Raw genomic sequence first — 261,415 nt, 5'->3', positions numbered from 1 at the left:
GGAAATACAAATCAAAACCACCATGAGATACCACCTCACGCCAGTCAGAATGGCTAAAATTAATAACTCAGGCAACCACAGATGTTGGCGAGGATGTGGAGAAAGAGGAACCTTTTTGCCCTGCTGGTGGGAATGCAAACTGGTACAGCCACTCTAGAAAACAGTATGGAGGTTTCCCAAAAAATTATGACCTAGCAATTGCACTCCTAGGCATTTATCCAGGGGATACAGGGGTGCTGTTTCAAAGGGGCACATGCACCCCAATGTTTATAGCAGCACTGTCAACAATAGCCGAAGTATGGAAAGAGCCCAAATGTCCATCGACTGATGAATGGATAAAGAGGTGGTACATACATACATACATACATACACAATGGAATATTACCCAGCAATCAAAAAAGAATGAAATCTTGCCATTTGCAACAACATGGATGGAACTAGAGTATATTTTGCCAAGCAAAATAAGTTACTGAGAAAAAGACAAGTACCATATGATTTCACTCGTGTGGAATTTAAGAAACAAAACAGATGCACATAAGGGAAGGGAAGAAAAAAAATAATATAAAAATGGAAGCAAACTATAAAAGACTCTTAAAAACAGAGAACAAACCGGGGGTTTCTGGAGAGGTGTTGGGTAGGGGGAAGGGCTAAAGGGGTGAGGGGCATTAAGGAGGAAACTTGTTGGGATGAGCCCTGGGTGTTATATGTTAGTGATGAATCATTAACCTTTATATCTGAACTTATTATTACACTATATGTTAACTAACTTGGATTTAAATTTTTAAAATAAATAAATAAGTAAATGAAAAGGTAAATGGAGTTGTCTGATATTCATTGTAAAACATGTAAATTATAAAATCCAATTTCCTTTCTATTTTACTAGTATTTCAAAGATATAAAAGATATATTAATGAGTTATGAGGAGTTATTATGAATTTGCTCCTATAATTAAATAAGCTCCTCCTCCCTTTTTTTTCTGACTACAAAATACATATAAATCCACATGGCTATTTATTGCACCCAGAAAAATTGACACACACATACACACAGGTACAATCTTTATATAGTTTATTTAAAATGTTTCATGTTGTACTTGTTTTCTTTCCAGAATCGTACCAATGATAAAATTATTACTTTTTTTAATAATCTGTAAGAATTTTGAAAGAGTTTAGTCCTTCAATCTTAAAGACTTTTGTTCATTCTCTCTGCATCCTACTAAAAGAAGTGCAATACTATATTTAAATAAGAATCCTGAGACCTCAAATAAAATAGTATAATTTCAATTTCAGCTGGATTTTGTTGAAGTTCATAATATTGACTGTTAATTTAATTGGTGTATATTATTAGTGTACTGTACTATATGTGATCTAAGCAGTCCTCAGGTACTGGTATTTACATTGAGAAATAAATTTACTGTAAAGGAGAATCTAGCAAGGAATGTGAGTCATCAGAGAGAAGTGAGAGGGAGGAGTCAAGTGAAAAAAAAATGTGTACATTTAAAAAATGGAGAGATTCTACCTCCATCCAATTCGGCTAAGAGAGTAAATGATACAAAGACAGAAAATTTCCCATTTGGATACGGTGGAGTTGTGGGGGAGGCCAATGGTGGGAGAAGGCAAACCTGATTGGACCCTATTCAGGAGAAAAATGGGGTATGATGTGCACCAAGAATAAAAGCAACACCATCAAGACATACTTACATAGAGCAGAGCACTGGGACAGTATATGAGGGAGATATCTGGTCAGAGGAGGGTTTTTATATAATATTGAGATATAGTATCTTTATATGCTGATGTGAATGTTCTAACAAATGATAAAGGAAAAATGGTGGCTCATTTCTGGAGTAAGTTTTTCATCTAGATAATAATTGAAATCCATCGCCAAAGTGCTGTATTTGGCCTTATATATTCAGGACAGTTATTCCACTTTAACAAGAGGAAAGACAAAGTATATGGGTCTCAGGCAGAGTGGGAGATTTAATGAACCATTAAGATGAACCATTGGCAGGATGAGCCATTCCCTTTGGTTGCTTCTCTTTCCCTAGTGAAATAAATCAAGGACATCGTCTGTGAATATAAAAGGAAGAGCCTGTGATGGAGAGTGTTTTGACTAGAGAAAATTAGTAGGCTTGATCACCCATGCTGAGAAATTCTGGTGATAAACTCATAGTGAGATAAGGTAGAATGGTTAGCATTTCACTTTGAACTGCTCAAATACAGACATTGAGTAAGTGGAGGTAACTTTCAAGGTAAATGTAACAGAGATAGAGAGAGGAACAAGGGAGTTGAAGATGTGTGCAAAGGAATGATTAATTTCAGAAGCTTTGGAATCCTAGCTGGAAAGGGAGGAATGTGGAAAGACAGTAGAAAGGAGATGGGCAATGAGTAATTGATAGGCCCAATGGACTGGAGGTCTCTGCTGGGGCAAAGAATGTTTAGAACTTTACTATTCGAGGGGTGCCTGGATGGTTCAGTTAAATGTCTGACTTTGGCTCAGGTCATGATCTCACAGTCGTTGGGTTTGAGCCCTGCATCGGGTTCTGAGATATTAACTAGAGCCTGCTCCAGATTCTTTGTCTCCCTCTCTTTGTCCTTCCCCTGCTTGTGAGTTATATCTCTCTCAAAAAAAATATAAACATTAAAAAAATACTTTACTATTTGAATTAATTTTAGCACTGTGTTTAAATTTTCTGTTGACTTTTTAGGTATGACTATTTGCATTCACTTTTTTAATTAATTTTAATTGTGTAGTGATTGTTCTTGGGGTATATTATGCCTTCTTAACTTATCACAGTCCACTTAAAGTTTCTAATATTTTATATAAAGTAGAAGAAATTCAAAAGAGAATAAATACCTTCCCACCCTATGTGTGCACATACGTAACATAATGTACATATATACAAAAATCTATAACTATTAAGACATAGCTATAGTATTTTCTTTAAACAATAATATATCATTTAAATAAATTAAGAGGTAGCATAAATATTTACCAAAATATTAAAAAAAAATGTTTTCCCCCATGTTTGCCATTTCTGATGCTCTTTATTCCTTGCTACAAATCTGAGTTGCACATGCTGTCAATCTGCACAGACTCAATAAATTCTTTTATTGTTTCTTGAAGAATAGGTCTTCTGGTGAGAAAGTCTCTCAATTTTTATCTTAAAATTGCATTTTGCCTTACTTTTGAAAAATATTTCTTTCTGATAATGTTTGTTTTCTTTTCAGAACTTGACAGATATTGTTCCATTGTCTTCTGGTCTTCTTTCTTTCTCTTTTTTTAAAGTTTATTTATTTATTTTGAGAGAGAGAGACAGAGGGAGAGCAAGCACACTCACAATTGAGGGAGGAGCAGAGAAAGAGGGAGAGAGAATCTCTAGCAGGATCTGCGCTGTCAGTGCAGAGCCTGATGTGGGGCTCGAACTCACAACCCGTGAGATCATGACCTGAGCCAACATCAAGAGTCAGTCGCTTAACCGACAGCCACCCAGGTGTCCCTGGTCTTCTTTATTTCTGATGAGAAATCAGGTGGTTTACAACATGATTTTACTGTATGTGATCAATCATTTTATCTCATGCTTATTTTGATATTTTCCTTTTATTTTTGATTTTTAGTAATTTCATGATTTGATGTCTAAGCATAGCATTCTTTCTATATATCTTTCTTGAACTTTTGTTAGGTAGTTTAGGTAGTTTTGTTATGTTTTTTTTAGGTAGGTCAAAAAAAATTGGGGAAAATTTTTAAAGGCTTCTGATTTTTTTAATGTTTATTTATTTTGAGACAGAGAGAGAGAGATCCATCACCAACAGGGGAGGAAGGGAGGGAAAGAGGGGGAAAGGGGGGGGAGAGAGAGAGAGAGAGAGAGAGAGAGAGAGAGAGAGAGAGAGAGAGAGAATCCCAAGCAGGCTCCATGCAGTCAGCATGGAGGCCAATATGGGGCTCGATTTCACGAACCATGAGATCATGACCTGAGGTGAGATCAAGAGTCAGACACTCAACTGACTGAGCCATCCAGGTGCCCCAAATTTGGGAACTTTTTAGTCATTGATTTTTCAAAAAACATTTTGGCCCCTTATCTCTTTTCTGGACCTCTATTGGTTGTGTCCCAATGTTCTCTGAGGCTTTTCTCATTTTTCTTTTTAATTTTCTATTTTTCTTCCTTTTCTGAAAATCCCATGATGGCCAATGGTCCATATCCAAGTTCACTAAGCCTACCTTTTGCCATTATTTGTCTGATCTTAAGTCCTTCCGATAAATTTTACAGTTTATATATTATAAATATCAGTTTTAGAATGTTAATTTCTTCTTTTTTCCCCCTATTACTCTGTTGAAATTCCCCATCCCCAACCATATTTTTTGTTTACCTGTGTATTTAAAGAGTAAATATCTCTAAGATTCTGTCTGCTAATTCCAACATTTGAATCATCCTGGGGTTGACTTCTATTGAAAATCATCTATCTCACTTTCAGAATTCATAGCATGTGAGAAATGCTAGAAATACACAACGGCTATTCTAAAAGTCCTTCTGGAAAGCAGTGTCCTAGGAAATTTACTGATAAAGATCCTGTTTTATGCCAGTATTGAAGAGTTGATGAGTTGAAGGGGTTTGGATCAACAGAGAAGAGTAGGATTCTTAAAGATATGGAAGTGAGGAAATTAATTCTGATGGTATGGAGAGAAATTTGAATAATCAAGTCTGTTATCATCTCCTTTTTTTTTAATTAATTAAGTTTGTTAAGTAAACTCTACACCCATCCAGTGTGGGACTTGAACTCAAGACCTTGAGATCAAGAGGCATATTCCACTGACTGAGCCTGGGAGGTGCTCCTATAGTTTTATTTTCTTGACTGTGTTTTTGTCCAGTATTTGTAATTTAGAAAATTTACTGTTATAATTCCCGGTGACTAATGGACTTCATGACATGGAAATTGTGATCACATGGACTGACTAAATAGCTAAAGTATTTGAATTCTTAAGCAACAAAGACCTTACTTACATTGATGTAATTGCCCTTAGTAGGAAAGAATGGAGTACTTTGTAGGACACACATTGTTTTCAAATAAACCCAAAGTAATTTTCTTTGAGAAAGTTATTTACTGATATTTGTATATATATATATATATATATATATATATATATATATATATATATATATATAATTAATGGCTTCAAAAGTACAGTTCAGAACATATTTTTTTGAGAAACACGAAATGACATTTTTTTGATATTTTAAATAGATAAATGTCAAGTTACTGGTTAAGCTAATTTGGCTGTTGTCATTTTTCTTGGGAACTTTGAAATGTTGTCTTTAAAATACAGAGAGAAAAATTTATTTATTTTTTCTTTTAAGCTCAGGTACAATAAATAAACAAATTCATACATACAAACATACATACAAGCATACATAGAGTGCACATTTGATTTCTATTCATGAATAGCACTTTATTATAATTCAAATACTAAACATATTGGATAACATATATAGTCATAATTTTACAATCTAGAAGTTAATATGAAGTAGACTTTATGCTTGAGTTCATATAAAACAAAGTTTGATGAATATACATCAAACTTTACACAATATACAAATGTGTGTATAGTTGTCAATTTTTAACAGGTCGTATACTGATTCATGTAATATGTGAAAAAAAGAAAAAAAAACAAGTTTTTGTTATCAATGTATGTAAAAGTAAGACAAGCCCCTTACATTTGTGAGTAGAAAATGTGGGGGCGCCTGGGTGGTTCAGTCAGTTAATCATCTGACTATGGCTTAGGTCATGATCTTAAGGTTTTTGATTCAAACCCTGTGTCAGGCTCTGTGCTGACAGCTTAGATCCTGGAGCCTGCTTCAGATTCTGTGCCTCCCTCTCTCTCTACCCCTCCCCAGTTCACACTCTGTTTCTCTCTGTCACAAATAAAATGAACAATTATTTTTTTTTTTACAAGAGTAGAAAATGCGAATGGAATTTTAAGCCATTATTGCTTAAAGAAAAAAATAAATTAAAATGAAAATCATGTTAACTTCTACCAATGTGTTTAACATATATATATTTCTGATTAATATATATTTCCGATATATTTTCTGATCAGAATATACATACATATATATTCTAATTAGTATGCATACCTGAATATAATATTATGAATATATATATTTTTATGACTAAATACTATGGCTTTAATTATAACCCAATGAGTTTTTCCATTCTGAAAAATGTTGACTCTATATTTCTCAATACTTCCCTTGTAAATTAAACTATAACAAAGAGACAAAACTAAATACCCCAAGATTTTGGTTTTTATTTAAAGAATATACTCTGAGTCACTTTGTTAAAATGATTGGACGATGTAGTTGCTGTAAGAGTGGGTAAACTCAATTGTTCACATTTGAAATGAAACAAATGAGTAGCAGTATTACATGGTTTAATTCCCATTAGAGCCAGGAGAGATACTGAAAATATTGACAGTTGTTTTGGCAATGGCACTGACCAACGAGAGTCAATTCACCATCCCATCAACATGGACACAGGAACCCTTTAGAGACGACACTGGCTGGCAACAGGTGGCCAGGATATCATAGCAGATCAGCTGGAATTTTATTCTAAACGTACGTAAGATCTAGATCCTCTTGAGAAAAGAAGCGCAAAAAGATCAGGGAGCATACCCAAGAAAGTAATCCACTTTGAGTATTTTTTTAAGTGAGAGATAGAAGGAAATATCTAATAGGAATATTCATGCTTCATACTTGATATTACAAGGATAACGTTTTGCTTATTGGCATCTGTCGGTCCATTTACTTTGAATGTATAAACATATATATATGATTACACGCGTAATTTTATGTCAACTCCCTAAATCCTCTCTATCTAAGCATATAATCTGAAGGCATGCTGGCCCAAAGCGAACAAGGGCTGTCTGCAAACATTGAGGGCATCTCTATTAGTATTCGCTTACTGAATATTATTAACCTAGTGCGCTAGGTACAGTTACTTGAGTGAACATAAAGCAATGAAAACACATGAGATGACACTAAATGTTATGCAGGGGATTATGATGATAGGATGTGGTGGTAGCAGGTGGTTGAAAGCTACATGACTTCAAGCTTTGATTGAGAACATGCATTTTGCAGTCCCCTTTTAAAGTGGCTACCTTCCTGGAAAAGTTCTACTCATTTATCAAAACTACTCAAATATAACTTCCAATCTCGTGCTGCCACTTACTTCTTTTGTAATAATGAGGGGCTTCTTATTTTGTATTGGTGCTTTGTAGCTAGGACTGTCCGACTTCAGTCATTTCATTGCCCTAACTGTTCACATGTCTGTCTCTTCCACTCTTCTGTGCCTCCCTAGACGGAAGGTGACACTGACTGCTTATCCTTGCATACCCCTGCCTGCTGCTGTATGAAGTAGGAAAATCAAGGCCATTATTCCTCTTCTGAAGGCTCACTTGAAAGTACATTCTAAGAAGGGGTTATTTATATATTTGTGAAGACGCTTTTAGCAATAAATGGAAACTCAAATACTAAATCACCCCAATGCGTATAATTGAAATTTCATGACTATCTCTTTTTCATTGGTATGAAAATTCACAAAGATATTTTTGGGTGTTCAAAGAGTAAGCTATACAACATTGGAAAAGCTATACAACATAGCTAAAACAAAACAAAACACTTGGTAAAGAACTTCAAAGAATATAGAATAATTTGTCTTCTGGTTGTCAGTGTAGTTTTTTAGCATGTAACAGACTAGTCTTTATTATAATAACACAAGAAAAATAAGCCTGTGGTAGAATAATCTTATAATATGGTGTAGCCACCGAGGCTCATTTATTATTTGACCCCCGAGATTGTTATTATTTTCTCAGGGGGACTTAAAATTAATTACTCCAAGTTCAAATTTAAGGAATACAAAATAAAAAGCATGCCCAATTACCATTAATTTAATAGGTATTAATTACATAGGTTATGTTTAATTGGTAGTGCTTTTAAACTTTATCATAGAAAGATATTTAATGCCATGCAAGCTTTTTATAGCAATCAAGTATTTTCTGAATGTTCTTGGTAACAAAAGGTAGAGAAGTAGTAATTTTAACTTTTAATTTTACCATCATACCTGAGGTTTATTAATGGTCTATCAAGACAGTTATGATGCACACTTACTATTTGATGTTAAAACGTGCATTAGCAGAAATAGAGTAGATTGAAAAAAATTATTTTTGATAGACAATAGCATTTAGCCTTATGAAAAATATGTAGTTCATTAATAAGTAGCTAGTATATATTTGCTTTATTTTAAGCAGTTGATGTACTGCTATTTCTTCCTTCTGGTAATAAAATTCAGTGTGTTAGCAATCAAGGTCATTACTAAAATCACAGCAATGTATGTAATGAACTGCATTAGTGTGTAATAGATTTTATATATTTATATATCTGTATAATTACTTTAAAAACATTTACAACTTACAGTCTGTCTATAGTACTGAATGACTTCAGTATTTAAAAAGTGTTACCGATTCCCTGTGTGCTTAAGTCAACCAGGAAATAACTTCAGCGTTAATGAGAGAGGAATTTACTGAAATTATCTGCAAAAACATGACTGAATGACATGGAGTCAGTATAGGTGATCCATTAAAAGTCTGAGGCTTCTAATAGTTCGAAGCATAAGCATAATTAATTGTTAGAAAATCTTGTTAAGGTAACAGAATTTTTCTTCCGGACCGCAAAACCATATCCCATAAAATGTATCTTCACTGATAAGGCACATTTAGAATAATTCTCTCTTTCATGTTATAAACAAAGTTAAAAATGGTACAATACAGGAATTAAACTTTGGAGCCACGAGAAGACAGGAAGGAAGCTTAAATGCATAGCACTAAGTGAAAGAAACCAGTCTGAAAATGCAACATACTGTATGATTCCAACTGTATCTATATTCTGATGAAGTTTTGGAGTGATGGTGGAGGGTTCAGAGCTGATGGCCAAGAATGAATTCTTGAAGATGTCTTTGGTGCAAATAAGTGATTTTATTTAAGCACGGGGACAGGACCTGTGGGCAGAAAGAGCTACACTGGGGTCATGGTGACAGGTAACTGATTATATACCCTCAGGTTGGGACGGGGTTGGGGATAGAGTAAGTGTCCAAGGAATTTTGGAAGCAAGGTTTCCAGGACCTTGAGGGACTAGGTTAGGAAAACGCCATTTATTACCATTTAGTAAAACCTCAGTCATGAGACCCTTAGGGTGTATATCAGGGGGCTATAAGCTTGGAGTACGATTGCCAGCACATGTTTTGGGGCAGCTGAGATAAAGGAAGTAGACTTACAGGATCTTTGAGGGATCAGGATAATATTAAGCTAAGATTCTCTTTTGCCCCTAGCAAATGTCATCATTGAGGCAGCTGAGCTCTTAGAGCGGGGTCACTCTGCCTGTTTCAAGGACTTGCCAATGGGCTGTAGGCAGTAGGGGGATTTAATTTTCATTTGCTTTATTTTCCCACATCACCGTGGCAAGCACTTAAAACCCTTTCCTTTATTCTTGGGTAGCCAGGAGTATCCAAGGAATATCACACATATTCCACCTGGGGGGTGGTGTGTGTGCTAGTCTGTACATTGCCCTCCGCTTGCCCCACACTCCCTCATCAATTCTAGAAAAGACAAAATGATGGAGACAGAAAAAGGTCAGTGATTGGCAGGTGTTAAGGGTGAATAGATGAACTCTAGAGGATTTTTAGGGCAGTGAAACTACTCTGTATGATATTATCATACATGTCTTTATACCTTTGTCCACACCCACAGAATATGCAACACTGAATGAACCCCAATGTAAACTATGGACTTCAGATGATAATGATGTCAATGTACATTCAATTTGTGGCAAACATACCACTCTTGTGGAAGCTGTTGATGTTGCAGGAAGCTGCGGGTGTATGGGGCAAGCAGTAGATGGAAGTTCTCAGTGCTTTCTACTCAATTTCGCTGTGAACATAAAACTTCTCTAAAGTGGGGTAGGGGGCAGGGAAGAATTTCCAGAATAGCAGAGTAAGGAGCTTCATTGTCCTTCTCGAGTTCTACCTCAGTGCTCTATTTGGGGCAGGAAGCCAAGAAGATCGGATTACATTCCCCTCCCAGCATTCAGCATGAGACCACATTTACCTTGTGAGGGCAGGCTGCCCACTTTCCTCATTCACCCAGCCCTCTTTGGCAGACTTCATGTCAATCAAGCGTGATTGAAGATTGTGTTTCCATTTTTCCACCAACGCTGCCAGATAGACCTTAAAACATTTACTAGAGATAAAGAAGGGTATTTCATAATTATAAATATGTCAATCGTCAAGAAGCTACAATTATAAACAAACATGAACCTAGAAATGGAGTCCCAAAATGCAGGAAGCAGAAACTGACAGAACTGAAGAAAGAAATATACAATTCAACAGTTACCACTGGTGACATCATACGACCATTTCCAACGATGAATAAGACAATGAGGCAGAAGATTAAAAAGGTAAAAGAAAGTCTTAACACTATAAACCAATAAGGTGTAAGACACCTATGGAATTCACCACACTCAAAGCAGCAAAACTCTTTTCTTCACAAGTGCCCATTGAACATTCTGTAACATAGACAAATGCTAGAACTTAAAAGTAGCATAAATAAATTTAAAAGGGTTGAATTTTGCAAAATATGTCCTCTGAGAAGAATGGAAATACATGAGAAACTACTAACAAAATGATATTTAGCAAATTCACATGTATGCAGAAATTAAGTTCACATCTAAATAACTAAGGGACCAAAGAAGAAATCATAAGGAAAATAAGAAAATATTTTGAAGCAAATGGAAAGGAAAATGCAACATACTAAAACATATGGCATAGAGAGAATTCCTTTCCTCGAAAGGAATTTATGGCTCATAAACATCATATTAAAAAAAGGAGAAAGGTCTCAAATCAATAACCAACCTTCTAATTTAAAAAAAATAGAAAAAGAAGAACAAACTAAACTCAAAAGAGACAGACGGAAGAAACTAATAAGGATTCAAGGAGAAATAAGGGAAATAAAACAAGAGAAGCAATAGAAATAAATAAAAAGTCAAACCTTTCGAAAAATCAACAAATTGGCCATCCTGAGATTGTGCAAGAAAACAAAGGAGAACACTCAAATTCCTAAAATCGGGAATAAAAGAGGTGACATCACAATGGAACTTACAAAATTACAGAAGGTAATAGTATAATAGTAATAATATAAGGTAATAGTATGGACAACTTCATGCCAGCAAAGCAAAAGCAAATTAGAACAGAAAATCACATAAAAAAAGAACAGGTACATAATCATTTGAGTCGGGCATGCAGGTTCTGTTTTCTGTTGCCTATTTCTAATAACTAGTTAGGGAAATTGCATGTAAAAATATAATATTTGGTCCTTGATAAATTCCACCTCTGAATGTCTACAACGACTATACCGCCACTCTGCTCCCTCTGTAGACTTAATTATTGCCCAACTCACATCGACTAGTTATTGCTAGATGAACTTGCCATAAGTGAATATACGATTGTCATTGAAACGAGGGCCTTTTTGAGGGTGTAGAAGTTGTTATCAAAAGTATGTGGATACAACACTTAACAATTACCATTCCAAGCACACCTACCAGCAATAAGTTTCAAGGCAACTTAATCGTGTAATATTTAAAGCAAGTCCATGCTGCATGTTGAATAAAAAAGAATTAGGGGCACCTGGGTGGCTCATTTGGTTAAGCGTCTGACTTCGGCTCATGTCATGATCTCGTGGTCCGTGAGTTCGAGCCCCACATCGGGCTCTGTGCTGCCATGTCGGAGTCTGGAGTCTGCTTCGGATTCTGTGTCTCCCTCTCTCTCTGCCCCTTCCCTACTTGAGCGCTCTCTCTCTCTCTCTCTCTCTCTCTCTGTCCTTGCAGAACAAATAAACATTAAACAAAAATTAAAAACGTATACAAAAGAATCATATTAATCTTTTATAAAGCTCGAGAAATGTATACACAGTCCAGCATTTCATGTCCTGTGCTTGGAACAGAGTTATGGATTCAGAGACTATCAATCTCAATAGCACAAATAGACACAGACCTTTATGTTGCAAAATTGGTGAAAGTACCAAAATATTTCTTAGCTTTAACTTCAAACAAAACTACCTTCTATCTGCTAAATGCCAGGAATCTTTGAAATTCCTAAAAAAGTCAGAAGTCCTTTCAAGCCTGCATACAAAAATATTATCTTTAAGAGATCGTTTTTCACAGTCCTGAATCCCCCAGTGAGATGCTATCTTCTTCAGATAAAGGCTTGTTTTTTTTCTAATGTGTCCTTGACCTTAAAATTAGCTTCCGTCTTGAAATTTCCTTTAACTAATTGTACTAAACAAGGCACAATGAGAACAGACGTGGACCATATGTGGTCTCATATGTGGCTTGTAATTTGTGCGAGACGGATGTAAGATAAATAGAGCATACCTTTTTTCTTCTCGTATATGACCCATGCATTTTCATCCTAGAAAGCCTGAAATGTGCTCTAATACCTGGTTGTATCTTTCCGAACACACTTATGAACGAAGCTGGAGCCGCAAATCTTTAAAAACAAACAAATGGAGAAAAACAGACAGAAATGTTCCTTAAAAATGGCATGGTATTACCTATTTTTACTTTGAAATTCCTTGAAATTTGTAAGCAAGTTTTATCAGCCCCTCACTTTCATGTTAGGTGGGATATCCATTGTGAAGGGGTTTGTGAAAGCATGTGACATTATTGCTGTTTATAAAAGGATAGACATCTCTTTGCTATTTGGTATTGTAGTCATCTTGTGATAACAATTTTTTTAATGTTTTTATTTATTTTTGAGACAGAGCATGAGCAGGGGAGGGGCAGAGAGGGAGGGAGACAGAATCCAAAGCATTCTCCAGACTCTGAGCTGTCAGCACAGAGCCTGATGCAGGGCTCGAACTCACAGACTGTGAGATCGTGACCTGAGATGAAGTAGGACACTTAACCGACTGAACCACCCAGGCGCCCCTTTAGATAACAATTTTTATTTTGGGGCTATATATAGCATAAGTTTAAATCATCGAAATAAATCTTTACTAAGTATCTATTTATGGAATGAATACATTGAAATATTTAATATTTAAATGTTTAATTGAAATATTTAATATTTAAATATTTAATTGAAATATTTAAATATTTCAAAGATGAGCAGGCCGTACTTACTACTTTTGGTTGAAGAACCCACATTAATGACATGAGTGAAGAAAGATTCGACATCACTTCATGTTAGTATCTCATCCATTTATTGTGTATTTACCTGATGCTAGGGACAGTTTTTAGGCATCGGGTATCTAAAGCCAACCACCGCAAATTACATTTTAATTAAGAAAACAAACAATAAGTAAATCTTTATATACATAGATACAGATATAAACATAAGTTTAGGGATAGACCTAAACCATGGAAACACATAGAGATAGATGCAAAATAGAGACATGCCTTTAGATAATGGTCATTATAGTAAGAAGTCAGTCTGGGAGACTGGAGACATATGGAAGCTAATTCTATGATGCTTGATAATCTTCCTTCTCACAGAAATGTTTTCTTCTTTCTGAGGTTAAGTGTTGCCAAGTTGAATTACGAAAGAGAATTTCTAAAAATCTTAACATTTCAAAAATAACTGAATCTGTCATATATACATTTGTCCTTTTTTTCAGACTGTGCAAAGATGATATATCCCTGCTCTCTGAAAGTGGGTGTGTCGCTGCCTTTCAGTTAGTCTTTATTAAAGATTATATTCATTTACGTCCTATTCCTCTGCCTGCTTCCAAGCCATAGGGATTTTTTGACATTTACGCTTCATACATTTAAGGTCTTACCTTATATCTAGATTAGCACTGGCCATGTTTTATACCCAATAAATACCTGATGAATGTAACCAAAATGATTTTAATTAATTCCGAAAGCCTCATTACTTGAAATGTTAGGAAAAACAATTATAGTAAAGTTGGAAAATATACATATATAATTTGGTTTTTATTAGTTATGTAAAATAATACTTTATTGAATTATTAAGGGGGGGTGTAAATTTAGAAGTAATTTTAAGCAGCAGCAGCTTCCGATTAGTCCCCAAATTTATGTCTGAAAACATGGTAACAGATTAGGCTATGCCTTTTCCATCCCATAAAATAAGTGGAGAAGCTTGTCCTTTGACTGCTTGTTTATTAACTTGGGACACAAAGCCTGGAGAACTCAGTCTGTAGAGCATTGGATTCTTAGTCTTTAAGATGTGCTGGCACTACTTTGGTTAATCAGAGAAGTCAACAATATGAAGGACCCAAGAAAACTAGCGACCATAATATCATTGAAGGTGAAAACAATGGGATCTTATGTAGTTACTGTGTTTACTATTCTGCACTTGATCTTAGCCAAAAGGTGGAGAAGCCATGTGTGTTCACCATTCTGGATTTAAAAGATAGTTTACAGTTCTTTGGAATAACATCCATCCATATCATCTTTCCTGGCAGTGGAGAGGTGGAATGTCCAAAAATTAAAAACCCAATTGTTACTGGAAATCAACAGGCATGGATAGCATCCACCAAAAGGAGAGACTCAGGCTAAACCCAGAGTTGGAAGAAATAAATATCTGCACAGATTGTTAATGTTTGTTATGAAATATGTTAGCAATATCCTATATTTTGCTTAATATTTATTGTTTACATTTTTGAGGACAACAAATAGAAATAGAAATGTTAATGAAGAATTTGAATTTGAAATATTTTTTGGAAGATAAGTTGTGTATAAAGCGTGTATTGGCTGAAAAAAGAAAGACAGAACGTGTCGTTAAATAGATACCAGTATTTTAGGAAATCATGGAAAGACATAGGAAGTGCCTCTACTTTTTCTTTTCAAAAATAGAGCTTGCTTTTACTAGACTCAAATTTATATTTCAGTGTTGCTTTTATTTTGAAAACTATGACAATAATATTGATTTGACATCTTGCTCAAGAAGTTCAACTTTATCCCCCAAGTGGAGGCAATGTTAAAGCAAAGTGATCCCATAGTAATTTAACACTGGGGAATTTGGGAAGGGAAGGGAAGAAAAGGACTGGAAATTGAAAGACAAAGAGTACAGAGGGCTGAACGTACCAGTTGGTCACGTTCATTTGTAATCTCATGATAGATTTTGCGTCGGAAACGGAAATCCTAATGAGGCAAAAAGCAAGCAAAATAACTAAAGCGAAAGCCACACACATCTCTCCTTTGACTAACGGAAATGCATCTTTCCTTTACAAAGTTTATAAATCGCCACTAAGATATAAAGGCAAAATTGATACGAAGGGATGCTTAAGTGACAAATGTGACTTAATCATCATCTGCGCACGAGTAAGCGGCTCATGTACCTTTTGTAGTTTTTGAAGACTGTCTTACACACGAACACTGCAGTGACAGAACTGTATGAACGTGTGAACGGTTCAAGAGCAACGTGATGTGTGGCGTCAGGAAGCCTTAATATCTGTACTGAACCACATAGTGCACTATTTAAATTGTTGGCCTAGTAGTACTGATCGGAAACATGAAACAGAAGACAGACCTCCAGTGAGGAAAAAAACAAATCTGTAATACTGAAACCAGGATGTTAAGGGAAAGTTGTACTTCTTTCTTTAAAGAGAAATTAAAGCATTTATCTAGGATGATCTCTGCCTACGACCGATCGCCTCGCTTCAGGGAAATAATCCAATGTCAGCAAATAATACTAAATCATAGTCATTGTCATCTGTATACTGAATATTTCACAGGAATTATTTAAGATAATTGGATATACAGCGGCATTGTTTCCAATTAGTATCTGGAACTGAATGTGATAGGTGCAAGATAAATACTACTTCTCAAATAGCTTAGAAATGAAAAGTTGAAAAGTTATGCAAACTAGCTGGCTTGCCTGACATGTAATAGACGCTTACTGAATGTTGGTCCCTTCATGTTAAATGCTAAATGTAGCAAGAATCTCAAACTTCATAATGTCTCCTTCAGTCTTCTGCCCTATGCTCTATTGGCATAGTCCAAAATACTGAGCTGCTTGCATCTGTTCACTTGGGTATTTATTCAATTAAAATTATGGGACATTCATGTGTCCGAGACCGTGCAAGGCTCAGAATATAAAATGAACTACCCTCATTGTCTTTAAGTTCTCATGATCTTTTTCTCTCTTTTTAATTTTTTTTCTTTTTTATTGTTTATTTTTTAAATGTTTATTCAGAGAGAGAGAGAGAGAGACCGCTCGCACTCACGTGCACGAGTGGGGGAGGGGCAGAGACAAAGGGAGACACAGAAATCGAAGCAGGGTCCAGGCTCTGAGCTGTCAGCGCAGAGCTTGATACGGGGCTCGAACTCACAAACTGCGAGATCATGACCTGATCTGAAGTCAGACACTTTACCGACTGAGCCTCCCAGGTGCCCCTAAGCTCTCACGGTCTTGATGAGGGACCACAAGGCAAGCTGAGGACAAACCACAAGCTAGCACCCACCCCACCTCCCCCTAAGTGGGGTATGTGTGATATTCCTCAGGCACTCCTGGCTGCCCAAGAACAAAGGAAAGGAAAGGAAACAAATGGTTAACTGATAGAGATCACAGCCATACAGGACAGGAGTCTTGTCAGTTTACAAAGGTCTTAGTCAATTATAAGAAAAAGGCAATCTGATCAATAGCCTAATCTCCAGAAATCCATAGACTCATTTTCCTGGAGCCCCTAATATCACCCTCCCCCCTCCATAGTGACGTGGGGAACAAAGGCAAGAAGGAAATGGCAGGTAAAATTAAAATTCCTTATCACCTGCAGCCCATTGACAAACACTGGAGGCAAGTGTAAAGTATTAGCATTTCTCCAGGAACCCCCTACCGTTAGTGCCTTACTAGAGGAAGAAATCTTAGCTTGACAATAGCAAGGCCTCAGGTATCTTAGGAGTCCTCGTTAGCACATCAAAGTCCTTCTGGAGGCCTCCCTTGTGCCTTCACCTCCCCAACTCCACAGTATATAACCAGACACTCTTCACAACCCCAGTGCAGCTCTTTCTGCCCAAGGGTCCTGTCCCTCTGCTTTAATAAAATCACTTTTTGCACCAAAGATGTCTTCAAGAATTCTTTCTTGGCCGTCAGCTCCAAACCTTCTACCGCTCCGAAACTCCATCGATCGGATAAAAATCTGAGGGGAATTATGATTTCCGGTTATCATTATTTGTACATGTATTATTTATTGCATTTATTGTTACTAATTTACTATTTAAAGAAGAAACTGAGGGAATATGTTGAAATGAGGAAAGCAGGAGTTGAATAGGTGGATTGAGGAGAGGTATGGACTTTGTAAACAGTGAGAGGGCACTAATCATTAAGAAGAATTATACCTAACAATGTAAAGCCAATTAGAATGAATAAACAATATTTTCTTCAATGTAGTCATTTGCATTTATAAGCTCACTGGGTCAGATTGGTATGAAATCTATTAGCTTATATGTGATTGGTAACTATGGGAATTATATCAGAATAACAGTGAAGTATGTTGGATTTCAAGTGATTTTCACCAGGCAGGATTAGCCAGCATAGGGCCAAATTATAATTTCCATTAGGGCAAAAACCACACAAACAACCAAAACACTTTTAGCGTTATGTTGTGGCAAGGAATACCAAGTACCTTCAAATGAACGCTCTCTTCCAGATCGGGCACCCATGCCTTGTTGGTCTGATACGTGCTTCCTTTAATTTCAGCCCCCCATCTTCGAGCTTCATTTAATTTGCCTAGTCTCGGGGCTCTAAGAAACACATTGCCAAATTTTCCACATTTTGCATCGTTTAGTTTGAATATCTGTTCTAACATTCTCTGCCGTCTTGGAGAAGTTCAAGTTACTTCTCCATATTCCAGTTTTTGGTAGTGTTTTGGTTGGAAATTTTCAGAAGTTTGAGAATGCAAGTTTCCCACATCAATTCCGTTTTTTACCAGAAGCTTTGCAGCCCGAATAGCAAACAGGGTGCATCTGAATTGCAAACAGCAGTAACTTTTGATCCACACTCAAAAGTGATTTAGGGGTATGTGCCACTTGTACTCACAAAGATTGGAGCTCATAACAAAAGCCTGTGGCTCTGCTAAATATCTCAGCAGAGATATTTAGGATTTTAGAGCAGAGTATGTCCAGGCACAGTGGTGTGGCCCAAGCCATTTGAGAGATAATTATTGTTATCGATCATTAATTGAAACTACTCTTAGGACTGAAAGACATAATCTTGAAACCTGAGGAATGCATAGTCTTGGGTAGTGCTAGAGAAACAGTCGAATAAGAAAGGTGGCTCCCCAAAGATCTCCAGAATGAAATGGAATTGGTTTATACAGGAATGTGCTACAGGAGGAAGGCAAAGAGGTACTCATTGTATATCTGAGCAGGCTGCCTACTTTGGGACCACCTAAGGAGCTGACTGGTCCCATTGCCATAGTGGATTGTATTTCTCAGCTTTTCAATTGAGAGATTTTTTTCAGGAATTTATTTCACAGCAAAAATGGCGGTATCCTTAAGGTAGAATTTAAAAAAATACTTAAAAATATATATTTATACCTCACAGACTTACTATTCTAATATATTGTTCTTCATTGAACTTTGGAAATATCCTTTCTTGAAAGACATCTTCTCCTTTATTGTCTTGTATCATCTGTGTATTAACCCTCAATTCTGTCCTTCACTGTGGCTTACTGTTACATTTCTTTTTACTTATTAACAATAATGGGATGCCAGGGGGAAAAAGACAGACGTTTAATGTCTCCCAGTGGAGCTTATAATGCCATCTACAGCAATTGATAGTCACTTGAAAAACATTTTGTTAGCCTCATGCACTCATATGAGCCCTCATTGTACTCCCATCCTTTTCCCGGGTCACTGCTCTCCACCCTCCAAAGTAGCCAGTCTATAAATTGTTCAATATGAAATGTAGGGATTACAGGGCTCCTGGGTGGCTCAGTCGGTTCAACTTTTGCTCAGGTCATGATCGCACGGTCTGTGAGTTCACATCCTACCTACATCAGGCTCTGTGCTGAGAGCTCAGAGCCTGGAGTCTCCTTTGGATTCTGTGTCTCCTTCTCTCTCTGCCCCCACCCCACTCTCTGTCTCTTTGTCTCTATCTCTCTCACAAAAATAAATAAACATTAAAAAAAATTGAAATGTAGGGATTACAGATAAACAAGGGATAAAACTATTAATTTAATTATTCATTGGACATTTCCTATTGGATGTTGGGAATACTGAGAGGTTAAAAAAAAGAAAACACATTGGCCATTAATATTGACAACTGACTTACAAACATACCGTGAATTGTGGACCTTAGGATCAGTTTCACCTGCTTCAGTAATCTTGCATTCTGTGACATGCAGAGGCTAACAAATGAGCAGTTTATTTTTCTCAAGCTGCCACATGCACACTGGCAAAGAGTATTTGCCAATATTCTTTCATTTCTTTTTTTCGATTTTCTTTGCACACATAGTATCAAAGGAGATATCAGAGCTTCACCAAGAGTTCATTTTTTTTTTCCCCCAGAGGAATAAGACAAAACAGAACTTTTCTTAACATTAATACAATTACAAATCTAACTGCTTTGATACAGTTGGGCAGGGCAACTGAATTGTAAGATCCTACCAGAACTGTAAGAAAATTAAATAGTTTTATATGTTGATGACTGTCCAACACATCCTGTGACATGGAACAGAAAGATCCATTTGGGAAAGAAAGAGATTCTTCAGTTATTAGACACACTCTTTTTTGGGCAGAGAACAGACTCATTTTTGTATGTGATATTCATGAACGTTTCCAGAAAAATTTAATAGGATACATCAGTGTATTTTTTTTCTAATTTAACTTTTTTTTTAATTGATTGTTTTACCTGGAAGTGAAATTCATGTCTTTGGTATGATTCGTCTGGGATAATACATCTCCAAATGTAGTATATTTTGAAAGTCATCTATTTCTAAGACCTAAATCTCAGAGCATTAGCTACCAGAGAGGCATTTCCATCAGAGTCTCATATGGGTGCTGTTCAAGGCACCCGGGTAGCTGATCTCTATGTCTGGTTCTGTTTTTATGAGGTATGAAATTTTGCATCAAACATGCGTCTTTAAAGCAGCCACACTTCGTCCATGCATTCACTGCTCTTTTATTGGAATGTGTATAATATATTTCAGGGAAATTTAATCAATAACATGGAAAATAGCATTTTAATGAATTGTCCAAAATACTTTGTTTATATTACACAGAGTTTCTAGAATACAGTTAAAACTTCTCGTTAGTACCTACAAACAATTTAGGGATTTGCGTAAAATTGTATTTTTATTTTCTTACACACGGTAATACAATAAAACCACATTAATGGGGATTATATTACCTTATAACTCAAACTAATCTGAAGCTTACTCTCTGGACTTCTTCCCTAAAAAATAATTGGGAATCTAAACTCTGGGAATATTGAGTTAAAAAAAATTCGGGCACAGGGGCGCCTGGGTGGCTCAGTTCGAGCCCCACGTCGGGCTCTGTGCTGACAGCTCGGAGCCTGGAGCCTGCTTTGGATTCTGTGTCTCCCTCTCTCTCTGCCCCTCCCCCGCTCATGCTCTGTCTCTTTCTCTCTGTCAAAAATAAATAAACATTAAAAAAATGTTTAAATCTGCCACTATTAAAAAAAATTCTGGTACATCTTTTTATATTTACTCTTAATTTTTTAAAGAAGACATTATGGTTAAAGATCAGAAGCAGCAAATGATGTTCTTTTAATAAGAGCTTTACTGACTTATATTCCAAACAGTGCATAATTCTCCTACTTGAAGTCTACGATTCAGTCTTTTTTTTTGTAATTCACAAGGTTGTGCAACCATCCCCCAAATCAAAGTTCAGAACATTTCTGTTTGCCTGTGAAGAAACTCTTTACATTACAGTAGCCCCCATTTTATTTAGATTCCCAGATCCAGTCCTTGGCAACTAGTAATCTCTGTAGATCTGCTTATCCCGACCATTTTACCTAAATGGAGGGAATCCTCCCTCCTGCCTCTCTCTCTCTTCCTTTCTCTCTGCCCTTCCTCTGCTTATACTGTCTCTGTCTCTCTCAAATAAGCTTAAAAAAATAAAATAAATAATACAGTTTATTGCATGTCAATTATACCTTGGTTAAAAATAGAATAACAAAAAAAAAGCAGAGGAACATGGGACATTTCATTAATGTTCTCCTTGATTCTGAACTCCCTCTTTGGCTAGAGACAGGCTATGGAATTAACCAAATACCTCGTTTTCTGGCCCCTAACAGAAATGGAACTGTCCTCTAGTTTCATAATCTTGAAATAATCCTGTCTGCAGAGTGTGGTGTCGTCCTGTTCTCTTGATTTTGCATAGGCCAGGTGACACAGAGGAAGGTTAGTCAATGACAAGAAAGCTTGGGAAGGTCTCACCACTGCAAACCACGGAACACCGGTTGTCAAAACAGAGAAATCAAAAAGGTGGAAATGAACCTTTGGCTTTTTCTCCTTCCAGCCCTATTCCTGCATACGAGAAAGCTACAACTTGGACAAACTCATTATTTTAACCAGTATCACGGAAGAATTTAGACTTGTTAACACCCCACACTTCTTGTCCTGGGACACAGGTCCCTGTCCATATAGGTGAGGGTACTGAGAGAATCACTGCCATCAATTTTGTGCTATCATTGATGTTGTCAACTGCCAGCCACCATGCCCTTCTATAAATAAGAGCCGTGTTTTGTTTCCATCAATGAAAAGGAATTGATGGTGTTGAGTTACGTGGGGAAATAGAAGGGATTTGGAGTCAGAAAGTGCCCTGAAAAAAAGTGGTGAAGAAGAAATGAAGGAATAGTTGGAGTTATCAATACTGTGTCCAGAGGATAAATGAATGTTTCATTGAGGGGCCTGACCAAGACCGCTGAAGGACAGATGATCAAGTTGAAGCATCCCACATTCTGAAATCCTCTGAAAATTCTCTTTAATTTTCTGGGCCTTGACCTGATCCATCAGACTTTGGAAGTTATAGATGGCCCTGCCAAGCAGCAGTCTATAGACTCTACATCCCTCGATGTTACTTGAAAAAAAACCACTGTCCCCTGAAGGACAAGCATTTGATGAAAAACTTTGACTGGTTTTATGAAGTGGAACACAGCTCTGAGAGACCCACACTTCCTTCTTCTTTTACTTGATGCTGATCCATGGGGAGGCATCTGAGTCCTGGGCAGGCTGTGTTTACGTGCCAGGGATCCTGCAGGATATACAGGGGGCGTGTGCTCACCTTAAACGCTCAAAAAGCATAGCAATACTGTGGTTGTAACACAATTATTTGGCTTTCAATATAATTTCATATAAAAATAGTGTATTCAGAATGAATGTTCTAAAAGTATATATATTTTTCCATGTTTGGAAAATTGATCTAAAAAGGAAGAAATCTTTAATTAAATAACTATCAGCTCTGAGAAAATGTTTGTCACCTTCTCTTATCTTGTATTTATTACTGTTACCCTAATAATATGGAACAACAGAGATTTTAAAAGTATAATGGGGGAATTCTCACAAACTCGCTACTGACTCAAGCATTTCAATTGTATTTCCCACACACTCAAAGTGAAGTAATTGCTTGTTTCAATAACATGATTTAGTAATGTCTAATGATTTTGTTGTTGTTTGTTGAATTGTTTCTGTAAAATCAAATACCAGTCAAATCTTCCTAGTTAGCTATAGGTTTAAATTTCTTGGAATCTTAAAGAATTAAAATTATATCATGCTTTCCTTCGAAGCCTTGGAAATTTAATTTGTAATCTGTAGACACATTTGTAGAATATGCGAATCAGTGTTATAAGTATATGTGCAAATAATATTACACATATGGTTATATAGTAAGATAAAATAAAAATTAGTCACATGACATTTCATTATCAGAGATAGATTTCATTTTATAAAATTTAACATTTATCTACTACAAATCAAAAACTTCTATAGTAGATTTAGGTAAACTTTAAATTGTTTTAACTGAAAAAAATAAAACTTCAGCTAATGAGAAAACATTATTATATGGAATATTTGAAAAATTAATGGAAATATCTAATGATTTTTACCACCTTAAAATATGATGTTTTTCTCTAAATAACTGAATGTTATTCTGAGAGAATTTATTCTTATTCTGGGAGAATTTTTTTTTTCCATTTCATTTGTGGATTATGTAAAGAACACATAAAAGGATATAAGAGGCATTTTCCATCTTCTTGCAGTCCTAGACCCAACTAGTCGAGCATTTAACAGATACAAGCAACAACAGAAGGAGACAACAATTATCCTTTAAAACTACAAATGGAGTCTGAGAAGGGAATGCAGACCAGTCAAAGCCATTACTCAATCATTGTGTACACATTTCAGCACTGCCCAATACCCATGAGATTCACAACAATTGTAGTAGCCAGACTATTTATCATCTGTCTATAGTAGAGAAATCACTGCCTAGTAAGTCAACAAATTGGCCATGCTACATTTACATACATACATGTACATACATACATACATACATACATACAACAGTAAATAAATAAAAAAGTTAAAGACAAAAATTATTGGTAAGGCATTCAACGCTCACCATTTTTTTTTTCTGCCTCTTGTGTCTTGAGTCTTTTGCTTAAGTATAAGTATAAGTATAGAAGTATACTTAAGTATACTTAAGTATAGAAGCATCAGTATTTGGATTTCTACACGTAATTCTAAAAAGAGCATTTAATAGCCCTGGATGGACCATGGAATTTTCACTAATTAAGCATAGATGATCACAGTGTTTGAGTAGAGGAGACAGATAATTGGTTGTTTTAAAATTAAATTAATTTATATTCTATTGTATAGAATGTATATAGAAAAAGAGAAATTGTGATCATTGATGATGAATACACATATGTGGGTTTAGGTAGGCATATCGATGCATATTAACATATATCAATGTATCTTATATGTGTAAAATCAGTAATGGAGAATTAGAGTTCTAAAAATATGTTCACCCTGGCCACTGATTAGAGAAAAACCTACTCTTATGGCTTAAAATATTCAAGATTGCCCCTGGGTGGCTCAGTCAGTTAAGTGTCCGACTCTTGATCTGGATTCAGGTCATGATCTCAAGGTTCATGAGTTCGAGCCCCGCGTCGGACTCTGTGCTGAAAGTACGGAGTCTGCTTTGAATTCTCTCCCCCTCTCTCTCTGTGCCTATCCCACTTGTGCTCTCTCTCACAAAATAAATAAATAAACTTAAATAATATTCAAATACCTGTCAATGACTGGAAATATATTTTTTTAATGTTTTTTAAATATATCACAAAATCCTTTTACGCACGGTATCCCATTCTAATCCACCATGTAGTGACTCAGACCCGTGCTTTGAATGCTCAATGTTATAAAATTTCAGATGAAAATCGAGCATGGTCAATCAGGTGAGTGAATTACTCAGAAATTTAGCGTCTATATTTCATGCGAACAATATTGCTTACTCCTTTTCTGTGTGCAAATCTCTGGAACAGTTAGGACTTTTTTTTTTTTCATTAATAAGAATATTTTAAAGCATGGTGAATATTACTTCAGAAGAGGAAAAAAACAAAACAAATATTAAAGGAGCATAGCTACTCCCAGTGAGATTTTTGGATCTGAAAAATTCAAGAGGTATTTTGAGAAGACAGCCGATACGTGTGTGATAAGGAGAATAGGAATAATTAAATAGGAGAAAGGCCTGTTTAAGGGATGATTTCTGAGTGGCCTACAGGAAAACTCTGGCATTTCAGGAGCATGAGTTGAACTGTTGGATTTTTGTAATATTTCCGCTGACGGATCGTCTTCTCTCTTGATAAAACAAACAAAAACTTGTACGTTTATGTTTAGACTTTGATAGTGGGATTCTGCGCAGCATATAGGGTCTCGTATTACAATGAGATGACCATTTAGTGGAAAGGAATCACTATAACTGCAACTCTCTGATAGGAAGCATCTTCTTAACTGCATTTCCCAATGGGCTAAACTGCAGGTCGGCAAAGCCAGTGTCCCAGACTTATTTCTATGGCCGCCTTGTTTTGAGCCTTAGTCCTGGGTTCACAGTGATGACTGAGAACAGGAAGTCCCCTCCTCCTCCGCTGCTGCCTGGAATTGCTCTAATTTGTTCTGGTAATGGGCACCAGATGTCAGAGTATGAAAGGAAGCTGGACCGGGCAAAGAGATTGCCGTTCTGACCTTCTATTGAGTTCCAGAGCTCTTGCCCTTTTTTTGTCTTCTGTGAAAATCAAATAGTCACAAACGTACGGAATGAAGTGGGGACAGACTGTCTCCTGCTGCAGAAGCTGCCACGGCAGAAGAGAGACGGCTGCTCCACCCTGCAGGGGGAGGGTGGCATCTGATCTGTCACACTTCTCTCAGCTTCCCCCCTTTTTTTTGGGGGGTGCAGGAAAAAGAGGAAGGGGGGAAGAGAAGAACCTGTAACCTCCACATCCTCAGACGTATGTCCTGTGTCATGTGGCCACGTCTTCAAAACTGCATTCACTCAACTGGGTCTTTTGTGTCTCATTTTTAGTAAAGATGAGAAATGGGTCTGAGGTTTTGTTTTCCTTTGCCTTTTATTTTTCAATAACTAGAGGGCTAATTTTTGTTCTTTTTTTGCTCATATAATAGGTATGTAATTTATTGCATTTGTCACTCCATTTGTCCTGGTAACATGGTGTAAATCTGAAAAAGTCTCCAGGGAGTAAATCAAAGTGAACATAGTCTGATGCCTGTTGCTGTTGATAAGAGTACAAAGTGGTGATAAAGTCGATCAGCTAGGACGAGATTTACAAGTCGGAGCATTTAGATCTCATTTTATTAACTGATATGCTACAGGTTCACAGGGTTCCCTGCTATTTCTTTTCTGTTTGTAGTGAAGTTTAGAATCCAAAAATTTTTAAATGGTAGTGTTTTTTTTTTTTTTTTTTTGGTACAAAAGAGAAATTTCTGTTTCCAAGTAATGTTCCTACAGCAGGCATCTTTGTTTTCTTCTATGAAGGTTAAAATTAGAGGAGAGAAATACCATCCTTTATTGAGGGAATAAAAAAAAAAGGTATCTTTGTCATCCAAACACCATTTAATGTCATTTGAAATTTTAGACAAAGATCTAAAATTATTTTAAAATGTATTTATCCACTATGTTCTTGACAGTGTTAGGAGGAATAGAATTTAAGCTTAGCAAGAAATGTGAGGCTTATGCAGAGGTTGCTGTCCATATAAAATACTGTGCACCTTCGTTTAATTAGACTCGTCACAGTTTCTATTTTCCTCTTTGATTTTTGCCCCCAAAATATGAAAAGATCCAAGTACATTTTAGTTTTTCCTGAGGTTTTTCATAATTTTATAATGTGATTTTTTTTTCTGTAGTATTTTGTTCTATTTAGGATTTCTCTGAGAAGAACAAATATTCTCTAAAGAAAGATACTAAAAGCCTCTAGAAAACACAATTATCCCTGTAGGTAGCCCTAATTCTACTCATTAATGTTGCAAATGTTATAAACTTGTAAATGTTAATTTACTCATTCAGTGCACCCCCATGGCATCCAGAAGCATCTTCTATGGTTTGCTCTGCATGATCCCTGTGGGAAACTAACCCATGTGCAGGGAAACACGATGGAGTATCAGGTCCCTAGCAGTAGGGACAGAAGGAAAGACGGTTCTCAAACCATGGTTCCCTCTATCCATGTAGCTTTCTTGATCTCTTTGACACTCACATCTTCTCATCTTTAACACAAGATTAATATTTTCCTCAATATTTCCTCAATATTTCCTCAATATTTTCCTCAAATATGATATATTTGAGGAAGCCCTTGGAACATAATAGACACCCTAATTTTATTGGAAAACAATTGTTAGATTTCAATGCATTAGAGATTAGTGATCTCAGCCTGTTAGCTGGATTTGTACCATTTTGTGAACTTTATGAAAGTTTTATGGCTGTAAATGTTGTGTATACAGTTACTTATGAACAGTTTCACAGTGTTACACCATGTTTTGACATCTCTTAAAACATATTTAGTGGACTGAATGTAAATGTCCACACCAGCAGCCACATTGCCTCTTTGGAATGCAGAGGAAAATAGAAAAAAAAAACAACTGATATTTCTTCAGATTAAATGGCAGACAGAACTTCCCAGGTCCAAATATTTTTAATCGTATGGCCATAAGGGGAAATCGACAGGAATAAAGTTAACCTGTGGTATTTCTTTCTAGGCTTTCGTTTGGAACATTCTACTTTCTCTGACTTAGCCTCCACACCACCTCTGTCTTTAAGCACCACCTCTACCTTTAAACAAGGCAGCACTCCTGGAACTGACCATTCCCCATTCCATGGTTTTCAGGTTTTGCCAGTACTGGCTTTTGATGAGGCAAAGTGTGCTCATTACCCTGTGTTGTGTTGTTTTGTGTCCTGTTGTGTTGTACTGTATTTTGTTACTTTCCTCCTGTTATTGTTTATTTAATAACTTAATTTTTTGTTCTTTTGTTTTTCAAATTTTTATTTAAATTCTAGTTAGTTAACATACAGTGTATTATTGGTGTCAGGAGTAGAATTTAGTGATTCATCACTTACATACGATACCCAGTGCTCATCCCAACAAGTGCCCTCCTTAATACCTATCACTCATCTAGCCCGTCCCCCACCCACCTCCCTCCATCAACCCTCAAATTATTCTCTGTCATTATGAGTCTCTTATGGTTTGTTTTCTCTATCTTTTTTCCCCCTCCCATATGTGCCATCTGTTTTACTTAAATTCCACATATGAGTGAAATCACATGTTATTTGTCTTTTTCTGACTGACTTATTTTGCTAAGCATAATACCCTCTAGCTCCAGCCATGTTATTGCAAATGGCGAGATTTCATTCTTTTTGATTGCCAAGTAGTATTCCAGTGTGTGTGTGTGTGTGTGTGTGTGTGTGTGTGTGTGTGTGTGTGTATCACATCTTTATCCATTCATCAGTTATGGACATTTGGCTTTTTTCCATAATTTGGCTATTCTTGGTAGTGCTGCTGTAAACATGGGGGTGCACATGCCCCTTCGAATCAGCATTTTTTTCTTTTCTTTTTAAAAATTTTTTTTTTAATGTTTTAGTTTTATTTTTGAGACAGAGAGAGACAGAGCATGAGCAGGAGAGGGGCAGAGAGAGAGGGAGACACAGAATCCAAAGCAGGCTCCAGGCTCTGAGCTGTCTGCACAGAGCCTGATGCGGGGCTCGAACTCACGAACCGTGAGATCATGACCTGAGCCGAAGTCGGACGCTCAGCTGACTGAGCCACCCAGGCGCTCCTCGATTCAGCATTTTTGTATGCTTTGGATAAATGCCTAGTAGTGCTGTTGCTGGTTCACAGGATAGTTCTATTTTTAACTTTTTGAGGCAACTCCATACTGTTTCCCAGAGTGGCTGCACCAGTTTGGATTCCCACCAACAGTGCCAAAGTGTGCCCCTTTCTCTGCACGCTTGCCAACTTCTGTTGTTTCCTGAGTTGTTAAGTTTAACCATTGTGACTCGTATGAAGTGGTATCTCCTTGTGCTTTTCATTTGTATTTCCTTGGTGATGAGTGCTATTGAACATCTTTCCATGTGTCTGTTGGCCATCTGGATGCCTTCTTTGGAAAAGTGTCCATTCATGTATTCTGCCCATTTCTTCCTTGGACTATTTGGTTTTTGGGTGTCGAGTTTGATAAGTTCTTTATGGAGTTTGGGTACTAACCCTTTATGCAATATGTCATTTGCAAATATCTTCTCCCATTCTGTTGGTAGCCTTTTAGTTTTGCTGATTGTTTCGTTCCCTGTGAAGAAACTTTTTATCTTGATGAGGTGCCAATAGTTCACCATTGCTTTTGTTTCCCTTATCTCTGGAGAGGTGTGTAGTCTAGACGTTGGTGCAGCTGAGGTCCAAGAGGTTGCTGCCTGTGTTCTCCTCTAGGATTTTGATGATTTCCTGTCTCACATTCAGGTGTTTCATTCATTTTGAATTTATTGTTGTGTAAGGTGTAAGAAAGTGGTTCAGTTTCATTCTTTCGCATGCCACTGTCCAGTTTTCCCAGCACCATTTGTGAAAGTGACTGTCTTTTTTTCATTGGGTGTTCTTTCCTGCTTTGTCAAAGATTAGTTGACCGTATAGTTGTGGGTCCTTTTCCGGGTTTTCTATTCGGTTCCATTGATCTATATGTCTGTTTTTGTGCCTGTACCATACTGTTTTGATGATTACAGCTTTGCAATATAGCTTGAAGTCCAGAATTGTGATGTCTCCAGCTTTGCTTTTCTTTTTCAGGATTGCTTTGCATTTTGGAGGTCTTTTGTGGTCCCATACAGATTTTAGAATTGTTTGTTGTAGCTCTGTGAATAATGTTCATCACCCTCTATTTTAGACTCTTTTTTTTTGCTTTATTCTCAGGTTATGAATATTTTAATCATTTCCTCCCCATGAGAGGTTTTGTCTCCCAGGTTTTTCTCACTGCAACAGACAGACTCTCCTCAAGTAGCCCTGTTTGTTTCTGTGAAGAGAATATCCATATATGGAATATGCTTTTACAATGTTCCTCATTACAATTTTCTTTTTCATATTTTTTTTACGATTATATTTTATTTCCCATCAGCAATCACTTCTGTTGGGAAGAAGAGAACCAGAAGAAACGAAACTCTTATAATAAATTTATTCCAACTAAATCTATTTAGGGAGAAGCCATGGATCTCCAGGACTGACATAATAACACTGGAATACAATGCATAGATTTACACATATACAGATATGCTAATCTCACTTGGTAGTATTGGGAAAGTTTTAAAATAACATAAGGTCATTATGGTAAGCAAGCATTTGGGAGATGGCAGAAGGTCTTTCATTTAGAGAGAGTGCTCTTATTTATCACCTGGTTTACTCCCCCAGTGCCATTTAGTTCCAATAGCAATCACGAAATGAAAATTTTGTCCGAAAATTATTAACCATTGTTTCTCTACCCTGTCTCATTAGAGTCCTTTAGCTCTTAGTTAATTGAAAAAAAAAGAGCAAATATAGAAGAGCAGTAAAAATAACTGATATGTGAAATTGCATCTGCATAAGACTGACAAAAATACAGCCGTTTCTTCTGCCTCAGCTTCATCTGGTTAAGCAGAGAAAGATCAACCATCAGCACTGAGTCTTGAATTCTTAAAAAAATAAAAAGAGAATACTTCTAAAAATATAATCTTGTTAAAATTGAAAACACACTATATTGTGTGTGTAGGAGCAGTCTGATTCAGGAATTTTCTCTTATAAATAATGTACATAGCAGAAGGCATTGGTACAAATAAGCAAAGTGATGGAAATTAACTGCCATTAATCTTGGGTAGTGGAATCAACAGTGGGTTCAACTATAAAAACCACTAAGCATATGCTCTTGAACACATTACTCAAAATCCCTGGTGAAAGTTGCTTCCTATGATAAATGAGAAGGTTAATAGTGTTAGTATCAATTTACATAATTGATGCTTTAGCATTCTAAGTTTTTAAAAACTAATTTGGTTTCTATAGCAATACTAGTTTTCTATAGGGTGATATATTATTTGTGGATGAGTTTGTGATAATGCACTTAATTATAAACTAATTTATAACTAAAACTGTCATAGGGAAACCTTTTGTCAGATAATCAGTAGATAAAAAAATCAATTTCTCTATTTTCCTTAGGAAAATGTTTTCTAGTTAACCTGTACTTGACAATTATCATGTTTTCTTTCATATAATACTTCTTTTTAAAACCCGTTCCTCATTGCCTTAAATGCTTTCCTTTTACCCTTTCTTCTCCTGTATTTTTTTAAGTTTATGTATTTATTTTGAGTGAGAGAGAGAAAAAGTGTGAACGGGGGAGGGCCAGAGAGATAGAGAGAGGAGAATCCCAAGCAGGCTCCATGCTATTAGCTCAGAGACCCACAAGGGGCTCAAACTCACAAACCATGAGATCGTGGCCTGAGCCGAAATCCAGAGTCAGATACTTAACCAACTGAACCACCCAGGGCCCTTTCATTCTCCTTTCTTAAGGAAAAAAAATATATTTGTACGATTTGAGGACTTTCTCTAAACAAACACACATAAAGAAATCTTTCCCACTGAAGAATAATGATGGAAGAAATTACTACCATTGGGTAAAGACATTTTTCCCCTCTCAGAAGGCTTAGTTATAATATACTTTTATCATTATGAAGAGATATAATAATCTATTAACATTTACTAATAATGGCGTTATAATCAACTTAGATAAGGCATTAAGATACAATCAGAAAATAATCTAATACTGCATTTTGGCAATCACCTTGACTCTAAGACAAATGCATGGTTTTAAAGGAAGATGAGAAACATGGTCTATACCTATGACTATAAGATGGACCCATGATATAGTGGAGAATAATAATGCCTCTTCCCACCAATCACCATGGAAATAAACACAGGAATGGATGTGTAAGAGTTGCCTTCCTTTTCCAAGATTTTCTGGGTTGAGTTCCTTATGAAAAAAAAAAATTGATTTTAACTGTCTTGCAATGACATTATAAGGTTAACATGGATGTTGTCTGTGGCAACTTTTCATACACTCATAAAACCTGCTCAGGCACTCATACACACACACACACACAAAAACCCCACACATTCCTACCTTCAACAAAAGAAAATGGACATAATGTCTGTAGAAACAGAAATAAAATAAACTAACTTGGACGTCCCACAGAAAGTCAGCTTCACCTCTTTCTTTCCCTTATGAGTAAATAAATTACTTATACTTGTCCTAGTTGGCTTTCAGTCACTAGACAAGGAAAGCCCGAATAGTTCATTTTTAGACAAGAAACTCTGCTGCATTTTGGATCAACAAATAGAAACAAATATCAATGTGACTTCTAAGTGTTTTGTGCTCATTAGAGAGATTATTTACAAAGATCACTTGACAGTATATATGTTCCTGTGTAAGAGATAAAGGGAATAATTTTCATGGTGGCTCACAGGAATTAGAGAAAGCACTGAGTCCATCAGGAGCCTCCGTGGAAGATGCGGGATTTTATTTAAACTGAAATGAGGTCAAATATTAAGATTGGATAAAAAAGGAAAGACTTATTCTTGAAGTCGGGACATTTAGGAGTACAGTCTATTAATAGTATAGTAGGATTAGGGATACTTTACAATGATTCCATGACAACCATGGCATCTGCTGTAAGGAAAGTCTGAGGGATAGAAACCAAATATTCTTACACACATTTGAGGTCATAGGGCTCCTTCCCAGAAAAAGATGGGCATCTGTGGAGTCCTGAGGCTCTCTGTATAGCCAGGGAGCCATGGATATTTACCTTAATCATGAAAGAAAGGGGACTGAGGACTATCTCCTGGAAAGGTACTGATGATTAAGGCACTTGGACAATCTTCACTCTCCTTGAATATGAACATATAGCCCAAATTTGCCTTAATGAAGGACATTCAGGATCACCATGGTGCAAAGTCAGAGTGCAGGCAGAAGTTGATACACATTGGTTAGAATAGACCAGTCAGTCCACAGGGACCCACGTGCGACCTGGTACATTGGGACCAGCTGAGGGATTGGGACTACAGAATGAGATCAGCCCTTTTGATTAGTCCACTATACTAGCCATAGTTATGCCACTGAATTACTGAGTGTCAAAACCAGTTATAACTCAGGTCTCTAATTTCAAATGGGAGACTCTGAACTTAGTGTTATGTCAAACAGGTACATTTGTAATCTTTGAAAATATTAAACTTTCTCACAGCATATTCCCATTTGTGAATATGCTCACGTGTAACTACTGACATGACATATACATGATTTTAGGTGTGTTAATACATAGAATCTGAAAGTCTTTATAAAAATATTAATAGTAGTAGTCTCTGAGAGCTGGACATATGGGTTGTTAGCATTGTATTCATTCTTCATAGTTTTCTATAAAAAGTAAATATTTATGGTACATACATATTGTGTTTATAGGCAGGAAATATTTTCTTTTCCCATATATGGAAATTAAATGAATCTTTCGGTAAACATAACCACAATTAATGGTGTGCAACCTGATGTCTTAAGTTTGCATTCATCCATAGCCATCCATAGCTATGTTTCCCCAAACTTGAGAGTGGGGGTTCTCCAACATCTCACAATAACACTATATATAAAATTCCAGTGTGTTTTCTAGCACGTAGTAGGTCCTAAATAAATATCAGTGAAATCTATTTCCAAATCAACTGTATTTTTAGATATAACACGTTACCTTTTTCTCATCTTTAGGTTCACAGCTTGAAATTGCATAACCAAAAGCGATATGTCCAAAATACACGGAATCCATTTATTCCTTCTATGTTACTTCACGCAAAATTATCGCTCCCAGTCTCTCTGTGGCAGCGACTAACATCTGGAACAGGCTTTCTCTATCTTTTTGCATCATTGGAGCTGCCATTTCAAATCCCATCTAAAACCCTATCTTTTTCTTTCTACTTCCATTATTGCATCCCATAATTACATTACTTAACTCTGTCAAAGGCACTGGGATACGGTTTTCTACGAAAATGCCTTGCACACAAATACAATGCAGTCACATACTGTTTTAAAATTAATTTCCTAGAAACGACTGTCCCCGAGTGAGAAATAATCTTGTGTTTATTAGCTTTCAGAAAACCAGCCATATACCAGATAAAATATTTTTAAAGATAGACAGATTTTTTAAAATGCTGGAAGGGTGAAAGCAAAAGATACATTGCTTAATCTGTAAATGTTCTTCATACAGTATTATGCTGTGTCCGTGTTCTGGCCACATGTACCAAATATTCATTTGGTACAGAAAAAATACATCGTCTACTTCTGGGCTGAGAGTACTTAGTTCGGAGAGAAAACACAGAGAATAATAGAATCTCCTTGTATTCTTTTTGTGGCTATTTTTACCAAACTGTATGCATTTCATCCAAGATAAAGAAATTCTTTTCAAATAATTACATTTGTAATGTGGAAATAAAGATGATCCAAGTGAGAAAAAAAAAAACAAAAAACAAGCAAACAAAGGCCATTCATCCAGAGTTTATTATATATATATATATAGGAAGGAAGTCAGCCACCATCACTTGCATTCGGCAGAGAAGCCAAGGCAGACAGGGAAGTGTGTAAGTTTCATAATAGAATAAATGGAAGGCTCAGGTATGCTCTGATTCGCAGTTGTGGGGAAGCTGTTGGCACACCAACCAGAGGCAGGGTGGTCCCTGTAATTGGCTCGGGCAGCGTGTTTGACTTTCTCTGGTTGGCCCTCAGTTGGAAGCAGGAACGCACGTCAGGCAAGCTGTCGGTCATGGGCCAAGTTCTAACCTTCTGGATAGATCACCTCCAAGGTGGTTTGGCTTCCTGACTGGTTGCTGCAGAAACTGTGGGTCAAAGTTGTCACGTCATATATGGTCTGCCCATTTGTGCATTAGTGTATTCAGCCTTTCAATTAATTCAAAATCTAAGTGAACGTAGGAACTTTGAAAATGAATATTAATGCTTATTTTTTAAGTCTATTTATTTATTGTGAGGGAGACCGTAAAAACGTGGTAGGGACAGAGAGAGGGAGAGAGAATCCGAAGCAGGCTTCATGCTGCCAGGGCAGAGCCCCATGCGGGACTCATTCCCACAAACTGTGAGATCATGACCTGGACCCAAACCAAGAGTTGGGTGCTTAACCAACTGAGCCACCCAGGTGTCCCAAAATTAACCTTTAAAGAAGGTTTTTCTTGAGGACGATATATTTCAGTTCACATTTGAAGGAAAAGCAAGAACTAGCAGAATTAAAGGAATTGGGTTAGGGAATGGAAAAGAGCTTTTGAAACGAAGTGAGGAGATTTTGTGAAGACTGTAAAATAGGAACATGCACAGAATGTGGATAAGCAGAAAAGCTTCGTGGCCATATTCACAGCAATTCATATCTGTCTCCAGTGAATTGGCTGAGGTGTGCTCAAACTAGAACACATACGGCCTTTCAGTAAGAGGGAGGGTTATCCACAGTTAGGGTTGTGAACCTAAGCCTAAGAATACTGAGATGGCACTAAAAGGATTGGTCAAATTAAATCTCTTCTTTTCAAAAGAGACTTATTTCTACTTTTTCAAGAGTGGATTGAAGAGGAACACGAATTGAAAGCATTTAAACTCTTGCAGAACCTTCCGTAAAATATAAGGGATTAAACCATTACCAGTGGAAAAGGAGAGAAGTAGATAAATTAAAATAATGCTTCTCAAATACCAGCATATATATGAATGAACTACAAATGTTAAAATGCAGATTCTGTTTGGACAGAGTCTGGCGTAGGGTCCTGATAGTATACGTTTCTAGCAAGATCCCAAATGATGCTAATACTGTTAATTCAAAAACTCAACATTGGTATCTGAGCAGCAAAGGTTTCTGAAACAAAATTCGCTGATAAAAGAATCTATCGAAACATGCACAAAATTTTAAATGAGTCAGTAATATGCCCTTATAAATTAAAGGAAAGTTAATTATAATAAAATGTTAATTTCAGTATGAAAGTATTTGGATATGACCAAGATAGAAGACAGATAGTCGTTTTGCACCAGTATTTAAAGTCAATGCTATTGTTAGCTGCAAATACAGGCAGAAATAAACATGCTGTTTTTGTAATAAAGAAAACCGGCAGCGTTGCCATTATTGACCTATCTTTGCAAAATGTTCAAAAATTGTGAAGGCGTTCTAAATAAAATGCATTATCATCTTCTCTCCATTTACACTAGATTTCTATTTCTAAGGTATGTATGCATCCCGTGCGTTTAAAGTCATGCAACACTTCGTGTTTTTTCTGCAAAACGGAGTAAGGTTCAAGACTCAAAATTTATAAACATATATAACAGGTGTGAGACATTCTACATATTGGGCAGGGCAGAAGAAAATTCTTCATTCTTTGCACTGCAGACATGGAATATCCATGGCCCTAGTCAAATATTCTATTATTCTCTATTCCATCCCTAGCCTTATTTGCGGAGACTGTTTCCAGGCCTTTTTTGCTAATACAAACAACATCGCAAGGAAAATTGTGAGCATTTATTTGCTTGTAGCAAAAATTGCCTTGTGAATTTGACAGATATTGTCAAATTATTCCCACAAAGTGGTACCAATTTACACTTCCATTATCAAACACTTTATATTTAGAGGACAGCCTTTAGGGTGTTTTCTATGTTTCCTGCCCCTGTAGCAACCATGATGATCAGGACTTGGGACAATTGGGATACTGAGCCATGAGAATATCTAGAGAAAGAACATTCCAACAGGTAAAAACAACAAACACAAAGACTCTAAGGTGGAAACAGGCTTGTTGTGTTTGAGTAACAGCAAGGAGCTAGGACTAGGCTGAGTGAGAAGGAGGGAGCATGGCAGGAGTGGAGGTTATCAATTAGGCAGGCCAGATCTCTAAGGTCTTTGGAGGGTTTGAAAACGAGTGTGGAATTTGTTTCTGCACGTAATGGGAACCTAATAGTTTTGGATTCTCCTCATCAGTCTAAGAACCACAAGTGCCAGTCTTAATATGTTTTTTTCTAAAATCGTCAAGAGTCTCTTCAGCATTTTGCTTCTAATTCTGAAGGTCTATATTTTTCTTCTCAAATTAACATTATTTACAATTACAAAATCTCTTAATTTTATTATTAAAAGCAAATACAATGTGGCAATATTTTTGTTGACTCCTGGTAATCAACAGTTCAGCAGAAAATATAAAGACTCTTGATAATTTCAAATGATGTATTTTTTTCTTTTTTTTCCCCTTTGGCATGTGTGTTCACACGGTACTTTGCTGAGTTTGTACAGAGTTAACATATACCTATTCCATCTATTATGAACATTGTTTTATTTACCTTATTTACTTTTTTGTATTTACAAATACAAATATTTGAAAGTCTATTATTTTTATAACCTTTGAGAAACACGGTACTTTGCTGAGTTTGTACAGAGTTAACATATACCTATTCCATCTATTATGAACATTGTTTTATTACTTTATTTACTTTTTTGTATTTACAAATACAAATATTTGAAAGCCTATTATTTTTATAACCTTTGAGAAATGAAAATAAAATGAACATCATCAATTTACTACATAAATTAAGAGTATATTACTGATATTCACCAGGAGTTCCTTCCAATTCTATTGTTCATTGTAATTCTTTTAATGTCTTTATTAATTTTTGAAAAAGAGAGAGAGTGAGTAAGTAGGGGAAGGGCAGGGAGAGAGGGAGAGAGAAAATCCCAGACAGGCTCTGCGCTGTCAGCAGAGAGCCCCACGCGGGGCTCGAACTCACGAATGGTGAGATGGTGACCTGGGCTGAAGTGTGATGCTCAACCGACTGAGCCAACCAGGCACGTCTGTTCATTGCAATTTTTTTATCATTCCATATTTTCCTAATTAGATTTACAACAAATAGGGTATCCGTGATAAATATGCTTTTTAATAATGCTTACAGTGAACTTTTGGCAATGTGCTATCATACTGCATTTTGCTTTTTCAACTTAGCATTAAATATCTAAGATTCAGCAATGGTACGCAGTGAATTGACATACTGCCAGGTTAATTTTCACCGATACAAAAAGTTCTACACACGCATCAGCGAACGTGTTCCGGAAAGTTAGGAAGGCCACTTTCAAGAAGTTTTCTGCAACTTTTGTCTGTTTTAGATGGTCCAGACATACCAAACACCTATCAATCAGAAAGCTCCTTTGTCATGCCTTATTAAAATGAAGGAAGTCCGATCTGCATACGTGAGGGGGGGCAACAATTTTAACTTTCATTCAATGTCAATTTAATTTCAGATTCCTTCCCACACCCAGTTTATGGTTTGTACAAATTGCAGCATTGATGTGTTTGCTAGGGTAATGGTGATGATATGTCATTAATTCCCCAGAGCGTATCATATTTTCTGAACACATGGTGTAGGAAAGGTCACATTGAATTCATCCATTTTGCTCTACTAAAAATAAGCTATCACCACCAAGCTGCTATAATAGAGGAAGGATACAGAGCAAAACTGTGAGCATATTATCATGATAATTATATTTATGTCTTCTATAACTTATCACAACTAGTTTGCACTTAGATGATAACTTCATAAAATGTCGTTGTATTAACTTTTGATAATTAAAAACGTAGGAGAAAAATAAAGAACACTGATTCATAAATTTTTCTCACTCTATTAGAATTTCTCCATCCTTGGGTAAGAAAGACAAAGCGGCCTTTGTCACTTGGGCTTTCGTTCCCAACAACAGCAGGTTTCCAGCTGTGTCCACAGGACTGCTAAGATTCTCTACCGGTCAGTCTAAGTAACTTAGGCCTTAGACATATATAATATATTGCAAGTCAGGAACTTAGGAGGTCCTTGTTGACTCAAACATAGATCTGATCTAAGTTCAATAAAGAGAATTTCTAATGGAATAGTCACGTTAAGGTGTCCCACGGACATATGTCACTGCAATTCTTAAGGGGTCGTAAATGTGCCCCTGCTTCCCCTGGGGATTAAGTAATAAAATTCTCACTTGGATTTCCAGTTTAGGATTGAAGTGTATGACATGGAGATTGCTTTGTTTCTCACATCAGAAATTTCAGTCTTGGCCTCCAACTTACTCCTCCCTCACTCAACTTCAGATTTCAAGGATTTTCCAAACGTGACAATTCCATCCCCCGTTTTTGAGAAAATGGAGTTTATTAGATACAACCAAATGAGTATATAATTGGAGACTCATTTTAGGTGTGATGCTATAGCTTCAAACTGTACTTCTTTGTGACTGTTGGGGTCCGTGCGGTAGTCGTGGCCCCCGATATTCCTGTTGTTGTTGTCGTATGTCTTTGCTTGTCATTATTTGTTCCGGTCTTCCTTCATATGAGAAAGCAGGTAATTACACCAACTCAACACTGTTCTACTGTTATCCATGTGGTGTCACCGTGGGTGACCCCGTGGGGAGATGTGATGGCTTCTGCTTGGTCATGGGTACTGTGGACATAAACAGTCCTTGGACTCCGGTTTTGTGATAGCCAAGTTTAGTTTCATGCTCAGGTTTCCCTGTCTTGGCATCAGCATGACTTTGGGTGCTCAACCAGGGAAAGCCTACCGTTTGCAGATAACACTTGTGCAGATAACTCCTTGATTCTCAAGGAGACCCCAAGTATGACCCAGAGGTATGGGAAAGTATCAGTTGAGCCACATAAGCAACAAAAACCAGGCAGAGACAAAGAAATGATTGAAATGGTGCCTGGTGTTTGGAAGACAATAGAGTGACTCAGATAGAAATACACTCTATCTCAGAAGACCCTAGATGATAAGGTTATTTATCACCCAGGTCCTAGTTTTGAGCTGTGGTCAGATATGGAGGCTTAGGCACTGGAGATCATGGTTAGAGGAGATCAGTACTTACATTTACATTTTTTAGATAGGACCAAAGAAGCTTTCAGTAAAGGATAAAATGCTAATAAGCAAACTATACCCTATTGGGTACTCTATCCACGTCCCATGAACTATAAGTTTTCTACTCTGACTGCTGAGGACGCAATATATTCCTGGCCCTGTGTGAGTCCTTTGCTCCTTGAGAGTGATGGTCTCTCCGACATTAAGAAGTTTCAGCTCACATATACTCTCATAAGTCCTGAGCTAAAGATGCATGAGACCCCCCAGTCATAAAATTGGGGAAGTCTTAGGCTCACCTAAGTTTTCCCCCTCCGTTTTGCCTGATGTCTGATATCTGAAAACCTTTGTTTTACAGATTTGTCCTTTATTTGTAGTTGTTTCATAAGTTATAATCAACCCAGCTTCTGTTACTTTATTTTGAAAAATATCCTAGAACAGAGTTTAACATATTGCTTTTTTGGCTTTAAAGCATTCAAACCTTGCATTTTCCCCAAGTTTAATAATCTATGTTATAAATACATCCAAGAGCGAAACATATCATGCCTTTGGAAAAGAAATGGAAAACACTGTCCAAAAAATAATTTATCTCTAGTACCTGCTTTTCAACATATATTTATTTCCAGTTCCTTCATGTTCATTTTACGTTAATTCATTATCATTTTCTTTTTAAAATATATGACTACATATATTTAATGTTATACATTTAACTTTGACTAATATTATTTCCTTCTTTGTTTTGTATACAACGTGTCCATTTAAATCATTACTGTCAATAATTCATGCATATAAATTAAATTGGTAAATAAAGCAATAAGAGGTAGTCCGAAACTGAACATTTTTAATCCTCTTAACTATCTATAACATGGAATATCAATAAATGGTTTCCAATATTTTATACAATATGTTGTTTAATTTTTTTTAACATTTATTCATTTTTGAGAGACAGAGGTGAGTGGGGAGGGGCAGAGAGAGAGGGAGACAGAATCCAAAGCAGGCTCCAGGCTCTGAGCTGTCAGCACAGAGCCCAACATGGGGCTCAAACTCACGAACAGTGATATCATGACCTAAGCTAAAGTCAGATGCTTAATCAACTGAGCCACCCAGGTGCTCTGGTGATGAAATATATTTAAATAAATGAGTATGATCAATATTGTATTGATTGATATTGTCTCCATGTTTATTCTCACATATTTCTGTGTGTTATATCATAGCCCTCATTATCTAGCTTCATTTACAATTATGTTACAGTTGTTGTGTGAAAAACATGGTAAAAAATTATCCAACTTTCCAATTTTTATTATAGTTGGCAGAAATAATATTAATGATAAAATACGGAAGTCCAAAACTGTACATCTCTGGTTGAAGATCAGACATATAACTAAAGAAATTCCTGTAGTAGAAATTCATTTCCTTAGACAACCCGACACAACAGTGATAGCAATGTTAATAAAAACATAAATGAGATCAGCAATTCAGCCTTCCTGGTTTGTGAAAATTTGCATTTTCTTTCTACATTTGGAAAAATCTAAGTCATCTTCAGACTATTATATTGGTTTCTGGTAAGAGGCATTCAACTCTTTAATTGCCCCGCTTTCCAAAATTGTGTTATATTACCCAGTGCAACTATAGGCATTCAATTTTCCTCATTCTCTGAAAAAAAAAAATACTTTGAGAACTCTGCATACCACAAGGCCCCTATCACGGTTGGGTGGAGAATGGGAAAATAAAGACACCTAGCAAATTTAGGAAGACGATTTAAGAAAGAACTGTTGTGCTATCTAACTAGAATCAAGCAGAGCGTGGGCCAACTTGGGTTTTGAGAGAGCTGTAATGCGAAAACATCCACCATCACTCTCAAGCCAGCATAAACTGTGATTGTGGAAGACAATCTCCAGGTGACAAGAGGCAGGAAATGGGGTGAGAAAGGGACTGAGCCCCGTGAAAGTATCTTCTCCAATCCAGTTTAGACATAGTCCAGGAGAATAATGCATGAGAAGAGACGGTCAAAATACGATGCCATCATCTACAGGGAAAAGCTGCTGGGTGATGTCCTTACCTAGAGGACAGAATTAAGATCTAACCCTGGAGCATCTGCCGTCTCCAGGGTTAGGGCTCTTGCCATGCGCACATGTTCAGAGTTGCCGCGTGTTGTTGATGCTCTGGGCACCTGGTATTCTTTCCAAATCCAAGAATGTATTTATGGGCTCTATATCTGCTGATCATTGAGTATTGTTTCTTTAAGTTTTGAGAAGGCTTGTCTTTCTGGTATGCAGGTGTCCAGACCAAGAGGAGTCAAATTTGAACGTGATTAAAAAAAAAAAAAAAAAAAAATAGATGTCACTTAGAGTTCCTAGAATTTGAACTGAATCACAGTAACTGGATGAGAATTTTGCATTGTCTCCTGGAGGAATGAGGGAATGTGTCTGCACATAGCAAGGAGAGGAACCCAATATTGGGAGGACAGGTAGACAGCCTGTGGTCGTCATTAAGGCTGTCCCTCTCACATCGTTGGCTCTCCTTCCAGGAATCTAATATGATTTCAGTGTCCTGCTCTATTGAAGGCCCATAAAATGTAAGCAGAAGTGACATTGTTAGGTCCAGGTGGAAATTTAAAGAACCAACAGACAACCTATCAGTCTTTCTTTACCCAGCCCTGACAGCAGTCATCAATTCAATATAGTGTCTGCCTTGATAACTTCAGTTCTGGAGTAAATACATACAAAGCGGAGTCCCAACTACTCTTTAGAAAACGTAGGCTTCAGAGGAAACATCACTTGTTTTTAAGACACTAACATAATACAGTTTTTTGTTTTTTAAAACTGTAGCCTGTTTTAATCTCGATAGATACAACCATTTACTGAAAATTACTCAGTTAACACAGGAAAATTAAACAAAGTGAATAATTTTCATCCAGTGCTATTTTCCATGTTAATTAATTCAGACATTAGTCATAGTCCAGTATGACTTTTTTTAAGCCAGAATATACCTCTTTCATTACTATTGCATGCAAAAGAAACTGTTACCATAGGACCCATTATTTTTGTGGTCCATATTAGGGGAAATACAGTCATAGTCAAGGGAAAATTTCACTATAAGAGGCAGGACAGCCTGGCACACTGTGAACTGGCGTAGAAACAATCCGGCACACAAATATTGAGGTAATACACAAAATATTGAAGTAATACATTTTGCATATTTTTCTCCCAGTGACAATGTTTTTTTTTAGACCCAGAAACTACATAGATAGTGCATTTCCCATTTAAGTGTGTTTCCCAGTGAGAAGCAATCAGGGAAGCAATTGTTATCTTGTTGCAAAAATACCTACCAAGAGAGCACAGAGCAAAAAATATGGCTTGCATTGTAGCCATCAATTTTATTGGTGAAGAAAACAACTACTATTCATTGGTTTAGGTTAGAAATACTTTTGCTACAGATTTTCCTAACATGAAAATGTTCTTCTTGGGATTTTCTAGAAGATGTATTGAAATGGAAACAAAGTAAGTGTTTGGACGTAAATCAATCTCTACAAGTTAAGTTGCTTCCTAGGAACTGAATCTATTATTTATAATATATAGTGAAAGCAAAAATTTAGTAAGACAGATCAAAACAGTTTTGGGCAGTAAAGCTAAATTTACTTTACTGAGAGAATACCGGCTTTTTAATTAAAATTATTTTATGTTTCTCCAATAAAAGCATATACCAAATAATATTTGAATCGACCAGATATTTAACATAAAAATTCTTCAACTGCCCTTCAATTAGTGTATTCTGGCTATATGTGAATGAGGCTGTGATTCAGTGGCATGACATAAATTCACTCCCATGAATGTAATTATATGTTAGATTTCATTTTTTTTTTTTGCATAGACTAAACATCAATTTTATTTGAATGTAAATGAGAAATATGCTACAGTGTTCTTTTCCTCACACCTTTGAAATAATTTTCGGAGAATAATTTTTATTTTGATCTTGAATATTAACGTGAGGTCTAACGTTAATATAGGAATCCTTAAAAGCAAACCCAGAATGTTCGAAAGCCTCAGAGTGCCATGGGTCGGATTACTCTGTGATGTTTCCCCGTATGAATGTTCACGTGGCCCACTGCCAATCTTATAACAAGTAGTGTTAGCGCTTGTTACATAGAACTGTCTTTATCGTGTCTTATAAGCTTTCATATTTTGGATACTTTATTGAATACAAAATATCCAACTAAGTCAAGTGCCTCTTGTTTAGCGTAGAGTTCAAGTGTAAACATGAAAACTAATGGATTAAGACATTCATTCTCACATGCAGAAACTTTGGTTTGTGTACCTTTGTGAAGTGCACTGTAATCATTTTGATATGAAGTGCGAGTTAAGTTGATGAAAGTACCATTGAGTTTAGAATGAGGGCTTTCAACAGGGCTTGCTGGCAAACAAAATTACAATATGCATACAATTGCAACGCAGGCCCAAAAACCTGAAAATAAAAGAGCTAGATCCGAAGTGGAAGAAGCATAAGATGGCCTATTTAGGAAAATCTAAGTGCTCATCTTCCCGAGATTCAAAGAAAATTCTAAGATTTTTAGATTCTTTATCATTCCAAAATTTTAAATCCAGAGTAAAATTTCCCATAAAGGCATACTCATAGCTTCTGCATCTTTTCTTCAGTTTTAAATTAGGCTCCAGAGGAAACAGCCTTTACTGCATATCGCCCTCATGCTTCAGCAGAAAAGGTGTGTCAATCCCATTGATGCACTAGAGGGTGGGGTGGAAGTGATGATCTCTCATAGCAGAGAGCAGAGACCATGATGGCAGAAATTCCCACTCTCCTGGTGGAGCTTTCAAGGGAAGATAATGTGTCAGAGAGACAAGGATGAGAACAATGGTGGTTTCCCTTTTTTAGTTCATGCTACTCAAATCCTAAGTCAAAGGCAGATGCAAGTAAATGACTTGATTTCACATCTATCTACCATAAATCATACTTGATATTTTAATACTTGATTTATGAGTCTATACATTTTTTCATTTATTTATTTTGAGAGAGAGCGTGAGCAGGGGAGGGGCAGAGAGAGAGAGAGAGAGAGAGAGAATCCCAAGCAGGCTCTGTGCTGTCAGCACAGAACCCATCGTGGGGCTCTATCTCATGAACCATAAGATCATGACCTGAGCCGAAATCAGGAGTCAGATGCTTAACTGACTGAGCCACCCAGGTGCCCGAGTCTATACATTTTTGGTAGGGAGGAAATAATGGTATTTCTGCCAACTCCATTTGGTCATTGTGGTGGCCATGAAAATCCCCCATATGATCTCCTGCTGTATGGAGCACAGTTGACTGCCAGCCCCCACTAAGACCCTCTGAACTCTGGATCCACAACAATATGTTTGCCAGCTTCATGATTCCAAGAGGCTGCTCCCAGCCGTGATTGACAAAGACAAAGCTCCTAGCACAGGCCCATTTTTATGAGATTTCATTTGCAGACTGTTCTGAGTCAAATACCTCCCATAAGCTCGACCAAAACTTTACCAGAACGGTGCCACAGTGTTAAATCTTTACCGTTACAGTGGTTTGGTAAATGTTATCTGCATGAATAGAATAATTATGACTGTGGGCAGCTGAAAATAATAGAGCTCACCAAAGGGGAAAGCTAAGGGACTTAGGGAGCGTGTACGTAATCAATAATATGCTCTAGAGGTGTTCAAAATTATCACTGAGAAGTCTGCGTAGGAGCATGGGGAAATATTTTGGTATATTATTAGGTTAGAAAATGCTATTTAAATTTAGATTGCAAGTAGGTAAAGATACAATTCATATTGCCAGAAACTTGAAGTGAACAAATTTGGAAACTTGCTAGGGTAGTAGGGATGATGGGGGTTTTAATTTTTACTCCTAAAAAAAAAAAAAAAAAAAAAAGGTAGTTTTCGGTCACCGAGTTTGGAGTGTTGTTTTATGCAGCCAAATAACTGGAACACTAGGGTAATATTTCATTTATTGCCCTGCCTGTGTTAGTTCTGGTTCTAGTGTACTGGAAGAGAATGAAAAGAAGTTGGTCGTTAAAAGAATTATTTTCTTCTACTATCCCCGGTGGGTGTAGTAAACAGAAATGGAGCAATGTATGTTGTACTTTTTTGTACTTTGAAAAATTCATAAAACCCTGTAATACACAATCTGGAAAGGGGAAGGCCTCATTCTGGCCAATGCATGGTTTTCTCCATTACTTCTAATTTGGGCGTTGTTAATATAATCAGCATAGTTAATCTGGACACTGAGTGACAAGGCTTCATGTCCTGGCTGAATTCATACGAAGTTTCACATCTGAGGCATGACATACAAACTGAAATATGGAAGTGTGTCAGAAATCGGGAACAACATCTTATTTTGCAGGTCCTGAAAATATTGAAAATGAAAGTAACTTACATGGCTTCTCACTATAAATGACATTATGAATTTTCAAGAAAATAAGAACAAAGCTTTAGCTTAAGCTGGACATGGGTGGACTCCATACATCATGGCCCCAGTAGTGAGAGATTTCACTTCTGTAATGCACGGCATGTTAATAGGGAACTTCCATGTGACTTACAACACAAGAAGTTCGTGATTGAGGAATTGAACTCGTTGGAAAGAGAGATCTCAAGTTCCAAGGGGCTCGTATCTTTCTACCCTTTAGCAATGTAACTCAGACCTGCTGAATCCAAACTATGTTAAATGATCGTTGTGAGGAAGACAGTTTCTATGGATATGTTTCTCTTCATCTCTGAAGGCGTATTCCTGGATATAGAGCAGATTTTAAAGGAAGGCCCTACAGTATAGTGGATGTCGTTAATCTGTCAGTAACTGGCACTTAACGATTTAACTTGTAGTGAATCTCAAACATTTCCATTATAAGTACATTCTCCTGGTGCCAAAAATTATGAGGAGCCTCACCCGCAGTCCAGTCCATTCTATGCTTTCACTATTATCTGTTGAGTGACACCTCCCTTTTGCTTCACATTCTCTTCAAGCCACCCATTTCTTAACTCTGCAGGCAAAATTTCTCAAAAGACATATTTATATTGACTCTTCTCTTGTTCAGTTTGGTTGGGCTGCCAGCCCCACTCTTCCCATGGAACTATCTTTTGACATCAGAAGTACTTTTTAATTTATGTTAGTTTACTTATTTATTTATTTATTTTTGAGAGAGATAGAATGAACAAGAGAGAGGGAGAGGTAGAGAGAAAGAGAGAGAGAGAGAGAGAGAGAATCTCAGGCAGGCTCCCCACTCAGGGCGGAGCTCGACTGGGTGTGCCTCCCATAGGGCCAAGATCAGGACCTGAGCCAAAAGAGTCAGACACTCAACCAACCGAGCCACTGAGATGACCCAAGAAATGCTTTTGATATACATAGTCTATCAATAGCATTTGACACACTGTTTTGTCATTCAATGTACACTCACAGCCCCACTCTTTTTTAACTTCTTAAAAATTCACTGGACACTTGCCCTCAGTATTTTTTGCTAGTTCCCCTAACCATCGTAAACTCTGTTGTTGGAGAGCCCCAAATACCCTGGGTCTCTTTTCTTGTCTTCATTCATTTAAAAATACATCTAAACTAAAGGAAAAAGTCAAGTCGGAATAGGTTGCAAGAGGGTAGAGGAATAATACTGTTTGAATCGTGGTTTACACAATATTCATAAGTCATGTTTTTTTTCTCTCCCTTGTCAGTTGTCTTCCCGCCAATGTGGTCACGAATTGGATTTGAGGACTGAGCGTGGGGACTCAAATGACGGACGGTGCCTGGAACTAACTCTTCTTCACCAGAGAGCTTCAGGAACATGCAAACCCAGCCTTACTGGAAGGTGCCAATTAGCTTGTGTTTTTGTGTGTGTGTTTTGAGTAGAAGACAGTTCTAGAAAAAAAAAAAAAAGGTTTACCTAATGGGTTGCAGATTTCAAACAGCAAGCATTTGGAGAGTCTCATATACCTCATATATAATGAGTACATCATGAATATTGAGGTTTCTGGTGTCTCAGGTAGGTGCTTATTGGTCTTTACATCTCTTTATATCTACGTTCAGCACATATTCATATTTTCCTTACCTTATCTCACGTGCCAGGTCTCAAAAGTGACTATTTTATCATGTCTTGCATCCTCTACAAATTATTCCAATAACTCATAAGCAACTTACTCTGTTTACTTTCATGCCTGCCCTTATTTTCTTGTCTTCCAGAGAAATGAATAGTTTCACATATGGCAGTTATCACATATTAAATCAATACTACCTAGACTTTCAGATACAACAAAATACAATTCCAAAATGATGTGTTTTTTTTCTCTCTCTCTCTTTAACTCTTCTGTTTCTGTTATAAAACTTTCTAAGTTGGAAGCAATAGGAATGATCGTTTTGAAGTCCTGTCACTATGTTGCATGCTGTAAGTTTGGCTAAGTGAACATAAATGATAAAATTTTCAGGATTCCTCAAGGAAGTTCAACCCCTAGATTCATTGAATCATCCATTCAACAGATATTTGCTTAAGTCCTGCAATCCAAATATGTGGCTGAGATATTACGAAAGGGAAGAAAGTGAATTGGATATCTTGTCTCCTTCAAGTTTGGCAGAGGTTAATGCATGAATCAACCACATCGGTCTCCCCTTCCTACGAATACAGTGAGATTATGTTTCCCAACCTTCAATTATGCTGGGGCCAAGGGACCAAATCCTTAACAATGAATCATGAGTGAGAGTGTTCTGAGCTATTTCCAGGCCTTGACCTGAAAAAATATTCTGCAAAACTGTATATTTTCTCTTCCTCTTCTGCTCTACACTTAAGTTATTCAAAATTTCCAGAAAGCAGAGACACAAGATGGAAACAACTTGGATTCTTGAGTCAGTGCTTGGGGAAGAACTTCTTAGGAGAGCTGCGTGGGAGCACAAAACAAATCCTCCTACCTTCAGAAGAGCCTAGTATTAAATGCTATTACCAATAGATATTCCAATGCAGTGGAAAAATTGATATGAATTCCTGGGAAGAAACAATGCTAGTGAATTGAGAGCAGGGAGACGTCTCTTCAAGACAGGAATCTGATAAGAAGACATAGAAAAGATGTCATTGAGGAGTGTGTTTGGCAGATTTGAACACTAGAAATAGGGTAAAAAGAAATGAGGACAGGTAACAGTATACATAAAAACAATATCCTGGAAAACATGAAGCTTTCAGAAGTCAATTAGGCAACTGCAAGCAGCTATGTGTGGAAGTTGCAAGTGTAGTATTGAACCCTAGAGTGTACTTTTGCTTTTCTAAACGTGTTTAGGATTGTATTGAGAATGTTCGAGCAAGAGAGTGAAGATATCAGAATTATGATTGGTAAAATAGTCTAAAACTCTCAGGATTAGTTAGGTGATTTGTGGGGCCCAGTAAAAAAGGAAAATATGGGACTTGTTCAAAGATTTTTGAGCCAGTACCATACAGTCTTTGTGATTCTGAAATCCCGAACTGTGATGCCTCCAGCTTTGGTTTTCTTCTTCTACATTACTTTGGTTATTTGGCATCTTTTGGGGTTCCATGCAAATTTTAGAATTGTTTGTTCTAGCTCTGTGAAAAGAATGCTGGTGTTATTTTGATAGGGATTGCATTGAATGTGTAGATTGCTTTGGGTAGTATCGACATTTTAACAATATTTGTTCTTCCATGAGCATAGGATGTTTTTCCATTTCTTCGTGTCTTCAGTTTTTTTTCACAAACTTTCTATAGTTTTCAGCACACAAATCTTTTACATCTTTGGCTCGGTTTATTCCTAGGTTTCTTAAGGTTTTTGGTGCAATTGTAAATGAGATCGATTCCTTGATTTCTCTTTTCTGCTGCCTCATTATTGGTGTACAGAAATGCAACTGATTTGCATACGTTGATTTTATATCCTGTGACTTTGCTGAATTCAGGTATCAGTTCTAGCAATTTTTTTTTTTGGTGGAGTCTTTCGGGCTTGAAAATTTAAAGATGGCTACAGTAGAACGTTGCACTGAGTGTGGGGGTCTAAGAAAAGACCCTCATGAGACTGCAGGGGTCACATGCTCATGGAGCTGTGTCTGCATACCTTAGCTACTAGCGATGATGGGAAGGAGAATACGATGTGCTTAGATGGAATTGCAGGCAGCGTCAATGTATATATGAAGAAACAGTTCACAGTTCTCAGCGAAAGAACAGTATTGGTGAGTAAAAATTATTTGCTAAGCCACTAGGCATGGCAGATGTGGCAAACAATATGAAAGCCAGTGTCTACCCACGAATATTTACTATAAGCGTAAAAAAAACAAGTTTCTGATCTATACATATATGTTCTCCCTACTGTGGAAATGAAATCCATGGCTTTCATATGGGGAGAATAAGAACTGTGTGCTGCAGGTATAAAAGAGAACCTGTAGTTTCACTGTATTTGGAGCTTTCTGTTGAATTACATAGTTGATTACCTGACTACTGAAATCCATTTCACTACTGTTTCCCATGATTGTCTCAACTGGGTTCTACTAAATGGGAAATTCTATACATTATTAAGCTGGTCAGAATTGGTGAGAGGAGTTACTTTGATACTCACGGATGTTCTAAAGATAATCCTCTGATGCCTTGAATGAAAGCTTCTATGATTATCCCTTCTATTATTATTATTATCCCAGATCAATTTGTGGGGCTAGTCATTCCAACACACAAAATCTAGCTCCATTACGAAAATAAAGTATTGAGAGGGCAGCATACATATCCATAAGAGTTTCCTTTGTGCTTTGTGAGAGAATATTTTATTCGTTTTTGTTGTTGTTGTTGCTGTTTCTTTCTATATTAGTCTTGCAAAATTGCATTAGGTGTGAATAATGCAAGAACTTAAAAATATAACTTGAGGTAAAATAAACATATAATTTCTCCATATAAATCCATCATAAAAATAAACATAAGGTTGATCATATAAATTGTTAAATGTACAAATCAGTTCAGAGGAAGCATGCTTTGGGCAGAGAAAAACATTATAAATATTAATATTTTCTATTGCCATACTGAAAAGGCTTACATTAGCATAAGGTCCCTTATTTTGTTACATTTTAATTCAAAATATACTTAGAAGAGTTTTGTGTTGTCTTTTATTTCTATCTCATTTTTCTTATTTCTGTCTCAATCCCTAATACACTGTCGTTCTTTGATAGTATTATGGCACATAAAAAATAGAGAAGCCAAAGGCTGAATGATTGCCATTTTTCCCCCAATGCCAAACTTCATGGTATATAAAAATAAAAGTTCCAAAAGCCTTGCATTTCATTATGATAGATCCTGTGGAACAATAATAGTGACATTTTTCTTAACATTGCCAACACTTACGAATATGACTTGATAAAATTGCCATAATAGGCAAAATGTTAGCCTTTTTAGTCCTTTTATTCCAAAGTACAAGTCGTCTTACCCACAAAGTTACTTCCAGTGAAATGTGTTTGTCTCCTCTCCAAGGGCCTCTGACACAGCACATTTATGTCATCAACATTGAGAGTATAGTACTTGGGTTTGGTTGGTGATATTGACTATTTGCTCTTTTTTTTTAAAGACTATATTTTTATAGCAGTTTTAGTTTCATAGCAAAATTGGGAGGAAGGTAAAGAGATTATCCCTATTCTCTCTGCTGTTATAAATGCACAACCTCCTCTGTTATCAACACCCCCCTCCCACCCTCACCGGAGTGGTACATTTGTTAATAGACAAACCTGCATTGACACATCATAATGACCCAATATCCACAGTTTAAATTAGAGCTCACTATTAGTGTTGCACATTCTATGAGTTTAGACAAATGTATAATGACATATATCTGCCATTAGAATATCATACAAAGTATTTTCAGGGCTCATGGATGGCTAGTTGGTTAAGCCTCTGACTTCAGCTTAGGTCATGATCTCTTGGTTCGTGGGTTCGAACCCTGCATCAAGCTCTGTGCTGACAGCTCAGAGCCTGGAGGCTGTCTTTGGATTCTGTGTCTCCTTCTCTCTCTGTCTCTGCCCCTCTCATGCTCTGTCTCCCTCTGAAGAGTAAATAAGCCTTAATTTTATTTAAAAAATATTTTCACTGATATATATGTATATACATATACATATATATATATATATCATATATGTATATACATATATATATCACATACACATATATCACATATATATGTATATATTTGCTTTCTTAATGTGACTTGGGAGAAATTCTAAAAGAGGACTGTTTTTTCCTTATTTAGAGTTTTTTACCACTTTTTTACAAGAATATTGTATTTTACTTTCAATGTTAATCAGAAAAGAACATTGTTTTCTGTCCCTCCTCTACTCAGTTTTATTTTGTTAAACTTTTAGGACATTGTTTTTTCTTCGTTTTTACCAATATTTGCAATTAATCACAGTAGTATGTCATCCTTTGCAATATTTGGAATAACTGAGAATACTTTCTTATCTCATTACATCCTCCACTTGTAGAGTCCTATTTTTATAGGACTTTGTATTTGTGAAATACACAAAGCCCCCAGAGGGGACAAAAGAGAATGAGTTTTTCTGAAAACAAACAACAAAAAGAGTTTTTATTCTTTTTGAAATAAAACATACAAAGCACTGATGAGTTAGATGAGAGAGATTATATTAAAATCTAAGGAAATGCTAACAAAGGCAATTAGAGAGAGAACCAGTGGCATCTGATAATTGAACAACGCTTCGACCAGATGATACGCTCATACTCTTATGCCAGATATGAAAGAACTAGGATTTATATTGTCAAATTGGAAAAAACAAATCCAGCCTAGATTAGGAGAGACTTTATTAAGAAGGAAGATGATAGTAGGAGGGAGCACGCTCTGATACCAGAAATTTGCCAGTGTCTCAAAATCAACAAGAAAAAGACCTTTAAAAGAGAAAAAAAAAAGTAAGAAGAAATAAGCAAATATTAACAGATATTTTTCTGGGAAAGTTTGCCAGCCAAGGGGTAATGACCTGAGAGGTATGACATGAAAGCATCTTGCTATGGTCAGTCCCTTTTAAGGAAAAGCTGATAAGGGCGCATGGCCCACTTTTTAGGCTTGGGGGCAAAGAGAATCAGGGACACGGAGGTAGGACAGAAGTCCGACTGAAGTTGGGTCAAGGTAAAATAGAGGGCCATAACTGAGCAGTTGTGAACATTTGGTCAAATGGTATTTTATTATCTTAGTGAAATAATGAACTAAAAATTATTTTAATGAAATCATTAGTTTCGAGGAAGGAACTTCAACGGTAAGAGTTGAAAAGCTATCACTGCTTGACACTGTCACATGGTATCCCCCCTGAGCCACCTGCCCAGGCCTTCTAATCTCGAGGCCTAAAAAAGGGGACTGTGGCTTTGAGTCTCCTTGGAAATACTATCATTGTAGAGGCTCCACGTACTCTTCCTTATTTTCTGATTTTGGCTGGGTACATACACTAATCTGTCAAGGTAAACACATCTGATGTTTTTTAGAGGAAAGTGCTTAAGAAAAACCAAAATCCAAGTCATGTTTCGATATTTGTAATAAGGGCCAGCATTGGAGTTTGACCGCCCAGGGCTACAGAGAATCCCCACCATACACATCACGAGAGGTATTCAGAGAACGTTAGTGTGAAAGTGGCCCCAAAGTATTTATTACACAATCTGAAAAGCTGTGCACAGTTGCTTAGCTTTCTCTAGAGCTACCTGAGAGGGAGTCTGTGTTTAAAGCAATGAAACAAGCTTCAAATGTATGTAAATGGTATTTAAAGGGTGTTTATTATCATTGCTATGATTATTCCACAATTTACATATATTATGAATATTTATATCCAGACTTGTCTCCTATATGATAATTTAGTTGAGTCATTTGATAGCAAACCACCTATGTCCGTTCTATTCACGCTTGCCTACACGTGCACGTATCTACCTCCTTAGTCACCCTCTACAAAATACCCAAAGGTAGCAGACTAAGATCACTGGCTCAGGTGTCATGCTTCCAAAGCTTGAATTCTGATTCTGTCACTTACTATCTGTGAAGCTTTGAGGGACCTGCACTCTACCCAAACGTAGCATGGGAAAAACATCTACCTAATGGGGATGTTATGCTGATTAATTGAAATCCTTACATGGAAGGAACACATAAAAGCAGTTAAGTTAAAATAAGTATCAATTTATGTCTTCCCTACCTACAGGCTTATGTCATTTAGTATACACATACAGGCAAACTTCAAGTAACAGGTTTCTAGTAATTTAATCCCAGATTAAATGGCTGGGAGAAATCTCCTACAAATCACAACTATTAATTTCACAGTTAGAATATAGAAGATAGATAGATAGATAGATAGATGGATGGATGGTAGGTAAAATAGAAAAGCATAATATATGTGCATGTCCAATTTTGTTATTTATTATTTACATAAACTGTTCAAAACGTGTGTATATATGAGTGGGTGTATGCATGTGTGGGAGTGTCTATTGATTTAAAGTTTTAAAATTCACTAAGACATTCGGTGCAATATATTAGAAAATATTTGGAAATGAATGATAATGAGAAACATACCCAAATGTGTGGGCAACTGCTAAGGCAGAACTTACAGGAAAATTAATATAGCATCAAATGTTCATAATGAAAAAAATGAAGGTCTAAAATTCATGATGTAAGTGACCTATTTAAGAAATCACCTCCAGGGGCACCTGGTTGGCTGAGTCAGTTGAGCATCTGACTTTGGCTCAGGTAATGATCTCACGGTTTGTGGGTTGAAGCCCCGCATCCGGCTCTCTGCTGACAGCTCGGAGCCTGAAGCCTGCTTCAGATTCTGTGTCTCCCCCTCACTTTGCCTCTCCCCTGCTTACATTCTCTCTCTCTCTCTCTCTTTCTCTCTCTCTCTCTCTCTCTCAAAAAATAAATAAAACATTAAAAAAAAGAACCTCCTAAAAATGGCAAACCAAACCCATAGTAAGTAGAGAATAGCAACTAATGAAGTTAAGAATGAAAGTCAATGAAATAGAAACAAAAGCTTGTTTTAAGATTGGTAAAATTGATAAACCTCTATTTATAATGTGAGAAAGAAACAAGATTGCAATTTTTATTACATTAAGGAAGAAAAAGGTAGTGAAAAGATAAGGAGTGTATCATGAAAAACTCTATGCCAATAAATTTGGCAATTTAAAGAAAAAAAAAACTTGATGGATGCCTCAAAGCACACAAAGTATTCAACCTAGATTCAAAGGAAATACAAATTGTGTGTAGTCTTATATCCACTCTTAAATCAAAATTTACCTACAAAACACTTCACACTTATATAGTCGCCAAGTGATTGGTGACTTTTATCAAACATTTAGGCATAAATTGCACCACGTATGGACAAATTCTCTCATGAAATAGAGAAGGAAAATAAATTGTCCATTCCTTTTTTAAGATCAAGATTCCTGTGACCACAAAGCATGAAGATAAAAATCACAAGAAAATAAAACTATCTGATGCCATCACACCCAAAATCCTTAACAAACTGTTACCAAATCAAACCTCCCAGTACACACACACACACACACACACACACACACACACACATCTTAGTCCATAGTGAACAAGAGGGATTTGTCCTGAGTCTGCAAAGTTTGTTTTACATTGGAAAAATCAATCAATGTAGCTCATCATATTGAATGAGGGGTTTGGTCAAACTATCCTTTCCCAAAAGACTTGCAAGTATTTCAAGCTAAATCAAACACTCCATGTTCCTGCTCTGCTTATACATTCGTACTCAACTCCTAGCATTTCTCAGTATCCGCCTTCAAATCCGAGTCGGCAAATTTTTACACACTCCATGAAGATGTTATTCTTTGTCATGGTATCGCACATACGGTTACCTTCCTTGAGGTAAGTCGACCTACTCGTGCATCAAGCTCAATATGAGCGACGTCTCTTTTGGAAAGCTTTCCTGACTGCCTCCGTGCTCCGTCTGAAAAAACATCAGCAGATTCGGCCATATGCTTGTTGCTCTTGTAGTACTCTGTGATAAATGTATCACAACACTTATCAGAGTATGAGAAATTCAGGGCCCTTTAGCTAATGGACGCCATGATTCTTTTTTTACAATTTTTTAACCTATAGTGTTTTATTAGTTTCAGGTGTATGATACAGTGATTCAGCAATTCTATACATCACCCAGTGCTCATCACAAGTGCACTCCTTACTCCCCATCACCTATTCATCCATCCCCCAGTCTCCTCCCGTCCCTTCTGGTGACCACCAGTTTGTTGTGTGTAGTTAAAAGTATGACGCAGGTCACAGTTGAATCACTATATTTTACACCTGAAACTAATATAACGTATGTTAACTAACTGGAATTAGAATCAAAACTTACATTAAAAAAGAGTCCATTACTTGATTTCCCTCTCTCTCTCTCTCTCTCTCTCTCTGTCTCTCTTTTTCCCCCTTTGCTCACCTGTTGTGTTTCTCAAAGCCCACATATGAGTGAAATCATATGATATTTGTCTTTCTCTGACGGACTTATTTTGCTCAGCATTGTACTTTCTAGCTCCGTCCATGTCCTTGCAAATGGCAAGATTTCATTCATTTTATGGCTGAATAATATTCCATTATAATACCACAAATTTATCCATTCATCAATCGATGGGCAGTCGGGCTGCTTCCATAATTTGACTACTGTAAATAATGCTGCTATAAATATCAGAGTGCCTGTATCCCTTTGAATTAGTGTTTTTGTATTCTTTGCGTAAATACCCAATTGTTCACCTGCTGGATCATAGGGTAGGTCTAATTTTAACTTTATGAGGAACCTCCATACTGTTTTGCAGAAGTGCTGCACCAATTTGCATTCCCACCGACAGTGTACAAATGTTCTTTTTTCTGAGCATCCTTGCCACCACCTGTTGTTTCATATGCTGTTGATTTCAGCCATTCTGACAGGTGTGAGGTGATATCTGATTGTGGTTTTGACTTGCATTTCCCTGATGGTAAGTGATGATGAACATCTTTTCATGTGTCTGTTGATGGCATGATCCTTGGAGGGAATGGCCATACAGGAGTGAGTATATATGTATGTACGTATTTATTTTTTGTTTGTTTGTTTTTATCTACTTACAGCACAGTGCCTCATGCATAGGAACACTCAGTAAACATTTGTACAATGAATGAATGTTGTTTATCACTTGCGCTCACAAATATGACGGTGTAATAGAGTGGAAACTGTATCAATTCCGGCATCAGATAGAAGTTTGAAATCTGGCTGCAGATCCTTCTAACTGCATGATATTCCCTGAGTTTTAATTTCCTCATGCCTTATGTGAGGATAAAAAGAATAGCGGCCAACATATATCACGATGCCTGACAACCCCATGTCACCTAAAAGTGCCACAGCATCCTTTAACTACTGCTGGTGGAAGACGAGGCCGGGAGAACTACTATTCATTGTGTACAACAGCATCTCCTCACTTTATAGAAAGTCGGACAAGAGATGTGAATCCAAAGGCAGGATTCACATAGGATCTTTGATGACATACAGAGAATACTTTGTCCCCTAAGAAATTTTATAGTTCACATATTGTAAGTTTTCTTCAGTAAAGATGGATCGTGTGACAATAAGTACAACACACACTTTGTCATAAAAAAATCTCTGATTTTTCAAGACCTGACTCTATTTGTCTCATGTTTTTCTCAAATGTAAAAAAGGGCCGACCTCTACCTGGCAGAGATGTCATAAGGATTAAGTAAGATTATGTGTGTATTTCTACCCTAGTACTACCATCCCATATGTACTATAAAATGGAATAGCTGGGGCTCTCCATTTCTTCTGCAAAACCGAACACTCTGAACTTGACACGCCACCCTCTAGCTCATGAGCACATTTGGCTCTTAACCAGCGACATTTGTTTGCTAAGCTACTTGTGCCAAGGTTTCTTATTATTAAAAATATGGATCTACAAAATTTAACAAGTAAAATCTGCCTGAAAGTTACAAGCCATTCTTTTCTCTATTAACTCTAAAATACATTTTGCAGAAATGTTTATTAAAAGCAAGGTGTTAAAATGCTGTGGAAGGACACGGATGAAAACATTTAAAAATAGATACTAAAAATCATTAAAACCAAATAAGGAAAATTTATGTCCATGCAAACACCTGTACATGTATGTTTCTGGCAGCTTTTTTCTTAAATGCTAAAACTTGGAAACAACCCAGATGTCCCTCAGTAGGTGAAAGGATAAACTGTGGTCCATTCAGATAATGGAATGCTATTCAAGGATAAAATGAAATGAGCTATCAAACCATGTAAAGACATGAAAGAATCCTAAATCCATATTGGTAAGTCAAATACTCCAACTGGAAAGGTTTCATACTTATGATTCCAACTCTATTACATTCTGGAAAAGGGAAAACTCTGGAAACAGTGAAAAGATCAGTGGTTGCCAGGGGTTATGGGGGAAGGAAGGATAAACAGGCAGAGCATAGAGGATTTGGGGGCAGGGGGCAGTGAAACTACTCCATATGATACTGTAATGGTGGATACATGTCATTGTATACTTGTCCAAACCCAAAGAATGTCCAACACCAAGAGTGAGCCCTAACTTAAACTACGGACCTTGGGTAACTGTGATGGGTGAGTGTAGGCTCATTGATTGTAACACATGTGCTACTCTGATGGGGGATGTTGATAGTGGCAAAGGCTGTGCATGTGTGGAGGCCAGAGGAGTATGGGAGTTCTCTGTACTTCATGTTCAGTTTGCTTTGAACCAAAAATGGCTCGAAAATAGTCTATTAAAACAGGATTTTGTACCTATATGTCTGCATTTTTTGAATTATCTCTCCATTCTTAAGACACAAAGTGGAAAACAGATACATGATAAATGTGTTTTATGGGAAACTATGCAAAGACCCATTCTGAGGATAATATCTCAAAGAAAATGCCTTGACACTCCATTTTGCTATACACACACACATATCTACACATTTATATATGTATATACATATATACATATATACTATATATATATATATATATATATATATATATATATGGTTTTTAACTACATAGAATATGTTTAAACTATTTAAAAAACTTTTTCACCTATATTCATTTACTTACTCAGTGACAGGATAATATAGAATAAGATGATTTCTGCTATATAGATTTTTATATATTTACATGTGTATTTGTACATACATTCATTTATTTTTAATTTTTTTTTTTTATTTTAGAGAATGAGCGGGGTAGAGGGAGAAAGAGAGAGAGAGAGAAAGAGAGAACCTTAGCAGGATCTACTCTCAGTGCATAGCCTGATGAGAGGCCTGATCCTACAAGTCTGGGATCAGGACCTGAGACGAAATCAAGAGTCAGACGCTCAACCAAGTGAGATACCCAGACACCCCGTTACATACATTTATTTACTGATCAAGTATGCATAATTTAATTTTCAAAGAAACTGGGGCATAAACATTTAAAGTCACAATGTCACATGAATAGAAATCAGGAGTTGGTAAACTTTTCCTGTAAATGGCTGCAAAGCAAATATTTTATGTTTTGTAGGTCAAAAGTCTCTTGCAAACACCCAAACCTGTCATTATAGCATGGAAGCAGCCATAATTTGGGCAATTTGTAAACAAATGAAAATGACTGTGTTCCAATAAAAAACTTTCTTCTCCTTCTCATTCTCCTCCTCCTCCTCCTCCTCCTCCTCCTCCTCCTCCTCCTTCTTCCTCTTCTTCTTCTTTTAATGAAAACAGAAGGCTGGGTAGATTTGGCAAATGAACTTCTTAGTTCACAAATTCTGATATGGAGAAAGTTTGTCATTTAATTAGTATTAAAACATTACAAATTTCCAGTGAGTACTTTTCATTAATTTAATATATATTTTATTATATCATCTTATATCATCTTAGATTATATCATCTAAGCAGGATTGTTATTTTCATAGCCATATGCAAAATCTTTCATAAGATGCAGAAATGTATTAGGGATAGTATTATATTTCAGGGAACTTAAGCAACACAAAGACATGTAGTTGTGCAGTATAACTCAGTCTGCAAACAAGATGTTATGTTCTAGAATTCTCCACGATCAGCTCTTGACAAATAACATATATTTCGCATTTCATCACATACCCATTGAAGGTTGACATCCCTATCTTACCATGTGATTCTATTTGGTTTTCATCTTGGTTTCCTCCTTTTTGATGCTTTAAAAAATTATTTGTGCTTTTCATTTTCAAGAAATGGTTTGGCCGGAGTCTTATTGTCCCTGTATAACTCTAACCTTAACTCAACATCTTGCAAAAGTGAAGATGATAGATGATTGATTAATAGAGATCTAAAACTAGGGGTCAAGGGTCACGATTTTACATTTCTGGGGTTATATTTCTGATTTCCAGTATTTTGAGTTGCTTATGTATTGCCAATTAAATATGTTTTTATAGAATAGGAATTTTATTATTTATGTACTTATTCATTTGCCACTTTCCTGTGTCATGGGGTTCATGGGGTTTATGATGGTTTAGTCAAACAAAATGATTCCTTGGATGCAGAGCTCCAGAGCAAGATCCACTCACAGAAGAAAACAGTAACAAAATAAGACAGAAAATACGAGAAAAATAAAAGAAGAAAATATGGATACAGATGAACAGATAGATTTTAATTATATGAAACTAAGAGCTGCTGCAACTATAATTTAAAAGATAAATCTTCTAAGACACTACACATGTTACCATATTCAGTAAAATATTTCTTTACCAGGAGCCAAGTTTTACTGAGCTTGACAAAAAAAGAATTTGTTCTTGTTTGAAATGTATGGAATAGCTAATGTTTTGTTTACTGTTGTTTTTCTTATCATTATTTTAGTTTCTCCTATTTATCATTGTGATATATGCATTCTTTTTTTTGATGTTTATTTATTTATTTGAGAGAGAGAGAAAGAGCAAGTGGGGGAAGGACAGAGAGAAAGGGGGACAAAGAATCCTAAGCGCTGTCAACACAGAGCCTGATGCAGGACTCGAACTCATGACCTGTGACATCATGATCTGAGCTGAAATCAAGAGCTGGAAGCTTAACCAACTGAGCCACCCATGCACCCCATATGTGTGCATTCTTAAAACAAGTAGGAAAATATAGCAAATTGGACTTTTAGTAAAGAATAACATCTATAAATTGTACACAGCAGGAATTATTATTTTTAATTTCAACTTTTTACACAACGTTTACAGTGAATACATTTGGTTGCCAACTAGATTCAGCTAATGTCCCCCCCCCCCCCCCATATTTGGGAAAATTAATCTGTTCCTGTATGAACTAGTTCTTACTCCTGGATGCATGAATGGCTTCATGTTTCTCAACATTTCTCTTTGGCATAATTTGTTCAGAGATGGAAACAAATAGTCATTAAAACACAAGTGAAGTGCCTTGGGGTCTCTTGGAATAAAATTATTTACTCTTTAGCACAAGAAGAGAGAATGAACCTCGATAACAAATGACAATGTGAAGACACCAGATCAACTAACCCTTAGCCTACTTTATCTTTCTATGCATGTGTCACATTTCTTTATTGTTTAAGCCTTTTTGGACATTTTCAATTTTTTCTTTTTTCTTTAATGTTTATTTCTTTTTGAGGGAGAGTGAGAGTGAGCAGGGAGGGGCCGAGAGAGATGGAGACACAGTATCCACAGTAGGCTCCAGGCTCTGAGCTGTCAGCACAGAGACTGATGTGGGGTTTGAACCCATGAACCATGAGATCATGACCCGAGCCAAAGTCGGATGCTCAACTCACTGAGCCACACAGGTGCCCAACGTCTTTGAATTTTTCTACCTTCACACATCATGCATTTTTCTCAAAACCATTCGTGAATATAATTTTAGAGAAATCTATGCTCCAAGACTGTAGTGATGAGGATGTAGACTTTATGTGCTATCCTTCTGACCACAGTTGATTAGACTATGTCTACGTATCTAATGAAGGCACTAAAATAGTTTATGCTGTGAAGTAAGTAGACCTAAAGTTTCTGATTAAAGGTTGATCTTCTAGGGGTGGGTCAGAACCTGAATAATGGGTGGTTTTCATCTTCTCTCCACTATTAGATCTGAACATTAGCTGCTCCAGTCTTCAGTTAGTCAGTAGATTTACATTCCTTAATTATCTGGTTTAAAAAAAGAAATCAGGGTGCCTGGGTGGCTCCGTTGGTTACGCGCCCGACTCTTGATTTCAGCTCAGGTCATGATCTCACAGTTTGTGAGATTGAGCCCCCACTGGGGGCACTGTCAGCGTAGAGCCTACTTGGGACTCTCTCTCCTTCTCTCTTTGCCCTTTCTCAGCTCGTGTGCACACACACTCTCCTCTTTAAAAAAAATCAGTAGTTCTTTAGGGCATTGATGAATTGTAATATTTTAATCCAAATCTTTCTTTTAGAGTAACTCAATACAGTCCTGGCTAACAACATCTGGAACATCATGCCGTGTTCCTCAGACCACTGGCAGAAGACATTTGTAGCATCTACCCAGGCGGCATGGAAAAGCTGATGGCTGTTTACCAGAATGTTTGTCTATAGTTCTCAGAATGTTTCTCTGTCTATGAAACAGCATCAGTGTCTCAGGAATTACCGCCCTCCTTCATGCTTATCCTGTGGTATGGAGACCTCCCACCATCCTAGTGTAATGGCTTTGACTCTCGTCTAGATAGTAATGTACTTAATTCTGAGACGTTCCTTTCTTACACAGCCATGTTCCATTCACCGTTCACAATTTCATGCTCTTTCTGCCTCTGAAAAAGACTTCATGTACTTTTCCTTCTGATACGAAGAAAATGCTGTAGAGCAATCCCTGAGCTTATACGGTGACTAGTCTACATTCTTAGTTGTGTCATAGGTGTGGAGCCTGCCGGATTCCAGGCTGTCTCCGGAGAGGACAAACGTTTTGTAAGTAATTTAAAACACTTTGTGTCTATGTTAAAATTGAATCTAGTTTGTCACTTTGCAGAGATGTTTTGTAACATATCTCCCACTAATAAAATCACCAATCTCTATTCATGGTATTCCACTTGAAACGTATTAGTTCAGAACCCTACATTCTTTACAAAATTTACTCCTGTCTCAGTGTAACTTCCACAGTTGTGATTATCCTTTTACTGTGATTGAAGAATTGGGCTGACCTGTGTTTGCTCCCTTATGTATAACATAAGCCCTGGAACTTGGTGTTGAACATACACTCTCAGGTCGCACCAAGTGCAGTTGTGACCCAAAGTGGAGGTCAATATGGTACCAAGACAGGAAACAATATCCCATAAAATGTTAGATTCCTACATAAACCCTGGAACAGGGATGAGTCTAGAGGATGTTATGCCAGTGACCTAAGTCATTCACAGAAGGACGAGTACTGGATGACCCCACTTGTATGAAGTATCTAAAGGTGTCAGACTCCTAGAAGCAGAGGAGAATGGTGATTAATTAACAGGGCCCGGGCGGGCAGAAATGGAGAGTTGCTCAATGGGGTAAAGTCTCAGCTATGCAGGCTAAATAAGGTCTAGACATCTGTGTTTAAAGTACATACTGGGCATTGTACTTTAAAATTTAAGAAGATAGATCCTAAGTGTTCTTAACACAAATTTTAACAAATGCTTAAGGAAAAAAAAGTTCATTTTTGCTTTTGACCCATGTTGCAGAGACATCTAAGTTGTTTATGTAGCAAAGGGTAACTAGTAAAATATGTTGCTTATGAATTTACACATGAAGTAAGCATAAACCAGGCATCACATAATCGATTTAGTTATTACTGGCATTAGTTGTAATCCCTTTCCTACTGTCCTTCCTTTGTTATGATAAAAAGCAACGAACATGCATACAGTCCCAATACTGGAGAACACAAGTATCTGAAATCTGTGTTTGTCTCCTCACAATAATTGCTTATGTAAACCTTAACAATATTACTTGTTTCAGACATCAATTATAGTTTTAGCACTGTTTCGGCCTTAGGCCCTTTTCCTATTTTCGGACCTCTCTCATTTGGTACAAAAATACTTTAGCTAAAAGCAGCTTTAGGAATCAACAGATAGCCTATTATTACGTACTTCATAATAAATAACAATAATTATAACAAAATCTAATCATAAATTTAACACAATAAGTATATTTAGGTAATAAACCGAGGAGAAGAAAGGGATTTTAATTTAGACATTGCCCTCTTTCTGTATTTTATTTGATTCCTGAGCAGAAAGACTGACTAAAGGAGCAGCCAGAAGGCACAGACACAGATTGGGAAAGCTCTTCTGTGTTTAGTAACTTTTGTGCATGTTTTAAATCGATCATTTGTTTCATCGGCTAATCCTAAAGTGGAGGGCATGTCCTTTCCACTGGCAGAAGTTGAATTCCCTCCTTATCACCTCCAGCCAATGCGTACTTTATTTTCCTTTTGCTTGTTGTTAGGAAACGGGAGGCGGGGGGTGGGGAGGGACTCTTCCTACCACTTGCTGGAGCTGTGTGCATTTTCATCCAAGCCTATGAACGGACGTCAGAGTGCCCTTATGGTACTTTGCACAAAAGGCTCAGTGTTCATGGCTCTACTCAGAGAACCCAAAATAGCATGGAGTAAGCAGTGACATAGTGACATAGTGGTACTAAAAACGCAGGCATCCGTAACTCAGAGCAGTAACCCAGATGTCAGGTTGGGCGAGAAGCTGGTGAAGCAAAATAAGAAGCCTTCCTCCTGCTGTTCCTTCTGCGTTCATCACGAATTTGGAAGCTCAGTGTTGGGAGACCTCCTAGGACTGGAAGATACACAGGTAAGAATGTGATAATTAGGCATATTTGACTTCTATGAATTATCTCTTAGTGGAGAGAGGGCCCAAAAGTACTTGAAAAGCTCTTTGCTAGTTTATGGTCCATAAGGGGAAAAATGTTCTACAATATGTGAAACCATGACACGTATATGAACTTTTTCAAAGCCAAATATTTGTGACAATATTTGCCATCTCTGCACTAGAGATTTGAGGAAAAATCTAGAACATTAACACATTAAATTTATTGGGGGGAGAGCATCACTGCTGCTTCCTTCCCTTTCTCCAGGATTTTGTTTTATCATATGTTTATCTCTATACTATCAGATGCTATAAACCATGAAAGCACCTTAAAGGGATGAGAAAAATATAAAGTAAATATTTTAATTAAATTGTTGATTAAATTAAATCAATTATTTATGATTATCAGTATGGAGCTTTCCGCGTATCTGAATAAAACTGAATGTTTCTTTGAAGGACTGTCGATTCTCAAAGTTGACATATAATGATTTTATTTTCTTCCCCTTTGCCAGTTGTTTTGGGTATCAAACTTTGTACCGACTCTAGAAAAATCTTAAAGCAAAAAGCTTCGGTGATGAAGAATATTATAATAATAATACTAATAAAAGGAATCTGTTGGGCGTATTATCAATACAGACACATATTCTGGAATGTGCACATATTAATTTCAATAAATTATATCCATTACATGTGATAAAACTAATTCATCAAATGTGAAAGACAAGAAAGTCTAAATTAAGAATATATAAATTGTAGGAGATACTTAATATTGTTTCAGTTTTAGTTTATAACAAGCAATTTTTAGTAGGGTTACTAATTTTAATGAAACATTTCAGTGTAAATTTGCCTGAGGAATTTAGTAAATCTGTAACTACAATATAGGAAACACACAAAGAGGTAGCAACAAAAATATCTAAATAGAATGGCAACTGTTTTCTTGAAATACATTTCCATTTTAGTTCTATGAATTCATTTTTTGAATTAATATATCTGTAGAGAAGACATTACTAATGTGAAATATTTACAACTTTAGCAATATATATTTATATTTTGGATCCATTTGCAATAACAAATAATGTAATAAAATAATATACATTCATATACTATCCTTTATTCCACATTTAAAAAACTTTAGATGTTTAACTATTACACATATGCACGTATACATACTTCTAAGTTTTAATTTAAAATATTTACATTTTAATATAAAGTGTACATTTCTGTTTTCCAAATTTTGTAACTAACACAACTATTCCCAAAAAGTAATAAATGTTATAAAATTAAAAGTGTAAAATTATTCAATCTTTCCAAAAACCAGTTTATGAAATCTAGAAGTCATCTGATCTCTTATTCTTTACACGTGTTTTAACAATGACCAGAATGTCTCAGATCATTCTGTAAATTATATCTGTATTTTCCATTGTCAATTTTAGTAAGTTCTTGTGCCTTAATGAAATATTGAAATATTTATACTATTAGTGTATCTCTCTCTCCCTCTCTTTCTCTCCTCTCTCTCTCTCTCTCTCTCTCTCACACACACACACACACACACACACACACACACACACACACACACGTTGTAGAAGTCTTAAAGGATATATTATCTATTTATATTTTTGGTTTTGTTTTCTCCTCTGGAATCTTTCCAATATACTTATCCCCAGGGAGCTTTTTTTTTAACAAATTCAATCAAATTATCATAAATTAAGATGCATTAAAATTTTTTAAATGATGTGCACACATGCTTCTCAAGCATTCTTAAGATATCTGGCTCATCTTTCAGGAATTTGTCATAATGAAGACATATACAATTTGATAAATGATAACCTATAGCTAAATATAAATTGATATTGAATATTTTTGACACTCACACTCTTAACATGTTATCTTTAAATATTATATTCAAAGTGTTACTGAGTAGTATTTAACACGTTATTGGGTAGTAATATAGTAGAAATAAGTGCATCACATGATTTAAAAGGACATGTTGGTCTTTTCATATACCTTTCTTTAGGTTGGGATTTATTGCTCCTGACCTAATGTTTGAGAACAATGATAATAAATATGAGAAAAATGGAACGTTTATATTTTGTTGTCATGACAATTTCCTCCTACTATTTATAATCTTCCAGTACCTATGTCTTTGCTTTGGCATAATAGGTTGAAGGTGAAAAATAAACAAACATGAAACATAATAACCCCACATGAATCCTTTCTTTCTAGCATTGCTTCTGACAGCTCACAGACTTGAGAAATGAGTTGCTTTTGCCAAAGTGACCAGAAAGATGTTTGACACGTGCTTGAAAAACCCATACTCAAAGAGTTTTCAACTCTCATCACCACTCACTTGAAAGAATCAACTTAAATGTTCTAAAACCTGCTTTTCTGCAACTTACAACAAATCAATGTCTTTCTGAAATGATGCATGCTCTGAGATGATCCAGTAAGAGCATTCTGGTCTCACTTTAAAAACCACTTTAGAATTGGGAGAGCAGAAATATTTTTGTCAGAAATTCATTGCACTAATTACTCATTAAAAAGACATTCAGAATCATCAAAGAATGTTTTAAAGTTAAGACAAAGTATCTAATTGTTGGAGGCTTTGCTTTGGCACACCAAGTCGAGTTTGAAATGTTAGTATAGGACAGTGACTTAACAAATTACAAGATCAGTACATCCACATTTTATCTGTTCCTTCATTCTAAGAACTTACATGATAAATGAACTTTGTAAATTTATAGGATAGTATATTAAAGTGGGAAAAATTCTGGCACATCAGTTATAGCTTAAAATAACCTAGGTAATTTTCTCTAAGTGCAAAATTTAGAAATGTCATTTCTGTGGAAATGAGCAAATTATACATATAAATCATAGAAAAGGAAAACGCCACCATTTTTTTCTGTTTTTAAATTGGATTATAGCTAAATTGTTTCCAAGGGTTTGCTACCATTTTTTAAAAAAATTCTAGTAGAGATTGACCTTTTTTTGATGAAGAGATAATGCTGCTAAATTCAGAGACAAACATAAAATGTAACAAGGAAACTAAAGAGATAAAAAGAAAAGGGTATACATGCATCTTTCTAAAAACTTTTTAATGGTATTGTTCTTTGTTATTAAGTAAATACTTCATGACAATGCTTGAGGTTGCTTTTGAACCAGAAAGGCAAAATATAATGATTTCCCCATAATATTAGATGAAAAAGAAAGGGGTCATAACATCACTTTTCAGATAGAAGTCTCTCCCTTCTAAATAGGCCTTTTGTCTTCAGGTCCATAGAGGACATTGGTTACTCTTTGGTTATTTTCTCTCTTGTATCCAATGTCTGTAAGATATGCCAATTCTATAAGTATATCAGGATTTGACTCCAAATTACTGGTTAATAATAAATAGCATATGTGTTTTCGTATACACACTTATACATGTGTCTATGTATTTGTTTATGTATTTATATATATACATTTTAAATATTCATAAATTTGAAACATACACATGTGCACACACACACACACACACACACACACTCATTTGATAATTTCAAGACCACACAAATTATTTGTTAAAATTCTATGCCTTTTCTTTTCCCCTCATCTTTTTTTTTAAAATTTTTTAAAGTTTTTATTTTAATTCCAATTCATTCACATACAGTGCTATACTGGTTGCATGTGTAGAATATAATAATATAACACTCCCATACATCATCCTGTGCTCATCACAACTAGTACACCTACTTAGCACACCCATCACCTACTTAACCCATTTCCACAACCGCCTCCCCTTTGGTAACCATCAGTTTGTTCTCTGTCGTCAAGAATCTGTTTCTTGATTTGCCTCTCTCTCTCTCTCTCTCTCTCTTCCTTTTGCTGATTTGTTTTGTCTCTTAAATTCCACACAGGAGTGAAATCAAGTGGTATTTGTCTTTCTCTGACATTTTGCTTAGCATAATAGTCTCTAGCTCCATCCATGTCCTTGCAAATGGCAAGCTTTCATTCTTTTTCGTGGCTCAGTCACATCCCATTGTATATATGTGCCACATCTTTGTTACCCATGCATCAGTCAGTGGACACTTGGGCTGCTTCCGCAGTTTGGCTGTGGCAGGTAGGGCTGCTCTAAACATTGGGATGCATGTATCCCTTTTGAATTCATATTCTTTCGTATTTTTTGAGTGAATACCTAGCAGTGCAGTTGCTGGATTGTAAGGTAGTTTTATTTTTACCTTTTTGAGAACCTCCACACTGCTTTCCAGAGTGGGTGCACTAATTTGCATTCCCACCAACAGTGCAAGAGGGTTCCCCTTTCTCCACATCCTTACCGACACCTGTTGTGTCTTGTATTTTACGTCATTTACATAATGGATTATGTATAAAGTTACTTCTATGAAATTTAAATTGAAACCATTTTAAAGATATGGAGTAATGTTGTCATTGTGTGTGTATATTAAACTAATGTTTAAGACACACAGCTCTTAGGGGCGCCTGGGTGGCTCAGTCGGTTAAACGTCGGACTTTGGCTCAGGTCATGATCTTGTGGCTCATGGGTTTGGGCCCCACCTCAGACTCTGTGCTGACAGCTCAGAGCCTGGAGCCTGCTTCAGATTCTATGACTTTCTCTCTCTCTCTGCCCTTCCCCTACTCGTGCTCTGTTTCTCTCTCTCTCTCTCTCTCTCTCTCTCTCTCTCTCTCTCTCTCTCTCAAAAATAATAAACATTTTAAAATAAAAAAAAACCACACAGCTCTTAAATCATAAGTATAATTTTGATGAGATTATGTGACATTGTATTAATAATGATATTATTGAGCATTTGCATTGAGAAGAGGAACAAGCAATACATTTTTAATGCTGTGTATGTGTGAGTTACGTATCACAAATTTTAGTAAACTATTAATTAGCTGCTTTCTACATATTGTGAAACAAAATGATGTTAGGATTGCCGCATTAAGAAAATAAGGTGAAGGATTATTTTGTGTAAGAATATCATCCCTTGGGACACCTGGGCGGCTCAGTCAGTCAAGCGTCCCACTTCAGCCTAGGTCATGATCTTGTGGTTCACGAGTTTGAGCCCCTTGTCAGGTTCTGTGCTGAGAGCTCCAAGCCTGGAGCCTGCTTCGGATTCTGTCTCTCTCTCTCTCTCTCTCTCTCTCTCTCTCTGCTCCTCTCCCACTAGTGTGTGCTCTCTGTCTCAAAAATAAATAAAAACATTAAAAATTTAAAAAAATTTAAAAGAACATCATCTCTTCATAGAACATATTAACTTTTTACCCATTTATAAATGGAGCGGCTCATAATCTAGAGAACTTAAGTTTTAGGGAGAAAAAGGAAATTTATTCACTCATTAATTAATTCATTAATTAATTTGTCAGATTATACTGAATGCTTCTACATTTAAACACTGAAAGGAAGCATGTTTATCTTCTCTGGCATAAAATGTAGAGGAATCAAAAACTTAAAAAATCTATATCATCTTGCTTTTGAAATCCATTTTGTACATCAAATTAACTATATTCATGTTGATTTTCCTTCTTGAAATCTATATGTATTTTTAACTTATCCCATCTCTTGGAGGTACACTTTTAGCATTTTCTAGTTCTAAATATGTATCTCTTTTAATTTTTCCTATATACATTTTATTTAGAATTAAAATGATGTACCCAAATCTCTTATTTTGGGAATCATAAAGTAGAAATTTATTTACTCTGTAAGCATGATATTCATGTTAAAAGGATTTAAAAATCTCCCTTGAAAGGTGTTTCCAATATTGTATTTACTAAAATACATTACTTTGTCATTTTTTGTACATAGCTAATAGCACATAGTTGGAAAATGATATCTTCAAAATGTAAAATAGTTGTGTTAAACACTCCACTAAACTAGTCCATCTGGTTTCAAATTTTGTCTTGAAAATTAATTTTCATGACTATGTACTCTGGATAAACTCAACAAGATAAACTAAAAATGTAAGCTACTAAAAAAAAATTGTGGGCTAGTCATTAAGTTATTTGAACTTTGTATTTAAAAAACAAAACAAAACAAATGATATAGAATTTTTGGCTTATATGTTTTATATGAAGAAACTAAAAAAAATTGAGTTTTTATTATAAACTTGAAACTAAAATAGTTATTTAACAAAATGTACACAAATATTTTGTACCAAAATAATTATATATTCTCATTTACTTTTTAAAACTAGTCCTTTGAAATATACATTCCATACTGGGACTCAAAATTTATTATAATTTTAGTCCAAAATTTTTGTGGATGAATAAATACTAAATTAAGCTCTTAATCAATTAATTTTTTTTCAGTTTTGAAATTGATTTGAGTATCATCTTAATACATGGAATAATCTGAGAGATTAAAAGTTGAATTTTCTGAATTTCTTTTTTTAACTCTCAAATCACAGAGAAGTGTAAGGAAACGATTATAATTATATTACTATTATTTACTTATATATTGTTATTACTCATAATAAACAGAATTTACTGAGTGGTTACGTTGGTACTCGGTTTATTTTTTTCTTTGCAACATTTTTGCTTGTTATTGCTCATTTATTTTTTTTTTTTTAATGTTTATTCATTTTTGAGACAGAGCATGAATGGGGGAAGGTCAGAGAGAGAGGGAGACACAGAATCTGAAACAGGCTCCAGGCTCTGAGCTGTCAGCACAGAGCCCGACGCGGGGCTCGAACTCACGGACTGTGAGATCATGACCTGAGCTGAAGTCGGCCGCTTAACCAACTGAGCCACCCAGGCGCCCCTGTTATTGCTCATTTAATTGTCCCAAAAATGGAATCTCAAACACTACATTTTCTATCTTAAAGCATTCTTCTTTAACTCCAAACTTCCCAGGGAAGAGTTCCCACATCTCTGCTTTTCCTCTATTAGCATCTACTTTGAATGAGTCATCCACTCTTGGAAACCAGTTCTAGACTCTAGTCATTCTTAAATCCACTCTTTTCTGATTCCTGACAATCACTCCAAAAACTTGTCTTTAGCTATTCATGAAGACGTACCACTTTTTAGTTCGCTTTTTAATTGACAAACGGTTTAAGAAACCTAATCTGGGCACTTTGGGTGCATGTTAGTTTTGGCGCTGGGTAAATTACTGCTCATATTGATGTGGCTTCCTTTGGTGACAAGTTAAGAGAGATTTCTGTTTTCATGTTCAGCTGGTAACATTGATTTTTCCAATTACATACAACTCACTATAGAACTCTACTTATTAATACTGTGAGTGTTGTCCACTACTAAATCTTTCTATTATCCAACGACCCAACAACTATCATTGTCATCATCCTGTCTAATCTCTTTAAACATTTGAGCATATGTGTCAAAAGTTACTTAAATAGCTTTCACAAATAGATTTATATTTTTTACACAATAATATATTGGTAAACAATGTTTTGCACCAAAATTTCTAAATAACAATTTGCTTCTTTAGGATTGTGTCCAGGCATGAGTTTAATAGATAAAATGGTGTGAAATACTTAATACTCCTGAAATATATTTTCTAATTTTTTAAAAAAATATAGTTTCAGCTTATTTTACTTGCATGAAAAACAATTCATGACAAAAAGTTATGGATTAATAAATTGGAGGTTATAGGAAGTAAGTGCATATATTTGAGAGACTTAAGAGGTAGAATTGACCATAGATGAAGCTTGAATATGTGTGGAGGTAAAGCATATGTGGAAGGGGGATTCTTTATTCACTTATTCAAGTGCCAGTTTTTGAGCGGGTACTGATTTTGTTCAGTGAGAGACAGAACATAATAATAAGATGAACAAACAATAAAAGATAACGGTTTCTATGTGGGTCATAGACTTTGAAATGTCTCTTAGAAAGTAGGTCTATAGATTAAGAAAGAGATAAATATGGACTGTTGGTGATCCTTTGTGATGCTTTGGTGTCTAGATGTTAATTGAAGCCATAAAATCCGAAGATAAATTATCTCATGTATAGAATAAGCAAAACATTTCTTAAGAATGGGGCACTTGGGTGTCTCAGTCGGCTAACCATCCAACTCTTGATATCCACTCAGGGCAGGATATCACACTTTGTAGGATTGAGACTCGCTTTGGGCTCTGAGCTGACAGCATGGATCCTGCTTGGGATTCTCTCTTTCTCTTTACCCCTCCCCTATTTGTGCATGTGTGTTCTGTCTCTCTCTTAAAGAAAAATGGAACTCGAGTATTTAGGGAAGAGGACAATCAAATAAAATAGAGATTCTTGAGGTGAAAGAAGAACTTGAAAGTGTATAGAGCTTTGCAAGCCAAAAAAGAGAATTTTTAAAAAGGAGTGGGGTTACGATGAAGGCCACATTGTGCTGCACCACTAATTTCAAAAAAAAAAAAAAAAAGAAAAGTATTTATTGAAGTTTGTTAAAGAAATAAAGGGGATCCTTCTCACCCTGGATGGATTGGTTGCATTGTAGTATTGGGAGAAAAGCCAGATTGCATTTTTCTGTAGATTGGATGAGAAAATGTGGAGACTGCGAATGGCCACTTATTCTGTAATAATATTTGCCTTCCATTTCTTCCAGATCTACTTTTGTATGTTGTGCCTTTTGAATTAATCTTTTCAGTCTTTTTTTATCCTATTTTCTATATCTGTGCTTTGTTTTTGTACTTTCTTAAAGATTTTTTTTTTCCAAATTTATCTTTCAAAATATCCTCCTACATATACCTTTAACAAATAGCCAGGAATTACAATTCCTGTCTAAATACTCTTATTAAGAGCAAGCTATGATCCTTTCCTGGAGGATGGAGGAAGTTTCTTTTATTTACCTAAGGAGATTTTGATCTGTCTTTCCTTTCCTTTCCTTTCCTTTCCTTTCCTTTCCTTTCCTTTCCTTTCCTTTCCTTTCCTTTCCTTTCCTTTCCTTTCCTTCCCTTCCCTTCCCTTCCCTTCCCTTTCCCTTTCCCTTTCCCTTTCCCTTTCCCTTTCCCTTTCCCTTTCCCTTTCCTTTGTCCTCTACCACTCTTGGCATTTGTTTCTGCTTCTTTTCAGCTATATTTTTATGCTTTGTATTTGGTTTGAACTTTTTCTTTCAACTAGAGTCTTGCCCCAAATGGGACTTCATGTATGTATAAGAATAAGGAATGTAAAAATTGTTTAGGAAATCTCTTTTTGTATAAGTGAGGAATGGAGTCTAAATACTGCCAGACTTTATGAAACATTTTTCTGGCAAGACCAAGGTGATTGATTTAGAGATTCTGAAATATCATTTCGGTTTTTCTCTTGAGGATATATATTTCTCCATCAAAGAAAGTTGAAAGGGGGTGCCTGGGTGGCTCAGTCGATTGAGCGGCCTACTTCTGCTAAGGCCGTGATCTCACAGCTCATGGGTTTGAGCCCCGCATTGGGCTTGTGCTGACAGCTCAGAGCCTGGAGTCTACTTCGGATTCTTTGTCTCCCTCTCTCTGCTCCTCCCCTGCTCTCGCTCTCTCTCTCTCTCTCTCTCTCTCTCTTGCTCTCTCTCTCAAAAATAAATAAACATTAAAGAAAATTTTTAAAAAGAAGGTTGATAGGAGGCAGATAGGCAGGGGAGAGAGAGACAGAGACTTCAACTTACAAGTTGATAGAAATCAACTTTTGTAAATCTATATTTGGAAGTTACAATGGAACTATATGGTAATGGTTTTATCCTTCTGATATCTCTGGAGTTCTTAGGTTCTGTGACTACTTATACGCATTTCTACTCCCGTCTCCTGCCAGATCCTGGCATTTCACATAATGTAAGCTGGACGCCATTAGCCTTGGGTGTAAAAACCTGAAATTATTTGTAATCTTTAGGATGTATTTCCCATTGTCAATTGCTGTGACATTGAACGAGCTCTTTCCTGCATGATTTAAACAGTATGCATATTGACAGTTACTCCTCAGATTTTTTATTCTTGTAGCAATCGGGACTTACTAGTGATTCTGTTTTGTACTTCAGGAAGAGATTAATTAGAATTTTCCCAAGAAACCTGGGAGTATAAATATTTAAATAAATGGCATCTATTTGTGACATAATTATTACTATCTTTATTGAATATTTAAAGCATAAGCTTCAGGTCCAGCTAATTATTTTTATGCGACTTATCACAGCACACCTAGAAGTTAGGTATGTTATCTCATTTTGCAGTTGGAGAAACTCAGTCTGATGGTGTTTAAGTACTTTGACTGGTGTCATGCAACTATAATATTATAGAGGCACAAATCTTTACATTTTATACCGATTCTCCTTAACGGTCAGCATTCATTTAATAGTAAACGAAGATTTAAGTAATATAATTAAGAAAAAGAACCAGCTGGAAATTATACAGTTCATTTGACTTAATTCCTTATTTCATAACCTACCTTTGTCTATCCTCAATCTGTATTACTTCTCATAACCATCTATTCTAGGTGTAATTTGGCAGCCAGAACGTTACTACTGCATGACCAGGGCATAAAGTAAAAGTTTGAGGACCCCTGCAAATTGTTCTCTTGAAGAAAGAGAAAAGCAGGATAAGGTGGGCGATATGGACTTGAATATTCAAAATGGCCACGTTTTCCGTCTTGCAGAGCAGTCTCCAAGGAAGTGACTCCCTGATAGTCTCCTATAGGTAACACAGAGTGTGCCCAAGAGTGTCAACTCAACTGTGACAAAATATGAGAAATTCTATTGAAGTTTTACCTCATACCATTGCATTTCAACTTTGAGAGTATTTTTTATGAAATATCTAGATAGTGGTAAAAGTTATAGGAATAAATGATTAGCACCTAAAAACGTATTACAACATTGGAGTTTACCCTAAGTATTTTTTTTTTCTCATAGGAGAATAGGGAAACTGCTCTAGAAATAAATCCTGGCCAGTATCTCCACATATATTTATGTTCTAGAATAGCATCCATATTTGGAAAATGGCTCCTGTAAGTTTAAGGGTACCAGCTCTGGAGGAAGTAAATTGCTCGGATTTAACTCTGGCCTGACCAATTATTATATGGCTAAGCAAAGCTATTTCTATGGGTTCACTATCTGCCTTTATAAGATAGTAATAATAATGGAACATATGCCATAGAATTGTTGTAAGATAAATCAGTTAAAGAATGGCATACTCTTTGTATAGTAATAACCATGAAGTAAGTACCCAGTGTATGCTGGGTAAGATGTTGATGATGATAACGATGATGGTGATGATGGTGATGGTGAGGATGAGGATGATGGCCGTGGTATCCTTGAACTATCTGCCTTAGAATCACGCTGGAGCTGTTAAACACACCTAAATGATGAATCTGAATCTGTGGAGTGTGGTATCCACATTTCACTTAGCTTTTCAGTTAATTCTAGTGTGAATAAGTGAGTACATCATTTTCCAAAAATTGAGTGATGGAATCAACCAAGTTATTGTTTACTTTACACTTATTTAAAGAACAAGGGATCCTTTCCATACATAATAAATGCTTTAGGGACACCTGGGTGGCTGGGTCAGTTGAGCATCTGACTATTGATTTCAGCTCAGGTCATGATCTCGTGGTTTGTGGATATAGCCGTGCATCAGGCTCTGAGCTGACAGTGCAGAGCCTGCTTGGGATTCTCTCTCTCCCTCTCTCTGCTTCTCCCATACTTGTGTGCTCTTTCTCTCTCTCTCTCTCTCTCTCTCTCTCAAAATAAGTAAGGAAACAGTAAAAAATACTTTAGGGGGTGTCTGGGTGACTCAATCAGTTGTGCATCTGACTTCATCCTACGTCGTTATCTCATGGTTCTTGAATTCTAGCCCAGCATCAGGCTCTGGGCTAACAGGTTTGAGCCTGAAGCCTGCTTCAGATTCTGTGTCTCCCTCTCTCTCTCCCCCTCCCCTGCTTGCATCCTGTCTCTCTCTCCTTCAAACATAGATAAACATTAAAAAGAAAAAAATTTAGAAAATTATGATACTATTTTATAAATTTTTAAATTGTGTATTCTACACGCACACACATACACACACACACACAATGAAGTATATGGCTTTAAATTTTTTTCCATTCACTAAGATTTAGGTCTTTAAAAAGTCATGTTTATATTATGCCTTTTTCAATACAAAATTATATTTTCCACACCATTTGGCAGTGGTGCTTACTAAGTATTGCTTTTGATGGTAGAATACATTTATAGCTATTATAGTGATAAAAAATATGTACTGAAAACAATTGATAATTGAAGAAAGGAACATTTAGATGATATATTTGACCATGTGTTATGTAGTTACTAATACAACATCAGCAAAAAAATGTCAAATAGAGGGTAACTGTCTTTATTTACTGTAGTAAGCAATGGCTAAAAAGATTTTCAACAAGTGAAAAACAAAATAATATATACTTAATGGAAATTGAAGACAAAATAAATAATTTTGTAATACATTCTTGGGACAGTAGAATGCATTGTTGGTAAGAAAAATATTTTTCCTTTCCTTGTTTCTATGGTGATACATACATTCAATTTGCCAGATATTATTTATGTGATGAAAATAATGAACTCGTAGTGTTTCATATTTATCCAAACAACGTTTTGGGGAAAAATGTCTCCCTTTGCATAATTTTATGATTGTGGAAATTCTCATGCTTTACATGCATGGTAACTGGTGATTTTGTTAAACCATGATTTATTTCATGGTTCAAGAAATCTTCAAAAGTATACTTTGTTCATCGTTCTATGAAGCTTTTATTTCCTAAATTTGTTTTTTTAGTTATTTTTACCATTGAAAGTCATTATTTATTGGTTCTATACTATCTGAAAGCTGTATATTCATTAGAATTAAACTGATAATAAAGGAAATTGGGGATATGTATTATATTTTCTAATCGGTGGATCAGTGGCATATCTGCATGAATAATAGTATTCAACCTGTATAGAACTACACACACACACACACACACACACACACACAGCAGAAGCCTTTAAAAAAAAAACATTCTGTTTGTTTAAACATAATTTTTGTTTTTGTGTGTAATGAATGCAACTTTGATTACTTTTATTCACAGAAACTAAAAATGAATCAGATTCAACTAATTATGAAGACATAATCTACTTGGGATCAATTAAAGATAAATCTACTCTCTAGAATATTGTATGGTGATCCAAATCACAACAGTTCCTCAATTCAGTTTATATAGGTATAATATCCTAATGCCAAAAAAGACAGTGTAGGAAAGAACTAGTAGAATCATTTTTCATATGATATTAGCTGGAAATCATCATATGCTATATAGTCTATATTATATATCTTAAAATTTATATTTTGTGTAACATATATATACTGCCTACAACATATACCATAGGTAGTTTGTAATATATAACATATATAGCTTACACTTTATAGATTAAGTATTAAGTTTTTATTATGTATTATATACATACAAAGTGGTATGTATACATTAGGAATGCAAGAATGTCTCAATATTATTGAAACTATTCACTCTATTCTGTACCCTATCAGACCAAATCGAAAGAAAGAAACCACCTGGTAATCTCAATTCATAATCTCATTTTATAAAAAAAAACAAAAACAAAAACAAAAAAAAACCACATATTTATAACAAAAACTCTTTAAAAACTAGGAACGAAAGTAACTTTTTAGCATATTAAAATATATGACAAAACCCTCAATATTTATCTCACTTAATGTTTAAATACTAAAAGCCTTTCCCTGTGAAAATGGGGAAAAAGCAAACATTTTGGAATTTTATGTGTGTGTGTATGCATGCATGTAATGTACTTTTAGATTATTGGTTATTAGGTATTGTGAGATGAGCAAGACCTTGGCTATTTATTGCCATGTGTGTCCCATGTGCCCTTGGCTTTTCAAATTTTTCTCTCTGGCACTCAACTCAAGCATGTGGTTATAGCCTCTGGGCTTGAAACTGGGAATAGAAATCTACAGGACTGAACATCCAAGTGTCTACGCACAATAATTCAATTAATTTTTCCTGAAGTAAACAAGTTGAATTGAATCCATCAGTCAGATAATAGTTAGGAGGGTCAGATTTAACAGTTGGGTTAGTGGGCAGGAGAGGTATGATTAGAAAGGAAGAAATATAATTACTACTATTATTGGAGATTTAGGTATACCTAAATATTTTACTGTCTAGAATATCAACATAAATAAAAGGTTAATATTTGAAAGCAAAAGAAAAAATTAAACTCAGTATGAAAGAGTTTAAGTATTTGCTTCAAAAATAGTGAGGAAATGGCCAAATAATTAATTCAGTACCTAAAATTGTGGAGAAAATATCCTAAAAAAATCCAGACTGGGTTGGGTTCAACTAGAGAGGCCATGGCTTGACATATACACAGGAAGAAATTAGCTGAATTATACAGACTCTGGAGATTTGTACCCTATTCAACTACCCTTAATGTCTTAACTTGGAAATGGCTTAACTTGGGCCGCTGTCTGAAATAATGTTTTTGAAATTAATATGCAAATGTACTTGTCCCTGGGCACATCATCTTTCTCCCCCACTCTGACCCTATTCAACTTCTTGTATTCTTTCAGGTCAGGCATTTTTATCTCTTTTATTACTCTGACAAGACTTGATTCCAGTTACTATCTATAGCTGGCCTTTGTGACTCCTTTTTTTCTCATTAGTTTATATAACCCCACTTTGGCCTTCTTCCTTCTCTTTTTAAACGGAGGTTTACAATTAATATCTCACTGATTACAAAGAAAATTAACAAGAGGAAACACGAAGTACCTCGTATGGTTCCAGGAATATAGTTGGGGGTTTTATTAAGGTGCTAGGCTATGTAGTCAAGTAACCTCGTACCACAAATATTTAATGAGACTCATGGGGGTACAATATTCAGTTCCACACAGTTGCCAGTGCCCCTGCCTTGATTGAGGTTCTATCATCTCATAACTACAGCATCTGATTGCCAGAGAAGGGAGAGAGAAAGACAAAATAATTATTCACAGGTCTTTCACTGCTCCAGGTCTGAAGTGATAAGCCATCACCTTTATTTATAAATGGTTAGAAAGCTAATCACATAACCCAGCCAAATTGTAGGAGAGATATTGGTATACAATAGTATGTGTACCACAGTGACCAAAAGATGTTAGTTCTTTTTTTTTTTTTTTTTTTTTACTCTCAGGTCATGTTCTCCTCCTAACCATGTCAGCTTGCTAATCATCCCGGGGTTAGGGATGGATTACGTCATCCTAAAGAATTAAAAGTAAGCCTTTCTTACAGCAATGGAGTGAAAGGAAACATCCCATGACAACAATTACAATTCTGAGTATGGAATCCCCAAGTGCCCACTTAGAATCTTCACCTGTAAGTTTTGCAGGGAGATACCTTAGTATTTCGAAGCCTACCTTTGACATTCCCTAGACAGTCTCTCTTGAAATCCAGTCGGTCATCAAACGTTGTCAATGCTGTTTCCGTATTACCGATTCTGTGACTCATCTCTTTTTCTGCAGACCGTGATTAGTCTGGGATACACTGGGATACACTGGCACCTTGAAGTGAGGGACAAACAGTCATGGGCCTGAGTCAGTAGATCCAGGGAAGCAACATCCCAGGGTCTGGAATTGCAGATGGCCTTGAAGCACTGATTCAAACATTCAAAATATTTAATTAAAAGCTAATATCATATTAAATGATTAATTTAAAAAGGATTAAAATAAAAATATATGTGTATGTGAGTTAAATATAAAGGCAGACATTAACATGGGAAACAACATAATAGACAATACAGATTTCCCAAGATTTTTCAGCTGAAAGAGTACAACAACCTAACAGTTTCAAGATAGTTGTTTTTGTATTTCAGTAAGTGGACAGGGGTTAAATAGATTTCCACAAATATACAGTACCTTTTGAATATTGAGGTAGTGTTTGACAAAAAAAAATTCGAGTTCAAGATATAGTCTATAACCTGTCACCAACCACCCATGCTACTGCTCTAACAGTAATTATAAAGGTACTTATGTAATAAAAGGGGACTCTTAATAGACATTTCAAAGTCTGCATTTTTCCCCCTTTTATAAACACATAACTCCTTAAATTAAAAGAAAGGTGGGGGAGCGCCTGGGTGGCTCAGTCGATTAAGTGCCTGACTCTTGATTGTGGCTCAGGTCATGATCTCATGGTTGTGAGCCTGAGTCCCGCGTTAGTCTCTGTGCTGATCGTGAAGCCTGCTTAAGATTCTCTGACTCTCTCTGTCTCTGTCTCTCAACCTCCCTCTGCCCTCTCCCCCACTTGTGTGCTCTCTCTCTCTCTCTCATTTTGAGAGAAAGGAAAAGAATACTTCCCCTGTAATAATTTAACTGCTCACAGCCCTAAGAGCTGCATTTTATTATTTGTTTCGCACTGAGGTTTTATAAAATTTGCTTACTTAACACATTTGGATCTTAATATCAGAAGTTAGACATGCTTAATTAAATTGTGGGAGAGAAGTGTTTTATCTTACTTTTATTAAGTAGCATTTTAGAAACCATGATTTTGGGAATTTTCCTTTCTCCCCTAAGCTTCAGGATTTCCTGACCATCGCAAATTATTAGGCTTTTGATATATCATTTTGACCAAGCCACTCAACAGTTTTCTAAAGATGGAGACATTATATTAATGGCCATCTGTTTTTCCCTATGAGGAGCTGGCTTAGTTGAGCTTAGTTTTTTAGCTTTCCACAAGCCTTTCAGAAGACATTATATTTTTATAAGTTTTCACAGATGGAATAATTATCTTTATGTAACTAAGACGAGGTCATAGAAAAGACAATTCATAATTAGATTCAGTTACCAACTGTATAAGTGCATAGATTATAATATTTTCCATCCCTTAAGTCATAATTAGTCTTCTTTGAAAACATAATCGTTCTGAGTCACGCTGGGATTGCTTTCTGCCCGTATACATCCATACACTATCACATACTATTGCAAGCATGACAATGTTTATTTGTCAGTCACATAGCCATGTTCCAGAATAAAAAAAAAAAAAGACTTTCAAACCATTTGAGAATACATGTAGAACCCATGCATTACGTGCCATGTATCCTACGCATTTTGTGATGGCCATTTATAACGGCTTTTATTTTCATATGTCTGTCTTGTTTGAAGAAATAACAGCTGAATATTTTGAAGTTGAGAAATAGATTGTCATCACCCACTTATAGGTAGCTACTTTTATGTAGTTAAAAGCACTTACATAACAATAGGTGCCGGACAATATCTAGGCACATGGACTCATTTAATCAAGATGACTCCATGGGAGTGTCGCTGGCATGGTCTTCGTTTTTCAAATGAGATGAGTAGGCAGCCAGAGTTTAGACTTCTGTCAAGACACACAGCTAGTGGTACAGCTGGTGTAGTCATTCAGTCCTTCCTTGGCTCGTCAACCCACCAACCTGCCTCTGGAGAACAGCCCCAGAGACAGCCGATAGTGGTCTCTTGATCGTCACGATGGTACTAAATAAACCCCAAATAAACTCGTGTAACATGTTTGTTTGTTTGTTTGTTTGTTTGTTTGTTTGTTTTTAAAGAGGCTCCCAGCACGGAGCCACATATGGGACTTGAACTCATGACCCTTAGATCAAGACCTTGAGCTGAGATCAAGAGTCAGATGCTTAACCGACCTAGCCACCCGGGCGTCCCAGTCTTATAATTTATTACATAATTATAGGTAGACATGTAATAAATATTAAAATGTGATACACATGAGGAAAATTTTAATTGATCTATAATTTCTCAGTGCAGATATGATTACTACCTGTATTTGAGGGCATCGTCTTTCAGGCTCCCTCCACTGAATTTGTCAACATAAGTTTTTCCTAAATTAATGGATTCATTTTCTTTGCATTTAACTTATTTCCTTCACCTATCGAAGCATTACAGCCATATTTCCATATCATTAAATGACTTTACAGCACCATATGTAATGGCTGAATAGCATGATGTTAATATGAATTTTGAAATTTGTTTTTATTCACTTGTTTCTTTGTTAACTGTGAGACCAATTTTGTATATCTCTCCAAATGAATAGATTTAGAGTATTCAGGGAATTCCCAGTGTTTTTCAATTACACAGTGAAACTGAAAGCATGGATAAATATGTGCAGTTTTATCTCCTCGAATAATGTAAGTGATATTTTGTCAGATATTGGAAGTAAAGTATTGCTTTCTCGTTCTTGTTTTTTTTTTCTTTTTGCTTTGTTGTTCTATGTTATATATTTTCACAAGAACATTAAGAGAAAAAAGAAACTTCACTAAAGAAAATATTTTACAGGTTTGACTGCAGCCACACAGAAAAGTAAGTGTAAGAAATAACATATGTACATGCAGTGACCAAATTAAAATCACTACAAATATGGCAAAGATATAATTAAGTCCCATGCAGAGTAATTGCATTGGCAACGTGTAATGAAGGACACGGTCCAAAAATGGTTTTAGGCAAATCTTCGGTGCGCAGACATGTAGCAATTCAGCCTTGAAATGATGAGACATCATGTTTTGGTAGCTTGTGGAAGGTGGAAAAATGTGGGATACCAGATTTTTTTAAAACGAGAGTTTGCCAGTGGGTGTTTCATCGGTTGGAATCTGTCTCTTCTCCTTCTAGAATGTTTTCACATTCAGGCTCAATCTTGTCATTGTTTAACACTGAATATGGTGCTCAAGAATCCACAGTCCTCTCCACTGCTGAGAACAGAGTTCCTAGAAGCCAACCCAGGGATGAAATGGCTCCACAACTCAAGACATGACACAAATAGTGAATGGGGAAGGCCGTGATGCCAAAGAGGGCTTGAGAGACTCTTACACGGGCACTCTGACTTCGTATTGCTTTACCTGTAGCAAAATGCTTTTATTTGTGCCAGTCAATATGCAAAATATGTTTCACGAGAGTTTATAAATGTGACAAAGAAAGACCTTTTACGTCTACTTCTACAGAGAAAGAGTTGGCACACGTTTTATTGCAAATTTGGTCCAGAAATATCGCTTCTTCTCACTTACGTATGCAAGCTATATCCACTTACATTTCTTTCTATATTTCCTATTAGCGGTTCCGAGAAAGCCCTTCGAAAGCCTTTATGGGTGGTGTCACTCTATGAAGCTGCCAAGTTTCACTTGATTTTTAAAAAGATCACAAATAGGATCAAGTTTCTACATTTATCCAATCCACATTCTTCTAGCTTCAACTTTTATCTTCTCCCACACAGACACCAAATCCATCATTCTGACTTATTCTTCCCTTTTTTTGACCTCAATGATCTTTAGAAGAAGCGGGGAGAGGTACTCTAAAAGGAGATAACGGAAAACATTTTATTATGTCTAGTTTCAAGATTGGTCCAGACGTTAAAATGCAATTTATAGATATTTAGTTAATTCAAATACGGTGAACTATCACTGACAGATGTCATGCACATTGTTAGGTATCTACGTGTTTTCTTTCTTCCGTTCAGTAAGGCACAGTATATACTCTGTGCCCTTAAGATTACATTTCCAGTCTTATCTCTACCGGTAAATAATTATTTGCTACTGGACAGGTCACTCAAAATGTCTCGATATAAATTTCTTCATATGGGGATGCAATACATTAGAGAAAATACAGTTTCTAATATTCAAATTATATGATCCTACTTGGACATAATATGTTGATACTTACTATAATACTGTTATTCAGAGATTAGTATCATTTTATTATGTAATTTTGTGTTAATAGCAATGTCATTTACTTTTTATACATTATGTATTTTGAAATATAGTTCATTCTACTTTTTACTTAATATTTATAAATATGCCTAGGGACTGGAAATGAAATTAATCTAAACAAATTACCAGGAGACACAGTATTAGCATTTTTCCATATTGAAATATTATGCGGGTTTTAACCCCCACATTCACCTGACTGGAAAATATAACAGGACTGCAGATTTAGGGCGGAAATGTCACTCCTTGTTTCTCTAGGACCCATTTCAGACACACTAATTGATAACATTTTTCCTTATTAGCCCAGACTCTGCCTTGAACTTTTCTCAGTCTGGCCCTGCTGACAGCTGTCAACACTCTTCAATCAGAAGTGGACCATTATTTGAAACATTTTCCCTTCCCCTGAAATGTGTGACCATTACAGATAATTTGGCATCTAGAAGAGTATAAACAAAGCCATAATATTTCATAATTCACACATACCTACTGCATTTCATTATTGTATTTGTATAGTAAGAGGCTCAAATAAAAGTGTATTCATGTCTGTTTTATTATGATTTAGGACTATGAAATAAGATAGTTTAACTTTTAACTTTAAATTTAGTTGTAAAACACTTCAGTCATATACTTTATCTGAAAAACATATAAGATAGAAATTTAATGAGTGTTATTATTTGACATATTTACTTGAGATTATTTAGAGGGAGAAAAACGTGACAGAGATTTCTCAATTTCTTTAAACCCGTTTCTTTTCCTACTGTCATGGTATAAATACCATAATAAATCTTGCATATCATTTTTCTTTTCCTAGACTTTACAAAATCCGTGTATGACAATAGTCTTTTAGGGCATCATCGTATAATTTTGAAACACTTTATAATTGGTATCATATAATACCCTGATTAGAACTTTTTTTTTTTTTCACATATCCTTTTTCCAAATTAATCCAATTTGTATTTGCCTCATAGTGGACAAATTTGAAGGTTTCTCTATGTATAAAGCAGTAAAAAAAATAGCTGTTAGTTTATACATTCAACTATTTTTTAATGTTTATTTTTGAGACAGAGACAGACCATGAGCAGGGGAGGGGCAGAGAGCGAGGGAGACACAGAATCTGAAGCAGGCTCCGGGCTCCGAGCTGTCAGCACAGAGCCTGACAGGGGGCTCAAACTCACAAACACAGTCACCCCTAAACTAATTTTTAAATATAATAGATTTGGCCAAACTATTCCTCAAAATGATTGCCCAAATTTTCAGTTTCATCAGCATTGTATTGGAGTCTGTTCTTCATGCATTTTCATCAATATCTGATATTAAACTGTTTAATGATTTTTGTCCACCATATGGATTTAAGAAGTACAGAATAAATTATTATTGTTGTTTTAGTATACAAATTTTAAATACAAGTGAAGAATAAAATAATAGCTATGCCAATGCTCATGACCCAATTTCAAGAATTAATTATCAAGACTGTGCTTGGTTTTACCTGCTCCTAAATGCTCCTACTCTTTCTGAAATGCTTTAAAAAAAATTCTAGATGTCATGTTATATCCAACACCAACATACTTCAGTATACATGACATGACCAAAAATAGGGTATGTTTTTATATAACCACAAAGAAACTTCTGCAACTAATGAAATTCACAATAGTTTCTCTTTTATCATTTAAAGATATTGAATTATCATGAAATATTTTCACAGATTGATAAAAAAATGTAACTATAAAAATAAGTTTGTACAAAAGAAACAGCAAATGAAGCCTAAAGCCTAAAGCCAGCAGAAGAAGTGAAATAATAAAGACGAAAACAGGAATAAATGATATAGAAACAATACTGTAGAACAGATCAATAAAACTAGGAGTTAGTTCTTTAAGAGAATTAGTAAAATTGATACACCCCTAGACAGGCTTATCAAAAATAAAAGAGAAAGGGCTCAAGTAAATAAAATCATGAATGAGAGAGGAGAGATCGCAACAAACACAACATAAATACAATTATAAGAGAATTGTATGAGAAATTAGGTGCTAACAATTGAACATTCTGGAAGAAATGGATAAATTCCTAGAAACATATAAATGACCAAAACTGAAACAGGAAGAAATAAAAAATTTGAACAGAACAATAACCAGCAAAGAAATGAAATCAGTAATCAAAAATCTCCCACCAAACAAAAGTCCAAGACCAGAGGGCTTCCAAGAGGACTTCTATCAAACATTTAACAAATTAATACCTATTCTTCTCAAACTGTTCCAAAAAATTAAAATGGAAAGAAAACTTTCACAGTCATTCTATGGGGCTAGATTCCCTTGATTCCCAAACCAGACAAAGACCCCAAGAAAAAGGAGAATTACAGTCCAATATCCCTGATGCACATGGATGCAAAAATTCTCAACAAGATACTAGGAAACTGTACCCAACAGTACATTTAAAGAATTATTTGCCATGATCAAGTGGGATTTATTCCTAGGCTGTAAGCGTGGTTCAATATTCACAAATCAATCAGCACGATACACCACATTAATAAAAGAAAGGGTAAGAGCCATCCGATATCAATAGATGCAGAAAAAGCATTTGACAAGGTACAGCATTCATTTTTAATAAAAACACTCAATAGAGGAGGGATAGAGGGAATATACCTCAACAACATAAAGGCCATGTGCAAAAGACCCTGTATGCATTAAGACCCACAGCCAATAGCATCATCAGTAGGGAAAATTGCGAGCTTTCCCACTAAAGTCAGGAGTAAGACAGGGATGTCCACTTCCACCAATGTTATTTAACGTAGTACTGTCAGCAGACAACATAAAGAAATCAAAGGCATCCAAATTGATGAGAAAGACGTCAAACTTTCACTATTCAAGACAACATGTTACTCTATATAGAAAATCCAAAAGACTCAACCAAAAAAAATTGCTAGAATTGATACAAGAATTCAATAAAGTCGCAGGATACAAAATCAGCATTCAGAAATCTGTTGCATCTCTATACACAATAATGAAGCAGCAGAAAGAGAAATCAAGGAATCAATTCCATTTACAATTGCACCAAAAAACCATAAGATACCTAGGAATAACCTAACCAAAGAAGTAAAAGATCTGTACTCCGAAAACTGCAGAACACTTGTAAAAGAAATTGAAGAAGACATAAAGAAATGGAAAAACATTCTATGTTCGTAGATTAGAAGAAAAAATGTCGTTAAAATGTCTATACCACCCAAAGCAATCTACACATTTGTTGCAATTCCTGTCAATATAACACGAGCATTTTTCACAGAGATAGAAGGAATAATCCTAAAATTTGTATGGGACAACAGAAGACCCCAAACAGCTAAAGAAATATTGAAAAAGAAAGCAAAGCTGGAGGCGTCATGATTCTGGACTTCAAGTTACAGTACAAAACTGTGGTCATCAAGACAGTATGGCACTGGCACGAACACAGACACATAGATCAATGGAACGGAATAGAAAACCCAGAAATGGGTCCACAACTCTATGGCCAACTAATCTTTGACGAAGCAGGAAAGAATATCCAATGGAAAAAAAGACAGTCTCTTCAACAAATGGTGTTGGGAAAACTGAACAGCAACATGCAGAAGAATGAAAATGGATCACTTTATTACACCATACACAACAATAAATTAAAAATGAATGAAAGACCTAAATGTGAGACAGGAAATCATCAAAATCCTAGAGTAGAACATAGGCAGCAATATCTTTGACCCTGGCCACAGCAACTTCTAACTAGACACGTCTCCATAGGTAAGGGAAACAAAAGCAAAAATGAACTGTTGGAACTTCATCAAGATAAAAACTTCTGCACAGCAAAGGAAACAATCAACAACACTCAAAGGCAACTTATGGAACGGGAGAAGATATTTGCAAACAACATATCTAAAAAGGGTTAATATCCAAAATGTATAAAAACGTGATACAACTCAATACCCAATAAACAAATAATCCGGTAAAGACATGGGCAGAGGACATGAATAGACATTTTCCCAAAGAAGACATCTAGATAACTAACACACGTGAAAAGATGCTCAACATTGCTCATCATCAGGGAAATACATCAAAACCACGGTGAGATACCACCTCACACAAGTCAGAATGGCTAGAATTAACAACACAGGAAACAACAGGTGTTGGTGAGGATGTGGAGAAAGGGGAACCCTCTTACGCTGTGGATGGGAATGCAAACTGGTGCAGCTACCCTGGAAAACAGAATGGAGGTTTCTCAAAAGGTTAAAAGAACTCTGCTACGAGCCAGCCATTGCACTACTAGGTATTTATCCAAAAGATACAAAAATACAGATTCAAAAGGGCACATGCACCCCAATGTTTATAGAAACATTATCAACAATAGCCAAATTATGGCAAGAGCCTGAAGGTCTATCCACTGATGAATGGATAAAGAAGAAGTGGTATATATATACAATGGAGTGTTACCATGCCATCAAAAAGAATGAAATCTTGCCATTTGAAATGGCATGGACAGAGGTAGAGTGTATTATGCTAAGTGAAGTCAGTCACTCATAAAAAGACAAAATACCATATGATTTCACTCATATTTATGATTTAAGAAACCAAATAGATGAACATAGGAAAAAAAAAAAAAAGAGAGAGAGGGAGGCAAACCATAAGAGACTTTTAAATACAGAGAACAAACTGAGGATAGCTGAAGGAGAGGTAGGCAGAGGGAGGGGCTAAATGGTTAATGGGTATTAAGGAGGGTGCTTGGGATGAGAACTGGTATAACATGTCAGTGATGAATCACTAAATTCTCCTGAAACTAATATTACACTATATGTTAACTAAAATTAAAACAAAACCCTGAAATATTAAAAAAATAGGTTTGTGCAAATCAGGTTCTAGATAATGTCCTTTTTTATACTTATTCTTGTGTGTTTTAAATATCTTTGAATCTAGTACAGCATGTTTCCTAAAACCCCTCACTTTTTTTTCCTAGATGAATGAAAATATAATAACATAAAGTTGACATAAATGTATTTACCCAACACTATAATTATAACTTCACATCACTGTTAGTGATACTTTTCCAAATTTATACAAAATAGCATCCTCATTAGGAAACTGAGCTTGTTCTGACTGCTTTCATTATTTATTGGGTATCAAAAATATAGATTCACAATTTCTAAACAATAGACATTATTTGGATTTCAAATATTCAACATTAGGATGAAATCCATCTTTAGTTTTCACATCAGTTGAATTTCATGACCTTCATTAAGTAAATATATAACGAAGAATGCATCTGCTTGAAGGAGAGGCACCACAGAATGCCCATTTATGACAATGTGTTCTGTCTTAATTAGGTGTTTTTTAACAACTCTTCTAACAAGAGCCAAAGCCCTAAAATATCTCTCAAGGGTTGTTCAAAAATATGTGGAGAAGATTCAAAGTGAAATCATACAGGAAACTCGTAACAGAAATAGGGACTCTGAATTTTCTGTTGATTGTATAGTGTTAAACTCTTTGTAGGTTTGACAAAATTATTTTTCTTCATGAGTCCCAAAGAAACAAATCCAATTTGGTTATATCGAGGTGCTGTGTCAATGCGGTAAGTGCAAAGATATTCCATTTCCTATAAGGGTGAGAATTACCAGTCATTTCAAAGAGAATTGCATGATCAGTATCCATTAAATGGAAAGTTTTACCTGTAAAATTCAATAGTTTAGAGTTTCTCTTTTAATATTTAAATAATAGAAGATATCTTTCTTTTTTTATTATTTTGAGAGAAAGAGAGACAGCTCAAGGAGGACAGGAGCAGAGAGAGAGGAAGACCGAGAATCCCAAACAGGCTCCACTCTGCTAGTGCAGAACCCGACATGGGACTCGATCCCATGAACCTGAGAACATGACCTGAGCTGAAACCAAGAGTCAGATGCTCAACCAACTAGATGCCCCTAGAAGATATCTTTTTTCTCCATCTTCTATATCATAAATAATCAGACATTTGTACTCAGGCACAATATTTTTGTATTTATTTTCTAAAAATAGCATCGTCTCTTTGTTAAGATGAAAACCATTTCATACCCTTCATAATATAAAATGGTAAATATCTTGCACGGGTTTTCTATTCACAGAGTGTTTTATAACTTCAGCATAACTGATTATGAAATCCTCCAGGTTTCAAGATGAGTTGTCATTTTGTCTAGTTAATACTAGATAAAATGCTATAACTTGGGAAATTGGGTAAGAAAATTTATTGCTACTGAAAAAGGGGAGTAGAAGATTACATTTTCCCCCTGCCTTGACTTGTTTTAATGGGGTAGTTTGAGTTTTACGGAGATAGAATTTTTAAATTAAAGAAAAAAAATCTAATTTCAGTATCAACTGTCAATCAAGGAGATTGCCAGATCAACTTTTCAACCTTCAGGCAGATTTATGACTACAGCTTAAAATGGACAGTGCTTGGGCAGAAGTTTCTAATTATGCCATTCAAATTATTGCTGAGCTGCAAAATATAACAAGCGTAATTGGATGATAAATTAAATGTATATTGTTGTTCCTACTTTTATGGATGCAAAAGTTCTATCCTTTCTTTAGCAATTATGTGAGCAAATGTTATTTTAAATGTAAAATTTTGTTGTGTTTCTTGTTCTTTCAGAATATGTAAGATACCTAATGCGTAAAAAGATTCTAAAGGAACACACAATTTTTGTTTGCAGCTACTGTTTCCTCCGAAGAATACCAGTTGGAATCAAATGAGCAGAATGGATTATTGCTTATTGCTGCCTTTTACGTTGGGAATTTCTCTCCTATGGCCTTGCTTTATGGCAACAGAAATCTCTCAAACAGAGGAAGTTAAGCACCCAGTGGATTCTCATTTGAGAGTGAAGCGTGGTTGGATGTGGAACCAGTTTTTTGTACCAGAGGAAATGAATAAGACTAATTATCACATTGGCCAGGTACTGATTTTATCAGAGTGTTACAGGAAATACTATTATGTAAATCTAAATGGATGGGTTGAGGAAGTTTTAAGGCATTTGATGCGTCGTACATTTTCTCAGTGGAACCCTTAGGAAGCTTTAGCCATCGACCTAATTAATTGTTTCTGATTTTCAAGCACCTAAAATACCTGGAAAACTTAAGGAGGAAGGAAACCTCTGATTTTCGAATTTCACTTTTGTCTCCCATATGAAAATAGAGCCCTCATTTATCAACATCTGGAAATGTGATGGTGTTATTTTTGGTAATGGATCAAAGCAACCACACTGAGAATAATAATGTTTACCAACAGTATTTAGCCTGAGTTTCTACTATGCTCAGTAGGTGTTGATTTACCCATCATTAATTTTTCATGAAGCAGATTAATACCAAGCCCTTTTACAGTTAAGTAGCTTCAAGAGCATACACACTTCATTTGATTATGAAGTATAAAGAATAATTATTTTTTACTTTCTTGTAGGATATATGTATATATCTTTAAGATATATATATATTTAAATTTCCTAATGAGATAGAATGTTCCCTATTTATGTTTTTGGTTTTTATTATCATTCAATATTCTTTAAACAGAGGTAATTACAATACCGTGTCCTTTTTCTAAGGATCTTTCTCTAGATGAATGAACTGAAATAAGTTTAACCACTAATTAACTGGCACTAAAATTTAATTGGGCCCAAAGGGTGAAGCACTCAAAATTCATGAACTCCCTTTCCCTGGCCCTTTCAGGAAAGCTTCAGCGTTAGCACGATGTCCAGATTCCAGAGGAGTTCGTCTATCACCTCTGGTGAATGTGTATGTGTATACTCTACCAAAGGCTTAGGTTGGGATCTTATGCAAACAGATTTCAAACGTTTGTGCATGTATGTGTTCCTGCTGTGAGTCAGATTTCTCATCTCTTTATTCTCTAAGATGACTCCAGGTAAATCACAGGCAGGATGGCACAAATGAGGTCCATAGTTAAGTGTCTGCTGGTTAACTGAGTCTCTAGTCGCATTTGCGGTGGAGCCCACGGAGTACCATATGCTCTGCCATCAGTGAGTGGGGTGACAGACTCACACAGACGGGGAACTTTTAGTGAATGAGACTCTGCAGGGAAGTGCCTCAGTACAGTCAGAGCAGAGACTACCTCCCTGGCTAACTGTCACATTTTCTAGTTTGTGTTTTTGTGCTCCCGGTGCTCCCGGCACATCTCCTGTTCCGTTCACGTGGTGGTTGGTTTTGCCTATTTGTTCATTCTATAAAAATACTTGTGAAAATATTCTAACGGATGTTTTGCCTTGAAACACTGTCATTCGACTTAAATAACACACAGGTAACTGCTTTAAAAGAGAGTAATAATGAATACCTAGGTGTTGTCATTAAAGAGCTGGTGAAAATAAAATGTAGCTGATGTGTCCAAGATGACTTTCTTTTTGCGCTATTTGTTAACAGAGATTAGGTTTGGAAAGCACAATTAAGTAAAAATGTAAAGGCATACTGATTTGCCAAATCAATGGTAATTGTCTGATTGAAAAAAGTAGTTTTGAATAGAAATATAGAAAATATCATGACACTGGAGGGGCGCCTGGGTGGCTCAGTTGGTTGAGCGTCCCACTTTGGCTCAAGTCATGATCTCCCACTTTGCGGGTTCAAGCCCCAAGTCAGGCTCTGTGCTGACAGCTCGGAGCCTGGAGCTACTTCAGATTCTGTGTCTCCCTCTCTCTCTGCTCCTCCCCTGCTCACGCTCTGTCTCTCTGTATAAAAAATAAATAAAAACATTTAAAAAATTAAAAAGAAAGAAAATATCATGACACTAGAATTCATGAAATTGAAATGTCTTTAACTTACGAATTTTGTGACCTTAAAAGGCAGATACTTAATATATATTCATGTATATTTAAGTAAATATATATATACATATTTTTTTTATTTTTATTTTTTTTACTTCAAATGGGTCCATGAAAGGACCAAACTCACTGATCTATGAAAATTATACTGTGCAGATACTTGGAATACATTTACTCATTACTAAATTTGACTTATCATCATCCTAATATTGAATCAAATTTTCAAATTATATTAAAATGATACCTGAAAAACATAGGACATACGTAACTTTCCTTTGATATAATTATTGGAAAGGACACTTGTTTCCCTTAATCTCTTATCAGTAAGGCATGGAGACTTCCTTTTTATCTTATGAGTAGTGAAGAACCATCACATTAAAAGAGCTATAGATCTTTTATTATAGCATTATTATTACTATTCCCAATCTGTTTCTCTCATTGAATAGCCGTGTTATTCAACACATTATTAAAATTAATTGTTGTAGCTACCTTCAGGTATTCCACACAATCACATAGAAAAATATTAATTAGTCCACTGTACCTTGAACTATCAGAAAAGTTATGAATTTGTTTAAGATTGTGTTTCTTGGTTAGCTTTGTAAATTTTCAGGAAGCTCTTACTGTAAAGAAGGGCTTATTTGTAAATGATGAATCAAGAAAACCAGGGATTCACAATAATTTCAGGATGATGGCATACTTCTCTTTATGTAAAGGTAATTTAGATATGAACAAGCAACCAGTGTTGCCTATATCATAATAATCCTTGTTTTTATATAGCAAATTCAGAAGTCCATTAACATTATGAACGAACAAATTCACTTTGCTTTTAAACATAAAAATAATTAGGATCCAGGAAGAAAAGACATATTTGACAATTGAATAGAACATGTTGGGAAGAAAGAGTTAGATCTAATTTGGCAAAACTCAAGCCATAAAAGACCATTTTACCTAGTGGTTTGCAGGAGAGGCTCTTGGGGTCAGACAGACCTGTTGTCTAAATCATAAACTTATACAAAACCATGACCTAAATCATAAACTTATACAAAACCATGACTCTGTGAACGTTTAAACATTTTTCAGTCTCTCTTTCTCTGTAGAAATGATTATGTCAATAGTTTTTATCTTGTGATACTATGAGGATAAATTGGGAAATCATATAGAAAACGATTTGTACATTTTATAGCATGTTGTAAATGCCAAAATGGATGGCTCAGCTATCGTTACCTTCCCAACATGCTCCCTTATTTTCTTGGTAATATTTTCGTATTTCCTACATGTTTTTAACCTAGAGATAGAATACCACTGTTTATCTAGACTATTATCTGCCTATCAGTCTCTAGGTCCCAATCTAACGCAAGTATTTGAGAGCATGGTTTTAGTGACTCAGAATGTAATCATAGAGTAAACATGAGCCACCAACTTTGGTGTGCATCATTTATGAAAGGCACTTTGTTTTTCAATTATTAGTTTCTAATTAGAATAATCTATTTAGAGTAATAAGATTTGTACAGTTACTTATACTGAAATATCAGACTCCTCTGCTTGATGACACAATTTAATCTTAAAATTAATATTTCACCTGATTTAATATCCCATGGGAATTGCATGGGGTTATTAACATGGGGGAAAATGAACAGACAGGAAAATAAAATCATTAAAATTAATTTGTCCATTTAAATATGTCTGGAAACTAAATTATCCCTCTTTGCACTTGCAGCTAAGATCTGATTTAGACAATGGAAACAACTCTTTCCAGTACAAGCTTTTGGGAGCTGGAGCTGGAAGTATTTTTGTCATTGATGAGAGAACAGGTGACATTTTTGCCGTCCAGAAGCTTGATAGAGAGGAACGATCCCTCTACACTCTAAGAGCCCAGGTAATAGACAGCACTACTGGAAGGGCTGTGGAACCTGAGTCTGAGTTTGTCATCAGAGTTTCGGATATCAATGACAATGAACCAAAATTCCTAGATGAACCTTATGAGGCCATTGTACCAGAGATGTCTCCAGAAGGTATTGCATATTAATTTACATCAAAGATATATTAACAATTACAACAGATTGAAATTTTTGAGCTAATGTTTTGGAAGCGAATTAGTTAAAGTTCCACACTTGTACTTCCTTCTACAAACATGTTAAGTCAAATAATTTTAAAAATTAGACTATCATTTAAATTTTGTAAACAATGGTACTGTATTTTAATACATTAGTTGTCTTGTTAAAATATCTCAGTCTTCAAGGCAATAGAAGAAAAGGGTTAAATATGTGGTTTTTAGTGATTTATAAAATTCTTTAGCTTATTCACTTACTAGTTTCTCCATTACAAGAAGGTATTTTCCAAAACAAGATATAATTTTGTCTCTGAAAAAAGTATGCATGGCCATCTGGAAAGATATGCACGTATAAATCATAGAATCCAATTTATAAGACAAAAGTACTATATGCTTCAAAGTCATGGAACATAAAGACTAAAAACAAAAAAAGGGGTCGAACGCCTCTGTGCAACTGTATTTATTTTCAAAGTTCCTTTCATACCTACTGTTATTTTTATAAATATCTTCAATATAATGCCTGTAGAAGCAAGTGGTTTCCATAAGATATAAGAACTGACTGCACTGAAAATCAGAAATGTCTTTCTAATAGAGGGGAATTATGGTGTGGCTGTGCAAAGTTTGTCCACTCATTCATTCATTCAGAAAATGTTGGCAGCACAATATATAGTAAAATTAAGTTCATAAAATTTTCTTAAGCGTGATAAATTCTATTCAGTAATGGTCATTTTAAGTTATACTAACATGCTTTAAAACTGCTTTACCTAACCACCTGATTGATTAGCCAACAATTCCAAAAGTGTATATTCTACTGTATATTTTCCTGATTCTTTGTTTTTTAACAGTCCGGGAAGCAATTTAAAGACTTCTTTCTACGTGCATTCAGAACATAGGTCTTTACAACATAAACAAATTTAGCTGTGAATATGTATCAAGACCGATTATTATTAGACGTAAACGACACATGAATATTGAGTTTGGTAGCCAGGCAGTGAAACATTTCATTTCTCCCCTCCCCCTCCTCCTCCTCCCCCCCCCCCCCTCCTCCTCCTTTTTTTTTAAACAGCATACATTATGGACCTAACATTTACTAGCAAATTTTGTGAAATATAATTTTGGAAGTAATTGCTAGTATGAAACCTATATCTTAGTTCTAACACAGCGAACAATAACTATTTTAAATAAGGTGACCCTTGATGCTTTCCATTATGAAAGTGTTAATTATGAGTGAAATATGATGATGATTAATTGACTGGAGAAGGTGGGACTTTTAGGAAATGATATTTGAAGTGGATTACAAAGAATACAGTCATGCCATATTCTAGAAAAAGATTCACATTGCGGTAGGATAAGAATTGCCTATATCAATATGGGAGTGATTGATAGAGCGAGTCTGTAAGCATGACGATGGGTGAGATCCCCTTGGCAGAGAACGTAGGTAGAGAAGAGAAAAGCATACTAGGTGAGCAGATTAAAAAGGGGGTTGACTGGGAAATTAGAATGAATGAGATTGGTCAGTGATAGAGGACAAAGAAAGACATGAAAAGAGGAGTTACAAAGGAAGAGATCCTCCAACTCTGTTAAATAAAATCAAAGTGTACTGACTGTAGTGACTTTTGATTTGGCAAGTAAGAGGCTCCTAGTGATTTTGGTTGAACTGATGCAGCTGCAATATTCTGAAGATTATTCTATTGCGTGAATGAGTGGAGAAGAGGAAGTTACAGCGAATTTAGCCAACTTTAAAAGATGTTATGCCACAGGGAAAAAATAGAGATGTAAGGCACTAGGTAGAAGGAGATAAAGGTAAAGAGGATTTTGTTGTTGTTACTTATCATTATTTAATCATTTATTAAGATGGGAAATTTAATATCACAGTGATATACTATAGGGAATGATCCAAAGAAGAGTATTTTTGAAGAAAAATAAGGGGGCTTTAACTGCTGGGAACCTATTCTCTTTTTTTTTCATGTTTATTTTTTTTATTTTGAGAGAGAGAGAGAGCATGAGGGTGAGGGGCAGAAAGAGAGTGAGAGAGAGAATCCACCTGTGCTGTCAGCACAATGTCTGATGCAGGGCTCTATCCCATGAACCATGAGATTGTGACCTGAGCCAAAATCAAGAGTCAGATGCTTACTGGACTGAGCTACTCAGGAGCTCCTGGGAAACTATTCTTGGGAAAGGAAAGACCCATGGAATCCAGGGCAATAATAGAGGAGACAGATTGCAATAGGTTAACACTTTGGTTGATATCAAACCAGTTCATAAGTGATTTTTTCTATCCATTAAGTATGAGACAAAGGCAGTAATTGAGAGCAAAGGATTGCAGTGTGTACATACAGTATTTGCATCATGACATCAAGTGTCGCCACGAGGCTGGTTGATTCAACAGAGATCACAAAACTTTGGTTTGTTCTATATGGTATTTGGCTAGTGCATATCTCTTTGCTTTGAAATTCAAGGTTAATGTGCATATTAACTTAGTTCATCTGTGTAATTCAGTATATCCTGTGAGAGTGCCAGTCAGGGTTCAGACCCGGTATGGAATCATACTAAAATCAATGAGCACTTTTTATTCCTTTCTGTGGGAGGAAGGGACAAAGAGAACAATAGTCAACTGTTGTCAGAAATGTCACCTACTATGGAGAGAGAGGAATATCCCCACTGTTGTGTCAACTGTTGTGTAGATGGTTTCCCTCTGAAGCATTCCTGTAATTCTTAACTTTGCCTTGAAGAAACCACTTAGAAGTATATGCGATTTTTTTCTGTTTTTCTCAATCTCAATGCTTAAATAATGAATAATATGAATGATTTTACCTGAACCTATACTTAGTTCTTCATGTTCGTTCCATATCATTGCCATTTTATAGGTTCTTGAGTTTTGATCTTGCTTCCAAATTCCCTACTCACCTATTTCATTCTTTACAAAGCAACAGGTGCAAACATTTTATTATCTGTTGTCTTAACTATTTAGTATTGTATTATAGTCATTTACCAATTATTATATTTGAATCTGTACTTTGAATTTATTTGGTGAAGCACTGAAAGGAATCCACATTTGAGCATTGTCATCATAAGGGAGAACCAAGAAAACTACAAACTACTTGTTGCTTATTAAACACATAAATAAACATATTTATTCACAAGTAACAGTGGACTTTTACTGATTACATTTCTATTGGAAATGCAATTACTCTCAAAACTAGAACTACCAAGTAGAATTGAGAAAAAAAAACATGGTTTTTCTACTTGTCCGTCTGGAATTATAAAATTATTATCTTTCTTCCACACAAAAAATACAAGATCTAATAGGCTAAGAGTCCCACAATACCTTAAGTTTAGGGTGATTGAGTAAAAGAATGAGTACATGGATAGGTGAAAATCCTACAGAAGTGAATAGATGAGGTTTGGAAGATGAACAGAGGATATTGGTAGATATAAAATCCAAGGAGACTCTGTGGGTGTCAGTTGAGGCACACAACGATCAAAAGTGCTGCAGATAGCCTTCGGATAGTGATGACTCCATTTTGAAATTTCTTAGTGCAGAATTCCTAGAAACATACAACCTACCAAGACAGAATCATAAGAAATAGAAAATCAGGGGCACCTGGGTGGCTCCAGGTTAAGCATCAAGTTCTTGATTTTGGCTCAGGTCATGATCTGATGATTGTGGGATCAAACCCCATGTTGGGCTCTGCACTAGGTGTGGAGCCTACTTAAGATTCTCTCTCTCTCTCTCTCTCTCTCTCTCTCTCTCTGCCCCTACCCTACTCATTCCCACTCTCTTGCTAAAGGAAAAAAAAAAAACAAGAAAAAAAAATCAGAGCAGATTATTAGTAAGACTGGATCAGTAGCTAAAAACATTCCAACAAACATAAGTCCACCATAAGTTGGCTTCACTGGTAAGTTCTACCAAACATTTTAAGCAATAATTGATACCAATCCTTTTCAAACTCTTCCAAAAACTTGAAGAGGAGGGAACACTCCCAAACTCATTTTACAAGGGTGGCATTGCTGTGAGACCAAAACCAGGTAAGGGCACCACAGGAAAACTACCTGTCAGTATCTCAGGTGAACATTGATGCAAAAATTGTCAACAAAATTCTAGCCAGCCCAATTCAACAACACATTAAAAAGATGATATGAAGATGATATAAAGATGAAGTGGGATTTATCTCTGGGACGCAAGGATGGTTCAACAACAGCAAATCAAATATGATATACCAGCTTAGTAGAATAAAGTATAAAGATCATATAATCCTCTCAACAGATGCCAAAAAAACACTTGACAAAATTCAACATTTTTTCAGGATGAGAAAGGCTCTCAGTAAATCAGTTACAAAAAGGACATACCTGAGCATAATAAAAGCCACATATGACAAAACCCCAGTGAAAATCATACTCAATATTGAAACACTGAAATATTTTCCTCTAGATCATGAAAAAGACAAAGATGCCCACCCTACTTTTTTTGACATAGTATTGGAAGTCCTGGCCAGAGCAATACTCTCTACCTAAGTATACTCAGTGGGGAAAAACAATGGTCATTTCAACAAATAGTGTTAGTGTTGGGAAAACTGGATATTCACATGCAAAAGAATGAAATTGGACCCTTATACTACTCATAAAAATGAACTTAAGGACTGGGGCGCCTGGGTGGCGCAGTCGGTTAAGCGTCCGACTTCAGCCAGGTCACGATCTCGAGGTCAGTGAGTTCGAGCCCCGCGTCAGGCTCTGGGCTGATGGCTCGGAGCCTGGAGCCTGTTTCCGATTCTGTGTCTCCCTCTCTCTCTGCCCCTCCCCCGTTCATGCTCTGTCTCTCTCTGTCCCAAAAATAATTAAAGAACGTTGAAAAAAAATTAAAAAAAAAAATGAACTTAAGGACTAAAGATTGGACATGAAAGCATAAGAAAAAATGTTGACATTGGTCTTGGAAATGATTTTCTGGATTAGATACCAAAAATAGAAGCAATAAAAGGAAAAATAAGCAAATTGGACTGCATCAAACAAAAAAGGCTTCTGCACAAAGAAACAATCATCAAACTAAAGAGGATACTTCCAGAATGGCAGAAAATATTTCTACACCCTCTATCAGTTAAGAGGTTAATATCCAAAATATAGAAGGACCCCATACAACTCAATAGCAATCCCCCAAAATAATCCAATTAAAAATGAGCAGAAGGTATGGATAGACATTTCTCCAAAGAACAATACATATGGCCAACAGGTACATGAAAAGATGCTCAATATCACTAATCAGTTCAGGGAAATGCAAATCAAAACCACAAGAAGATATTACCTCACACCTGCTAGAATGGCTATGGTCAAAAGGACAAATAAGTGTTGGAAAGAATGAAGAGAGAAAAGAGAAACTGAGCGCTGTTAGTGAGAATGGTAATTGGTGCAACCGCTATGGAAAAGAGTATGGAGGTTTATAAAAATTAAACATAAAACTATCATATAATCCAGCCAACTCACTTCTGGGTATGTATCATAGGAAATGGAATCACTGTCTCAAAGAGATATCTACACCTCCCTGTGCATTCCAGCATTATTTACAATAGACAAGACATGGAAACAACTTAAGTAAGTGTTCATCATGGATGAATAGATAAGGAAGATATGGTATATACACACACACACACATATATATATATAAAGAGAGAGGGATAGATATATATACACACAATGGTATATTATTCAATCATAAAAAACATGAAATATTGCAATTGGTGACAACATGGATGGACCTTGAGGGCATTAAGCTAAGTGAAATAAGCAAAAGAGAGAAAGACAAATACTATATAATTTCACTTATATGTACACTTTTTAAAAAAATTTCAATTTGTACAAACAGAGTAGAGTGATGATTGCTGGGACTAGGACTTGGGAAAATGAGGAAGCATTGGTCAAACTGTAACATTACAGTATTACATATTGGAAGGTTACCAAGACATTAGGTCTTAACTATTCTCACCGCAAGAAAGTAAAATTGGAATTATGGAGGTATTAACTCACTTTATTGTGATAATCATTCCTCAATATATTTGTGTATATCAATCATCACATTGTATGCCATAATGACACAATGTTGTATGTCAATTATATCTCAATAAAGCTTGTAGAAAAAGAAATTCACTTTAGTAACATTTACCATCAAAATGACATAAGTATGTTACCCACTATCAAAAAAAGTGGTTGAATTCAATTTAGATAATTTTACTCCTTGACCTCATAAATTATAATAATAAATTTCAACACGTAGCAGAGAATTCTCAGAAACACAAACACCCTGATTTCTTAAAATATATCTAATTTGAAAATTAAACTGTATGAAATTTATATCTTTGGACATGTGAGTTTGAATGTGATTGATATTGGGATGGATTGCTCTTTGTATGCTCTCTGAACATATTGTTTGCTTTCTTAAACACAGTTTATTTATTTGACTTAAATTTTCTAACATTATGAAAAGTAGAGGTGTCAAAAATACAACACAAGAATAATAAGAATGACCTAATTTTCAGGTTCTTGTAGACAGGAAAACGAAAAAAAAAATATTTGAAGAGTATTTTTCACATTTAAGGTGACAAGTGGGAAAATATCTGTTTTTTGAGCTTCACTTGGAGGTTCTAGATTGTAAAAGTAATTGCATCTCAAATATAAACACAAGAGGGATGGGCCAATCAGTCCCTGTAAATAAATAATGATCCTCATACTAATAAAATAAGTTCCCAGTGTGAAACAGTGAGCACATCCACGATTAGAACATTATTTCTATCATGAATTTGAATTCTGAACATTATGATTTGACTAAGTTATCTACTGTCTTATCTGTTTTAATGTCACAAAAATCACAGAATCAGAATGTAGGTCAAAATATTATCACTTACTTTGGTCTTCTTTAAGATTGGCCATTATGCAATTCAACATCCTGTCAGTAAATTTGCTTCAGAGTAATCAAAGTGTGCTCGTACTAGAACTGCATGTAAAAATAGCTTTCCTATTAGACAATTTATATCTTCATTCTAAGAAAAGTCTGCTTAATATTTTTACCACTGAACTTGACGCACAAAAATTACACACTAAAATAAATGAGTCATTTTGAAATCTACCAGTTCAAATCTTAGCATTCAAACATATATTTAACTAGGGCACACTGTTTATTGAGTATTCTAGAAAAAATGGAAACTTTGTATATAAAATGTCCTTGTCACAAGTTGCTGTCTTTTCTCCTGCCTACATGATATCTCAATTAGCCTGCATATCAAAATTTATCACTTTTACATTTTTATGGATATCTCCCATAATCTCTATAAAGAAGATAAAGTATTCAGTGTGAAATATGAGATATCATCTAATAAAGTTTTGTTACTAATATTAAACTACACTTTTGAATGACAATCATTCAGTCCTCTGTAATACCTCTGCTTAAGACTGAATTCCACATAAATCAATATTGATGGAGTTATACTATTCTTACATTAGGTTTTACTCTTGATGGGAGAATAAGTCTAACATGTCGAGAAATCATATTCATGCTGTCAATAATGCTTTTGACCTTCAAAAATTTTATATAGACTTGTAAGTTTTAGCACTTATGAATAATTACAAAGTGTCATTTCTATGTAGGTTCTCACATACAATAAATATTTTGTCTTACGTTAATATGCCATTATCTCACCATAATTTTGTAACTTGTGTCACAGCAAATGAAGCATATTGGCAAACTGAAGTATATTTCCAGTTCCCACGGTTTAGACTACTAAACTATGATTTTCCTCTCAAGAATTTAGTACAAGTTTACGTCCTGTGTTACCTATGTAATAGTATGTTTTTGCAATATAGTATTGCTGAGAAAATGGGTAAAGTCAAATATTGTGTTAAATTTTTCATAAAGTCCTTTTGCAAAAAAAATAGCTTTAAAGAGTGAGGATTTTAAACATGCCTGATTTTCTATGGAAACTGCATCTGGCTTAACCCAAGATTTCCCTGGTCACTGAGTGAGCCAGGAGATTAGAGAAGCTGAGCATTGTGTATGAATAGATAATGATGAAGGGCCACATTTCAAAGGTCATGATATGTAAGACTGAGCAAAAGGACATGATATTGAATGGAGGTTCCATCTCCCCTGTAGTGCACAAGAAACGGTGAGAAGAAAAAATTGAAATATAAAGCAGCAGATGAAACTACTAACAAATAAAACTACCTTGGCCAAGTAGACTAAAGTCATGACCCAGACTCTAATAGATTTGAATGACCCATCAGTAGGGTCTGTTGCCCTGTATGCCAGACTGGGGGATCCAGCTAAGGCAGCCAATGCCCCGTACCTTAAAGGTATGGAAGTCAGGGGACATAGCCATTGCCCCAGTTCTCACCTTGAATTAACATGCTGTGCTTCTGAGAACACCAAACCCCGTCATGCCTAAGGAAAGAGTTGTTTACTGGAATTTGCCATGAGATGTCTCACCAGGATGGGTAAATTACTCCACCCCTCTGGTTGAAGGAAACGATTCACTCCTCACTGGGATCCCATTGTCCTGCTGCAAGCCGGACCTATTGAAACAGAATATCCCTGGAATGGAACACACACCATTAAAAGAAAGGGAAAGGTTAGGGTCCTGAGCTGGCATATCCCACCCCCAACTCATCTCCTTATACCTGACGGTGATGCCTCCCCCCTCCGTTGGCCTCAAGGACGTTATGACACATAGAAGCCCCTACTAAATTTACCCAGCAAGCCTTGAATGATAGCCAGAAGAGTCTGCCCTTATTGAATACTAAAATGTCTCTGATGATAAAAGCTTCCCACCCACCGCCCCCCACAGTAAAACAGCCGTGAACACTTACAGCCTCGCAAGGAGGCACCTGTGCCATTATTCAAACAAATGTTAGGTGCTCATGCCTGATGACTCTTGTGAATGTGCCATATTCATTAAATCACATGAAGATATAAGTGTTCTGACCCCAGCTCAGAGGACTTAGTAAATCAATGGTTCAGGTCATGGGATTCTTGGTGGTAAGAGCTGTCACTTATTTGGGAATTATTGTCTTAATCAGTGTTTTTCTTGAATGTGCCTGTATTACCTGCCTTCGGTGTAGCCAGAGATGCCAAATGAGCCACCTCCATGCTAGAGAAGCCCCTTGCTGATGGCTGAGGACACGCTACGGAAGAGGGGAGCGTATAAGATTGCGAGAATCAGTCGTGAGGTTGTGGACAGTTGAGGGAGGTCACTGAGAGGATGTGTCTGCCATTCGACCTGCATGCTGGACATGGGAGATCGGAGGCACCTAAGCCCCTCCCCTGTCCTTGAAATGTGACTTCCACTAGTGTTTTCCTCTCCCAGAAGCTACCCCAGGATTCCAGCTTTGAGATAGAAATGTGGTGTTGTCACTGTCCGAATATTACATAGGACTGAAGCTATATATGACTGACTAAAAGCCTTTATGACTTTCAAGACTTGGTGGGCAGGTCCAAAAAACTACTCGTCTTGAGGACACCCAAAACAAGCCTCAGGAATGAGTTCTCTTGCTCAATACAACTACCACCTGCCAATCTGGAGTGGCATGTGTCATGTTTGGTCTCCTCCTGTCCTCCTTGTTCAGGGGCCGGTTTCAGATTACAGCTAGGAAGATCTGGAGGAGTTGGTGAAACTAACAGTGACCAGATCTCCAATTTTACCCAGGACAACTCTGCTTAATCCTGTTTCGTTGTTGTTGTTGTTGTTGTTGTTGTTGTTGTTGTTGTTGTTGTTTTCCCTGGCATTTTGTCCGGAAAGCACTTGGCCCAGAATGTTTTTTTCTTTTATTATTGTTAGTAGGTGCATCATAATAAGCCAGAGTGAATTTGGGAGACATTGACTTTGTGCTTGTACCTCTTAACATGGGGTGTGACAAGTAGTGTCCGAGGCATATGGCTAGTGAGTAAAGTGTCTCCTTTTAAGACATGATTAAATCTGAAAGGTGGCTAGTGATAACCCGGGACACTGTTCATAAAAACACAATTAAGCCAAGAAGCTGATTAAATAATGCAAATACATGTGAAGAATATCTATCTGGTGATATATTTAATGTGAAAATAATCTGTATAAAGCATTTTTCATTAATGTACATATATATATATATATATCAGTTGTCCTTTAGAAATAACTTTATTATGGGGCGCCTGGGTGGCTTGGTCGGTTAAGCGTCCGACTTCGGCTCAGGTCATGATCTCACGGTCCGTGAGTTCGAGCCCCGCGTTGGGCTCTGTGCTGACAGCTCAGAGCCTGGGGCCTGTTTCAGATTCTGTGTCTCCCTCTCTCTCTGCCCCTCCCCTGTTCATGCTCTGTCTCTCTCTGTCTCAAAAATAAATAAATGTTCAAAAAAAAATTAAAAAAAAAAAAAGAAATAACTTTATTACTAGGATATACTTTAAAGAAACTTTAATTAAATTTTTGTAATGTTTCTGTGTTTTCCAGAGGAAGAGAGACAGAGAACAAGTAGGGGCGGGGCAGAGAGAGAGAGGTAGCCACAGAATCTGAAGTAGGCTCCAGGCTCTGAGCTGTCAGCACAGAGACCGATGCAGGGCACAAACCCACGAACTTCAAGATCATGACTTGAGCCGAAGTCGGAATTAACCGACTGAGCCACTCAGGTGCCCCGAGAAACTTTAATTTTTGATCCATTAGTGTAGTTAAACTGACTTTGTCAGGTTTTAGTGAGAGCACAGTAAAATGTTGATGAAAGGAATGGAGACGCTAAACAGGTTGGTTCATACGTAGGGCATGCACCAGGCTTCTTGCACTGATGAATAATGAATGCGCTGTTAACAACAATATTCTACTGAATTCCATTTCGGTAGGGTAAGAGCAACCTGTGCAGGCTGGGAGAAAGGCATCAATGGGTATGTCTAAAGACATAAAGAATTTGTGCCTTGAGACAAATATCAGGTTATCAATCACCCAATCCTAATCAAGAAATGCTGGCTTCTGTTTTCTTTTTTCCCTGATGTTATGCAAAATAATTCCCATCTTTATGGAAGTTTCATTATTCTATTTTTGTTATATACTTCTCACCTTTATATCTAGAATTTATTTTAAGCCGATTTTTGTGAATGGTGTCAAGCAAGTGTCAAATTCTAGATCAAAAGAGAGATGACTGATGGATGGATGTATAAATGGACGCAGATACCCAGGGGACACTGTAGCATTTATTGAAACGGTTCTCCAGTGCTCACCTGTGCCATCCTTGCATGAGTGAGCTCTCCATATGTGTATGATTTTGTTTCTGAATCTCTAGTCAGTTTGTCCTCTTTTGTTCTTCCAGGGGCTAATGTTCTATTGTCTTTATCGCCACAGTTATGTCATAAGCCCTGCTCCCTGTTAGTACACGTCTTCCAAATATTCCTTATCGGAGATGTCTGTCTTGCTTAATCCTTTGCATTTCCATGTATATTTCAAGTCAGATTTTTAATTTATCCAGTAAGACAACTTGCTAAGATTTTGATTAGGATAGCATTTACACTATGGATCTGTCGGTATTTCTAGATGGTCATTTCATAAACCCAGTATTTTGGTCCATGTTTGATCATTAATGTCTCTTTACTTTCTTTGTTGAGGTCTTTAACAACTTTTGTTTAGATATTCCTGAGTATATTTGTTTCTTGTATATATTAGGTATTTAATTGAACTATTTTAGAGATATATATTTCTGGTATAAATAAAAATGGACTTTTGTGTACCTTGTTGTGTTCCTATGACCTTCCTAATGTAATGATTTAATATTCTCTAAAGTTTTTATATGTATATTCTGCTTGATTTTCAAACAAAAATATTGTTTTTGAATCACTAAAACATTTTTTTAATGTTTTGGTTGTTTGGTTTTTTTTTTCATTTTTGAGAGACAGAGAGAGACAGAGTGCATGTGGTGTGAGGCAGAGAGGGAGGGAGACACAGAACTGGAAGCAGGCTCCAGGCTCTGAGCTGTCAGCTCAGAGCCTGATGCGGGGCTTGAACTCACGAACCGCGAGATCATGACCTAAGCCAAAGTGGAATGCTTAACTGACTGAGCCACCCAGGCGCCCCGTCATCATTTTTAATATTCATTTCTGTATGCATGGCATTGCCTCATTTCATTGTCTAGGAGCTTTCCTACAATGCTGCCCAAAATAGCGTGATAATAAACTTCTTGCTTTTTAACTACCTCAGAAGGAAAAGTTTTCACATTTTGCAGGTAAACGATTGCTGTCAAAGTTTAAAAATGCCCTCCATCAGACTTAAGAAGGTGTCTTTTTCTCGTAATTCCCTGAATTTTTATTGCAAATGGAACTGGGATATTTTCAGGTGTGTTTTATGTATCTAATGAGAATTTTTGTCTTATGTTTTTCTTTGTTAAGCCTTTAATGCCACGAATTATATAGGTTCATTTTCTAATGTTAAAACATCCTTGAATTTTTGTAATGAAAAATTCAAAATGCCTTCTCCTATGAAAATAAACATTCTAGGGGCGCCTGGGTGGCTCAGTCGGTTAAGCGTCCAACTTCGGCTCAGGTTTATTCAAATTATTCAAAATTATTCAAATTATTCAAAAATAAATAAACGTTAAAAAAAATTTTTAAAAAAGAAAATAAACATTCTTTTTCAACTTTTTTTTTTTTTTTAATTTATTTTTGGGACAGAGAGAGACAGAGCATGAACAGGCGAGGGGCAGAGAGAGAGGGAGACACAGAATCGGAAACAGGCTCCAGGCTCCGAGCCATCAGCCCAGAGCCTGACGTGGGGCTTGAACTCACGGAGCGCGAGATCGTGACCTGGCTGAAGTCGGACGCCTAACCGACTGCGCCACCCAGGCGCCCTGAAAATAAACATTCTAAAACAGTTCCATAAGCATGCTGACTTGGGTCTCTCTGAACTATGTTCTTATCTAGAATAGTCCCCGTAATATTTTAGAATCAACTTCAATTTATAGTGATGGGTGGGTTGTTGTTGAGAAACGGGATGGCCGGGAGACTGGAGCCACAGTCTTCATAAAACAGACCAGAGCGATTCTTGCACTAAACAATAAGCATGTCATAAAAGCAGTGATTATGTAAGCCTGGCAAAGCTGCTCTATGCGAAAAGGGCATCTTGGTGCTATTCATTTTGATTTCAAATGTGAGTAATGCAGCTCTACGATTACTGACAGATACAGGAAGAGTTACACATGTTTGTATAAGAATGACTAGAAACTGAAAAGCTATTTGTTTCAATCACCCAGTGTCCCTTTACCTATATTTAACTGGTAACAGAAGGAGGAGGGGACAGGGGGACTTTGGAACAATTTTGATTTTTTTCACTGAAGGACACGTTATTGGTCTTATAGTGATATTTTGCTTAAATTTTGTGTATGGCTAATTCCTAACTGCAAGTGAATGTACACACGTGTTCTCTTACAAAAGACAAGGAAAATATAAATGGAAAACATATATATATATATATATATATATATAACATATCAATTTTTTTTTAATTTCTTGACTACTCTGACATTTATTTATTATTACAGTTTATGTTACTTGACTATTTAGTGAAGATTTCTGCAGTATTTAAATTTCTGATTAGGAAAATATGTAAGCTTCTCTCTTTTGACTTTATATTTTTTTAATGTTTTATTTATTTTTGAGAGGGTGAGCACTAGCAGAGGAGGGGCAGAGGGAGGGGGAGAAAAAGGATCTGAAGCAGGCTCAGGGCTGACAGCAAGGAGCCCATGTGGGGCTCGAACTCATGAACCAACCCTAAGATCATGACCTGAGCCAAAGTCAGCTGCTCAACCAACTGAGCCACCCAGGCACCCCCTCTTTTGACCTTTTTTTAGAAAAACCTTTTAGAAAATATCTAAGAAGGTTTAAAGTGGTTTAACCTGTATTTAATGAATTGTGATGTCATTGAAAAAGCAGCAACTAAAGCAAATAAAACAAAATCAGATAATTAGAATGATATTAACACTAGATAGCGTTGATAGCATCTTCAACACATCATATCCTTCTGTGTGTGTGGCCGGGGAAGATCATTTAAGATCAAGTCTTTTAGGAACTTTAAAGCATACAACACAATATGGTGGCCTAGAGTCACCATGCTGTGCACTTGCTCTCCAGAACTTGATTTCCTAACCGCAACTTTGTTGGCTTTGATCACCATTTATCCAGGTCTCCCAGCCTCTGCGAGTCAGCAATTTACCCTTTGTTTCTAGAGCTCAGCTTTTCTAGATTCCACATATAAGTGATATCTTTGTCTTTCTCTGTCTGCCTTATCTTGCTTAGCATAATGCCCTTAAGGTCCATCCATGTCATGGCAATAGAAGAGAACGTATTGTAAAACACTTGAACCTAAGGTGTTTACATTTTGAGTGGTTATACAGTATAAAGCAAGTGCTAAATGACTAATAAAATACTACCACATACCACAAATAATACCACAAATAATACCACAAAGAGCAAATGCTACATACATTTGAGGGCCACGGTAAAAGTTTCAACAACTTTATTACTGACAAGTAGAAGGGCTTCCCATTAGAATGTCTCGGTTTACAAAATAAGATTGTAATGGAAACGTGAATGATGTTGGTAGTACAGGAAATCGCATAGACTATTTGATTCTGTGATATTCATGTTGCCATTCTTACTGACCCAGAACATGATGTTTCCCTAAATGCAGATTTTCAACAAGACCTATAATGCTATCCCAACTTTACATAAAGATGATTAAAAAGCTCAATACTTTTAAAGGAAGATGTTTAATTTAAGCATTAAGTTTAAATGTACAGATACTTCTCATTGTGTTTTACTGATTGTTATTGAATTTCAATTAAGAACATTTTATGTCATCAATATGTGACAGGGTTTTGCTTTGTACTATACCAAAAAAAAAAAAAAAAAAAAGAATTCTTCAACGTAAGTATGTTACAGAAGGGAATTAAATAAGGAAGATACTTATGCCCACCCTCAACTTGATACTATTGCAAGCTCATTTCAATTTTATTCACATTTTATCAGCATTCTGTGACTTTGAGTCACAGTTCACAGAGTGATTTTTAAAGTAAACTGCTTCCAATTTCCTTTTGATTCTTCCACTAATGATATAACAAACTTCTGAAAGATCGTGAAATGGACATTGTAATGGATTGTTAAATAATTATATTTCATTATAGCTTAGATCTTTGTTTAAAATTCTAAATTGTATATAGAATTCATATATACATATCTATAGATATATATATGTATCTATATATGTATATAGATATGTGTATATATACATATCATATATATATATACATATCTATAGATATATATATATATGAATTCTATATACAATATAGAATTTTAAACAAAGATCTAAGCTATACACACACATACACATACACACACACACATATATATATATATGAATTAGGGCTCTTTTGTATGAGATTATATTCTCTTGTCTATGCAGAATGATATCAGTTTTGTAATTCTGAACAAGGAGGGCTAGGTTTTCATTGTATGTCTTCACCTTGCTTGCTAAAGAGAAAATGCCGTATAGAACTGAATTCATTGTTCGATAAGACCGCAGTCTTAATTTCTTGTTACTATTCATATTTTCTTCAGGAACATTAGTCATCCAGGTGACAGCAAATGATGCTGATGATCCTTCAAGTGGCAATAATGCTCGTCTCTTGTACAGTTTACTACAAGGCCAGCCCTACTTCTCCATTGAACCAACAACAGGTATTTCTAAATGAAACAAAGTGCAGTTCAGCGGGATTCTAAGTAGGCAAATGGCAGAGCAAAAAAAAACATCTGCTTCCAAACGTGCTGTACAGTAGACCTGAAGTTTCCAGAAATAAATGGGTTGTATTTTAGACACTTAATTCTTTTTAGTCCTTTAGCTGATTTTTCTAACTTTCAGAGATTGAATTTTCCAAATCCACACTACAAATCACTTGTATATAAGGTATAAAACATATGCAAAGACTATAACAAACCACTTAGAGAAAAAAAAAACAGTTTAAAAATAACGGTGAAAGACCTTTAAAGCAGTTGACCAAAATTTGATGTACAGAAAGCCTACAAGCATATTAAAAATGCTCATCAACCGCAGTAGTCATGGAAATGCGAGCTAAAACCACAATGAGATTCACCTTCACTCCCAATTCTCTCTGGAGTCAAACCTAGGGAGAATACTGGCAGTGTCTCTTTCAGACATTCTGTGTTTTCTATAAGGATTCATATAACAGATTACAGTTATAAAACACTTCAGTCCACAATTCAAATGCTATCATAATATGGTCCAACTTATCTCTTTTTGTATTTACGGGTCTCACAATTTTTAATGAACACTTTTCCACAGATACATTGAGGATTGGCCATTCTCTTTCTTATGTTTGTGTTCATGGTCCCCAAATCTTTAGCCCAGCATCCTGTTGTCTTCTGTTCTGCCCTTTCCTAGTTTTTTTTTTTAGTGATAATAATTTTTTTACTAAGTAATTTTCTAGAAAATTTTCTATAACATTTTCTAAAATGTAGAATTTTATAGAATAAATTTACAGAATATTTATTATATTTATTATAGTCCATCTTGAATTTGAAAATCTGTTTATAGTTTGATCTGTATCATGAACAACTGTCGGTCAAAAACAAATCCTTCTTCATGTATCATAACTTAAAATAGACTTTAACATCACAGGTGCACAATATATCTTGCATAAATTTGGTGTTGTAATGTACACATTTACTTATAATTAACTTCTTTCAAATTTAAAGGAGAAGTTAACTGTAGCACACTAACATTATGTTAGAGAAGATAGCAGAAAATCGTTTGAGGTAAAAATAAGACATTCCTCTTTTTTACCCAAGAGTATATGAACATAGCATTTTATTAGGGGTCTACTAGTGTTCTTAGTATTGTGTTGACTACTCTAAACTCCAGGCAGAGTTGGTGTTTAATTTATTATTTTATTGTTATTTATGTTCTCCAGGGCAGTGTCTAGCACATTGTAGTCATTTAAAATGTATCAAAAGAATGAGTGTATGATGGAATTCTTAGGAAATTAACTGGAAAGATGCATGGTTAATAACGAAATAATAATTGAAGTTTTATTACATGTTTTAAGGAATCATAAGAACATCTTCTAAAATGGATAGAGAACTGCAAGATGAGTATTGGGTAATTATTCAAGCCAAAGATATGCTCGGTCAGCCAGGAGGACTGTCGGGAACAACAAGTGTGTTAATTAAACTTTCTGATGTTAACGACAATAAGCCTATATTTAAGGAAAGTAAGTAGAAAACACCGTGAATTTTCATTACAATAAAACTATACATGTGCTAAATACACACAGATGTTAGGGTTTGCATCTAAAGCACCGCCACAGCACTATATAAAATAAATGTATTAATTATTCGAAGGTGTGATTATTTTCATTAGTGTGAAAAGTCAAATACAAATGAAAAGGTAATGTGTTTTTTTTTTCTAATCGCTTTCGTAACAATTTCCACAAACCTCGTGCCTTAAACAAATTGTTACCTTAATGAAATATGTCACAGATGTCACCAGATTAAGTTCAAGGTGTCTGTAGGGCTATTTTCCTCTCTAGAGGGTCCAGGGGAGAATCCATTTCTTTGGATTTGGTTATTGGCAAAATTCAGTTCTTTACGTTTGTAGGAATAAGGGCTCTGTTTCCTTGAAGGCCGTCAGCGGCAGGACACCGTTAGCTCCGTGAGGCGTCTTTCTGGTTCTTGAGTATAACTCACACACCTCAGACACATCAAAAGGTGTCAAGTCCTCCACACGTCGCCGTCTCTCCAACCCACACTTTGCCTCTTCTTCACTTTTATGGAGTCATGTGATCAGATCCAGTCCCCTTGGACAAACCAAGGCAATCTCCACATCTCAAGGTCAGCTGAATAGCAATATGAATTCCACCTGCAACCTGGATTGCTTTTTGTCCCTTTACATAATATATTCATAGGTTCTGGGGTATTAGAACACGGGTATTTTGAGGAATTCATTTTTCTACCTACTACAAGTGATGATTTCAAATGATAATTATTTTTTATGTTTTATGTTATCTTTATTCACTATATTCAGACTAAGAACAGAAAAAAAAATTGCCCATTTCTATATTCACCTATGATTTATATTACATATACGTATATGAAATTTCACATGTAATAGAGATCATATGGTATTTGTCTTTTTCTGACTTATTTCACTTAGTATAATGCCCTTGAGACCTGTTCATGTTGTTGCAAATGACAAGATTTTATTATTTTTTGTGGCTGAGTAATATTCTAGTGTGTGTGTGTGTGTGTGTGTGTGTGTGTGTGTGTGTGTGTCTGTCTGTCATAATTTCTTTACCGTTTCATCCATTGATGGACACTTAAGTTTCCACATCTTGGCTATTGTGAATAATAATGCAATAAACATGGGAGTGCAGCTATCTTTTCTAATTAGTGTTTTCATTTTCTTTGGCTAAATATCCAGAAGTGGTATTACTTGATTGTATTATATTTCTATTTTTAATATTTTAAGACACCTTCATACTGTTTTCCCTTACTCTTTTCCGTAATGGCTGCACCAATTTACATTCCCACCGACAGTGCACAAGGGTTCCTTTTTCTCCACATCCTCACCAACACTTGTTATTTCTTGTCTTTTGAATAGTAGCCATTCTAACAGGGGTGAGGTCATATTTCATTGTGATTTTGATTTGCATTTCCCTGATCATTAATGATATCAAGCATCTTTTCATGTACCTGTTAGCCATCTGTATGCATTCTTTGGAAGAATGTCTATTCAGATATTTTGCCCATTTTTAATATTATCATTATTATTATTAGTAATAGTAGTAGCATTTGATATTGAGTTGTACGAGTTTCTGTATGTTTTGGATATTAGCCTCTTATCAGATGTATGATTTTGCAAATATTTCCTCCCTTTCAGTAAGTTGCTTTTTCATCCTTTTGATGGTTTACTTTGCTGGGCAGAATTTTTTTAGTGTGTTATAGCCCACTTATTTTTTTTTTTTTCTTTTCTTGCTTTTGCTTTTCGTATCAGAATAAAAAAAGCATCACCGAGACTATGCTGAGGAGCTTGTTGCCTATGTTTTCTCCTAGGAGTTTTATGGTTCCAGGTCTTAGTTCAAGTGTTGAATACATTTTTAGTTATTTTTGGGGTATGGTGTAAGACAATGGTCCTGTTTCATTCCTTTGCATTTGGTTATCCAATTTTCCTAACACCATTTATTAAGGAGACTGACATTTTCTTATTGCATATTCTTGGCTTCTTTGTCATAAATTAACTGACCATATATGTATAATATGTGTAGTTATTTTTACTTATGTATTATGAATATGCCATACCTGCTCTGATAATTTAAGTACTGAATACAAGCTAAGTCATTTGGTATGCTCCAGAAGGGATTTCTTCTGAAATTCTTAGGAGAAATTCTTTTTTTTTTTTTTTTTAAAGAAGTTCTTCCCACCCCTTCCCCAGGGCATTCTGTCCTACCTACAGAAATACATTTACAAGCAATTCTGGAAATCATGACCAATTATCATGATAGGAAAAATGCATATACATGTGTCAAAGAGAAAAGTAGATCAAACACACACATACAAATGCACACCCACCCAACACCCCCCCCCCCAACACACATACACACACACACACACATGCAGATACTGTTCAGTTCAGCTATTTTGTGCCAGGCCCAGAGTTAGCAGATATTCTGAATTTTCAAGAAATATTAGAGAGGCCCCTGGGTAAAAAGACGATGAGCATTTTTTGTGTGTGACAAAAATCTTAAAGTGTGTAAATGTGATGCACCTTTTGAAGTGTCTGAAGACAGGGGCACCTGGGTAGCTCAGTCAGTTAAGCACAGGACTTTGGGTCAGGTCATAACCTCAGGGTTTGTAAGTTTGAGCCCTGTGTTGGCCTCTGTGCTGACAGCTCAGAGCCTGGAGCCTGCTTCAGATTCTGTGTCCCTCTCTCTCTGCCCCTCCCCCACTTGCACTCTGTCTCTCTCAAAAAATGAATAAACATTAAAAAAATTAAAGAAATATTGCATATCTGAATGCTTATTTGTATGCCATTTTCATATTTAACATTTTCAGTATAATGCCATTTTTAAAAATAAAAATCATATATATTTATTGTATACAGCACAATGGTTTTTCTCACGTTTATTTATTTATTTGAGAGAAAGAGTGTGAGTAGGGGAGGTGCAGAGACCGAGGGGGGTACAGAGGATCTGAAGTGGGCTCCACGCTGATCGCAGAGAGCCTGACATGGGGCTCAAACTCACGAACCATGAGATCCTGACCTGAGCCAAAGTCAGATGCTTAACCCACTGGGCCAACAGGGAACCCCAGCGTATGTTTTGATCTCATATGCATAGTGACATAATTATTACAGTCAAACTAATTACCCATCTACTCACATCATTCCCTCGTGTGCAAGTGTGTGGTAAGAGTGCCCGAGGTGTTCTCAGAAAATTCCCGTTATACAGTATAGTATTATTGGCTATAGTCACCTTGCCATATGCTAGGTTTTTTTTAATACACTAGATTTTTAAATGTATTCATCCTTCATACTTGCAAATCCAACCATTTGAGCAGCACCTCCTCGGTCCTTTGAGTCCATGAAACAGCTCCTCCTTAGATGGAATTTAGGCAGCAGGGCAGTAGTTTGTGACTTGCTTCTCCCTGTTATGAGAGGTATTATGTACGTGACTATCTCTACAAAGTGTGCGTCCTAAAGACAAGAAGATCATGGGTAATTCTATTTGAAATACCCAGGACTTGAAAAAAATGATTCTCAACTAATAAATGTAGAAAAATAGTAGGTTAACGTGTGGAATACATCTCATCTGTGTTTTAGCCAGATGAAGGGAAAATCACAAGTTGAAGACTCCAGAAGGCAGAACTCACAAGGGATTTTTATTGAGACTAAATGCCCTTCAAACTTCTCTCGCCATCCTTATTTCTTTTAATTTTTCTCAACTTTAATTTTGTTTATATATATAGATATATTTCATTGTGCATATGTAATTATATAAATGTTATATATAATATATAACTATATATTATACAAAACAATGTGTATATATATAACCGTATATAATCTCTATTAACATTGATAAACATAACATAAATAACAATGTGTATATATACGTATAATTTATATATATATCCAAATGAACTAGAACATTTGAAATAGTTTTTAAAATTTTTGTAGATACCCAGAATCCTCGTGCAAGATGATAGCATCACTACGTTCACATTTGAGTGTAGGTGAACATGATTCTAGCACCATAAAGTTACCTCACTCTTTAAACAGCTTTCTCTATTTCTTTCCCACACCATACTCATGCGAAAATATGTGTGTTGACTACGCTTCCATTATCAGAGCATGCTGGTCTCCTTACTCTTGTTCAGGCTGCTTTCCGTAATTGGAATCCCATTGCCCTCGTCTGAACTTAACTATGTCATATCTCCTCTGATATGCCCAATCTTCCCTGACCTTTCAGTCAAGGGCGTCCACTCGGCCCACTAATTACTGTCAGCACTCACACTGTGATGGGTGCTGTTGTTTTCATCTAAAAAACAAAGTAAAATAAAATAAAATAAATACATTATTGACTCCACTGCCGTATCCATCTAATCATGCTTCATTTTCTTTCCTTTAGAGAAGATAACTTTTAAAGAGTTATCCAATGCATCATCCTATTTACTGTCTTTTAAACTCTCTGGAGCCCACTCCAGTCAAGGCTTTACCTGTACTACTTAGCCTAACTGATCTGGTCAATTCTATCAATATCTATGTGCAACTAAATCCAATCAATTCTCAGTCCTAATATAGTTTGATTTCTCAGCAGCATTTGACAGCGGTTGCTCTTTCCTTATATGCTTTTTCTTCTGTCTTCCTAGTCACTTTTAACAATCTTCTTTGCCTTCTTTTCATCTCTGCATACTTTAAGCTTTGGTGTATTTCTGGTACCAAGCCCTAGGGCCTCATTTCTCTTCCCTTTTGAGTCACTCCTTTGTGTTTCCCTATAGCCACCTGACTTTAGATGCCGTTTCTATGCTGACAACTCCCAAATATATAACTTTAGTATGAGCCTCTCCTGTGAACCCCAGATTTGTATATCCAACTATCTACTCAATATCTTGATTTATAAGTTATATACATTTAAACTGGGCATATATTTGACTTCCTGGTCATACCTGCCTCCTCCTCTAACCCTCTTTTTATAGATTTTCCCCAGCCTTCATATCGCTCAGGGCAAAATCTCACCCATTCAATTCTAATTCAATTCAATTCAACTGATCCAACTCAGATTGCACTGGGTCAAATTTAGGTCAATTCTAATTTCTAACCCAGAGTGAAATGATGATCAATCCTGCATGATTTTCAATATTCTGTGACTGCGCGCACACACACACACACACACACACACACACACACGTACACACATACATTATCTCCTGATAATAGAAACTTACTTTGTTTAAGATTTTGAAAGTCACCTTCCCTTCTGTTCTTTCTCATATCCAAAACTCAATCCTCTGCAGATCCTTTTGGCTCTACCTTTTAAAAATATCCATAATCTGAACATTTCTCACCAACTTCCATTTGCAACCTTCAATCATACCACCCTCTTAATCTGGCCCCCATCTAGCCTCTCTGCTTCTACCTTTGTTCCCCTCTGCTCTACTCTCAGCACAACTTTAGTGATCTTGTCGAAATGCATACCAGATCATAGCACTTAAACGTTTTACCACGTCACAAAGAAACAGTCAGAGGCCTTCATATAACCTCCATTGTCCTAAATAATCTGCCATCATCCAGTCTTGTTCCATTACGTCTGGGAGCTCCTGTGTTAGCGCTCTAGCCCTTGCTTGTGGACAAACCAACACGAGGCAACTGACCTACTCTCGGTCACTGGCTTGGTGGCCTTTTGGCTTGCTCTTCCCTCTTCCTGAAATTATATTTTCTCAACTATACATTTTCCTGCAGTGGAGGGGAAAAAAACACTGCAGCACAATTAAGCTGTTACTTCCTGAAAATAGTAAAAGTATTGACACCTTTTAAATCACATTTCTCCCATGCCAAAAAATAAAAATAAAAAAGGAAGGACAATCTCACAAGGCAATCTGTGAAGTGACTTGCTCTATACGTCTAAAAAAATCAAGAATCTGTTTTTTTTATTTTTTTTAACGTTTATTTATTTTTGAGAGGGAGAGAGAGGACAGAGCACAAGACAGACACAGAATCCGAAGCAGGCTCCAGGTTCTGAGCTGTCAGCACAGAGCCCAAGGTGGGTCCTCAAACTCACAAACTGTGAGATCATGACCTGAGCCTAAGTCGGACACCAAACTGACTGAGCCACTCAGGCACCCCCAAAAAGCAAGAATCTCTTTGAAAAAACATTCTATTACATGCTCTTTTTAAAATTCTACAAAGTTTCATTCTTTAGAATATTGACATACATGATTATTTCCCACATTTTAACAGAAATCACAAATAATAATTTACAAATAGCTAACTCCTTATCAGTTTTATGCAAGTCAATTCTGAAAAATAAACAGAGCTCAATTATTTATATTTATATCTATGTATTTCAAATATAACTGCCATTGTTTTCACATGGCCAAAACAATAGGGTCATGTGATTCCAGCACGGTTGTCTTACCACATCCACTCACCGACTCCCATGGATCTATCTTTTTTGTTTGTTTGTTTTCATTTCCACTATGGCCAATGCACTCAGGCTCAGAATGTAAAAATCAAACTATTACACTTAGAGTTCACTTATTTGTTTTAGGCTTTTCCAACTTTAATCCACACTTACATTTACTGATAACTTTAGATATCAGAGAATGAGTGAAATTGAAAACTCTTTTTATCAATTCAGATGGTTGAAGGATATAATAAAAAAATAAATTCAAAACTATTGACGAAATATGCATGTGGATAGAAATTTGGAAACTATATGTACTGGTGATAGGACTTCCAAGGGTATATTTGAGAGAAAATAATAGACGCTCAAGTAGGATATTAGGGAAAATAAAATACAGATTACAAAAATAAAGAAAGTATAGATAGCCCAATAGATCGATCGATAGATATTGATTTAAAAAAAAAAAAAAACAAGTGACTGGTGGAAAGTGAGGATATGGGTTTTCTCATAGTCCACACAAAAAAAACGGTGCTATATTTGGGAGTTTCTTATATTTATTATTTGTGTGATATCTCTTGAATTTTGCTTTTAAAGGTTTTTACCGTTTGACTGTCTCTGAAGCTGCACCCACTGGGACTTCTATAGGAAAAATCATGGCATATGATAATGACATTGGAGAAAATGCAGAAATGGATTACAGCATTGAAGATGATTCTCAAACTTTTGACATAATTACTAATAATGAGACACAAGAAGGAATAGTGATATTAAAAAAGGTAGCTGTATGGACAATATTTACTTTGCAGCATAACACAAATTCAAATCAGAAATACATGAAATCATTTTGTTTAGCCAGTTAGTTATCGCTTTATTAAGTAATTGAAATGAGAACCTGTGATTTATGATTTAGGGAGCAAAGGAGCTGAGAGATGAGAGAGAGTTATTGCAGACTCTCAAATTACTCAAAGAAGAGTCTTTTTTAAATTTTTTTATTTTTTTAAAGATTTTTAAAGGACAAACTTTTGGGAAAGATTTAAATTAATTCTCAATTCCGTAAGAAATTTATGAACAGAAAAGTATAATTTTAATCCTAAATTAAAAATAGAGCTATTATTCCAAAACATTAGATGTAAATAACAAAACACGTGGCAGGATTTGCTATGCAGCTGCTTAATGATACTGTCAGAGGGATCCTACCAACTACCTAAAGAGCAAAACCTAACTAAAAAACAACTGAGACTTAATAACCCAAACTTTTTTTTTCCAAGTAATGACTTAGGTTACTGAAGCCATTTCTTCTTGTGTACACTGTATTTCTTTGTAGAAAGTGGATTTTGAGCACCAGAACGACTATCGTATTAGAGCCAATGTTAAAAACCGCCACGTTGATAAGCAGCTCCTGAAATACCATGAGGAAGCTTCCAGCACCCTCATTAAGGTCCAGGTGGAGGACGAAGATGAGCCTCCTGTTTTCCTCCTCCCATATTACCTATTTGAAGTCTTCGAAGGCGGACCGCAGGGATCATTCGTAGGCACGGTCTCTGCCACAGATCCGGATCAGAGGAACTCTCCTATCAGGTATGTTTGGAAGGCTAGTTCTGGCTTCCTAAATGAGTGAATCCAAGTTAGCTTGAAGATAAAATTTCACACAAATGTAACAGAGATGAATCTCTCTTTCTCTTCTTGGTAGTTTTCAAACTCGCAACAGTTTAACCTTGTGAAAACAGGAAGCTCACTATTGATAAAGTTGCAGTGAAATAAGCAACTGCAGTTGTGCAAGCAATAGGCAATCCCCAACCAAACTTCAGTGCGATCAGCTCTATTAATTGGGGGCAAGTAGGTGAGGGAAAAGAAACCATTGACTGCATCAGTTCAGAAGCAAAGCTGATGACCTATGGTCCATTCAAATACTATTTAATTTGGGACGCCTGGGTGGCTCAATCGGTTAAGCATCAGACTCTTGATCTCTGCTCAGGTCATGATCTCACAGTTCATGAGATCTAGCCCCGTGTCAGGTTCTGTGCCGACAGTGTGGAGACTGCTTGGGATTCTCTCTCCCTCTGAAAATAAATAAATAAACATAAAAAAATAAAAAATATTATTTAATTTATATTCCAAAATTGAGAAAGCCTTCACAGGATACCACTTAAAGTAGTAAAAATGAAATCAGTCCAATCAGTTAGAAATAACTATTAAACAGTATTTGCCATCTATTAAACTAGTCTATTTTCAGGTACTATACCTTCATTTTTTTCCCCAGTATTTGTGCTGTAAGCCTCGTTAGACAAAACAACAACAACAACAACAACAACAACAACAACAAAACCTGTTACATGTTTCCTTCCACTACCTTCCTTTACTCATCTGCTTTCAACTCTTCACAGTTCAGAGAATTATACAAACTTCCATGTACTTAGTAGATGCTGGTTACTGCTTTGCACTTTGTAGGGGCTATGATACAAAGAAGAAACTTCTTGAGAAAGAGGAATGCTCCCACTTTTCCACTGTAATCCCTAACACTGCCTTCTAATATGTCGATATAGTTCTTATTTAGTAATAGTAGTTTGAGTTATAAATGTAAGTATATATGTGGTATTACTTATATGTGTATACGGTTAAACCCAGTAAAGGAATGTAGATGTTTTTAGAAGTAATATATCTCTTCACCTACATATTGTTCTTTTGAGAATACTGAAGAATACATAACTCTAGAAAATGCTTTAAGGATCAAGATATTTATATATCATAATTTATTTTTTATTTATTTATTTTTTTAATTTTTTTTTTAACATTTATTTATTTTTGAGACAGAGAGAGACAGAGCATGAACAGGGGAGGGGCAGAGAGAGAGGGAGACACAGAATCTGAAACAGGCTCCAGGCTCTGAGCTGTCAGCACAGAGCCCGACGCGGGGCTCGAACTCACGGACCGTGAGATCATGACCTGAGCCGAAGTCGGACGCTTAACCGACCAAGCCACCCAGGCGCCCCTATATATCATAATTTATAATAATAAAGGGTTGGAAACAATGATCTAATTGTAGTGGTATAATTAAGGCAATGGATGATCAATGCTTGACAGTGATGCTTATGAACATAGCTAAAAACATTGCATGTGGGAGAGGGGCAGAAAGAGAGAGAGACAGAGGGAGGGAGGGAGGGAGGGAGGGAGGGAGAGAGAATTGCAAGCAGGCTCTGCATTGATAGCATAAACATAAAACTCGATCTCACAAACTGAGATCATGACCTGCTCCAAAATCAAGAGTCAGATACTTAATTGACCGAGCTAGCCAGGCACCCAAAAGGACTATCATTTAATGTCTCTAATGGATATTCTTTCATTTAGAGGTACCTTTTAAATAAGACTGTTTTTCATATGTTTGTTAGGATGAAAATAGCCCCTTGAACACATTTCAGTTGGTACTCATCCTTTCTTTCTTTCTTTCTTTCTTTCTTTCTTTCTTTCTCTCTTTCTTTCTTTCTTTCTTTCTTTTTTTGGAAGCACAATGTCCAAAAAAATGTTTGAAATCAAATACTAAATGATTTCAGTTTGAGTTTTAATGGGATACATCTTCCTTAATACTCATTCCATGGCAAGCCATATGGATACCAAAGGAAATGATAGGGCATTCTATTTTACCCTCAGCAGTGTTCCATTGTTTGGAGGAAAGAAATTAACACATAGTAAACAGATTAAATTATACATAATTCTAATAACTCGTATTACTTAGTTTTTCCTTCCATATAGGAATTACCTGTTATTTCTCTGAAGGGTGGAGATTCCCAGGCCCAGTTTCAACAAGTATTGGGTGAGATAACTGGCTTAACAGCTTGTTCTTGCCAGGTTGTCATTATTAAGGACAGAAAAGCTTGCGAAAATGTGCCTTGATATAAATTACAATAATAAGTTATGTGGTAAATGTTTAAGAAAAACCAGGGTGCACGTATGAAGAAAGAATGTAAAAATTAGACCTGAAAGGCAGGTGATGCGGTTGTTTTAAGGGGCCTCGTGTGCTAGGAATTAGAGTCCAGAAATTGTCTGTGATAACATTTCCACCCCAAAATTAATGAAGAACTTCATAAGGAATTTCCCTTAGGATTTTCATTTTTATCCCTAAGACTATGTATTACTGTATTGTTTAGGGTCCAGATATAGGGAATGTACCCTTTTGCCACTTCTGTGTATGACTCATTCTTTGGACATTATTGAAGTTTCCTTTTAACTGAACCCATGGTCAAAATTTGAAACATTTTATCAATATCACAATGACAGTATATTCTTTTCTGATAGAAAAACAAAAGCAGGTTCAACCCAAAGCAAGCGGGGGTCAGAGGGGAGCGGTAGTGGTGAGGAAGGAAATAAAACACAACAGAAGCAATGACTTTAAAAACAATAGAGAAATGCAAGGAAACCAAAAACTGATTCTTTCAAATGTTTGTTTTTTTTAATTAACATTTATTCGTTTTTGAGGGGCAAAGAGAGACAGAGCCTGAGTGGGGAAGGGGCAGAGAGAGAGGGAGACATAGAATATGAAGCAGGTTCCAGGCTCTGCGCTGTCGGTACAGAACCCAATGCAGGGCTTGAATTCATGGACCCAGAGATTGTGACCTGAGCTCAAGTGAGAGGCTTTACTGACTGAGCCACCCAGGCTCCCCTAGAAACTGATTCTTTCAAAGCACCAATACAATTGATCAGTCTTTAGCAAGACAGCCAAGTGGGAAAAAAGAAAGAATGGACAAAAGTTACCATGATCAGAAATGAAAGAGGGAACATAACTATTGTTCCCATAGACACTGAAGGATACTATAGGGAAATACTCTGAACGACTCCAAGCCCCTGAATTCAGACCCATTCCTTGAAATCCCTCCAAGGAAGCTACTGAAATTCAAGTAAAGAGGAAGAACAATCTGAGAAGTTATGTATGTGAAAAACAGGGAGAAACAGGAAGAGCTTTGGGGGTATCCAAGTGTCAGGGGTGTTCTCCTGTGGAAGGGGACTGTCTTTCACGTTTCAGCTGTGCACGAATGGGAGCACTTAATCCTTGAGACACCCAGGGGAGCTGTAGCCTGGTTGGAAAACTCTGACTTTTGTGTATGGGGTTGGCTATTATGTGTCTCAGTTGCTTTGTCTGTGACGTGGGGGTAGTACTTCTGTAGAGGTGCCTGAGGATTAAGGACGAGAGACACAAGCATCTGCAGAAGTATGCATGGAACGGGCCATTTGTTTATTCCATGTAGGCAAGAGCTGTTAGCAATGGCAAACTCATGCAGTGACATTTTATTCATTCAGCACTTTTGTAGGAATAAAGAGTTCCATAAAAAGGAATTCTGAAATGAACCAAAGATTGATCTTTTACACATCAAATCTTCACATTTTAAGCTTTTTTAGCCCCAGCTCTTTCTAAAATCCCTTGCACACATCTTTCCTTTCCTGAATGGTATGTATTGGCTATTATTTAAAATGTTCCTGATGACTCAAGGTCATCATTTTTAAAAACTTTTATTTGAAAATTTTATTTCAAACATTTAATCGGTTTTATTTGGAATGCATTATTATAGAAACAGGATATTCTAGATGATTAATACAAAATATTAACTGTTAAACTACGGTTGCTTTTTTTTTAATGTTTATTTATTTTTGAGAGAGACAGAGATAGAATGAGAGTGGGTTAGGGGCAGAGAGAGAGGGAGACACAGAATCCAAAGCAGGCTCCAAGCTGCCAGCACAGAGCCCGACGCGGGGCTTAAACCCACAAGCTGTGAGATCATGACCTGAGCTGAAGTCGGACACTCAACCGACTGAGCCACCCAGGCGCCCCATACGGTTGCTTTTTGTCAGCAAATCTCTTAAGGAGGAAACGTGACCATTTGGGGATATGTAAGTAAATTGCTTATTGAAGGTTTAAAAATGAATAGAGTTAAAACCAAATTCCTCTAAAGCTTAATTCTCTGTAATTTCTATTTTAATTCTCCCCTGAACACTAGTCTACAAATCAGTGTGATATTTTTAGAGACCTGTCAATTCGAGATTAAAATATTCTCATCTCTTGCCACATAATTATGGAAAAACTTACTGATGTCTCATCAAAGTCTTCAGAAATATACATGCAATGAGAAGTCATCACTGAACCCAAGTTATTACTCTTCTTTAATTTTTATTATTAATCATTTGCAAGCAGATAAGACATGCTGAGTACTTCAAAGGCTTCTTTCATTGTGGAGTTTGAGATCATTTTCCAGGCTTTGCATGAGGGAATTTTATCATCTGGCTTCTTTCCATGCATGCTCTAACAATAGCATATTCCATCTATTATCATTACTTTATATGTGTGTATAAATATATGCATATATATGTGTATACATGTATATGTATATATACACATATATATAATTTTTTAAAAAGTATCAGAGTGTTTCCTTTAAACAAACAAAACCAAACATTTCTCATATGTCAGCAATCAAGTAATTAAAATATGACACACACATTTAGCAAGCCACTGTATGGTGTAGGAAAGAGACTCAGAGCAGCCTAGGGTGAGGATATGCTTTACGTGGCTTCGAGGGAAAAAACAAAGGTTGGCAAGCATTCATCTTTACCCGTTTATTTGGATTTGTTAATTTTGCAAATGACATTTTCCCATTTATTTATTTACTTTTACGTTTATTTATTTATATTGATAGGGAGAAAGAACAGGGGAGGGACAGAGAAAGAGAGAGAAAGAAAGAGAGAGAAAGAGAGAATCCTGAGCAGGCTATGCACTGTCAGCGTAAATCCTGACACGGAGCTTGGTGCTGGTCTCGAACCCATGAACTGTGAGATCATGACCTGAGCAGAAATCGCGAGTCCAATGCTTAAACCAACCGAACCACCCAGGCGCCCCCTTTTACCATTTATGTTTAAATAAGTCATTCACATATTAAAGTTGTCTTTTGGGAGTAAGAATGAATTACATGTGTTTAGATTTAGCGTACATAAGCTCGAACCTCAGACTATTTTAGTTCTGTTTTTTTTTTTCTTTTTTCCTCTCTGAGTTAAATCTTAACCATATTCATGTACCTTTCTAAACACCGTTTGGCATTATGTCATTTAGCTATATGGAGCATGCATTTAATTTGTCTTATTGCCTTAAAATAGCTTAAATATCACAGTTCCCTAGGCAAAATAATAAAATTAAGGAATACTTTTTTGTTGTTGTTGTTGCAGGTATTCTATTACGAGAAGCAAAATGTTCAGTATTGATGACAATGGCACAATAATCACAACCAATGCTCTCGATCGAGAGATTAATGCTTGGTACAACCTAAGTATCACAGCCACAGAAAAATGTAAGTACTCATTTAGGAACCACACAGTGGTTCACCGAATATTGTAAACCATTCGGTAATCTCCAAATGTAGGGGGAACAGCTAGTTTAAAACGTTGTTGGAATTGGACTTAAATGATACATAATATGTCAAAATTCATGTATGTGTATTTTATTTTATTATTTTAGATTACCAACGTCTGTCTATTCCTTTTACAGCTTATGTGTATAGTTACCACTAACTGATTGATTTAGCTTAGCATAATACCCTCTAGCAGTCAGAGAAAGGCAAATACCATGCGATTTCACTCATATGGGGAGCTTAAGACACAAAACAGATGAACATAAGGCAAAGAAAAAGAAGGAAAGGAGGCAAATCATAAGCCACAAGAGACTCTTAAGAAAAGAGAATAAACTGAGGGTTGATGGAGGATGGTGGGGGGAATGGGATAATGGGCAGCAGTCATTAAGGAGGACACTGGTTGGGATGAGCACTGGGTGTTACACGTAAGTGATGAATCACTAGAATTTATTCCTGAAACCAGTATTACACTATATGTTAACTAACTAGAATTTAAATTAAAAATATGAAAAAATATACATATATTTGCCACTAAATACTTTAAGACTTTTTATTATGACAAATTGAATATAATTTTTACAATTTTTTAAATGGGATATAGTTAATATATATTTTCTGTGGGTCCTCTTATAAGTTATGAGTTTAATGAAAATAGAAAGTCTTATGTACATTCCACACAGAAAAAAAAAATCCACCCTTAAAAAAATTCTTATGGGTGGAAAGAAGTTGGAATTTTATTGCGTAGGAATCTTTCCCTTAGAGCAAATTTTTTTAATTTAGAGAAATGTTTAATTAATGTTCTACATTATTTTACTACTATCCAAGGAATAGTAAACCTAATGAGTGGGAATTAAAATTTTAAATTTAATGTTATTTAAAACTGACTAGTAATATCATTCCATTTAACCATAATCAGTTTAAACTGACTCTGTTAGTTCACAAGGGGACTATTCTAGAAGTCACATACAGGATGCCCGTGCCTTGTTCTATTTCTGGAAGAAAATGTTCGCTATACTCTTGGACATTAGGGACAGGATAACACTCCAACACAGCCTTTTAGAACTTAGGCATTTAAAAATAATCATATATCAATGAAATTATGAGAAAGAATATGGAGGATTCCAACAACAAACATCCATTGGTACATTGCAAACAGTAACATGTTTCCAAATTAAACACATAGTGAAAGTCGTGTTGATGGTCACATCTTCAGGAATTGGCGGTGACCAGTTTTGTTTGTGGTATGGCGTCGTCGTCGTCATCGTCGTCGTCGTCGTTGTTGTTTTCAGGTATAGGTAGATGATTCCATTTTCAGGTTGTAAAAATTAGATAAAATCATCCTAATTTACTGCTTGGATAGTGTCTTCGCGATGATCAATTAATTTGTTATTATTAAGTCAACCATTTTAATTCAAGCTCAAAGGAATAGATATAACGCAATATAAAAGACTATCAAAATCATTACTTTAATCCAATTGATAGGTTTCCTATAGTTCAGTAAAGAATTAAATTTGTGAATATGAAATGTTCTAGAATGCATCCTTTAACCTGTTTTGCATAATTTTTAATAATCTTGTTTGCCTCTGTGGCTTGTTCTTTTTGAAACCTTTAAACGTATATCTGATTCCTCACTTTATTGAGCACTTGGCAGGTGATATGGTGGAGTAGAGAGTGGAAAGCGTCTGTTGCATATTTTTTTGTCTTGCATTGAATAGCTCTATGGCAACACAGCAGGAGAACGGAGTCTGGGTTTTGAATTTTCCATTTAACTTAACAACAAAGGATGAGAAGCAAATGTTACAGGGAATACAAGTCTGCTGCAACAAAAGAAATGCCAAGGCTCTTGGTGTCAGAAAACACAAAGATGCTTATTCTAAACCAAGAAGCTTTTATTCATTGGGCTTTCTGAGAACAAATTATTTATAATATCACTATTTACCAAACTATTGAGGAAAAGAATTCAAATCAGTTCAAGGGAAGAGTGGATAGCTTGGAAAAAATGTTTCTCTATAAAATAGTTTTTTTTTTTTAGCTATTATAAGAGCATGTTTTAACAAATTGGTAGAACCTGTAGGCTTATTTTATATATAAGGGATAATTTTTGTAAAGATATATCATTTACTTTTTGTTAAATTAGAAGTGCTGCCATGTGAGTTCTGAGAAAGCAGAATCTTTAAAATAAAATGTATTATGTGTATTCTGAAACACAAAATATTCTAATATTTTATGAAAGAATACAAAAAAGGATGAATGAGTGATGGATATGAAAAGTTTGCAAAATAATCCAATTAAACCAAACCCATTAATTACATGGTTACTTTTTATCAAAAGGATGCCATGAAGATCTCTAAGGAGATATTGTTTGATGTAACTTTTTGTTGCCCAACCCCCCCCCCCCCACCCTTTTTTTAAGAACATGGAAGTAAATGGTAGCATTACAAAATGAAGCAAAAACAGTACACAAATCTCTGGGTTGCAAGATCACTGCTGTCCATAAAAATTATTAATTCAACATATATATGTATATTTACATTTATACTACAGAATATATTATCTAATCAATTTAATTATGTCATGGCATACATACTGTGTTCAGAGGTGATATCCCAAGATTCAGTGACCAGCACAATGGAAGTAGTCTTATAAACTGTTCCTCCTTACCAGCTTATCAACAGGCTTCACCTTATTAAGGAAAACAGTGGCTCCAAATGTTCTATGTAATGTACTTTTATGTATGTGTGTAGGTGTGTACGCATTTAATATTCTGGCAATAAAACTATTTCAATTGATAGTTTACAGTATTACTTATCACACAGGTTTACACTAAGGGCCGTAGATATTATAATAGTGTGTGTGTGTGTGTGTATATATATATATATATATATATATATATATATATATATATAGTAGGGAAAATAAAGAGGCAGTGACAATGGCTATAAAAACTGAGTACCATTTGTGATTCACAAGAAAAAAAAATGATAGCTTTGTCATGTTGTATCTTTAGATATTTGTTTATAAAACCTATATTTTGCAAAATGGTTGTGAGTATTGTTGACTACTCAGGAATTATATTTTATTAAATACGTTACTTTTATAATGACATATGCATATACACCTTGTGTGAAAGTACATTTAGTAGCACTTTTACGGCTCTTGATAAAAAATTGAGGCCACTTTATTCCTATTTCACAGAAGACAAATATGAAACTGCAGTTTATTTGCCCGACTGCTAAATGATGAATCCAGGGACCGATCACCATTAGATCTTATTCCCAAGCCTATGTCTAAATCTCATGCCACACTAGGCCACACTGTCTCTTACTGAGAACATGAAAAATGGTACTTGCTCTCAGTATTTTCTGATGTAAATATATGCACAGTAATCTCGATCAAATTTGATTTTTTTCATTTTTACTCTTAAAAAAATAAAGTTTAGGGACGCCTGGGTGGCTCACTGAGTTAAGGGTCTGACTTCGGCTCAGGTCACGATCTCGTGGTTTGTGGGTTTGAGCCTCGCATCGAGCTCTGCGCTGACAGCTCAGAGCCTGGAGCCTGCTTCAGATGCTGTGTCTCCCTCTCTCTCTGCTCTTCCCCGGTTCATGCTCTCTCTCACTCTCGCTCTCAAAAATAAACATAAAAAAATAATTTCAATTACTCAAACATGGGGTTTAAGTCTGTGTTGTACGACTTCCTCAAGGCCACCCACTGATCACCTCCATCAGTATGTTAGCCAAATTCTCCTTTGATACTGATTCTGACCGTTCTCTGAGGTTTGCTCATCTCATTCTGTACTGTTGTTTCGGCCATTTGTTGTTTCATTTATTGATGAAAGAATGTGTGGTTGGTAATTGATGGGCTGGTCATTGAAACGTGCGGTACAGTCATTAAAAGGCAGTTTGGAGGATGAATAATTTTTTGAATAGATTTTAAAGAACATTGTCTTATTGGGCAAAAGTATGTTAAAACATATTTTTTAAAATAAATTTGCTCTTGGAACATTAAAGTCAGAACCTATTCATATCATAATAATTGTTTTATGTTTGAAGATGGCGACATAAAATACATGTGACATTTAAAAACAATAAGTTAGTGTGGGCTTGAAAACATTTAAACTCTGTTGAGGAAAAGCAAGTAAATAGGGTTTCAAATAAATTCAGGTAAAAATAGAATAAAACAAGAGATTTATTAGATATGTAATTTTAGATACAGAAATTCATAAAATATGATTAGATCAACATTGAAAGCTGATCACTTGATGCAAAAAGTACCAATTTATTTAGTAAATTTTTACACTTAAAATTTTGTGGATCATAGAATATTGTATTAAAACAAATAATTATAAATAAAAGAAGATTAAAGTGCAGTCAAGGAAAACAAAGTTGTAAATGCCTGTGAAAGGCAAACTGAATATAAACTGAATATATTTATTTTACACAGAATTTAATACTTAGAAGTTAATCACTGTTTCAGAAATAAGTGATTAGAAATGTTATCAAGAACAGGAATTATACAGTTCATGCTGATCTGCTCTTGGCATTTTAAATCAGTTTCTTAGACTAAAATATATACATATACATATATATATATGTATATGTATATATTTTAGATAAAAGAGACTTGATAGTCCCACTGTTATTTTTATTATAAAGCTAAAAAGTTACACGATTGGGAATAAAATGTCAAAATAAAATATAATTAGATAAACCTTTGCAGAACCCCAAAGTTAGTGTATATTTAATTCATCCTTCAAGACGTGTTTGAATTTTTTTTTCATTTTTTTTAATTATCTAGAAGGAACTTTATAACCCCAAGTAACCAATTATCACATACTTTTTCTCTCTCTCTGGTATTTTTTTCTTACTCCACACAAACACATGTTACACAATTTTGGAGAAAATGTTCATAGGTGCCAAATTCTTATCCATCTAAAGACAACTGTTTGACCATATAAGTCTCCACAGTAATATGAACAGAACACCTGAATGTTGGAAAACCGGGAAGTCACAAAATCGTTACCGAGAACATTTGCTGTGCAAGATATACACCATAAAGCTTACAATGTAACAGTTATGCTGATTATAGGAAAGAGATGTTCCATTTTAACATTTGTTTTCCCAGCAAATGAAGGTCATTGTGCTTAGTCTCTTTCCTGGAAACATTCCCAAATTAAGCACCAAGCTATTTATTAGTATGCCAGCTAAGTGAATAAAAGTCCTAACTACTCTTAAATGAACATATATATATATATATATATATATATATATATATATATATATATATATTCATAAGTTCATGAATATATATATATTCATAAGTTCATATATATACATATAATAGTAGTTATACCAATTACCAATTATACCAATTTTGTAGTTATACCAATTTTAAACCTAAGTTTAAACAGAATTTCCAGGAAAAAAAGATAAAAACCTTAAATGAATTTCTTACTACTTTAAAAAAAAAATGTAGCAGAAGTAGTTTTTCTGTTTTACTTAAACAAAAATTTGTTCTGTGGCTATATATATTACATGGTTAAACCATAAAAAAATGTAAGCTCTATTTTTTTAAGTTTATTTATTTTGAGAGAGAGAGAGAGTGAGAGAGAGAGAGAGCGAGCCCAAGCCGGCGAAGGGCAGAGAGAGAGGGAGAGAGAATCCTAAGCAGGCTCTGCACCGTCAGTTCTGAGCCCAAGGAAGGGCTAGATTCCATCAACCATGAGACATTGACCTGAGCTGAAATCAGGGGTTGGAAGCTCAACCAGCTGAGCCACCCAAGCACCCTAAGCCTTAATCTTTGAATAGTTCTATCTTGAAATATCTAGAAATAACTATATCATAATGTTTTATTTATTTATTTTTATCCTGAGCATAACAACAACAGAGAAGAATCTCGGTGATAATTCTTAGGGTAAGCCGTCACCATCCTAAGGTGATAAATGGTAGAGGCTGGATTTTTTGGTATGTCATAAACCTGGCAAATTATAATTTTAATTAATTATAAGTTACACTTTTTATCATAATTGCAACTGTCATTTATTGGAAGAAATAATTACAGACTCTCATCCCAATCCAGAAAGCAATCCATCATAACGGAATAGAGAGAAACCAGTTTTATCGTTGAAAAGCATTAAACCAGGAATTTCATGTGCATTAGAGAAATCTGCTGAGATTTCCAAGACCGGAAGAAATTTCGCCCTATTATAGAATCAGACATCATGCTCTCAAGATAACCAAGTACTAGCCTTCAAGTAGGAAGACTTCACACGACGTATCACACATTGTTCCCTCTATGTTCACCGGGTAGCTGGCATGACCATCTGTGTTTGCTGCCCGGTTTTATCCAAAAGAAAACTAAAGTTCTCATACTTTGAGGACAAGAGGGTGTTTTGGACTTGGGTCAAAGCCTTTGCTGAAATTGGTTAGGCTCCTACCCTCCAACAGAAACTGGGAGTGCTATTTTCCTCTATAATTATATTTTAAAGAGTTGGCTCCCACTGCTTACGAAGAAAGGCCTGAGTTGTAAAGTTGGCAAGACATTTTTTTAATAGCTTTTAAAGGGTTACGTACATTTCAAAGAACACAAACAACACAACAAACAAACAAAAACAGAGAACACAAATTACAAGTTTCCTAAAGTAAATACTTTAAGAAGAGGAAAGAGGGAAAGTCTTTCCCATTATTTTCAACTGGAAGAATTAAGCCTCATTTTTGTTTTTTTAATGTATTTGTCCTTACAAATGACAACTGCAAATATAATGCTTTTCAAATAATGAACATGATATTACAAAGACATTAAAACAACAAAGATACCTTCCTCCCCTTGTTCTTTAATTATAAGTATCTTCCCACAGCATTAAAAAAACATTTAAGATAATGATATGCAAATATACAATATATCATGCTGCAATTTGCTTTATTATTATTTCACAAAATGTGGTGTCTATCACTCCTGATTAGTAGATAAATAAAATAATAATATTTAATATTTACTGCTTATGTATGTCCTAAGTAATTTTATAAATACTTTATATCTTTTAATTAATTTAATCTTTATAATGGTTCTATAAGGTAAGTTACTAGTATCTTTCTCATTTTACAGAAAAGCCACTGAGACAGTGGCTTTTTCTCAAATTGAGAATCAAGATTAAAATCTATTTTTATAGTTCATGGACACTGATACATTTATTACATTAACTCATCCATTTTTAATAAGCACACACAATTTCATAGTATGGTTGTAATTTATTTGTCAATTCCCTTTTGATATGCATTTGGATAATTTCCAGTTATTTGAGATGCAAAAAAAATGTAGAATAAATGAATCGGATCCCCTACTCTTTCTTTGTATGTATTAGTACCTTGGACCATAGCACAGGTTTCCCTAAGGAATTATGGGGTCAAAGATACCTGTAGTTTAACTCTTACCATCTACTGCCAGATTAGATTCTGGAAAAGGTTTACATCCTTGTTATTTTTCAGTACTCCTCCAGCACTGTCTCTGTTTTCCATATTTAACATAGAACCCATGGACTAAGGCATCATTGTCCTCACTGCTGGTGAGCCAGAGTGTTTGTTGATATTACGATAGAGCAGTGTTTCAAATGTGCACAGTTTTGCCTCCTAATACCTTTGACAATGTCTGAAGTCAACTTTGATTGTCACAACTCGGGGCATGGATGCTATTGGCATTTAGTTAGTGGAGGTCAGAGATGATGCTGAGCACAGGACAGCCCTCTCCCACCCTCACCCCTGCAAACAGAACTGTCCAGTCCAAAATATCAGCAGTGATGAGGTTGAAGAACACTGGCATCGATTATTTGTATATTCGCATCCACAAATTTCTGGTTTGTGATTATTTCCCCCCATTTTTTTTCATATCGACTGTCAGAATTTGAAAATTAGAGCTATTAAAATTTCACGTTATGATGCAAACTTTTTTCCAGATCAATGGTGTTTTGTTGTTGTTGTTGTTGTTTTTACTTTTTTTTGGGGGGGGCACATTTAAAAAATGTATTTAACCATATATTTCCATCCCTTCATAGTTTCTGTATTTCTTGACTCCAGAAAATCTTCCCAATTCAATGTATACATAAAACTTTACCTAGATTTTATTGTAATTATTTTCAAATGTATTTAGATCCTTATTCTTTTTTTTTTTTTTTTTTTTTTTTTAATACTTGACCAAACAGTGCTATTTAGAGACCTTACTGCTGGCTTTTTTAACTGCCTATTCTACATCAGCTATAACCTTAGGCCAGCCATTTAACTGTAATTTGTGGAACAAAATTCTCAATGTTTTTATCAGTAAAGTTGGGGACGATTATATATATATATAATTATATTTAATTTACATTTAATTTAATTTATTAAATTTAATTAATTTAATTTACATTTAATTCTGATATATATATATATAGCATATATATATATATCAGAATTAAATGCATTGATATACATACATTCAACAGTTGCTAGAGTTAGGAAGGTGTTCCTATACCTGCCCATCTTTTTCACTACTTTTTCTCATCAGCTCTAACTAGAGTCCTTGGCAGGTAAAAGGCACTTGATTAGTATTGGTTGAGTTGAATGTGTTGAGGACATTTTTTCCTCGGCTACTATTGGTAAATATATGATTGATAAATAGATCGTGTGCTTGGATGTCTTTTATTCAAGGAAAATAAAAATATACCACCCAGTCTCTAATGTAATTTTCATAACCATTTTTCCCCCCTAAAGAGAGCATTAACATTCTTTATTTTCATTCTGTTTAATCAATTTGCAGACAATGTGCAACAAATTTCTGCAGTTCCTGTGTATGTGCAAGTTCTTAATATTAATGATCATGCTCCCGAGTTCTCTGAATACTATGACACATATGTTTGTGAAAATGCAGACCCTGGTCAGGTAAGGACTTGCAATAAATTGCTAATGTCTAAACATTGCCATATATTATATATAATAGCTTTGGTCACTATTCCTCCCATTTTGAAATGATAAAAGTAAGTTTTATTTAACTGTATGAATTACATGCTCTTATGTCATAAGTTATGTATAATTTAAATTTCTTTTTAAAAACATAAAATGTAACCTTCAAGCTTTCCACTTCCAGATTCCTCAAACTTTTGAAAAATCTGCTAACACTGGGAATTCGTAGTAAATCTTTTACATTTTGTCAATGTGATAAAGAAATGTTCTTTTTTTTGTAATTCTATAAAATAAATAATCACATATTAATTAATTTTTATTTTTTCATTCATCATGGCATAAAGAAACATGATATACAAACATAAACATGAAGAGAAAGTGCTGGGATTTTTCTGTAGCTTATAACTATTATGTCAGACATATTAATCCCCCCAAAAACCTAATTTCAATTTAATTGCTAGCTATGTAAAGAATAGAAAGCATACTTAGTTTGAGATATGTCACCGTTACTTCAAAGTCCTTCCCTCCCTCTTTCTTTCGTTCGTTCATTCATTCGTTCATTCTTGCTCGTTTATTTTTACTTCACTATTTCACATATTTTCTCTTGTGGAACTCGCTCTTTTCATTTGCAAAAAGTAGAGCTAAAAACAGATGGTTCTTTGTTTTCAGTTCCACTACACAATAACCTTAAGTATCGTTTGCAACTGTGGGAGCTTATTAAATGTCCTAAAACATTTTTAAAAATATATAAACTAGTTTTCAGAATACTGAATGTATGTACGTATGTGTACATATGCATGTATATATGTATGTAAGCAATTATATGTATATATATTTAGTATAAAATCAATTATTTCAGTAGATTCAAATTTATCAACACAGCTAGTTGAAGACAATTTGGATTTTACAAAGATCGAAATTTTAATTTTCTACCAATAAATAATAATAGCCAACATTATGCTTTATATTCAGATACTTAATATTGTAAGAAATAGACATATTTTAAGAATTAAGCTTTTCTGAATTGTTATGGATTGTTCAACGGTAACATAAAGGAAATCATTAGTAGCTCTTAAAATGTGTTCTGAAGTTTATTTGGCTATGTTTATTTTAGAATATGTTTTATTCCAGAAATAATTCTCAAGTCTTGCCTAAAGCATATCCTGATTTTAAGATAATAATAAAATTATAATAAACATACAAATGAATTTAAACTTGAGCTACTTGTTTTGAATTGGTTAGGATCCAGGGTTTTTGATAAAGTAGAAGGTTAATATAAAACTTTCAGAGAGACCCTGCCCCCAGATCCAGAATCAAACTAACTTAGAAACTAGTGAACGGACAGCATAGTTTAAAATGAATCACAGAAACAGAATGCAAATGACCTGCTTGCTACCCATGACTCCTATAGAAACTGAGTTTAGACAGTTCTTTGAACTTGGCATTATAAATAGATTATATACTTAGAAATTTAACATATCTGCTTTTCTCAGACTTTTCAAACACATCTGTCTAACTGGACACATCAACACATATCATAAACTCAAAATTAAAATAATATTGGAAATAATATATCTTATAATTTTCTAAATCTCTACATCTTACATTTCCATATTTAGGATAACTTATATTTTTACAATTATTATAAGCACGATTACAGTTTGTAGTTACTGTAATATAAGTTCTTTAAAGTTTAAATATTTTATGACTTTACATAAGTGCACATGTGTTCAGAGTGTCCCCCTGATTAGACAGCTATTTCCAAACTTAAAAAAATAAGCTTCACTTACTGCATTTTCTGTACACTTATGTCTATAAATGTCCAGGGTGGTAACTCCACTTACCCAGTAAAGCTGCGTGTTCATTGATCTCAGCTGGGCTGAGGTGGAGGGAAGATTTGGGAGATAACACAGTTCACATCACAAGAGACTTGAGACCAGCGCCCCAGCCTTAGGTGATGAACACGTCTAGGGTGATGCTACTTAACTCTGATGATGACACCAGCGCCTTTATTCTTACTCCTCAACTGTTGTTTGTAACAACTGTCATCAGTCACGTTTAGAACAACCTTTTCAGTTTTTGCATCATGTGAGAAGATGGAAATACACATTGCTAGTAGGAACTGGCCCCCCCCACCATTGCATTAGAGTTTACTCGTGTCTTTACTCTTTGCCCAGATTCTGGCTCAGAAGCAAGAACTCAGAAGTCAGTACACTTGTAATATTGTGGAATACTCACCTCTTTTGAGAAGAGTATTTGTGGTTTGGTTTCGTTTTGGTTTCTTTTTTTTTTTTTTATTTTTTTTAATGTTTATTTTTGAGACAGAGAGAGACAGAGCATGAACGGGGGAGGTGCAGAGAGGGAGAGGGGAACACAGAATCTGAAACCGGCTCCAGGCTCTGAGCTGTCAGCACAGAGCCCGGCGCGGGGCTCGAACCCACGGACCGCGAGATCATGACCTGAGCCGAAGTCGGACTGAGCCACCCAGGCGCCCCTTGTTTTGTTTTCTACTCACTGCTCAGGGACAGTGGCGCCATCATCACAGGAGGCCTCAGGCATTAGGGCAAAGACGAATTCACAGAAAAGGGCAGAGCAGCTGGAATTCCCTACAGCAGTTTTCTGACTTCAGTGCTTACAAATTTCAATGGATTTTCCAATACCGGCACATAGAAGTGTAAAACTCACTGGCCTGGTATTTAACATTCTCTTTGATTTAGCCACAATTTATCTATCTTGCTTTGTAAAAAAAAAAAAAAAAAAAAAAAAAAAAAAAAAAAAATGTAGATACTTTCCTCTTCATACTCTGAATTGCTTGTCATGCAAAATAGAAATTCCAGTTTCTACTTCAGAGTTCTTTTTCGTATCAAAGCTTCTTTCTGGAATGCCCCTGTCTATTCCTATTGGAATTTTAACTGTACTGCAAAAGTGAACTCACATGCCACATAATCAAACTGTTTTAGAGAAACCAAACAGATAAAGATAGGGGAAAGGGAAAAGAGAGACGGAGAAACAAAGAGAAGCAAACCATAAGAGACTCTTTTTTTTTTTATTTTTTGTAATGTTTATTTCTGAGAGAGAGAGACAGAGCATGAACAGGGGAGGGGCAGAGAGAGAGGGAGACACAGAATCCTAAGCAGGCTCCAGGCTCTGAGCTGTCAGCACAGAGCCCGACGTGGGGCTCGAACTCACAAACCATGAGATCATGACCCGAGCTGAAGTCGGTCGCTCAATGGACTCAGCCACTCAGGTGCCCCAAATGATAAGAGACTCTTAACTATAGAGAACCAACTGACAGTTACTGGAGAGAAGGTGGGTGGGGGGTTGGGCTAGATGGGTATTAAGGAGGGTACTTGTGATGAGCACTGGGTGTTATATGTAAGTAATGAATTACTAAATTCTACTCCTGAAATGAATATTACATAATATGTTAACTAACTAAAATTTAAATGAAGATTTGAGGGGTGCCTGGCTGGTCAGTTGCTTAAGCGTCCGACTCTTGATCTTGGCTCAGGTCATGATCTCTCCGTTTATGAGATCTAGTCCCACACTGGACTCTGCACTGATAGCATGGAGCCCACTTGGGATTCTCTCTTTCTCTCTGCTCCTCCCCTCTCAGCTCTCTCTCTCTCTCTGCCCCCTTTCTCTAAATAAATAAATAAACTTAAAAAAAAAAACTCTTTAAAAAAAACTTGAAATACTAAAGTAAATAAATACATAAATAAATAAATAAAATACAAATAAACAAGTATATATTTACAATGTCCCAGACATGATTCTAACAACATTATAAACATTAAACCAATCCTCAAAAACTTGAAAAAATGTGAGGGAAATATATCATTTTCCAGGTGAAAGGGCCCAGAGAAGTTGTTACTTCCTAAGAGAGAGAGATTTTATCCCAAGTGTTGGCATCAGAATAGATGCATAGAACCATTATATTTTGTTGCCTCTCTATTCCTAGTTTGAATAGACCTTATATATTTGTGAAATGTGTCATCTCTAGTTTAGCATGTTTCCTGGATTCCAAGTTACTTGTGAACAGTGAGTGAGTTTATTTTTGTATTCTCGACAACATGCAGTGTGGTTCCCAATAATAACTACTTGAATAAATGAACAAAGCATGAAGACAATAGTTCTTGAAACAAAGAGTATTTTTTCTATAATTCTCTGGGGATATACATTTGAATTTATTAGCCTTGCATAGTATGTTTAAAACATTGCAGTATGATGAGATCCCTTTAGGAGAGAGTATGGACAGAGTCAAGAATCAGTCTAAAGACTGAAACCTGAATGCTCCAATACTGGTGTTTGGGGTTGGGACGCACTAGAAAATGAAATTTGCAAGGAGCAAACCAGGAAAATATGATAACATCGAAACCAAAAAAAAAAGTGTTCTAAGGAGGAAAGGGTTATAACCTGTTTTATTTTCTGCTTACAGTTCAGGTAAAAGCAGAAAAGAAAAGATCCCATTGAATTTAACAGTAGAGATTTTAGACTTACTAGAACATTTGTAGTCAATATTTGTCACGTGCCTAATGACACCCAGGAAGAAAATGTAAAGTGAGAGTATGAAAGAACATAGGGCAGAGCCTTTGGGAATGGCAATATTGAAGGATTCAGTAAAGAAAGAGAAGACAGCAAAGTAGAGTGAGTAGGCATGACCCGTCATGTAGGAAAGAAACAAGACTGTTGATGCAGAAGTGCATGAATGCAACATTTTTTGAGGAGGAAGTGTCAGTAGACTTCATTCCCACTATTCTAGGAAAGAAAAAAAAATCATCCTCATAGTTTACCATATGGTCAAATTTATTCTTTAAAAATATGTAATTTGTATAAGTAACTCACAGCTCTATAAATAAAATGACAGTGCAAAATAACTTTATTAAAATGTGGCAAAGAGAAATCTCACTGGATGCTTGTTAGGAATGCAAATCATGACAGAATTTAATGGTAAATCATATTACTGCAATAAAGGCCAAGACTATTGGAATAGGGGAGACAGATGCACTTAACTTTGAAACAAAACGCAGGAGAGTTTTTAACACTGGGCTGAGTTAGTGAAGAGAAGGACTAGGGGACACATTGGGGGAAGGGGAGGTTGGCCCATGTGATTAGGCCATCTATGTAATTGGCTCTTACAGAAGTTAACTTCCCACGCTCCCATAGAGACTGAGAGATAGGGGTCCTATCTTAATGGATGTCTACATTTCAAAGGGATGGTTTTCAGGGTGTTAAGAAAGACCAGCCTGATTTCTAAAATTGGAAGTTTGGGAGAAGATTTATCTACATTACCAAGGGGCAGAGAAAGAATCTACAAAAAGAAAGAATCTATTGTAATTGGTCTAGGAAAATGGAGGGCAGGAGCCCCTAGTCAGGAAGAAATGTGTCGAAAATTGAGTCAGGCTGAAGGCAATGCTATGGTCCTCTTGGTCAATGTTAACAAAATATAAACATGATAAATATGCATTTGTGGGTATGTAATATTTCAAGAAATTTAAAATATCTTTCACAGCTCATATTTTTGTTGAAGAAAGAATGGCTATATTCTTTCCTCCATGATTGCAAAGCATTTAATCTTTAGATTTATAAACAGCAAATATAATAATCACTCTAGTTAAAGAAAATTTCCATTGCATTTCCGTCCTTCCGGTTACATTTAGATACATTCTGCCTTCAGTAGTTTTCCATTTGCAGGATAAATCAAGTAGATTTTGGTGCAAAACACTTATAAAAGACGAAAAACTACTGTCCTGTTTATTTTTAGCAAAAGAGAACGGCCCAGATTCTTATCACAAAATATCGTGTGATGAAGTCCTTCCTGTTGAATGACTAAAAGGATGATTACTATATTTTCCCTTTATCCTTAAATTCATATTGTTCATTTGCTGATTCTTGATTTTGAGAATATTCATCTGTTTTATCTTCATCTGACGACTCAGTCTCAAACACTCTTTTTTAATACGTGATCGGTTTCTCCATCGTCTTGGGTCTATAGTGCTGGTTTCTGCTTTTGGGTTTCATCTATTCACAAATTACTGTGAGATGACTTCCTCTGTCAGTTTTTTCCCTCTGTCATTATAAATGTAAAAGGAAGCATTTTGAATTTTCAACTGTTTTTAAAAAAAAATAAAATCAAACTAAGAAGATAGTGTATAAGTTTTTTGATGCCTTTTTGAGCGATGATGTAAATAAGCAACGCATTTAAAGAACAGGAAGGAGAGAATGATACAATGGGGAAGATTTATTTCATTATTATATCATCCTTCCAGGCCATTCATCTTGCAAGTTTCATGTAAGTCTTTTAAAAGCACATTAGATTAGGAAATATTTATGAGTAATGATGAAATGATTTGCAAAGATGATGAAATTGCAAGATGTTCAAGGCATCAAAAGGATCACTAAGTTCCTTTAATGCATTCTTGATTTACCAGTGTCCAATGTACCCCTTCAGTAATGGAAGGTAAGATTAGTTATTTATTTCATAATAAGTTAATGTTTCCTTATTATTAGGAACAGTTCTAAATGAAAAAAAAATGAAATACCAATCTTTAAAAACTAAGTAGAACTGCTCAACAAGAAACTTGAATGCTAATTTTTGCTGCAACAAACTTGAAAGGTATGTTGAGAGTTGAACTCTGTGGAGGAAGAAATATGTCTGTCGGATGTAGTGGCATGGAATTCTTATGTGACTTGCTAGGGGTTAAATGCTATATGGGAAATCTACGGCATGCTATACTTTTTTATAATTTTACAGATGTATAAAAGTTTGGTAACATTTTCAACATCATGTAGCCTAGGAGAGATTGAGCAAGGATTATAATTTGTGTCTGTGTCCAAGAATGATGCTTCTATTAACGATGCCCAGATAATTATAGAGACTAGCTATCCTTAGATTATTTGCACAATAAAAAAACCAATAGAAAAAAACGTGGTTTTTTTTAAAAAAATTCTGTACTCATAAATCATTATACCTCCAATTTTAATGACAAAAATAAACGTGAAATCAATACAACTGAATCTCGCCTCCTTTCTAGGATATGCATAGTTCAAACTCAGAATAAATGACACTGGTCAGTGCTATTTCATAATCAGTTTCCTTTAAGGAGGAAGGCCGGGAATCATCAAAGAAGTCAGGAGACTCCCATATGTCACTATTGGATTTAGAAACTTGTCCAAAGTCTTTAAGTACCTGAAAGAATGATACACAGCATGGCTACTTGCAATGGTCCTCCACTCAAATCTAAGGGGAAGCCAAAGCCCCCCCCCCCCCCAACATTGCTACACACACTGTGGTTTATGAATTGAAATCAATGTACAGATTACGAGTGCTGCCGATATATCCAACAGTACCATAGATATTTTCTTCTTAACACGTGGTGGGTGATGCCTTATTTAATAATGTGGGTATTAGGGCGCTTATGGCTCCTGAATTGTCATCGTTTGTGCCACGTTTACTCAGACATTACATGTGAAATCCGATTGAGTTGGGCTCACATTTCTTGTTTGAAATTGACTTGGTAGGCTTCCTTCAAGTACAGTCGAAGCCAAGCACCTAAGATCAATACGTACCTCCCTCTTTCAAAAGTGCTCTTAATCTCTTACTTGTTCCTAAAAAATCAGATAGCAATGTGCGAAACTTACAACTTAATGGAGTAAGCTCTCAAAAAATATTTGCTTTAACAGATAATAAAGCATATCCTGTGTAACTGAAATGATTTGTATGCAGACAACATAATTATTTTTAACTTAATAGTGTTTATAAGCAAAATAGTAGAAGCATTCAGTTTATTTTTTTATTATTTTTTGACGTCTATTTATTTTTGAGAGACAGAGACAGATCATGAGGAGGGGAGGGGCAGAGAGAGGGAGACACAGAATCCGAAGCAGACTCCAGGATCTGACTGTCAGCACAGAGCCCGACACGGGGCTCGAACCCACAAACCGTGAGATCATGACCTCAGCCGATGTCAGAAGCTTAACCAACTGAGCCACCCAGGCACCCCAGCAGAGGAAATGCATTTTACTCTATTTAAAAATAAAAAGAGTTGATTAATAAAGTAAGAAAGCAGCTACACCATCAAAACACAAGTTGGAAAATATACGTCACATAGTATGAATTCTTGACTAAGCCAAGGAAAGACGCAGGAGCAGAATGTACTTCTCCAGACTGCAAACAGGAAATTGGGGTGTGGAGGCAGACAGGAAAGAATCTCTTCTCTGGACTCAGGAATGAGAAAGTGAATGGAACGCAAAGAAAAAAGGAACCATCTATGATGTACCTCCTGACCTGAGATACCCCTAAGTAACTTCCAAAAACTAAGATGGGATAGAATGAAATATGGAAAGCATAAAATTTGGAAAATGGAAAATTTGGAAAATTATGAAGAGGTAACCTCATAATAGCAAAATTTGAGGGAGACTTTGTGCCAACAAAGATGGAATGTGGTGTGAATTTGTTTACATTAAACATCCCAAAGTGAAGTTCCCTCTTTCTTCTCCCACTCTCTCCTTCCCCTCAACACTCTTCACAAAAGAGCAGGCCTCTGTGATGGTCAAAAATCCCCACACGGTATAGTTTAGAGAATGCACACCTGTGCTCACCTATGTGTACACACATACACACGTGGAAACGAAACAAGATGTAAGCAACCTACATCACAAAGAGAATTATAAATGGACCAAGAATGGTACGACAAACAGATCTTCAGGCATTCGTATCAGTTTCTGTGTACTTTAGACATGACCCGTTAGTCTTTGATTGCTTTCATCGTTTCTGGTACAGAAATATGTTCTAGGCTCCGCCATTTATTAATTTATTGCTTTGTAGCTTCACAGTCATCCTTCAGTACCTGCTTAAAAAGTACCTGCGCTGTGATAGTGCGATAATGAATTGGTCCCTTTAGAGCATTTCTTCTATTGTGAATGCAACATTGAGCCTTGTCAAAGGAGGGCACTGAATGAATGAACACCGCAGAAGAAAAAGGGCCGCTCTTCCTGGCTCCCGTGTACAGCATGTTTGGGTTTCCCTCTCATGCTGCACAGTTGGCTTTGTCCAGCCACAAGTATAGTCCCAAGGTCCCGAAGGTATATTCCCTCGGCAACCATACAAGTCTTTCCCAGGCCTGATGAGTTCTATGCTGCCCTCCCAGCACGGATGCCGTGAGCTCTAGACCTTGCACCTGCAGTGACCTCCCGGCTTTTTCTGCATTTCTGCCCACCGGCATACGTGTATCCTGGAGGTTTGTTCTGCTTGCCTGGAGAATGTGGACTAGCTCTGGCCTCGGCCACCCAGTGAACTCCTTTGTCCTGAAAGCAAGACGCTGCGAGCATACGTTCTCCAAGGAGACCTAAAGCTTGTTTTGGAGACAGGCTCCCTTCCATACTTGTCCATCTGGATAATTTCACTGAACTTCCAAGGACCCTTTGGAGTTATTCTGTGTTTATAGTTACTCTCGTATGGTAGCTTAATCATTCTTTATATTAATCTTCCTCCTTTTAAGTTGCTGTGTGCTTCCTGTCCCTCAGTTGGACCCAGACTGATACTTAAGCTCGTCTTTTTATATTTCCTGCCTCAGATTCGGAAGCAGTCATTTTCCTAAGATTTTGTGATATTGCAGTGGAGTGCTGCAGCACATACAGATAGAATGGGCAGTAAGTAAAGCTGAGATACCCACCCCAGAAAATCAGGAAAAATCCTGCTTCCTCTTCCTCTCTTGCTCTCACTATGTAGCTCCCCTATTCTCTGTCTTTCAACAATGTGGAAGATCACTCTAAAGGAAACTCTCCCACTGTTTGCTCTTTCTTTGTTCACTTGCTTCAGTTATTTAAAATCATGTACTTTCGAGGGACACAGATATGATAACTTTCAGAGGGCTTTCTTTAATTAGAACTTTTATAAGTATTCAGAGGTAAATAATTTTCACTCAAATTGCAAATCATAAGCCCACCCATCATTCATGAGTTGGGATAGTTCTGTCATACGTATGTGCATGTGTGCATAGAGGCACATATATATGTATGAAGCTATGCAACACTGTGGCAAATGATGCTTTTTTTTTAACCAAATACTTTGAATTTCTAATACAGACATGCATCTTAGGAGTATTCCAGGACTCATTACCTTAAATATGATTGAATTAATGCGGACAATATTTATTTATTTAAGTTTATTTACTTAGAGAGAGAGAGAGAGAGAGAGAGGGAGAGAGCACACAGGGGAGGGACAGGGAGAGAAGAGAGAGAGAATCCTAAGCACGCTCCACACTGTCAGTGCAGACCCCGACATGGGTCTCAATCCCAAGAACGGCGAGATCGTGACCTGAGCCAAAACCAAGAGACAGATGTTCAACTGACCGAGTCACCCAGGTGCTTCTAATATGGACAATATTTAAAGGTGACAATACCAAAAAGAGGCAAACAACGATTTTAAACATCAGAAGTGTCAGAGAAGACCGAGGATGCCAAAACAAATGCAATAAAAAATATAATGCTTGAAAGCAGTGTCGAATTCAGTAAGTCTTTTTAATGACCAATAATTATATTCATAAACTCTATACCTTTTTCTTGAGATCAGTAAATTTTAATGAAATATAAAGCCAAAATATAGATGGGGAAATAACTACTTGCAAAGATCTGAAAAAGTCATTCTGTTATTATTATACAATAGCTCTTGCCGGTTGATAAGAAATCATCTTGTTTAACAGCTGGTTCCTTGGTATTGATGTAGTAAGTGATCTTTCAGAAATACTATGAGTGAGCTTGCCAGTGAAGAAATATTCACCTCCATTATACCCATTATAGATGACACCTTCATTATTTCTGACAGTGAATTTTCTCTAGTATATGTTGATCCTACTGTGTTTACCCAAATCATTTTCTATAATTTGCTTTTCCTAAAAATTGCATAATTTTTATTTGTTATCAAGTACTGAATTCTATTAGTCCTTTAACATAGAATGTCTGCTGCTTATATTCATCAAGAGTGAGCATTTTTAATGAATTGATTTATAGAAAACATATTTATGAAATTATTTATGGGTACAGAAATACAAACAAAGTAAGTAGGTGAAAAATGAGTATAAAATAAAATGTGCACATGTAGATGATCTTACTTAAGTTAGGAATAACAACCAGAGTGAAAGGTGTTTGGGGATGCCAATTATCCAATAAAGCACCTTAAACCCAATAAAGGAAAAGCAGTCTTTCTTTTATTTTTTTTTTATTTAATGTTTACTTATTTTGGGGAGAGACAAGAGTGTGAGTGCGGGAGGGACAGAGAGAGAGGGAAACAGAATCTGAAGCAGACTCTAGGCTCTGAGCTGTCAGCACAGAGCCCGGTGCAGGGCTCAAACCCACGAACTGCGAGATCATGAACAGAGCTGAAGTTGGATGCTTAACCAACCAAGCCACCCAGGCACCCTGAGAAAAGCAGCCTTTCAAATTGGCTCCTAGATTAGTAGAACAACCAGATTAATGAGTCTTGAAATCACACAATTTAAGGCAATTAGATTCCAGAATAATCGATGTTATTCTCTAAAAGCAACATTCTCCCTCATTACCTTCATTTTGGCACCAAAATTATCAGATTTTTTAAATTTGTATTTACAAATAATTAGGGTGAGACACTTTGAATTCTGACACTTGTTTTTTAAAGCTTGTGATGTGACTATATGTGTGAGACTTTATGAGATTGTCATGAGCTAAGCTGGTTCACTTTTATAATATAAATCTATGAATAAGTGGGTAGGGCAAAAGTGTAGCATTTTAAAAACTTTAAAATTTTCCAAATGCATTTCGGTGAGGATCAGTATGTCTTAAATCAATGTTCTATTATATACAATATTGTTTTAGAATTATTTTAGATAGGATTTTGCTTGTTTCTTCCCAAAATTTTAATTTCCTTTCTTTTTTAAACTCCTAATAGTAATTTCTTAATGACAAATTTATTTGGGAATGTTGGAGATTGACTGCTTGACTTCATTAGAACATTAGAAAACTAAACAATAAGTCACTTTTTTCTACTTAGTTATCATTCTTGACACCAAAGTGATCAGAGTTAAGGAAAAGATAGGCGTTTGGTCTTTCTCTTTCTTCCTCTCTCTCGCTCTCTCTTTCTTTTTTTTTTTTTTTCTAGTGATATTATCTATTAAACCTTTAATGTAGTCTTAAGCAATACAAAGCACACAGCTTTCCAATGATAACTGAATGTATCTGTGTGAATTTGATGAATTTGCCTCTTTACCATTTGAGAAAAATTGACAGAAGAGGAAAATAATTTTCCTCCCCTTATTTGTTCTTTAAATCTTCCCCTTGTTTTTCATCTGTCTGGTTTTGTCCCAATTTTTAGAGAGACAAAGGGTACTTTAGAGAGGAATGCAATGAACGTTTGCTTTCTGGTATTAATTTGGGGGCATTTCGTGGGCTAATTGGTATTCTTCATTATTGTCCAAAAATCACGTATGTAGAAAACCGTGGTTTTTAATTCAAATATGTTTCCCCTCGTGTGGGAGTGAAACCTCAAAAACAACAGTAAACAACAATGGCAGAAAGATTGCCTGATATAATAGCAAGAGAATTTTACTAGCTCACACACTCCCCAGATTAGATGATGATCTCACCACACTGACTACCGATTTCCTCATCTGAAAAAGAAACGCACGTTGGCCCTATAATTCCTATCGTGTAAGAAGTTAGTAAGGATAAAATATTATTAAATGAGAAAATGGGTAGCCCTGGCCTTTGTTAAAAAATAATTGTGTTACTATTAAAATGAACAGTTAAGAGTAGTTTTAGAAGTTCTTAACATGGGGCTCATTTTCCTTCTAAAGAGATTCTAAATGAGCTGTAAGGTGTCTGCGCACATGTGACATTACCCAGAAACAAAACTGCCAATGCGGATTGCTACATGAGGGTGCGAACAGATTAATAGTGTTTCATTCCAGGCTTAAAGGAATCCGTTATTTAGAAACTAAACGTTAAAAAGTTACAAATTTCAATATAAACATTATTGTGGTTGGTTTGGTTTGGTTTATTGGAGTTTTGATTTTGTCAGATTCTTGATTTTTTTTTTTTTGATTGGTTTGAAACAGATTAAGTTGTTGCTTTTTAAATCTTTGGAGCAATAGCTCAATAAATTGCATTTGCCATTTTTTTTTTCCTTAAAGTAATTAAATACTTCTTTTTTTGTTGACCAGATTATTTATTTGTAGTACAAGAAAAATGAACCCTTTGAGTATGCTAATGAAAACAAACGAAATAATAATTAAATCAATAGGGGTACAGAAAACCCATATTTTATAATACAATATTTGTGTGTTCTAAAAAATGTGGAAATCTGGATCACGTGAACACTATTGCAGAGAAAATGCATAGATACATATAAATTCTCTAGTCTTTTCAACCAATTTTGCTGAGCCAATTAGATATTCATAGGAAAGAAATAGAAAAATCCACCTAAACCTCATACCTTATACAAAAGTTATTTCAAAATGTATCATACATTTATATGTACACCTAAAGCTGTAAAACTTTTAGAAAGAAGTAAACACATGAAAAAACTATTCTCTATGGCTACACAGAGTTCTTAGATATAGCACCAAAGGCCCAATCCATAAGAAAAAAAAAAAAGTATTGACTTTGTAATAATTAAAAAAAAATGTGGAAATCCCTGTTAAAAGGATTAAAAAAAACAATCTACAGATTGGAAGAAAATATTTGGAAACCAAAGATTACTCAACGGATTTATATCCGGACTATACAAATAACTCTTAAAACTCATCAGTAAAAAATTAAATAACACAATTATAAAATAAGCAAAAGACATGACAAGACATTTCCCTGAGAGGTTATACGGAAAGCAAAAAAGCACACGAAAAGATGTTGACCATCATTAGTTATCTGGACAATGCAGTTAAAAATTACAATGAGATGTTACTACACACCGACCAGAATGGCTACAAAAACAACACCCGGTGACATCATCTAATGCTGGGAGGTGAGGGGGTGGACGTAAAAAGTGAATTATAGTTTGACAGTTTATTATAAAACTGAGCATGTACTTACCGTACAATCTAATAATCACACATTTGGGTGGAGTGTGGCACACGTCAGAGAATTATTGACATTTACATAAAAATATTCATGGCAACTCTATTCATAATACAGCCGAAACTGGAAATAATCCACATGTCAGTTACCCGGAGAACGATTAAATAAAGCGTGATACATCCATAAAATGGAATACTACCTGGCCATAAAAAGGAACAGATAATGAATACATGCAGAGCACAATGGATCTCAAGGGCATTATGTTTCATGAAAAAGGCAATACCCTAAACCTTATGTGCTTTATGATTCCATTTATAGTACATCCTCCAAAAGGAAGGAGTGGGGGTGTGTGACAAGAAAGAGGGGTACAAAGGAGTTCACCTGTGGTGACAAAACTCTTCTGTATCCTGATTGGGTGTGGTGACACTGGTCTTTACATGAGATCAAACTGTTTGAGTTACTCACACTCATGCCAACACACACATGCACAGGTACATGGATGTAAGAACCAGTGAAAACCGACGAAATTTTCTCTTTAACACTATTGTACCCATCTGAATTTCCAGGAATTGAAATTTACTACAGTTATGGAAGATGTAACCACTGGGTTCACTGCAACGAGTATTTAAAATACTCTATGCGGGGTGCCTGGGTGGCTCAGTTGGTTAAGTGTCCGACTTCGACTCAGGTCATGATCTCGCGGTCCGTGGGTTCGAGCCCCGCGTCCGGCTCTGTGCTGACAACTCAGAGCCTGGAGCCTGTTTCGGATTTTGTGTCTCCCTCTTTCTCTGACCCTCCCTTGTTGATGCTCTCTCTCTGTCTCAAAAATAAATAAATGTTTAAAAAATTTAAAAAAATAAAATAAAATACTCTATGCACTGATTTTGAAATTTTCTGAGAATCTACAGTTATTTCAAAATGAAACTTAAAAATCATTTGCTGGAATGAAAGATAAAAGACAAAAGAAATGATGTAAGAAAAATAAGAGTTTCAAAGAATAATCATTAATATTATTGAGAATACTTGAGGCCAAGAAATCCACGAAGTTGAATAATATCAAAATTATAAATTACAACTAATCCCTATGCTATATAAACTTTCCCAAAGCATCCAAAACAAGGGAGGCTCCTCAGGTTACTTTAAATAACTTTACTCATAGTAAAAAAAAAAAAAAAAAATGGCAGAATTAAATACCTGCAAACATAAAATCAAACACAAAACAGTTATTAAGAATACGGCTGTCTGTAAGCATTATATGTGAATTTCAATTAAAAACAATTTATTAATGTATAGTGCTGATACACAGCACAGAAATGATATCCTTAGGAGAATAACAAAAAAATGATATCTATGAATATTTTCCATTATATCAATATCTCAAAGGAACAAAAAGATACACACCAACTTTTCATTTGATGATGCTAAGAAGCCCTTTGATAAAATTAAACTTAAATTCTGGGTAATGAAATGCAGCCATAATAAGTATTGCAAAAAAAAAAAAAAAAAGATAAAACTAACACTCAAATCAATAGTCAAGATCTCAATATTGAAACAAGTGGGGTACCATACTTTAAAACAATGATGGAGGGCACCTGGGTGCCTCAGTCGGTTAAGCGTCCGACTTCAGCTCAGGTCACGATCTCGCGGTCCATGGGTTCGAGCCCCGCGTCGGGCTCTGGGCTGATGGCTCAGAGCCTGGAGCCTGCTTCCGATTCTGTGTCTCCCTCTCTCTCTGCCCCTCCCCTGTTCATGCTCTGTCTCAAAAATAAATAAACGTTAAAAAAAATTAAAACCATGATAGAGAAGAAATGTCTGCTTTCACGCTGTGATTTTTCATAGTGTTCTGAACCTCAGGTCCATACAATAATATGTAAAATATATTTTAAAAATTACTGAAAAGAAGGACATCTGTTTGAGGAAGTGAGATCTAGTGCAGGACTGTAAGGAAATATGGTGGACTTTTAAGCACTTGAAGTCACATTTAAAAATGTAAAATCGGAGAGTTGCTGTTCAACCGGTATAAAGTGTGGGTTATACAAAATGAGTAAGTCTGTGCCTGTAGTTAACAATGTGGTGTTGTGTACTTAAAAATTTTTAAGAGCATAGATCTTAACAATGTTCTTAGCAAATTAAAGTTTAAAAAATTAAAAAAAAACAGATAGAAATAACTCACTGTGTATTTCTATGATATATACCGAATGCTATCATTTTCACAGGTAATGAATTAAAAATCATTAAGGAAATATTTTATGTGTTTTCTGATACCGTGAAGATCATTCTTGGTCTTATTTCCCACAGGATTAATTTCTGGACAAGATGACAAACTAAAAAGTGTCTATGTGCTTTGGATAGGTCATACATACATTGTAGAAAATCAAAATGACAGAATAGGTGCTCTCAATTCTGGAGAAAATCAGGCATTTCCTTGATGATCCACAAGGTTCTGTTTTTGTTCTTGGTGTGTAAATGCCCAGGGTGGGGAGCAGAGGAGGGAGAGAATACTCAATAGTTTGCAGAATATGAATATAATAAATGAGCTGACATTAGGGCAATTTGCCTTTCCTGTTTGGTGGAAATAGTTCTAATTTTTCAAATTAATGATTCCCATTATCTTGACTGATACCAAATATCTTCTTGAGAAGTAAAGTATAATATCAGTGATGTTAGATTCTTTTATATCAATATTCTGTCTAATGTAAAGACATGTTGTCTCCATGTAAAAACTTTCTGCTGCCTAAATTTCCATGATCCTACATTATAATCTGGTTTTCTTCTCACCTTCCTTTCTTTCTTGTGTCCCGTCCTTTTAATTTTTTTTTTTAAGATCACTCTTTCATGATAACTTCTAGATCTTTACGCCTGTTCTTTCTCCTGTATTTCAAGCTGTATGCCCAGTTAACTAGAGAGTTCCGCCTGTATGTCCTAAGGTTACACCACATTTTCTTCTAAGCCTGCCCTGTTTTTTTCAATATCCCTTGCCAAATTACCATAACTCACCAAATTGTGCAGGAAAGATGGACGTGTGGACATCATCCTTAATTCAGTCTGGTCGTTTCTTCTTCATATTTAATCCGTCATTAATTCTGTTGATTCCATCCCCGGAGTACCTCCGTACTTTAGCCTCACTCACCCTACCAGAGACCTAACATACCTTCTGGAGTGAATCATGGATGGTTCTGCTGAAGGACCGTCCTATAAAATCAAATTTCTCTTCCAGTCTCACAGCTCACAGGCAGGGATACACCACAGTTGTTGCTGTTATCAGTTAAGTCTGAAAGCATGGAGACAATTCCACGGCAGTTTTTAGTGGTGGGAAAACAGAAGAATACATCCTACGCCCTCTTGGAAAGGGTGAGATGTTACGTTGATGATGTCAACATTCCCTATGGGAAAGTTGGAGTCTGGGAAACCTTCACCTGAGAGCATGCTGTTACCATCTTCAGCTTAGGCAAACACTTCAGCAATCTCCATATAATTTCTCATTTAAAATAACACGTTCTGTAACTGTGGATGTTGTTGTCTTTATGTATCACATCAGGAGGTTTTGAATACAAACCAAATGCTCCCCTGGATCATGGCAACAGCTTGTTAACGAGGTTCCCTATTTCCAGATCCACACTAAAGGTGTCTTCAGAATGAACATTCTAAAATGCAGAAATTTCCCAAACATTTGGATCATGGGATCTCAGATAAAAAATAAAATCTTTTTTTTTCCAATTTATAACTTGTGAGTGGACCTCGGTATAAAGTACAAACTTGGTGATATGCCCTTCTAGAACATTCATGGCATCACCACTGCTCACCTCTGAAGTGTAATCTTTTATTTTTAGGTTAGATGCCAGGTCCTCTGACCCCCAAATGTTTAAGTATTATGTGCTTTGGGTGTTTTATTCTGCACTTTTATTCTTCAGGTATTACGTCCCTCTTCTCCATTAGAATGTAAACTGTGGTGACAGAGACACTTGATCCTGGCCACTGTTGCACCCCCAGGGCCTGAGATGGCTTGGTGTGTTCCAAATGCCAATGAAATATTTGCTAAACAGATACCTTTGGGATATTAGTCAAATATGTTTATACATTAATTTTTTCATTTATATATTATGTTATATGAATTTTTAGAAAGTATGTTTTTAAAATTCATTTAACAAAAGGAATATATATATATATATATATATATATATATATATATATATACTGATATACAAATTTAAGAAAGTACAATTTTTAAATGCATATAAGTAGATATCTATAAGTAAACGTCAAAACATTATATATCTACGGCATTTAAATGCATATAATTTTGTTAAAAGTCCTTTTTAGAAATGTAGAGTATCTCTGTCTCTGTCCAGTACCAAAACATTAGAATACTATGAGCTTCTCAACATTTTCTCCTAATAACATGCTAAACAAAGAAAGAAAACAGACTATCGACTAGATTCTCTTGTTAGCTCTAATTCTGTTACTGTATTAATTAATACTTTGGCCTTTTGAACAGATATTCAACAACAATTTTGAATCCTTTATTTTCTCAAAACAAGTCTAATTTGTAATCATGTTCTCAGTGGAGTGGTATAAAAAGTGACAGTCTTACGCAAATTTGTTGACTCTATTTCCAGACAGTGGGAGAAAGAATTTGCATTTATAGCTTGATGCAAGGTACAACTACCTAGGATAACTAAATAAGCAGCAATTTAGTTGAAATTTTAAAAATCCTTCCATGTATTCATTTATTGCAGCTCTCACTTTTTGTTTAATGTGCATTAATAGAAATTGTTTATTAAACACATTCCAAGGAATTCAGAATTTATATCAATACTCAATACCTGTATTTTGATTCATCATTTATTTTTTTAATTCATCGTTTATAATCTTATTTGAAAATTCCTCAGCTAATCCTGGAAGTAGATTTCACTGAGATCTGTTCAGGTAACGAAACAGACTCAAATGTATTAACCCATGTATAATACTTACTTCTTTGCCTAGCTATCAAAAAATTCCATGTTTAATAAAGGCCATACCTATATTCGGTGTCAAAAATGAATGTTGTACTGATTTTTTTTTAATCAGAATAATTAATCTAGGAATGGCATTTTAGTAAGTTGGCCCATGTGTGCCTCTTTTTTTTTTTTTTTTTTAAAGAAGTCATTATGCATGGTCATTGACAGGTGCAAAATGATTATTTTTTTTCCATGATTATCTTTAAAGTCAAATACCATTTGTAGTTCTATAAAATGATTAAATGGAAACTTATGCCAATTTTTAACTACCTTTGACCTGTAAATGCAAATTTCTTTCATTTCTACCTAATAATATGTTCTCTGTCTGCATTCAGGGTTTTCACATGGTATTTCTTTGTCTGGATCACACTTGCCCCATTAATTCATGTTTTTTACTCAAGTATTCATTCACTTCCACCTTGGAAAATCATTTTCTTTCTCCTACGTCAATACTCAGATTATTTTCTTCTTTTTTCCCTCAACCGTTATTTTTGGTGTCTCTCTTTTCTATAGGAATTATATTACTTATTTCTGTGCATGTGTCTGTCTTGTATGAGACTTCGTTTTGTTTGCTTCTTGTATGCCACATCCTTTACCGTGTTTTTGTTTTTGTTTTTGTTTTTTTGTATGCAAACTTCAGGAACAAGAACAGGTCCAGGGCTTGAACAATGTGTTCTGTGGGGGAATAGAAAATGGTGGCCAGGGGCTTGGGGGTGTGAGATAGAGGGAGAGATTGGTAAAGGATAAACTTTCAGTGATAAGATGAATCAAGTCCAAGGATCGAATGTGTAACATGGTGCCTATGCTGATAAAACTCTATACATTTGGTAAAAAAGTAGGACTTTGAAAAATGATAAAGATGTAAGGTGATGGATGTGGTAATTAATTCCATGGAGAGAATCTTTTCACAGCGTGTATGTGTACCGAATCATCCTGATGCACAGTTTAAATATTTCCCAATCTTATTTTTTCTCAATAAATCGGAAGAAAATGTGCTCTGAGCCCCACGTTCGCTACTCATTTCACGCTAGTGGTAGCGTCAGCTTGCATTCAGATTCTGACCCAACCGTTTTATTTACCTGAGATCCTTAGGTGACCTGAAGCGAAATATAAATAAATATCAAACGGGCACAATAATAGGATTTATCGCATAGGATAATTGTGAAGATGGCCTACGGTGATATATAAAACAATCTCAGGCCCTTAGGTGAGTTCCCATTGAGACGTGGTTATTTTTAGATTTTCTAGGCTGTCACATAATGTTTCCATCATGGATTTTAAAGTGTTATAAATGGAGAATCACACGGATTGGGTCAGAAAAAAAATAGAAAAAACTCTACCCAAAACAAAGAGGACTTTAAAAATCTGAGTTCTCAGAATTTGTCATCACATGGCCATTCTTCTTTGTCTAATCTTTGCTTTTTGATTTGTCTCGTCCCCTCTCATCAATGTATATGACCATTGATAGGCTCCAGGTAAGTAGATAGAAGGAAATCATTTAGAAATCTAATCAATGCAAAAGATTTTTTCTTAGAATTTTATCTGAAAATGAAAACCAAAACCCTCCCATTGTCATATGAAAAGGAAAATTGAGATCCCTAGTCAAGATTTTTGTGTTCAAAAATGTTGGCCCTGTTTGAGAAATGTGTGTTCTCAAGAATAATGTACATGTTCAGGGTTAGTTCAAAAGAATTAATGATACCTACTATGTGACTGATTCTGTCAGTGGCTTCCTATTTTTGTAAAGTGGTTCATATGTAACTTCAATTTATAAAGCAAGTTTAAGTGGAGGCACATACATTAAAAAGGGACCAGGGTTGGGGCGCCTGGGTGAGTCAGCCAGTTAAGCGTCCATCCGACTTCAGCTCAGGTCATGATCTCACGGTTTGTGAGTTCGAGCCCGGTGCCAGGCTGTCTGCTGACAGCTCAGAGCCTGAACCCTGCTTCCGATTCTGTGTCTCCCTCTCTCTCTGCCCCCTCCCCCAACTCACACTCAGTCTCGCTCTCAAGAATAAACATTAAAAAAAAAAGGGGGACCAGGGTGCTGAAACCTATGCATATTCAGTTTGCCTATACATATGTAGAGAGTAGCTTCATTAATTAAAATTATTTAAGAATATATATAAAGTGAAAATCTCACCAGTGTGCTTCAGCCTTCATTCACAAAATGGAAACATATTCAACATTTAGTCTGATGCAGGTATTTAATACAGAGTCAGGTAGTGAGATACATTATTCATTGTCTAAAAATCAAGTCTGCATATGGCAACAAGATAAACATGAATTTCTGCAGTTTGCTATCAATCTTAATTAAACAAATATGCATATAATGAGATTATGCACACTATTCCATAGGATACCACCTTATCTGTGCAAATCCCAATAAGACTATGTTTTCATGAAGAAAACGCATATAAACACATACTGATTGTGTGAAAAGCACTTTGACAAGCTATGACATATAATTCTATATTTTTTTAGTGTTTATTAATTTTTGAGGGAGAGAGAGGGAGACAGGGTGCGAATGGGGGAGGGGCAGAAAGAGAGGGAGACACAGAATCAGAAGCAGGCTCCGGGCTCCGAGCTGTCAGCACAGAGCCCAACATGGGGCTCAAACCCATGAAACAGTGAGATCATGACCTCACCCGAAGTCAGATGCTCAACTGACTGAGCCACCCAGGTGCCCCATGACATATAATTCTAAAAACGCATCCTAAAAGTTAAGTTAGTATCTCCATTTTTTAAATATAAAAAAACTAGTAAGTGGCAAAGCCAGGGTTCAACATATCCGTGTTTCAAGTTTCCCCTCCCTTTACCCTAGCTATGATGATAATCCAAAATAAAAGCACTACCCTAATACGACACACATTTATTATTATAGGCATGGATTGAATGGAACTATGTTTCGTTGCATTGTTTAACACTGTATGATTATGATTTAATTAGGAATGTGTTATAAAGAAAAAGATAAGTCAAGAAATAGAGAAATAATGTACAAATTATGTTAGCTCTTTAAGCAGGTGGATCTGTATCTATTCTTTGAAGTATAACATTATAAATTTTGGGCCTGTCATCTTGCAGCTAAAGATATTTTTGTCTGACACATGGTTAAAAGCACTTGAATTCTAGAAAATTCAAAACAATAACTTCTATAATCAATTTACTTTAATTTCCAGAATGAATCACAATCTCACTATGTGATCATGACAGCATATCTCTTTTTTGACAATAATGAACTACTTGACTGACACATTCATGTCTGGAAAAAAAGAATTAACTGTGAATTGATGTGTTCAAAACTGCACTATTTTACTTTTTTTTTTATGATCTGAAATAGGAATTTATTTGATGTGGAACACTTTTGCCATAATCTTTACGGGTCAAAGGAAATCATGTACATTGCCCCTAAGCTCTAACTGCATTATTTCCTCAAATCAATTTAAAAACTCATTAGTTTAGCTAATACTTTAGTAAGACAATAAGTTTACCGCAGCTATGCTCTCAGATAAGCAGGGAATATATAACTGCAACAAATCATAATGGCCACTATTCAGAAAAGGAAGGGAGAAGAAAAAAAAAAAGGAAGAAAGGGGGAAATCAGACAGAGAACATGGGAGGGAATCTTGACTTCTAAGCAGTAATACTTTGAGAACTTCTAACAAACTTAACTGATGGAAATCATCTTATCCATCAAGACTAATTTATTACGCAATATCAAGTGACTCTTTTAAAAGGTACAAGTGAACTTATTTATAATCTGAGAAAATATTGTAATATTCTCCCAAATTTGAGTTATCTTCTGCAATATCCATAAAAAATTGGTAAAACAGTTTTGATGAAAGCTAATGATGACGATAATCTTTCTAACAGTAGTTAGTTTCTGGAATCAAAAGCTAGCAACCTATTTCTGTCTTTTCTAGGTAATTCAGACCATCAGTGCAGTGGATAGAGATGAATCCATAGAAGATCATCATTTTTACTTTAATCTGTCTGTGGAAGACACAAAGAACTCAAGTTTTATAATCATGGATAATCAAGGTAATGGCATTCGTCTAATGGCCTTTTATCCTTTCTTTGAGACATGTGTTTGGTTTTAAGGGAATTTATAATGCTGCTGCCTTTTATATGGTTCTTGGGATATGATAACGTTGAGAGAGTAGGGAGTGGCAATGAAAATGGTAAACAAAACTCAAAGTCAAGTTCTGAATACTAACCCCATTTCTCACTGGATTCCTTTAAATGAAAAACCCTTTTTCAAATCATCAGTGGCTATAAGACCTTGCAAACTCTGAAAGACCCTGCAAATATAATTGCATTTCTGACAGAATGGTTCCTTTCACGTCCTTGTAGAACTCAAATTTCAATTTTATGTCTGGGGAAGAAAGTGATATGTGCTTATAGTCATGTTAGCTCGATGGATCCACAGATATTTGGAGTCATTAATTAGAAGCTATAAATATATAAAATTGGTTTAAGATTATTCCCTTCCTTTCAAAATGGAACGATTACATCAATCTCAGGACACAATGTTCCCAAGGATTTTGTTTGGAGAGACAGAATATTTTATCGCTCCATACAGATACAGAAGTGGAATGACTTTATATAAAGCAGCTCTATTCTTTTTTCCTTCCCTTCAGTAAAAGTTTTTCTTGTCATCCTATGGATTTCTATCTTAATTTTACTTTATATCTTAAAGATAGGAAACACCACAGGATTTATTGCACAAGCTTCCATAGTCAAATACCTGTAGCTGTCCTTTCTCACAACTGAGTTTAAGCTTCGAGCTAGGGGAGATGTTTATTTAATTTTTAAAAATGTTTACTCATTTATTTTGAGAGAGAAAGAAAGAATGAACATGAGCTGGGGAGGGGCAGACAGAGAGAATCCCAAGCAGGCTCCGTGCTGCCAGTGCAGAGCCCAACGTGGGGCTTGATCCCAGGATCCCGTGAGATCATGACCTGAGCCAAAATCAAGACCCAGGAGCTCAACCGACTGAGCCCCCCACCAGGCACCCCTGAGGGAGATCTTTTACAGGAGAATAAATGCAGACATGTTCTCCTCCTCTCCTCCTGGTCAAATTCTCCAGTGAAGGAAACTCAAATACTCTTAGGATAAAAAATGCATATAACAATATAAGAAATTAAGTTTCAGCTTAGATTTATTTACATTAATATAAAATAAGTTGCTGAGGAAAAAGAAGTATATAAAATTGTAAAGAAAATAATTTGATTCAATGTTTGTGATTACAAGTAATCTAATAAAATATATATGGAAAAATGTAAACTTTCTTACCTTTCCAATCTGCCGAGTAAATAAAATGATATCACAAGAGTTTTATAGGTTCCAAGTACATGATGGAGAATTTGCTTTTAAAAGATGATTTGGGAAAAGTCGTTAGCAGGCACACATTTTGAAAGACTTCCATTTGTTTGCATTTTACTGATTGTGTCTTCTAAGGTTTCATTGATACACAAAACATTTGGGTGGATGACAGGCCAAAAAAAAAAAAAGGGTTGGGGGGGAAGAAATATAGTACCCAGGCACAAGACTGCACCAAAAAAAGATTACTTAGAATATTTTGGGATTCAGGGAAAAACAACTTCAAAAGTGTTGAAGTATATATTGTTCATCTTTGTTAAGCTTTTAAAAATGTTCTATCTAGATGAGTGATCAGTGCTACTAAGGTTTAACTATTATCTGGGTTTTATATAGAAAATGGGTTAATAATGTCAAAGTGAAATGAAACATCCCAACAGAATTTCTCCTACCAAGTAAAACGAATCGTTTTGTCTCATTAGTAAATATATGATTTGAGATCACTTGCTGTGCTACTTGTAAATGACTTTGAAAATCTCGTGTATTTGTAGTATTTGTGAAAATAATGAGTTTCTACTAGTAAAAGAACTGTGTCATGAGTAAATAACCCAAATGAAACTGACTGTCAATGTAAATTTAATGCTGGTCCCCCCCTAGAAAATATTGACATCTCATTAAAAAGCCACTTTGTTTTCTTTGTTCCACATTTATGTTTTCTACCTTTATCAAGGACGTTTTGGAATCGATTGGTGTAATTCACCTAATTATGTAATTAGTGTTAGGGCCAAGTCAAATCGATAATGACTTTTTGAGTGGATCTTTTGTCTTTTTATCAGAAATTGCCTCTTTGTTTTTTGTTTTTTTAACCTCATATGATACATCTATACCATGACTTCTAGTACATGTGACTGGTGTGAATTTCTTTTGTATTATTGAAAAATGATGCACATGGATTTCTGTTTTAGATAACACAGCTGTAATTTTGACTAATAGAAATGGTTTTAGCCTTCAAGAAGAGCCCGTCTTCTACATATCTGTCTTAATTGCTGACAACGGGAGCCCATCACTTACAAGTACAAACACCCTTACCATACACGTCTGTGACTGTGATGATTATGGCAGTACACAGACCTGCAGGAATAAAGACCGTATGCTTTCTATGGGATTCAGAACAGAAGTCGTACTTGCTATTTTGATAAGCATTATGCTAATATTTGGTAAGTAGTGCTGAACAGAACCTATCTTCGTTTATTGAAACTAAGAAATATAAAAAAATAGTTAATTCCATTATCACGGCACAGTATGGGTTTGTGTGTGTGTGTGCATGTGTGTGCGTGTGCAGGTATGTGCGTTTCATTGCTCTTCTGGATGTGTTGCAATTCTTAAAACAGTGGAGTCAATAAAAAAAAAATAGAGTGGCTGTGGATTTCAAGATGAAAACCAATGATCCTTGAATTCTATGAGTATGTCAGCATGGGTGTCCACTTCTGTTTAGGGATGTTTTTGTCACAATGCATTTCAGCATATACAGTTATATAACAATCGGTCATAATAATGGTGACCTTCTGCTGAGTGCTTATTACACTCCAGGATATTGTCTTGAGTGCTTTACACACAATATGCAATTTGATCCTCATAATAACCTTACGGAGTAGAACTATTATCACCTGCGTTTTATGGATGAGGAACGTGAAACTTAAAGCACTAAGTACTTTGCAAAGGGTCATGTAGCTGGTACACGAGGTGCTGAAATTTCGTAACTGCACACAACTCCCTTCAACCCTATACTGCAACTCCCTAGGGTCCTGTGGCCATTAAGAAAGTAAATGTTAGTGTGGACGAAGGCAAAAACAGGGTTTTACTTGATCAAAGTGCTAAACACGAAAGAAATTCCAATAAAATAGTTCCCTTTTTTTGTTTGTTTGTTGTTTTCACAAGCAGATAAGTTATACTCATTTTACAGGTGAGGCAAATGAACCCCAAAATGTTTTTTGTCAGGCTTTCAAGACTAAAAAGAATTCATTTGGCAAAACCTTTTCTCTTTCTTTAACATACCCGTGTATAATCTAAACCCTCTCTTGCTTCCCTTGTAACTTCATGTCAAAAGTCAACACAACTTGACTGCGTGTTGAGGGCAATCCCATCAGCCACTGGGTCTGCGTCCCAAACTCACGGCTCAAATTGACATCTATGTTTCAGGACTTGCTTGGCCGTCACTCTCGTTTTTCTCAAAGCTTCAAAAATCATGCCTTTCTCTTTCCCATACAAATTACCATTATTTCCTACCTCGCCTCAGTCTTGACAATAATTTTTTAATGGTCTTTGATCATAAAACTGAAACGAGAGTTACAGAGCTAGGTATCAGAATCAAGTGAAATATGGCAAGTACTGATATACACACAGGTACAGACCTACACCAAGTCTCAAAACCCTATAAGGAAACCAAGGGCAGCCTCACAGTCAAGGGCATGAGTAATATTTAGAGGGTTGGAAATATGGGTCAACCAGTAGTCAGTAGTTTCCTTTGAAAGTTTTGTGAATACTCTCTCCAATTCACAGATTGAAAAATTATTTGTTAGCTCCCTTTCTATAACAACCATATATCTGAGCTGCATTTTATAGTACCTGGATTCAAACCTAATGGCCTTATTTCAAGAACACGATTTCAATTTTTTTAAATGTAAGGTTTATATAAAGTATTGCCCAATGTGTTTCTCTTTATGATAATATGGATAACATCACTTCATCTTTGTTTCAGTTCCTATAGATGAAATTCTGAATACATCCAAGGCTGTGAAAGGGTTGGCTAGCCTTGACACACACACACACACACACACACACACACACACACACACAATTTTTATTTACTAAAATAATAATAATAATAATAATAATAATAATAATAAAAAGCATTCTGAAATTGTTCTATTTCTCCATGATGTTAAAATTATCTTAGGTCACAAACATTGATTGTGGGCATCCCAGTGTTATGTTGTTTTTTTTTTTTTTTTAATGATAGTTCGGGATTTCTGAAATGACTGTGGTGTCACAGAGCACAGGTAGCAAACCAACTATGGTGGCATATACTTTCTAGTCAGGAAGTATTAACTTAGAAAATAATTATGCCGCAGAATTTTCCTCAGTGGGGAATTTCAAACTGCTCCATTGTGTTTACCTTCTCTTAACGTGGATCGTTGGTTACTAAAATTGACCAATGCATATAGGTTGGAAAATGTTCCCTTTCGCTACTTTTCTTTTAGTTTTCAATATCTAAAAAAATAAAATTTTAAATTATCCTCAAAACACAGTTTGCTATATTTTTATGGTTTTCTACTCCAGAAAGATTGTTAGGCTGCCTTGTGTCCTCTGGCCTGCCTCTGTTGTAAATTTTCAACAGCTAATACTCTATTTAAGTTTGGAGGGAGTCAAAAGTTATATGGGGTTATTCCACTGCCCAGGAGAGGAAGTCCCCAACCCCTGCACTGTTCAAGGGTCGACTGTATGTTTTGTTGTCTTATAATCATAAAATCTAAGCTCATGTCTGAAGCTTATAACAAAAGCAAGGATTGTAAAGTTTATTATAAATAAGATATTAAATGCTATGTAATATCTGTAAACACAAACTTATAAGTATAAACTCATATTAACATATTATACTAACATATTATATTGTTATATTAATTATACTATACGATTATATATTGTATTATATATTGTATTATATTATGTTATATTAATAATCATTATAAATATTTATAAATCATTGTGAATAATTATAAATTATTATATCATGGGTTAATGGATATTCTGGTATGCTTTCTTTCTTTGTTAGGGTTTATCTTTTTGATCCTAGGTCTAAAACAGCGAAGAAAGCAGACTCTGTTTCCTGCGAAAAGTGAAGACTTCAGAGAGAACATATTCAGATACGACGACGAAGGGGGAGGAGAAGAAGACACCGAGGCCTTCGACGTCGTAGAGCTGAGAAGCAGCGCCCTCATGCGGGAGCGCAAGGTGCAGAAGACCGCTACGGCCGAGATCAGGCGCCTGTACAGGCAATCTTTGCAGGTGGGCCCCGACAGTGCCATTTTCAGGAAATTCATTCTAGAAAAGCTCGAAGAAGCGAATACTGATCCTTGTGCCCCTCCTTTTGACTCCCTCCAGACCTACGCTTTTGAGGGAACGGGGTCATTAGCTGGATCCCTGAGCTCCTTAGGATCGGCAGCCTCTGATCAGGAGGAATATTATGATTACCTTAATGAATTGGGACCTCGCTTTAAAAGATTAGCATGCATGTTTGGTTCAGCCACTCAGTCATATAATTAGGGGCCTTTTATTATTAAAAAGTTTTTAAGAATGCTAATATGTGTTTGGGCACACTGGTAGTCACTTGAGTAGAGTGGTGTTATCTGGGGGGAGTATATAGATACATATAGAGCATCTTCTGATTTCCTTGGAGTAAATACCCCTCGGTTATTTCAAGCTACCCGCAAGCTGTCAGTGAATGCAGATATGGAGTGATGCTAACAGTCAGCTCTCCGGTACATGTAACCGAAATATTCCTCTAGCATTTTTTTCACTACCATCCAATACAAATTCTCAACATTTTTGGATGTTTAATGTGAGAAAGGCCCTGAACTACATCAACTTAATATTAGTTCATGTATCCATTTTTTTTGTAAGTCTTACCGAATGAGAGAAAATTGCTTCTCTATTTTAAGTTCCGATGCTATATGGCTATATGGAGATAAACACTTACAGGGAATCTGAATGATTATATAAAACTTTTAAAAACTGTTTCTTGCTAATGAATATGAAAGTTTCTGGCTGAGATTCTACGATGATGGGTAGTAGTTTGATGTTTGAAAATCATTGTTAAGACCTCACTTGAAAACTGATCTCAAATTTAGACAGATACTTGTTATATGTTACTTAATCAAGGATACAGTGTAAATTTGTATTATCTTTGATATTACAGATTTGCATAAAAAAGGGGGCATGAAAAAATGTTTGGGAGTTTTCTGTAAGTTATTTTTCTACGTAACCAAAGCAGAGCTTTGGCATGTCACAATACAACAAAATATATGTTGACGTTTACACAACATCCAATTTAAACTTTATTATAATTGTGGAAAGTGTGAAAGACCGTTAAGTGAATTTTATTGCTGCTAAAAATGATAGCAATAAATGAAAGGAGTATTTGATTCAAAGTTGAGTTACTATTCATCCAAAATATTATGATCAACTGTAGGGATTCTCACCACTCATAGAATAAAACATGATAAGATTCTCAGCATTTCCTTTTCTATTAAGAGCTCAGACTGTAACTGTTTCTTAAGTGTCATATTTTTATTATGGAATATAAAATTAGGTGCAATGGTTACTTTTATTGTAACATTATGAAGAAAGTATGGTAGGCTGCCGGACCTGGTAGCATCCAGATAACAAGATTTATGACAACATTAGATAATAAGGTAATAAAACACCTTAAATTTAATGAACATTTTAAGAATGATCCTTATTATTCTATCCCAGTGAAGATGGAATTCAAAACTCATAGGTTGAACAGAAAGAAAAGAATGAATAAAATGTCCTCAAAATTGTTTTGTATCGTCATTTCTTATTAACAGCATGTGAAAATGAACGGAACCAAATTGACCCTATGTATTAAATAAAATATTTTGGATTATTTTTAGCTGAAGATAGAGGAATTGAATGGCTATAGTATTTTGCTTTCTCTGTACTTTCAGACATATGCACCATACCATGTAATAGAAGAGTGGTTTTTCATCATTGTCAATTCAGGTACCGTTGTGTAGGCAGCATAGAGATCTTGAAAAAAGCCCAAGACTGGAAATCAACAATTTAGGAAAATATTAAAAGTAGATGAGAAGTCATAAGCTGTAGAAAATCCTTATACATTCGTATCATTATTTACTTAGGGAAGTGTAAGAATAGGAAACAAGACAGAATGTTAAAACAGAAAAACTTGCAAGCAAAATAGAAATGTATGAGTTGAGAGAACATTTGTATTTCTATCATATGGACATAAAAATTGGAAGAGTATAGTCAGGGATAGTTTCAGGAATTATTCCATACAGGATTATTCCTTGTATTTAAAAAATAGTGCTCTGTACTCTTGGTTGAAGAAATGGCAAGTGTGATGAACAACAGATAAATGAATCTATGGAAAATGGGTGAGAGAAAAAAAAAGGGGTTTCTGAGGATCTAATAGGTTCTGTCATGGATGAAAGCCTTATGCACAACTTACCAATTTTGGATGAAGACTTTATAAAACGTACATCTGCATTAACAGGGTTTCAAGTTTGAGTCCAATGGCACAAAGCAGATGTGTTAAAATAAGTTCTGGCTTAGTTAATGATAGGATTGTTAATCACAGGTACGTAGGAAAAGCGCATACATGGAGCTCTAGCAAATATCCACCTGCTAGTCTGCAAAGTGTCCTTTTAAGGTATATTAAAAATACTATCTGATTCTAGTATAGAAGTTCCAATTTCCTGGAAATTATATTTGGTCATATTTCAATAAAACTTAACCTTTTTTGTGGTGTTTCAGGAACAGGGCTGTATCCTAAGCTAAAGACACGGCATTAAGATCTCATCTTTGTGAATTTTAATAAAGGCTAAATCAATGCAGATATTTATGAAAATAGCACAGCTTCACACTAATAGCTGCAGTGCTTAAATATCAGCCTTAGTTAACTCACAGGTTCACGTAGAAGTCTTCAATTACTGACAGTTGAAACCAGAAAATATGTAAGGTCCTTTATAGGGATCAGAAAACCGCTAGTGATACGAGGTGTTTCCGAAGCCTGTGCGGTTGAGCCCGCCAGAGCTGAGCATGAATGAGTTCACTTTTGTTTAAATCACTGTGTGAACTTTGTCAAACCGCCTTCTGCTTCCAGATCGGAGATTGCAATCTGGAACATAAGGTCCCATCCACCTGTTTCACATGGTTGTTGTGACCAATGAGTAAAAATAGTGCCAGCAGCACCTGACCCAGTAAATAACCCCCTTGTGATGATGGCTGATGTCATTCTGCTGGAACACACAGACCCCTTTATCTTATAGGACTGAGGGATCTCGCCGGCTCCACGGCATGTTGGAAATAGAAACCAACTTTCTGACCTGACATATAAGGTCACGTGGTATTCTGTCCTTCCCATTTCTGTATTTTCTTAACTCTTCTGGTCTCATGTTCTAGGCCTGAAACAATCTGTCCCCAACATTTCTCCTTTTCATTCCCGCCCTTCATTCGGCTCTGTGATCAATGGTGATTTTCTCTGAAAGGCCTGCCTGACTCTTGTCCTCTACTGTGGCCCATGCTCTGTCTTGTTTTTATTCAAATCACTTAGCCACCTGGTATCATAATACATACATACATTTTTTTACTTGTTATGTCTTTATCACTGATTAGAATGTAAACCCTAATGGGTAAGGAATTGTCTGTGTCGTTCATTTGTTCTTGTCTAAAATTGTTTGTAGCACATAGTAAGTGGACCAATAAATATTTCTCAATATAACAATGAATCCCAATCTGTTTTACTTGGTTATGTATAGAAGCCATATTGGATTTTGTTAAATAATAATACGCAATTAACAGATTTTTTTCAAAATAAGTCACCACTGGGCAGTTCTTGGGTACGATAAGATTTTTCAAAATGTTTCTAGTAATTATATGAGTTTGGAATTTTAACTTGTTTGGACATATTGGTATTATCCCCAGGGAGGAAAAAAGATAATGACTTTAAACTGTTCAGTGAAAACTGGTCCTATCCTGAAAGCTGTGGAAATTCTCATATGACTAAGTTCCCATGATGTGTCATGAGTATGAAAACATGTGCAATGCATGAAAATTCTGCTTCCTGTTTATAATACAAAACTTAGTAGCAAATGCATTGTTAGACTTACAAGGCTACTCAAAATCTCCAAGGTAGCTTCGTGTTCTTTTATAGGATGTAAAAGGACATTGAATAGCAAAGGCTGGGAGACCAACTGGAGAAATAAATAGAGGAAAGGAATATGTGGCTTTTTATGTTTCCAGTTATGTCTGTCTGTCATCTACCTACCTATCATCTGTCATCTATCTATCTATCTATCTATCATCTATCTATCATCTATCATCTACCTATCTTTATCATCTATCATCTATTATCTACCTATGTCTATCTATCATCTATCTATCATCTATCACCTATCTATCTTTATCTATCATCTATCTATATCTATCTATCTATCTATCTATCTATCGATCTATCTCATCTATCACCTGTCTATTGAGATAAATTGTGATTTCCCAGAGGAAGGGAGACTAGTATCTCAATCACAAAGCGGATCCTTAGGACCTGTTAGAATGTGTCACTGCCTTCTTTTCTGAGAAAGCTCTCATGTTGGAGGGCTGACCAAATGGTATGAAATGGCGAACAGATAGAGTTCAGGAGCTGGGCAAATGCAGTTCCTAGCTGTCGACAAGGCAAAATTTCATGAATTTCCCATGGGTTAAGAGGTTACAGCTGTAGAAACTTTCCACAGAAGGTAGGAGCCGAGAGGGAGCTGAAATCAGTCATCCAAAGAACATATAACACAGGCTAACGACAAATGGGAACCGCAAGTCCTTAAAATGTCTCCAGATACCCCAAGCATTGGCCCACGATAGAGCGCCAACAGTCGCATGCCTGACATCACACAGGACCCTGGCTGTGAGGTTTTGGAGTCATGTTTATTCTGCCCCTTCCCTCTGTCTCCAGACAGCAAGTGTCCAGAAGCAGCACAGTAAGTGGGAGAGGGTGCGACAGAGCACTTTATATTGGATGCAGGGAAAAATAAATTAAAACGATGTTTTGGACAGTGAACAGAAGCTATACAAACTGTCTGGGATTGGGCCAAGGTAACCATCAGAAAGATCAATGCAAACGTGTGTAAAAAGTGAATAGTATAAAACATTTTCATGATGTTTCTTTCAAGTTCAAACTAATCAATAACCCAGCTGGATATATTAACATACCAAATCAATTTGGCATTCCATATATTTTAAATAATTCAGAAATCAATTTCCTCATCTAAATCGGAAGCAAAATACAAAAAATGAGTAATTTATAGTGTTCTTAAAACATTTGTGAGCATATGAACATAGTTTATACCACTTTATTTCATGCCATTCTTTTGAGCTTATTCACTTTAATGCTTACAATGTGATATGTTCTATTGAGTTCTGCAGTACTAAGTGATTTATCTCAGCAACAAATAAGGTTGGACATGGAAAATATCCCATATCCATGATTACATAAAGGTACAGAACCACACACAATGTTTTGTCTAGAAAAGGGAGCAGGGCTGAGGTACGTATTCACATTTCCATAATATTATGTCCTTTGGATGCTAGAGAAAGTGGTCTATGAAGTACATTTTCACTTATTTTCCAGTTGCTAGCATTTCTTTGTTGTGCAAACTTTGATGAATTATTTAAAATGTTCTCTTTTGGTATCTTTATTTGTACAGTGGGGACATTAAGAATAGATAATCAGACTATCATAGGAATTAACTAAAATAATACATATAAAGAATGAATTATGCCTAATGTAAAGAACGCATGACATTTTATCTGTTATTGTTAACGTAACAATTATTGTGATATTATGAAGTTTATCTTTGGAAATGCTCACAGACCAAGCTCATTACTCTACAATTAATATGGACAAGAGGAAAATGAATTAATGCAGGACAATAATTAGCTTGCTGTTACTTAACTGCCTCCCCACCTTGACCCTTCCAAGGTAATGTTCCATTATTACCAAAGGAAAAAATTAATTGCTCAAGTCATGCATTATGTATGAGATGTTCTGATTGAAAATCACTCCCCTATGACATTTATTTGGGGGGAATATACTCTGGTAAGTTATAACCACAGATCACGGCAACTTTTTCTAGGTATAGATATTTTAGGGAAAAAATATCCAAAAAAGAAAAGGGTTCACTCACTTGGTACCTAATTATTTCTATGTTATATTAGCTTTACATGAAAGAAATAAAAGAAACATGCTAATGGCTCCAAAAGAAAGCTTTCAGACCTGTGTTAATATCTAACATCTGATGCCCATAGTTCTAATTTTATATTAGGAATTTAAAATTAAATGACAAAGAAGATTGTTCTCATCGCCTCTTACACTACAAAATAAAAACCTGCACCCTTGGCTTTTACCTACATTCCCCTATCCTCTCTCTTTTGGAAAAAACAAAAGTTAAGAACACATTGCCATATGTTCTCTGCTGAGTAAATCTTCATCATCTTTCCTTTTTTTTATCCTATCTTAGGGCTCAGGCAAGTTCTAGGCAATTGTCCAGTTCATAATGAGACCTCAGTTTTCAGAAATTTCATTCTCATTCCAGGTGACCTTTCCATTATTCTGGAAGCTTCCTCTGTCTACAGAACTAATTATCTAATTTTACCTTTCTTTAAAACTTACCACATAACCTGCACTTGATTAATTCAATTTACATAGAATCCCCCCGCCCCCCAGTTTTTGAAAATGTTTTTTTACTAAATGTATAAATAAAATTAGACGTGGATACATCACATAGTGTATTTATTCCTAATAACTTATCACTACCACACATTGTTAAAATAATTTGTCTCCACACAGTTTTTAAGAGCAAAATCTTCTTCTTCCTATAAAATATTGTCTACAATATATTTCTATAAATACCTGAAGATAAAATCCGCACATGCTAAGAAAAATTATGAACTATAAAATTGCTACGTATTTCTCCCTGTTGCATTCACTCGTTCTCAGTAAGTAAATGAACAAACACCGAAGATTTTCTCCACTAGTGGTATCTACTGAGCACCTCTAAGCGGAGTGCTATGTAATAAACCCTGAATAGAATCTCAGCAAAGAAAATATCCAGGTCCCAGCCTGAAAAATATCGGTGAGGAACACTTGGACGTGAAGGCGTGGCTTTTGACCAGAATGACAGGTTCATGCAAACAGGAGACTTGGTGACAAGTGCAGCTCTCCTCCAGGCTTCTCAAAGAGTAGCTGCATCTTAATGGTCTTATGAGTTATGCTACTGGCCAAACAAAGGCAAATATTAACGATGGGAGGATTTGTATTCTTTCAAATGTTTCTGAATATACGAAACAAAGCTGTTTCCCTAAATCTCTCACACTTCTCGTTGTTGCTGTTGGTTGGTTTTAAGCCTTTGTATTTCCAGGTCCTATGCTCAGTGTTTTTCTTTTTCTTTCTTTCCTAAAAGTGTGTGATCTCGTTTAATCCTCTATTCATTCAAGGAGAAGCTGGTGTTATTCCCGGGATACTAAAAAGGAAACTAAGGCAAAGAGAGACAGAAATTCACCTTAAGTCATTCATGTAATAAGTAGTAATCATGTACACCTGGGCAAGCTAGTTCTGGTTTCCATTACACTATGCTGTCTCTCCATAAACTTCAGCTCCATAGGTTATTAACCTAGGAGCTTTATCATATGACTTACATTTTTCTCTCTCCATAGTGACGATCCTCCTATAGAGGGTATTCAAGTAAATACTTGTGTGTGATATTTATATCATCACGATTAACAAATAAATAAGCAAAAGAAAGAAAATTGAGGCAGGAATATATTTTTTAAAACCCCAGTAAATTCACATTGGAGTATTCACGGCACCTGCCATTCGTTTGCATTGCGTTTTTAAAGTTTATTTATTTATTTTGAGAGAGAGAGAGAGAAGGAGAGCACGAGCGGGAAAGGGGCAGAGAGAGAGAATCCCAAGCTGGCTCCCCACTATCAGTGCAGAGTCCCACGCAGGCTCCATCTCACAGAGAGACCTCACAGAGAGATCTCACAGAGATCACGACCTGAGCCCAGATCAAGAGGCAGATGCTGAAAGGACCCACCGAGCCACCCAGGCACCCCTCATTTGCATTGCTTTTGAGATTCAAGGGGCCAAGAACCAAGCACTGAGACTCCCAGGACTGGTGAAGGATTCTAATGTGTGGGTAACACAAGGTGAGCATCATTAATGTCAGCTCTGGTTCCCTGATTTATCTTTCAGCAGTAATCTGTGTCCCAGGAACAAAAGCAAGATAATAAGGCCAACAGGTTCCTTTAACTTTTCCCTGCTGATATCAGACTCCACGGTCTCTATCTTATCAAGGAATGTAGTATTCCTTGATTAAAGGAGACAGCAAATGGCCAACAGTTGACCCAAATACCAATGTAATAGGCACCGTCACTAGAACCTGAGGTCAAGGCTGTCGATTCCTCTAGCACACGTCTACTTCACTCAAAGATAAACACTAGGTGGAGGTTCCTTTTTCCCAACAGTTCACGGTATAAAATGAACACATTGGGAAGCATATTAATCACCCCCAAGTTTTTGCACATCTGAATTGTAACTGATTCTTAACCTTCCTACAAATATATTTGATTGTGGTATTGATTTTTAAGGCAGCCGACTTAGAACAATAGAAGTCAATTTAATTTGCATTTTTAACGTGAAATTCTGTATTTGAAAATGTCTCCGGGTCAGATTGGGGCCAACACATGCAAGTCTTTAAAATAATAAACCCAGGGAAGAAGAAAACAAGAAAGAGAGAAAATGAATCAGGAACTGCGTATCTCCACCCACTTAAAAAGGGCAACTTTGTGTAAGTAACTGCTTTCCATGCTTTCTACTTTTCTTGTTGGAAAGCAAGGGGTCTGAAATCCTTTCTCTGTAATATTTTTTGAGAAAATATTAGAATATGGGGGTCGGTCTGTAACACAAAATCACTGATGTATTCCTTACCGGGCAGTTAAAATACCTTGTTGCTACCGGTAAACTGAGGCTTGACTCCTCTCTGACAAAGGCAAGGTTGACAAGCCATAAGCAAGATCTCCACCAGGAGTTGCATTCCAGCCATTTGTACTTAGAAGACTGTGTCTCCGCTTTGTGCCAAGGCACACACGAGCATCGTCAGCTCAGAGGTGCAAAGTACAATTGAATATAAGACAGTAGCACCAAGCCACAGAGAATTTTATATTACATCAAAATTCTACATTTCTTAGAGTTTCTAATTCTGCTTTATTATTGGTTTGCAACATTAATAAAAATTAATAGGTTTATTGACATCGATAGAGATAACGAGAACTGGAAGTCATAGTTTAGACTTTTTGAGTGAATCATCTTGGAGTATTTAACATTCCAGATGGCAGCAGGGTTTCTGCCCTTGTAAATCATGTGCTACTTTAAAATGCGTTCTCTTTTCTAATTAAATTGATGGCACCGGGCGGGTGAAGCCTTGGGATTTGAACTCAAAGAGCGTTATGGACGCCGAGCTATTCATTGCCAAGCTGGCGCCTGTTTTGTCACTTGCCAAACAATTCAAAAAGCCAAATGCTACTTTCTACGGCATGTATGCTACTCCCTAAGGTAGACTTCAGCCCCCAATTTTCCCTTCCCTAATCACTTTCATTTCTTTTTATACGGTATATAACATTAAGTAAATCAGAGTATTCCATTATGGCCTCTAATTGCTTTTCTGATAGGTAGGATGCTTAAATGTATTAAATATGTTAAACATGGCAACAGTCCCACGGAGAGACTTGGGATCTCAACAACATCATCACCTTTATAAAGCAATTGCAAAGGCTTCTCTTTTTCCAGGCAGTTCTTTAATTCAAGTAGAAATGATCTGAGATGTGGCTTTTATAATTAGCCTTTGCCTTAAGACATTGCCCCAGATGAGAAAAGATCAGAATAATAATGAATTTTTAAATAACATACCTACACTGCTTTCATTAATAATAGAAGAGTCAAGGGATATTGGTTTGGAATACTCAAGTATTTAGTAGATATCCTTTGGAAATATAATAGCATTGTTAATTTTTTTCAAAAGTTAAATCTCAGACAGTTAAACCACTGTTCAACCACCTGTAAGTCAATATGTCCCTAAAGTGTCCCTCAACCACTAAAAATATCAAGAGGTGAAAATGCAAATTTTAAAAGGTATTTTACTACTTAAGCAATTATTTTCACCAAAGGTCCTTTTGAAGAATACCATTAAATATCTTTAAAATGTGATATCTAGGTGACCCCTATATCATTTCATTTTTAGGATGATTTGGTTCTGTACACTAAGTAACATAAATGTACACACACACACACACACACACACACACACACTTAGCCTAAGTACTACACAGAGCTGGGCACTGTAAAATAATGTTACATACATAGTTGGGTGCTGAAGCCACAGCATAAGATAGTGAGAATCTATTCTGATATATTCTCCTCCTAGGAGGAGCCCTCTCACTTATTCAACTTCCATTTTTAATCCCAAGCAGTACATATTTATTGCGTACCCGTCATAGGGCAAGCACTTTAGCGGATGCTGAGAAAATCAAGGAGAATAACACCAAGTCTCTTAACACCAAAAACATATTCTAAATGAAAGAAGGTAGGTGCACAGCAATACAATTATCAGTCCAGATGCTATTGGAGGGAAGTCTAAAGTGGATTTGGAACATGGTGAAGGGAACCACTCACTGGCTCATTATGGCGGTAGGGGATATGGCAGAGGAATGTAGTGAGGGACCACTTTGCTTCACAAGAAGGTGATATTTGAGCTTGGTTTGAAGAAGATTGATAAGGATATGGTCATTCACATGATCTCTGCAGATACCATACTGTACCTCTCACACATTTACCTCCAACCCAGTGGAATTTCTTTGGATATTAGAATTTTCTTGTGATACCTTGCTCAATTGGTAGGGACTCAAGAGTTACCGCAAAACTAGGGCTGCACCAAACACACAAGTAGTGAATACCAAAGTCATGGTGCAAAACAAACACCTTTTGCATAATCCCTTTAGAGATCATAATCCCACTGTAGAAAGAGAGCGCCATATTGCACAACTCTAGAGGCACCATTTATTTTTCAGTCAGTGTTATGTAGCGTTTGATTTATGAGGCAACTCTGGCTACAAATATCTGTTTTCAAGAACATTTTGAATATACTTACATTAAAAAAACAATTTTAGATTGACTGAAAAGTCGTGAAAACAGTATAGTCTTCCCATAAGCATGTGCAGTTCCCCCTAGTATTAACACTTTACATTTAATATAATTAATGAACCAACAATGATACATCATTACTAAAATTCATAATTTATTCAACTCTCCTTAAACTTTACCTGATGTCTCTTGTTCCAGGGTCCCATGCAAGATACCTACCACGTTACTTTGTTTTCATGCTCCTTCGGCTCCTCTTAGCTATGACAGTGTCTCAGGCTTTCATTGTTTTTGATGACCTTGACAGGTTTGAGTAGCTCTGGTTGGGTATTTCATAGAATGCCCCTCTATTTTGATTTTTACTGGTGCTTTCCTACTGGGGTCATTGGTTTGGGGGAGGAATTGCACTGACGTAAACTGCTATTTTCATTATATGTTAAAACAAGGGTGCATACTATCAGCATGGTTTATTACTGCTGATGTTGACCTTGAGTACCTGTTTGAGGTAGTGTTTGTCAGTTATCTCCAAAGTTATTCTTTTTTCTTCCCTTTCCATACTATATTTTTTGGAAGGATGTACCTACCTGTAGCCCACACCTAGGACATGGAAAATTATCCTTCCCCTCATTGAGGACAGAGTAAGTGCCTAATTTTTAAGGTAACTTTTATGGGATATGTGTCTATTCTCACAACATATTTACTTATTAATGATTGGTTTATTTATATCAGTATAGACTCATAGATATCTATGTTATATTTTGGGTTATAATACCATAGTACTTTATTTTGCGGCTCAAATGTTTCCAGCTCTGGCCATTGGGAGTTCTTATCTTTGGCTTTTGTGTCCTTAGGACATAGTCCTGTGTATGTGTGTGTATGTGTGTGTGTAGCACTTCCTCACTTTTTAGCACTACAAGATGCTCTAGGCTTATCTTGCATATTCCTTCCTCTACTCCCAGGAGTAGCCGTTTCTCCAAAGAGATATGGTAAATTTTATTGGAGAATGGTATTAGAAACCAAGATTTGGGCAATAGGTATTGTTATTGCTATTGGGATATTGTTGCTTTCCTATTAGGCTTTTTCAGCTAACAGAGCAAGGAAATATATGCATGTATTTGCATATACATATATCTTAATCATATTTCCATACATTAATATTTGCATTTGCATTAAGCAAAATATGAGTTTATGCTCATGTTTCCAACACTAAGCCACTAGCTCATATATCATTCTAGCCTTCCGCACTTGCTTATTGTATCGAAACTGTGCTCCAACAATAAGAAAACTGGCTTCTTATATCTGTCATTTATTTACTTGAATATTCAATTCTAATACACATTTACAGCAATGTTAAGATTGTGAGCCAGTTTCCCCTTTGGGACAAAAGGGTTATCACCTAGATTATAGGCCTTCTGTATAACTTCTTTTACCTTTAGTTTTACAGACTCCAGTTATTTCCATAGTTACTTGGCTCAGCACCTCCCCCACCCCTGCATCTTTCAGTGAGGTTGTTTCATGGATTTACATAGTTATATCGTACACTTGTATTTCCTGTCACATGCTGTATTCAATTCTGAGATGCCCCCAACATCCTAAATATTTTTATTTACATATATTAAAGTTAATTCTATGCTATACAGTCAGTGGGTTTTGACAAAAGTGTAGTGTTTTATAACCTCAATCACATCATCACACAGAATAGTTTCCTTGCCCTAAAAATGTCCCTGTGGTTTTCCTATTTAACCGTCCTTCCCTTTCCCCCCAAATCCGGAGGCTGTTGGTCATTTACTTTCTCTATAGTTTTCCCTTCTCTAGAATACCTTATAATTTGAATCATACAACAGATAGTCCTTTAGACTGGCTCTTTTCACATAGCAGTGTTCTTTTATGGTACCTCGTATCCTTTTGTGCTTTGATAGCTGATTTATTTTATTGCTGAATAGTATTTTATGGAGGTACCACAGTTTGCCCATTCACCTGTAGTGGCACTTGTTGGCTGCCTTCCTTTCTTACTATCATGAATAAAGCTCATATAAACATTCCCATACAGGTTTTTGTGTGGACATAAATGTTCAGATGGGTTGTGTAAAAACCTAGGAGCATGACTGCCTGATCATATGGTAAGACTATGTTTAGTTCACTAAAAAATACCAAACTGTGTTCGCAAATGGCCGTACCGTTTTGAATCTCCACCAACAGTGAAGGAAAGTTCCTGCTGCTCTTCCCCTTCACGAGCATTTGGTATCAGGAACTTTTGGATTTTAGCCATTCAAATAGGTTTGCAGTTGTCTCTCATCATTCGCATTTCCCTAATTATAAATTATGATGAGCATCTTTTCATATTCTTATTTGCCAACTGTACATCTCCTTTTGTGAGAAGTCTGTTCAGATCATTTGCCCATATTTTAATTAGGTTGTTTTGTTGAGTTTTAAGCATTCTATCTTCTGTATTTTGGGTAAAATACAGAAAAAAGAGCTCTTTCTGTATTTTGGATAAAATATATTTTTCAGATATGTTTTTCAAACATTTTATCTCAGTCTGTGGCTTGTCATCTTATTTCCTTTACACTGTCTTTTGCAGAGTGGAAGATTTTATCTTAATAAAGTATATCTGATCAATTTTTTTTCATGGATCTTGCTTTTGATGTTGCATCAAAAATTGATGAAACAATCCAAGGTCACATAGATTTCTGCAACGTCCTCCTCTAAGATTTTTGTAGTTTTGTATTTCATATTTATATTCATGATCCATTTTGGAATAAATTTTGGGAAAGATATGATGTCTTTGTCTAGGTTTATTTTTTTCCATGTGTACATCTAATTGTTCCAACACCACTTGCTGAGAAGACTATCCTTTCTCCACTGAATTCTCTTTGCTCCTTTCTCAAACATCAAGTGAGCATACGTGTATTTCTTTCCCCTGGGCTCTCTTTTCAGTTCCATCCATCTATGACAATACCATGCCCATTAGCCGCATAGAATGAGCATAGAATGAGTTAAGAAGAGTTCCTTTTAGGGTGCCTGGCTGTACCAGTTGGTAGAGCATGTGCCTCTTGCTCTTGGGGTTATGAGTTTGAGCCCCATGTTGGGTATAGAGATTACTTAAAAAAAAGAGTTCCTTTCACTTCTACTTTTTGTTGAAGAGAAAGTAGAGAAATGGCATCATTCTTTATTAAATATTTGATAAAATTCACAAATGAAATAGTTTGGGCTTGTTGTTTTCCTTTTTATAATGTTATTAGTGATTCAATTTCTTTAACAGATAAAGACCTACACAGAGTATCTACTTTTTCTTGTGTGAGTTTGGTAGTTTGTGTCTCAATGAATTGGTCTGTTTTATCTAATTTATCAAATCTGTGGTCAGAGGTTTTTACAGTTTTCACTTATTATCCTTAATGTTCATGAATTAAGACTGATAACCCCTCTTTTATTTCTAATATTTATAATATGTGTCCCCACTTTTTACCCCCTTGGTTGTCCTGCAGACATGTGTTAGTTGTATTGATTCTTTCAAGAAATCACCTTTCTTTTGGGATGCCTGGGTGGCTCAGTCAGTTGGGGGTCTAATTCTTGATTTCAGCTCAGGTCATGTTCCCAGGTCATGGAATCTATCCTGTCCATGAGCTCCGTGCTGAGCATGGAGCCTCCTTGGGATACTGTCTCTCTCTCTGCCCCTCTCCTGCAATCACACTCTCTCTCTCTCTCTCTCTTTCTCAAGGAGAAGAAGAAGGAGAAGAAGGAGAAGGAGAAGAAGAAGAAGAAGAAGAAGAAGAAGAAGAAGAAGGGGAGGAGGAGGGGGAGGAGGAGGGAGCGGGAGAGGGGGAAGGGGGAGGAGGGGGAGGAGGGGGAAGAAAAAGAAAGAAATTACCTATGGTCTTACTGATTTTGCCTATTGTTTTTATGTGTTTTTTTTTTTTTCAATTCCATTGATCTTTTTTTAACTGATTTTATGCTTTGCTTGCTTTTGTCTTAAATTGTTCTTTGTCTAATTTTCTAAGGTGGAAACTTGGATTATTGATTTTATGTCATTTTTCATAACATTTAAATTTAAATTTCATTGAAATGGTATCTTTAATTCACTTCTGTTAATTTTTAAGATTTTTTTGAGATTTACGGGGCACCTGGGTGGCTCAGTAGGTTAGGCGTCCAACTTTGGCTCCGGTCATGATCTCACGGTTCATGAGTTCGAGCCCTGCATGGGGCTCTGTGCTGACAGCTCAGAACCTGGATCCTGCTTCAGATTCTGTGTCTCCCTCTCTCAGTGCCCTACCCCCACTTGCGCTCGGTCTCTGCCTCTGAAAAATGAATAAACATTAAAGTAAATTTGAAAAAATATTTTTTTGAGGTTTATTCTTTGTTCCATATATTATTTAGAAGTGTGTACTATGTTCTTCAAATATATGGGAATTTTCCAGGTATCTTTCATATAGACTTCTCTTTTAATTCCATTTGGTAACAAAATACACTTTGTAGGATTTCTATCCTTAAAGGTTGCCAAGGTGTTTTGATCATCAAGATTGTTGCCATCTTAATGAATGTTCCATGGGAGTTTGAGAAGAATATGTATTCTGCTGCTGTTGGATGGCATAGTCTATAAATGTCAATTTGATTGAATGATAAGGCTGGTCAGGCCAACTATATCACTTCTGATTTAATGCTGCCTGAACCGTCAATTACTGAAAGAGGGTGTTGAAGTCTCAAAGTAAATAATGGACTTGACTATTTATTCTTTAACTTCTGTAAGTATTTTCCCTTCCTAGGTTTGTGTTTTTTTGTTAGAGGCACACACATGCAAAATTATATTTTCATGGAGAATTGACTTATTTATCTCTATCAATCTTCTCTATAGATATAGATATATAAGCATATAATTATTCATATAGAGATATACAGATAAGTGTACAGATCTATATATCACTATCTATCTAAAGATATGGAGGAATCTGTCTATATCTCCCTCTTCACACCTGGTGCTTTTCCGTCTTCTAAAGTCCACTTTTTCTGAAATTTATATACTGATTAAAGAGATTTTGTTATTAATATTAACATGGTACACCTTGCCATCCCTTTACTTTTAACTTATTTGAGTCTTTACACTTAAAGTAGGTTTCTTGGGGCACTTGGGTGGCTCAGTCAGTTAAGTGTCCAAATTTGGATCAAGTCATGGTCTCCCAGTTTGTGAGTTTGAGCCCTGCATTGAACTCTCTGCTGTCTACACAGAGCCTGCTTCGGATGCTCTGTCCCCGTCTCTTTCTGTCCCTCTCTCTCTCTCTCTCTCTCAAAAATAAGTAAACATTTAAAAAAATAAAGTGGGTTTCTTATATATAACATGTGGTGGGTTTTTTTTTTTTTATATCCACTCTTACCTTTTGTTTCTAATGATTATATCATACATGTGAAAGTGATTACTGACATATTTGAATAATATTTATCGTGTTAATAGTTGTTTTCCATTTGTTTCAAATTCCTCTAGTGTCCTTTGGGTCTCCTTACATAAAGCCAATGCCTTGTGATTATTTCATCTGTAACCCACTTTCATTTTCTGGAGCTTTGATGATGTGGTGATAAGGTGTGAAGGAGAGGATGCATTCTATACTGTTAGGATTACATTTCAGTGTATGATTAATCTCTTTTTATGGCTTGTGTCCCTGTGCTGTGACCTTCGCAACGATTTCTCAGCTCTGTCTCCCTCGGGTGAGATAGAAATCTAGCGAGAGTTAGAGTGACAATGCCCTTGTCTCCAGGTAGGTGTGTTTCTGGTAAGGTCTCCCCTGGAAAGCAGACATGGTGATAGGCCGCTCCACAGGGCCATGAAGAACATTCTGGCTATAGCTTCATATGTCCCACGGCCAGAAATACAAAAGGGGTCTGGGTCTTTCAGTCGGTTAAGCATCCTACTCCTGATTTCGGCCCAGGTCATGATCTCAGGGTTCCGTAAGGTTGAGTTTGAGCCCCGCTTTGGGCTCTGTGCTGACAACAGGGAGCCTGCTTGGGGTCCTCTCTCTCCCTCTCTCTCTGCCCCTGCCCCTGCTCACGTGCACACACTCCCACTCTCTTTCTTTCTCAAAATAAATAAACATTAAAAAAAAAAAAAGAAATACAGGAAAGCTTTCTTCCTTTCCTTCCATTCTTTATTCTTTCCTCCCCTTTCCCTTTCCTTTTCTGTTGTTTGGCTCTTTATCCTGGGACCCAGAGAGGAAATCTCCAAAACAATGCAACTCCCAGGATTTTTAGGCTCTCCTGCTGGCCCACAGGATCTCCAGCAATTCTTCCAATTACCTTGTAAGCCCTCCAGGCAAGCAGAAGGAGCTGTGACTGACTGGGTTCACCTGTCTGCAGATTTCCGTGGGGGCAGTCAGCTTGCAAGATTCCCTGCGGTGCAGCTCTCTGATAAGAGAAGTCAAGGACTTGTAGTTGGCTTCACTTTTGTTGCCGTGATTGTCACAATAAGGGTGACATCGTCCAAATTCTTGACCCTTTGTTGCTTGTGCCAGAATTTTTTTTCCCCCAAGTTGTTGGCAAGGCAGCCGGGATGCATCAAGTTGGTACTGGCTGGAAAGAAGACGAAGAAATGGTGGTTCCCACCAGCCTCCCTCTCAGGAGCACATCGACAGGCCCTGACCCTCAAGCCATGGCTTTAAGGTTAGCAAATGAGCTTCTTTCACGGAAAGTCTGGGAGTGTTCAAAGGGCTCCTTCAGGCTTGGCCCGGGGGCGTTTAGGCCCTTTAAGAGAGGTTTCTCAGTTCACTGTTATTTGTGGGTCTTGTGGTGGCTTTCAAAGCTTATGTTTTGGCGGCTCATCTCTCAGGTGTGGAACTTAAAAGTTGGGGTGCCCCGTGTGGAGTTTAAGCCATTTACTCCTCAGGGAGAAGCTCCGGGTTTTGAAATCCTTCCGGATTGTGAGCTGCTGCTTTTTACTACTATTGTGTTGTAATTTGAAATTGCTGGCAGCTCTCGTGGATTCCAGGCAGTGGTCAGCAAGTCTTTCCTGAAAGGACCAGATGGTCAATGTCACAGGTGCCCTGTACAGATGGTCTCTAGTGTTACTTTTCAACATTTCCTTTCGTGGTACAAACCAGCCATAGACAACACAGAAATTAGTGGATGTGGCTATGTCCTAAAAAAAAACATTACAGTATTTGTGAAATCGGGCAGGTGGCCCACAGGCCATGGTTTGCCAACATTTGTTCTCAGATAGTCTTTGGCAACGCAATAGGCTTACCTCTATGTGTTAATACTGTAGTGCTTTAAATCGTGATTTCTTTTCAGTGTCCTAAGAATTAAACAGTGTGGAACTTTCCTGGATTATGATGGGAGAACAGGTTCTAGTATGAGCTCTGTCACATATGAACAGGCAATTTAAATTTTCTGCTTCAGCTTATTCGTGTGCAAAATCAAATATAGTCTATCTGAGAGAGGAGGACAGAATCGAGGAAAACAAATTAGATTGTCATAGCTTCCCTGTGTCTGTTACAGTTCTTTGTAGGAATTCATTAAACATGCCTGCTTTACATACTTGGCTATTTTAAGATCAAATAAGAAAACGTGTCTGAAAATCTATTGTGAATGATAAGATACTCGATACTTAAGATTTGTTATAATTTGACAACTAGCAAAAACATTCCGTCTTTTGATATACAGGTAAATATTATCTAAACTTGCCACTGGATATATTCAAGGGAATTGATGCACTATCTGATCTATTTATTGATCAGCAATTACTCTTTCATTGTGGGTTCTCTGGTATGTTCATCCCTTAATGGAGACAGATACTGCTATAGTACTCATTGGTCAGATTTGCTTTAACTTGACTTGGTTCGGAGGCGATTGTATGACTTTGAAATAACCTAGATTTCACATCCAACTCCACATTTCATTGATAATTTCTCCCAATGCGGCCATTCTTTTGAATGGACACTTTTGGTAGAGTGATTATCATATACAGTGCTTCCCGTAAGATAGTGATCTTCTTTAAGTAGTGGCCATCCCTGTCATTTCTTTAAAGCAAAAGCCTGTAGATCATTTTGTTCTTTTATAATTTAACAGTGAAGTGAGTTTAATGCTTTACTAAAGAATTATGGAAACTTTTGTAAAACAGGAATTTGTCAGGATAGAACTGTATATTTATGGGCAATTTTATTTTGAAACATAGTCCGGTGCGAATCAGCCTTCTTCATTTCAGAATTAACACCAGTGGAGCATATTCTGAAATGGTTTTAAAGCACTGTTTCCATCCACATTCACTTTTGGAGAAACTTGTAAATGCATAGAGAGTACATTTAGAACGGGGATTAAATTCAAGTCACTTCATTTGCAAAGTCCCATTGTGACACTTCACAGGACATAGGAAGATATAGTCGTTACTTATCTTTTTATTTCTAGTTCACTTCGATTTTTTTACTCATATCTGTTACTCCTTCCTGAATTGATCCTAATTTATCACACCAAAAACTTATCTCTTTAATAATCACAGGGCAGAGTACAGAGCTCAGTGCTTAATAGGTCACCAGTGAAATCATAAATTAAGCTCTTAGGATAGGTATAAATTATTCTTACAAAATTCACTTATTCAAAAAGCAGAATGGTTAAAACTGGGCTGACAGAGATGATTGCTCTTTTTGGGTCATAGATGCCTCCTATTTCAAGTTAATAAGAATTAAATGAACTGCTGCAGCCTGAATGCTCTCTTGCATTTATATTGCATGAATTTACACCAATATTATTTTGATATAGTCTTATGTCAAACATAAGAAAGAGTGCCAAGCAGGTGAAAGATCTCCCGGGACTTCTTATAAATTAAAGTTTTGGATCTGACAGGTGTCAAAATAAACTTGAGTAGTAAACTGGCAAACATCACAAGGCAAAGAGAATTATTAACAGTATACAATATATTCTTTCAATCTCTCAGCTTTATGGCATCTGATAATATGATAAAATATCTCCTACTTTTTGATCAAAGTGTTGGACAAACATTTGGAGAGTTTAGAGTTCAATGGCAATCTATGAAACATCATTAGTATAGCACGTTAGGGTCTCAACTGATGAACAATACAGTCCGATACTCTCCTTAACGTGCAAACCTCTTCTAAAAACAATATCGTCGAGCCCATATCATTCAGAGGGATCCTTAAGAATACCATTGGAAGCACTGTCAAGGTGTGGTTATTTTTGTTGTTAGTATCTGGATGATTATTCTCTGACTCTATGCCCTAATCTTGTAACTGTTAAATATAATTTACAGGACTGGGTGATGAGTCTATTGAAGTTTACAACATTCAGGGTAAGCCAAAGAGAGAAAAGGTCACTGGAGGAATTAAATGCCTGATAATTACTGGAAGAGTTGATTTGTAACAGTCTAGGAGAACCTTTCCTAGGTCGTTTCCTTTTAGTTTTCAGGAAATCAAAACAAACAAACAAACAAACAACACAATCATCAAACTAGCAGGAAAATGCCAATGATCACTGGACAGAAACTTTGTGGTAAAAAATAATAAAAGCTGGAGGAGGTGCAGAATATTACCTCCTTGGAAGCCCACGAGTCTGCCCACTACTATGGGAGCAATTGCTTTTGTTTAAGCTTTTTGGTTCCAGCTCTCACACAACTACCCTAAAAATTTTTTTTTTATCGTTTATCTTTATTTTGTTGAGACAGAGAGGGACAGAGCATGAGCAGGGGAGAGGCAGAGAGAGAGGGAGACACAGAATCTGAAGCAGGCTCCAGGCTCCGAGCTGTCAGCACAGAGCCCGACGCGGGGCTGGAACTGGTCAACTGAGAGATCGTGACCTGAGCCAAAGTCGACGCTCAACTGACTGAGCCACCCAGGAGCCCCTCGCACAAATACTTCTTATCCGTAGAGTTAGAACGGAAATAATGCAGTCTGGGGGGAAGTTCAGCCAATTTCTGATTTGGAGCTGAGTTTAGCCAGAGTCAGGAAAAAAAATAGAAACCACTCTTTTCTGCAGATGGATATTTCATACAAGGAATTTCATTTTTATTTTTTTAATGTTTCTTCATTTATTGAGAGGGAGAGAGAGAGAGTGAGTGCACAGGGGAGGGACAGAGAGAGAGAGTGAGAGAGAGTGAGAGAGAGAGAGTCCCAAGCTGGCTCCACTCTGTCAGCACAGACTCGGGGCTTCATCGATCTCACAAGCTGTGAGGTCATGACTTGAGCCTAAACCAAGACTCGGTCGCTTAACTGACTGAGCCACCCAGGCACTCCAAGGAATTTCATTTTTAAAATTCCTTTGGAGTGCTGGAGAGGTCAAGGCCTGGAAAAACATTCCTACCTTTCAATTTCAGTCTTTGTTTTTAGAAAAATCAGTAATTTGCGAAACACAAGGAAATTTGTCACAATAATTGTCATTGCCTATAGCAGCATACAGGGACATTTTTAGGGGAATGCCAGAAGAGCTTCACAAATTATGCCTGCCAGAGCCCTGGTTGATGCCTGAGACCAGGAGAATATGAGTTTTAATTCTCTTTTGCCATCAAAGTTGTCTTTGCTTTCCTCCCTTTCCAAGTTTCTCATTGGCAAAACCTCAAACATGAAATGTGCTGTCAGTGAGTTCTTTCCTAATTCAGGGAGTGTCGGGGGATGTTGAGGGTGACCTGCCAGTTGTGCATAGAATCTTCCCCATTTCTTACTCATCCACACATGGCCCATCATCAAGTTCTATTGATTCTGCATCTTTATTTTCTAATGTTTATTTATTTTTATTTTTGAGAGAGAGAGAGACAACAGGAAAGGGGCAGAGAGAGAGGGAGACACAGAATCCAAAGCGGGCCCAGGCTCTGAGGTGTCAGCACAGAGCTCCATGAGGGGCTTGGACTCACGGGCTGCGAGATCATGACCTGAGCTGAAGTCTGGCGCTCACCCGACTGAGCCACCCACGTGCCCCTGTTGATTCTACTTCTTAAGTAGATCTCAAATATATTCACTTATCTCCACATTTATCATTATCCTCTTGTTACCAGCCATTGTTCTTTCTTACCTGGACTATTGCAATGATTCTTAATGAGTCTCTACACATTTCTAATATAGAATTTGTCTTCTTCAAATTTGCTCAGCTGGCAGAGTCATCGTTCTAAAATGTTCATTACATTATATCCCACCGCTACGTAAACTATTATTTCATATCTGCCTTTGCATTTCAAATAACATCTAACTCCTTAAAATAGTGCCAGCAATAACATTTGTTAAATATTTATTATGTGCGATATATGCATAGTATATATATACTTTCTAATCATATTAAGTTTTTAGAACTATCATTTCGGCTATAGAGTATTGCTGCATTTTTGTAGGGAGAGGCTTAGAGATGAGTTAGTTTGAGAACCTCTTAGGGAGGAGCTGATAGTTTTCATCACAGGGCAGCTTTATGGTGGTGTTCAGAAAATGAGATCTCTAAATTTTCTTTTTTTTACATGGGAGATGATCACTTATTGTGACAGGCTTCAGGGTATGATCCTGAGAGCGGGTGGGTAAAGTGGAGAGTATGAATCATCTGTGTTAAGACTGTAGACATCCACAATGTAGTAAGATTTAGGTAGAAAGAGAGATGCAGGGGCGCCTGGGTGGCGCAGTCGGTTAAGCGTCCGACTTCAGCCAGGTCACGATCTCGCGGTCCGTGAGTTCAAGCCCCGCGTCAGGCTCTGGGCTGATGGCTCGGAGCCTGGAGCCTGTTTCCGATTCTGTGTCTCCCTCTCTCTCTCCCTCCCCCGTTCATGCTTTGTCTCTCTCTGTCCCAAAAATAAATAAAAAATGTTAAAAATAAAAAATAAAAAAAAAAAAAAAAGAAAGAGAGATGCAGTGAAAAACGGGATACAGTGACCATAAAATTGGTAGACAACAGTTAAAAGAGGTAGAAGAGGTAAATAAGTCAAATTCCGCAAATGAAGGTGGTAAAAGGGCAGGGTGAGAGGTAGTTGATTTCTGAGCAGCTTAATAATAGAGTTGACTTTTAATTAAACAGAGATTAAAAAGAGACTGAGGAATCAATGGATAATTTAGATACTCCACAGATGGTCCATCATCATGGATAACATGATGTGAGCTTTATTCACCTATTTTTTTTTTAATTTTATTTGAATCCAAGTTAGTGAATATATAGTGTAATAATGGTTTCAGGAGTAGAATTTAGTGATTCATCATTTATATGTAAACCCAGTGCTCATCCCAACAAGTGCCCTCCTTAATACTCATCACCCATTTGCCGATTCTCACACCTGCCTCCCCTCCAGCAACCCTCAGTTTGTTCTCTGTATTTAGAGTCTCCTATGGTTTGCCTCCCTCTCTGTTTTTATTTTTCCTTCCCTTTCCCATTGTTTTGACGTGAGCTTTAAAATAGGTGCTGAACAGATGTGGGTAAATGAATAAATTCGTTAACTACAAGGTTATCCCCTTTAACCTAATACTTTAGATTTAGTCATTTTAATATCAAGACTATATAAATTTATCTCACTGAGATTTGAACATTCTTTGTGTATTTTATTAAGTATTACTATTGTCCACATGACTGAAAGCATTTGATACTGGCTTGCCCTTGGAAACCATCCAAAAGTGGTACCCAGTTTTTACAGTAGAAATGGTGGCTATTCATATTTAAGCTGGGATTTCAATTTGAAGTTTGAAGTTTATCAAAAGCGTGGTATGAAAATAAATGAAAATATTGTGAATTACTTCTATGAGAACATTCTTCATACCTTACTATATTATGGATACTGAAATGATTTAGGTTAGTAAATGGTGTTCATATTTGCAATGGAAAAACACCTTAGTTAAAACTTGGAGGTCAATCTTTATAAATTTCTAACATTCAAAACTTTTACACACAGGAATCACTGTATTAACCATATAAAATGTAGTGCATAAAATGCAAAGCCAAAAATATATTTGTTAATTTCAACAAGAGTCATTCAACAAGATGTAAATTGAAAGTACTTTCCATAAATGAAAACTGAAAAAAAGACGGGGAGGCGCCTGAGTGGCTCAGTTGGTTAAGCATCCAAATTCGGCTCAGGTCATGATCTTGGTTCGTCAGCTCAAGCCCCGTGTCCAGCTCTGTGCTGACAGCTCAGAGCCTGGATTCTGCTTCAGATTCTGTGTCTCCTTTTTTTTCTCTCTCTCTCTGTGTCTCTCTCCTGCTCTCTCTCTCTCTCTCAAAAATAAATAAACATTTAAAAATTTTAACAAAAAAGAAAGAAAGTATTTTCTACGGCACCTGTGGAGTCTCATAGCCTGAATGTGAACCCAGTTCAACTATTTCCAGCTTGAGCACGTCTGAGTTTCTCTGTGTCTCTGTTTTCTCACAGGTAGGAGGGAACTAATAACAAATCTACAATCATTTGGGGACTTACTGTGTGTAAAGCAGACAAACAGTTCTTGGCAAAAAATACTATTTTATGAGCATTGGTTACTTGATGTAGTTTTGAAAATGAGTTATGTTTAAATTCATCTATATTATTTGTGTACACTGATTATTGCACATAAGCAACTACATATCTCAGATTTATTTGGTAATGGAGATAATTTCATAAACATGATTGGACTAAGTTGATTTAACCTAAATATTCATGGAGACATGAAAGAGCGCTCAGTTTTAATCATCAGGAATACTTGCCAAAGTATGTAAGTCCACATGAAAATTAATTAGAATCACTTTTCCCCTAAAAATAGTATTAAAAGTGAGAGATGTGCACAGGAATTGGGGAAGGAGGAATTAGAAAAACGTGGGGGTGGAATCTTAGTATTTCTTTTTCAGATCTTATGGCTATTTCTTTCAGCTGCATAGAATATTTAATATAAAACTTTCTTAGGTTCGTAGAAAAATTATAATAAAGACAAAGAATAACTTTTAAAAATTGTGTTACTTATTTCACATAAAAATTTCATCGAGTCCTGCTGTGAAAATATGTCTAAATAAGCACCCATTCCCTTTCTCTGAATGTGATAAATTCTGGTAGTGTTATTCAAGTATTTCTAATAAAAACTAGTAAATAATTCATGGTATAAACATGGCCAACTTGCGGTAATTGTCCTTTATCTCAAATTTATTTGCCAAGATGCTGAAAAGTTTGAAAAATTCTAACTCCGCCAAATATAAATTCAAGAAACAACAAGATGAATCATCATCTATCTTCTAATTTTGAAGAAGAGAGCCAAAACATTGTCACCAGGACTTACAAGTGAAGTTTGGATTTAGGCTTTCTCAGTAACAAGGCAACAATACGACAAATGCCATCATGTTAAAAGTTTGAAGGCCAAGAGAGTTCATAAAACCCAATACCACATGACTTGCTTAAAGGCACATTAAGTCAGGTGGGTGGGATGGGGGTACATTTTTGCATGTAATGGCCCTTCAGATACGTAGATCCCATTGTCAACCACCATGTGCAATTTTCTCCTCAGATCAAGTTTTGTCTTCTGCAAATAAAGTGGGTACCATTCTCCAATAATATGTCACATACAAGTGTTTGCTATTCCTCTGACTCTGGAAACAAACTATGATCTTCTCTCTCTAAGGTGTATTGTACAAAGCTAAATATATAAGACAGGTGTAATCTCATATGTTGGAAGAAAAATGACAATAGCCTCATTCTAACACACAGATGGATACAGACAAACATCATTTGAGTTTGTTTCTGGAGTCAGATCTTCTTGTCACTTATTTTGTTGCGCATCACCTTCAGTAAAAGCGCTATATATTATTACTGGTAGCAAACCTAAAACACATTCAGTTTAGGGTAATAACTGGAGGGAGTTAGAGTCATTTCTATTAATATTCTTAATCTCCTTAAACATAATCCCTTTCTTATCATTTTACTTAATATAGTTTTAAATCCCTCCAGACATCTTGTCCTCTGGAAATTTTCAGTTTCTTCTTTACAAGCAGATTATACATTAAAGTTAAAATAGGGGCAGTCATCATAAAACTGTCTATATTTGTACATGCCCTGACAGTTTAGGTAGAAAAATCCTATGAAATTGACAAAAAAAGAAGCTACTGAACCTAATGTTTGGTAAAGCTATAGAATACAAGATTAATACACACAATCAGCTATAGTCTATATATAGTATCCATGAACAAACAGGAATTGTTACTAAAACGAAATAATTTACAATATTATCAAAAATCAAATACCTAGGAAAACTGAGAAAAATGAACACTTGTATGCTGAGAACTAAAAATAGTGCTGAGAAATACTAAAGATGACCTATGTAATTTTTAAAATTTTTCTGAAATTTATTGATTTTGAGAGAGAGAGAGAGAGTGAGCAGGGGAGGGGCAGAGAGAGAGGGAGAGAAAGAATCTGAAGCAGACTCCATGTTATCAGCACAGAGCCCGTTGCAGGCTTGAACCTATAAACCGTGAGTGAGGTCATGACCTGAGCCAAAATCAAGAGGTGGACATTTAGCTGATTGAGCCAGCCAGGTGCCCCAATGATCTATATTGAAGGAGATATATCCTATTAATGGGCCAAAAGATCGGTGCTATTAAGCTGCCCAATATGTAACAATTAAAATGAAATACATGTTGGTATCTTAGTCTGTTCAGGCTGCCATAACAAAATATCATAGATGGCATGGTTTACAAATGACAGAAATTTATGTGTTTCAGCTCTAGAGACTTGGCAAGTTCAAGATCAAGGTGCCAGAAGATCCGATGTCTGGTGAGGGCCTGCTTCCTCCTAGCCAGCCGTCTTACTGTAACCTCACATTGTAGAAGGGGCAAGCTAGCTCTCAAGGTTCTTTTTTATCAGGGCCAATCATGAGGCCTCCACCAATGATCTAGTCACCTCCTAAACACTCCACCTCTTAATACCATCACCTTGGAGTTTACAATTTCAACATATGAATGCTGTGAGGACACACATTCGGTCCATAGCAGATGGCAATATATGCCATTTCTTCAATCTTGTAGCTGGAGATCAAATTGCCTTGCCACTAATTATTAATAAAACAATGTTTAATTTTGATAAAACTGGTGATGACAAAATATATGGCTACCCAAATTTTGAATAAAGGAATTTGGAATTGTGGACTTTAAAGACCAGTTCATTATATCAAATGTTGTTCTGTGCCTACATGGCCTATTCTTACTTGACATTTTTATTATTCATCATTTATTTTTATTATCATTTATTATTATTATTGTTATCATCATCATTATCTTATTTCTTATTATTTTTATGAACTTTTAGGTGTAAGTAGATTTGGTAAGCCTTGAAAGGCTTGGTCTCATATAGGCTAAGAAGAGAATATACTTTTAATTGGCATAGCATGCGTAATCCCTTTTCTTCTTCCTGCTTTCCTTTCTTCTTTAGTTCCTACCTACTGTCAGATCCAACTTTCTCTCTTGCTTTGAAAAAATGCAAACGATGGCATTTCTTTTCTCCCAGAAAAGTAACGTGTTTTGTGTTTGTTTGTGATTCATTCATATTGTTAAGATCGTTAGAAAATCAACCAGTGCTGAGAAAATGATACCTTCTGATAGCCTGTGAATAGATGGTAACATTCTCCAAACAGAATGTTTTTCCCCTGAAATGTTGCAAAGAGAAATCATCATTTGAGAAATGGGATTGTTCATCTGCAGAATTTAGCATTTGGAGAAATTGTTATCAATATTTCGTTTTGTGGTTATGGCTCAAAAGGACTACTAAAGCTGAGCATTTAAGTTCACATAATATTCCCTTCAAATTGGAACCTCATCGAAATAACAATGTGTTTAAAAACATTGGTAGGTTTTGTGTAGAGAAAGAAGGAAATCACTGAGAAACGATAAAGGAAATAGTTTCTTCATGTTTCTTGTTGTTTCTAGTTTAACATAAAATTAGGCCTGAGTGTACAGACATAATATATATATATATCGTTTCATAGAGATATTCTTTGGTGGTCTTATTTTTTTTTTTGTTTTATTTTTTTCGTCATTTAGCACCATTCTTGTCTTTAATTTGGTCTCTGTCAAGGATCTTCTTCCAGGAGATAGTAGAATGAATCAACAGAATACAGGTCTCATTCTAAATTAATAAATTAATCTTCTTTGAAATAAATAAATAACTTGGGATTTGGGTCCAATACGTTAGTCTTTTTAAACACTAACTAGATAAAATGGGATAAATGACATTGCATACGTGTGGCTCACACTTGATTTGGATTTGCTCCAATAAATGTATTTCTAATTTTTAAAATCCATGTAAGGGACTAAACTTGTCTCTATACGTTTTACATCCCTGTAGTTTCAATATTATGCCATGTAAATTAAGGAAATCCAAGGGTCCCACTTCGACTCAGGTCGTGATCTCACAGTTTGTCCCGCTCTGTACTTACGGCTCAGAGACTGGAGCCTGCTTCAGATTCTGTGTCTCCCTCTCTCTCTGCCCCTGCCCTGCTCACACTCTGCCTTTCTTTCTCTCTTAAAAAAAATTAAAAATTAAAAAAAAAAAAAGAAATCCAGAAATCCAGAGATTTCTCTTTCTGTGCTGTATTGTTTCGTTCTCATCCTCTTGAGTTTGCATCGAACACTTTTCTCTTCTTCAAGTTAAGCTCGATCTGATTTTGTGTATCTGGTTAGGTGTATAAGGAAATCTGACTCTGGTTATGTGTATAAGGAAAAACAGTCATGAAGTTTTACTTTTCATTCCAAGTCGGGTGACCTTATCTCAATGACATAAACAGAGGTCGTGTTTACCATTAGTAGAAACAAAAAGTATTCCCAATGTCTGTAGGTCATGCAACGGAGGTCATTTCAACGTATTCATTTATGATATTAGATGGTGAAATAACAGTGCATTTTTGGTACACTTAGTTTCTTTCACCGAGGATGCTGATATTGATTTTGCAGATCTTTAGTTCATATTTATATCCCGTTTTCTCCCATATTGTATTTCTACCTTCAGAGCAACAAAAGTCTTTCTGCTAATTACTAGAAAATTACCACATAATTGCTAACACTGGCTCCTCTATACACCTACTTGATTGCATCCAATATGGTAAGCAAATGAAAAGCTAAAAGAAATGTTTATATATTGGTAAAATTTTGTATAGGTTTAAGTCATGGAGTTCATTATTTGTAAGTGAAGTTTCATATTATTCAGCAGGGTAAAATACTGCCACGTGATAAAATTTTCGTTGACTTACACGTCCTTACTCTCTCAAGTTAAAGCATTACGTACCGAAAGCATATTTTGCCTCTTGAAGATTCAACTTTTATGCTTCCTCCCATAAAAACATGGCTTGAGAAAAGAACTTCTAAAATATTAGCTTAAAACAAGGCAAGTCCATTTCAGTATATTAGAGACTTACTAGTCAATTACATCCTTACAAACTTAGGGTTGTTTACTGAGTATATGTTTAGGGGACTGGTTCGAGTGCCTCTTTGAAAAGTTTATTCAAGCTTCTCTTTCTGGGAAGAGAAAGTTGATAATATTGAAAGTACCAGATGGTCTAGCGCACCATAAATACTTTGCACTTTGTTCTGTTATTTTATTTTCCTGGCTTTGATAGTATTCTTCAATTGAGACAAAGGTGAAATTTACATTATCATTTTCATATGTGTGGCTAATAGACTATGACAAGAGCAAATAGTTTTGAAAGAAACCTCTTCTTCAAGCACTGTAATATCATCCAGGTTGTATGTGAAATGTCACTTACTAGCAGTATTTGACTTTTCTGTCCATATTCATCATGGCTCTTCCGTGTTTTCCTATTTTAGTATCGAGCACCTGAAGGATATAAACAAATTATAGATAGGCAACACTCTAAAAATGCTATTTTCAAGAGCCTCTGTTCATTTCACATAGATCACTGGATTGAACATATGGATTACTTCCTTTGCCTCAGAAAACCCCCCTAAAATGACAACAGTGGGCTTGTTAAGGAGATGACTCCACACAAAAAAAATGGACAATATAAATGAAGAAAAATATGGGGCCCCTGGGTGGCTCAGTCGGTGAAGCGTCCGACTTCAGCTCAGGTCATGATCTCACCATTCCCGAGTTTGAGCCCCGCGTCAGGCTCTGAGCCTGGAGCCAGCTTCAGATTCTGGGTCTCCCTATCCCTCCTCCCCTCCCCTGCTCACACTCGGTCTCTCTCTCAAAAATAAATAAACAGTAAAAAAAAAATTAAAAGTAAATAAGTGAATGATGAAGATAATAAAATATCAAAAGCCGGAAGGCAGTGGAATAGTCCCAGCTGACCTGGCAGATGCAAGTAAGTGGAACCCTAAATTCATAGTGGGGAAGGTCAAGATGCTACCTCATTGAAGAAGAAAACTCACAAAGGCTTAGGAATGGTGGCCAGAGTTGTCCCTGGAACTGAGCTGAAGTTGTGCAGAAAGATAAGGCAAATATCTACGAAGGAAGAGTTCAGAGCCTCAGATCCTTTCCCCGTCTGGTACCTTGAAGTCATTTCACCCTGCCTGAGGACTAGTCCGTTTTTCTTACAGAATGAAAAAAACCCAGAGAGTCTGTGGATTGAAGCTGCCGGGGATGGAAGAGTGAAGTTATCACTGCACACAGGGCAGTGAGTGGATATCCATCAGTTCGAATTCTGCAGGATAGGCCAACAGGCTGAACACTTAGAGTTGATGTTGCCAATCATTTGAAGGCAGTTTGTTGGGACACTTCCCTCCGGCTCAGGACATCAGTCTTTATTGTACTCGGGTCTTCAACTGATTGATGAGGCCCACTCATGGATGATAATCCACTTCGCTTGAAGTCTACTGATTTAAATGTTAATCTTATCTTTAAAAAAATCTACACAGAAATTTCTAGAATGATGTTTGACCACATATCTGGGTGCCATGGCCTGGCCCAATTGACACATAAAATTAACCTTTCACATCAGGTAACATTTTCATTTTCAGTGTTGTCACGTCTCACCCATCCCTCTGGAAATTGTTTAAGGCATTATTTTATTTTATTTTATTTTATTCTATTTTATTTTATTTTATTTTTTAATGATTATTTATTTTTGAGAGAGAAACAGAGACAGAGCAGGAATAAGGGAGGGACAGAGTCCAAAGCAGGCTTCAGGCTCTGAGCCGTCAGCACGGATCCTGACATGGGCTCGGGCTCGAACTCACAAACGGTGAGATCATGACCTGAGCTGAAGTTGGAGGTTTAACTGATTGAGCCAGCTAGGTGCCCCAAGGCATTATTTTAAAAAACAAAGTTATCACAAATAAAATCAAGAGAGGTAGAAATATTTTGAATGAGGGATAATTGCTTTAGGTTTCTAGTAATTCTGTAGCCAGTATGCTTCAGGCTACTTGTAGATAGGTATGTGGTAAAAATGCATGAAAATTTTATTCGCCAATATTAATTTAATATATTTACTAACTGGTAGTAAAATAACAGGATTCAAATGGATGAAAACTTCCTGGGTACAAATTCATTTAGAAATTTGAAATAAATATTTAAAGTTTTCATTTTTTCTTGGCATTTTATAAATGGTATTTTGTGTAAAACTTTAATCACTATTATGTGTACCAAAGCCACGTCTCATAAAAACAGAACAAAATAAACAATGTCGCTTTAGTTTAAGTTACTTTAACATTGATTAATAGTAGAAAAATAAATCTACAATAAATAAAAGGCAAAATGGAGAAAACATCAATACATCTTAGCCATGACTTTCAGCCATACTGGGTGTGAGAAAATAGTGTAACATTTTGTATTTATTTTTATAAATGAATCCATACCTCTAGGCTGTTTTGAATTTGTCAGTGATTATTTATTTTTCTAAATGAAAGTGTGATAAATATTATGGTACAAATCATTTTAATAAAGAAATGCATATTATGTATATTAATATTTCTTGTTCCGGAATAGTCCATTAAATATAGCATGACTTAATTATAACTTATAATGGGGCTTGATAAAATACTAGGATCTCATAATCAAAAGTTAATTGCTTAGAGGAGTTTTAGTCCATTTTTTTCTGTAGTCTCAAGAATATTATCACTTTGATACAGAATTTTCCACATCATAATTTGTATCCATCAATTTTAATTTTCTCATCTGGGATTTTATTCTACACTTCCAATAGCTCTTACAAGAGTACCCTTTTGATTACTTAAAAATAATCCTTGTGCCCACTCCCCACTCCCCTAACTTTTTCTTCAAGAGGTGAAATTAATCATCATCATCATCATCATCATCTTTTGTTTTCCTCACAAGACTTTGGGGCACATTCTATGTAAGTTTGTCATTTATTTCATACCTAACTCCCACATTGCAACCTAAAATTCCAATAATGAACTGATTCTCAATTCTCTTCCATCTCTCTCTAACCCTTGAGCAATATAGGAGTCAGGGGCCCCCAAACCCTGTGCAGATAAAAATCCACATATAAATTTCGACTCCCCCCACACTTTACAACTAATAGTCTACTTTTGACTGGAACCCTAACTGATAACACTGTCTACATGTTTGTATGCTATATGTATTATATATTTTGTTCCTGTACTAATCCAGAGAAAAGAAAATGTTATTCAGAAAATCAAGGAAGAGAAAATCACTTCCTGTACTGTATTAATCTTATTTTTAGTACTGTACTGTATTGAAAAAAATGCTCCATGTGAGTGGACCCACACAGTTCAAGTCTTTGTGTTGGTCAAAGGTCAATTGTATATATGTATATGCATATATGTGTACATAGATATCTAGTATATGTATGTAGATTTTGATAGAGTGTATATAGTAAATTCTCTCTCTCTCAAATGATTTCCACAGTTCATATACAAAAGCTGAGATCTGGAGAGGACTTACAATGTGATCAAAGTTCACATGCCTACTAAGTAGTAGAACTAGGGCTCAGAGAAAATTGTGGTTTCATACGTAACAGTATTGATTCCTTTTTTTTTTTAATGTCTATTTTTGAAAGAGAGAGAGAGCATGCAGGGGAGGGACAGAGAGGCGGGGTGGGGCAGAGGATCCAAACCAGGCTCTGTGCTGACAACAGAGAGCCTGATATGGTGCTCGAACTCACGAACTGTGAGATCATGACCTGAGCCTAAACCAAGAGTCAGATGCTTAGCGGACTGAGCCACCCAGGTGCCCCAACAGCATTGATTCTTATCTAAGTTTTGCTCATCGGCCCTATCACTTCTATTTTGACATTTTGAGACGTAAGGTTTGCAAGACAACACTTTCCTCTCAAGAGTGGACCCCTACCACCTCTTTTGGCCACAGTCCAATGATGAGGTCAAATCTCTGCTGGCATGACTGAAGAAGCTCTGTACACCGTAGCATGCACACCAAAACAACTCTAGTAATTCACTAATATCAATCATTAATGACTTGCATAGCATGCTTGTGAGTGGACACCAAGGGCTATAGAATAACAGGGAATGAGAATTTAAGTCTGCAGAAAGGACAATTTGTTGATCTAGGTAAGAGGACTCTCTTTTCATTTAGGATTTTACTTCCTTTCTCTAATACCAGTAACCAATCATAATAGACTACTAGGATGATCCTGGAAGCTCGGAATGGCTCACCTTAAATGAGTAAAAATATAAGAACTCCCTTGGCAGAGTATGGGGAAAATGATCAAATAACTCAGAACGCGGACATGCAAGGATGGGTCTGTTGTGTGAGGGAACCCACAAGATGACTTCGTTCCTTGAGCAAGCCAAACAGTCCTCTGTTCACTGAGCTTGTGAGAATGTTGCTGGGGAAACGCACTCTGACTTTGTCGTTTAGGTCAGTCTCTGGCTCGTTTCCGCAAGCCACAGCTGATAGCAGGGACACAATTGTGAACTCAGGCTTCCTTTTGTCAATGGAGACGATAGCATTCTCAAATACAGGATGTCAAGTTGTATCACTTAAACTCTACCAGCAAAGTGGATGTAATTATTGTAAAGGTGGAGAGGCAATCAGAGGTTAATAAACCACGGTGTTTCCAAAGATAAAACAGATGGCAATGTTTTAAAGAATTAAAGATTTTTTTTCTTGAAAACCACTAAATAAATGTTTCACTTGCTTGAAAAGCTTGTCTCTCTTGTGATGGCCAACTGCAGTGTAACCGTTACTGCCATTCAAATATCAAAATTAAATCTACAGTGAAGACAGGAGAGTAAATCGGATACAGAGAATAAACACATTTGTTGGAATTGCTTTGTGTCATTGTACCAGTGTAGATCACTACTCGCAAAGATGAGGTGTGATTGTAATTGTGCAGTTTATGTGAAATTGTCCAAAGGAATTTAGCAATACAAGCGTGGGGTATGCAGGCTCACCTGTTGAGAAAAGGCGTAGCAGGAAGACGAAGGAAGTAAAGCAACAGATGGAGAACCGCATCCCTGTGACAGTTTTCCCAGAGTACTAGTAACGTGCACTATTTTTAAGTGAGGAAGCCTCATGCCATTCTATTTGGCAAAGCTTTGCTAGATATGACACTAAAAGCATAAGCAAGAAGAAAACACAAATTGACTATATTGAAATTGGAATTTTTGTGAAAAGGTAACCCACAAAATGGGAGAACTTATTTAGAAATCATGAATGTGTAAATAATCAATATCCAGAACAGATAATGAACTCCTACATGTCAACAGTGTACACAAGAGAACAACACGGTGTAAAAAAAAAACAAAAAAAAAACCAAAAAAAAAAAACAAAAAAAAAACGGAGAAAGGACTTGCATAGCCATTTTTCCCAAGAAGACAGACAAGTAGCCAAGAAGCACATGAATGAGGCTAGACATCACTAATAATTTGGACAATGCAAATCAAAACTACAAAGAGATACCCCTTCACATTCACAAGTATGTTTACTACCAATAAACAGGAAATAAGCACCGGCAAAGACGTGGAGAAATTGGAACCTTTGTGTACTGTTGATGGGAATTCAAAATGATGCAGCTGTTATGGAAAATAGTATGGCAGTTCCTCAAAAAATTAAACAGAATAACCATGTGATCCAGCAATTTCACTTCTGGGTACATCCTCAAAAGAATTGAAACCAGAGTATTAAAAAGATATCTGTACACCCATATTATTGCAGCATTATTTGCCATAGCCACAAGGTGGGAGAAATTCAAGTATCTATTGATGGAAGAATGGATAAACAAAATGTACCCTATGCATACAACTGAATAGCACTCAATGTTAAAAAGGGAGTAAATTCACTATTATAGTATCATTGACTGTATTCCTTGTGCTGTGCCTTTAAGTATAAAGTGATCATTATTACACCTCACTTATGTTTGTTTCTTTGTAAATTTTTTTTGATGTTTATTTATTTTTGAGGGAGACAGAGAGAGACAGTGCATGAGCAGGGGAGAGACAGAGAGAGAGACAGAGAGAGAGAGAGAGAGAGAGAGAGAGAATCCGAAGCAGGCTCCAGGCTCTAAGCTGTCAGCACAGAGCCCAGTGCAGGACTCAAACTCATGAGCCATGAGATCATGACCTGAACCAAAGTCAGATGCTTAATCGACCGATCCACCCAGGTGCCCCTGTTTGTTTCTTATTTCAAAGGTTAGATTAAAATATCTGTGTTATATTAAGAAAAAATATGGGATTTCTAGGTTGCCACCTGAACTAATGGAGACATACTAGCACATAGTAAGTTACCCAATGTGCATGCTGTATATGTAGCATATACATACATACATGCATACATACATATACACAAGTATACATGCATGCACATATGAACACACATTCATATATATGTTGGATATACAAAACTAGTCATATTTCAAGCATAGTTACAATTGTTATTTCAGATATTCATTCCATACAATTAATTATTTAGATACAAATGCATATATGTGTATATACTTTTATAACTTAACATGTGTATGGTGAGCTGTGGTTTATACTTTTCCATATGAAAACTTCGCAAGAATTCGGACCCACCACTCAGAGACAATATAAGTGGTCCTGACAGGGACCGACGACCTTCATGTTTATAGTGATTTCATACTTATGATAGTTATGGATGCCATGCTTGACTGTCAAGATTTGTCCTTTAAGACTGAGACATTTGTTTCTCTAGGTGGTAGAAGCAGTGGCATGTCAGGGCTCTTAGCCAAATCATCCTGTGGGAACTTTCTCAGCCTTCTTCAAGCTCGTGCCTTCTTCTTATAATAGCCTATATCCAATGATTAGTCAAGGTAGAGCACATAAAGCTCACCACTTGCCTTTAGGTGGGACAATTTTGAAGAGCTATACCACTTCTAAAAGATCTTGTAGATCATCTGAAGTCTTTGCTGCATCTACTGGGGTTTTCAACAATTTTTCCCCTCCTATTTCCTTTCCTTCTCCACAGGCCCTCATTACGAAGGAAACTCCCAATAAACTTCCTGTACACACCATCTCCAGATCTTTTTTTTTTTTTTTATAGGAAACCCAACCAAGACAAAGGTCAATCTAATGATTCTCTAGATATTTCTGTGACCGTCTCTCCCAGCTCTTAATAAATTTTCATGAAGACATAGAGAATTATCTAAAATACTGGAATGAACACTGGAAATTGATAAAGCACAAAAACATTGACAAAAATCTGGGGGATTTTTTTCATGAACTTCAATTAGAAGTGATTACTTACAAAATATCATCCCATAAAATATCAATATTTTGGCAATAGGACTAGAAAATTGGACAGTTAGGACTTCGATTGGAAACGATTGTCCTCTAAACTCCAGGCCTAAAGAAAAGACAAATGCCAGAAACTTAGCAACTGCATTCACATTATTTTACAAAGAGATAGTTTCAAACTTTTGCATTTCAGTCACTTTTGAAAGAACTTACCTTTCCAGTTAGCTCGAGATCAAAGATGCTGCTTGTTGTATACATAAAGGGAAATCGTGGGAAGAGAAGGATGATGATATAATGCAGTGTGGGTTATGAAGCTAATTCAAGACAAATATCGATGATAAAGATGGACAAGAGTTCACTAATCTCTCCTCCCACAGTCAACACACAAATGATAACTGAAATTAAACATTTTATACCAGGTACAATAATGATAACAATATTTCATGTATGCTTATATTTAGTGTATTCTCAAATATTTTTCCAATATATAATGAACTGTGTTTATTTCCAGAGTTAGCGTGGACTCTCTCTGTTTGCAGCTGAGCCATGGACAATTTATTGGAAATCGAGAGAAAAGCTTTTTATAGTTGTTCCCATATGCCTACATATTTTATGCTTTTAGTTGCATTTTATTTATGTTGTTAACAGATGCTTGCCTTTAAATGTGGAGATCATTTGATACACTTCAAAAGGGCATTATTCCCTCATTGCGTCTGAAAATGGAGGTTCTTGAAATAATGTGTGCGGGACAGTGACACATCTTCTGCATCTACACTTCTTCTGATTTTCTTACTATTGTCTTTAGTTATAACTTGGAGAATTAAAATTTAAGGCAAGAGTAAACAAAATAAAAATGGCTTGTCAGTTGAACTGTGATAAATTCAACGATGGAAGGTAGTTACGGCAGTATGTGCAATGGATTTTTTGTGTGTAGGTTTGATTTTACTTTCCCTTTCATGCAGCGGACCAAACCTATTTTTTGGGTGCCATTTAAATTGAGAAGGAATGCCTTCAATGTAGGCTAATATCGAAATATTTTTTCCATAACACAATGTGTAAGGAAAGTCGATTGTTATCCAATGATTTGAGCTAAAAATACATGTCATAAAAATTGAGGAATCTGTTATAAAAATAAAAGTTGTTGCAAAATGGACAAAGCCAAAAAATCGAAGCCTTCATTCCCAGTCCCCCTTTCATGCAGATGTGACTTTTTGCCAAGGAAATACAATGTGGGCAGAAGTGTTCGTTTCCGACTGAGGACTTTTATGTCATCAGCATACTACCTTCACACCTCCCCTTCCATTTTGCCTTCTGCCGCCTAGACATGGCACCCAGGTCTCAACCCTGCAAATGGTGAGTAAGCCCGGGGAGAGAAAGGAGTAACCAGGCAGATGGGTCCTGAGTCTTTTTTTTTAATGTTTATTTTTGAGAGAGAGAGAGAGAGAGAGAGAGAGAGCAAGCACAAGAAGGGAGGAGCATAGAGGGGGGGCAGAGGACCTGAAGTGGATTCAGCGCTGATAGCAGTGAGCCCGATGCAGGCCTCGAACTCAAGAACCACGAGATATGACCTGAGCTGAAGTTGGAGGCTCCACCAACTGAGCCACTCAGGCGCCCTAGAAGGGTCCTGAGTCTTAATCAACAAATGAAGGAGAATTGCCCACAGACATAGAGCATTCACACTGAAGCATCATATGTGAGAAAAATGATCTTGTTTGAGTATCTCATGTCAGAGTAGGTTAGCACCCCTTCACTAATGTAACAGAAAAACAGCAGATTATATGATAAACAGTACATTACATGATACGATTATATGTCAAATAATAGTTTCATAAGCTGGATTCTGAAATCAATGGGTGAAGTCAGGATTACATAAGAAGACTGATTAATCATAAGCATGCACCAAGTACAGTTTCTATCACATAGCGCCACATTTTTTTAATGCAAACTTGATCATGTACACACATTTTTCCTTTGGATATGCGCCAAAAATGTTCTATCGGAACACTATGCATGTTAAAACATGGGAGAGTCCCATGTAGCCTAGAGTGAACAATGAAAGCCAGAATTTAAGATGGCAACGGAAGCGAAAATGTATAGTATTGCACTTGTAAATAACCTAAAAATAGCAGTTCTCTCAGTCATCGGTAGGGAAAGAAATGTAACACATCGATACCGTTAAAACTCACACTAAGAAATACAAATATAAAAAAATTTTCTTAAGGGGTTTTTGATTACAAAATATTTTTCATCCGTTACTTGTCAATATATTTTTTTCATAGTTCTCCTAAGAAGATTTTCCTGTTAATGCTTTTTGAGGGAGCGCCTTATGGAACCACCTTAAAGTGATTTTACTGTAATTGTTCCCTTTATCTCTCATAAAATTCAATTTCAAGTTTCATCTGCTTCCTCAATTTCCTGTGGTTAAATAGAAAAATGTATTCTTATCTTCTAAAAAATGTACAGAAATCAACTTCACCAAATGGATAGTTTTGCAGGATACAATCCATTTATTAAGGAAAAATACTAAAAAGCTAAAAAGATGTTGGTAACAATTTTGTAACTGCAGTGATTTGTATCACTTTATTTTATTTTTTTCCTTTCCAAGATTTTATTTAAATTCAAGTTAGTTAACATACAGTATAGTGTTGGTTTTAGCAGTAGAATTTAGTGATTCATCACTTACATATAACACCCTATGCTCATCCCAACAAGTGCCTTCCTTAATGCCCATCACCCATCTAGCCCATCCCCTCAATCTCCCCTTCAGCAACCCTTAGTCTCTTCTCTGTATTTAAGAGTCTCTTATGGTTTGCCTCCCTCTCTGTTTTTATCTTATTTTTCCTTCCCTTCCCCTATGTTCATCTATTTTGTTTATTAAATTCCACATATGAGCAAGATCATATATTATTTGTCTTTCTCCGACTGACTTATTTTGCTTAGCATAATATACTCTAGTTCCATCCACGTTGTTGCAAATGGCAAGATTTCATTCTTTTTAAGGACTAATATTCCAGTGTGTGTGTGTGTGTGTGTGTGTGTGTGTGTGTGTGTGTGTACATTCTTTATCCTTCTTTATCCATTCACCAGTCGATGGACATGAACATTTGGAGTCTTTCCATAATTTGGCTATTGTTGATAGTGCTGCCATAAACATTGGGGTGCATAAACATTTGAATCTGTATTTTTGTATCCTTTGTATAAATACCTAGCAGTGCAATTGCTGGGTTGTAGGGTAGTTTCTGAGTAACCTCCACACTGTTTTCCAGAGTCACTGCATCAGTTTGCATTCCCACCAACAGTATAAGAGAGTTCCTCTTCATATCTTTGCCTGTATTTAATACTTATCTATAATAAAATGTTTATCTATAAATATTTTAGCCATTCTGACAAGTGTGAGGTGGTATCTCATTGTGGTTTTGATTTGTATTTGCATGGTGATGAGTGGTGTTGAACATTTTGTCCTGGGTCTGTTAGCTATTTGTATGCCTGTTTGTATAATCATATTTGTATGTCTTCTTTGGAGAAGTGTCTGTCATATCTTCTTCCCATTTCTTAACAAGATTATTTCATTTTGGGGTGTTGAGTTTGATACATTATTTATAGATTTTTGATACTAGCCCTTTATCTGATATGCCATTTGCAAATATCTGCTCCCATTCCTTAGGTTGCCTTTTAGTTTTGTTGATTGTGTCCTTTGCTGTGCAGAAGCTTTTATCTTGATGAAGTCCCAAGAGTTCATTTTTTCTTTTGATTCCCTTGATTTCAGCAATGTATCTAGTAAGAAGGTGCTCCAGCCAAGGGCAAAGAGGTTGCTGCCCGTGTTGTCTTCTAGGATTTTGATGACTTCCTGTCTCAAACTTAGATCTTTCAATCATTTTGAATTTATTTTTGTGTATGGTGTAAAAAAGTGGTCCAGTCTCATTCTTCTGCATGTTGCTGTCCAGTTTCCCCAACATCATTTGTTGAAGAGACTGTCTTCTTTCCGTTGGATATCCTTTTTGTTTTGTGGAAGATCAGTTGATCATATAGTTGTGGATCCATTTCCTGGTTGTCTATTCTGTTCCATCGATCTGTGTGTCTGCTTTTGTGGCAGTGTCATACTTTCTTGATGATTATTGTTCTGTAATATAGCTTGAAGCCTGGAATTGTGATCCCTCCCACTTTGGTTTTCTTTTTCAACATGACTTTGGCTATTTGGGGTCTTTACTGTTTCCATACAAAATTTCAGAATTGTTTGTTCTAGCTCTGTGAAGAATGCTGGGGCTATTTTGATAAGAATTGCATTGAATGTGTAGGTTGCTTTTGGTAGTATTGATATTTTAACAACATTTGTTCTTCCAATCCATGAACATGGGATATTTTTCCATTTCTTTGTGTCTTCTTCAATTTCTTTCATAAGTGTTCCAGAATTTTCAATGTACAGATCTTTTACCTCTGGTTAGGTTATTCATAGGTATCTTATGGTTTTTGGTGCAATTATAAATAGGATCAGTTCAAGTCCTTGATTTCTCTTTCTGCTGCTTCAGTATGGATATATAGAAATGGAACAGATTTCTCTATGTTGATTTTTTTATCCTGCAAATTTGCTGAATTCTTGTAATAGTTCTAGCAATTTGGGGATGGGGGAGGCTTCAGGTATTCCGTGTAGAGTATCATGCCATCTGTGGAGAGTGAAAGTTTTAATTCTTCCTTGCTGATTTGGATGCCTTTAATTTCTTTTTGTTGTCTGATTGCTGAGGCTAGGACTCCCAGTACAATGTTGAACAACAGTGGTGACAGTGAACATCCCTGTCGTTCTCCTGACCTCAGGAGAAAGTTTCTCAATTTTTCCCCAATGAGGATGATATTAGCTTGGGTCTTTTGTATATGGTCTTTATGATGTTTAGGTATGTTCCTTCTATTCCTACTTTCTTGAGGGTTTTTAACAAGAAAGGATGCTATATTTCATCAAATACTTTTTTTTTTTGCATCTATTGAGAGGATCATATGGTTCTTATCCTCTTATTAATGTGGTATATCACGTTGATTTTTTTTGTATCACTTTAAAAAATTTGTCAGTCAGTTGAATAAATAAGCTTATGTTCTAGATTAGGTCATTTCCTATGCTATATGCTGAAATGAACTATTTTGTAAACATTTTATCTGATAAGTGACCCATCAGGAAATTTCTTTTAAAAATTTAAGTCTAATTATTAATTGCTCATGTTTAATTATTTATATTCAATGATTCATGATAATAATATAGAAAGGGATATACTTTCATTCATTCCAGGTGAACTCATAGGCATTTAGCACTTAATACTCAAGTATCCCTGTCATAAATGTGACAGAGAGTTTAAATAACTTACCCAATTTCACACAGTTATTAAAAGGAAGAATCAGACTTCAAAACCAAGCAAGTTGATTCCTGAGACTGTGGTTTTAAACACTATGCTATGTAGTTTCCCCAAACTCTACTGATTTAGTGCAAGATCATCATGTTACACAAAAGGAAATTGAGGCTCAAAAAATAAATATGACATAGCTAAGAATAAGCAACTATTAAATACCGGTTTCTTTCCTTATCAGGGCATTTCAGTAGGTCCAGTATCCTGTAATATGATTTTAAATATATATATTTAAAAATTTCCTGTTATAATATTTATTTAACAAAGTATTTTAATTATAATAATTGAAACAAAATGTTCATTATTGCCTGCTTAGTGAAATAAAGTATGAGAGATGAGATTTAAGTGTAAATATGTCTAATAGCAAAATTCGCACTAAAGAGCATATAGTTTACCATAAATATGCAGTGATGTGTGCCATAAGTTAAAGAGATTTTTAAAAAACAGAATATTTTCTGGGTGGCTCAGTCGGTTAAGCGTCCGACTTCAGCTCAGGTCACGATCTCACAGTTCTTGAATTCGAGCCCCGTGTTGGGCTCTGTGCTGACAGCTCAGGGCCTGGAACCTGCTTTGGATTCTGTGTCTCCCTGTCTCTCTGCCCCTCCCCTGCTCACACTCTGTCTGTCTCTCTCTCAAAAATAAGAATTAAAAAAAATTTTAAACAAAAACAATATAGGGGCACCTGGTGACTTAGTCAGTTAAGCGTCCCACTCTCGGTTTCAGCTCAGGTCATGATCTCACAGTTTGTGGGTTTGAGCCCTGCGTTGAGCCTTGTGCTGCTGGTGCAAGGCCTGCTTGGGATTCTCTCTCTCTCTTCCCTTCCTCCACTCGTTCACACACTCTCTGTCTCTCTCAAGATAAATAAATAAACTTAAAAAAATTTTAAAAATTAAAAACAGAATCTACCAATTCCTGTTTCACTCACGGAGTCCACAGGGAAAGATTCATTAACAAGAATGCATTCTGCCTCATAAATGACTTAGACACTGCATCATGTCCAAACTCTTGCATGTTTGTCCGTGTTGTTCAGCGTTTTCATTTGCAGGTGACCAACTCAAGATTTTGACAGAAAGAGCAAAAAATAATATTCCCACAAAAATTACATGAAATCTCTTGGCATTGGTATAATGTGCTCTCTTCAATGTCTCTTGTCCTGCCCGGAAGGTACAGAAGACATCAGTCCAACGCCTAAACAGACATCTTGCTGGCAATGAGTAGACAATAACTCCCTTGAAAGCACCTCAAAATCTGCTCATGATTCTATTTGAACTTGGCTGGTTGGAACATTCTACTTCCAGTCAACAGGTGAACAGGATGAAAAAGTTACAATATTCTCAACTTTTCCAAAATGTATGCTTCTAATTCTGACTGTATATTTGCCCAGTCACTCCCCTCTGTGAAATAACTGCTCATATGCATGGGTCCAAGAAAGGACTCCATAGTGGACTCCATTTTGGACATCTGGATGAAGTTATGGTAGACAGGGTAGGAGAGTTAATTGGCCTGACAGTTAATAACCCTTGGAGGAAATTTTAACTATTTGCAGCTCTGTTTAGAATGTAGGATTGTTAATGTTTTGTTTTGCTCTGTTTTTCAGCTCAGTCAAGGGTTCCCCCCGCCCATTACCAAAGCCATGCAAACGTCCACCCTTAATAGACTGTTATTTGATAAGTTGTGACAAAACATCTTGTTTTGAAGTGTTATCTAAGATCAATATTGAAGCCACCATAGTTTTGGAGGTGGAAATTAGGGTCCTTTTAGTGTTGAAAATACATATATTGTTTTCTATCCATAATCATTTTTCTATCCAAATCAATTTTCTATCCAAAAAAAATCAAGGGATTTTTTTGTGGTTGTGTTTGTTATTTTCACTCTGCAAAAACAAATGAACCCTGTGGCATAATTTGGTTTGGATGTCAAGACTGATGATGCCCTCCCCCCACCACACACACCCCAAGCATGTATTAAAGGGTTATTCGGTGCATAATTAAGGTATTTGGAGAAAACAGGGCAGGCCTCCAAAGCAGGTATGAAATGGCTTGAGAGCAAGAAAGAACACTGGCTGGGGTTTTCATTCTGGTTGGGGCGACGGTCAGAATAAGAGTTTCCACACATAAGCAGGGACTTTCTGATTGAATTTCCTGCCTACACTAAAGGAGGAAGGACCCACGGTTTCTATCAGCTTGTTCAGATGTGGGGTAGAAGGGAAGAGGGATGGGTGAGGTTAAAAAACTGCCAGCAGTGAAACATCAGAAAACATCTTATTACATTCTTTTAGTATTTAAACAAATACAGGGAAGTGTAAGTACTCTTGATGATGTCACCACTGCCAGACTCAAGACAGTAAACAACAAGGTGTTAAGGCATTCAGAGTCAGGTGTTTTGATAAATGTTGTGCCAGGAATCCTATAAAAAGATGTGTAGGCTCTCAGGTCCTTGGATAAATGGGCTTTTCTCTGGCCAGGACTCCACTACAGGGACCCTTCAGGGAAGCCCACCTGAGCCGACTGGTCCCTGTCACAACTGTTTCTGGTTTTAACACGCGGCCTTTCTCTTTATTTTAACTATCCAAAAATAAAACAGAGGAAGGAGAGAATTGGTAAAGTTAAAATTGATTCCACCCATACATTCTCCCCGAGACGTCATCACATTGATCCCAGCATGCCTCCTAAATCATCCTTCTCAGTCATGGCAGAAGCTTCGGCTTCTCTGGGCTGTCATCGTTGGATGAATTCGTGCGTCTGCGTTGTTCGGCAATACATCAATGGGGCCCCACCCCCAGGGCCTCTCTGATGCTCCAAAATCACCCCTGGCTGCTTTCACACTCGCAGTCTCCCATTTGCAGAATTCTCTTTCTTTCTTTCTCTCTCTCCAGGTGAGTTATATCCTTTTCTCTTTGCACTTAGCTACTCCCTGTGAATATCACTTCTTTCTTATAGCCCTAAATACTGTCCTTCTATTTTCCTCTGCGTCACATCCTGTGCTCCATGTACCATAGGGCATAGGGACAATGTCCCTTTTGTTCTTCTGTGATGTTCCAGGAGACTGTATGTATTCCCTGATATTTCTCTCTCTGTCTCTGTCTCTCTCTCTCTCTCTCTCTCTCTCTCTCACACACACACACACACACACACACACACACACACACACCTGTGCCATTTGCTATCCCCCTTAGGAAGGATGAGGTTGGCTGTGTTAAAAGATGGTAGTTTTGCGTGGTGGAAATTGACTTGATATTTTAAAACTTTCTTTTGTCTTTTCCTATATTCCTGGTTTCTTAAAATTCCTAATAATTACTTTTTTTCTCTCACAAAAACAATCCACTTATGTTCCTTCAAAAATAGACATAGACAAACAAGCTTAATGATTCACTATATTGTGCTTACATGCGCTCTGGCTCACGCCGGGTGCAATTTTTCATTCTGTGAGGGTTTTTTATTTCATTCTTTGAGTTTTGAACAAAGGCACGTTCATAGGCATAATGAAAATAAAGATTAATTGTCTTCCAATTTACCGAATCTTTGGAGAATTCACACACCTTGTTGCTTTATTCTTTGTGCCCTTTCCTGAGTTCAAAATGTAAAAGTGCCTAGCTGTGTTTGAAAACATTTATTTATTTTTTTTTTCCTAATCCTGTACTGCGTATATAGCGCGGTTCTATCCTTGTACAATCTCCGTACAAAAGGTCACCTGTTAAAATGATTTTTTAATATCGATGTGCCTCACGTATGAACGTAAACATTCCAAACATGTTCACTTGCACATACACCTGATATTCCACGTGCATGTCTGACGGCAGTACTGTGATCAGCATACGTAGGAGTTTAAGTGTGGGGCCTGAGGCTTGACGTCTGCTGTGCCGGGCACGCGGCATAAACATGTTTCACAACCGCTGGAAGAGACCCTGGCTTGCGCACTGACACTGACTGGGATAAATACACCGCTCCCAACTGCTTTTCCTCGGAAGCCATCAAGCAATTTTAAAATCAATTCGGTATTTGACAGGGAGCCATTGCAGTTCCCACAGGAAAGCAGTGACATGCTGAGGCCATTTAGTGTGAATAAAATTCTGACAGCAGCACTTTGCTGAAGTCGAGCTTTTGTGGCATTTCCCCCCCTAAAAGATAATTTGAAAAAGGGCATGGTCGTCGTGTAACTTAGAGGTTAAAATGGCAGAATCTATTGTCTCCGCATCAGCAGGAAGGCAGGTGCTGGATGGTTTCTCTTGTTAATGCAGTGATAAAATTAAATTCTTGTCCGAGATCTGGAACTGTGATTCAAAGGCAAAGGTTGTTTCCAAAGGAGCTGCCAGATGTTTGGCATAAGCGAGGTGACCACTGCCATTAAAGTTCCAAAGACAGGAAGCTTCGGGGAATGACATATATTCGGCAATAATTTTAATCTAACCATTCAGGCATCATTGTCTATACCATTTATTTTATATGGAATGATAATACTAAGCCAATGTCTTTCATTTTGCGCCTACTTTTAAAAATAAATTTTATTCGTATTTAAATTACCAGCTATATATTTCCTGATCAACATTATCTGTTACAGCATTAATCCTATTGAATGCTAGAAATTAACCTTACCTTCTCTAACCTTTGTAATTCTAACATATATTGGATACCCTTTCTTTTCCACTTCCCAGAAGACCATTATATCTCATTCATAAATGAATGCAGTGATATTACAATAGTAAAACCTTTTTCTCTATGTCTTTATAATGTTTGACTTTGATTCTAAATGTTCTAAAACATTTTAGGCTATAATTGAAATTTGCGAGCAATTTCTGATTTTGAATATAGATTACATTTTCACTACACCAAACTAATGTTAATCAGTAGAATGGAATAAAGGTAAATGTGGTGTGTGTGTGTATGTGTGTATGGGCAAAGAGAGAGAGAGAGAGAGAGAGAGAAGACATGGAAATAATTAGAAAGAAATATCTTTTAGCTTCAAAAACACAAATCAAAAAACATCTCAGAATAGATTCAATTTAGCTAATGTAGATAGTCTACACATAAATGATTTATTTTCTAACATTTCTGTCTCAATGAAGCAAATGGGCTCTGGTGGGAAAAATTCACTAAAAATAACTTTTCTATTTCTGCAAGGATGAAGCAGTGGGATTATGTTAGGGAAGATTGTTGTGGATAGTCAGAGTTAAATAAAAATGCGTGCAGGTAAAAGCAAGCTAAGAAAGGCTTTTGTCAGTATAACTAAATAGAAGCCTACTTATTTTAAAACTGTGAGTTCACTATGACCACCCCTAAGAATATGTCACTTTTTATCATTCATAGCAATTCTGGAGTCTATTTGGTTACAAATTGTCTAGTTAATTTTGGAAGACAAATATATTAGTTTGATTGCTTTTATTGATATTGATTTATATTAATATCAGTGTATAAATATATATTTACACTAATAACCATTTCAAAGTGTAGACTTCAGTGGCATTTAGTACATTCAGTATATGGTACAAACCACCTATATCATGTTTCAAAACATTTTCATCACCTCCCCAAATCACCATAACCACTCAGCATTCATTCTCTGTTTCATGCCTCTTCAAGCCTAAGCAATCATCCATCCACTTTCTGTCTCTTTTGCTTTATGTATTTTTAATGTTTCATATAAATAGAATGACATAATATATACCATTTTGTGTTTAGATTTTTTCATTTAGCATAATGCTTTCGAAGGCCATTGATGTTGTAGCATATATCAATACTTAATGCATTTTATGGTTGAATAATATTCCATTGTAAAGATATGGCACAGTATGTTTATCCATTCACCTACTGATGAGTTCTTCTCTACCCTTTGGCTGTGGTCAGCAGTGTTGCAATGAGCACTAACATTCAAAGTATTTGTTTGAGCACCGTTTTCAATTCATGTGCTGTTTGATCATTTGCATATCTTTTTTGAAGAAATGTCCACTCAAGTATCCTGCCTATTTTTTCAGTTGGATTGTTTGTCTTTTTGTTGTTGAGTTTTACATGTTCTTTATGTACTGTAAATACTAAACCCTTATCAGATATCTGACTAGAAAACATTTTCCCCCATTTTATAGACTGTCCTTTCACTTTCTTAATAATATCCTTTGATGCACAAACCTTTCTATTTAATTTGATTATTTTTAAATAAGGCACAGTTTGTCTGTATTTTCCTTTTGTGGCATGTGTTTTTGTTGTACTATCTAAAATCCACTGCTAAAGCTAAGATCGCAAGGATTTACTCCTGTGTTTTCTTCTAAGAATTGCATGGTTTTAGATCTTACATTTTGGTCTTTGATCCATTTTGAGACAACTTTTGTCTCTTGTGTGAGGTATAGGTCCAACTTCATTTACTGGCAAGTCAAAATCCACTTGGTCCAGCACATATGTTGATGAGACCATTTTCTATTCATTGAATGGTCTTGGATCCCTTTTGAAAATGAATTGGGTTCATTTCTGGACTGTCAGTTCTATTCCATTAGTCTATTTGTCTATCCTTAGGTTAGCACCCTTTGTTTTGATTATGACAGCTTTGTAGGCAGTTTTGAAATTAGAAGATGAGAGTCCTCCAAATGTGTTCCTTTTTAAAATTGTTTGCTTATTTAGGGCTTCTTGAAATATCATATGAATTAGTGATTGACTTTTTCATTTCTACAAAAAGATCATTAGAATTTTGATAGGGATTTCATTGAGTCAAGATCATTCTAGGTAGTACTGTCATCTTAATAATATTAAGTCTTACAATTCATGAACATGGAGTGTCCTTCCACTTATGTGAATATTATTTACTCTCTTTCAGCAATATTGTGTAGGTTTCAGTGTACAAATCCTTTACTTCCTTGGTGTCGTTTATTCCTAGGTATTTTATGTTTGGGATGTTATTGAAAATAAAATTGTTTTCTTAGCTTCCATTTCAGATAATTTGTTGTTCATGCATTGAAACACAACAGGCTTTTGTATGTCAAACTTTTTATTCTGCTACTTTAAATTTTTTTTTTAACGTTTATTTATTTTTGAGACAGAGAGAGACAGAGCATGAATGGGGGAGGGTCAGAGAGACAGGGAGACTCAGAATCTGAAACAGGTTCAAGGCTCTGAGCGGTCAGCACAGAGCCCAATGCGGGGCTCGAACTCACAGACCGCGAGATCATGACCTGAGCCCAAGTCGGACGCTTAACCGACTAAGCCACCCAGGCGCCCCAGTTCTGCTACTTTACTAAACTTGTTGGTGCTTTCTTTAGAATTATATATATATATATATATATATATATATATATATATATATATACACATATATATAGTTCTATATAAATATAATATATAGAATTACATATATAGTTCTATATAAATATAATATATAGAAAATATATATATATATAAATATAATCTATATATGTGTGTGTGTGTGTGTGTGTACAGGTATAAACTCTCATTTATATTATATATATAATTATGTTGCCTTCAGATAGTAACCCACAGACAGTTTAAAACAGACAAATATAATTATTTGAGAATAAGGTCCGCTCTGCTTCTTCCAGGATAGGGACTAGGGTTCCACTTTGGCTATATAGGCTGATTTCTTCAGTACCACTGCAAAGCCTGAGAGAGTGTAGGGCAGGGGAAATAATCACACCATTGAGCTCTCTTACCTTTTTAATTTGCTTTGTTGTTAGTGTTGTTGTTCAAGATACACATATATATGTGTAAATGTTGGACTAGTTTTCACAGATCTTCCAAAGTTGATCTTAACAGTTTTAGTGCAAATTTGTGATACTCTGAGAAAATATTTGTCCTTAGAATACCTAGATTTGTTTGATTTTTTTTCTGGAAATCCAGTTAAATTCAGATAACATAAAGCAGAAACAGGTGTTTTCTAGAGTGTCCTTTGGTTAACTGAAGGAATTAAGGAATGAAAAATGACCCCAACAGATTATCGCAGAGCGAGAGCGATTAGCTCTAATAATCTGAAACGCTGAATGAGGATTCATCAGGTGGATATTACAATCATCATAATTCAAATACAACTTTAACATCTGAGTATGTCTTAGCGATATTTAAATTCTAGGGTTTAAGGATCTTTTTTGAACCTATCTCCACAGGTTTTTGGGTAATGTTAGATGATTGTTTCTTGTGGCAATAACATGGAGTAGAAGAGTGCACATTGCCTACAGGAAAGGATGCGACTCAGAAATTTGTAAAAATGAAATGTCCCCTAAAATACAAAGGGCTAAGGATGGGGAAATACAGGCTACACAAAAAACCCCGTTTCAACCCACGAGTCCTCTGAATACATGTGTACAGTAATCTATTTTTCCAGTGCAGAGCTGCAAATCCATTCCTATTCAATTTTAGAACCCTCTTTGGGAGCCTGAGAAGGGAGGGCGACTGTCCAATTAGATTCTGAAGACAATACTGTTGTGGTCCTGAGATTCAGTGAGTACCTCAAGGCTCATGTCAAGTTCACAGAATGATGGTACAGACTGACAACGTTCTCCGAGTCTGCCCTGAAAACAGTGTGTGTGTGTGTGTGTGTGTGTGTGTGTGTGTGTGTGTGTGTGTAGCCGAAGTCTGTCTATACTATCCTGAAAAGATTATTTCGTTGAAAGTTGACTCCCTAAATTCTGTTTCAAAAGCATGCACCTTAATCGCAACTGTTTTGTTATCAAATATAAACCCATAGTGCTAGTCAAAAGTAGAAAATAAACAAGAAAATATAGTCTTATAACATGACTGAGGGAGGAGAATGTGGATTAAGGGTGAAGTGTCAACCTTTACTTTTAATTTTCCTTCAGAATATCCAGAATTGTCTTTTAAAATTTGCCGAATTATGCATGCTGTTCTCATTCTACTCATTTACTATTCCAGTATTTTCTTCATTACAGTACATTATTTTGGAGATGTTACTATTTCTACACATGGGGCCTCGTAGATGTATTTTTCTTCATTTTTAGTACATTTCTGTTTATGCTTACAACAATTCCAAAGAAAATGTTTTTCTTTGTCATAGAGAATAAATCAAGAATTTCAGTTTTTATATGTACAAGCTACAGATTTATTACAGGGAAGAAAATACATTAGTTTCATGATATTTGGCTTTAATATTTTCTGTGTGTACCATCACACTCTGGATATTCATAATCACATAACTCAAAATATAACTAGAGAGAAAATGATTTAATATTTGGTTTTACCCTGAGTGTGTATGTGTATATATGTATGTAGTGTGTGTGTGTGTGTGTGTGTGTATCTATCTATCTATCTATCTATATCTATATGCCTTACTATACTCTTTGTATTTAGAACCATTCCCACTAACATCTATGTGCAGTAATGACCACCGGAAAAATATTACAAGTGGTATCAGTTATTTAAGGATTAATATATATCAGACTTAGTTGGCAGTTCTAGAAATAATAACTTGACTATTCTTTAAAATGCAAATTAGGACTTTTATTTACATTTAATTTACTGTGTCACAGACATTTTTTTTTATCTACTTAAAGCAATTGAGATGTATGTATTTATCTAGAATAATACTTTATGTAACAATCTGATATTAAAAGTTGATCAACTGAAAAAAATGCAAATCTAGAAGTAAGCTAATGAATCTCATCTGCAACATGGAAAATAAATGCTAACTATTTCACATGTTTTGTTGTGTAAGAAAGATAGAGCATAAATCGTCCTTGTATTAATGGGGAGAATGTATTCTCCTATAGTCAATTCTTCGGTTGTGTTTTTCAGGATGGAGAGGTTTTGTAAAGATAATTTTTGATTCGTTTCTTCCTTACATTTGCTTATTACCCCCCCACCCCGAGGAAGGTTTGATTTACTGCTTGGTCAGACAGGAAAAGAGGAATCTCAACTAGCTTCTGTGAACCGAGCCATTCAAAGGAATATACTTTTGAAATAATAATCCCCACAACACTCAGCTCCTTTCATAAATGTAAATCTTAAAATGCCTCAGATGTGAAAGGGAGTCTTATATACCTAAAAAACAAGCATAGCTGAGAGGAACTTGTAACAGGGACAGAAATGGAATGAACAGAAAATGTAATTCTGTGAAAGGGTTGGTGGGACAAGACCTTGCTGTCCTGTGCCTTTTCTTCCCCATCCTACACCGTTGTCTGATTCTTCTTCATATCTAGCCAGAAAATAACTCTCTGGGTTTGGAGTAGGTGAAGCACATATAAGTGAGCTCTTGTCCTCTGGAAATCTCTTCTGAACCCCTTTCAGAATATATCCCCCTTCCTTGTCAGGGTAAAAGGACTCTCAGGAGAGTGCCCAAAGGAAAACAGAAACATTTCTAAAGAAGCAATGCTGCCTGTCAGAAACAAGACCAAATATTGTCTGCCTGAAGTTACATCAGTCAACTATTTAATATCAAAATGTTGGCTTCATAGCTGATGCCCATTACAGAATATGTGATAAAAGGAAATTAAAAAAAAACACTTAAGAAAATAGGTACTATAGGAGAGAGGCAACAGACAGATAAAAGAGAATTAAAGAAGCAGGGATACAATCTCAGAATTAATTTATCATAAGGATAAATGTTCTCAGAGAATTGTAAATTCGAAAGGCAATATTGGAGACATTAATGATATGGGATCTTCGAGTGCAATGGCCAAGAATTCTTGAGATATTTTACAGTGCAAAAAAGGTGTTTTTATTATAACGCAGGGACAAGACCCCTGGGCAGAAAGAGCTGCATTGCATTGTAAGGAGTGACTGATTATATAGGGTTTTCTATCCTATGGAGGTGAAGGTGATGTTAGGGCTCCGGGAATTGAGTCTATAGGTCCTGGAGGTCTGATTATTATTAAGATTGTGTTTTTTCTTGTAAATCATTAAGACAGTTACAAACTATAGTGTGATTTCCTGTCTTGAAGGACTTCAATCTTTATCAGTTGACCATTTGTTTCTCCCTAGCCTTTGTTCTTTGGCAGTCATGAGTGCCTGAGGAATGTTATACATATTCCACCTGAAAACGGGGGTTGTTGGGTGTCAGCTGAAGTTTTGCCCTCAGCTTGCTTTTTGCTTTCTCATCAATTAATAAGGATCAATAAATCTTAAAAAAAGCAAATAGAAGGTGATATAAATTACCAGAATAAATGCTAAAAAGGAGACTAGAAAACATCTAGAAATATTATGATAAAATATAAAGACATCCATGACAATAAAGAAAATTCAATAGATTCTGAAAGAAAGAAAGATCCAAAGGAGACAGTTGGAAACAGACTTTAGGCGTATAAAGATTTAGAAGGTTTTAATGGGAAGACACCTGAAAACACCTTTTGATGAAACAATCCAATAATAACAAATGCTTCAGAATGCAATAGTTTATCTTGGTAGCAAAAGATGATTAAATAATCTAGTTATCCCATAAAGAAAGCAATGGCCACAAAAGGAAAATGCCAACATCACGCAGGAAGAGGACCGGGGGAGTAGAAGAAGAAGGAAGAGATACAAAGTGTATTATGGTACTTGCTTCTCTGGGGATAGCTGAGTGTCTTCAGTGGACTGTAGATGCAGCAGCAGAAGACTGAGGTGATGACTGTGGTCCAGGAAAGACCACTTGCAGATACAGGCATCACTGAGCAAGAGGGGAGTTTAGAATAAAAAGTGGAGGAGAGGCTGAGTAGGTGGCCAAGACCATCCAGCAATGGGGGTTGCAGCTTGTCTCAAACATCTACCTCTTCTGAGTCTCCCCTCAGAAAGAGAGACCTAGCAGAACCTTGGAGGAGCTGCTCCTTGAATGTGAGTGGAAAAGTGGATTCATGTATTGCAGCCAGAATTTTTCCCGCGAGAAATAATTTGCCAATCGGCTGTGATGAGTGCAGTTACTGGACAGCCTCCAGCTAAGGACATTTGTTATCTACTGCAGCATTTGAGCCCAGACGCTCCTCTTCCTGGTTAACCTCAGCCACTATCTGCTCATGGCTCATACTAAAGTTAGTTGTAGGGACATGCCTAACGGTGTAATCCAAACCCTCACTCTTGAGAGATCTGCATGCCTGGTAACCGGAACTTCCTTACATTAAGATTTCTGTGCATGTCCAATCACAGTCGCTCTGAGGCAAAGGAGGATTAGAGATGCCTAAGAGGTTCATCTGTATTCCACATATAGTCCTCACTGCCTTCATATGTAGCAGCAATCTAGCCTCCCGTGGTGTTGAGAGTCAATTACCCCAGCTAGGATGGTGAATTCGCTTCATGTCAGCCGGTCCCAGGATGCCACAAATCAAAATACCTAGTTGACGCTTGATGGATTTCCATGCCCCCTTAGACATAGAACCACTGTTCTTTTTTTATTTATTTTATTTTATTTTATTTTATTTTATTTTATTTTATTTGAGAGAGATAGTGTGATCAGGGGAGGGGGCAGAAGGAAAGAGAGAGAGAATCTTAAGCAGACTCCATGCTTAACTCAGAGCTCGATTCCACAATCCTGGGATCATGACCTGAGCCAAAAATCAAGAGTTGGACACTCAACCGAATGAGCCACCTAGGCGCCCTGCACTGTCCTTAAATGTGAAGTGTGTTGCCTTCATCACAAAAGAGGCTTAACAGGGAGCATCATATGTCCTTCTTGTGATAAGGGATGGGAAAGTCAGGGGGGTGGGCAGATGTCCTGACTACAAGAATCCTAAAAATATTCCCAAAGTGGATATTTCCTGGATATTTGTAGGGTTTATTCCCAGCATCAAGGGCACATATTTTTCTTTTTTCTTTTCTTTTCTTTTCTCTTCTTTTCTTTTCTTTCTTTCTTTCTTTCTTTCTTTCTTTCTTTCTTTCTTTCTTTCTTTCTTTCTCTCTCTCTCTCTCTCTCTCTCTCCCTTCCTTCTTTCCTTCCTTCCTCCTTCCTTCCTTTCTTTTCTTTCTTTCCTTTCTTTTTTTCTTCCTACTTATGCCTCCAGAAAGCCACCTCTTTTAGTCACCCAGCCCAATCAAGAAGATGCTCTCAATAAAATAAATCAATGCAATGTGATGCGAGATATCCTGATAGACATGAGACAGAGAGCTGGAGAGTTAAAGCAGTATCAGGGAAAGCTGTAAGTGTATGTTTTGTCTAGTCCCGGTGAGTGTAATCTATTTCTGCTTTTATTTTCTTTTTTTTTTTTTTTATTTTTTTTATTTTTTATTTTTTATTTTTTTTATTTTTTAATATATGAAATTTACTGTCAAATTGGTTTCCATACAACACCCAGTGCTCATCCCAAAAGGTGCCCTCCTCAATACCCATCACCCACCCTGCCCTCCCTCCCACCCTGGCCTCCGCTGCTTTTATTTTCTAATTGGTGTAGGAAAAAATACATTTGCCCAATCAAGTGATCACAAACCATGAACCTGAGGCCATATTAATTTGATCTCACAAAGGTTCCACATTCAGTGCTATAGCTGCAACTGTTCCCACTACTTGGTTGAACTGGAGGTAGATTATAGCCATTCTTCAGGATCCAAGCCAAAAGGTTCAGTAAGTGTAGATATAGTGGGATCATTACCTCTGTATCCTCTTCCCACTTTCCTTTACTACCATCTGGTCTGCATTGTGACTGGAAGCTTTCCCTGATTGCTGCCACTCTTTCTCCCCATCACCATCCAGAGGAGTTAATGCCAATATATTCGTTATATGTCTAACTCTCTTTGGTATCTGCATTCCAGAGGACACAGCTGACAATATAAGCACTAAAAGGATTCAAGACCATAAGCAGTAATATGAGACATTAAGATTAGTTCACTCCCCATCTCGTTAGGAGAATCATGTCGAGAGGTATGTGGAATGTTAATATCACAGAAGGCAACATTGTATGTGGCAAACTCCTTGAGTGTGGTGGTTGGACCCTGAAAGGCTGCATTTTGGATAGTTGGTAATCTTGAATGAAACCTCCGTCCTCAGGGGAAGTGACTCAAAGCTAAGTCATTTGACTCACCATAAAATTCTGAATCATGATATTGAATTCATATAATTATAGTTGGTACTACTTTTGCTTCCAAATACAATGTCCATGAAAATCTCAAAAATAATGATCGAATGGTAAAGAAGGGCATGAAGATAATATTTTATTTCTTAACTAGGTGGTAAATTAATGTTTTTTTTTTTCTAATTTACTAAGCTATATGTTTCCTGTATTGTGTTACATTTTCTCAATGCTAAGTTTTCAAATAGCAATAAATAAAAAAATGTGGAAGAAAACAATATACACCTTCCCAAGTGCCCATGTATGATTCATATTTGCCCACCAGAAAGTTCTCATTAAGTCCCCCAAACTAGACATGACCATCTTGCATCCAAAAAGAAACAGAGACTTAAAACTGAAACATAAATTTAGAAGCAACAGATAATTTCATTTTGAATTTAAAACCTCTGCAGAAAATAAACAAAATAAAGCAGAAAATTTCAGGTCTATTTGGAAGTACAAATTGAGAAGTATGATTTAAAATAATAATAATAATAATGAAAACACCTCATATTAGAACCTATGGGTAGAATGAAAGCAAGAAATAAGTATCTTGAAACACTATGTCATTATATATGTGTGTATATATATAAATATTTTTAGATACTTTTTTAATAAAAATACATGAATTATTAATCTGAAGTTAGAAAATATTTAAAAAGCTATTAGAAAGCAGAAGTAAATAAGAAGCAAAGATAAAAAAGTAACTAATGAGTTAGAAAAAAAGAAACAGTGTAGACTGTATATATCATTGTAAAAGTTTGTCTCTGGGGAAAATCTAAGACATATATTTCTCAGTGACCTAATCTGGAGATACAAGAAGAAGTATAAACACCCAAAATAAGAAGTAGCAAGGGAGAAATGAACATTCAGATAGATCAACCTTTAAACAAAAATTCAGCTCTGTACTGGTCTATGCAAACGTTTACAATGTAACTCGCCAAAACTAATCTCAGATGAAATAGAAATGTCTGAATAGATCAATTTCCATTCATAGGCTAGAGAAACTTTTCTAACTCATCCCAAAATACCAACCAGAGACAGTTCCTCGAGGGATTTTTGCCAAAGTCTTAAAAAAAAGAATATTCCAATATTCATTAAATTATTTCATATTATATGAAAATAAGAAAAATATAATTTTAATGAAGTAAATATAACATCATTACTAAATTATTTAAAATTTGGATTAAGAAGTGTCCAATCAATCATGCTTAGAGATTAAGGAAACATCAAACATGTACAAATATTGTTGCAGAAATCCTAAGAAAATATTTGCAGATAGAATCCAATGTCATAATCAAAAAAGTAATACATCGTATTCAAGTAGAACTATCTTTAAGAATGTATATATCTATATTCTAAAAATGGGGAAACTATTAATATAGTGAATCATTTTATTTTTTAAGGGGACATCTATCTCCATATATGATACCAACGAATAATAGAGGAATGGAAAATGGTTACTTCTTTAACAATTTCTTTTATTTTTTTATTTTTTTTAAATTTTTATTTATTTTTGAGAGACAGAATGTGAGCGGTGGAGGGGCAGAGAGAGAGGGAGACAGAATCTGAAGCAGGCTCCAGGCTCCGAGCTGTCAGCAAAGAGCCCAATGAAGGGCTCAAACTCAGGAGCTGTGATGTCATGACCTGTGGGGCTCAAACCTAGGAGCTGTGAGGTCATGGCATGAGCCAAAGTCCAATGCTTAACTGACTGAGCCACCCAGGCACCCCTAACAAGTTTTTATGAATATAAATATATATAAATATCCCCAACCCCCCATCTTGTCTATATAGGACATAGTAAACACATTCTTTGTATGTTCAGGAACAAGGAATCATGCTTATAACCACCACAAGTATTTAAAAATTAAAAAAAAAAATTCATGTGTTTTTATTTGAGAGAGAGAGAGAGAGAGAATGTGCGTGTGTGAGCAAGCAGGGGAGCGGGAAGAGAGGACAAGAGAGAATCCCAAGCAGGTTCCACACTGTCAGCACAGAGCGCCACATGGGGCTCTGTCTCATGAACCTTGAGATCATGATCTGAGCAGAGGTTGGAGAGTCTGATGCTTAAGCAACTGAGCCATTCAAGTGCCCCACAAGTATTTAACATTTGATTTGCTTTTCATGTTGACATCAGTAGATAGGAGTTTGAAAACGAATGGCAGATACAATGATCAACTTGAAAACTATTGTAAGCACTAAGAAAGAAAAGTATCCATTAGCAAGATATAATATTAAGATACAGACATAGACTTTATTTAAACCAACAAACGACACAATGCATAAAATACCAAAGAATGACTTTAACAAATGTCTGAATTGTAATCATAAATCTCAAGGTACTTGTGAAAGTCTCCAAGGTACATTAGATCACATGTGAAATAATGTGTTCTTGAAGTGAGAAACGTTACAAAAATATCTCCAAGTTAATGTATAATTTTAAAACAGTTTGAATAAAGATATGGTCTGGTTTCCTTTACTGGAATTATATAAGAAGTTTCTAAAATATAAATGTTAATGAACAATAATAACTTGAAACTTTCTAAAAACAGAGCAGCTAAATCTAGACCATCAGATAAAAAATGTCCTAAAACGTTAATAATTAAAACTCACTCATAATTAAAATCCAATGTGGTATTGGATTATAAATAGGCAAAGAACAAAATAAACAATTCTGAAAAAAATCACATATACAGAAATTTAAAACGTGATAAATGTGATGTGTAGAGTCTGCGGTACATAAAATGGACTTTTGGAAAACTGGAAAGGTACAGCTGAGCAATCATTTCAAAAAAATCAAAGTTGCATCCATTCCATACATGAGGCCACCAGAAACTTCAGATGCGTTGAAGACCGAATTGTAGATAGGATTTCATAAATGTTCCAGAAGAAAATATTGGTAGATTTAAAAGGAAACTGGGACTTAAGAAAACTGATTTTTGATTTAATTAAAATTATTTGAAGGAGAAAAATCTGAACATATGTTACAATCTTGACTACAGTGATCAGATAACATGTCACAAATCAATCAGGGGGACACATAAACAGGTCAACGGAAAAAGCCCACGTGAAAGTGCAAATATATGTTCATCAAAATTCATAAGGCCAGGGCACCTGGGTGGCTGAGTCAGTTAAGTGTTGGACTTAGGCTCAGGTCATGATCTCATGGCTGGTGAGTTCAAGCCCCACATCGGGCTTTCTGCTATCAGCTTGGAGCCTGCTTCAGATCCTCTGTCTCCCTCACACCCCTCCCCAACTCATGCACATGCTCTCTCTCTCTCTCTCTCTCAAAAATAAATAAACATTAAAAAAAAACTTAAAAAATATTCATAAGGCCATTTGACATATTACAAAACCCATAATGACCAGAATTAGAGCAATGAAATATAAGATCAAACTTTCCCTGCTTTGTGAGTCATAATATCAAAAATATGTGACTTAAAAAAATTCTATTACATACTTGACTCTTGAGGAACATGAGTTTAAACTGCCTGGGTTCACTTACAGGCAGTCTTTGTTGATAAGCAGACCATTGTCGAGAACATATCTTTTCTCTTCCTTTTGACTTTCTTAATAACATTTTTTTTCTCTGCTTCACTTTATTGTAAAAATACAACATATGATACATACAACATACTAAATATGTGTTGATTGACTGTTTATGTTATTAGTAAGACTTCTGGTCAAAAGTGGGCTATTAGTAGTTAACATTTTGGAGAATCAAGTTACACATAAATATTCAACTGCATGGGGTTTGGGGCCCCTTAGTCCTTGCATCGCTCAAGGATCGACTATATGTTCTTTGCCATTTCATTTAGATACAGCTTTATCTACTCATAATTACTTTAGAAGTTCAAGTTATTCTCAAATATTTATAATTTTTATCTTAGTTACTTATACTTTGGTTCAAAATTAAACTTTGCCATCTATGAGTTCAGATAAGAGAACGCGATTATGCTGTGGAAAAAATACCTGGCTGGTAATGAAGTCTTGGAGCATTTTCAAATATGTGTGAAATACTGTATATCAGGGTAAAAATATGTGGGAGTATAAAAGAATAACACCAGTATTTTTCAAGAGATGAGTTGATCTCCAGAGAAAGGGCTTTTCATTTTAATTTCAGCATGTACTGTCACAACCAGTAGAGAAGAAAGTGCCACCCCCATCCCTCCCCAGGACAATATTCAGTCTCTGGTCTGGCTGGAATACTCACTCTGACGGGGTCAGGGCCCTTGGGGGCGGAGGAGGGGACAAAGCAACACTGGAGCAGGAAATTGCCTCTGTGACTCAGCAGCTGCTAGAAAATCCAGGGCCAGTCACTAGCTGGGAGAATTGTCCCTGTTCCACTATCACTCCCTGGCCATCGACTGATAAAAATCTGTGACCTTAAAACAAAAGAAAATAAAGGAAATTTATAAGACTACCTACTGTGGAAGTTAGAAAAGTCAGAAGGAAGGCAAAATCTGGACAAAATATTTGTGGTTCATATCACAATGACTAGTGTGTGTGCATATTTAAACACACATGTGTGTGTGTGTGTGTGTATACATATAGATATAATATACATATATGGTGTGTATACAAACATAGGTTTGCTAGTCATTGAGAAGAAAAAGTTTCATGTCAAAGTGGTATATGTACAAAATGAATTATTCATCAATGATTACAAAATTAAGAGGTTGGAAATAACCTCATATGAAAAACTTAAAATGTGTAATTTGGGGAAAAAAGCAGTTCTGAATATATGGAAGTGATGACATCTTCAGATTGTATTGATAAGTGACAAAAGTAACGCATAGTATCGTGCATATTGTGTACTGCCTCGTGCGTAAAGACTGATAGCATGATTAGACAAAGTTTGGTAATGAGACATCTTATACATGATTTGTCATAACCTTTTGATATTTGAAAATTGAAACATTTTATTAATGTAGATAAATTTAGAAAAAGGAAAATGAGAGAAAGGGAGAAAAGTCTGAAGATATAAAATGAACGATGAATGAAAATAGGTAAAACAGGTGTGCAGAAACAGTGACCATCGTGAACTACTGTTTACTTACTAATAAATTAGCAAATTTAAATAATAGTGCTAGAAAGTTCTGCAAGAAATTTCTGGAAAATTCTCAGTAATTGGTAATAATGGGAAACATATACATGATACATGCAAGTGTTATTAAATGAGACGTATTAAATGCACCCTGTGTGTATGGTATGTGTGTGGTTTGTGTGTGTGTGTGTGTGTGTGTGTGTGTGTGGTGTGTATGTGGTTTGTGTGTGTGGGTGTGTGCACGTGACATATGGCTTTATAGTTAAGTTATAAAAATATGTCAAGAAACCAAAAACTTCTCTCTTAGGAAAGTTTTCTTCAAAAAAAAATAAAAAGGGAGTGAGATGACTAACTCATTCTGTATAGAAAAAAATAAACTTGATGTGGCAGTTAATTTTATGTATCAACTCATCTGCACGTCAGGGGGCCCAGATATTTGCTTAAACTTTATTTCTGGGCATGTGAGGATGTTTCCGGATGAAATTAGCATTTGAATCAGTAAAGCAGTTCGCCATCTCCTGTGTGAGTGAGGATCATCCAGTGCAGTGTGGGCTTAAATAGAATAAAATGTCTGAGAAAGGAAGAATTTGGCCTTAATGACCAACACCGCTCTTCCGCTCTCCACACTACTGGTTCTTAGGACTTCACAGCTGGACTAGCTTCTCCATCCACCTCCCCCGGTTCTCAGGCCTTTGGATACAGACTGAATTAGCCCATCTACTTTTTCGGGTCTCCAGCTCACAGACAACACATCATGAGACTTCTTAGTCTCCAAAATTACACGAGACAATTCCTCATAATAAGTCTCCTTTCATATATACATCTACAGTGTATTGATTCTGTTTCTCTGGAGATCCCTGACTAATACACTTGATTTCCAGAATGAATAACTATAGTATGAGAAAATAAAATATATACCTGTTTTCATTATAATTGTTGACCCAATATCTTTAAGAAAACAGTAGATTGGGGCTTAGTCAGTTGAACATCTGAGTCTTGATTTGAGCTTAGGTCATGATCTCACAGTTGTAGGATCGAGCCCTGTGTGGGGCTTGATTAAGATTCACTCTTTCCCTTTCCTCAGCCCCCTTCCCGCACATGCTCTCTTTCTCTCTCAAAAAGAACAAAAAACAAAACAAACAAAAAAACACAAGAACGTAGTAGGTCAATGTGTATGTCTGTGTATTTACAAAAGAAGTTATCATAATCAAGTGTGGTATATCCTAAGAAGGCAGAAGAGCTCTATCCGAAAATCTATCAGAGGTACGTGTCAGTTACACTTGAGATTAGACACAGCTTTCTAGTTCGTTTATGAAAACGTATGTTTAGTTCAGTGAATTAAGGGGTATCTTGCTTTAGGTTGCGGTTCCAAGAATGGTTGTTAGAGCAACATCCTAGAATTAGTCCTCTGAGGGAACAGCTACCCCTACCATAATTGTGAGACTGGGGAGCCGGGAAGTCTAGCTGCTGAGTCCGAATGACGCTGCCTTAGTCACAATATGGAGAGCAGGAAGGAGCTGAGGGAATGGCCACCGCACCTCCACTGTGATCCGTGCACAAAGATTCAATGAGCCTGCATTGCTGCCTGACAGCCACAAAGTTGGGAAGCAAAGGCCTTTGTTATCACTGCCACCTTCCAGTCCTACTCCTGTTTCATACATTAGACGGTGGGAACTTGGTCACATGTGGGGCAAAACCGTGAGCTACACTGCAAGAGAGAAAAGGGTCGAACTGGAGTTGAGGGAGCCAATAATGAATATATGCCCTCAGCCAGCCTTTAATTAGTCAACTTGTATAAACAAAATCACATTGTATTCAAACTTCTGAAATATAATAGTAATGAATCTTCACCTCATATGATGCAACTACCCATTTAACAAAAAAAAACCAAGCAAATGAATGAAAAACAAATTCGAGTGCTTCCCTGAAGGAGAGTCATGTACTCTCACTAATCAAAAGTGGCCGTTTCTGTATAATATCCTGTTCTTCTTAAGTATAGTAACTGGAGATTCTTTCTATTGCCTCCTGGGTCAATTGGTGTCACTCTTGACACCTGCCTGGTATAACATTCACACATGTTCCAGCAGGCTGATCTTCCTTATATTGCTTTGCATATGCATGTGTTTATACGTGACGAAACGATTGATTATAACAAAAGCTCCTTTGGTTGATTATAACACATGTCCCTTTTTAATTATTTGTGATTATTCTTTCTAATGTCCAGACGGTCAAAGATTCCTCCTGCTGTGCAGAAAATTTATCTACTCTTCAAAGGTTCCTGGATAAAGTGGACTTTTTCCAATTTGGTTATTCTTGATTCAGACTCATGATTCTCTTTGCCTCATGGGAGCCTGAGTTTCAATTACCATGACTATTATCTCTTTTTTTTTTTTTTCTATTAAAGATACATCCCTAGACTTCCTAGGAAGTAATGCTAGATATTTTCTCCTGTTACATTTTTCACATCACAGGGCCTTTTGCAGTCCATGGGAGGCTTAATGAGCCCAGTTTCCATTATTTACATTTCCTGTGGCAGATTATGCCATTTTCCTTTATTTATTCCCTCGTAGCTTGTTACCTTGCAAAGTAAGAAATTGTGCAGAGTCTATTTCCCCCCACACTGATGTTTGGCTTGGCCATGGACTTTTTTTGGTCAATGGAATTGGTAAAGAAATTGAAGTCTTCCTAGCTCTGAGCCAAGACTTCAACAGGTTACTCATGTTTCTGCCTCTCCTCTTGCTCTTCGGGGACCAGCAATGAGAAGAATGGACACAAACCAGCTGAAGGTCCAAAGATGATGTGGAACCAATATAGAGCTGATGTAAATGGAATTCGAAGCCTAAAATCAAGGCCAACTGACTGCATGCCTGAAACAAAGCTCCTCTACCCAATCCACAGTGAAAGAAAACAAAATACTTTCAAGGTGTTTTGTTACGCAGCGTGATTTTAGCAAAAACTGAATCATGGGCTTGGATAAGCAAAAACGCGTATTGGTTCTTTACTTGGACAGTTAGTCAGGAACAACCTTTTCGGGTGCGAATCTACCCTTAACTGTGATAATAAATAGCTAGTCGCTATGGTATCAGAAGTAGTTGTTTTGGCAATAGTAAATCTCAGTAGTATAAATCAAGTTGTAGGAGAAATAATTTGAAAGGAAGTTGTTCAAAATCACAATCATGTTGTCCATAGGATGGGGTCACTCTCCCCTAAATCTGTCACCAGCCCTTGAAACTGTATCCACACAATGATTATGAACAAACTAGGACTAACTTTCTTTCTGCCATTGGCGATATCCTTCTACTTCAAAGAATCTTGGTTCTTTCAAATACCAGATCGTGCAGTGACAAAAATGGAGTTTGTTCCTAAAGAAATGAGGGATGGACAGGTGAGGATAGTGGCGAAAGGTCTTTTTTTTCCCCCCATAAAGTCTGGTTTGTCACACAGCCATTTATTTGTATTTTTAAGGTGGAAATGGTCTGAGTCAACCTGGGAAGCATTCTTGAAAGGTTTACAATTTAACTTATTCCTTTGATTATTTGTTCTAATAGGAATTTCTGTACGTTCTGATCATGTTCACCTAGAAATTTCCATCCGTTGTTATAGGGCAGTGCACACTTTTCTCAGTGAGTGGATTTTTCTGAAGTGTGGGTGGTCTGATTTAGTAAAGTTATCCCTACTAAGATTTTAGGGAACTAATTAAGTCGTTAAATGATAAGGGAAGATGAAAAGGCTAATGACAGGTGGGCAGGCTACCATTCGTGGCACTAACTAGCCTTGCAACACGATACCTGTAAAACGAGGGTTCTTGGTGATGTCAGTCTGGCCAGCCAGAATCTTTGGTGTCAATCAACTCCTTACGGTCAGGGCATCCCTTAACATCACTTAACTGAAGGCATCTGCATCTAGGAAAATAGAGCGCTAAGGAAGAAATGTAAGCAGTAAGAAGCTATCAAGCAAGTATGTTTATAAGGGCAACTGATACCGCACAGAAGAATAATTCAGCAGACTGAATTTCATCAGAATTTTCAGTGCATCAGGAAAGAATGAACCTGCCAATCTGGAGTCCATCGTCCCAATGGAAAATAGTCAAACAGAAAGTCACTACTTATTTTTTTGAAAGCCACTACTTATCAGAAGGATGAATTCAGTTTAGTTTTATTTATTTAATGCTAAACCCACCATATCTTTGATGTATTTATCCTGGACTCAGTTGGCCAGAAGGAGCTGATAGCCAAGGTTAGTAAGGCAACTGGAAATATTTTTCAGATATATCGATGGTAAGATTTTACATTACATGCAAGTTATAGTAGCTTGCAACATAGCTAATAAAATTTAGGATATGATAGAGAATGAGAAGCGATGAAGGTAATCCACTGGGTTCTCCTACTTATGATTTTGTGGGGCTCAGAGGAATATTTCCTGTTGAGAGTTTGCTCTCTTTCTCCTTAGGGCAAAGGAGATTGCCTAGAAGAACTAAATGGCATATTCATTACTTAACATGTATTTTATCATTTAATTTCTTATTCTTATGCGTCTATACTCTATGATGATAGAATGAACAGGATTGAGTCCCTAAGAAATCTGTGGCTTATAAATTTTACATTGAAATGTGTCCAAATCGCCTTATGTGGGGGATACATTCCCTTTCTACGAACAACCTAGACAATTTGGGGGCAGGTCGAGAGCACTGAACCTGAAAGCAGATATTTTTATTTTTTCACAACATAGATTAATTAGCCTTATGTGCATTTACTGATATGTATTGTCACACTGGAACAAGGAGATCTAATTTCTAGAAACACAAATGGAGGGGAGTTAAGATGGGTTCTCTTTTTAGATTGTGCTTGTAGCATTCAAATTTCACAAGTCCCTTTTTTTCCCCCCAGAACAGCTTTTGGGACCGCTTGACAAAACCACTTAAAACAATGGGTTTTCTAGTGTCTCTACTGCTTACTGTAGTATTAGACACACACAAAAATAAATTCCATGAACCAATTTCACATTTATTGACTTTTTCATACTGACAGTTCCTCCCTTGATCCTGATGGTCCCAACACTTTTTTTTTTTTTTTTTTTATAATTTAGGAATGCTAAATGGAGGGTCATCAATTTTGACTCGATATCTTCCCCAATTTTTGACTGAGAGCTTACACAGTGATCAGTCTTCTGTCTCAGTGTGCACAGAATCTCTGCATCTCAGCTCTGCTCACTAAAATGATTTAAAATTGCTTTTGAACTTTGCGGGGGGGAGGCCATGAACAAATATGGCCCTGAAGAGCATTTTCTGTGGTTTCAGTTCCAAAAAGGCGTTCAAATATGTTAGTCATTCTCCAAAGGTACTCTCCTAAGCCTTTACCTTTGTTCAATTTACGAATGTTTATTTTTGTCCCGTCTGACCTACTGGGCAAAATGCAAAAAAACTGCCCCTACCAATTTTTTTGAGACTGCCTCTACAAATTGCTATTTTCTAGACAAGTTGGTTATCTATGCAGTCAGCTTGTACATACAGCTGGCTGTGCATGGAGTTTATCTGCCGGCAAGGCAACCCTGAAAACCTGGTTGAAATCCTGCTAATCATGTTTATAACGGTTATAAACATGGAGAACACACAAAATATCGCTGTGACTGTTCCCATTGGAAAGAATCTGAACTGTGACTCCGGGACAGTTTTTACTTGCGCATTTTGCGCCCTTCTGTGAAGCTGTTGGCTACAGCATCCACCATGCCTCCAGGTTCTGCTGTGCGTTCTCATCTAAGGTGAAAGTAGAGTTTGGGGTCCCATTTCTCAGAGTCTGTGTGTACAAGGACTCTGGAGTAGAGTCCCTTGAGCAACTACAGTGAAAAGTGGAATTAGAGGGCTTTGCACATAGGGTTGAGCCACGACTCAGTTTACAATTCTTCTGAATGGTCTAGGGCTTAGATTTTTAGCTTAAGATTACGAAAGATAGAGGGAGGATGTAGGGTTACTAGGTGCTAGCAAGTACCTTTTTTAGGTATGAGAACTCCAGCTTCTATGATTCGAACATTTCTATTGTGATTCCGTGCGTCTCTGACTCTGTCGTAGCTGAACACCATCCAACTGAAATTTTACATCCATGGCTTTTGCAAAGCCTCAGAAGTGTGTTGACTTAAGCCACGTGTGCCAATCTGTACCAACAACTGTTTTCTTTTTACTACGCCAGGATTTCAATTTTGATTGCATTTGTATGTATCTTTTCTGTAACTTTTCAAGAAATCAGCAGGTATGCTGTAAAAAAAAAAATATTTGATGACACTTATCAATAGTGGTAAAGCAGGCTTTATTCGGACCATTGTGATAGGTATAGGGACACTGCAATGAGGTTTTACAGTGGGGGAGAGAGATTGGGCTCAGCTCCAAATATAGCATGGACAAGTGGGAATTTATTGCCAAGAGCAGGTTGGGGTCCAGTGGAAAGAAGGTTCTTAAGAGGAAACTTCCAGGGTAAGGAAGGTTCTGGTTATACTGACTTGCTAAAACTGGGTTTTCAAAGAAAATGCATTAAGTGGTGTTCACAGAAGGTTCAGGAGCCTGACTAAAGTTTGAAACTTCGCCAGTCTTCCCTTACATAGAATTGTGATAACGAGATTTATTCTGCATGTCATGTGTGTTTTAATTTAGGTAGTTGTTCATTATACATAAACAATTCAGATTTCTTTGAGAGTTGTTTTTTGTTGTTGTTGTTTTACTTTAAACAATGTGTTTATTTAAATTCAAGTTAGTTAACATACAGTGAAGTATTGGTTGCAGGAGTAGAATTCAGTGACTTATCACTTACATACAACACCCAGTGCTCATCCCAACAATTGCCCTTCTTAAACCCTATCACCCATTTAGCCCATCCCCCCACACAACACCCCCTCCAGCAACCCTCAGTTTATTCTCTGTATGTAAGAGTCTCTTATGGTTTGCCTCCCTCTCTCTTTTTATCATATTTTTCCTTCCCTTCCCCGATGTTCATCTGCTCTCTGTCTTAAATTCCACATGAGTGAAATTATGATGTTTGTCTTTCTCTGACTGATTTATTTCACTTAGCATAACACCTTCCTAGTTCCAGCCACCGGAATTTTAACTTGGCATCATTCTATGCATAAAAGATGTTTACTTTATACCCAAATATACCTTTACTGATAACACCTCACCCTAGGCTAATACCTACTCTTGAATTCTACTTCCAGTCATAAGGATTTAAAAACACTTAATGACTTGATGGCTTACCAATCCTAAAAAGAGTTCTGAACTATGCTATTTCTCAGTGGTCCTCACAAACCATTTTTCTATCATTGGAACTTTCTATTTATAAGATTCCCCTGAATCTGACTGAATGCATAAGACAAACACACAGGCAAATTTATAAACTTTTCTTTAAAACAGGATCACATGGCACCGTGGAGGGGGGATCCTATGCTAAGTACCATTCATCAAAGTGGTACCACCTCATATTATAAAGTCCTCCTTATCTTTCTTTGAATGCATACTTGGAATTTCTAAAGGAAGTTGGTCATCCATTTTTGCCACCAGTGGATGCTTACAGTATGAGATCTGGACCAATTAATTACGGAGGCACAGTGAAAGATAACTCATGCTCAGTTAAACTGTCTCAAGTCTTGGCATTTATTGCCACAATAGTGCCAAAAGAGTCAATCATCAATCAACAGGTACAGCTAGAAATCTAGTCCCCTGGGTCCCAGGTGCATGATGTGCCTCTTTATGCAGCCAGACTTACAACTTTAGATTTCATATAATATACACAATAAAACATAGCTTTCACGTAGCATACACATAATATACACAATATGCAGAAATGCTATTTGCAAAATCCATATTTTCCATGATTTCATTGAAAAAGAGGGAGTTTGTCTGACTGGTTTCTCACAATATTTTATACTTGTCTCACTAAAGTCATAGCACGTTACACTGGTGTTAAGATGCATGTTTTTTTTCACACATTTGCATCTCAGTAGTCCAGAAATATTTCACAATCAACAATTGACAATTATAATTATAATTTTCTCTTATATAATGTATTAGCACAAATTATAGTACGTGGTGAGTAACTAGGGGTTGAAATATGATATCTGAATATTTAAATTATTGCACAAATAAATTGTCAACTAAAGGACTTTGATATGGAATATATGGTATAGTGGCCAGGGAATGCTAAAATAGATGAAAGGAAACGTCTTGGGAATTCTGAACTTTTTAGTGGAACATTAAAAGTGTCTCTGCCATAGGCTATAAGGGTCTCTCAGGTTCTTAAATCCGCCCATTTTAGCAGTGTATATTTTGTTCAAGCGTGATATATATGGCAAACTGTGAGTCATAAAGCCTGGCATATCAATCATAACATCCATTAACATAAGGGGTTTTTTTTGGCTGAATCATTCATCTCAGTAAACTATGTAAGCTTCTCTAAGATTCCAAAATAATAAGCAGAAATATGCTCTTTGGATGGCTTAGATATGTCTTCCCTGCCATTGACAGAAGCATTTTAGAGACGCTTAAATTCAAGAGGTAGCCTCATTTGCCTAAGGACCTTAGGGTCCATGCTAGAGTGAAGAAATCACTCTAAATCTAAAGTGTTAGAAAAAAAATCAAAAGATAATCTGATAAAATTCTGTATTTGTATCCATTTTCCGGAGACATCCAGGGAAAGTCATGACCTACTATAACAGAATATTGGTGTAGAAAAAAAGACCATGACTCTGGGTATAGCCAACATAACAGAATCCTGCAAATTGTAAAATCAACTTGAGCAAGGCTTCCGTTATGTTTTGTCAAATAGAATACCGCATCTGATGGAAGCCCAGATACTACTAACACACAGGTAAAACTAAAAACCAAAAATAAAGCAGCAACAAAAGAATGATGCTATCATTCACATATTGTAATGGAACACCGCCACTAAAAAAAAAAAAAAAATTTCTCAGAAAAAAAAATCATAACACTAACACACAAAGGAGTAAAAAGACAAATAGCATCTCTATGTATGTATGTATACATATGTGACCTTATGCTTAAATTATGATAATGTAGATTGAAACAGTTAAGAGCAATTCTTTCTTCTTCATGTTATACATTCTTTAGCAATTTTTAATTTCATTTTTCAATTGCTTTTCATTAGTATAAAACTATAAGAGATTTTTTTTTTTGTATATTGATTTTGTATCTTGCAACTTTACTGAAATTATTAGTTCTAATAGTTTTTTGGAGGACTCCCTAGTGTTTCCACATATAAGTACATGTCACCTGCGGGCATTTTTTCTTTTGGTATTTCTTTCATTCATTCATTCATTTGCCTAATTGCTCTTCCTGGGACTTCCACTACTATGTTGAATAAAAGTGATAAGAGTGGGGGTGCCTGGGTGGCTCAGTCGGTTCAGCATCCGACTTCAGCTCAGGTCATCCTCTCACGGTTCATGAGTTTGAGCCCCGCAGCAGGCTCTGTGCTGACAGCTCGGAGCCTGGAGCTGCTTCAGATTCTGTGTCTCCCTCTCTCTCTGCCCCTCCCCTGCTCGCACTCTCTCTCTCTCTCTCAAAAAATAAATAAACATTAAAAATATTTTTAAGTGATAAGAGTGGGCAGCCTTGTATTTTTCCTAATCTTAGAGCAAAAGCTTTAACATTTCACCCTGGAGTATAATGTTAACTTACCATATTTGGTCTTTATTGTGTTGATATACAGCCCATTTATACTTAATTTATTGAGAATTTTTATCATGAAAGGCAGTTACATTTTGTGAAATGCTTCTTCTGCATCTATTGAAATTATCATATGATTCTTATCCCTCATTTTTTAATGTGGTGTATCACATTGATTCACTTACAGATGTCGAACCATCCCAAAATCTCTAAAATAAATCCCACTGATCATGGTGTAAAATCCTTTTACTGTACTGTGGAGTTTTGTTTGCTAGCATTTTGTTAAGGAATTTAATACTTTCATTTGTTTCCCTATTACTAATTAATATCCATTTATTTCAGCTTGAAGAACTCCTTTTATCATTTTTCATAAAGCTGGTATAAGTGATGATAAACTTCTTTATTATTTGTTTGTTTGTTTGTCTGGGAAACTATCTGTCCTTCAGTTCTAAAGGGTAACTTTGGTAGAGTGTTCCTGGTTGACAGTTTTTTTCTTCAGTGTTTTGAATATATTTTCCCACTCCCCCCTCCCTTCCGGCCCAGAAAGTTTCTGCTGAATAATTCTCTAATAATCTGTATAATTAGTGACGGGTAAATCATTAATATGTTTCGTAAACATTAGATTTGAAGGTTTTTCATGTTAGTTTGTAACAAATTTCTTCCTTTCTTCCTTTTCTTTCTTTCTTTCTTTCTTTCTTTCTTTCTTTCTTTCTTTCCTTCTTCTCTCTCTCCTTTCCTTTTTCTTTTTCTTTCTCTTCTTTCTTTCTTTCTTTCTTTCTTCTTTTTCTTTCTTCTTTCTTTCTCTTCTTTCTCTTTCTTCTTTCTTTCTCTTCTTTTTCTTCTTTGTTTCTTTGTTTCTTTCTTTGATTCTTTTCTTTCTTTCTTCTCTCTCCTTTCCTTTTTCTTTCTTTCTCTCTTCCTTTTCCTCTTTGTTTCTTCTTTCTCTTTCTTTCTTTCTTTCTTTCTTTCTTTCTTTCTTTCTTTATCTCTTTTCTGTTGGTTTCTGCCCATTAAATAAAACAACCACCACTCCCAATCTTGACAGACTATTTTCATCTTGGTCCTAGCTCCTGATTTGTCTCTCAAACCTTTTTAATTATTCATGCCTCCCTCTGTTCTTAGTGTCTCACAATGATAGAGGGTGTGCTGAAATCTGTCAGTTTCCTCAAGGGAAAGACCATAATCTGAACCTGTATGCAGACTTATTAGAAACTGGACCCTTAAGCAGCATGTGGGAAAGTTAAGTACTCAAACCTCTCCCAGGGAAAGATTGGGAGTTGGGCATTTTGGCCTCTTCCTCTGTGCTGAGCCCTGGAGGGAGAGCTATGGTTAGTGCTTCTGTGTCCATCAAAAACTATTTTCTTGTATGCTGTAGTACCTATGGGATTCCTGAATGTAAGCCCCATTGGCTTTCAGAGCTAGGTGATTTGGGGCCCATCACTTAGGTGGCAGCCTTAAAAGTTGGGGTGGTAGATGTGTGGTCCAAACCCTTTGCTCCTCAGGGAGAAGCTCAGAGGTGATGATTCCTTCTCACCTGGATGGTGCTGTGCTGAGTGTGGGGTCTATGGTGAGAATGTGTCTCAGCCTTTTCTCTCCATTTTGATGCGGGTATTACATTAGTTACCTGATATGTAGGATTTGCTCACTCTCTGAATTTCTTTCAGAGAGAATTAATCCATGTGTAGCTGTACTTTCAACGCATGCATAGGAGGAGGGAAATTCCGGAGCCTCCTGTGTGGTGATTATGGTCCAAGTCCACAAATCTAAACTCATTGCTCTTAGTCATTCACCCTGTGGTAATGAACTTCCATTTCCCGGTCATAATAACTGGATAGTTGAAATTTACAAAGTTATTTTGAAGGTGAAATAAGATAATGCATATAAAATGGAAAGTACTGTGTTAAATACGTGCATTTCATTAATAAATGTGCCTACTTGATGGGAAACAGTTTCTCTCAAAGAATGTCACAATTAAATATAAAAGCAATATTTAAGGCTCTAATTATGTGGTCCAGTTTTTCAAATAACCGATTTAGAATCTCTTCCATTTTACCATCATCGGTTATAATTATTTTCACCTGATTTTTTTTTTTTTTTTTACAATGGTGACCTTACTAATTTGGAGAGACATGGAGACACGATCGCTTTCAACATCTGTCCAAAGAAGACAAAGACAACCCAGAGTGTCTTTGGACACTGGGCATGTTTTGTAGCATATAAAGATAATACTTCAGGTTTTGACCTAAAGTATGGCATTTGCTCATCAATCCATGCTTAAATAACGCTTCCTGTTATGTAATTTAGAATAAAGAGAGTTGCAAAATTTCATGGCCCACACTTCATCCTATGGTCTTTTTCTCCTCCCCTGCAAACTCTCCTCTCTTTCAGTCGATCTCTCATACTGCTGTAAGGACTATCTGTTAAGTTCTATTTACGATCATATTAACATATGTTATTTTTAGTCGCGGATCTCTTTCTATGCTTGTGTTGTGATCCTCCAGTATGTCCACAATGATTGCTAGTTGTTTTAGATTATTAGAAAATGCTGTTCATAATCTGGTGTTAATATGTTGACAACAAACTAAAGTCAGTTCCTTGGTCATTTGAAACACGGCTTGCTCTTTTGAAGGTTTGGTACCTACCAAAATATCCTGGACCATTTAAGGGCTAAATGTTATAAGAAACTTTAGAACATGATGCTTGATAAAGCTCCAGGAATAATACTTTGGGATTCCTGGCATTTGACAACAAGTGATATAATTAGAAAAGAATCTAAGAAGGCAGGATAAGATGTGTAGGAAGAATTTTAGTGCGGGACCAAAATTAACATATAAGGATATGTCACATATTTTAGAGATTTTTATAGTTCAAAAGGCCAATAAATCTATCCCCCAAATGGATGAGTATTCTTTCTCTGCATGTTCCTGAAATGGTAAGGCGTCGAAGGACTATTTGTCAGAATTTGCTTAGGGAAGCATTCTTCCTCCACTGGGCACTTTCTTGTCTTTCTTCACTCTAGAATGCTGGGTACAGAACCGTGCTGTTCTCCAGTACCCTTTAGTCTTTGCCCATGCTATCATAATAATGCAACAGTACATATAATAAATAGTTTATCTATTCTGCCGTGTGACCCTTGGTCAATTGGTCACTCATCTGAATGTCTAAGATGTAAAATTACAAGGCAAGCAAAGTAATAGAAACAATAAATAAAAGACATACTGAGGAGAATAATACATTATTGAAATCATTCCACAATTGACTCCATTTTAAAATTAGCGTAGAGAAACATTAAACATTTATTATAAACTTAGTGAAAATTTATGAAGATATTTGGTGTAGAAATGGTAGTTCTCCAAGGAATGAAAGTGGAACAGTTGAAAGTTCAACAGAAGAAGGAAAAAAAAAACCCTTCAATCTAACTCATAATCAATCATAGACCTAACTATACAAGGTAGTTTTGTAAAGACTCTAAAAGAAAATGTAGGATACAATGAGTATGACAGTGAGCTATGCAATATTTTTTTAAGATATAACACCAAACACTAAAAGTGATTGTAATGACTGGCATCCAGTTGGAACCCACTAGAATATATATATATATATATGTGTGTATGTATATATATATATATATATATATATATATATATATATATATATATACAGAATAATACAAACCATAATTAGAATATAAAGTGGATTGAAATCAATCTAGAAAAAACACAGATATTAGAATTAGTAATAAGGAGGCTTCAAAAAAATTTTATATGTGTGTTCCTGATATCCAAATAAGTAAAGACACAGTAAATATTAAAAGTGATAGAAATCAAACTTTTAGAGGATGAAAAACAAAAATGTTTCAGAGAAAAACTTCACCAGACATGGTCAATAGGAAATTCAATGTTTTAATTCAGAAATCAATATAAAAATTAGAAATTACTTTAAACTGAAGGACAATAAAAACACAATATGTCAAATTTTGATATTAGAAAAAAAGGAAATTCTCATTTGACCCCAATATCCTCCTTAATAAACTAGAAAAGAAGAGAACATTAAATCCAAAATAAATTGATAAAGAAAAAAACTAAATATCAGAGCCAAAAATCACTGAGTACAAAATAGAAAAAAAAAAAATAGAAAATCCATGAAATCAAAGACTGGTTCTTTGAGATTAACAAAATTGATAAACTTCTATCCAGACTATCAGGAAAAAAGAAAGATTGCCCACATTATCATTATTTGTATTGAGAGAGATAGAATCAGTATAGATTCAACAGATATTAAAATAAAAATAAGAAAATGTTATAAACAACTTTCTGCCTATACATGTAATAACTCTGATACAAGTGAAAGATTTCCTGAAAGGCAAAACCACCAGGACTCAATAAAGAGACAACCGGAATAGTGCTCTATCTGTTGGGGGTTTTGAGTGTATATTAGTTTTTGTATTTTTGCCCCGTGCTGGACTTTTCAAACCACTAATACTGACACACATTTAACTATCTAAAAATTTTGTGTGTGTGCCAAATCATTTTTTAAGTTACAAAAAGTTATTTAATTTCTTCTCAAATCAATGAATTTCTCCTGTTTTCTTTATGTTCACATGCTGATACAGTGCATCTAGTGGTTATTCCACGGACATGCGATCTTTTTATTCATTAGGAATCCTTTGCCTCTGACTTCTAGCACGCAAAAGATAAAAAGAGCAACGTTCTCTGTTAGGTCATTTGGTCTGATGGTTCAGGTCGTGTGCCTGGTAGTTGGACAGTTTTTAATATCGGGGATCCCGTAATGATTAAAAGGCAAGGAAGCTAATTTTCCACTGGTCATGTAGTTTCAGGCCGGCTGTCATGTCCTATTGACCCCCATGCCATAGACATTTCCTGGCTGTTCAGTGTCCCAAGGATAGAGAGTAATCAATCTCCTTGTTGGTTTGATTCGCTACAGAAATTTGAGAACCCAGACAGACGTGGCACGTCTACAAATTGGGGTGATGTCGTATTGCCTCCCTGGGTTAAAAGAATCCCCATGTCCTGGGCTCTACCCTGCCCTGGAGTCTGTGCTTTGATGCTGCTGCCCAAGTGATGGTCAGTTCCTGGGAGGCGGATTTCGGCATTTTTCCGCAGTTCCCTCGACAGAGTTCAAGGCTGCCGAGGCTGAAAACAGAAGCGTTGCCCAAGTGCCTTGGCCAACTGGCTAAGGAGAGCGTGCGGTGCTGAGTCTGCGGTGGAGGGAGTGAGCTACATTTAGGCAGGTTACCTCTCATCAGGAGTTGCGTCTTTTTAACAAAAGAAGTGAGAACGTCCCTCACCCTGCATTCCTAAAAAGACCTAGCACCTTGTCCCAGTAACCTGTGAAATCCTCATCGTCGTTCTTGCTTTTATAGGAATGTCTGTAGACCTCTGTGCATCTACTCTATTAGGGTTTGGCTTCATTTCACCCATAATCAGTTCGTTGTCTTTTCTGCAGCTGACTCAACTTTTTTTCTTTGCTTACGTTTTGGTTACATTATAAGAATAAATAAATGCATGTGTACAGATATATGTGCTTTGTAGAGATAGCCTAGGACTTAAAATTTCAAAAAAAAATGTCAGAATACACTTGGGATCCCTTTTACTTGACAGCCAGTTTGAACAATATTCTGTTATACTCTTGGAATATTTTAAGCACGTTTATCTCTACATTTTAATACTCAATTTTATACTTGGTGCTTCCAGTACTGGATAGCAATCTGATTTCTGGTGCGCAGGTAACTTTTTTCCTTTTCCCTTTTTTTTTTTTTAATTTCTTAAATACTTGTTTATTTTTGAGAGAGAGACAAAGTGTGAGTGAGGGAGGGGCGCAGAGAGAGGGAGACACAGAATCGGAAGCAGGCTCCAGGCTCTGAGTTGTCATTACAGAGCCCAAGCGGGGCTCCAACTGTGAGACGATGAGCCAAGCTGAAGTCTGATGCTAAACCAACTGAGCCACCCAGGCACCCCAACTTTTTTCTGTTTCCTTATATATTTACCTACTTAACTATCCAGCATCTGTCTATATCTTCAGAATTTAACTTTATATAGAATAGAGAAAACTTTTCTTGGTTTTGTTTTGTTTTGCTTTCTCTCCCCTCGTATTTCTCTAGCCAATAATCATACACAATCTTTTTGTTGTTGTTGTTTTTTGTTTTTTGTTTTAGGAAATCATCCTCTTTTGGCTTTGGAAAAATCTTTCTATTTGTTTATATTTTACTATCTTCTTTTTCTTTTCTGGAATTATTAAATAGATGATAGAACTCTCTGATATTCTGTATTTTCTAAATTTTTATATGGCATTTTCTAACATGTTTATATTTTTGTTTTCTGTTCTGAAAATGTTCTCAACTTTCTCTTCCAGGACTTCATCTTACATTTTCTACTTCAACAATGGTATTGTAATTATCATGAACGGTCTCATTTTATAATTGTTCCATTTTATGCCAGCTGTTTTTCTTTGTCTAAACTAATATATTTATGAATATCTCAGAAATTGTACATTAGTGAAATATTACATTCTCACAAAAAAGAATGGTGGAAATACTATTCTTTATTTTTAATTCTTTTTAAATGTTTATTTATTTTTTTGAGAGAGGGAGAGAGAGAGAGAGAGCAGGGGAGGGGCAGAGAGAGAGGGAGAGAGAACCCCAAGCAGGCTCCACACTGTCAGCGCACAGCCCAATGCAGGGCTCAATCTCCTGAACTATAAGCTCATGACCTAAGCTGAAATCCAGAGTCAGGTGCTTAACCAACTGAGCCACCCAGGTGCCCCATGAAGTACCATTCTTTAATCACAGATTAGAAAAAGTACTCAGCAGGGTCAAATTGATTTAGTCATCTAGACAAAGGCAAAAAAGTTGCAATGTGGTTAGAAACAGGCTCTGATTGGAACAAGGGAAGTATCTCATGTTCCTGTTCAAAGATCCAAAAGAAAGCAATACATAAGAGCTTGGGCCACACATGGATAGTCACCCTCAACCTATTGTTCCATTTGAACGTGGGACACCACTCTAAATGTTAACCTTTATTCGCATCAGTCAGGTTAGTCTCTCTCCCTGTTACCTCCTTTTAAAGGTCTGTAATATACACATTACGTATAAGTGGATACTAACAATTAATTGAATAACATGATTATATCCATTATTTTCTGCAGTTTGAAATACTATCTTTCACATCGTAGAAAACACAGTGGGTTTTGATTGTATTGTTTATAGAGGGAGCTACAAAAGAATGTCAAGTAATATTGTTGACTATTTGTGTGCTGTAAATGTTGCTTCCGACACATTTTTGCAGAGATATGAACTCAGAAGCCTGTGTATGTTGCAGAAGAATGAGACTTTGTTACTATTAATAAAATATTCTTGAAAGAAAGGGCTATAAGAAGACATGTGGTAGCAGTTTGATAGTTTATTATGTGTAACTGCTGAGAATCTTTCATGAGTATATTTCAAATCTCTGTAGATACATCATGATCAATAACTGCATTTCAATCTTGAAGAGTAGTCACAAAGGAAAAGTAATTGAAACATCTCTGTCAAGAAGTGCGGGTCAACCTGTAAAAATAAGCCAGGGAAATATTTGATTTCTACCCCTAATGCTTGACGGATGTGAGAGTATGGGCAGTTTCCGTATCATATGATGCTGACACTAATTGACAGAAGGGATATTCACAACCGATGTAGCAACCTGAAGGTCCAATTGACTTGTGGGACACAGATCGCACATACCGAGAAGAAAACATACCTGTGTGATTCTTCATTATTAAAGGAGAAAGTTACATATTTTATATCTTACTGCTTACAATTTTGTAACAGTGGTTGTGGTAAGAGATGTGATATGTTCTTTATTTTTTTTTTTTAATTTTTCTTTTAATGTTTACTTGAGAGAGAGACAGAGAGAGAGAGAGAGAGAGAACACGCATGCACGGGGGAGGGGCAGAGAGAGACAGAGGCACAGAATGGGAAAGTGGCTCCAGGCTCCAAGCTGTCAGCACAGAGCCTGAAGCCTGGCTTGAATTCACAACCCGTGAGATCATGACCTGAGTCAAAATTGGACGGTTAACCAGCTGAGCCACCCAGGTACCCCTGTGATACGTTCTTTAATATCCAATGAGTAATACAAGAATGATGATTAAAAATTTCTCTCTCTCTCATGGAGCTACCTAAAGTCAATAGCAATGTAGAACTCACATACAGAAACTTTATTTTTCTAATACGGCTTGGAACTGATGTCATGAAATATAAATCACCTTATAAATTATGCCGTATATAACTATTTCATTAACTCATGTACCATTTGACCCAAGATTTTCTATTTTTAAATATGCAGCCCTCCTTAAAACTCAACGAAACAGATTTTTTTTTTCTGAGTACTGTTTATATAGGTAGTTCCTTGTTCCAACTCAAAAGTGGATATTTTTATTTCTTCATTGGTGATGGTTAATATTTTATTAGATTTTTATTAGAAAGTTTAAACTAGTGGAAAAAACCTTACAATTGACATTTAACCACATGAATATTATGGCTTTCTCTATCAAATTTGTTTTTCATGACATCATTAATAAAGACCTTTCTATTATAAAGGTTTTCATTATTTTGTACTAAAGGAAACCACAAAATATTTAAAATATATATAAAGCCTTGGAAATGAGTGTAGTAGGCCTTGTGTTTCCATCAGACAAATTAGTAAACATTAACGTTTTATCATGTTTATTTCAACTATTTTTTTAAATATATACATCACTTGTTGTGTAGCTATAGCAATCCCCAAACCCTTTTTCTTTCTTTTTTTTCAACAAACCCAGAGATAATATGTGTCTTTTATTATGTATAATTATTCTTTTGCATTAGATTCTGGCACTGGAATCTTATGGCATTTTCCTTTGGGGCCCTATTTTAATTGCTTAATTTATAATGCTTCCTTAATTAATAATACATATGGATATACCTCTTTATTTCTCTTTTGTTAAATTAGATTGCTCTTTCAATTAAATAGAATCCTAAGTCTTACAATTGTGAGAATTATCTGAAGAATTTTTACAAAAAAAAATCGCCTTTCCATTACAAATGTTCAAACTGTCTTCTTGAGTAAGTACCATTGTCCTATGTCAAATTTAATAGATTTTTCTCATTGCTCCCTGGTGAATGTTTGGATGAGATGACTCTTCTTCCAGCTGTTAATCCAACTCTGATGAAAACTCAAACCAAATTGACAACCTAATAGAAACAGAGAGAGATGGTGAAACTCTAGTGATTTCCTCCTCGGAAAAAGTGACTGATAAAAACATATAGGCTTCCTTTGGAGTTAAAGGAGAAATGATTTGGTGTTTTATTTCCCAGGGGTCAGTATGTTATGGGCCATTTCTTTCCCCCCTTTGAGAAACTACATTCTATTTATGAATAATATCTTTTGAAACCCTAGCATTCATTTGATATAAGAAATAAAGGCAGCACATTTACAGAGAGGTTATGAATGTGTCACAGAAATCTGCTGGCCTATATTCTGTCCCTTTAAAATCGTCTCTAGTTGAATGAACATCACTCATCCAAGTCAGAACTTTATCCCACACTACAAATGTGCTTAAGAGCTTATTACCAAGCATAATTCCCAATTCCCAGCTATATTCTGAGCAGTAGAAAAGGCAGAGTCTAGTCATACTTAGTAGCTTCATTTCCCTCAAACTTTTGGAATATTAAACACTGATGATTGTTTTCCTTTCTCCCCAGTGATACACAATACATCCTTGCCTACTTGATAGCTCATGTGTTGCTAGTAAGCCTGAAAAAATGATTTTCTTCAAGCTATCAACACCAGAATATTTCGAGGCTACAGTAACATCCTGTAGCTAATGTTATTGTCTATAATTTAACGTTCCTTTCAAAGAAGTTTTAACAATCGGTGTTAACCTGAAAAATGAATTTCAAAAATCAGTGTACATTTTTTTCCAATATAAGATGCCTTTAGTCTGATAGTTCGGGCTTGCATGTTCTTAATCAGCCTACCCTATAGTGTTTTCTGTCATATAACAAAGTTACATATATTTCTTGAGAAATAAAAAGTTGTGACAGAAAATATCAGATCAGGAAAGGGATTAAAAAATAAAACTAATCATTTTTAAATGAACATGTGAGCCTCAATCCCTAATTGATGTATTAATTATTTATTATTATTATAATTATTCATTCCTAATTATTTATTGATCTGTTAAACAATAGGTGTATTTAAGAAATGCATTTCAGGCTTCTGCTATCTAGATTGAACTGACCAAACCTCAGCTCCTGTAGGAAAGATCTACCAGTGGGTAGAATAAAATACAATGTTAATTCAATAGCAGGGAAGGGAGACCCAACAGAGCAAAAGGGAGGGGAGGACGTAGTGGGGCCGGTGTGGAGACGACAACCTCACCGTTGATTCAAAGAAAGGTTTTCACAGAGCCACGTGTTTTACAAGTCAGTTCCAGACCAACGTCCTGGGCCACTGTGCTTTCCTGCCATTTTGAGCGTGGAACACATTGTATCTTCTCCGCGTTGTATCATGGCTGCGTATGGCTTCCCACCACATTAATATCTGTCTTAGTTTCTGCTGACAACCCAAGCTTATGTAAAGAATAATCAGATGAGCAACTGTCCAAGGCATCGGTTATTAAGGCGTACCAAACAATCCCTGGACAAAACCGAAATCGTCATCGCAGCCAACTCCCCTAACCTGTATGTCACTCTTCCACGCTAGTGGAATGTATACTGGTTCTGTCCCTGTGGGGTCTTTGAGCAACCAATACCACTACTGTTTTGTATTTTGCAGCACACCAAATTAAAGCGGGTGATTATAGACAGGGCCACCAAAATCTAAATCTATCGGCCACTTGTATGTAACAGGGGACTTCCAAGAGGAAGAGCTCTCCTTGCTGTATCCACTGCAAGAATGACCATTCTCAACAATTGGACTGTGGGCATTTCAGATAATGGTGACATCACTCTAAGGGACACACAGCTATTGTGAAGGCCTCTAGACAACTTCAGTCCCATCAGTTAGAATTCACTCACCTTGGAAAGACAAGGAGGCTTCGGACAGGCAAGTGATGGGGATATAGTAGGGAGCAGACTACGGTCCTGACTCTCTGTCATCATGTGAAGAACATGGTCGGGGTGTCATATCGGGCTCCCTTTACCAGATGACGTCTCTGTAGGCTCACTTCTTCATCAACACTGTTGTTCAGAAGAATGAGTCTCTTCTTCAAATCTGAAATTCCTTGCATGAAAAAGCAGGGTTCTGAGGAGATCAGGTATTCTTGTTCAGTATCTCAGGGCTCAAAAGATGAGTTAATTCTTTTTTTTTTTAATTTTTTTTTTTAACATTTATTTATTTTTGAGACAGAGAGAGACAGAGCATGAACGGGGGAGGGTCAGAGAGAGAGGGAGACACAGAATTGGAAACAGGCTCCAGGCTCCGAGCCATCAGCCCGGAGCCTGACGCGGGGCTCAAACTCACGGACCGCGAGATCGTGACCTGGCTGAAGTCGGATGCTTAACTGACTGCGCCACCCAGGCGCCCCAAGAGGAGTTAATTCTTGAGGGAAACAGCACTGAATACATATCTGAACAAATTCAGATGCTTTGATTCAGTAGGCCACAATACTTAAAAACAAGGGTAATTGAAGTATTTTGGATAGTATCTATGTCTCTAGAAAAGGAACAGTTCAGCAGGCCAAGTTCAGCATCTAAGGGTTGTCCAGCTCTGAAAAGAGCAAGATGCTTGATAGTTCTTAAGATCTATTTGTGATATGTAAAGATGTAATAAAAGCCCTCCATTGAAAAAAAAAAAAAAAGAAAAAGTAATAATTGTTACAAGGCTGTTTGTTAAAATAAGTTATTAATTAATTATTTAATTTAAAGCATGCATGTTCCTGTCCCTTCATTTACTCAACAAGTATTATTGAACACTTAATATTCTAGACACTGTTCAACAATCTGGAGATGTCAGAAAACAAGATATAGCACATGAAACTAATTGAAAACAAACATATGAGGAGCCTATTAAATATTTGAGAACTTATTAAGTATTTATACTATCTTGGAGACATGCTCTATCAGAAATAAAAGCAGTTTCTCTGAGACAAAGTCTCCTGGTAGGTGTGATAGAAAGCTTACAGAAATAAACTCCACCCTGGACCCTTGAATACGTCTCTTCAAAACACCAGGGAGGAGGGACTGGGGCCTAAGTTTGAGAACATCTCCCAGCAAGGGTACCCTTTACCAAAATAGTAATTAATACCCATAGAAGAGTATGAGCTAAAGAGAAGAAATGAGAGTATTTCTAGAAAGATGAGAAAAATGAGAACTAGAAAAATGAGAGCATAACTACTATGAAAAAATAACAAATTCAAACAAATAATCTACATCACAAAAGAATTTGATGACCAAAACTTGGATCAAATGTGCCAAGTTATTTTTTTTAAATGTTTATTCATTTTTTGAGAGACAGAGAGAGAGACAAAGCACAGGCTGGGGAGAGGCAGATAGACAGGGAGACACAGAATCGGAAGCAGACTCCAGGCTCTGAGCTGTCAGCACAGAGCCCTATGCGGGGCTCGAACTCACAGACTGCGAGATCAGGACCTGAACCAAAGTCAGACGCTCAACCAACTGAGCCACCCAGGTGCCCCAAATGTGTCAAGTTAAATATGTAAATACTCCAATGAGATGAGACAAAATATTTGCTATTTATGGAAAAACTATATAGAAACACCTAGTTTGAAAATATAGACTGATATGCAAGATTCAATAGATGATAAAAGGTATGTATACAGAGAAGTAATAAAGAACTGAAAAACTGCACCAAAGCAACAGAAAGCAGAAAAGTAACAGAAAATAAGTAGAGACAATGTTGAAGTTAGAGGGAAAATTAAAACCTCAACATCTGTATAATAACAGTAAAAAAATAGGTTTAGCATTTAGGTAAATATACTAACAGCATATAAAAAAAAATAAAAGAAGGAGTTGCCTGGGTGGCTTAACAGTTAAGTGTTTGACTCTTGATCCCAGGTCAGTGGGATTGAGCCTGTGGGATTGAGCCCCACATCAGGCTCCACGCTGATAGTGTGGAGCCTGCTTGGGATTCCCTCTCTGTCCCTCCTGCACACGCTCTCTCTCTGAATAAATAAATAAACTTAAAAAATATATTGTAAAAAATTAAAAGAAGACACTTTTCCAGGGAGTAAGATCTTTTATATGACTTATAAAATTGACTGAATGCAAAGCATCATGGCAGTCATGACTTCTCAACCTTGTGGATAACTAATGTGCATTTAAGTATAAATCAAATATTTTATTCCTTGATAGATGTTCTGTTTCAGAGTCCAAGAAATTAAATTACAGTAGCAGGCACAGCACACACATGTTCTGCATATTATTTGTATATGATATTTGTGCCACCAGGACCATATTCAGCTGCATTTACAGTCCATTTTATCTAAATAAGTTGATCAAATGTTAGAGGGGAAAATGCATCTTCATTTTAGGAAATTATTTGTCTTTCAAATGGGTGCCAATTTGCTTTGAATGAGGAGAGCACACTGACAGACGTATGGGTAACAGTTTTCCATTAGGCCAGATTCAGAAAGGAAAAAAGGCTGATATTGATGGAATCCTAGGAAGGATGTTCTATTTCATGCCAATTCGATGCCCACCAGAATTTCCTGGTGCGGAATTTCAAGATGATGGTTGGTATAGAGTGTGAAGTACAAACAGAGCCATTTGCTTGTTTGTTTGCTTTTGTTTTAAAGAATCATGCGCAATTGGTCCAGTGTGGATTTATTTCTTTCAAAATTGTTTTGCAGTTTTTAACATACAGGCTGCGAACACACATACTCACACACGGTTTAGATTTATGTCTAACTAATTGACGTTTTTGGTGTCATCATGTGGGTTTTTTTTGTAGCTTCAAGTTTTTGTTTAAATTCCAGTTGGGGCACCTGGGTGGCTCAGTGGGTTGAGCGTCTGACTTCCCCCCACAGTTGTGGGATCGAGTCCCGCATCAGGCTCTGCACTGACAGGGTCCAGCCTGCTTGGGATTTTCTCTCTCTCTCCTTCTCTCTTACCCTCCCCTGTCTCCACTTTCTCTTTCTTTCTCAAAATAAATAAACTAAAAAAAAAAAAAAAGCTCCAGTTAGTTAACAGACAGTGTAATATTAGTTTCAGGAGTAGAATTTAGTGATTCATCATTTCCATACAATACTCAGCGTTTAAATGGTCTTTTTTGAAAAAAAAAAAAAAACAACTTTGAATTTATGATTTCCTGTTACTAGTTTATAGAAACACAATAGGTGTCACTTATTGACATTATATTCTGTAAAAATGCTCATTTTATTTATTAGATTCAGTAACATTTTAAGAAATTACCTGAGATTTTCTATGCAGAAAATCAGATGGTCTGTGAATAGGAGAAATTTTCCTTTTTCCTTTTCAATCTTCACACAATGTTTTCTTTCCCTGTTGTTATGATGAGTTTTCTAAGGGATGTGTGTCCATGTCTAGTGTCTGGGTAATATTGGCATCATAAATTTACCTCAGGAATGTTCTCTTCTGGTTTTGAAGATGTTGTTAACAAAGGGTATTATTTTTTGCTGAATGTTTGAGAGAATTCACTTAAGAAGTTCTTCCAACGTGGGATTTTCTTTTTAGATATCTAGACATTTTCCTCCTTGCATGTGTGTTAGAATCTACCATTATGATTTAATAGAGCCTCTCAAACTTTCTCTTAATTAATGGTACACAGTATGTATATTCCATAATTTTATTTACAATCTGTGTATGTAATTTTATTGAAAGTGTGATTCTTGCAAGCAGAATATACCCAACCTATTTTTTTTGTAATTTAATATGAATACATCACTTACACTCGATGCAATTTTTAAATTGTTTGAATTAAAATCCATCTTGACAGTTGTATGCAGTTTATTCCACCTTTTTTTCTTTTTTCCCCTTTTTAATGGATTTTTCTTTATTATCTCTACATTCCCATCATCTAGGATTTACAATACAGTTATGTAACTTATCAAAACATAGATTGAAATGAATATTACACATCTTCAAACGGAGTGTGTGTCTTACAACAGGATATTCCCAAGTTTTCCTTGCCATCTTTGTGTTCCTGTTGTTACACATTTTATTTTTCACACGTTTCAAACAATGCATTGCTACTTTTTCTTGGTTTAGACATGCAATTTTCATTTAGAGAGACGAAAAATATATATATATATTTAATATTTATTTATTTCTGAGACAGAGAGAGACAGAGCATGAATGGAGGAGGGTCAGAGAGAGGGGCAGACACAGAATCCGAAGCAGGCTCCAGGCTCTGAGCTGTCAGCACAGAGCCTGATGCGGGGCTCGAACTCCCAAACCATGAGATCATGACCTGAGCTGAAGTCGGTTGCTCAACCGACTGAGCCACCCAGGCACCCCGACAAATATAGTTTATATCTACCTTTATTTGAATCATTTCTATTGGTCATCATTTCTTTTTAGAGATGCACATGTCTGTTCAGTGTTTTCTTCCTTCAGCCTAATTAATTTTGAACATTTTTGTAGAGCAGCTCTCTTGGTAATAAACTCTCAGCGTTAGTTTGTCTGAAAAGCCAACTTCTACATTTTTAGTGAAACATACCTTCACCATATATAGAATTCTGTGTTGACAGTGATTTTACTGTTAGCTGAGCATTTTTGGAGATGTCAATCCATTGTCTTATGACTTAAACATTATTCCTTTTAATTAATATACATTTTATTCTCAAGCTGCCTTCATGGTGTTTTTGTAAACTGTAATAGGTAATAATGTGAATATGTTGTGTGTGTGTGTGTGTGTGTGTGTGTGTGTGTGTGTGTGTGTTGATACTTATCTTCTTTAATTCACTTAGTTTCCTGGATCTATGGTGTGGTTTCCTTCATTATTTTTGGAAATGTCTCAACCCTATGTTCTCTGGGTATTTTTTCTACTACATTCTCTCTTGCGTCTAGGATTTCACTTATGAATACGTTACATTGTTCAAAATTTTTCCACAGTTCTTAGAGACTCTGATTTTATCTGTTTCCATTTTTTTAAACTTTTTATTTTGTGTCGCAATGTTTGGTTGTAGGTAATTTCCATCTACCTATTTTCACTCATTTTTTTCTTTCTGCTGTGTCAAGTTGACTGATCAGCCCATCAAAGGCGCATTCCGTCTCTGCAACCCTACCTCCCTCTTTTCCGTTTGATTCTTCTTAGAGTTTCCATTTTTCTGTGAAATCCCCCAACTGCTTTTGCAAGCGGGACACCTTTTCTACTAGAAACCTTAACACATTAATCATAGTTATTTTAAGTTTCATGTCTGTTCCGACACACAGATCATATCTGAGTGTGGGATTTGTACTTTGGATTCATAACTGAAAACGCGTTTGCATATCGTGCTAGTGTGTTAATGGGCAGAGTTGAATTAATTTATCCAAGAGTTGAATCACATGTGGGTTTTGTTGTTTCAATATAGCACAGGCTTCCAATTCCTTCACTGTTACCTTGTCCTTAGGGTGGTGGCTGGTTTGCTGAATTTTTCTTAATGACTCTTCCCTGCTTTAGGAAGAGTATACACTTGTACACCTGTATCTCAAAATGCGTCTCTCTCTATGCAGTTGTTTCTTTCTGAGCAGTAGATTGTTGGTACCTGTTACTCCTGTTTTGCTAGCCTGCTTCTGGGGAAGGACATTTGTCTGTTTTCTTCTTTCCTATTCAGCCACTGTGTTTCTGCGTCTCAGCACTGGTCTCAGTGATCTACCTCCTTCCCAAGGGAAAGCAAAACTGTACAAGAGAGTTTTCTCTCCTGTCCCCTTTTCCAAGCTGCAGTATGCCTCCATATGTGCCCTGCAGGCAGTAAAGCTTGCTGGCCATCCCGTGATGGCTTAAGATTTCTTTTCCCTTCTTCCAGATCAACACCAAATAGAATGCCTTCTCCTGTCTTTAGTACCCTCCCTAATAGTGTGTGTGACTCCCAGAGGTTCTATGCTTTCACTGTGACTCACACTCAGCATTTGCTGCTTTGTGAGCAGATTTCACTGTTTCATTATTCACTCTGTTCCTGCTCTATGTTTATCGAGAACTTACTCCACACCAAGCAGGAGGCTAGGCTCAGAGGACTCAACCGTATGTAACGTGGATGCGTCCCATTATAGTACCAGTTGTTTCCAATTTTGTCTGCATATTAGAGTTTTCAGGTCTCCAGGTGTCTCCAAGTAGCATCCGAGATAAATTAAACCGGATTCCCTGGAGACAGGATCCTCGTAATTGTATTTTGTAAAGTTCCCCAGGTGATTCTGTTATAGACCCAAGGCTAACCATTAGACACTCTGCGATCCTACCTCCTGCAACCTCTGTTTCTCTTCAGCATTGCACCGAGGGATCTTATCAAACTATAGCTTCGTATGTGGTAGGACAGCTGTCTCCCAGGGAGCAAAAGGCAGTTGCTGAATTGAAAATGGAAGGCACACTTTTACAAATTATTATTTCTTTTCCTCTAACTGCGGTTCTGTGATATTTACCTGGTGGGTCAATCTTGGTGATCTGTTTTCTATTTGTTTCAAGTTGGGGAAAACTCTGCCTCGTGTGTTGAATCAATGGTGTGATATTTATGAGATGAAGCATGATAAACAAATTTCAGACACGATCCCTGATTTCCCAAGGTGGGCTTTAGGCATTTCCAATGAGGTGGATTTTAAAATGTATTGCATCTAGTTATTTGGAGACAGAAAGGTAAAAGTTGCAATCAAAAGACTCCCAGTACTATAAATCCTGTTTTTGAGCAGCCGAATTATTTCCCTGGAGGACTTTGACACAACACAGGTTTCAAAGACAAAGGAAAGCACAGGACTGTTATTACTTGTAAAGACATTGGCCTAAAAGTTCAAGGTAAGATTTTAGTGAGATATAAGACAACTCTTTTTTACTGTCCTGTTGAACCAAATTGACCAAAAATAACAACATTTGGAGTATATTGCTTTGTCTGCCTTTATGTCTCTGGCTTTACCACTCCAAAACGCTGCAGCCCAGGCCTGAGAAAAAACAGCAAAGGAACCGAGAGCAAGAGACCTTGTTGGCCCAACATAGACTCATCATGTATGATCGTTGGCCTTCCTTTCTCTGCTTTACTACTTTTTATCGTTCAAAAGACAAAGGCATTAACACATTCTACGTTTAGTACATTTTAGAAAACTGGACTTTCTACCTGTTCAGATTTACACATGTAGACAGGGCACAAAGAATCAGAAAATTCCAATTATTGAGGCAAGAATAAAGGGAATTTTGATAGCAAAATTTCAAAGAGAAGCCCAAGTATGAACCCAAGTATAGCTGGATGAGCCCTTCTCCCATCTGACTGAATCTCATCCAATTTTGAGGGAATGATCCTGCCTACAGAGCAAATCTCAGGGTAAGATTAAATAACTTTACTGTCTGCAGGATACCAGGTATATAAGCAGTCACAAAAATATGAAACTGATTTTGAACCCCTGCCCTATCCCTTTCCCTATATCCTCTATTAAGTTAGCTTTAGAAAGGGAAGGTGATGAAGGTCCCCAAGTGCGACTCATTTACTGAGTTAAAAAGATGCAAGATGAACTCCTGTGAATTATTTTTATCAATATTATGGGAGCAAAATAATCTGACCAATCTTCCCACTTCAGGATCAAGAAAAGTGTCAAAAATATCTTTTTGAAGATAAATATTTTGATTCATTGTTGCGTTGGCCAAAAAAAAAAAATCTCAGAGATCAAAACTAGTGAATGTAGAACTCTTATCAGTTAAGGAAGGGCTACTAAAAACACCTAAGCTTATGTGGAGACATACCTCAATAGCCCTTTTTGAAATAAATACATAATTGTTGAAATTAAAAGTTAACTGGATTACTTAATAACATACACAAACATAATTAAAAATTGGTAAATTGAAAGTAAAGCTCAAGAAGGCAGAGAGAAAAAGCCACAGTAGATATGAATAAAAAAGGAAAGAAATAGTAGCTCAAATAAGAAAGCTTTTATCTTCTTTGAATTCCAGATGAGAAAAGACAGAATGTAAGAAGCAATGTTTTAAGGGATAATGAATGAGAATATTCAAAATTAGTTTTTAAAAACTCATTGCTACCTATACTAAAGCTCAACAAATCACTAGTAAGCCGTGATAAAAGCAAACACTCCTGTCCCCACCACCACAAACAGAAACACCTAGAAAGATCAGTGTCACCTTGATTACAGAATTCTATGAGAAGATGTTAGCAGCAGCTAGCAATTTCAGAGAGATGATTTTAAAAAACAGTATGTGAACAAACAGCAGACTTTTACCCAGGAGTAACGGAAGCCAGAAAAGAGGGAGAAAGTGGTGCCTGGGTGGCTCAGTCAGTGAAGCATCCAATTCTTGATCTCACCTCGGACCTTGAACTCAGGGTCCTGAGCTCAAGCCCCAAGTTGGGCTCTGCACTGGGTGTGAAGCCTACTAAATAAATAAATAAATAAATAAATAAATAAATAAATAAATAAATAAAAAATAATAAAACCTCCCAGAAGAAAATGGGAGAGAAACTTTGTTCAATGTGCTACTTAAAAAAAAATATGCCAGCTTGGGGTGTCTGGGTGGCTCAGTTGGTTGAACGTCCATCTTTGGCTCAGGTCATGATCTCACAGTCTGTGGCTTCAAGTCCCATGATGGGCTCTGTGCTGACAGCTCAGAGCCTGGAGCCTGCTTCAACTTCTGTGTGTCCCTCTCTTTCTGCCCCTCCCCCACTTGCCCTCTGTGTGTGTCTCTCTCTCTATCAAAAATAAGTAAACGTTTAAAAATTTTTTTTTTAAATGTCAGACTAACATTACTATAATTACCTTGCTCTCTTTGTGTTTTCACTTACTAGAATACATTTTTCCATTCCTTCCCTTTGAGCCTATCTATGAGTGCCCTTACAGTTGCAGTGAGTCTCTTGTAGGTGGCAGATAGCTGGATTTCATTTTTATTTATTTATCTATCTATTTATTTATTTATATCCATTCAGTCATATTTATTTATATCCATGCCTTGATTGACTGGATAATTTAACCCATTTACATTTAAAGTAATTATTGATAAGTAAGGACTTACTAATGCCATCTTATTAATTGTTTCCTGGCTGTTTTATAGTTCCTTTGTTCCTTTTTTGCTGTCTTCTTTTGTGAACTGATACTTTTACATAGTGATATACTTTGATTTCTCTTTCTCTTTTGTGTATCACCTGTAGGTTCATGTCCCTGAAATATGCTAAGTGGGAGAACTTTAAGCATTCTCACCACATACACAAAAAACATGGTAGCTATTTGTGATGATGGATGTGTTAACTAACCTGACTGTGGTAATTATTTCACACAGAATATGTATGTCAAAACATCATGCTGTATACTTTAAATGTATCCAATTATATTTGTCAAAAATATCTCCATAAGTTAAAATGTATATCTATCTATCTATCTATCTATCTATACATATATATATATATATCCCCCAATATTTTTTTTAATACATCAGCCTGCAACACATAGACAGTGAAATTATTTTCCAAAGAAAAAAGAAAAAGAAAGATTTTTCAGATTAACAAAAGTTGAGCTAAACTTTACCAGCCTTGGATAATTACTAAGAGCATGCTCCTAGGTAAGCCTGACCCTCTGGGACCTTCAGAAGGGTGTGCATTGTCTACTGTTGAAAACATCTGGGGAAACAAACAGAAACTACTTTTGCTCTGAGAGGCTAATTGTGAGAGTTGAAAAATGCTGACGAGAGTAGTGATTGTGCCTACACTAAGAACAGCCTATAAATGCATGCTACTTTCATCAGACTTATCCAGATAAAGAGCTTAGATACCAATCCTCCCCAATTCCCCCAAACCCAGTTGCACCTGCTTCAGCTGCGTGAGGCGGCTATAGCAGAAAGAAATGGATTTTTGAACGAGGTGTGACTGAAATAGTGATCCTGAATTACCAGTTAACCATTGCATTTCACTGAACACGGCAAAATCCACGTTGATCAATTTGTGCATCCTATAGAAGTCAGGCAACTTTCTAAAGATATTTTAGCTATGGAGTTTAAGTATTACATTTACAATTCTGTGACTTTTAAGTTTTACAGCTGTTATTATTTTGTAAACATCAATGCTATCAGAAAAGGGCAAGCATGAGCTTTAGTGATATGATCAACGGGGAAGTCTAAGGTACGGGATCGAAGGAAAGCAGACGTGGCCTTTACGTATCAACGTTGCAGTTACCAAAGTTAGAATTTGATTCAAACTCCACTCGGGACTTGGTAGTCATGATCAACATGTACCACAATGCTTTGCACGTTGTGTTGTGGGCAATCAGTAAACATGGAGGGAACAGATGAATTTCACAGCTGTAGGGATAGATAGGCAGTAAGTCATTTGACAAAATGTATAGAAATGTTAATTGATAAAAGGCATCAACCAAAGTTGAGACACACAGAATAACATCTAGACATTTGTATTTAGCTCTGAAGTGCTATTTTGTATAAGTCTTCTCTCCCCAAAAGGTAAGAGTGGGAGAAGAGAGTGAACATTTTAGGTTGGTTGTGGTCGTGTTCAAAATTAGTTTGCTAAAATAAGGACTGAACTCTTATTTTAGCTTTGGTGTATTGTAACAGAATCGACTGATTTTATGTTATAAATGAAGAGCATGTTACACAAGTACATGATGAGTATTCTACCTTTACAATGGAACATGATTTTATTTAATAATGATTCAGTACACTACTCATAATCCCTATGAGTACGTGCTACATTGAGTGTCCAAACATTCTTGTCACACTTCTAAATTATTACTCAAGATTATATAGCAAAACAGTAAAACTTTGGTGATTACACTTCTAAATAGTAGTATTGCCCTCCATAGAAAACTTTAGTAAGCCAATTAGGAAATCATGCGATGAAAAAAAATATATTTGTTAGATATTTTTGTAATTCCAGGAGTTATTTCCCCAAAAACACTCTCTTTCTATGATAACCCAAATGTTGACATCACTTGTTTTGCAGAAGAGAATAACAAGCTTTTCTGTGTGTGTTTTTAGGCAAATCCATTAGCCCTTTTATAGGATCATTCTAGTTGTCTCTATGCAAAATATAGTGAGGAAAACCACTTGCTTAAATTAAGGATAACAATTTTATGCACTTTTGCTTTACTCTGAACATACAGCCTTCAAGAAAGCAGTGGTCTTTGGCTAAAACAAACAAAACACTAAAGAAAATATCCACGGTGGCAGCAGACTGTGTTTCTTGATAGACATGTAATTCATGATGCTGCAAAATAGGATAATACAGCCCATGGAAGTTGGTTAATCCTCTCAAGGACAGAGTTCTATCATCAAAAGAAGGTCAGGAGAGAGGAGGAGGGAGATGTTCTCTTGTTTGGTCCCTGGTTCACCCATAGGAAGAAGTCTGTATTGTTTATGCAGCAACAGACGCCTAATCATCTTTAGCGACATCAAGTACAATTTCAAATAAAAATCACCACTCTTATTATTTCTGAAAACTACACTATGTCTATTACCTCGAGAATTAAGTCTCTTTCCTATCTCAGGCCCCTTAATGTTTGTTTTGTTTCTTCATTCCCAGGGATGTAGCTAAAGCTTTCGAACACATTTTTGGTTGCGATGCTGTTGACCTCGCATATTGCGTCTGTAATTTCCACTCAATAATAGAATGTTTGCTTCTGTTACTTTCCAAAATTGTCCGACTGCTGAGCTGGATTCACATCATTAGTTCATCAAACCGCTACGTAGAATAAATAGCAGTGCTTTAGTTTCAATTGCAACCTAATTTTACAATTTTATTCCAAACCAGCTTGTTCTAGTTGTATCTTGATTGCTTTGTGAAATGTTGTGTTCATGCTCCATTAGACAAATGCCAACACTATAATTCGTCTAACAGAGACCTGGAGGTGGGGAATGACACCAAAAGGTGCTTCCCGGAAGCATCCTATTCAGATGGGTCTTGCTAATTGCCACGGAGGGGTTTTCTGCTGATCCCTTGATAGTTTTTATACTGAGGGTTATTAAAATAAAAATGTTTTGCTCCTGAATAGCATGTAAGGGTTCCTTTTCCTACCAAACACCACCGATGGTCAAGGAGGAACATAAAGATAAGAATACATACGGATCCTTTTTTTTTTTTCCTGAATATATTCTAGACCAAGGGAAATAACAATGTAAATTTAGTAGAACAGAAAATATATTTAAGGAGTGTTAATTGCATCTTTTAGAAATCTCCAGTTTCTTTCAGTTGATTCATGAATGCTGACTATTTTAGCGACATAGTGCATTCACTAATATTTTGAGTTTTTTTAATGGGTGGCTGACACTCATGACCAGTCTAAGTATATGGATTCTGCTTGCCTCTCACTTTAACTCTGTCTTACAGGATATTATGTCAGTTTTTCTTCATGTTTTACTATATTGGAATACCTCTTGCCAAAGTTCTGTTTTGTGAAGTAGCTAATCATTACCCAGATTTGTGATTGATTTAATGTTTCATATTCACCTGGTCTTTGCCCTTTTATCCAAGTTGACCATATGCCTCTTAAAATTATATATAGTAGAAAAAGCAAAAACTGAATAATATAAAGACAGAATAGCTTAAAAATTCCCTATGACACGAAAATAACGTACAGTACGAGTTCAAATACAGAGCTCTTACTTTCGATGTGCTTTAAGTGGAGGTTGGCATGATGAGTTAGAGTGTGACTGTAGACATGGAAGAAGAGTATTCTAAGAGAAAACGATAGTATGAGCAAAGGTCCTGAGGCACAAAAACTTAAAGATAGTTAACTAAATAACTATCAGCAATTTGAATGATGCAGACATGATTCTGCATATGGAAGAAAGAGAGTTTAAGAAATGTTTATCAGTTGTGTCAAGTATTTTATTGATCAAGGAGGGGAAAGACTGGGAATGATTGATGATGTACATTTCAGCTATAGTACAGAGAATATTTTGTGATTGAGGCCAAAGACAAAAAAAATACCTTTATGTTTTTCCTTTATGTGCAGTCTGTCTTAATATATACCCAGGATATTTGTTCTACTATTTTCCCTTATCATGTAGAACCAGTAAATACGATTATGAGTGGAAATGGTATGCAAGATTTAAACACAGTCATAGAGGGCAGAAATAGACAAGAGTTCTTTGAAACAGTTGCACTTGTGATTTTCAAATGTGTTGCTCAACTCACCCCCCAAAATAAATAAAATAAAATAATAAAATAAAATAAAGTAAACGTACAGGTAAAATAAAATGTGTTTCTCCCATATCTAAGATATATTGCTTTCATTTTTCAAACAGTAATTTACCTGGTAGTTTTAGTAGAGGACTGGAAATGGTCTCTGAAGAAAAGCACTGCTAAATGAGCTTACACCAAAGGACCACTGGCTGCCTCCGCATTTTTCTCTTGGAGGTGAGTTTACTCCCATTCAAAGAAACAGGTACACTGCACACAGCCTTTGTGGTCAAGGAGACCTCTGCTTGTTTCTTCTTGTTGTGCCAGTTGCATTCCGTCTGGACCGCGGTTCAGAGACTGCTCACATTACTAAGTCAGTAAGAGCCTCTTCTGATACATGTCTTTTCATTTATCCACTTAGTCGCTTACTGGCTCACTCACTCTTCCATTTAATTATTATTCACTCATTCAAGAATCTGTGCCCCCGCCCGCTGCCAGGAACTGAATGAGGCAATGGGAACACGACGGCAGACAAAGATGGTCCCTGGGTTCACAAAAAGCAGAGTCCCTTGCAGACTACATTAACCTCACAGGACAAACAAGGTCTTGAGGTGCCAGGAATAGATCCTGGGGTTAATGATATTATTTATCTCCTCTTTTCTTCACCTTTTCATCCTTGACCGTGGCATCAGTATATGAGGGATACGCAAGGAATGGCATAATGTTCTCTCTGGATTCATTCGCTGACTCTTCCTCTTTCATCTTTGTCACTCTGCCTATTTCTACCTTGGATTTACAATTTAAATGCTAAAATAAAAGGACAATGTGCATATTGACAGGCGTATGATTGAACATATTTTTACCCAGAATAATTTAGGATTTGGGGATTATTATAAGAAACTGGAAGATGTATACTATTTCTTATCCAATAATACTTTATATATTCCTTGTGAGGATTTAATGATTAGCAAAACAACTAATATTTATTGTATGTATTATTATTAACCTGGCATAGTTTTCATCCATTTAATCTCCATAAGTACTCTCTGTAAGTACATATAGGTACACATTTAAAATTGAAGAAACTGAGGTTTTAAGGGTAAATAATAGAAAATTAACAGGTTTTAATAGTTTCTAAAATTGCCTCTCATTTGTTGGAGTGTTAATTTTTTTCATTTTCTTTAAAACTATAAGGCACCTTTATATCACCAAGATGAGCAGAGATTCTAGAATGCCAGGGCATGTCAATCCTTTGAAATTTGTTTTATCTAAGGAATATTGAACAGACTCAGCTTTTAAAAGGAAAACATAAGGGGCACCTGGGTGGCTCAGTCGGTTAAGCGTCCGACTTCAGCTCAGGTCACGATCTCGCGGTCCGTGAGTTTGAGCCCCGCGTCGGGCTCTGGGCTGATGGCTCAAAGCCTGGAGCCTGCTTCGGATTCTGTGTCTCCCTCTCTCTCTGCCCCTCCCCTGTTCATGCTCTGTCTCTGTCTCAAAAATAAATAAAACGTTAAAAAAATTTAAAAAAATAAAAGGAAAACATTAACAGTCTATCCAGATATATCAAATCCCTGGACCAGTCTAAGGGTTTAGATCCCAGCTGTAAGTTAAAACCTAAAAAACGTAAGACTTTTTTAGACTGAAAGTTTACAATGGAATGCATTACATCAGTAATGCCATACAGTAGATGGCTTCAAATTCGTCTCTGCTCCACCAGCCCAGAGGGGAAATAGAGTGATTTTCAATAATGCTGCAAAATAATGGACTCAATTCTCCCCTGCATCTTAGGGAATATGGGTTTCCTAAACACAAAAAAACAAATATCTGCCATTTTCATTCCCCTCCTATATCCCACAATTGAATCTTTCCAAAATTAGATTATGAAAAAAAACCAGTGATTCATGCCGAATGGAACTAACCATTCTGCTGTAGTTTGTATCTTTGTAAAATGTAGTAATGGTACTTCAAATCTACATGCAAATATTGAATTAAAAAAAAAACTACATTGGAGTAAATTTCAATAGTAAGTAATTAAAATATTTAATTTTGAAAGTGGAAACCATCAAATCATTAACAGATATATCAAGGGGCACCTGGGTGGCTCAGTCAGTTAAGCGTCCAACTTGGGCTCATGTCATGATCTCGCGGTTTGTGGGTTCGAGCCCCGTGTCCGGCTCTGCTGACAGCTTGGAGCCTGGAGCCTACTTTGGATTCTGTGTCTCCTTTTCTCTCTGCCCCTCCCCCACTTGTGCTCTCTCTCTCTCTCTCTCTATCAAAAATAAATGTAAAAAAAAATTAAAAAGTATATCAAGAAGATGGATAAAAAATTAAATAGAAGACATAAACTATAATATTACATGTAACATAAAGATAAAAGGGTAGTTTTAACATTGATGGCAATATTTTATGGATTATTTCACATCTTCTACCTAGTATATGAATTATCATCTAGTTGTATATCGTTTGATTCTTGCATAAACCATATAATGTAGGTAATTATTATTATCCTTATTTTACAGGTGAGGAAGCCATGCTTACAATAATAGAATTAGAAATGGACTCTTTTAAATGTATATCTGTCTCCAAAGTCTGGGAAGTTAAACAGTCCTCAATAATGGGTTGGTGCATAATGAGCACGTGTGTGTGTGTGTGTGTGTGTGTGTGTGTGTGCAGGCATGAGTACATGCATGAAACGTTGCTTTTCCAAATGACTTCATCATATACATCTATATGTATTTGGCATATTTATATATTGAATACACATAAATTTTATCTATGTATCTATCATCTATCTACATAAGCACACATACATACAAAGGGATTTATAATGAGGGAAATATAAATCAAAATAATATTGAGATACTAAGATACGATCTTATATAATTGGCATTATCAAAAACCATGCATTTGATAATGCTAAGTTTTTTTTAACATTTATTCATTTTTGAGAGTAAGAGAGAAAGAGCATGAGCAAGGGAGGGCAGAGAGAGAGGGAGACACAGAATCGGAAGCAGGCTCCAGGTTCCGAGCTGTCTGCACAGAGCCGGACGCGGGGCTCGAACTCCCGGAGTGTGAGATCATGACCTGAGCTGAAGTCGGACACTCAACCGACTGAGCCACCCAGGCACCCCATGATAATGCTAAGTGTTTCAAAGGAGGTGTGTCAAGCACTTAACAGAACGTAAACTGGTATGATATCTTTGGAAAAAATGTTATCTTGTAAAGTGAGCATAGCTAACCAAAGAATATATATAGGAAATACGCTTGTTTTCATACAAGAGGAGAGATGTATTTTATTTTTTAATTTTTATTTGTTTTTCTTTTTTTAGGTGATTCATTTTTGAGACAGAGAGAGACAGAGCATGAGCGGGGCAGGGCAGAGAGAGAGGGACACGGAGTTTGAAGCAGGCTTCGGGGCTTTCAGCTGTCAGCATAGAGCCCAATGAACCGTGAGACCATAACCTGAGCTGAAGTCGGTCTCTTAACCAACTGAACCATCCAGGTGCCACTAGGAGAAATATATTTTTTTAAA

General features: G+C 36.2%; 1 protein-coding gene across 4 annotated transcripts; it reads left to right on the top strand.

Moving 5' to 3' along the window:
• The first annotated feature begins 63,789 nt into the window (after nt 1-63,789).
• CDH19 (cadherin 19) lies at nt 63,790-166,571 on the top strand. Of its 4 annotated transcripts, none has more exons than XM_019438134.2 (12): nt 63,790-64,185; nt 90,522-90,761; nt 94,345-94,639; nt 110,276-110,395; nt 111,781-111,945; nt 118,948-119,129; nt 119,678-119,931; nt 125,557-125,678; nt 134,523-134,644; nt 157,629-157,746; nt 159,990-160,241; nt 162,878-166,571. In XM_019438134.2, the coding sequence occupies exons 2-12, from the start codon at nt 90,558-90,560 to the stop codon at nt 163,345-163,347; spliced, it is 2,304 nt and encodes a 767-aa protein (XP_019293679.2). In that variant the 5' UTR covers nt 63,790-64,185; nt 90,522-90,557; the 3' UTR covers nt 163,348-166,571. The 4 variants fall into 4 exon arrangements, with proteins under 4 accessions (XP_019293679.2, XP_019293678.2, XP_019293680.2 ...); XM_019438133.2 differs by having other exon boundaries at nt 63,794-64,185; nt 162,857-166,571; XM_019438135.2 differs by lacking the exon at nt 162,878-166,571 and having other exon boundaries at nt 63,795-64,185; nt 160,018-160,184.
• The last annotated feature ends 94,844 nt before the right edge of the window (nt 166,572-261,415 follow it).

The sequence above is a fragment of the Panthera pardus genome, unplaced genomic scaffold (assembly GCF_024362965.1).
Source record: "Panthera pardus isolate Hobbes unplaced genomic scaffold, ASM2436296v1 HiC_scaffold_15, whole genome shotgun sequence".
In the NCBI taxonomy this organism is placed as follows: Eukaryota; Metazoa; Chordata; class Mammalia; order Carnivora; family Felidae; genus Panthera; species Panthera pardus.
The sequence above is the reverse complement of the archived record's forward strand: the minus strand, read 5'-3'. Positions and strand labels throughout refer to the sequence as shown.

Excerpts from the sequence above, each read along its gene's own strand:
- CDH19 (XM_019438133.2), top strand. The coding sequence starts at position 90,558 with ATGAGCAGAATGGATTATTGCTTATTGCTGCCTTTTACGTTGGGAATT. Across the intron at positions 90,762-94,344 it reads CTAATTATCACATTGGCCAG|CTAAGATCTGATTTAGACAA; the intron begins GTACTGATTTTA and ends TTGCACTTGCAG. Across the intron at positions 160,242-162,856 it reads AAGCATTATGCTAATATTTG|GGTTTATCTTTTTGATCCTA; the intron begins GTAAGTAGTGCT and ends TTTCTTTGTTAG.